At 40.7% G+C, this 288,358-nt stretch overlaps 8 protein-coding genes across 30 annotated transcripts; 4 read left to right on the top strand and 4 right to left on the bottom strand.

The window, feature by feature from the left end:
- Positions 1-31,951: 31,951 nt before the first annotated feature.
- LOC117534226 (SH3 and cysteine-rich domain-containing protein 3-like) lies at positions 31,952-40,245 on the bottom strand. The gene is made up of 13 exons (XM_034198404.1): positions 40,136-40,245; positions 39,083-39,164; positions 38,695-38,773; positions 37,109-37,262; positions 36,908-37,005; positions 36,728-36,824; positions 36,176-36,279; positions 35,859-35,919; positions 35,575-35,600; positions 35,361-35,464; positions 35,150-35,201; positions 34,446-34,583; positions 31,952-32,953 (listed from the first exon to the last, which is right to left on the bottom strand). The coding sequence occupies exons 2-13, from the start codon at positions 39,097-39,099 to the stop codon at positions 32,855-32,857; spliced, it is 1,029 nt and encodes a 342-aa protein (XP_034054295.1). The 5' UTR covers positions 39,100-39,164; positions 40,136-40,245; the 3' UTR covers positions 31,952-32,854.
- An 8,299-nt stretch (positions 40,246-48,544) lies between these two features.
- On the bottom strand, positions 48,545-108,711 carry LOC117534184 (R3H domain-containing protein 2). Of its 15 annotated transcripts, none has more exons than XM_034198312.1 (28): positions 108,457-108,711; positions 108,040-108,086; positions 84,318-84,477; positions 83,697-83,851; positions 83,344-83,566; positions 82,635-82,676; positions 81,970-82,056; positions 81,673-81,796; positions 80,980-81,058; positions 77,749-77,808; positions 77,063-77,203; positions 76,185-76,293; positions 71,850-71,945; positions 71,380-71,429; positions 70,754-70,807; positions 67,524-67,759; positions 66,595-66,761; positions 65,866-65,964; positions 63,646-63,939; positions 57,694-57,829; positions 56,801-56,958; positions 55,084-55,223; positions 53,504-53,604; positions 52,454-52,623; positions 52,146-52,290; positions 51,337-51,428; positions 50,643-50,727; positions 48,545-50,084 (listed from the first exon to the last, which is right to left on the bottom strand). In XM_034198312.1, exons 5-28 carry the CDS (start codon positions 83,500-83,502, stop codon positions 49,702-49,704), a joined length of 3,207 nt encoding a protein of 1,068 aa, XP_034054203.1. In that variant the 5' UTR covers positions 83,503-83,566; positions 83,697-83,851; positions 84,318-84,477; positions 108,040-108,086; positions 108,457-108,711; the 3' UTR covers positions 48,545-49,701. The 15 variants fall into 15 exon arrangements, with proteins under 15 accessions (XP_034054203.1, XP_034054207.1, XP_034054214.1 ...); XM_034198316.1 differs by having other exon boundaries at positions 66,595-66,719; XM_034198315.1 differs by having other exon boundaries at positions 49,702-50,084; positions 71,380-71,411.
- Positions 108,712-112,930: 4,219 nt separating this feature from the next.
- Positions 112,931-116,705, top strand: LOC117534227 (inhibin beta B chain). The gene is made up of 2 exons (XM_034198405.1): positions 112,931-113,279; positions 113,678-116,705. Exons 1-2 carry the CDS (start codon positions 112,931-112,933, stop codon positions 114,457-114,459), a joined length of 1,131 nt encoding a protein of 376 aa, XP_034054296.1. The 3' UTR covers positions 114,460-116,705.
- Positions 116,706-129,541: 12,836 nt separating this feature from the next.
- gli1 (GLI family zinc finger 1) lies at positions 129,542-181,493 on the top strand. Of its 3 annotated transcripts, none has more exons than XM_034198382.1 (13): positions 129,542-129,865; positions 167,686-167,795; positions 170,272-170,474; positions 171,120-171,215; positions 171,325-171,523; positions 172,124-172,292; positions 172,504-172,611; positions 174,621-174,761; positions 174,888-175,037; positions 175,162-175,326; positions 175,810-176,052; positions 176,225-176,528; positions 176,737-179,306. In XM_034198382.1, the coding sequence occupies exons 2-13, from the start codon at positions 167,725-167,727 to the stop codon at positions 179,304-179,306; spliced, it is 4,419 nt and encodes a 1,472-aa protein (XP_034054273.1). In that variant the 5' UTR covers positions 129,542-129,865; positions 167,686-167,724. The 3 variants fall into 3 exon arrangements, with proteins under 3 accessions (XP_034054273.1, XP_034054272.1, XP_034054271.1); XM_034198381.1 differs by having other exon boundaries at positions 170,242-170,474; XM_034198380.1 differs by lacking the exon at positions 129,542-129,865 and having other exon boundaries at positions 170,242-170,474; positions 176,737-181,493.
- Positions 181,494-186,234: 4,741 nt separating this feature from the next.
- LOC117534141 (zinc finger E-box-binding homeobox 2-like) lies at positions 186,235-213,518 on the top strand. Of its 2 annotated transcripts, XM_034198257.1 has the most exons (9): positions 186,235-186,444; positions 200,980-201,052; positions 205,469-205,756; positions 207,291-207,500; positions 207,865-208,058; positions 208,231-208,342; positions 208,564-210,038; positions 210,181-210,358; positions 210,613-213,518. In XM_034198257.1, exons 3-9 carry the CDS (start codon positions 205,516-205,518, stop codon positions 211,257-211,259), a joined length of 3,057 nt encoding a protein of 1,018 aa, XP_034054148.1. In that variant the 5' UTR covers positions 186,235-186,444; positions 200,980-201,052; positions 205,469-205,515; the 3' UTR covers positions 211,260-213,518. The 2 variants fall into 2 exon arrangements, with proteins under 2 accessions (XP_034054148.1, XP_034054146.1); XM_034198255.1 differs by lacking the exon at positions 200,980-201,052.
- Positions 213,519-215,338: 1,820 nt separating this feature from the next.
- arhgap9 (Rho GTPase activating protein 9) lies at positions 215,339-258,686 on the bottom strand. Of its 5 annotated transcripts, none has more exons than XM_034198249.1 (22): positions 258,445-258,685; positions 251,601-251,659; positions 246,476-246,825; positions 245,602-245,800; positions 244,946-245,337; positions 239,395-239,646; positions 238,341-238,430; positions 234,501-234,566; positions 232,393-232,533; positions 232,129-232,227; positions 230,362-230,423; positions 230,147-230,234; positions 229,318-229,413; positions 228,722-228,820; positions 227,062-227,167; positions 226,577-226,696; positions 222,973-223,071; positions 221,832-221,909; positions 221,145-221,198; positions 220,249-220,383; positions 218,625-218,730; positions 215,339-216,514 (listed from the first exon to the last, which is right to left on the bottom strand). In XM_034198249.1, exons 3-22 carry the CDS (start codon positions 246,695-246,697, stop codon positions 216,328-216,330), a joined length of 2,691 nt encoding a protein of 896 aa, XP_034054140.1. In that variant the 5' UTR covers positions 246,698-246,825; positions 251,601-251,659; positions 258,445-258,685; the 3' UTR covers positions 215,339-216,327. The 5 variants fall into 5 exon arrangements, with proteins under 5 accessions (XP_034054140.1, XP_034054141.1, XP_034054144.1 ...); XM_034198250.1 differs by lacking the exon at positions 258,445-258,685 and adding an exon at positions 254,217-254,395; XM_034198253.1 differs by lacking the exon at positions 232,393-232,533 and having other exon boundaries at positions 258,445-258,686.
- Positions 258,687-258,860: 174 nt separating this feature from the next.
- On the top strand, positions 258,861-279,510 carry mars1 (methionyl-tRNA synthetase 1). 2 transcript variants are annotated; one of them, XM_034198247.1, is made up of 22 exons: positions 258,861-259,262; positions 264,856-264,946; positions 265,438-265,516; positions 265,829-265,960; positions 266,726-266,801; positions 266,991-267,175; positions 267,495-267,604; positions 267,914-268,030; positions 268,689-268,892; positions 270,325-270,526; positions 271,778-271,852; positions 272,128-272,298; positions 272,710-272,805; positions 274,113-274,230; positions 274,335-274,548; positions 275,853-275,984; positions 276,184-276,288; positions 276,664-276,859; positions 277,473-277,544; positions 277,843-277,869; positions 278,175-278,297; positions 278,908-279,510. In XM_034198247.1, exons 1-22 carry the CDS (start codon positions 259,160-259,162, stop codon positions 279,055-279,057), a joined length of 2,778 nt encoding a protein of 925 aa, XP_034054138.1. In that variant the 5' UTR covers positions 258,861-259,159; the 3' UTR covers positions 279,058-279,510. The 2 variants fall into 2 exon arrangements, with proteins under 2 accessions (XP_034054138.1, XP_034054139.1); XM_034198248.1 differs by lacking the exon at positions 277,843-277,869 and having other exon boundaries at positions 258,863-259,262.
- An 88-nt stretch (positions 279,511-279,598) lies between these two features.
- ddit3 (DNA-damage-inducible transcript 3) lies at positions 279,599-283,771 on the bottom strand. The gene is made up of 4 exons (XM_034198254.1): positions 283,587-283,771; positions 282,150-282,212; positions 281,555-281,763; positions 279,599-281,364 (listed from the first exon to the last, which is right to left on the bottom strand). Exons 3-4 carry the CDS (start codon positions 281,708-281,710, stop codon positions 280,576-280,578), a joined length of 945 nt encoding a protein of 314 aa, XP_034054145.1. The 5' UTR covers positions 281,711-281,763; positions 282,150-282,212; positions 283,587-283,771; the 3' UTR covers positions 279,599-280,575.
- Positions 283,772-288,358: the final 4,587 nt, after the last annotated feature.

Here is a 288,358-nt window from a genome sequence, read left to right as displayed (position 1 = left end):
TACAGTAATCAAGTCTGGGATCGGCAGCGCATGGCAGGATGACTTAGAACTCGGGGCCTCTCCTCATTAACTCCCTGTGACCAACGAACGACACCCTCACGACAAATTGGAATTGCCTCGGCACCCTGACTCAGACTCTTCAGGCTGTTCTGCAGCCAGTCCAGTGAAAGTGAAGATAATATTCCCCATTATCTTTTGTCTCACCATCCCACCTGAGATCACGTCCCAGTTAACCCAACTCCTTTTTGCTAGAAGACTTTATGTTCATTTTTTACACTGACTAATGTCATTAAAAATATTACGTTCAGGTGGATACAGTGAACAATTGTAGTCAGTCTTTTCATTGATGTCCGTTAGTATCATTGTAACTGACCCCTTTTATTTGTATCCTATTCAACACTGTTGACCTAATTTTTATGTATCTTCCTTTAATTATTCTTTTTAATTAATCTTCTTATATACCAGATACTAAATATATCCTATTTTTACCGAGTATATTTTCTTCTTTACAATAAATGGTCTCCTGCCTCCCATAACCCAGTGACAGTCAGGTGCTTTGAACAGAAAGGATAACAAAATACTCCGTTTAGATAAAAAGCACCCTGGTGAACACTGCATGCTGTAGCTTTTTGGGTTTACAACTGCCTATACTGTAAATGTGTTTTGAACTCATTCGGCATCAGTGACTCCTACTTTGTTTACTGCTCATTTGGAGAATTGTAGATGAGAAGGATATATTTAGAGCATTGGTTTATTTTTTTCTGAATATGAAATATTAGTTCATGTACTTCTGTGTTTCTAAGTGTGAGGTTTGTGTGTGTGTGTGTGTGTGTGTGTGTGTGTGTGTGTGTGTGTGTGTGTGTGTGTGTGTGTGTGTGTGTGTGTGTGTGTGTGTGTGTGTGTGTACCCATGTGATTTAAAATCCACACATTTGAAGACATCTAGATAGAGCGCCCAAGGCTTGAATAATGACCTACTGTCATTTCCATGCCCTCTGTATCCCGCTCTTAATCAGCCCCCTCCATGTGCAGTCGTACAATGTAATTAGGTGCCCACCAATGTTATTATTAAAACTAATTGCAAGCATCCAACCCACACAGATCACTTCATGATGTTCATTTTATTTGTCCTTAGATAAAACTGGTAGCTTTAGAGACAACAATGTTCAAAATAAATCAATGTTAATCATGTATTAAAAAAGTATTTTCACTTGTAAAGATTGGGGAATAGGCAAGGAAGGGCTGATCCAACATTATGTAAATGTGTCTTATTAGGATTTGTCATGCTACAATCACAATTGAACAAAAAGAAAGGTTTTAAGTTGAATTCAGATCCAAGTCATCATCCAAGCTACATTCCTAGAAGTCGACAGAGCAGGGGGCCTCTTAACAACGACAGCTCAATGTTAAGACCCCGGCTCTGCGTCCCCTTCTTGGAGTTAAATGACCTCCATATTTCCCTGTGTGGCTGACACTAATGGGAACCACGCTGTGTCGCACAACTCACCGCCCGGCCTCCCTGCGCTCACTGATGCTCACTCTAATGAATTGGTGACTGAGGTCATCTTTTCTGCACTGACCACAAGTTATGGAGCAAAACTTCAATAACCCGCTGGCTTATGCAATTAGTAGTCAACCACCATATCACTTACACAACAATGAGTGCTACCCAGAGGGAATGAACGCTGGTTTGGGGTTGTGCTTGATAAACAATGAGGTCCTCACTAAAGGGGAATAGGGAGAGCGGGGTGGAAGGAGTAATGCTATGATGCAGCTTTGGTGTTATCAAGTCTTTTGTGTGAGGTGAGGGTGAGAGAGGAATAAAGGTGTGCTATCATAGAAAATGTGTTATCTCAGTGAAATCTTGTCAGTTCTGCACTCACTATCAGCGCTCCATATCTGGTGAACACTTATAGTTGTGAAGTGTTTACACTGCCAGAGATATGGCACCAATAAAGGGCTTTTTCCTGACGCGTGTTGCTTGAACCTGGATATGAAATCATGGCTAAAATCTACCCAGTCATGTACCCATTATGCTTAAACACGAACACTTCATGTGTCTTGATGTTGTGAAATCTTGTGATTGCACTACATTAATGTGGTTGTTGTGATGTGCGGATGTCTTGATGTTGTTGTTATCTTGTTACTGATGGTGTGGTGGTATTTTGAATGTGTACCGTTTTTTATTTGTGGTTTTCTACTGTTCATTTTCAGAACAGAGATGTCATTATCTGTTTCCCAGGGACTACACATGTAAATAAGCTTATAGCTCACTCTGGTAAAAAGCTCAGATTTGTGCACTATCCCTGTCAAAAAATGTAACACAATCTTATCAATAGGTGAAATGTATGGAATGTAGTGAGTATTGAAATGTTATATTGGTAAAGTGTATGTCGGCATCCTAAAGTAATGTTGGGATCTTCTGTGAAATATTATGCCTAATTTAACAATGACGTGAAAATACTGTGGTGTTGATTTTGTTGAGTGAGACATACTCAGTTACAGGAACAGTGGGGTTGTAGTAAACACATTACACTCACTTCACCTATTATAACAAAAGATAAGCTAAACAATATATTACTATAAATATCTAAGGAAACCATAAAGACTTTGGCAGTCATTGCTTTAAAAGCAGCATCCAGGGTGTATATAGTCAAGCCTCTCATTGCAGTTTGACCTTCAACCTGATCACAATCAGCACCTGATGTAATTAATGAGGTGATTAATTGCTGGATTGATCCATTGATCAATCAAAAGGCTCTTGAGTAGCAATTGAAATCCTGAACAGAGTGTAATTACTGGGAATATTAAGAGTTTAATTGGAACCTCCTCGTCAATATTGGTGAAAATGTGTTTCTAATTTGTAGCATGTTGATGTGACTGTTGAGGGCAAGTCATTGAAATAAAAGTAATATTACCATGTATATAATAACATGGGAACGACGTACTAGAATCTTTTCAGACAGCTTGAATAAAATCATGTTAAAATCACATCAAATTAATTGTATGTCCAAGATTGAAAAGTTTACTTTGTTGCTCTTTAGCACAATATAACTCAACTGCACACTTGGCTTGGGAACCAAAGTCAATCATGAGGACCCACAAGTAGCTCAAGTATTGGATTTAGCTTTATCAAAGCTGTCGTGGAACCAGAGGAGACATTTTGGCCACACAGGAGTCCAAACAAATCCCTATTGCAGTCTTTTAGGTAAGCATTATGGACTATAGTCTGCACTCATTACCATTGTCTGCTTTAAGTTGAATTCCTGCCAGCTTAAAAAACATTGGCAAATTATTTCAGGAGACTTCTGCATTTTTTAATACCCGATTCTTGCTTCATACATGCAAGTTGATAGTTCATAACATCTAAAACAAATAAGATTCAAGAGGCTACCCGATCCTGGGTTCATTTTACTTATAGGCTTTCTAAGGATGGCTATGCTGTGGAACACTCAGTGCTTTCATTGTCTGATAATAGCAGCAGTGAATGAAATGCTGTTTCTGCAGCAGACCTTCAGGTCTTACATGGGGACATGGACCCTTGTCCGACAGGAAAGTCAAAGTCGAAGGAAGGGTATGAGGGATAGGGAGAAACAGGTAAAAACCGAAAGGGAGAGAGAAAGAGAAGAAATTAGGTGGCGGTAGTGGAGGCTTGTAGCTTGGGAAGGTGACCCTGAGACGCAGCCAGGGCTGTTCATTTAGGCAGGCAGAGAGCAGAGCGGTGACAGCGAGCACCAGAGAAGTCGTGGACCCCTGGAGAGAGGCACTGTAGCAGATGGAATAAAATAATTTAGATTAAACAATCCCACACCGCACAATGTCACCGTGTTGATGCTGCTCTCGCCTTAGAGATGAAGCTGGACTCTAGTACCTGAAGGATTGGGAGGGGAAGGATTTAATGTCCCTGGTATACAGCCATTTTAAGAGATTGGTACACAAATCATTCATGGTCTTTTCTTTAGGCTAGCTGAAAATGGTGTTAAAGGATAAGAGTGATAAGTATTTCAGATATTATTATTATTAGAATTAATAAAAACATTTATGAAATAAGTTAACAGAGCCAATCACAATTTCCCATAACCTGCGACATAGTCTTCTATTTGCTTCTTTGGCCCAAAAAACTAAAAAGGTTCATTAACCAAAAATCTTCTCTTTGAAACTGTAAATGAATGATGTCACACTGTTTGAAGAAGACGGTCAACAAAGTATCCCAACACAGTACTGAACTCATGTTGTTGTCCACATTATGTGAAATGTGTGCATGAACAGGCTCTTGTTAACTACATCATTACATTTAAATAATTTGAGCGTGGCCATGCACTTTGAATCCTGCTCAGGACAACAGACACAGTAGCTATGATACTACTGTATCATAGAAAAGGAGATTACATTACATCAAATGTAAGTAATATATATTGCGAGCCTATTGCAATTATACATGTCCTGCAATATAGTATCAACATTGGGGTTTCAACTTTCAGATAGAATACAAAAATTCTTCAGCTATTTCAAATGTTTGGCAGTAAAGTCATACCAGCCTAACAGCAGACGATGACCCCATGTGGTATCCAATCGGACCACGAAAAAAAAAAAAGCAGAGTAAAAAAAAACTGTGGGATCAGATTGAGTGTGGACAGGGTTGGTCAAACTCTTCATTATCTAGTGCTGGACTTCTAATTTGTCCACCTCAGTCTCATTCTCTATTTCAAAGACACACTGGCTGCTGAGAGTGTGGCAGTACGAGCGATGCTCCCTCCATTGTAGTTGGACGGCCAGCTGCCCGATGTATTATATCTTCTGATTACCACCCACCACACTCTGATAAGATCCCAGCTGGAGCAGGACAGAGGCCAGAGTGCCAGCCCTCGGCGAGGTCTGCAGGTCTTTTGTAAGCCAGTATCAGCATGCCTGTGCATAACAGCATGTTTGTCTGGATAATCAAACATCAGCACGGCTAAATGTACTAGTTAAGACCACCTGACGTCAGCAACTCACATACTGTATGGGTTGTGTGAAAAAAAGGAAAGACAGATTTACACACATGTGTTATGTACTCACAATCCAAGTGCTCGTCCTATCATACATGCATGAACAAACAAACGACTAAAATGTGAAACAGTGCCCTTTTATCAAATGGCAATTTCTTCTAAGTTTTGATTATGTAACTTTAGATATGTGATAAAGCTTCTCTTTGACAATGTCTAAAGATGTCCATGTCAATATCCATGTTCCTTAGTCAATATTAAAAGAAGAATATCATAACAAATCTTTGCAATTATTAAAGTGAATTCCGATGGCAAAGGTTAATTTCTCGTAAAATATTTAAATCCCCAATTCAAAAACATTTAAAATTCTGGTTATGCCCGTCTGCTTGCCTGCTTGTGTCATGTACTTAATGTGATGTGCCTTTAATTACTACATCTAAATTAATTATATATATTATATTTTATATACACGCATTCAAAGACATACAACTATCATCACTAGTTTACGTATAGACAATTTAAGTGTTAAATGTTACTAGATTATAAGGTTCAAATCTCAAAACAATGATTAACCTGATAAAAGACACAAATTAAAGACTGGCAGCGTCACTATCAACTCTTTGGAAGTAACCAGTTGGTCCCATTGTATCCATACTGTTTGCTGTTGTTGCGACTACCCATGCTGCAGAGGTCCTTTTGCTTTATTATCACCATTGTTGTGCCTTCTCATCCTGACAGAGCCATTTCTCAACCAGACACTCTCTACTAACTAATTCATTTTTCTGAAACAGGATTTATCTCCTATTACTCCCCACATACAGAAGAAGCACAATCATTTTTCTCTTCAATAAAAAAAGGGACTGTTTCCAAAGAATGTCTCATCTTTTTTTTTTTTTTCTACAATGGTTTCTGATTATCACCTCTGTATGTAAACCGTCTGCATTTATAATGTGGCACTGATGGATGCATTCATTTTCTTGGCTACTTGTCAGATTTAATATTATGCGTTTATCCGAGAGTGCTGCCTCTTCTTCTCACTCGTGTTACTAAACTCCTCCGGATGAAAATATTACTGTGACAGAATCCCTTAAAATGTCTAAAAATAGATGTACAGATGTTAATCTCTCACTCCATTGTGATGTTGATATGACTGTCACACAAAGGTATGTTGCGGTTTTCCCCAAGGGAACATGTGAATATGATGCCAAAGCTTACTTGAAGAGTAGAACACACACATGCATTCACTCACGTCAAAGCAAAATAAAAACAAATTCACACACAAAGCAAATGCTACGCAGGTATAGATGGAATTTTGCCATCAACAGCCCAAAGCCATTTTTTCCTCCTCTCCCTCATCATTCTTTCTGTCTTTTCCCTCATCTCCTGAACCTCCAGAGGGTTCCTCCTGATTCATTATTTCCTGTCAACATGTGTCTCCTGAGGCCTCCAATGCACTGGAGCCCCTTCTCTAACTACAGTTGAGCTGTTAAATGGATACACATTGCCTCTCTCTAAGCGGCTGAACCTATGTGTTCACGCTTTAACTTTTAAACAGGTAACAGTTGCAGTTGTTTTATTGAATATTAGGGAAAGGTTTGTACTCCCGACTCCAGGTTTATCATGAAGTGGTGACAGGTGTATACAGCCTTAACACCTAAGAGACAACCATGGTTTCACTGGACACGTTGCTATAAAAAGGTATGAGCGGAAAATAAATAATGAACTTACAGTTCCAGGTCTGTACCCTGCTAAAGTCCCTTGTAACGGCAGGTACTTGGAAGTATATAAACAGGTAGCTACATACATGATGGCTTGTGGAATCTGAACTAATTTCAAATTGCGTCTAAGTCTTCAAAAATGTTTGTTGGAGTAGATGAAGTATACTAAGCTTAATGTTCTATTATGTAAATAAATTGCATCAAGAAATAAAGCCGGCAGTGGTTGCGACGAATACAGGAGACGGCTGGTGCAGCTTGGACAGTCATGTCAGTACTGGGGAAAGGTGAAAAAAAACCTGTCAATATAAAGTTGCCCCCTTCTTATTCACAAACATGAATACAAATGGTTTGAGCCAGTGGCGTGACAAGGTTGTGATTGGCCCCGGTGCAAATATTGTTTTGGGGCCCCCCCCCCCATCGCCCCAAATATAAGCGCACGCTGATGCGCTCACACACGCACGGACATACACAACCACTCAGAAGCGCCACATGTAGGCTATTAACAACAGCCTGCCCTGGCCTCAGACCATCACAGCCTGACAACGGCACACCGAACTAATATGAGGATTACACCTGTTTCCTTAATGTTTGTCTCTGGGGAATGGGCCGGTAGGCCTACATGGACCGGTTGCTATAATATAGCTTTTGATCTAGGCGTTGGGGGTCTCAATAGCGCCATAGAGTCCCCTATCGGTTGGGGCCCTTGGGGGAACTGTTGGACCACCGCCAGGCACAGCCAAATCCAGCCTCTCCTCCTGGCTGGCTGGAGAAGAAGGTCGCACAGCCACGGATACAGCTTCACTTGTGGAGCTAGATGGCAATGATGGTGGTGAGGCAGGTGAGCTATCGTTAGCCTCCGGCTCCGGCTGCCGCTGCACGTCAACATTGCTAACGTTAGCGCTCGATTTCGACAACGATGTATGACAAAAAAAACGGTCTAATTTTGTCAGTTTAGCTGTTACATCTCCTTGTTCTCTCTTGTCCTTTCTCTTTTGAGCGCTGCTATTGTGCTTTGGTTTGCTGTACATTATAAATGCAAGCTATTACATTTTGTATAATGCTGCCGAACTTGCTGCTGCTAGCTACAGTACAGGTTGATTAAACGGTTCGCTCGTCACGCAAGGTATCACATGACATGAAAGGGAGCAAGGTCACTGGACAGACAAATTAATTTAGGTTGCTTGGTTACTTTGAAGACTGCGTGAACCGGTCAATGCCATTGGGGCCCCAAAAAATATATATAAAAAAAATATATATACTTTTTTTTTTTGCATGGGCCCCTTGCCGGCTCTGGGCACTGGCAATAGTTACGCCACTGGATTGAGCTGATACAACTGATATAATGTTCGTAATATGGTGCTAGTATTGAATGGTAATATATACCAACCATAAAACCATAGAAAAACATGAACAGTTGCTTCAATACTGAATGGACATCAGGGGTCACTGTATGGTTTAATGTGGATAAAGATGATGTGAATCATAAGCTGTGGCCTTTGCAGTCACCTGATCAACCCAGTTGAACACCATCATGTTAGACAGCACTCTCCACCAACCATATCAAAACCAAAGATATACTTGATAATAATGAAAAGGAGTCACTTAAAAATGTTTTGATATGTCACCCTGCTGTACTTTTACATACATGTATGTGTATTTACAGAAATACACACAAAGAAGAACACATGTCTTACTCTGCATCTAGTTTTTGGCCCCTGCTGATAGTGGGATCCATTGATTCTGTCACCGCAGCATCAGTCTATCGTGTCTCTGCCTTTAGATGGTATTCACATTTCTTCTCTGGAGAGCAGTATTTGGGGACACGAGGGAGGTAGAGAGAGATAAAGAACAGATCAAATGTGATTTATCCAATGTGGGACAGGCAGCCAGTAAACTATACATGCTGAAGAGGATCAGCAGGTCACAGAGGGGAAGGTCACAACTGTATAAATACTGACACGGCAGTACTAGACATGATTTGTGTGTGAGGAGTGGAAGATGTGACTTTGAGTGTTACGTTTTAAAAAACGGTGTTACAAGCTGCAGCATACTCATTTCCTTTAATAGCCTATTTCTACACAGTATAGTGCCAAACCTCTCCATTCTTAACATTAAGGAATACTTTTCTGAACATCTGATGATATGGTTTGAAAACCACAGAGGCCATATGCTCTGTTACTTTGCACTAAGGTGTCATTCATGTGGTTTCTGTGAGTTACGGGCAGTTGCTAAGCAATCTGGCAGCAGGTTGTTGGGGTCAGACACCTTAATGATCCAACCTGAAACCTTGGTCTGTCATGATGGCAATTGAGGAAAAGAAACAGAGGTGGTGCCAGTTTGAAGTACAGTAGGTCAGGGCAGTTTGACAGGTCATCATCACAGTGTAAAGCCAGAGAAATGTAATGTATTGTATGCTTATCTTGGAAATGATACGGTGCTATGACTGCATTTACAGGATTAATGTAATTACTTTGAATGTGACATTTCTGTCAATCAATTCTTTAATTATAGTATCAGATTTAATCTGAGTGTATTCATTCATGTATTCATTAAATCAGGGTTCACTATGATAATTTTCCTCTTGGTTGAGATGTAAAAAGTCTGGACAGAGGGCATTGCAATAATATATTAGGGCTCTGATTGGGGTTTTGGTTATCAGACACTTCCATTTGGACTAAGAAATACTGAAAATGATTGTCATAAAGTAACAGTGTTGGGCAGAAAATATATAAATTCAGCAGTTGAGAAGCAACCAGCTAGCTACTTTTATCAAAAAGCTGACATATTTTTCCTTCCCAACGGCAAACTGGAAACCCATTGCAATATTACTTTTCCTGTTTCTCCATTTATGGAATATTAAAAAAATGTTACAGTTTGTTTTTGCTGTGTATGCTTGCTATGGTTCCCAAGTACTGTTCAACATTTAATTTCCTTAAACATTTGGCATCCAAACTCTTTTTCTCCAACCCTTCCTCCCACTGAGTCCTCTCAGTCCTGAGGCTGTGGAGGTCCGCCTGTCTGTCCAAACATACGACCCTGGCTGCGCTGCCTTTAAGCCAAGAACCCAAAGACCTGCAGGTGAGTGTGAATGTGTTTGCACTACCTGAATACTTAAATGCATGTACATGTTGGTATTTATGCAAGTGTAACATATCTCTCACCCGTAATTAATGAATTAAAGGGCTGAGCAAATTAACAAAAAGGCTATCCTAAACATGGCAATACTGATGCTGATATTTAGGGAGGAAAAAAACATTGCACAAATAATAAATATATATATTGTATAGTATGTATGTACTGCATAATAAAAGAAAGAAAAACATATAATGTATATAGTTATCTTTTTGTTGGAGTTTTTGTTGAGTGTTCTAAAAGTACTTTTCTTTTTTTTTTAAATGAGTATATGACCAAGGTACTTTGTGTACTAAGCAGGACATTGAAAATGTAACTTGTCTGTGCTCGTACACAAATGGAGTAACAGTTTTAAAATAAATATCAACATTTGTTTTTTTAGCAGCAATTTACTGGCCAAAACTAATAAATCTGTAAAAAAAAAAGTGTTAAGTGGCTGATAATATCGGCCGGTCAATTTAATGTTGAGGCTTTTATTTATTTTTTAAAAGCAAAAATTCACACCAGGGATGGAGGTAACCATTAGTTTTCTGTTAACCCTAATGTCAAAATACCTACTATCAGACATAACTCTTCATTTTTGGTTTAACACAAGCAAGTACAAAACTGATCATTTTGCTTACCAATGTTCAACAGCATTTGGACTACGTCGATCCAGAGATGGTGTAAATACTGTAGTTAATATCAATCAACATATCCTCTCTTTACAGAAAACTGCCAACCTTTCTCAGGAGGTGTAGAATAGCCACAAGGATACAAATGGTGTCTTGATTTAAATTAACCTTGGAGCAGATGACACATTTGGTTGCTATGCTGCTCTGGTCCCAGAATATTTAACACCCAATGAAACACATATTGAAGTGATATCAAGTGAAGAGCCAACAGCAGTCTGCAGACTGCAGAGACAGTTTAAATATAGGAAGGGGACCCACCAGCCCCATCTACATCTAAAGAGATAAACACACTAACAGCTCCATGTTGGATGTTACAAGGAAATCTTTCAATCTACAGCCAAATGTTTGTACAAGTGAAACAATATGTACTGTATATGCAAGCATTTGGATTTAGTTCTCATGGGTATGACTTGTCAAAGCACAGATACAGTATGTTCTACCTATAGGCAGGCTGTCAGATTTGCATTGCACTGCTGGATTATGATTGACAGACACCCTCCTGTTCCTTTCACCTCTCTGCAGTCACATCCATGGAAAGAAACCAAAATATCCATCAAGTAAGGGGAGAAAAAGAAGACCGTAGACTTTAAAGTGCAATATGAGGAAAAACACTTGCACCCGGTGTTAATAAATTCATACACCTTGTTAGCAGCTCTTAAGGTGATAAATAGATTTTTGCTTTGAAATAATTCCATAAAAAACTAAGGCTCCCACAAGATAAACGACTTTAGTTCATCACTCCTGAAACAAACAACTCAAAGTTTGCTGGCAGAAAATGATGTAGTGATAAGTATATTAATGCTAGAAAAATACAATCAGTCTTGCAGATTGTGTAGACATAAAGGTGCAATGAGCAGGAACAAATGTCCTCAATTATCAATGGTTGATAAATAAAGCATTTGAGATTTGTTGACATTTCGAGACATGTTTTTTTAAACTGCCTGACATAAAGGACTTTCATAGAAGTAAATGGTATGTTCTCAATCTTCCACAATGTTGAGAGCAATCATGTGTTTTTTACATAATCTGCTTTTATTATTTATGATGCTGGACAACCTAAAACGTTTCCCTATGGAATAGAGATCTCATGTGATGATCCATTTGTCTTTACATTGAAGACATTATGAAATTAAGTATTGTTCAGGTGATGACAGAGGACGGCCAACATGGACATTTAGTTATCACACTTATTTTAGCAATGTGTCAGACTACAGCTGAGGTTGACAGGACTTTTCCTACATCATGCTGAGTTCAAGAGATATCCTGTGTTATTATAAAATAGACATGATACAGGACATGGGGTTACAACATTCACCAAGAGTAATGCTTTGAACCATTCATGTCTGTACCAAATTTGGTCAAATAATTCAGTCAAGAGTGAAAGACAAACCAAAAGGCTGACTGCCATCACTAAAAGCCCTTCCTTTAGTGTGACTAAACTTACACACATCTAATAAATATTTCATAGCCATTGGTGTCCAATACACCCCAGGGGAAACACACCATAACTCTTGTTGATATGTGCTCCCAGAGTCACGATATTCATGTAGAATCTAAACTATGAGTTCCCACAAAACTACTTCCCTCAGGTTTGATTTGACTGTCCATCTCTCAGAATCCATCTGTAAAGGCTCGGTATATTCTCCAGAGGTATTTGTTGATCATTGGCACCATTCTGTCATTCAACAATACAAGAGGTTTACCAGAAAACAAAGACTTTACAACAATAGTAAACACCCATCCATCTTCCCCTTTGTCACTCTTCTGTTTCTTTTAAGAGCTGTATCGACTGCCACACCTTAAAATATTTCAAAGAAGTTTGAAAGAGTAATCCAGACAGGGTTTATGCATGTAGCTATTTAAATAGAATAAAGGGTTCCTAAGAAAGTAGTGTAAGTCTAGAAACACCTTGAGAAAGGGGACATTCATAAATATTCTCAAAGTGAACACAATATTGCTTTAAAAAGAAAAAAAACTGGACTATAGGTCAATGTGTCTCCAACCCAAATCTTAATTACAAATGCAATTACAAGTAATGTTCATTGATCTTTAGACGTCCAAACTTTTCATTGGTTTGAATGAGTCTGTGTTTTTCAGAGAGGCATCGTGGTGATTTTCTTAAACTTTTCTCAAAATGGAGAAAACTGCTTACGCTCCATTGATTTTGCTGTTTTTATTCCCCTCTCCTATTCTGCATTCTCCTCACTTTTTCCTGCCCATCTGTAAGTCCAGCATTTCCTGCCAATAGATAACAGTTATCTGCACAATTATTTGTAGCGAAGTGATGATCAATAGAGCCAATATAAAATGGTTAAAGAACGAGCAGTCTAATACCCGAAAGACATTAGCATAAGTGGGTTTGAACGCAGAAGCCACCAGGATGACTATTACATTTGATGGGGGGGGGGGGACATGGATATGTATTCATAGTGTGTGGCTGCTGGCGTTACCACATCCACTGCCACCTGTCAACACACACTGTATGCGCAGACACACTAACATAAACACTCACATGGCACAGAGAGAAGGAGCAAAAGAGAGGCATAAATACATGTAGCCAACATACACACACACTACAAGACACACACAGAACCAGCAGTGTGGCCCATCTGCTGTGAGAGGACAGCAAAATGACAGTAATGCGTTTCGCTGTCAAGTGTCACTTTTGAGAGAGCATAAAGTATTCTAATTGAATATAACAGAAAACAGATAAACACAGGCTTACAGTATGCTTGCAGAACATTGTATTAGTTCAGAAAGCCCTGAGAAATGTACAGTAAGCACATTCTACATTTGAACAGAGTAATCTGCAGAGAGAGGCAGACATCCACACATGCATAGAAAAAGTGACGTGTGCATGACAACGGAAACCAAACTGCATGACAGTGGCATGTATAGTTCAAACTTAGAAGATATTTTCAAAAACATCCCACAAAAACTACAAGATGGAGTCATTGCCTACAAGAAAATAAACAAGACTTTATTGCATTTATATTATGGGAACTGGACTGTTAGCTTGGGGAACACAAGATCTCCGACTAAGTCATTTTGGAGACCGGGAAATTGGCATAAACATTTTGACCACTGTTATCTTTTGAGTATTTCACATAGTTAAATAATTAACAATTGGTCGGAAATAGCATTTATCTTATTCTATAAAATACAGAAAACACAAGTATGAGAGTATGATACGATGGAAAGGAATGGACATTTTGCCACTTCTGTCTTGTTGTTTTTACAGAGCCTGCTCTATAATTTCTCTTTCCAGTGTTTGAGCTGGATTTTACTTCGAAGCTGCATGTGAAGTCCCGAAAATAAAATGTCAAAATGATGTGCCAGGGACATGGGAAATATTCGTACTGAGAGTGTGAGAGGGATTGAGGGTGTGCTGACAGCATGAAGAGGGGGGGTGAAACGAAATAGAGTTGTTTGTGAGTTTATTTTGAGCTCCATTACCCCTATTACAGATGAGTATCTGCTCTCCACACTCTTCTAAATACTGAGGGTGCAGGTGGCCCACTGAGGAAAGCACCTATTAATCTCTCCCAGGCCATCCACCTATCCGGCTGCCCATTTATTCATCAGCTCATCTGATGAAAACCAACTGTGTCCATTCCACTATTCTTCTGCCTCTCCTCCATTTTTCAGATAATCAGTCCATCAACACATCCATCTGTGCACCCATCCTGCAATTCATCTTCCCATCCATTTATCTCCCCATCATTCATCTATTTGTCTATCATCTATCCATCCATCCATCCTAACACACACGCCTGCTTCCATCAGTTTCCAGCAGCTCCATCAAGACTACTCCTCAGTTGTTTAAAGTGCCTCACATGAATACAGCAGGCCTTACGTTAGACTTCCAAACAGAGAAACGGAAAACAAAGGAGCTTTTCAATCAATAACCTGTGCGAGCAGTAATCACTTCTGTGACTCGGTAGATGTGGGAAAATGCAAAATACAGCAACAGGGGAAAACAATTAAAACCACTGATGAAAACAATGTACAGACAGACACTGCTCCAAAGAGTGCACCATCGTCTTTGAAATCAATTACTTGTTCACAGATATATCCTGTAATTGGAATGGATTAGTGTTCAAGGATTCTTCTCCTGTGTCGTGTACAGTAAGGCAGTGATTTTTTTGTAATTGTTGAAACGCAGTATCTTTGCGGATTAAATAACTAGGAAAAGGCTTTTTATTTATTATTTTATCATCAAATCCCAGTAGATGAGAAGTTTCTGTACAGCTCGAATCACCCATCTGGTACCAACAAACCTGCCATGTGTCTGTGTGGATCTACCACGCTGCCAGTTGCTGTTATCATCTGAGTCACTGAAATGAGTCGGATTCTTTTTAAGGTTAATTTCTTGAAATGTTAGTGGTGTATCAAACTGGGCGTCCAATACCTACATCTTTAAGGAGAATAGCTCCAGTATCATCTTGGTTTTAAATAACTAAATTAAAGCTCAGTTGTTGTGTGCAAGAATTTAATGGGTAATGATTTGTCACATGATGAGTTGTAAGGGATATCTGAATCTGAATCACATATTTGAAACTTTATCCTGATCCAATTATTTGGGCCACTAAACATTATCCTTGTTGTCAATAATATCCCCTTCATGTTGTACCCTTTCTGTTAAAAGTGTAAAAACGTGGCTCATTTGTCCTGTTCTCCTCTTTCCTGTTTGGGTTTACGTTTCATAATGTTGAATCAAAAGCAGTTTTGGTGTTAAAAACTATGTTAATTAAGGTCTCAAGAAGAGGGTGTAATAAAAATATACGGTTTGCTGTAAACCAATGAGGTAAGCAGTGGCTCTGTATGTCATTACCCTCAGGGGAAAACTGAATATCGGTTAACTGCAAGGTTTGCTATTTCAGTTATTAAATTCTTATTGATTCTTCCTCTGTTCTCTCAATGGAACATCAAAGGTGAACCTTCCTAGTAATGAAGAGAAGAGGAGCAACAATGGAGAGGAAGAGCTTAGCTGCACGTGTTCTCTGACACCCCTCCAGGCCAATCATTAGCAAGCCAATCACCATTTCATCAACGCTCACTGCACGGCCTCTCCCCTCTCTCTTATATTCATGTTTTTTTACTTTTTAGTTTGGTTTTTCCTCTTCCATTTTTCATTCTTATTCCATCTCTCCCTGAGCTCATCTCTCCTTCCCTTGGTGGACTGTGGTGGAGGATACACATGTTTTTCCTTCTCTGTAGGTGCTGATAAATGTTGATCTGCGTGAAAAATACAACCCCCATTGTGTATGTATTTGACTATCACAGGTGTGTGTCTGCGAGTGTGTGTTATGTTCAGCCATCTCAGGATGACCTGATGTGCCCTGAAGGCAGCAGAGCGTAATGTCCAGCAGCGCCGCTGTTATGGGATAATGGAGGATGTATCGCTCGTTTCCCTCATTACAGGTCTCTATCCTTCTCTCTCACACACCTCTTACTGGTGTCTGTCCTCTCATACAACACATCCACACACTAGCACACATTCACCTGTATTCTCTCTCCCCCCTAGCTCTCCGAGAGGCTTCACTCACCACCTTATCGGCCCAAACCAGCTCTGACAGTGCTGGCCTCACTCACACACACCTTGTCCCGGGGGCACACCACATTATGAAACAATTACTCGCTTAATTGACAGTTAATTAATCTAAAGTCAATTTGACCTTGCAAGCCTAACCTTGAGATTGAGAGCCGAAGAACTAGGCTGATAGTGGAATGGAGAAGAATAGGTAGAGAGCAATGGAGGGGAAAGGATGGTGGTGATGATGCTACTCCCGACTTATCTCTACACAAATGGAGAAATCTGTATATTCTTGTCCGAGGGAAGATAGTGTGGCATATGGTTGTGTGTGTGTGTGAGTTTGTTTGTGTGTGTGCAACCTTACACCTTATCAGACCATTTCCAGCTAGTTTTGCTGAGTTGATCATTTAGGTGTTAATTACACAACTAATTTGTAAAGCGCTGGGGATCAGTCTTCGACTCTGTGTTTGTGTGTGTATGCGTTTGTGTGAAAAAAACCTGAAAATTATGTTTTTGATGGCCATTCAGAGAAGGAAAATATCAAATAGCGCAAAATACATGTATTATTTATAAACTGATCAATGTTATTTAATATCAATCAGTATCAAAACTCAGGCAGTGTATTGAAAAGGTTAAAATCAATCTTCAGCCCATGTTAGATATTAGTAAGGTTGGGACTACTGCTATATTATTACAAATAATACTGCATTTGTAATAAAAATACACTCCGCATATAATGTCAAGCAATTCCAGAATCACAATGCAGAGGGCTATCGTTTATCCAGCTTCGACTTTACATCGACATAAATGTCAAATAAGTTCAACTTCTTGCCATGCAACCAAACCAAAGTAGACGCTTATCAAAACAATATCAAGGCCGAGCTGAACACGAAGACCCCCATTTACGTTTAGAGCCTTCTCTTTATAAAATGCCTACACATTTTCTGTATCAGAATCTATGGCGTGTTGGATAAATGTGTCTCCACTTTGTGTTTCTTTGACAAGACAGAGCTCTGGCTTCATGGCCGACTGAATTTGTGTGATTAAAGACGACAAGCAAAACCATCTGCTTGTCACATCCATCTGTCATCGCCCAGCGTTCGCCATCAGCCGCACATCACTCAAAAACAACAGCAAGTCATTGAAAGAGAGAGAAAGAGAGGAAGGGGGAGGGAGGGGGGACATACGCTGCAACGCCTCAGAGAGAAAGAGAGGAGAGGGGGAGCTGAAGAGACCGGGAGATGCAAGAATGAGTCGGAGGGTGTGAGGGAAAGTAAATGAGGGAGCGAGGGTAAGGAGACAGAGCGCAGGGGTGATGGAGAGAGGGCTGAACACAGCAAGAAGAAGGAAGGAACAGATGGATATGTTCTGCTACCCATCTCTGAGCCAACCTGTTGGGGCTGCCCTGTTGTGTCCACAAATTGTCTTATAGTGACAGACAGTGTCCCACCAGCCAACGATCGAATCTCACCAGGGTTGTATTCCCTATGCTTCCCCTACTTGCAATCCTCTTTTCTTCACTACTGTGTTTTACAGAACATACCAGAACAGCAGCAGTAGACTGCTCACTCCTTTTACAACCATAACAAAGACAGACTGCTCGGTTTGCAGACCCAAATCCCAACAATAAAAAGGGAAAAAGTTAGCAAATAGTTTGAATTCACAAAGTCTTAGAGACTTGCTTTTTCTCTCTTAAATCGTTGCTTTCACATAATTTAGCCACTCATTTGATCCAAAACAACCTTCAAGGTACCAAGGTACCAAGGTACCAAGGTACCAAAAAGGTCTTTAAAGGGAAGGATAGCTAGTAGGCAAACTAAATTACGACTGAAAGAACCAAAACCAAGTTATATTTGATTCAATTCCACATAGATGATTGCTTCTGTTTTAGTAACATTTGCTAAAAAATACAGTGCCTGAGTATTAACTATTCAAATCAATGGATCCTTTTATGTATTATTTATATTTGAGAGTCTTTGAGGTAGTCAAACAGTAGTTGAACTAACTGATTGTTGGTTTTACTGGTTTGGTTGGCAATTCAATGGAAAATCAGTGATATTTAAACTCTTGTCACTCTTTGTTGTAAGTCGGAAAAATGCAACCCGCAGGAACAACTGTACTGTACATGTAACATGACACTGCATTTCCTAGCAAGCTGAGTCAAAACTGTATGAACTAAGGTTAAAGCAAGCTCTCTGTTGCAGACGACATCTTGTTTTTTCAGTAAATCTCTACTTGCTCTCCAAGTGTTTCCCGATGATTTCTCAGTTATATTCATTCTCCTCTTCTTCTTCCTTTTGCTCTTCTCTCACCTCAACACTGTCCTCTCATTCTCTGATAAAAACACAGTCAGCAATAGGACCCGTTGGGAGTTTGTGGGAAAACCAGCCCTCATCGTTCATCTTCCCATCCTAGAATTGTTCTTCCCCTTCTCCTCCTCCTCGTCTCTCTCCCCCAGCCACTTTCTCTCCATCTTTCTCTCTCTCTCTCCCTCCCACCAACTATCTCCAGGATTATCGATTTAGCGTAGGCTGTGATTGAGTCTCACTGGGTGTAATGCAGGCCCTAAGGTGTCTTCTGAATGGAGAGCATCATGAGTTATGGACTAACTATAGTCACTCTTCCACAACACCTGAATCAAAGGCAGACACGACACACAAACACACACACAAACAAACACACACCGCATAACAGAATACACACACACAGCTTTCCCCAATGCACTGGCCCTCCTGTACAAAAACAAGGACACACATATTGATAACCGCTGACACACACATATAGACACACACACTCTCTCTGATGCTCATTGTTTACATACTTAACTTTAACTGACCTAAAGGTGTCATTTTAAAACCTCTTGTGCTTTTGCTCATTTGCATTCAGATAAAATAACATCCAGCATGATCTCTCACATGTTTTCTTCACTTATACAGCAATAATAAGGTATATCACACATTCTTGTCTACTATTACATCCATCATTCAACACCATATATACGTTTTTCATACATAACATAATTACACCGTAGTTTTGTATATGTCATGACAATAAAACCTTAGAATCTTTGAAACCATTGATGGCTACAGATGAGCGCGATGTACAAATTCATCTCCAAGACAAAAGACACCCAATAATAAACATTGTTATAAAAAATAACAATAATGGCTCGTCCATGCTCGGTGAAAATAATCTGAAATTTAAAAAACACAGTAGTTCATAGTACAATTAAAACAATTACTTTACCTTCCATTAAGCGCCACGTCTGCATTTCAGAGGGAAATATTGTACATGTAATCCACTACATTGTGTACAGTACATATGTTGTTTTATTGTGTTTTTTTCTGCTTGATGTTTGTTCTTGATGTAAAATAAGATGTAGGTCTACATTGTAAAAGGGACGAGGAGGAAGAGAGAGAAAGAGATTGTCTTGCCGTATTGATTGCCGTGAGTAATACATTTTAAATTACATTTTGGAGTGTCAACTTAGACATCGAGACACTCAAATTAATTGATTTGTTTGTATTATTGTCTGATGTTTTATGGACAAAGCTTAAGAAATGTATCGCCGGATGATTTCATAAATAATCTAATAATGCTACTTACTATAGTAGCTTATTTTGCTGAGCACCATTTTGAATTAAAACCTTTAACAGACAAAGAGGATCTTGTTGCGTTGGTTGTTTTACATTACCAAACTATCTAAGTAACATTAATCAATATATGAGTGAAATGTTTTAATTTCCATTGTGGTATTGTATTGGACCTGTCTAAACAAATCTAAAAAAAAAAAAAAACAGAAGTCTGCAATGCAAAATATAGTAACCTTTGATGTAAAAAAAAAAGAATACTAATGCCATTAACTAGGTAACCTACAGGAAGCATGATAAAGCATTGGGTATTTATGAAATCCAATCAAATTGCACTCAAAAATAAACATGCATAGGCCTACTACGTAATGTAAATATGTGTATGCGTTTCAAGACAATATTGTACAATAGGCTCTAACTTTTTCTAATATCATGACTTTTTTCAGTTAATCTAAGAATGTCTAAAGTTGAATGTTACATCCTTAAGATACAAAATGTTAGGGCAGGTACAATGATCTTGTATTATTCACCTTGACTGGGACAAGTTTACATATTGGCAGAAAATCTACTTTTAATAATAATAATAATAATGCATTTTATTTATATAGCGCTTTTCACAACTCAAAGACGCTTTACAGTATGAGGGAGGGTAGACAAACAAGGACAGGCAAACAAGTAAGTAAAAAATAAAAAGGCAGTCAAGAGGAAGTTGATTGAGAGGGGGGGGGGGGCTTATGGGTAGACAGAGTTGAAAAGATGTGTTTTGAGGCGGGACTGAAAGACTGTGAGGGACTCAGAGTCACGGAGATCTTGGGGGAGGGAATTCCAGAGCCTAGGAGCTGCCACTGAGAAGGCTCTGTCCCCAAAGCTGCAGAGTGTGGATGTGGGAATGGATAGGAGTCCAGCTGCGGTGGATCTGAGGGACCGTGGGGGTTGATAAGGAGTGAGAAGGTTTGTGAGATAAGGGGGGGCCAGATGGTGGAGTGCTTTGTAGGTGAGGACCAGAATTTTGTAGTTGATGCGATGGGAGACAGGAAGCCAGTGGAGGTCTTTGAGGACTGGGGTGATGTGATGCCATGATTTGGTATGCGTGAGGAGACATGCAGCTGCATTTTGAACCCGTTGGAGTCTGTTGAGGGATGTAGTGCTGATGCCGTAAAGAAGTGAGTTGCAGTAGTCAAGGCGGGAGGAAATGAAGGCATGGATTAGTCGTTCGGCTGCGGGGCAGGCGAGAGAGGGTAGGATTTTTGCAATATTGCGGAGGTGGAAAAATGAGGTTTTGACTGTATGGCGGATGTGAGGTTCGAGGGAGAGGGTGGGGTCAAAGATTACGCCAAGGTTGCGTGCCTGATTGGAGGGGGAAACAATGGTGCCATCGATGGTGAGAGTTATGTTAGTGACCTTGCTGAGGGTGGATTTGGAGCCGATTAGGAGGAGTTCTGTTTTGTTGCTGTTCAGTTTGAGGAGGTTATGTTGCATCCAAGTTTTAATAGCTGTCAGACAGGAATCAATGTGGGTAAGGGGTGGGTTATGGAGGGATTTGGTGCTGAGGTAGAACAGAGTGTCATCAGCATAGCAGTGGAAGTCGAGGTTGAATTGGCGGAGTATCTGACCGAGGGGGAGGATGTAAATGATGAAGAGGAGGGGGCCAAGTACTGATCCTTGAGGAACGCCTTGGGTGACTGAAGCTGTGGCAGAGGAGTGGTTTGGGAGGGAGATGAAGTGGGATCGTTCAGTGAGGTAGGACTGGAGCCATCTGAGTGCAATACCTTCAATACCAATGTCCCTGAGTCGGGTGAGCAGGATGTTGTGGCTCGCTTGTATATCAGATGGAGCTGAGAAGGCGTGGTTAATGGCGTTAATTTTGTCTGCGAAAAACTGGAGGAATGAGCTGCAAGTAGCGGAAGTAGAAGTAGGGAGGTTATCAGCACGAGGTTTGAAGAGCTTGTTAACTGTGGAGAAGAGGGTCCTGGGGTTACGGGAGGGGTCAGTGAAGATGTTGGAGAGGTAGGCAGATTTAGCGGCAATAAGAGCATCTTTGTATGCATTGAGATGGAGTTTGTAGCTTATGTAATGGACTGTGAGGGATGATTTATTTATTTGAAAGACGTTCAAGTTGGCGGCCTCGCTGCTTCATTTGATGCAGTGCGGGTGTGAACCAGGGTGAGGAGGTCTTGAAAGTAACAGTTTTATTTTTATGGGGGGCTAAAGTGTTGAGGGAGGTGAGTAAGGTGGAGTTTAGGTGGTTGAGCAGATCATCAGGTGAGCTGAGGGTTGCGTCTAGGGGGAGATTAGACGATAGCAGTTTGGACAGATGGTTATGGTCAATGGAGTGTAGATTACGGAGGGTGATGTTTCTGGGTGGGCAGGGGTTTCGGGGGGGCGGGGGCAATGGTAAATTGTATGAATTTGTGGTCGGAGAGGGGAAATGGGCAAGGGTGGAGGTCAATCACTGGGAGGTTGGTAGAGCAGACAAGATCAAGAATGTGTCCTTTGTCATGGGTGGGGAAGGTGACATGTTGGGTGATAGAGAAATTGTCCAGTAGGGTTGTGAATTCGGATGCCAGCTTGCAGGTGGGTGAGTCAATGTGAATGTTGAGGTCACCAAGTAGTAACAGACGTTGAGAGAGGGATGAGGCAAGTGTGAGGAATTCAGTGAAATCGGAGAGGAAGGAGGGATGAGGTTTAGGAAGCCGGTAGATGAGGATGACTGTCAGTGAGGGAGGGGCTTTGAAGGCAATTAATTCAAAGGATGATACTGAGGGGAGGGTTAGTTCTGTGATCTGGATGTTCTGATTGTGGATTACAGCAAGGCCACCACCACGGCGGGAGGGGCGGGGTTTAGTGATGTATTTAAAGCCAGGAGGGGATGTTTGGTTGAGGGAGAAGAAGTCATCGGGCTGTTGCCAGGTTTCGGTGAGCAGAAGGAAATCAAGGGATTTTTCCAAGATTAGTTCATGGAGGATGAGGGCTTTCTTGTTGAGTGATCGGATGTTAAGGAGGGCAATGTTAGTTGAGTGGGAGGGGCGTGGTGTGGTCACAGGCTGAAGAGGTAAGAGGTTGTCCAGGTTGACAGTGCGGGGAGGAATGTGAGATGGGGGGGAGGAGCGGAGAGGAGGTGGAAGGAAGTGTGTAATTATCAGTTTTTGGTGGTTGAGGGCGGTGGAATCCACTCCAGGTATTTGGGCCAGCTCTGAGCAGAGGGCAGTGGAATCCACTCCAGGTATTTGGGCCAGCTCTGAGCAGAGGGCAGTGGGATCCACTCTAGGAATTTGGACCAGCTCTGAGCAGAGGGCAGTAGAATCCACTCCAGGTATTTGGGCCAGCTCTGAGCAGAGGGCGGTGGAATCCACTCCAGGTATTTGGGCCAGCTCTGAGCAGAGGGCAGTAGAATCCACTCCAGGTATTTGGGCCAGCTCTGAGCAGAGGGCGGTGTAATCCACTACAGGTATTTGGGCCAGCTCTGAGCAGAGGGCAGTGGGATCCACTCCAGGAATTTGGACCAGCTCTGAGCAGAGGGCAGTAGAATCCACTCCAGGTATTTGGGCCAGCTCTGAGCAGAGGGCGGTGGAATCCACTCCAGGTATTTGGGCCAGCTCTGAGCAGAGGGCAGTAGAATCCACTCCAGGTATTTGGGCCAGCTCTGAGCAGAGGGCGGTGTAATCCACTACAGGTATTTGGGCCAGCTCTGAGCAGAGGGCAGTGGGATCCACTCCAGGAATTTGGACCAGCTCTGAGAAGAGGGCAGTGGAATCCACTCCAGGTTTTCGGTACAGCTGGTATTGTAACGGACCAGTGGTGGGTGTATAATATGGAGTAATAAGCAGGGCTGCACATAACTGGTGCGCAGGTGCGCATGCGCACCTCCGCCAAAAAAAGAGCACCGGGTCATTTGAAATAAAGCGCATTTGCGTACCAACATTGAGAGAGAAGGGAGAAGAGAAAATAGAAAATAGAGGAGAGAGGAGAGAGAGAAAGATATTTGCGAGTTGCATATGAACCATGATATGAACTCAGGGCCGGTGTTGTGCCGTAGATTGAAGCCTTGCCGTAGATTGAAGCCCTGTTTGCGGGGACGCGCAAACGTGACGTCATCGCCTGTATTGAGCGTTCGTCTAGTTTAAAAAGCTTTTCTCTCTCTTTTGAATGATATATTTCCCATCAGATTAAACAGCAAACGGCTGAATAAATAATGTGCATACAATTGCGAGGAGGCTCGTTTTAAGGACACTTTTCAGATAGTCACAATCTTCGTATTGGAACAAACTTCCGTTTTTGAGTGCAGTCCCACTCTGTTATATTCCTCCTTCCTACAGAACAGACAATGACAGGATAATATGTGATTTGTCAATAGTCCTATTTCTTAAAACCTTCTCTGTTGTTTAAGTGTCTGATAACCACGAATAGTAAGCAATGATATAACAGTAATGATATCACATGATCATGTCAGACACTGTGTTATTTTCAATCAAGCCTAAAAGATAATGTGTTCAAACTGGCTTCACTCACTTTAATTGCTCCTTTGAATATCATTTTTATATATCCCTACTCAACACATGTTTGTATTGTAATGCCACTCATATTTTTTTTTTTTTGTATTTTAAGGTGACATTGAATGCTTTGAAAGGTGCCCTAAAATAAAGTGTATTATTGGTGTCAATAGGGAAGATCTGCACTGTTCTCTACATAACATGTTCAGAGCAGGTATTTCTCCTGCCGGATTTGGAACCCCCCCTATATTTTATATGCTAGAGCTGCCGGATTTTGAAGCGCCCCCTGTAATTTTGGCCAGGATAGTCACAATGTCACCAAAATCACACTGGTTTTGCCTGTTCCCCTCTAGTTTATGCTCACCAAAGCATTTCACTCTGGGCCCTGCAGGTGAAAAACTAAAGAGGGGCTTCAAAATCCAGCAGATCAGGTGTTGGTGCTGCCGGATTTGGAACCCCCCCTATATCTTTCTCCAGGAGGGTAGTGATGACAGCTTGTAGGATTACTGGTTGTGCTAATGTTGTCTTGTGTTCACCTCTGCATGTGTGTTCTGTGTTCACCTCTGCATGTGTGTTTAGTGCCGTGTGTCTGGCAAATAAAGTCAAGAACCCCTCAAAAGTTACGGTTTATTTCATTTTAAGGATGAGCACCAAGCAACATCTCCAGGTGCTCCTTTGAGAACCAGGGCAAAAAAGTTATGTGCACCCCTGGTAATAAATGCGCTCAGATGACATGACATGACAGTTGTGGGACATGGCGGTTAGTCGACCAGATAGATGTTATGGATGATTTTCCGGACTGGGAGTAAAGAAATCTGCGTTTGGAACCTCTATGGACATACCTGGGTCTGCGTAGAAGCCCGAGGCAATTGATGACAGACAAGCTTAGAGGAAGCGCAGAAAAGTTATCGAGATTAAAAAGTTGGGAGACAGAGTATCGCAGGGTTGCCAACTCTCACGCATCTGGCGTGTGACACACGCTTTCACTCTCAATCTCACGCTCTCCAAACTATTCTCATGCCCAAAACAACATGAACCGACGATCGTTTTTGGTTGGTTATTTACAATGTTGAGTTGACAGCTGCTCAAGCTGTCGATCCGCGCTCTCCCCGCCCCCACCACTCTTAACAACGTTAAAAGACAGCAGAGCAGTGGTAGCCGGTTGGTCAATCCCCGACCCGTATTGCGCATGCGCAGATCTACGATCCAGTGGAAATGATAAAAAAGTTAAAGTCTGCTGCTTATTGTTCTACTAGGCCAAAATAGAGTCAAAGAGTATATGAGAGTGAGAGTGTGTTAATTAATATATGCAGTTTGGAGTAAGTCTGTAGATTTGTTTGTGTCTGTGTGTTTCATGTATGGCCTCTCACGATCATTAATTTTGTTGGATACATTTTCCCGGAAATTATTGCGATAAACGATGATATTGTCGGCACCGTTGTATGACCATTTTAGACCACCGACATAATGATAATGTATAATAATAATTCAAGTAGGCCTACATCCTTTCAAACTGCTAGTCACATCCATGTAAATGGCAATTTATCGAGTTCATTTTTATTTATCGTACGATAAGTCAATTAATTGCTTATCGCGACAGGCACACAATAAAACAGTGGAAACAAACATGTGTTTGACTTTCATTAGTGAATGAAACTGTGTGCCCTTTATAGTCTGTGTCCAATATTGCGTATTTGTATTAGGGATGCACGATATTGGTTTTTTGAAACCGATACCGATAACTTCCTGCTTCTCAAGACCGATACCGATAACCGATAATAAAAAACAAATTACGCCACTAATTATTTTAACGCGATTAACGCATGTGTATTTTTTTTCCTCGGCCGCCCCGTAGTTTCAGAGCGCATCGAGTTTAAAATACCATCTACAAGCTCATGCTGACAGCCCCGCTCCTGTCGCCCGCTTGTGGCAGACCACACTTCCACGCTCACCGGCAGGCACCGACTGGCCATCTGGAGGACCGGGAGGGTGTGTGTATGTGTGGCCCGAGCGAGCGAGAGAGAGACCTTACGTGCATTGTTGTTGTTAGCATCTAGTGCTAGCTAGCTGCGCTAACGGATATAAGGAGCTGTTTAAATGAAAACAGAGGAGCGACATTTCGCCACAACTGCGCCGAGCACTTGACTTTATGCAGGAAGCCAGACAGTGGGACATTGTACGAAAAGTCAGCACACTCAGCACGGATAGTGCGCAACATGATTGCAGCGTCCAGGCAGCTCCGGTTCGAGCATATGCCTTGAGTTGCACATAGCTCCAACGCCCATACCACCGACGACATGTTTGTTTACTGTCCCGGCTTCACTGCCGCACACCATTTACGTCACAGTCAGGCATGAGTTAGGGAGCGCTGGATTTGTGAAAAACTCCCCTCTTCCTAAACCACTAATACCACAGTACTGGCAAAACGGGAGGAGCCGAGTGAAAAACAAGCGCCCCTCATCCCAATCCACCCACACCGCAGTATTTTTTTACTCAAAAAATATATTGTATATTATCGGGGCTATTAATACTGGTATCGGGTTTATCGGGATGACGTCATAATTCCTAATATCGGACCGATAATTATCGGGCCGATAATTATCGTGCATCCCTAATTTGTATATATATATATATATATATATGCTAAGGTCCCACTACTGACACGATAGCAGTCATTTTGTGCGCTTATGTGTAATTAAACCCATGATATCAAAATCTCACTCCAGCCAGGTACCCAAAGTTGGCAACCCTGGTATCGTAACATCGTAGTGCCGCGGTAGGATGCGAGCGTTAGCACAGCGCTGGCTATGGTTGTAGACCAGCGGCGCTGAAAGTGGAGCTGTTGGCAGCCGTCAGACAGGATGAGAGGTCAGTTGCAGGCTGTCCTTTACAGCAGATGGGGGGACCGGCAGGAGCGGGAGGTTTAAAGAACCAGAGTCAGGGCCCACGGGGAGGGGCAGGACGAAGAATGACGCTGGATGGAGCAGCGTTAGCAATTAGCGTTAGCAGGTGGGCTACAATGGCAGGTGTAGCAGGGTAGAAAACCAAAGCGTCCGTCAAAAATGGCAATCGGGTGTAACAAATATGTCCAGATCAGAACACAAAAGCCACAGAATAGTTAGAAAACTATAGCAGTAGAAAGTGGTCAGAAACTCTTAGATTAACACAAAGAAAGACGAGATTTTCGGACAGAGAAGCGGCGATCAGTCAGCGCCAGCGTCCTCTCACGCCGTGAAAAATGAATGTATAATGAATGTTTTAGACTCTCCCTTGACAATTACAGATTTTACATAAGTAGCATGGCGTTAACAAGAACAATTTACCTTAATTTACAATGTGAACAGCACTTTACAGTTAATGTCTCGGACTGTCAGTTTGAGGAATTCCAGCGGCAGGTAGAAAATGACGTTCGCCGTTGTTAGCACTGTTAGCTTAGCATAACATGATATCTATCAACAAACTCGACTAATTTATCCAACTTTTTATTCTCACCTCGACTTAATCTGTCTCGCTAGTTCTAGCCTATCTGCTAGTAGTGTATTAGTTGGGTTAATAAACACAAATATGAAACTTTTTTGAAGTTAGTAAACTTCTAGCTGACTCCACTTAAGCAGCCAGGCACTTCCTGTTACGTTAATTACAACACCTGTGTGTTCCGCTGCTTCCGTTCCCCCCAAAGCCCTGACGTGTATTTATTATTCATGTATATATTCGTTCATATATTTTGTATGTATCATTATTAACATGTTTGATATCAGTATATTTGTGCGTGTGTAGTTAAATGGTGCTTAGTCGCACTTGAACTAGTTCACAATGCTTTTGATATTTTTCTTTCAGAATATGTTCAGCAGACAATGCTGCTGTTTGTTTCCTTTTCATTTGCTCTTTTCATTTGAACGTGTAGGCCGACTATTGCCTAAATGCATGTTGGCCATCTACAATAAAATGACTTTACATAATTAAACAAAAAGCACTTAAAGGATTGGAACACTCAGCCTGTTACATTTTTAGGAGAATGCATCACAGTTAGTTTAAAAATAAGTAAATACAAAAATGAAACTTTGACTGTGAGTCCCTCCCTTAAGCACAGATGTTCTCTGCAAATTGGTTGACAGATTTTCTTTCTATAAATGCTTTCCCAAACATTGCATTAATAGTTTTAAAGGAAACTTTTGATTTGAAATATGAGTAGCACTTTGTCAAAGACTTAGTCAAATACAAAAAAATATATTTTATTACAACAAGTCAGCCCAATATCATATGCCTCAATGAATGGGCACACACTTTTTAGTGGACAGGGACTGTAGTGACCTGATAAATGACAGTTACAAAATGCAAAAGAGAATACATTTCTACAAATAGAAATACCCAATAAATCTGGGATAGTAAAGAGAAGTAAACAACACTGAAGAAATCAGGTGGCACGGAAAAAAGTTGGGCTGTTATTTTGAATACAGTACACAAAATAATATGACTGAAATGCTATGGATATGTTTGCATGGTCGTATATGAATTCAATAGTAATCACCTGAATAAACAGAATAGATTTCAGGGGATAGTTTGACCTCACTTCTGTACACATACTGAACAGGGACACCACATATAGTATTGATGCTAGGGGAGCTTGTAATAGCTGTGCATAATTGATTAAAAGGCATTTATTTGAACATGTGCTGCTGATGTCTCCAAATGCTCGCTTTTATCCATGCATTAACCCTCCCCTCCTCCTCAAGCATCTTCCGTGCCCCAAAAACAAGACGCTCATTGTAATTCACAAATTCTATTAGGATTGGCCCCAGAGTCGGCCTCTGCTTAGCAAATAAATAATGGTAATGATGATGATCCCTCATCTTGTCACTAGGGCTCTCCCCCGGGGGCCCCGCAGTGCAGGTGGAGGGATCCTCTCCTGTCCTAATTGGTTCCAACCTGCAGTCTTCTCTCCAGCCTTTTCTCCCTCCCTCCTTTTCTCCTCACACTCTCTCTGGGCCTCGGGACTCACTCAGTAAACTTGTCTTTCTCTTTATGTGTGAGTGTGTGTGTATTTGTTTGTGTGTATGTCGTCACTATCTTTAACTTATTCTTGCACAAGCATGAGATGAGACTTATACACCAGCACATGTGTTGTCTTTCTGACCCTGCGTGCACCGACAAACAATTACACACTTACACACGCACACACACACACGCACACACACACACACACACACACACACACACACACACACACACACACACACACACACACACACACACACACACACACACACACACACACACACACACACACACACACACACACACACACACACACTCTATGACTCTGACCCCTGGCCTGCAACGAGCCTATAAACCACTATCACCATGCCTCATTACAATTCCACTTTAAAAAAGACACACAAGATTGAAAAATTATTTTGGATGTATGAGTAATGGAGATTAATAATCATACAAATCAGATTAAATCATTGAATTGTTGGCACCTCAATAAAAAATGAATGGGAATAAAATGGATGTTATTCTTCAACAGTTATTAAAAGGATCTTGTCAAGGATTTAATCTAATGCTTCAGAGGTTCTGTCAGGAAATATGAGATTTAATACACATTCAAACTGTCCTACGCACACTTACACATCTATGTGTTACAAAAATGGAAGAAAAATAAATCAGGTCCGTAAGCTTTATATAAAGCCTAAAATGTTGTTATGTTCCGTTGAGGACTTAGAAAAGAGGCAGTTTAAGTATTGGCCCATGGAACAGACTTTCTGAAATATTTCTCTAAAAATCAATACCTTCTCTGCTAGGCAAAGAGGATCTCTAATATAGTTTGATGTTATTATTTCTCCACACACATTGCTACACTTCTCACTGGCTGGCCGAGGAGAAGATGGATTTTCTATTCGACTGGATGCTAAATGTGGTTCTGAACACGGTGGGTCAATGAGATGATGCAGAGCCTGCACTCTTAAAAAGGGATGCGCCACATTCTGCACATCCATAAGTGTAGTTTGACACCTCACAAAGTTATATTACCTTTTGATGCTGTGCAAACGTGCTGCAAATTAAGCATTCAAGAAGATGTCTGATATGCATGGCAAGTAACAAGCTGTGTGCCTGAAACTGCACCCATGGGTGTGATCATTAACAACTTGGTATCACGGATTAGGGAGAGGGAATTATCAAGCTATTATCTGTCACGTGATCTCTGAATTTAGCAAGAACCATAGATAATGATGAAAGCTGATAATACAATGTCTGCATGGGAACATAATCACTTAAAAACACCGTATTTGGGATGTCTCATGGTTTCTAATGACCAAAAGAATTATTCCAGCAGCTCTACACAGTTCTTCAAAACCACACTATCATTAACATTAAATAATTTCTTCCTATTTGCCAGCCTGATATGTTTTGGCCTGGAAAGCCCCCACATTCGCTTCATAACTTTGACAATGAGAATGTAAGCTCTACATGGGGCAATGGGGACCTCTGTTGGGTAAAATCATCATTGCATGATCACTGTGTCTCCGGACCACACTTTGTTTTCAGTGTAGTATACTTTTACACATGCAAAATCTTCTTATATATTACATTTATATTGTAATGTATTGGGGATTTGTGAAATTCAAAAAATAGTGCTTTATGTTGAGGTTATTAACCTTTTATAACTCTCCAATGTTATGTTTGTGTCATTGTTTGATATAAACCTGAGCAAATACAAGTTTAACAGTTGGTCTCTTGATGTGGTGTCCACAATAAAAATGAAATTCTCTGGAATTAAACAGATTCATTGCCACAGCATCAGACCGTCACCCCACCCCATGCCTTCAACCTCTCACCAGTGCACTCTCATACACAGACACACACACACACACACTCATATCAAATCATCCACCCACCCGATCCGCAAACATTTTGGCAACCCTCCTCCATCCTGCCTGTCTAGAGTGGCAGGGTCAGGGGGTCGGGGATGACAACATGGCAGCTGTGATATCTTCCAAAGCGGTTACCATGGGTCCTCAGTCGCATGAAGCAGAGGCTGTTTCCCAGGAGGAGGTGACCCGTGTCTGAAGGGGTGCCCTGTTGTCCTATCGGAGGACTGCTGAAGCCTGGCAGCGCTACCTGCTCGGCCACGCTGCTCTCTTTTTCCTTTGACAGACAACAGAGTGGGAAGGAGGTGTGACCAGGCAACTCATCATCTGCATCCAAAAGTGATCGTTGAAAGAATGAGAGAGAGGGAGAGAACAACATAAACATAAACAAAGGGGGGGATCTATCCAAGAGTAGTGACACAGCAAATGTACAAGAATTAAAGAATGTATTGTATTGACAACAATCAGAAGGCAAGATGAAATGGTAAAATAGATATGTACGTTAACAAATAAAAGTGAACCTGTGTCTGTCTATCTAGCTGTCGTGTTATCCAGGCCTGCAGTCACTAGTGGAATGTCTCTTTGGACGTTCAGATGCCATTCCCTGCATACCTGATCTCTGAGCTGTCACTTTACATAGCAAGCCATCCCCACAGTGTTTCCTAGGGATAATTACACTGCACTCAGGGTAGCTACAGAAAATAGCTCTGCATCCTTTTGAAGTTCTGGAAAATTCCTCCGTCTCATTGAATTGAGAAATGATAGATAAACTAAAAGCTTTCTCCCATCCACTATGAATGACTCCAAAAACAATAATGGCTCAGAAATACAGCACATATTCACCAAATTATTTTCAGTTACTCAGACATCTTTGACACTTCCTTTAAACACACACACGCATGCATGAACACACACACACGCTCTGTCCAAAGTCTGTATATGTCTGTAATCTAACACATTTAATGGTAATCTGAAAAGGTTTTGTTTTTCACTACTGTCATGATGATACCTACATTTAAATGCACATGTGAGGTGATACGTTTGATAAAATGTCACATATTTAAAATGGTATAAAAGCTACAGGTGCAGTGCATTTGGCATTACATCCCATTGATGGGGATTGGGAGAATACTTGCTGTCCTGTCCATGCTAACAGCATGTTAAATGTGCCTACAAATGTGTGTCTCTAGTGTTCAGAACTGGTTTAGAACCAGTAATACATGATCAGTTTACATACAATAGTGTGTAAAATATTATTGTTGAAATAGCTGTGAAAAAGGAACAGCAGCCCAACAAAATAATCCAAGCCTCATATTCTTCAAGGAAAGGCTCAATGACTCAATGATGGTGTTCACAGAAAGATCTTCGACAACCTCCTCCTTTTATAATAATCACAAAAGCATGCTTAATACACAGTATAGTTAACAAAAAGTGCAATACAAAAAAAACTTAAAACAAGAGCTCCTTGATAAAGCAAGTCCTGGAATATAAAAATGCACTTTCAGTGACATTGTCAGAATATATCTGAAATACAAAATAAGCGTTATAACAAAATGACTGAAAGTGACCTGTGTGCTGCACACAGGTTCAAAGAGGTAAAACACTTACATGTTTGTAGACTAAACCTTTACACTTTTACTTTGTTATGTATCTCCCTTTTTAACACATGGCTTCTCGCACTCTGAGTAAATTCATCGGAATTGTATTGTGCAGAGTTGCCTTGTAAGGTTGTGCGTTTAGACATAAGAAAAAAAAGTGTTTTGAAACCAAAATTCAAGTCGAGAGTGTTGCGTTAGAAGAAAACTGTTGCAGAAAAAAGCCGGTGAAGAAACTGAGATGAGAGCTGACACCTGTCTCCTCCTCAGATCTCCTGCAGCAGGTTGGAGGGGAAGAAGCCGAGCTTCCGTCCTGTGCTGACCTTCAGGTAGCCGTTTACCTCCTCCCCTTTCTTTACTACAATCTGAGAATACACACACACACACACACACACACACACACACACACACACACACACACACACACACACACACACACACACACACACACACACACACACACACACACACACACTTAGACTTGGACATTTCTTAAGTATCTTTCACAAGTGTAGGCTTAATGTGTGGGATTTTTTGCACTACAAATCAAAAACAGATCTATTGACACAACAATTTGGGGCAGAAATGTATCTGTAATCCAACAGTTCAGTGTGCAATGACATATTTATAAATGCAGAACACATTCAACAAACGGCAATTAAGAACAGAAATGTGAAAGCATGTTTGGAGCCCTTTTAGGGTAACTACAGTATGTCAGTGCATGAAGGCAAAAAGTAAAGTGATTTGTACAATCTGACAGACCGATAATAAAAAAGGATTTGACCCAAAGTGATTTACGTATGGGGTTTTGCTTTAAGCTACTTTTGCTTAAGCTGCAGTTGGAGACAAATGTGAAGACAGATTTTGAAGGGCGTGCATTTTAGCGTGATCTGTTAAAGCAATTATGTATGGACAGCTCACAGGCCATTTTTGCAGATAACAATGCATCAGGCCTAATGCTTACTAGTTTCCAAGTTTTCACCAGAAGAACAAGAATTTAAAGTTAATGTGCAGATCATTTACTACAAGATTTACATTAAAACAGCTGCAAAGTTCCACACTGTTTCAGATGTCAGTGACCAAACATTAATCAGTCAACATCTGTCTCAGGGCACATGCTTGACATCTGCATGTGTGTGTGTGTGTGTGTGTGTGTGTGTGTGTGTGTGTGTGTGTGTGTGTGTGTGTGTGCGTGTGTCTATTCATGCTTTTATATCCATCACATATCCATCAACACACGATGTCTGTATTTAACTGAATATCTAGACCATGTTGAATTAATTGAACTGGAAGTCATTATGTTTTTTTTAAATTCACTTTTGAAAACCCTTGTGTGGAGAACTGCATAATTACTGTGTTTGTTATTTTTGCCTTCTTCCTTTTGATCCTTGTGTTTATTAATTATTAAGGCTTGAAATGTCTCCAGTGTATGCCTAACAGTGGATTTACTTTGACTTAATTAAGCAAAAGATCTATAGAGAATTGATCTGAGAACTGGTCACACAGTACTTTAGGCCGCATTAACGTGTCGGTGTACTTGTGTGTAATGTAAACACTGTGTGTTGTGTTAGTGTACTTAAGAGGATAAACTGTCATCAAACAACATATTTCATAGATATACACAACATATTTCAAGCTCTTGAATCTTTATTTTAGTGTGTTCAGTTTAGGGATACTGGGATTAGGTTTATTTTTAGGACGCATAAATGGTTAGGTTATATAATCATGCGTGTGTGTGTGTGTGTGTGTGTGTGTGTGTGTGTGTGTGTGTGTGTGTGTGTGTGTGTGTGTGTGTGTGTGTGTGTGTGTGTGTGTGTGTGTGTGTGTGTGTGTGTGTGTGTGTGTGTGTGTGTTAACCTGGTCTTTCTTCAGAGTGATTTGGCCCCTCTCCTTGTTGCCGACAAAGGAGCGAGTGACAGTGTAGACCCCCTCTCCTGCTCGCACTCGGATGATGTAGTTGGCCGGGAAGAAGCCGGTTCTCTCTCTGATCTTCCCCTGGTGGATGAAAGCTTTTACAGTGAAGTGGTGCAGCCCCAGTTTCTAATGTACTGTTCATGAACATATTGCTCATTGTAGCTTTGAAACCTGAGTGACCTGAAAGCAAAGACCAATGTCAGGACTGTAAGTGCAACAGCTATCTGATCAGGGGTAGATAGACACTATATGGTGCGGCCTACTTTGAATGATGTTCATTCAAAGAAAAAGCCTATTTAACCATAGAGACCAGCATGAGGGAAATAAAAGTGAGGCTGAAGCCTAGAAACTGTAAATTATAAATGTATGTTTTGACTTGGAACTTTTTTTAAAGTATCATTTTTAAGTATAAAAGGTCAAAACTTAGGAACAGATTGCCATCTTGCAAAGCTGCAGATCTATGTATCACAGTTGAACGCTTTACTCGTTTCAAACCTCAATCCACAATAACTCTTCTTTCTCCAAAAACGAAGTCCTGGAGAATGAACAAAATCTACCTAACTGATCATAAAGCGATTGAAAAGTTTCTGTAAAGTAAAAAAAAAAAACAATACCCAGAGGAATAAGAAAACTAATCTAGGACTCACCTTCCACCATTCCTCATTGGAGTCATCTAGCACTGTGATGCGGTCACCAGCACTTGGGAACACACAGGATATTACATATTCAAATATAGAAGAGACACAAAAAACAGTATGTTTGCTGGCAGTGAGACAGTCAGGGAAATAGTATAAACGAAGAGCTTTGCAGACACTAAGAGAGAGATTAAGCGAGTTGTTGCTGGGGGGGGGGGCTTACTGAACGTCCAGATCATCCTTCTCTATGGCTTTGAAGCGGTACAGAGCCATGTAGTAGTGAGCCGTACTGAACACGCCCATCTTCCCTGCATTGAACTTTTTACTCTGATCAACAAAAACACATAAAGTGCTGCCTTAAGAAAGTGTCTTAGTTTGTTTTCATTGACATCATTGTTGTTGTTTTCATTGTCACATTTTCATACCTTGTCATTTACTGCAGCCTTGTCTCCTTCTGTGTTTGCTGGTACGTCACAAGAATAAAAACGAGACAAAAAAACAAATCATTCCAAATGTAATCATTGTTAATACTTTTTAATGTTATTTACAGTTTGTCGTGGTTAAACATTAGCATTGAAGAAACTCCCAAAAACACAAACTGAAGGCAAAAAAATAATGAACGTTTTTATTTTATTTGATCTATTTAACACAAAAACATTTCCTTCCAAGGTGGAACCAAACACCCCTTTCCAATGTTGATCACTTTTCTGTTCTCACTCACCTTCTTCCCCTTCTTCACCCTCCTGTTTTGGCTGGGACTCATCATCCTCCTCCATCATCATCTAACAATTTAAGATAAATGTTACACAAGACATTATAACAAATATACTGTAACACACCAGGGATACCCATACATCAAAGTGTAGTGAAGTAGTTCACACAGTGGTCGACAAAGTACTCCGATCTTTCAAATAAAAGTAGCATAGCAAATTCATAGATGTACTTGTTGTACTGTAGAGAATATGTTAAACATTGAGTAAAGCACTTTGACATCAATGAAAAGGTGCAATACAAGTGTAATGTTGTTTGTGCATTTACACTCACATTCTTCTTCTCATCTGACCCTTTTTTACGCTCCTTGTTGGCCATGATCACACCGATACGCAGCGTCTCAAACACTGGGTCGGTGCGGTTTGACTGTGCTGCGCATCAAACGTCATTGATCCATTCACATTAAGAGAAAACACAAATCCAGATGAGTATGCAGTTCTAACAAAGTATATTTAAAATCAACTTTAATGTGACTGCAGTGATGGACTTAAAGAAGGGCTGTTCATGCTTTGTTATCCCAGCAATCTTATTTGTGACTTTGGAATGATACTTCTAACACCTTAGCAAAGTTTAAGCAGGGTAGAGCTGTGGTAATCATGCATTTTGTAAAGAACAGCCACTCTTATGGTATCTGATGATGGTGTCATAATTCAAATACATGACTAAATACTAATGATTAGGAGGTAAAAATGAAAAGATTGATCAAAAATGTTTGTCCTCTTGCATCATCTGTCCGGGAAATACTTCTACATGTTGAAGCATATTTACTAAATAAGATTAAGCAAAGCAAAATGGTCCATTTAGCTTTATGAAATGTACACAAGTTGGACTCACAAAAGGGCAGCAGCTGTGAGACGGTGGCATTCTGCTGAGTGCTGTACAGAGGAGAACTGTACGCTCTCCTGAATCCTGGAGGCTGGAAGAGGAGAGGAGCATGTACACTGTTTATCTGAAGGTCAATTCTCTGCAGTGCATTTTTTTGTTACTCCATAAACTCACAATTTTTCCAAAACACTTCTGGTACTCCACATAGGACTGACACTGGTGGTGGATGTTGGTTTTGCAGTTCTTACATCGCAATGCAAACTTGTTGTTTACTGAGGAGAGAAACAAAATCAGGCGAAATGACACCAGGGAAGAACAAGAGGCACTGAGGTCCACTTTTTTTGTCATGCAAGAAAGGAAAAGAGGTGGACGTACAAACTATCATGCGAGCGCAGACGTCACAGAACTTTGGCTTCTTGCAGTAATGGTCCTTAAACTTGTGAGGGCTGTCGTTGACTGGTCTCACTGGTTCTACAGGAAGTTCCTCTTTTTCTTCCACCTCTACTTCCTCATCATATATGAAATAAACCTGAGTGATGAAAGGGGTACAATAGCAGATTAATATGGGTCATAAATGTTCAATATAAAACTGCCGGAAATCATAAAACACAATGCACTTCAATTGAGTGTAACAGCAGCCAGCAATGGAGAATGTCAAAAAGCCTTCGGGCAATTTATTTGTGTCTTCAATCAAGCAAAGTCGGGGGGAAAAGATGAATTGTTCATAAATGATTCAGTTTAAGGATTTCATTGAATTGTTTATTACTGTCCTATATTTGCCTTTTTACTTATTTATCAGTCTTAGTAGCCTGCACCACCCACAGCCTAGCAGATTGATAACTAAGAATGATGCTATTAATACTGAAGCACCCTGCGGACTGAGTCATATAGTCTGTCTGGTGTCTGTTCTCACAAACTGTATCATATCAGCCAGAGTCAGAGCTGTGACTAATGACACACACACACACACACACACACACACACACACACACACACACACACACACACACACACACACACACACACACACACACACACACACACACACACACACACACACACACACACACACACACACACACACACACACACACACACACACACAGATGGGAGAGACTTAGATCTCAAAATAGCGCTCACACACCGGAGCAAGACAGAATTCCCGACTGAATGATACAAAGCTCCACATACCTACTCCTAAATATACTACATAACAGTCAAACAGAGCCCTATGTCAAACACACATCCAAAGATGTGCACACACACATGCACACGCTCAGAGGGACGCCTGACAGGCTGCACTGGCTCTGACTCTCCATCTCTGGCAGGATTAGAGGCGTCCTGTGGCCGCCGGCTGCGGATTTACACTAGAATAACTGATAATACCCGGGACAGTTCACACATTACAGCGCCATCACTCTGCAACTCTATTTAGCTGACATCAATCCTAAACAAACCTCCCACATTGTCTCAGTACATCTCAGCTTAGAGTCGACTTATACAAACCCACCGTGGCAATATTGCACAAATCAAGAGAGCAGAAAGACAGGGGACGTGATATCTGTCCCGACATAATGTATCAGGTGTGATAACAAGACATGAGGCTGTATGAAATCCAATAAATAAACATAACAGATTCAAAAAAGTGATGTTTTGGACTATAAAACTTTATGGATTTGCAAAAAGTTGTTCATCTAAAACTCTAAGCAAGCAAGTCCAAAACTATGTCTATGTCATACCACTAAAACTATATATACAATACAACTGAAATTAGTTTTTGGTAATTTAATTGTATTCAACCATTGATTTGGATATAGCCTAAGCTTCAATGTTGACATCCAACATTAATATTTCCCAATGCAATGTAACATTTGTGTGCAGTTGCTTGGCGTGTATAAATGGTATACAGCCCCTTGATGTGTGTGTACCACATGGTATGTTGAGGATATAGGATGTCTCACCGTGTTGTCCTCCTCTTTCATCACATTATCGGGGGGAGGGGGGTCGTCATGAATATCCACAGAGTTCTTGTCATCCATCCTGTCATCATCGGGTAGCAAATGTCACACAGAGAAGCAAATGTTGAAACGCAAAAGACAAATATGTGGTTTATATTTCACGGTGGTCTGACTGAGTCATTGAATGCCTCAGAAGTCACATTCTGGGGGGTTTTCTTGGGTGATTTTTAGGGTTTCTTAAGTGTAATTTATGTTTTGTGTTGGTGTACCACTACATGTAATGTTACTTAGGATTATAAAGAGACCACACATAGGGATGCTGGCCTAAAAACTCGTAAAAATTCTTACTTTACAAATATTTTCATTTTACATTCACATATGCACAACTTACAAGTCGCAGTTAGCCATGGTGTCGTTTGGTCAGTTGAAGTTTAGTTCCTCCAGATATTCAGAGCGCGGACCAGCAGATGGCACTGTCAACAAAACACAGAGCATCACTTCTGTTTCTGTAGAGGGATTCCCCCAAACAGTGTCCTCTAAAATCCTTGTAAGTCATCATATCACATAGGAAAGCAACTTATTTCAGCTTGACTTACAATAAATAACCATCCAGGAACCTCAGGTGAAAATAAGATTAACATATCTTGTTTTGTTTTTTTACTTGAATTCAGAGACCTTCTCCTCTGATTTGCATTGCTTCTGTCATGACTCATCAGTGAACAGCAGTCTATTATCAGATGCAATGAACAGTGAGTTCTGTTCCGGATAAAAGTTAAACTCATGAGCCTTTCTCATGGCGTTTTATAAAATGTACGGCAAACACATCCAGAGGGTTTCCCCCTTGTCTGGTTGCTCTACACCAGTTGTTCCTCACCTTACAATGGACCCCTTCTCTTGATAACTAAACCGACAACCAATAATGTATTTTATAGATATTTTTTGCATAACAATAAAAGTTGTCTTAAAAGAGATAAAATGTACAATGAGTAAAAAAGTGAGCACAATAACTGCAAACAGTTTGTGTAAAACAAGCCATTTGGAGGAATTTTGAGCATTTAGCGTTCCTGCTCCCTGGGCTTGGCCATTGTTCTTAATCTCTTTGGTTGTAACCTTATGACAAGGCACTTTTTTCATGAAGGCTTTGTAAAAAAATATTGTGATCAGGTTCTCCATATGTCCTGAACTTAGGAAAAAATGATGATCCAAACTTTACAAATGTATTAATTTAGGTTTTTCTCCTAAATAAATGAAATCCTGAGATAAAGGTAATTTAAAAATCAGAAAAAGGTTACTCCAATTGATATCAAGGAATGTTAGCCACCCCAAGTGAAGCTTTGGTCCTTTTCATGTTCAAATTCATAAACAAGAAACGACCCAACACTAAACAGAGAGTGTTAGTAATGGGTTAAAAGAGGGTAGAGGGTAGATCATTCGTACAACTGACCGTGAAACTGGAATTCCACGTCTTCTAAAAGTGAGATGGTTCCTAACATAGGGATCCCTGAAGCTTCAGACTTTCTCTGACTTTTTGTAGCGTTGCTGATCAGTCCTCTGCATGCTCAACTTTCCAAATGAGACTCCAACAGGTGGGAGATTGGATGAGTAATGCCAGCAGGCAAACCCAGCCAAACCCAGCCCAACCCAGTGTGTGTGTGTGTGTGTGTGTGTGTGTGTGTGTGTGTGTGTGTGTGTGTGTGTGTGTGTGTGTGTGTGTGTGTGTGTGTGTGTGTGTGTGTGACTGCTTGGGACAGCTGAGCACTACTGAAGCTGAGAAGCTCTGCTCAGCTTCAGTTGCCTCACTCACAGCATATTAAAGCGTCATGTTAAATATTGTCACACTCCCAAACAGTTTGAGCACCTCATTTATCTTGTCAGTTTTGAAAGTGAAATCTTGAAAAAATTATTTTCAACCAAATATGAATAACATGTGTTGTAACTTACTAACTAAAAATGTCAATCACAAAATGTGAAAAACTTTTAAATGTTTAAAATAACAATAACTGTCACAGATCAGCTTTATAGTTGGACATAATACTATTTTTTAGAATAACTTATCAATCTTTATTTTAAAGAGTTAAGGAGCCTACATGATCTTTCGAAGCTCATTCCGTGATTTTGCAGCACAAAATGTGAGGAAAGCCCTTAGTTGGAACAATGTTAAGGAGTTCCCTCTTGAATCATACAGTACATGTTATTCTAAAAGGAGACCACTGGCTTCGATGTGACATAGAACTTAGTCATGTCACCCCTTTGTCATGGTTATAGTATAATGCCCTGTACAACAATAAACTACATTACAATGTGTTAAAAACGATATATTATATGATGTGACCTTTTTTCTCCTTAAATTAAACCCTTAGTGTTTAAAATGAACTAAAATCTCTGAAGATCATGTGATATGATTGAAAGTGCCGGATAACCCACTAAATAGATCCTCAACAATGTTACAAATGCAACATATACCAGAAAAGGACATCATTTACCATTGACAATACAGAAACACTACACTAACTTGCAGTTATATCTTTATTTATTTGTATCGAGATAGAAAGAAGGGTAGGGAAGAGAGGGAATAAACTTGTCGTTTGTGTCTCTTTGTTGTCGTTTGTGTCTCTTTGTAGTTGCAGTAGTCTTGTGTCTGTAGTTAGAGAACAGTTAAGGCAGAAGAAAGAGAAGAGCTTTCAGTTGGTGGAGAGGTCACTCATTGAGGGAACAGCAGCAGAACATCTTTCTCAGCGGACACAGCCTTTCGGTCCGGACAGGCTGATCCCAAGCTGAAGCTTTCTGATCCTGTGATTAAAATGTAAAAACAACATAAGTAAACAGTTTTAAAACAATAAACCTGTACAGTTCAGCATAGAGATGACACGAGAGGTCTGGAAAAGAAGCCAACTCTAATTTCACAACCTCAGATCCTCAAAAACAGCAAACATAATAGTAATATCTACAAAAGAAAACCTGAATTCCAGTCATTTCATACACAAAATGGCTTTATCAAGTGTAATTCATTTATCTTTCAAATGTGTACTTGTGTAGGAAAAGTGAACAGTAAATGCCTTTTAGTTACGCTTTTTTATTCTATGTAACTTAGCTATGTTTTCTCTCATCTTGTTTAATACAGTCTTGTGTTTTCTTTCAAACTAGTCTGATCAATTTCATTACCCAGGTGAATGTCTCCTTGCGCTTCCTGGCAGCCATGACATCATTCTTCCCAGAGCCAGAATCAACAGAATGAGGACAAAACAAGCTTCTCTTCATGGTCTGAGTTTGTAACAGAAGTAACCTTTCTCGGTTTTCTGGGACAATGAAAACCTCCTCGTCCTCGTCCTCCTCCTCCTCCTCGTCCTCCTCCTCCTCGTCCTCCTCCTCGTCGTCGTCCTCCTCCTCCTCCTCCTCCTCCTCCTCCTCCTCCTCCTCCTCCTCCTCCTCCTCCTCCTCCTCCTCCTCCTCCTCCTCCTCCTCCTCCTCCTCCTCCTCCTCCTCCTCCTCCTCCTCCTCCTCCTCCTCCCTCCTCCTCCTCCTCCTCCATGGAATCTATTCGAAAAAAGTCAATCCAGTTTGGAGATGGGTTGCTTCCGGTGTCCGTTGATGTGTCATCCTCATCCTCTTCTTCATAATCAAACAGCTCCAGAGGGGTGGAGCAGATGTTAGATGAGGCTCCAGGAGACGAGGAGAGTTTGTGTTCAGGTGACAGTTTATTTGGTGACACTCTGACCTCCGTGTCTCCTTGTTTGTCGGAAACCGGATGGATCTTCTTCTCCTTCATTTTACGAAAGCAGATCCACCACTCCAGCTTATTCTCCTGGACTTTTCTTGTATGAGAACTGCTAGATTTGTCATCTTTACTCCTTGCATCTGAATGTTTTGTGGTTTTCACTATCTTGTGTTGCGTAAATAGGGATTGCACTTCCACGATTGCCGACCTCCTCTTGCATAACCTGCAACATGAGGACTTGCAGCAGGTGTCAGAGTGATCGTTGGAGGATCCTCCGCTCAGAAAAGCATTTATGGTCTCTGACTGAACAGAGGTAACCTCATCACTGATCGCTCTCAAGATGCCCTCTGTGAATGTTGGAGTTATGCCAAGATACATGTCAGCATCAACAAAGCCACTAAGAGCCTCGGCAGATGAGCTTTTCAGACTCTGCTGGAGGTTGCCTTCTATGATGACACATTTATTTTGGAGAGTCTCTGGGGACAAATTGGCACATGCCTGGGAAGAGGTCAAGGAACCGCATGGTGTTGCATATTGATTCACAGATTTTAAAAGGGTGTCGGTGATGGTCTCAATGATGAGACTCAGCCCCTCCACGCACACGCTAGCCAGCTTGTCGTTCACATTAAGGTCATAAACACCTCCTCCTAATAACATCCGCTGCCTAAAAAAGAAAACAAACAGTTTAAAAAAGCGAAATCACCAAAAAACATTCATAACAAATGTGAATTGTATTTAAGTGTTCAAAGGACTTTCAGTGAGGAAATTAAATAACGTACTCTTCGTTAACGCTGTCATAGAATCCCTTGACTGTTTTGTAGAAGATGTTTTTCAGGCCAGTGAGCTGGGGTAGCGCTGCGTCTACATTGTCCTCTTGGAAATGCTCAGGAAGTCTGTCCTCCTCTGGACATAGAGAGAGAGAGTCCTTGCTTTTTGACTCTTCCTGTGTACTGACAGCCTGAACAGGGTTGCAGATATCTTTGTCTATCTGCTGGGAGAGTGTATCCACCTCCACAAAGGACGACTCTCCAGAAGACGGGGATGCTGAATTTGTCAGGTTACTGTGTTCAAATGTCAAGTAAGGACATGAGCCAGACCCGACAGCTTCATCCAAATCCTCTTCGGTTGCCTGCCAGACCTTTTTCTTTGGTTTTGATATAAAGCAGCTCTTCAGTGAAGACTTCATCTTCTTGTAGATGTTGCTTTCACATGTGCTTGCTGATTTCACATCTGTCCAGTCAGGTTTATAAAACCTCTGTGCACTGTCCTTCAGAGCAGTCTGGCAGACATATATGTCGTGTTCCTGGGAGGGTGCATCAATTACCATAAAGGACAACTCTCCAGAAAACAGGGATCCTGAATTTGTCTGAGAACTGTCTTCGGAAGTTAATTCACTGCTGGCTGACTCGACTACCTTATCCACATATCCTGCTCCCAGCAACACCAGGGGAACTGTTGATGTTGCGTCCATTACTGTGACCAGGTCGTCCTCCATCAATTTGTCTATGACACTCTCTGGTGTGTCATTCCTTTCTGCCGTATCCATCAGGTCCATAGGGACAGAGCTCAGGTCTACTTCCTCAGCAAACTGTAAGTCCTCACTGGAGCCAGTGGAGAAACTGATATATATCTCTTCCGGGGATTCACTGCTGGACGTCAAGTTGCTGATAGCTGCCAGGTGGCCCTGAGGAGGTTCAAGATCCTGCCCTGAGGGTCCTGGTGCAGACTCTGTGATTGTGACAAGGTCTTCATCCATGACGTCAAAGCTTACTTCATCATGCTCCACTGGTTGAGATGAGCCGGTGGGGGAGAAAGTTAAAGGAACCTCTTTGTTCTCTGGTGGGACTTCCTCATTCCCTACATTATTATTAATCTCCAGAGGGACAGAGTTCAGGTCTATTTTCTCAGCAGACTTGATGTCTACATTTGGAGATGTCTCTTTAGGACATGTAGAGCCAGACTTGACAGCTTCATCCAAATCCTTTTCAGTTGCAAACTGGACCTTCTTCGGTTTTGATTCCAAGCAGCTCTTCAGTGAAGTCTTAATCTTCTTGTAGATGTTGCTTTCAAGTCTGTTTTCAGATTTCACATCCGTCATGTCAGATTCACAAAGCTTCTCTGCACTGACAGTCAGAGCAGTCTGGCAGACATCTTTGTTCTGGGAGGGTTCATCCATCTCCTGGAAGCACACCTTTTTCTGGATATTTTCTTTAGATGTTGACTCACTGCTGTCTAATCCGACAATCTCATCTGGGTGTGAGGAAGTATTTACAGTCTTTTGCACTATCGAATTCTCATGCTCTACATGATCAACCAACTGCAGAGGGACAAAGCTCAGGTCTTCATGCGTTGCGTCCCCAATGTCCTCACTGGGGGGTGTATGGGCCGAGGGAAACGCCTCTTCAGGACATGGAAAGCCATAGTTCTGATCTGCTGTCTTTTGCTCCAGTTTAAAGCAGCGTTTCAATGCAGACTTCACCATCTCATATTTCGTACTGCCTGTAGGTTTCTCATCTGTCCTATCAGAATCACGAGATGTCTGTGTACTGATAGTTGCAGTTTTATGTCCTTCTTGTCCTGATGGTCCTGGTGCTGAATCCATCTCAGGAACAATGTCTTTGTCTGTGTCTTCCAATGTCTCTCCCTGGTATTCTGCGAACAGACGCCGGAGGCCAAAGAAACGGTCCAACTCATGCTCAATATTTTGGTTAACACGACGGGCAGCAGAGGATTTGTCTCCATCGTCATCAGCCTCCCACCTGGAGATAGACTGCAACAGCTCGCATAAATTCCCAGTAGATCGTTCAAGTATCTCTGAGACGATAGTGCTGGCAACTTCAGAGGTTACTGAGGAGGGGGAGGAGGCCGTCTTCTCGATTTTCTTGCTAGAAGTTCTGGAGGTTGAACCTCTCTCGCTGACATAGAAATGTTCTGCCTCATTCTCCATTATATCAGGATCCAGAGGGCTTTATTTGACCTTTGTAGTCTTTTGGAAAAAACAGTGACAAAATGTTAGATACATGTAGTAGTAGTAGTAGTAGTAGTAGTAGTAGTAGTAGTAGTAGTAGTAGTAGTAGTAGTAGTAGCAGTGCTATTATTGCCACCAAACACATATGGAGCAAAGCATATCACAGTGATGACTATAAATGACGGATTAATGTTACTTTCTTTGAGCAGGTAACTTAAAAACATTAGAAGTTTTTCAAAAACAAACATTCACTTGTTTTTATGGTTTTATTTCTGACTTCTTTACCAGTGTATATAATTCATGTGTATTGGTATTTGCACCAACTGGAGTCACATTAGCAAAAAACAACAGTTCTACAACTATTTTGTATCCAACCCATTAGTTGAAAGAGTATTGAGATTGCTTGATTCAATAACTGATTTAATCAAAGGCTACAGAAGTCTTGGCAACAAAATGAACAGAACGCATCAGATCACAAGTAACAAACTAGGTACTGCAGAATGGCCCCTTTGAGTGTTATCATAATATTGGATATCATGTAAGCTGCATTTAAATGTTAAGGCTGATTTCAACAGCTCCATATACTGTTGGTTTAATCTTAAACAATGCTTCATATTTTATAAACTGCTCATATGTTTTGTAAGTAAACACTTAGTCTACAAAGTAAGTATTTTCATAGCAGGGAAATTGATAGAATGCAGTACAGTATGTATCTTTGTTTGGTAGAAGTATAAAGTAGCCTTAACATTTATTTGTCAAGTAAAGCGTGATAAATACCTCTTTTTGGTGAGACATCTTCTGTTTTTCTTGCTTCTGCTTTTTGCTTTTGACATGTTTTTGTATTTTTTTGAATCAACATTCCACATTCCATTCACATATTGATATTCAGTTTTCAGTCAGGCTCTTTTATTTGGCTTCCAATTCTCTCCCTATAAACACTGACTATAAGGATATCTTCGATGAACAGCAGGTCCAATACTGTGTGTTGCCGATATCAGAATGATTAATAGGTAAGGTCAGAAAGGAAACATTTCGAAAAATATTAAATTACTATCTTTCTGAATCCTGTGTATTCTGTAACACTGGTGCAGATAATACATGTATTGTTCTACTTGATGTTGTTCATGTTTTGGGAACATTCTTGGGACTAAGATGATGAGTTCATCAAAAATATATGGAGAAAAAATCATCGGGACAGAAGTGCAAATGATCTAAAACAGGGGCGTCCAAACTTTTTCCACCGAGGGCCACATACAGAAAAATATACGAAGGGCTGGGCCGCTCACTAGCCCTTTAACTGCCAGCACCACCATTTGGTAGAGCACATTTTGTGTCTTGATATCTTGTTGAAAAAAAAAAAAAAAAAGTTGAATTCCATCTGATTCAGCCAGCTCTACCCTTTGGTTGACATGTTATGCACAAAACAACCTCTAGATGTCACTGTGGTTCAAACAGAATGCCCTTCAGCTAGCTTCAACTGAGAAAGTTGGCAATGCTAACAATCACTGCTGAAGAAATCACTCTTTTTGGTCAACTTTTGTAAGGTAACCATATCCTTTTTGACATATTTTAGTGGCAGGGCACTGACTGAACATAATTAGATAACTTGATGCACAAAAAAAGTTTTAACAAGGGTGTAATTATTTTTTGGAAAATATGCTCAACCAATCGGTCGAATTGGCCTTTTTTGGTAAGCTAGCAATATGACTTTTTCAGAGTTTCAGAGATGTTTTCCAATAAAATATGGTAAATAAATGGCTAGATTCATGGTAATATTACTAAATCTAGTACTGCCTTATGAGTCTCAGAGTGAAAATAATTTATATAGCACCTTTCATGCATGACATTCAGTCCAAAGTTGCACAGATGAGCAAGTTAGGCCAACACAGGATATAGACATTTGCTGTTAGGCCAATTCAGCATATACAGTAAGATGAGCAAGTCTTTTTTTATCATGAAAAACACTTTATTACTTTTTTCCATTTTATTTTTTTTACAACTATATAATTTATTATCTTTTATGAATATATCTGGTTGTATATATTGCTCATTTTACATAAAAGAAACAAATGTATTTGAGTTTGTGTTTTATTTGAGTTAATGCATACAAATACTGTACTGTATATGATGATTGTTGAAAATGTACTTTTACCATAGAAGGCCAGCTCGACCAGTTGGTAGAGGCTCATAAAAACAAAACTGTGTGGTCAGTCAGCTTTTTTCTTAACTTAGATTTGATAGAAAATGTTTTCAACTTTAATTGACTACATTTGTTTGAAGAGTGGGCTTCTTAACACATGAATACTGTGTAATATGTTTTCATCTATATTTAAGAACTACCATACAAGACAAGCACAAGTTTCATTGGTTGGCCATATTTCATTATACATTTTGAATTTGCCGAGGGCCGATTCAAATGGCCCCCGGGCCGTAGTTTGGATGCCTCTGGTCTAAAAAGGAAAATGTGGCTTTCCTTCACCTGAAGCTGGAGCAGACATCTGTTAGCGCAACTCCTGAATTTAAGGAAGCCATTGTGAGAAAATGTTTAACCAAACTTAACCTACAACTTTGGACTGAAACGCGGAACAGGGTTCTCCACAGACAAAATGAAAAAGTATGCTTTGAATTTAAAGTTAGATGCATTGAAGACATATAACTTCAGTATAGTAAGGACAAATATATGCAAACATTGAAACTATTTGAAAGGATATGAAGCTTTGTAGATTCAAATCACCCAGCATTCATACATTTTAAGGAGTGATACGTTTATGTTTCTGTTGGTAATAATCTTACCAGTAGCCTACTAACAATTGTAAGTTACTGTATGGAACTCGTGGGGGACCCTTTCAAACAGTGACATAACTAAAAGTGTTTCATTGAATGGACAATTATGTTGAAATACTGTAATCCATGTATTGTAATTTGGCCATTAGTCACGTAATAAAAAAACAAGTAAGAGAGCGACGCCAAGTCACACTGAAGCTGTTGAAGCGGCCCAACACATTAGGACATCTTGTTTCCTGCCAACAGTACGTCCACATATGCTCGCTGTATCACACACACCTGCACGCGCACGCACGCACACGCACGCACGCACACACACTTTGTGTTCGGTCTGGCTCAGACTTCAGGTCAGCTTCAAGTCAAAAAATTAACCACATGACACAGAGGATGTTTTGATAGATTTTTTCTCGACTTTTATATTTTTAAAAACAAACAAAAAATAACAGATTAAATAAAATGTACAGTAGACATATGCAATCATTGTGCACTTTAACTACTTCTTCTGAACGTTCTGCACAGCTGTCAACGAAAAACGCAAACACAACGGGGCGTTGGGGTGGAACTCGGGTGCGGGGGGGGGGGTGTGGGTCAGAGGAGAGGGCCGAAGAAGTGAGGTAGAGGGCAGTAAGGAGGAAACAAATGTAGGAGAGGAGAGGGGGATGAAGATGGGAGGAGTAAAGGATAAAGGAAGACCTACATCTTTTCACTCAAGGGGAAAGAAAGAAAAATCACTAAATATATAGATTTCTTTTATTCCTTACATCACTTATATAAATATATTGAATCCCAAAAAACAAAAACAAAAAATTCTGAGAAAAAAACAAAAACAGCGCAATACAAGAAACCCACAACAGCAGTAAGGCAAACAGAAAGCAAGAGGAGAGAGCAGTGAGGGAGCATGAGAGGTGGCGAGGGAGCAGAGGCAGGATGAGACATGGCAAGAAAAGAGAGCAGAGAGGGTGCGCAACTGTGCTTATGAAAATGTATAAATATGTGAGATTAAGAGACAACTGGGTGACGGAGAGTTAAGGAAGGAGAGACAGCGTTGGGAGGGAAAGGATGGAGGGCAAAGGTTTGACTGTCCAGTGTGTTTTTCTTATGTGCTACGTGACCCTGTTGACTGTGTGTTTGTTTGTGTCTCCTTGTAAGTGTGTGTGTATGTATGTATGTATGTATGTATGTATGTATGTATGTATGTGTGGAGTTTCATGTGTTTCTGTATAATGGCAGCGCACATTCCACGGCAACAGTGAAACACATGGTCGCGTCTCTTGTGTGCTCATCTGCTATATAAATACAAAACAAAAACAATGAATAAAAACAAAACCAAATTTGCAACCAAACCCCAGCCACCTCATGATTCACACCTTCCCTTTTATACATTTGACACATCATTAAACTCAAGTACATTTTTTTTGTTTTGTTTTTAAATTGTACAATAAGAGCAGTCCGCCTCAGTTCTCCTTCCTGTTCCACCACTCCACCAAGAGTCTCTCTTTCTGTCTGTCTCTTCCACTCTGTCCTGCCTCCCCCTCTCCCCCCCTCACTGAGAGCTGGCCCTCTCCAGCACGCGCAGGTCATAGTTCTTTTTGGCGGCCCTCAGTTTGAAGAGGCTGGCTCCGCTGTTGTTAAGTTTGAAGGAAGCACTCTGGGCGGCCATGGTGCTGGGGAACACGGCCACGACGGTGTAGAGGTGAGCCGGGTCGACTCCCTTCCCCCCCATGCAGGCCCCGAGGCCGGCGGCGGCACCTGGCCCTGCAGGCCCCCCCCCGGGACAAGGGCCACAGCCCCCTCCCCGACCTCCCTGGGGCTCCTTCAGCCACTGGATCTTGGCACCGCACATGGACAGCTGGTTGAAGAGCTTCTCAGCCTCCGGTCGGGAGATCCCCTCCGGCAGGTCCGTCACCTCCAGGACTCGACTCACCACTGCACAGAGAGACCGGGGGACGTTAGGGTCTTTACATCAAACACCTGATTCAAAGACCTGCTATGTCTGTTTCAGACTTTTAGCGGCGTGCATTGGTGCACAAATCTCATGCCAGAGGAATCTAACTTGGAAAATCAATATGGCTTCTGGAATACTGAAATTCAATTGTATGTTCATAATAAAACATTGATTATTAAATAACTAAAAATACTACATCTTTTTATGGGACCTTCTCCTCTCACATCAAATCCCCCAAAGAAGCTCTAGGTCAAACAAATACCGTTGAACTGAAAATGCATTGCAATACATCCTTACATCATAAGGAGGAGTTTGTGAGAGGAAATTAAGGACAAAAAAGCTATTCTGAAAATAAACCTTTTTGTATTTGAAATGTATTTATTAGGATAAACCCCTTGAGATACACCATCTCTTTTTCAAGGGGGTCCCGAGCACACGGTGTGCTGCCCTCCATTATCTACCATCTCTTCCAGCAGAAACACTTCAGGACATCACTGGCAGAGGATATTGTGCTCGGTGAGGATGCACGGCTGACTTACCAACATCAGTGGTGCCGAGGTCTGTTGATTGAGATTTGAGTGTTTGTTTTTTCCCTCGTGCCCCGTGTTTCATTACTCCTTGGCCCTGAACACATCAAATGTTTTATTAGGCTTATTATTACAAGCAGTTCCACAGCAAGGCACTAGGTGGGGGTGAAAGCAATCAGTGTTTGCTAAATGGAAACTCCAGAAGACAAATATCCAGCTCACACTGTATTATGGCTTAGATTGGAATGGTTACATGCTGCAAAGGACGATTTCAAACTATTTCCACAGCCAACATGTTACGGTTGGATCTGAGGAAAGTTGCCACTGTCCCACAGCTATATTTTATTTATATTCCTGGGTGACTAGTTGGTCACTAACACATTTCTATCACCCTCAACAACACGTAAAAACAAATGCAGATATAAGAATTACATTTATAATAGTACAAAATATGTTCTTGTGTTGTGACAATAATAAATGTCATTGTTTGTCTTGACAAATGACAAACTGGAAGGCGTACATTTGACCTGGTAGTGTGTTTAGAAACATGTTGGAGCTTGCGATTCATGATGGCTCCATTTAAGCTAGACATGAACTGAATAAAAAAAGCGATGCATTCTTGAAATGTCTGTAAGAGCAGGATCAATCTGAGCCTTAAGATGTAGAAGGCTGGAGTTATGCGTTACAGCGGCCTGCCAGTACTGACCTGATGGGAGCTGTAGGAGGACTGGCCATGCATGAGGGGGGGGCACAGGCTGTACTGGAGAGGCTGCCCCAGCAGGGAGTAGCGCCCATCACCTGAAAAACAGAAAGCACCAGTTAAAGTCTTGAATCCTAAAGAAATTGACTGATAAGTCCAATAAATAATATATAAAGATCAAAGCATGTTCCTGCCATCTTAAAAAAGAAGGTGCTTGATAGATTTCTTGTCGATAGTTTTATGGCATTGGCAAAGGTTTTGAAATCAAGATGTACCTTTAACACGACTGGAGAGTAAAACATTTGTAAAGCACACCAAGCTATGAGAACTGGGTCAAAGTGCCCAATGAAGCTCATTTAGGTATAAAAGCCCTGGGTCATAGTGATATTACTGTGGGTCTCTATCAGTGAGGGTCTTGGGGCTCTGTGTGTGAAAGGTGAGGTGAAGCCACGTGAGGTTTGACCAGGTGGCACAGCGCCACCTGACCAGGTTAAAAAGTCACTGTGGCACAAACAGGGGTTAAAGCACACATTTGTAATAGTTGTGACATTAAAAGTATACACAAATAGTCGACACAAATTACCAGACTTTTGGACAACTAGCAATTGGTAAAAAAACAAAACATGGCGAGTTTAATAATTATGATTAGAAATGAAGAAGGATTGAACACAGGAGAAGAAAAATGTCCACTACCTGGTCTGCTTTTAATAGTTGGCTCTAATTTGTAATGGGATGATTGCTGTCCCTGTTACCAGGTAACGTACAGCTGTTTGTGTGTGCAGGTTTAAACCTTCTCTCTTCTTCTTCATTTGTACCTTGAGCTGGTCCTCCGGGCCGGGGGAACTGTGAAATGAGGGGTAGTGGTCCCAGGCCGGGACAGACGCTGCTGACGCTGCCGGAGGGAGACGGGGTGGGAGACTGAGTGGGGGAGGCCAGGGGACTCGTCAGCTGGGTGCTGGCCTGAACACAAGGAGAAAAACCAAGAGGGAAAATATTAAAAAAACATGAGAAGAGTAGTTCCGTCTTTAATCCTCAGTTTGACCAATAGGTGACTGTTGAATAAATACATGTACATGCATAACAGGATGACCCCCCCCCACTGGTGAGGAAGATGTGTGTGTACCTGTGGAGTGTTGTCTGGTTTGTAGAGCTCGCCCGGTTTGCTGGGCCTCTGCTCGATGCTGTAGTATTTGCACGGGTTCCACTGGACCAGGGGGGGGTTCTGGGAAGGCTGCGGTCCGTTGGGGACGCTGAGCTGCATGACCATCACCCCGGGCCCAGGAGGAGGAACGCCTGAGGGACACACAGAGACAGACATAAGATAAACCTGCAATACATGACAACTGGAGGAGCTCAAAACAACAAGGACATCTCTCTCTCTTCATCAAAATATGCCATGAACTCATCCAACGGACCACAAACGTCCTGAAACCATTATTTCAATTGCATCACAGATAAAACAGTGAAAAACAAACATCTTAAAAAGGAATCCAAAATAGCAACATTTGTTTTCTTTTTAATAATAATTCCTGACCCTTAAAATATTAAAACATTTTAAAGACTGAGGGGATAGTTTCTCAGCAACTAGTGCTTTTCTGCAGAGAACATGAAATTCACTCTACCGGCGTAAGAAGATGAAGCACGTTCTTCATCTCAAACACATTTAATACGCTTCAGGAAGACCCAAATCATAGGTTTATGGTTGGATTTAGTCTCAAAGTGGAGGGAAAGTTTCAAATCAAAACCTGAAACCAAGAGTCTGAATCTGAGAAACCGACCAATCACATAGCTGTATGTTGATTTGTCGAACAACCTGAGTAAACGGCACAAACAGGAGCAGAGGTTGAAAGGATAAAGTGACTACGATCAACATTTACTTTAGGCCTTTCTGACGTGGAGGTTTGTGATTTCTTCAAACATTTCTTTTTTGAGGAAATCGATGAACAAGTTCAACCTGTGAACCCTGTGTACCTCGCTTTACCTTTACCCTAAATACCTTTCACCTGATTCGTGGGTAGGGCAGTTACAAGTAGGGCATCACTAAATTGCATAATACTCCAGACATTCATTTTGGGAGAATAATGCTCACAAACAAGATACAATGAGTATATAATACTTTAAAAAGCTTCAATGTTGTTTATGAAATGTTTAACTAATCGCCCTTCAGTCTCACCTGAATATTGCTGCTGCAACTGTTGAGGGTTGCAAGGGGACGGCGACTGAGTGATTTGATACTGCTCAGAGCTGGGGGGCTGCAGGTAGCTGACTGACGGGCTGCCGGGTCACACACACATAAAGGGGAGAGAATAAATGCAGGGCAGGGTATATGCAGGAATCCTGAAGTCAAATTTAATACCTTTTAAGACCTTTTTTAAGACCCTTTCCATACATTTTAAGACCTCATCGCAACTTCGAGTTCTAACCGGTTACATTGGCCACACACTTTAGCTCACATTTACTATATTGATTGTAAGATAGCACAACTAAACAGAGTGCAGACAGACTACTGAAGCCTCCTCTCCACATGAACTTCAACCTCTCTGTGAAGGTCAGGTTTAATGCAGTATGCTGCTTTGTTGCTTCTGTACTCTGTGCTCTTTCATTCCAGTAAAACTCTTCAGAAACCATTAGAAACCAGTATTTGACCAATAAACAAAACAATTGACAAAACTTTGAACTATGAAATATATTAAACTTTGGTGAGCTTCAGCGGGGTAATGCCATATAGGAGCTCCCTCACAAATACCCAGGGGTTAAATTAGGCTGGGGCTGTCCGGGGCTAAGCCCGGCACATAGGACGATGCTCTCACGTCGTCACCCTCACACATTTGTCATATGTTTACAAAAAACGATATATATGTTAAGACTTTTCTCGTTCTTAATATAGACTATATTTAGGGTCGATATGTGTTGACCTTACTTTAAAATAGCAGATCTCTGTGACCAGATATAGTTTGGCTTAGACCCCCGGCCCCACGAGGACGCATACAGTAAAACGCATACGCAAACGCAAAAAAGTCTTCCGTTCACACGCATTCGATTCATTAACGTGTCCGTTCACACTAGACCGCTGGAAATGCTGGAAACGCTGTAGTACATATGCCAGGCCTGTAAGTGGCGCTGCTGCCGCCACAAAATACACCAAAAGCAGCGAAGAAGACCCCGGAGCATGGTTGTCATGGTTGCCCTTCTGTTTATTCCCCCCCCCCACAGAGCAAGGCAACGAAACTTAAAATAAGAAGCAGCATTTTATGGCACGCTATGCATGGGGCCACCTTGAGGGGGTTTCCCGACATGTTGTTTCAGTAAATTAAAGGGTGTTTCATGTTGTCGTTGCTGTGGACCTTCTTAATACCTTGGAAAATGCCGTTTAATACTTTTTAATAGCCTTAATTTTCGCTAAATTGATTTATCAACTTTTAATACTTTTTAAGACCCCGCGGACACCCTGCAGGGGAAAGGTACATATACATACAAACACATACATACATACATACAGGTGAACATAAAGCACAATATTATTATAAAGGTAGCATTTTTCAATTAACACATGTTTCTATCCGGGTCTTAGGAGAATCCATCGCCCAAACATTTATTCAGGCAAAAATGTCAGAACATGCAGAGATCCTGCTACTTTCTGTTGTATATCATAGTTATCTAAATATATTTGGATTTTGTACGACCAAACAATTATTAGAGAAATGAGGGAATGAAAAAAGGGAATAATAATGAGTTTGCATTGTTCAGACATACCTTGTGCTGCTCTGCTGTGTGGGGGTGATAACACTGTAGTAGACGGGCATGGGGCCCTGGACCGACTGGCTGACCGGCACCATCACCTGCTGCTGGTACTGCTGCTGCACCACCTGCTGGCTCTCATTTCCCACTGGTACCTGCAACAAGGGAAAGGGCAAGAGAGAAAACACCTTAGGAGAAGTTCTGAGTGCTGTCAAAGCTAAACAACAGTTTGGATCAAAGAAGACCAAACTCTCAGATGGATTAACTCCAGTCATGATGTCATTATTACTTGGTCAGACACGTGTTGCTGTTTCAATAACAAATGTCAATCTGTTTTTATCTCGTTGTTTGCAAGCGTTCAAAATAGTATTCAAGTAAAGGTATTGGGGTATGTTTACTCAAGTACTGTAATTAAGCACAATTCTGAAGTACCTGCATTACATTTTTGTACTTGTACTCTACTCTTCTACTTGAGTATTATCCCTTTCCACCTCTATACGTTTTTAATATCTTAAAGGTCCCATGTCATGCTTTTCCGGTTATTACCCGTCCCCTTGTGTGTTATGAAAGTTTTTATGCATGTAAACGGACTGCAGTCAAAAACCCTCAAAGTACACCCTGTAGCGAGTAAAACTCTAACACCTCCCCAAAACGCCTCGTTGGAGATTTCTCATTTTCCAATGTTTTCTTCCTGGGTATCGCTACGTAGGGATACCCAGTAGCCACGCCCAGAGCTATGGCCGCACCCTCTGCCAGCCTTTCACGAAACAAAGCTTCCCAAACCTTTCGGCACTGAAGAACGATGCTGTTCCTACTTTGTTTGGACCAGCGGGAGATTCGGGTGCACAACCTGTAAGTATTCATTGTTGTTTGTGTATTTATGATGTTTAAAACAAACAAGGTATCTACCACGACTGTTTAAATGGGTAAACGTTTTTCGGGCTGCTACTTTGGGATCGCGGAGAAATGCTCTCTGCAGACCCATGCTCACAGCGTTATAAAACTTTTTCTTACTCAATATCAAGCCACACTTATTGTTTTTACTTCGGCTGTGACTTTGTGTGTGCTCAGGATGAGTTTTGCTTGTTCTAGCTGTATCGCCGACACAGAAGCCTGTCTGCTCCTCGCAGCAGATCGCAGCAACGAGCCTCTCAACGTCGAGTTTGGAAAATTGCACAGTATAAATCTATTTTAATAGACCTCAACAATGGAATTATGATCAGTAGAAATGACCATGACATGGGACCTTTAAGTAACTTTGAGGATGCAAAATATAACTAAGAGATCAATTATGATGGTTATCAGTAAGGATACAATTATATTGATCACCTGGTCAAATTGACAAGCTATGCATGAAGCACTTAAAATGATAAATGGACTAAGTGAAATATTTGAGTACTTCTCCTCCACTGGTTGTGGGAGTCTGTTGGCTGTAGCTGACCCGGCAGATGAGCAGCTATTTCATGAAAATAAAATGTACAGTAACCTTTGAATAATGTACACGTTTGCCACGTTATCAATAAAGTGATGTTAATATGGGTGGTGAAGGCCTTTTCAAAATAAATTGTTTTCAAAAGTGTGCACCAGATGGAGCCGTTAACCATGCCAAGATCAGCCACATGTATGTAACCACTGGTGGCGCTTTAAGTCTCCAGGCAAGGCACATTTTTGTATTGATAATAGCAAAACTATCAAAATGGCATTATTTTGGCTGACTTCAAACTGTCCATACCTGATATGATGGCATCTGCGGGTACTGAACCATTATGCTCTGCATCTGTCCTCCCATGCCGGCCCTCTGGGAATTGAGCAGGCCGGGGTTCTGGGGCTGCTGCACTCCCATCATGCCCTGGTAGCTCGGCTGCTGGCTGGGCATCATGGTCTGGAGACCTGAGGACAGCAGAGAAAAGGCGAATGATAAAGTAAGAGTATAAGAGTATATTACAAGAGAGGAGAAGAAGAGAAGAAGGGTGGTTGGGCCTTTGACTGTAAGGGGAACATCACATTACAACAGGCAGACGTACAGATGACTTCAACAAACACAGAAACTCCATTTCAGAACAAAACATTGAGTTTACTTGGATGATGACACAAAGGAAATAACACATTTCTCTGGATGAACGTGACTTGACGTTTTTATAAAGTAAAAAATGCTAGATACCTTGGAATGTTAGCACTTTATGTTTGCATTTCCAATGGTTTATCTTTGAAGCTATATGGAGAAAGCCAACAAGCTTCATACCGTCACAAAGCTCATACTTCAAACCACGCAGCGGCCATGTGCATGATGTAAGGAAAGACTGACTTGCAGTGTGCATGATGGATTTGGCAGCCTTCGCTATGAGCCAGAGTCCATTCTGGTTGTCAGTCTGTTGTTAACTGTACAAACACATAATCAACCTTGACAGTCCCCAAATGAAAGAGACTGAGGGATAAAGGTGTCAAGGTATTCCGAGAAAAAAAAGAAAGAGCTCTATTTTGGTCCTAGCATATTTGATTTGGCAGGACAATGCAGGGGAAAGGTTGTTTAAATTCAACCTTTTACCTGATAGACAGAGTATTGTGGAGTCATTATTTTTGCAGCTGGAACAACATACAGTAGAATAACAAAATGTTCAAACTGACCTGACTGCTGTGTGGGCTGAGGCATGGTTTGTGTGCGCTGCGCAGGATAAGACACCTGGTGGGAGATGGGCTGGGGCACACGGTACTGCTGGCCTGAGCTGGGATACTGACCAGGAGGGTAGTATGACACCTGTATCTGGAGACAAAAGCACATGTATAGAGATTCAAATACTAAATGAGAGAAAAATGACTTTTGATGAATAAAAGTGACTCCGTCTTTCCTGGTATTGCGTCAGTGCCATTTCTACACGGAGGCAATACCAGGAAAGATTGTATTTTCATGGCATTGAGAGCACATTATTTCATTTTTAAATGTTTTATCAATAATTATCGAATACTTGTATTATTATATCTCAGTTTAGGCATCCTACTAGGGATGGGTACCGAGCCCCGGTATTAAACGGGCCCCGGGGCTGAATTATTAAAGACCGTGGTACTGTTAAGCTCCGACGTTAGCGGTCTTTTTATCGGTACTGGAGACATGTAAAAAATATGTGATGTATATTATTGCTACACAAACATTATATTGCAGTTTTAGTGTCGCCAACTCTGTTTCTAACATGCAAAAAGACTGCAAAATGCTTCTATGATTATTTTTAGTATTTTCGATCTCTCTCCCGCCTGCTTGCGAGGGGACGGGGCAGTTTACACTAGGGCTGAACGATTAAACGATTTTAAATCGAAATCGCGATTTTAAATGATGCGATTATGAAATCGCAAAGCCTGCGATTTTTTTTTACTTTTTTTTTTTTACATTTTTTTTTTTTCTTCTTCTTGTGTGTCAGTCATCCACACCAATCAGAAGTGTTGTGCTCCACATGTACCAGCCATTGTTAATCAATCAGAATTGGCCCATGATAGAAGGTGATAGACAGATTGATCCAATCACCTGCCATGTATTTTTGAAAGTGCCTGCCCTTTTCCAAATGGCTTCCAATGGAGCTTTCCTAGATGGTTTGGTAAAACAAAGCATCTGAGTCAAGTTAGTAATGCTCCATCACATGTTTTACATCTATTACAGGGTGAATCTTAAACTGAAGCTTGACTTTAAAGCAGTGGTTCTCAAATTTTTTCTTTTTTCTGTCCCCTTTGGAGAAAAAAAAAGTCGGGCCCCCCCCCCAACACAAATAGTCAGGCTCAGTGGCGGCGCCAGAGATTTCTTTTGGGGGTGCTGTGGGGTAGCTTGACATTTCATAGAGGGTGCTCAAACATTTAGGGTTTCCCATTAATGTACCGGTCGCTACAGTGGAATTTTCTACTGCAACACTCCCCACGCATACGTACCCGCAACTGTTACAAAGAAGGCTCGATAATCAGCTCACGGCCGCATATAGGTGTATGCAGGGGTAAAGTGCTATTTTTATAGGTGGTGTGTGGACCTCACATGGGGCATGCTCCCCCGGGAAGATTTTTAAATATTGAAGTTAAAAGCATCAATCTGGTGCACTTTGAGAGCAAAATGAAGAGATCTATGGATACATCTCTCAACACCCATTTGAAACAGAACTGGAAACAGATTTACTATTTCTTTATGGATATTTTAGAAATCACTCCCCTTTTAAACTGTATTCTTTTTTTACTGCCATATAGTATTTCATACCTGCTTTTAATTTATTCTCTTATTTTTTTATAACTATAATGATCATATAAACGTGTGCCTCGGAAATAATTGTTTACATTAATGGTGACCAAAACGTTTGAGACCCACTGAGATGACACTGAGAGAGTCCTTTAGCTCACTGAGTCTCTCAGTCTGAAACTCCTTATATCCGTTAGCGTAACTCGCTAGCACCAGAAGCTCACATCAACGATCTCCGGTACCGGTGCGCTCTTTCTCTCTCGCTCACACACAAAATGGCTCGTTCCACACACACACAGAGCCGAGCTTTAATGAAACACAGAGAGCCAGACGTAATAGTACTGTACTGCATCATATTATTTTCAATCAATAATTTTTCCAAATATGATTTTTTTTTTTTTTAATAACCATTTTTCCTCCTGGTCTCTCGCGCCCCCCACTTTGAGAACCACTGCTTTAAAGCAACCCAACGGAAGTTTCATGTAAGTTTAGTTATTTCACTCGTAGCTCGGGCTGCGGGGGTGCTAGAGACTGGAGTACGTTGATACGACCTTCCTAGCCGGAGTTATGGCTGCATTTTACAATAAACTTCCGTTGGGTCGCTTAAAAACAAATATCGCAATTCGAATCGCAATATTTGTCAGAAAAATCGCAATTAGATTTTTTCCCAAAATCGTGCAGCCCCTAGTTTACACACACGCAGCTGCTACATGCAGCAACACACACACACACACACACGGAGGAGATGGCGGAGAGAACGCGCTCTGAGGTGTGGTTACACTTTACCCGTCTCGATGCTCGTTGCCTAAAGCGCAATAAGAGTTCAGCATGTAAGGGCGGTAACACGAGCAATGTGTCTAAACATTTAGCAAAAGTGCTCCACATTCAGACGGAGGAATGCACCGGGTTCGACCGTCTTTCTAGCAGCTCTGTAGCCCCATCCACGAGTAACGTTTCCACGTCAGGTGTTATGTATGCTAGCAGCAACACACGGAGTTAACCACATTATACAAACATGGGTTAATGATTAGAGGAAACTGAGTTATTTAGTTTGTTAAACTTTCAGCTATTCTGTTTACAGTTCAGATTATTTAATACGATTTGTTAAAACGTTGTTTCTTTTGTTGTGAAATATTATGTATTTAATTTAAATAAAAAGCAATGTTAGTTTTGTTCACAATTCGTTTAGTTTTTTTTTCTCCAAAAGAACCGATAAAAGTACCGTTAAAAGACCGGACCGATAAGCGGTATCGATAAAAGTAGTAGTACCGTTAAAACCTTAACGATACCCATCCCTACATCCTACAGTGACTCTTTTTTGCCACTTGTGACAGCAAACACAAGCGCTGTGAATAACAGTGACATGTGTGAGTTGATGTTTCACTCTTGTTGGACCTGTCCACCAGTGAGAGCAGGAAGGTCCAGAACTCACTATGTTTTCCGAGGTGTATACAATACAATTAACGGGCCTCCATTTGAGAAAGTAGTTCCATCTACTGAAGATGGGAGGTGCTGTAAAATCAATACTTAATAAATGATTCACTATATTTACTAGCTTGTTGCCAACTTTGTCCGTCTGGTGTTTAGTGCAGGACGGTAAAGTCTGAACACAGTAAACAGCTGAGGCCCGAAAACTGCAAAATACAAAATGATCTGACTGGCTAAATGAAGCATACAGAATGGATATACTAGGCCTCAAGTGGATAACAGTAAGGAAGTTGAATGTTAGGAGAATGCATAATTCTTGCCTTAAACCTCATCTGCATACATGACAACATTCAGCCCATTTCGAGGCTGCAGCGGTGTTAATATTTGACCTCCTGCTACACTGTCCACCACCCACACGTTAAACAACACAGAGCTCCTTCCATTAACGGCCCATGCTGTTCATACAGAATGGAAATCAATAAGAGTGAGGATAATATATATGATTGTTTGTAGGGTGATAAAAAGCACCAAAAGAAGCGGACTATATGGGTCAGTGCTTGGAACAACTAAATGAAATCGCAGAAAATATAAGCAAAAACAAAAGTGTAGCTAACTTTGGGACTAACTTGCATCAGTATATTGAACAGGTAGCAAGCATGGGGACTTGACTTGGGTCTTTGGGAGTTGTAGCATTTATTCACCGACAAATAAACTATACACACTGCTACGTTCAAAGCCACAGCATTACTGCTCACTCCAGACACGTGGACTAAAACTCCAGCTAATGATGCATGCACAATTGTGTCTGCAAACTCTCCTGGAAGGGGGGACTGGGGACTCGGTTGCCCTTTTTGCGCAAACACTGCATCACTGATAAATTATGATTCAACCTGTTTGTGCTTCGATAATTAAGTATCTCTGCCCTATAAGCAAGGTCATGTAAACAAAACACATTAACTAATAGTTTGCACTGCTGTCTGAGGTTTAAAACATGTGTACCTGATTATAATACATCCTCTGATGCTCTAAGCAGACATGACTGACCCCAGATTCACTTCGTATGAACACAACACTATGTAGTCACTTCAGCTATTCTCTATCTTCTTTTACAATTTAGCCCCAGACACACATTACAGGACCTAATGTCTCCCACAGGGTGTTTAACGGCCAGGTCAATTTAGTTCTCTGCTCAAATGAATTATAATAACTTCTTTATGGAGCAGAAGCCTAAGGGAGGGAAGGGAGAGTGTGAGTGACGGAGTGAGAAAAGTCATCATATTGTCACCGCCTCTGCGATCAGAGGAATGTGACAGGCGAACTGAGAGCGAGCTTGTGGAGGTGACACACAGCGCTTTGGGCGCTAGAACCAAACTCCCCCACTGGGTGAATCCTGATACTTCACAGGAATCACATCCTTGATATATCACACGAAACTCTTTTGAGTTTTTATTCTGTTATATTTATTGCATTCATTCATCACTGGAGAGTTTTTAAAGTAACAACAATGTCTATGGATTTTGTAATAACCTAGGCAGTTTCCTGGAAAGGACAATTCAGATGTGAACTATGGACAGCGTTATATTGGTACACTCAATTAATGAGTGAGCTAGTGCAACCTAGTCGACATAAGCAGAAACCCGTTTCATCTTTCATAACCACCTCTACTTTTAACATGATATTCTGGTGTCCAATTATATTGTGTCCAATGTAAAACATTCCAATGATTAGGTTTCAAAAATAAATCTTTAATGAAGGAATATTACGTGGATTCCAAAGTTCTTTCATGGTAATGTGTACTTTCCCTGTAATTACTACAAAATGACATAGCTCTTTCCAAGACAATCATATTACTAGAAAAATATCTCTGACATGACTGACCAGATAATGTGTATTTAAACACATGTTCTGGCAATTTAGTCACCAGAGGAGAGATGAGTACTGTGCCACGGCTGGAAACACAAAACAGTGTGGGAAGTAATAATAATAATAATTATGTGGGTAGATTTCGCTTGACAATTAAACCAGTTATTTCCTTGTGCCAGGAAACTATTACTCATTGAGATGTTGTAATTTCACAGTTAGCGGAGATCTCAGATGTCTCAATCCAACAGCTTTAGCAGTTACTTCCCTGTACACCTTTCCTATAAAAAGGGAGATAACTGTGCTGTTGAGTAAGCCTTGTTCAAATCACTTTGACGCAACAAATCAGACCTCTTGTTCTCAGTGTTCAGTTCCTGTAATGGGAAACCATTATAAGACTGCCATATCACTCACAAGTTTCATCTCTGTATCTGTATTTTAACAAAGTGCAGCGTTGATCACACAGTGTACTCTTCTAATTCATTAACAAATCTTTACATTAACACTCATTAGTATGAGGTGTAAGGAACATGAGCCTCACAGTGGCCAATATCTCAAGGAAGCAGGAACAGCCTGACATCAGATGGTGTCAGCGTGTTCCAAATGTAATCTAAAGGACTAATGAACCATTTCACACATGCATAACGATGGATTCAAATACTCTAATTATTCCAGTACAAATAGCAGTTTCCCCAGAGAATCATCAATACTCGAGAAACAACCATCCTAATGCCATCACCTCTTCCTGGAAAAAGTGACAAATGAATACAAACTAAACAGTTCCAAATAAACGTTTACGTATTGTGTATGTGCAAACCGTGTATATATACATAACTCCTGTGTTCAAATGTTGATGCCTCACCCTTAATCCATTATTTGTAATAAATGATGGAACTGCAGGAGGCAATCCAAAACAAATGTCCTTACAGGAACAACAAAGTATTTTTGTATCAAGGTGTACCGTATACAAATATTTGAGCAAATTGATACTGTATCACAAACGTAATATACTCCCATTTCCGGTATTCTGGGAACATTCAAACAAAACCTTTGTTCGATATTGCAGCCTGTGGAGAAAAGCGTACCTGTTGAGGTGGAGGGGCCTGCATGTAGCCCTGTGGGGGGGGCGGGGCCTGCATGACGGTCTGGGATGGAGGAGGTGGTGGAGGTGGAGGATGGGGGTGTCCAGTGGCAGGCTGATAGCCAGACGGAGGCGCCATAGGCTGACCCGTGGTAGCCATGATGTAGCCGGTCTGAGGAGGCGGGTGCTGAGTCAGCACCGTGGGAGGAGGCTGATACATGGGGGGGGGCTCAGGGTTCTCACTGGAGCCCTGCCGACTCAGAGTCATCTGGGTGAACTGTGGCGCCAGATCTTCTCCCTAGGAGGAATAAGAAGGATGTTCGATTAATTACAAAGTATACGATTATTAGGATGAATCTAGATTACACAATATTTCATGTATAATAAAATAATACCTACACATTTCCCTCAAAGCCAGCACTCTGAATACTAGCAGGCATTGTTAGCCACAAAGTGCACTACAGAAAGTCACTGTATGAACCATCTACAGATATGTAAAACTATAGGTCACAATCTAAAGCTTCTTATATCTGTAGCAGGGTACACCACTTCCAGTTCTAACCGGTTACATTGGCGACACACTTACTATATACAGTATTGATTGTCCTTCCTCCTTATCTTCCAACCATTTGGACGCAGACTTGCATTTCCCCATAACGATGTTGTTTAACAACCGGCGTAAACGGACCTTGGCGCGCTATCAAGCAGTGAGCGTGCGATGTCCTGTTCAGATGACGTCAAACCCAACGGGATGCCATAAATAAACTACACAGAATCACACTACACACCTACGCAATGATTACATTCAGGCAGACTGTAGAATACGACCTCTTTGGACAATTGATATACTTATTGAAAACAAGCTACAAAATGTAATACCTTGGAAAATGCTGTTCAATACTTTTTAATAGCCTTCATTTTCGCTAAATTGATTGATCAACTTATAATACTTTTTAAGACCCCGCGGACACCCTGTGTAGATACAGGGTGTTTCTCAATGTCGAGTACGCTTGCTTAGTAGCACATGTCTTCCGAGCGTCTTGTTTCAGAAGCGAGGCAAGAATACTTCCTGGCATTCAGAAAACGAAGAGTGGAGCAGGCGAGCAAGTGTGCGTCATATGAGAGGCCCCGCCTTACATTTTCCGCCACAGATTTGGGGAAATTGGTCCGTGCGCAAAGCATTGTGGGGATTTTAAGACCGCGGAGTCTACACATGTGCAAGCCTCGAAATTTCTCCCAACGAAGTACGCAGGGCTCGGTAGAATTCCAAGTATGCTGGACATTGGAACAGTACTTCGGCGGCACTCGATGCTTGAAATAGTGGCTCTGGAGCAGCTTTACTCGAGATTGAGAAACACCCGCAGTTGTAGCTGCTGGCATCACGGTCTGTGCTTCTTCTGAAGTTTGCGCTAGGACGAGTGATTCAAAGTGAATAAAGCCATAATGCTACCTTAACAACAGTAAGAGCACTTGATGAGTTTTAAGGGAGCACTGTGACATTTAGAAAAATATCCATCTCAGGTAAGAGGATCAATATCAATGACTTTGTTTTTCATATTCATCTGCATTTAGTTAATGGTTCAAATAAACAGAATGTTGTTACATCTCCACACAAATCAATATAAAGTGCTTGGCAGACCAAAAGCAAATTACAAATAAGCAAAACTCTTGCTTTTTTTTTGTCACAGCAAGACACATTAGCTTGATGTACATGCAGACACTTACGGCCCCTACACACTGCGGCGTGCGTTGTCGCTTGCCGGCGGGGGGGGGCTGAAACTCGACCAACAACCAATCACATGAATCTTCCGCCCCAGACACACAAGCACGTGGTTTGATTGGCTAGAACTTGTACTGGCATATGATTCGATTGGCTGACGCCTCGGTCGAGGCTTCAAAAGTAGAACATTGCTCTACTTTTGCCCGCGAGCACCGCGAGAAAAGCTAAGCTTCGCTCCCACAATGCAGTTCGGCGAAACGTGACGTCACCCCATTCAAAGTGAATGGGCAGAAGCGTTGAAGAGTCAACGCACTCCGCCGTGTGTAGGGGCCGTTACAAGGAGTAGCAAATACATTAAAGATTAGTCTCTAAAGATTTGTTGATCATCAAATATATGATATTTTCCTGGTTATATACCTCTGAGAACATAGTATGAGCGTTTAAGACTTTAAGGGTGTCCTTAATGCAGTATTTGACACATGAAAACACAAGTGGTGTCAGTACCATTGTGTACTGCTGGGGAGGAGACACTGGCAGGAGAACCTGGGGGCAGGAGGGGCTGGAGTAGGAGACAGGCTGAGAGGGCTGCAGAGTGGCCACCGGCTACACACATCACCAGAGAGAGGGTAGAAATAAAGAGGCAGAGCAGGGAGAGAGGACGGGAGGCAGACGCAGGAGGATAGAAGGAGACAAAGAGAAATGAATACATAGGAAAGATGAGGGTTAAACATAGAGGGAAAGTTGTTAATGAACAGATGAAAAATGTTTATCATATGTGGTTTTAGAATATTTCACCAAAACAATAAAACGAGGTTTACAAAGTGAGCTACTACTCTAAAAGAGACAAAAGAGGAAATCTCTGTCATTTCATAAACTGTTGTTGATGTGCAATCATGTTAGCTTGTTGCTCTAATGTACCTTATCTTTAGATGTGAACGACCTGAGGCTAGGACTGTAATCAATTATTATTTTCATTATCAGTTAATCCGTTGATATTTTTTACATACAAATGATTCTATTATATGACAGATATCAGTAAAAAATAATGTTCCTTACAGGTTCCTAAAAGTCAGAGGAGATGGAAAAGTACTACAATCGACTGATTATTGAAAAAGTTGATGATTTTTTTGTTGTCAATTGAGCACCAGAATAAATGACACCCTAATTAACTTGAAAGTACGTCTTGGTTTTACCGATATGCTTGACGTAAATACATATAGTGGCGGTACATACCTGAGCAATCATGTGGTTTCCCATGGGGTGCTGCTGTGGGGTGGGCAGCAGGGCGGTCTGGGGCGGAACCTGGGGCTGCGGCTGCTGTGACGGGGAGGGAAGAAGGCTACGGCTGGACTGGGAGGCTGCAGGCGGAGGACACACATCAGGACTGACTAGGGACAGACCTAGTGATGCAGAAGAAGACATGAAACAAAAAGATAATACTGCAGATGTTTTTGAGCGAAATACTGAGTGAAATACTGGCTAATGAGGACTAAGGGGAATGTATTATTATGGTATGCATCTGGAGTCGTGGCGGAAGATATCAGATTGGCATTTTGCAATATTAATCTAAAATATGCCAATTGTTGATATGTTAATTAATCAGATCACTATCAAATGTAATATTGTTTGTCTTTAACTTTAGTTGCTGCATTTTTCATTTAATACTATTTCTTGAATAAAAAAAGAACATTCAAAGATGGAAGAAAATATTCAAATGAGGATAATACTGTTTTACCAACAGCTTGCAACATATTGTTGCATTATGTGTTGTTTGTGGCTTAAAACTGCTATGCTAGCAGGTTTCTGAAAGTATTTAGTTAGTGCAGTTTAACCTACAGGAGTTTCCAAGAGTCTATGTAACAGAGTCAATGAGTCAAATGCACCTCCTGATGTCTTGCCTGAATCATCTGTCAAGCAGCTAAGAGTAACTATTATTACATTTTAAGAGAACGCTCAACAATAAAAAGCGAACAGCTAGAGAATAATAATTCCGACTGGATCAAATGGCTTGAAAAGCTGTTTGTGCTTCACTTAAGTAGCTATTGTTGTATTAGTAATAGTTAATAATGTATAGAAAAGGGTGCGGTGTTTTAAAAGTGAGATAATGCTAGCATTAATGACATACAACAGAAACTCCTTAATATGTCTACAGTATGTCTTACCAGAGCGAGAGCCTTTGCAGCTTCCCTGTGAGCCTTTGTTGCTGCCAAGGCTATCCCCTCTGGTGAGGATGGAGATGCCAGAGAAGCTGCTAGCCTTGGTGACGGGTGGCCGGAGGGTGCGGTTGGAGCTGTCTGAGTCGGTGCTGCTCCAGGGCCGTGGCTCCAGGCACTTCATGTCACTGTCTGTGCTGCTTTGACGACTGCTAGACGCCCGGCTGGAGCTCTCACGGTTCCCTCTGAGAAAAGACAGCACAGGGAGGAAGAGGAGAGAGACGGAGAGATGAAAGGAAGGGGATATCATGGGGATGGAGTAGGATAAGAGGAAAAGAAGAGGTAAAGTAAGGAGAGTTAGGAGGCAGCAAGAGAGAGATAGGTCGAATGCAGAGTTGAATTTAGAGGAGGAAAGAGACACAAATGTAAATGGGTAGAAGGAGGAATATATAGATAGGGAATTGTGTAGATGTAGACCGGGACAGAATGAAAGTGAAAGACAAAACAAGATAGAGGGGAGAGCAGAAGAGAACAGTAAGGTCATCAACAGGTAGAGAGGACAGTGTGACAGGCTTCATTTAGGATGGGGCATTCAACACCGATGCACATTGGCTGGTTTAGTTAAACCACGATACAAAGAACAGGCAACATATCACCAACAATATTATATCCCATTTTAAACATCTAACCAAACATTCAAACGCACAAACACACATCAAAACCCATCCACAAAGGAAAACATACATGCAGGCAGAAAAGATGCTCCAGACAATCAACAAGGGGGGTGTAACAAGTGACACTGGATGAGACAAACTTCCATGAATTCAACACAAACACCATCAAAGACAGGAGACACCATTCACATAATGAGCATTTGCTTACATTCATGATATATTTTTGAACACATAAATTGAGGTAAACAGTAACACATGCAATTTAAAACATGTTATATTGGACACAAACAATGACATACAAACAGGACACACATACACCTGTAAATTACACACCATCTACAAAATATCAACTGGTTCACCACTATGGTTCTTTAAACTGTACTGCCGTAGACATACTCATTGTGTTGTTGTGATGCTGTCACCCTGGATAAAGGCAGCTGCCAACAAACCATCACTCTGGGGAAACCCCTCTATCACAACTGAATGGTTCAGTCCGACATTGTCATGTCAGCATTAGAAGTAGTAGCGCTTCATTTAAATATGTCCTAATGTCATTTAAAATAACGCATTTGAAACTGGGCACATGGCCTCCCTTCACAAAGACACAGCGGATGGAAATCTGTATCCGCTCGTTGTACACCCGTTTTTAAAATATTTGGGTACGGAGGAAAAGAGAGAGGGTTTTATGTTCTGACGCTGCGTGAGTTCCCCGACGCACCGGGGACACACATTTATGTATAAAAGACATCACAAAGTGCATTTTGCATGATAGGTCCCCTTTAAATAACATTTTATGCATTAACAAAAAGGGTAAAAATAGTTTAAAGTTTCTACTACCAAGTGTCTTCGTCATTATAAGTGTTAGATTTAAATATTAATGTTTAATCACACAATTAATTAACATTCTGATATCCGGAGATCTTGTACAATGTCCACTATGTTTACGAAGATTTACTGGCTGATACTCGGTTACCGAATCCTTTTTGATCTGAACCTAGCTTTATTTGACAGCCTTACTTATTTTTTCTTATTTTGTTGTTGACAAAACAATCAAAGTTAGCTATACATAGTGGTGGCGTAGCATTAGGTTGAATGTATGCTCTGCAGGTCAACAGAGACCTTTGACATTAAGTACAGCAGAGTAGGAAAAAGCCAAGTTAACTCTAACACTGTAAGAGGGGTATGCCGATGTGAAAAGAACAAGAGTGAAATGAATTGAAAACATGTGAGGCTGATTGTGGGAACAGTTATGTGGTATGGGTTGTAAAACGCGAGAGATAGTGAGTGGTGTTTGAAGGTGGCTGATAAATATTTCAGAGAGACTGTAATTAATGGAGGATCTATTTTGAGTCTTCTCTGCACAGCCTATTTTAAGGGAGGGTGGGTGCTCTGCCGCTCTCTGTGAAGGGAGGCGCACACTCGTTCGCTTCGCTCTGCAGACAAAGATGAGAGCAGGAGGGAGAGGAGGAGGGATTCTGCTGTTGATCACATGATCTTTCATCTCCACTCTCTGGTCACGACAGCATTCCCCATCACACGCACAAGCAGGGGAAGCAAGGCTGCTTATGTGCCTCTATCCCTCTCGGGCTTCGTTTTAAATGGCTACATTAAACCATGCCTCACAAAAGAGGTTCTGGTTTATTTAGGTGAGGACTGTGGTGTTATGCTGTTATTAATTAACAGCATGTGTTCTGCAACAGCTAATATCATTGACTCAGTTTGCTGGGTTTGGGGTATAAGGCTTGTTTTCAGGTGAACTCTAAAAAGACCATAACTTAACAATGCCATATTATTAAATTACACATTGTATGGCAATTGAATTGAATGTCATGACATTCCTGCAAGAATCAGAAATATTAGTGATAAGGGAATAAACAAATAGTCCGCACATAATTAAAGGTTGAATGTATATTAGATACTCCTAGAAAATGAAAAGTAAAAACGAAATAAACTGTTGCCCTTTATCGCAGAAACGATTAGTTTACTTATTAAAATATTTATTGTTTTGTTAATCCTCTACAACAGTACATAAAAACAATATAAATGTGTCAACTTGGATTCGTGAAACACATTTAACACTACTCGCTAATATTGTATAGAACAAAAACTCGTATTGCTTTAATTAAGAAAACAATGAATATAGCCTTTCTGCACTCTAAAATTCGTATTATTTTTGTCAGATTAATAGCATAATTGCATATACGTACCGTTTACAATTTCTCATATGCTACTATGCAACAGGTGACATGTTAACAAACTACAAGACTAAGTCAACCACAAAACAAACAGGTTACTGTAGAAGCGATGCAGTTACTTTATATCAAAATGTAGTTGAGGGAGGATGAGTGGAAGGGTAAGTAGGTCAATCAGTCCCCAGTGAAACCACAAAGCAGCCATGCATGGGCCATGGGAAGCCCCACAGTGCAGTGCTGGAATAGCCATCAATCAGCCGACTACGCAAAGCAAAGATATAAAAACCACCACAAGTCACCACTATCATCACCAAACCACTTTGAAAGAATGGGCATGGCAACACACAAGTCAAAGTCAGCAGCACCCCAATACCTAAAGATCTGCCTCCTCTTTTGAGAGCTAGAGCAGTAGCCCTCAGTGGAAAGTCTGTTGGGGTTAACATTAGGAGAAAATGTGGGGGTTACAGGACTGCATTGGAGAAGAGGAGGGGGTTTTGGGAGGGGGAGATAAGGTGGGAGGTAGAGGTAGGCACAGTGCAGAACTTTTACCCTGCAAATAAAAAATGCACGCTGCTCTTTCTCTCTCTAAGCATATTCTGTCCTAAACTTTCAACCTCAATGGCCAGGATGCCAAGGGATGGAGGCTGACTAAGTGCTGTGTGAGAGAACTCATTCCTAGAAAACATTTGTTCCATTACCGACTAATCTTTCTTAAAGACATCATGTCTCTCACAGTCTAACAACACTTGCAGAGAAACCTCAGCACATGCATATTAATCACAGTAAAATAACAAAACCTATTATAGGGGCTACAGTAATGTAAGTGATCAAATTTAAACAAATAAATCAGTATATATGATGTTGATGGGTCTACAGCCCTCTCCATTTGACATAACTGGAACTTAACAAGCGTTCTGTAGCTTTAAGGGGAAAGGTGGCAGAAATGGAGTATAAATACATTGCACACATCACAGTCTCCACTAGGATGAATTATCTTACCTGTTGTCATTGATGTATCCATTTTGAGAGGACTGTAAGAAAAAGGACACCTGCACATTATGAAATGCTTCATCCATCCAGGCGGCCAACATTTTTTTCAAAACAACCTTTCAGAAGTTTTAACATTTTAAATGATTGTATTTTGCATGTGACATGGTGTTTAAAGTAGCTGTTCCCATAGTTTGATAACCTGCATTCAAATTAGAAACCTGTTTTGGTTAAACCTTTCAGGCCTTTATTATCTAAATTAAACAATGAGAGAAGGTAAAAACAACTGTTTACATCTCACAGACATGCACATCGTGATCATGCTCTGTATTAACGGGTCACAAGCTAAACACACTGGGAAACACCAACTTCAGATATCAATATTACCACGTCAAAATTCAACATTTATTAACAAAAATGTACTGTCCAATTTGGACCTTTTGACATCTCACTATTCAAAACCTTCCAGGTCCAATACTTACTTCTCGGGCAAAGATCCTATCTCGTACCCGCTGATACTCTTCCTCTCGCTCTTCAATGGACTTGCTACGTCGCCCGTCCTGCAGCGGCACGCGGATCTAACATTTAGGAACACAATCAAATGAAAGTGTTACAATCCATTATTCACTTTTGACAAAATATGCTAAAGTTTTATGTAAATACAATACATGCGTAGCGTCCTTCTGTAAAGATAAGTAGCAACAAGTCACATGATAACAACAGTAGCATGTGATGGAGAGCAGCTGCTTCAAAACAAAAACAACAGAATGGAAACTTTACAAACTGAGTGTTTTGAGGGGTGGGAAAAGTGTGGGAAGATTTAACGTGATAGAACAAAGGGAAATGACAAATATGCAAACGCATTAGGCGCCAAGAAAATGTGTCAATGTTTCAAACAAACACGGTCGGAATGATGAAAAAAGTGTGAAATTTCAGCAACAACTATAGCATATTATTCCTTATTATTTTAATCCTTTGTGGTTAAAAATGGAAGTCTAATGTGTGGTTTAAAACCTAAATACCTATGTTATTAACTTCCCTCTGAAACAACAGAGATGTTTTAGTTGTGAGATTATTATCTGACTGTATACTGTTGTTTAAAATGTGCATCTTGCACCATTCCTAAAACTGTCTGCAGTGTGGATAAACAGCACACGTGCGAGGCCTGTACTACGAAGCCGGATTTTTGCTTAGCGAGCTAACTTCAGGGAAAACTCTGGGTTTCCGGTCCTACGACGCTGGTTCTCTTCTTACCGGGGTAGATCTCCATGGTAACTTATGCTGAACGGCTAGCCTGCTCCAGAGCAGGTTAGGTTGCAGGCTAAGAGATCAACTCAGTGAAAGCACCGCCTGCTGACCAATCAGAGCTCAGTGTGCGGAGTTTAAAGCGATCAAGTCATATTACAGGATAGAGGAAATACAGGAAAGCTGCCGTCGCAGGAAAGACGGCCGGCAAAAATCAACTGACTGTGTGAACGTGAACATTAATAGAATATCACCTCCCATCTTCAGAGCAATCTGACTATTATAACATTAGCGTTAAGAAAGCTTACTTAAATATCTGCCACAATATAAGTAACCGGATCAAAGTAATAATGGGAATGATAATTATGATAATAATGATAATGGGACACACAAATCGAAGTCTGCACTGTGAGTGCAGACTTCGATGTGTGTGTCCCATTATCATTCATATCACATCATAATGTATCATATATTTCCTTATCTGAGTCAGCTGAGCCGTATCTGGCTGTGCAACACTCACAGTGTCACATACTGTATGCAGAAGTATTATTTTAAGCAACACATTAGGTTGACGAAACACTGGAGACAAAGGTGATTAAAGTCAGATCCACTCGTGTCTTGGACGGGGCAGTGATATCATAAACCTGTTAATGTACGCATTCAAACACTTTTTATTTTGCCAGCTGTATTCACCTTGCAGGTGCAACTATGTGGCTTTTATCCTGGATAAAGTGTTTAAGTCATGGATGTTTAAAGTTTAACGTCTTCATATGTCTAATATTATAGTTCACTTTTCATTCAGGAAGTGTGACGCTGCGCTGTCAGTACGCTTCTCCATGTTGGTGATTGGTCAAATGTTGCTAACCCCGCCCCTTTCATGTGAACGCGCACTCAGCCGGACAGAGAAATCCTGGCTTGAGTTAACGAGTTGATAACCAGCGTCGTAGGACCGCTTAGCGAGAGCGCGTTTGTTTTGGGTTAGTTGAGCCAGATAACTCAAACATATCCAGGGTCTGTTGAACTGGATTCACAGTACAGGCCTCTGGGTTACAGTTGTGTGGCTCACACTCAGGAAATCAACAAACCATGGAGAGATATTTAAAACATTGCAAATTGAAAAGTGTGTGTCATTTATAGAGACAGTATCAATAACATGCAATCTACTGCATACGATTGCCCTGTCATTAGTTTAGTACAAGTGTTTGCATTCAGTGATTCTGAGTTGTTCTATCTATAGTAATAACTCAAAACAAGGGGTGGACAGACCTGTGATGTTTTGGACTTAAACAAAAACTAAATGTGGCGGAAGAGTCTCCTCCATTTTTAGTTCCAAACCAAGTCTTACAGATGGTTAAATCTCCCTCCACATGCTAATGTTCACCTGTGTGGTCACACCCACCTGAGAAACTCAAATAATGTAGTTATCTCAGTTGAAACTCTGCATGCTCTTACACAAAGCTACAATTGTTTCACCGATTGACTCTTCTGTTAAAATCCCTATCTTTTTTTGAAAGAATGGAAGGGTTGTTTTGAATAATTCACACATAGATGATGCTGCAGCACTACCACTCCTACTTCCAGATGCCAAGTTAACCTGGGGGCTCACCACTGGAAATCTGTGAGTGTTAGATTCACAGCCCAGTTGGCATCCAAAGAAGACTGCCTTTTTTCATCTGAACTGGAAAAGGTTTAAAGTAGTTATATTCCATCACATCCATCTCTGCCGACTGACAGTTCATTTAACAAAGGGACAAAACCCACATATAGAATATATTTTTAAGTACAGATGTAGCACTCAGTTTTTTTTTTAAATATTGAAGTTAAAACCATCAATCTGGTGCACTTTGAGAGGAACATGAGGAGATCTATGGATACATCTTTCAACACCCATTTGAAACAGAACTGTAAGCAGATTTTTCTTTTTGGATATTTTACAAATCACTCACCTTTTAAACTCTATTCTTGTTATTTTTAACAACTTTTTTGTTCCTTGGCCAGGAAAAACAGGCACTCGCTTGTTTAATTATTTTGCGATCTAGATTTCTTCTTCCGTCAGCCGGACGGACGGACCCCCACCCCTAAAACGAAAACTCTTCGGTTCTCCACGAATTACACAAGTCACCCAAATCAGCGTTAAAAAAGCGGGAGGCGCCGAAAAGCGACTAATTTGCATCACTGTCCAGTGTGGAACCCCACTGCACCCCCTGGTGGATCAATGATCCATTGCAGCTGGCTTCATTATAATTACATTTATTTATCAAGGGGGCGGTCTCAAGTCACGCTGGAGGTTTTCCTTTGAGCGAGGGCAGACCCCGTGCCGGCCACGGCCCTCGCGTTTCAAACTGTCTGAAATGAGGTGCTACATCTGTAGATCGGCAAATTCATTTTATACGTAGACACTAGGGGTGTAACGGTTCACAGAAGTCACGGTTCGGTTCGTACCTCGGTTTGGGGGTCACGGTTCGGTACGGGTTCGGTACAACAAGAAAAAGCAAAAAAAAGTCCCAAATGCATAATTCCAGGTTTGTTGTTATTTATTTTTGAACAGTAGAGCAAGTTTCAGTTTAAAAATAAGGAACTCTGACATTTTGAATAATTAACTGTATTAAACAGTTAAAAACAAACCACAAACAGTACCACACACACTCAGATGGCCAGATTATCTATAATGGCTGATGTCAAACAAAAAGGTTTCATCAAGCTGTAAAACTAAAAAGAATGTCTTGAAAATATTACATCATAAATAATAAGAAAGTGTTTCAAGAGCGCAAAGTCGTTGAAAAACTTATGCCAAAAGCTTCCGTTATTTATTTTGGTCTCTCTGCTTTCATGTCTATTGGCTTCTTAAAAACAGCGGGGATAAGCTGTTGAACTGCTGTTGTCTTTTGCCGGGCTCCGGTGATTGGCAAATCTGGGTGATGCCTTCTGATATGATTTAGCATGTTTGGCTTGTGTTCCCATTAGCATACCGCACCACTGTTGAGCCACGCCGACACACCGTCCTCGTCCGATCCACCACTTGCACACTTCATCGTTATTGTAGTCCACAGGGAACCCAAAATGTTCCCACACAGCTGATTTAAAAGAAGCAGGTGGGTTCTAGCTCCTGTGTGTTATCTGAACTCGCCATACTAACTTTTCTTCTTCTTGTATTTTGTTCGTTTTGTTGTTGTGTTTCTTCTTGTTCTTCATTTGTTGTTTAAGGGCGGCTGGCAAACAGCTTTTAGGCGCAATACCGCCCCCTGGATTATAAATAGTGTAGTGGATACTGCCCTGAATGACAGACTTTTTTCCCACTCGTAAAAAAAAGGCGTATTCGTCGTGTGACTGCATGTGCCGAACCGTGACGTCCAAACCGTGACGGTACGAATACAGATACCGTTACACCCCTAGTAGACGCACATCTTTACACCAGGAACCAGATTCATTTTTTGGTTTTTTAAAATAGTGATTTGTGCCTGTGATAGTAAAAACTAAATAATAACATTGTGTGTAAAGTTCCTTTAACTACTGTGCCACTATTGTTCTATAGTAGGATATACGTAACAATGTGACGGTACAATGCAGTTTACCTGATTATCATCCTTGTCCATGCTGGCATCATCTCTCTTCAGGATGAATTTCTTCTGGAAGTCCATGTTACGTTCATCTTTGATGTGTTCAGAGAATCTTTGTTCTGGGCTGTAAAGGACAAAATACATGATTTTAACATACTATACAAAACATTACTTTACTGCAACATTTGAGAAATGGAGAAAATTAGCAAGGCAACAGCAAAAAATAAGTACATCAATTACTTTTCTGACAAATAGACTGTCAATTGTCAGCCAAGAAAAGTAGTTTCAATGAGAGAGGGTCCCTCTATTTATTGTGTGGTATTTCATATTTTAACCCAAATACTAACCCATTTCCCTTGTCACTGTTTAGGGAACTTAAAGTGATGCATTTTTAACAGTTTGGCATTTGTGTTGGTGGTTTCCCCATCAGCCCCTAGATTCCTCATCAATGACTGTTAACTGGTGTTTATTCCTCCGGCGCGGTGATGCTGCTTTCAGCTTTTAAACAAACCTTCCCTTGGATTACATTTTGCTGCTCGCCAAGTGTTTGGTTCAGGTGGTTCTTCATCCTGCTCACACAAAGTGTATAGTTTTGGGATTCTTCTACTACCCATATGGTTGTAACAGCAATGTTTGTTTTTGTGTGTTGTCTAAGAGTGTTTACATTACTTCTGGATTTCATTTGGATACAAAAGCCCCTACCTAGACCCCTATTGACACCATTATAATCCCTGTATTAAGAAATGTCTGATTAAAGTATAATGTTTCTTTGACTGTTTTATAAATTCTGGAATCATTTTAGTACATTCTTTGCATACCTATAATCATTGGAATAAGATATAATTTAGACTACAGCGGCTGAAGTCTGAACCAAAGTCAAGAGCAGCTCTCACATGCGAGTGTTGCCCGTCTTGTTAATGATGACAGCCTTTCCCGTCTGATCCACGTTGTGGTCCATGCCGAAGTAGGCCGCCACGCGGTGAAGCAGCATGCGGTGATAGGACGTCATCTGAGGAAACTTCTTATACTGGTTACTGCGGAGGACACAAAAGATGGATTAACATATGATATGTTAATACTACACTGCAAAATGTGTTTAATATCCAATCTGTAAAATTAAAAGTACTAAGAGTATAAAAAGAAAAGAACCACAGCATTACCATTAATTGGTAAACTATGTCTCTATTGTTTGAGGCTGTAATGTGTACATTTATTTTCAGCATTTAAAATATTTTGAGAACATAACCCTCTTAGGTTTGTTCTGCTAACAAATGGATTTGCATTCTAAGGGCTTGGGCAAAACACCAGGCTGTCTGAAATAAAAATGGTAAAAACTCCAATTATTCATTCTTGTAACCTTGGATTTTCTTCTGTTGTCTTGTTCCCTACATAATGTTCCTCTCTGAGTTTGCACTGCTCTGCTAACAGGGGTTCACAGAGTCCAAAGCTAGAAAGCACTGTCTGGCTAAACTTAAAAAGAAAGTCAACTACTACATGCCATATTTATCTTACTAGCTCAGGAATCTATAAATAAAAAGGATGGCTGTAGAAAATCTAAATACAGGAGAACGTGGCTTACTTGTCGTCATTAATGAACTCCAGGATATCTTGTTCTAGTTTGAGCAGCATCATTCGATCCCTGTTGGGCCAAAGGGGGAGAGGGAGAGAGAGAGAGAGGACGGGAGAGATCAGAGGGGGGAGTGTGTCAGTGACTAGAGTGCAGCGAGCATACCAAACAGAGATAAAAAAAGGTATGATATATAGTGTTGAATTTTTGTATGACAATGTATTACAAATGGTGGTCCTTCCCAATACATATTTTTCAAAATTGTGTTTTTAGTCCTTCCTTCTTTAAAATACTGGTAGCAATCATGTTTTGATTTGTGGGGGTTAAAAGACACTTGACATCAACAACTAATCTGAATACTGGTACAGAGGATGGAGGATAAATACTGTGCAAACAATGCATTGTTCCTCCTGGAATATTAACCTTTGGCTTAGACAGTAAAACAAACAATGTTATTGCTTTATAAGTTGTCGGGTATTTTGCTTTTACATGTTGCATTCGTTATTGCATATTAGCATCAATGCAACCAGGCTGCATAACATTTTGCCTTAAAGGTCACCTAGCATGCTATCTTTAGGCTCAGATAAATACAAATATATAAACAACATGTCTATGAAGTGTTTTGCTCAAAATACCAAACAGATCACCCATTCTAGCCATGCCTCATATCCCTCTATTTCACTTCCTGTTTCAAAAGTGCTGATTTGGGGTATAAAGCTTTTTTAAAAAAAAAGAAAAAAAAAAGATTTTAAAAAGAGGGGTGGAGCTTATGTCTGCTCATGCGGGAGATTCTACCGGCAGGTTCTGCGGTGATGAAACGCCATATCATGGATTATCAAGGATTATTTCTGAAACACTATGGAGCTCAAAGGCTTTCTCTCTTGCCGGTTATACCACAAGGTGAGTTCCTTTTGATATCCAGCTTCTTCACACACATGCTCTACAGCAGGGGTTCCCAACCCCCGGTCCGCGGACCGGTACCGGGCCGCGGAGGTGTTACTGCCGGGCCGCGAAATAGCTGAGTTTATCGTAATATTTGCAGAATTATAAATATGTAAAAATATTTTATGATAATATTTTTTTCAAAAAGTGTTTAATTTTCGCACCTATACCAGTGATATTATTTTATCCAGTAGCCTAGTTAATCTTTCACCAGAAAACCGTTGAAAATGGCTTTTATGATGTTCCGAGGGATTCGGCGGCTCAAGGTCTCAGCCTCTCGTGCGCACGAGAAAGTTACCGGTGCGCCAAGTAGGAAGAGGAGCGCACAGCAGACAACCGTTTAATTGCAGACTGTTATGTTTATGTGGGGAAATGGCAGTCCATACATTATTTGAGATATATTTCAAACTCGGACTTTCTTTTAAGGACATGTCGGCCAGGGGTAGCTATTTGTTTAAGCACCGGATTGGCAAAACAGGAGAGTCTGTAAACCAGTCTGCCTTGATCTATGAATTCATATCCGGGACTCTCACGGTATCTGCTGCCGCAGCTGTTTTATAGAAGGAAAACCTCCTTCACTTCATGAAATGGCTGCAGCATCAGGAGGCAGCGGGACGTGTAACTCCGCCTCTGAGAAGTGCAGCACCAGCGCGCCGAGAGCTGTGCCTTTTTACGCACCGCCTTCGCTGTGTTTACCTTCATCAGAACAGCGAGTGACTGCAGGCTGCTACGTGTTAACCACACACATCTCTACACACATCGAACTGCCCGATTACTCCCCCTTTTATTAGTTTTATGAAGGATATGTCCGGTCACCAAGGCGCATGATGTGTGTGTGTGTGTGTGTGTGTGTGTGTGTGTTCTGCTCAGCTGTGTGTTCGGTGTGTTTGTGTCTGTCCGACACCGGCATTTGTTTTCAAATGAACAGTAATTTACACACATCTGGCTAACTCCATAGGTAGCCTATATGCGGGTGTTCCCAAAATAAATTAGTTTAATCTTAATCTCGATGTAGAGCCTTTTCTTATCAAGCTCCACATTTGTGGAATCAGCTTCCAGTTTGTGTTCGGGCGGCAGACACCCTATCCGTTTTTAAGAGTGCGCTTAAGACCTTCCTTTTTGATAAAGCTTATAGTTAGGGCTGATTAGATCCAGCCCCTAGTTTTGCTGATATAGGCTTAGTTTGTCGGGGGACATCTTACTTCTTCCTTCTCTCTGTCTATACCTGTGTACTCTCATGTTTCGATTAACCCAGCTTCCCCAAATGTCTTTCTTTTTGGTGTCTATATACGCCGGGATCCGGAGACATGGATGATCCTGCGGTCCTGTGTCCTGGATCGCGAGCCCTGGATCTTGAGTCGTGGCTGTGGTCCTGGATCATAGGTCCTGGATGGAAATCCTCGTGGATTCATCTTCCTATTATACACACATGCATTTCCAAACATTTGGACTACCTATGTTGCAAATGTATTATCTTTTCAATTTACACACGGCATCTATTGCACGTCTGTCCGTCCTGGGAGAGGGATCCCTCCTCTGTTGCTCTCCCTGAGGTTTCTCCCATTTTTCCCTTTAAACTGTGGGTTTTCTCCGGAAGTTTTTCCTTGTACGATGTGAGGGTTTAAGGACAGAGGGTGTCGTATTGTCATACTGATATTCTGTACACACTGTGAAGACCACTGAGACAAATGTAACATTTGTGATATTGGGCTATATAAATAAACATTGATTGATTGATAGTGCTAAATGCTGTCGAACGTGCACCGGAACGAACGTCACTATCATAATATCTTCTGAAAACAAATGCCAGTGTCACAAAGACACAGACACATTTTTTTTGTATGTATCTGCCGGTCCTTGGCACAATAAAGGTTGGGAACCCCTGCTCTACAGTATAGGTTAGCTCTGAGTGTTAGCGATGCTAATGTGAACACCGACCATATTACACCCAAAACAGTCGGGCATTGTTTCTGATAGTGCTGTGGGTCCACATTTCCAATATGACGTCATATCGGACGCAAATCTGGATCAGCTCCGTTGTACCTCCGTTTTTAGAGATTTGGGTACAGAGGAAAAGAGAGACGGTTTTATTTTCTGATGCTACGTAAGTTCCCTGACACACCGGGGATGCATATTTATGTATAAAAGACATAAAAAAAGCGCATTTTGCATGATAGGTCCCCTTTAAGCAAAATTTGAGATGAAAGTGCAAGTGCTTGTCTTTATGACTTAAAGTATGTACCTAGTGAGCCCATAAGTAAATATCTGATCTGATGATTACAGCTGTGGATAATCTCGTACCTGGGATTGTTCTTCAGTGTGTTGACCAGAAACTCATGGACATCAATGCCAGTGGAGTCAGTGTATTCCTGACTGGAGTCTAACAGAGAGATGGAAAAGGTAAATAGGCAGGGAAGGGTAAGAACACGTTGGGAGACTTGTTAGGTACAGTAAGAGCAAGTGACACTTCCGTAAAGTAGGTTAGAAAGAGCAAAGTCAGAATGATTCCAAACATAGCTTCTAAAATGGCACCCAAACACACCGGCAACAACTTAATTGACATAAACATAACCATCAGTCTTTCGGGATCATTTTTCACTACACTAGACAGTTGGGCTAGCCATTTCCTCTCAGATGCTCTAATGACGCCTGAGGGCCTCAGAAGAGAAAGGGAGTGAGGTAGGTCATTCGAAAAGAAGAGGGAGGGATCCCATTATGTTCCAAAGAAAATTAGCATGACATGGTATTAGATTCAGTATTAATAATACACTGGACATTACATTTACATGTAACAGTCGTGACACTACAAAACCTTTTTAAAATGATTAATGTGGGACATTTTAAATTACACTGTTAATACGCATTAATTGTATTTGAGTAAGAAGAATTAATAATGAAAAAGAATAGCTCAATTTATTAGCAGCTTTTAATCCCATCTTGTTCAGGGTTACAAAATGCCCAAGACAACAGGCTACAAAACATATTTGGCCTTACCACGTGACAACATCTTCCGTGGAGCCTTGTCCTTCTTCTCCTTCTCTTCATTCTCATACTCGTCCTTTGAGGACTTCTCCTCCTCCTTGTCTGACGGACAGCTGATGTGAAGCTGGATAATTTCCTGGAAAACCACATTCCATTGCTATGAGAAAAGTTGGTAACATTTCCATTTTTCTTTATTCTATTAAGTATAGCTCAAAATGCATACACTTTCATTGCATAGAGGAAATTGCAGGCTAGGCTGACACGGTGAAGAGGAAAGTTAGAGTTAGGGGTTACAGAAATAAACAGTACCGATTCTGGAGGGCCATCAGTGGAGAACGGACCGGAGGACTCCTCACATACTGCCAGACTCCGTACCAGCTTCAGCTTGGCATTAGACTGAAACAAAATCAAATATATATATATATATATATATATATATATATATTACCTGTAAGGCTAAATGTAGTTGTTTTTATGGATTTAAAATGTCAGTTTTTCAAAGTCCCCCGCTCAAAGGTGAGAATAGTGATACAAGTCAGCACGGTCTTCTTAGAACAAGCACAGCTCAAAGGAAATTGATAGAATTAGGCAGTAGAGAAAAATAATTGCGAGAAAAATGGAAATGAACTTCTGAGCATCTTGTTAATAATAAATAATATGAAATGGTTAAATGCATTAAAGAACAGGTGCATGCAGTGAAGGGAGCACAATCAGCCTATTCACTCTTTTGTATTCTTGTGGATTGGTTAGGTCATTCACAGTACTACTTTTAACCCTCCAAAGGGACTTAAGATGTTAAGCCAATGATAACAGGAAGCGCACTGTGGTTGAGAGGCTAGTAATGGAGGAGAGGTCATCTTATACAACAAAGCAGCAAGCAGTTAAAATAGGGAGCAGGATTACAATGTTATTTGGGTTTAGAAAATATCTGGTTTTGTAAAAAATAACAAAAACAGTGACAAGAGATGGCTTACCTTGGCCCTTTTCCTTCCATGGCTGTGATTGGGAGCCCGTTTCTGCAAGAGAAATATATGATTTTACTAACAGTAATAATAACACTGGACATTGAATACACATAGAAAATCAGCAGCTATAAATTTAAAGGTGGGGTAGGTAAGTTTCAGAAACCGGCTCGAGTGCACTAAAATTTGAAAGTACACAGCCGAAAAGAATCCGCCCCTTCCTTCAGACTTCCTTACAGAGCACCTCCTCCAACACACATGAACGCGCAATGCACGCCCAATTACGGCACGCCCAATGAGGGCACGAGATACATTTGTGCGTGCACGAGATGGAAGGCTGACAGACAGGGCGGCAATCCAATCCGTTTAGCCGGCCCAGCTAAACGGATTGGATGTACTTTTTACAGTATTACGGCTTCAACAGATGACATTTTTTTGTGGATTTTTTGTCAAAGCACTTCAGATATTCATTGCTATCGGGATGTTAAGAGCATTCCATGGAATATAACAAAAAGTGTATCTCGAGCCGGTTTCTCAAACATACCTACCCCACCTTTAACTAAGGGCCGAATTAATGTAATAGGTAAAGTTATTGCAAAGCCTTTAAATTCATTCTAATGTCCTTCTTTGTATTCAATTATCAAACAAACACATTGTTGTAACACATCATATAAATATTGTAAATGTCACAACTGGCCCTTTCATGTTATCAGTTCCTCACCTGTGCATCCTGTGGGGAGCTGTCCTCCGGCTCCAGGCCCTCTCCTGTCCCTTCTTTAGTTCCCTGTGGCAGAGGGGAGGTCTTTCCTCGACTGCAGGGCTCGATGAGCGGCCCACTCTCTCCCTCCTGCTGGATGTCTGTTATCAGGCTCACCGACATCTTCTCAGGGGAAGGGGAGAGGCTGGGAGTAGGGGACGGGGTGGGGTGGAGAACCCAGGAGTGGCTGGGAGAAAAAAATCAAGAGAAAAGAGAGGAGAATTCAAGGTTCTGACAAATTAAGATTTTGACAATTAATAACTTTAGAGAAAGACACATACAGTATGTGTGCAAGTGTACAGTAATATAATATCTACCTGTAGGGGGTACCAGATCTGTGCTGTACTCCGTACAGTGAGTCTGGAGGGAACCACGCAGGAAGATAGGGGAACCCACTAAGGTAGTGTACTGGGCTGGGCTGCAGCAGGGGGCGAAGCGCAGTCCATAGCCAGCCTCAGCCTTCGGGATGGGGCTGAGGGGAAACAGCACACAGAAGAAAGAAATGTGAAAAACTGTATTAAAAAAACGAATTGACTGTGTTAAAGGAATGCTACATATATATACAATACTACATGGATGAATAACTACATCAAATATTATCTTTTTCCAAAACAAGATAAGTTTTGAAATGAAAAAGTATCAAGATGTTAAAGAATGAGTGCAAACTCACTGCAAAAGACAAGGGTTTTAAAAATGATATAGCGATTATTCAATACATAGATTCCCTCCTCTTTCCGCGACACACAAATTCAAAAATAAATGTTCTTAAATTTTGTTTCAATTTTCCCCTAGTGTATCAAAAAGGGTATTATATATATTGATATCGTATAATCTACTGAAATTCCAGTTTCGTGACATCACAACAAAAGACACATCTTTAGTTGAACAATAATAAAAGATGGTCCACATGCACAACAAAGAAAGGCAGCAATATTTACAGCGATCAGGTGAACTGAAGAGGCAGCAGCTAGCCAGTCAGGCAAGGGGGAGGGGCACACCAACAGGCCAGCTACCACCTCAGCGTCCTCCGGGGTGCCTCTCTCTTTTCTCTCCCTCCGGCTCAGTGCAGCAGCATGGTCTGTCCTCCAGTCAGGAGCCCTGGACAACAAGAACAGAAGAGGAAGACACGAATGACGTCATGTTTCACACACCGAGTGACTCATCGCTGCTGCTGCTTCTAGCAGGGAGGGGACAAAGCAGCAGGAAGCTCTGAGCACACAGGGCTGCAGATCTCTAGAGTGTGGGCAACACTCTTTATGAATGGAAAATGGGTGTTTTCTGAGAGAGAACTATTTCAAAATGGGTTTCTTCCCCAGAATTTAAACTAGCAGCATAACTTAGAAGATGGTAGTACATTCTTCTGACCAGCTTTGGTTGAACATACAACTTAAACACTCAACTATTCCCTTTCAAACCCTCATTCTCCTTTATTGTGCAGCTGCAAGCTCATCTTATTCAAACTTCCAATCAAAAAACCCTTTTGTAGCATATCCTATTCATTAATAGTATTCTCTATTTCCCATCCTGTCATTGTCATCATTAAACCCATTTCTCAAACATGGACAAAGATGAGACAGAACTGCAAGCAGCTTTGGGGTAAATTCTTGCTATGAAGCCGTTACTAAGATGCCTTAGGCAGTACAGTACACAAACACAGATGAAAAGCAATCCATATGGCCTACAAGCCTACATCACCTGGTATCACAGGGCCAACAGCTGCATATGCGCACATGCATAGTGTGATGAAGCACAAGTGAATACAAAGGCATCAGAGGCGTGATTGTTGGATTGAATGCATGCAGCACGGATGAGCGCCAGTCATGCATGTCCCTGCCTGTACTGCTGTGCTGCCGGATAGATGAGATGAGGGAACAGACTGGGCAGGGATTCCCAGTGTGGGGAGACCCAGGCAATGCAACAGCAAGGGCGTCATCGGCATCAGCTTTACAACACATCACTGACCAGGACACCCACATGCCCCAACCTCGCTCTGCTTATATAAGCCAGCAATACAGCATCACAGAATACAGACAAACTATGCACTGACAGTGTCTTTGAAAAAAAACCTCCTTTTGCTAGCTTATACATATAAAGTGTGTTTTTGCACAACAAGAATGAATGGTTCTGTTTTAGAAAGAGTGTCAATCGCATTGCTGAGCGGACCGATGTCATAGCAATGGCAGGGAGCGGCTGCAGGACAATTTGTGAATCAGAGCCAGAAATGGGGTGCTTATGAATAAACCAGATTCACCCATTCTCTCCTCCTCCACCCATGCCTCTCTTATGTTTCCTCAGTTCTCTCCTCAACACTCCCTCCCGCTTCCCTCACCACACACACACACACACAAACCAGCCTACAGTGTTGCCAAGGAGATGGGAACGTCATACTCAACTGCTGCCATTTGTGTTGAGCGAGTAGCAGGGCGAAGAATGATATTAAAAATAAATATGTGGACTTCAGTGTGCACATACTGAGAGGGATGCAGGAAGAACAAGGGAGGATGCAACAAATACATGATGCCAGGTAATGCTTTTGCTGCAGTTAAGATGTCTAAGAATCAGGAACATTCTACGTATGTGATAACATACGTAGAACAATTCCAACAATGAGGAATTGCAGTCATTCAGGTCATTAGAAATCATAGCAGCAGCTGCACTGCCTGTTGTGTCCCAGCTCAGTCAGTGTGTCGATGGGCCTGATGTTGGCATCTCTCTGCCATCATCATGCCATGAGGGTGCAGACATGCAGGAGGGGAGCTGATTCACACAGGATTCTGGCCGGTTACGTCATAACTAAAAGGGGTTATCATGTTGGTCTTATAAAACCACATTAACATGCTGGCTGGTGTTATAGAGCAGGATGCTTTGATCAAGCAAGTTGATCACCTCTCTAAATGTACTACTTGGCCAGTTCACAAACAACAAAGGAACATGATTTATTTGTGTTAATGACCATTTTTAGAAACACCCAAACGTGTATTACACAATTCTTGACCTAAAGAGTAATACTAAATCAGTATGGAACCTTGTCAGGACTGCCTGTACAAGTTTCCCTCCTGTGAAAGCGACTCTGAATATTTAGAGATACAAATATTTATCAGAACAAAAATAAAAAACAGCTTCCTACAAAATGACAGGGGAAACTTTCCCCATCGACCTCATTACACTCACACGGGTAAGCACATAGATGGTCGACATACAACACCCACAAAAGAATCCTCATCAGCTGTTGTAGTGTAGTGCAGGGCACGCTGACCCACCGCACACTCAATACCAAACCTCACAGCCTCTTACATGGACCCTTCTGATGACAGGCAACCAGCGACACTTGGGGCTCTGCCCTGCCCACTGTGTCCGGTTACCACACCAAAGACTGCCAGCGGAGTGTGAAGCAGTGAAAGACATCGAGCAAACTATCTGTCTGGTCACCACTGTGAGTATGTGTGTGTGGGTTAAGGTGCAGAGAATGTAAATCCCCACTTCAGATAGTAGGCTAGCCGCTAGGGATGGGCATTTGAAAGCAAATGTATATTCGAATATTCGACCCCCAAAAAAACGGTCAACCGATTAACCGAAATGTACATATCCTATACAAAATGTGGGAAACTGTTTTACAAAAAAATATATATATATTTTTAATTTTGAAAGATAAATAAATACATGTTCAAATAAGTATAGAAACCAAGTCGAATTTGTCAAATGTATTGAACTGTTGACAGCTATAGGCCTACAGCTTTCATGCTTAAAACATAACTTGTTTTTAAATGAAAGAGGGATCAACATAACGGGTTAGGGTAACGTAACCTTATTACAACAGAGATCAACAACCTATAACAGGGCTATGCACAGAATGTAGCTATTCAATAATCATTCTTGTTTAAGAATATGAGCATGTCTACTCAGGGGAGAGGCGGGTGCGGAGACGATTCACAATCAGGCCAGCTGTAGACCCTCTCAGCTGGAATGTGGGCATAAGATGAGGTTTGAGTCTGCGTGATCTGCGTGTAGGGAGGGGCAGCAGCCATATCATTGGCTAGAACAAGATCTGATGGATTTGGACCTAAACGCGAGTGAAGTATAACCGGACGCGAGAGAGAGAGATCAGCACCTGCAGCTCTGCCCGCTGTGAGGGACCGGTGAGCGGAGCAACACACACCTTTAGACCTAACACACTTAGCTATGGCACTGTCGTATACATTGAATTATTCCATTTGATAATATGTAATCAACTTAGGCATCCCTCCCAAAAAAAAAACATCTAAAATATTCATAACTCATATTCGAATACCTGAATAATTTTTAATATTCAAATATTCGATGAATCGTTCCCGCCTCAACATTCAAGCTGGGTCAGGGTCTCTGCAATAAGTAGCAGCAGGGCAAGCCAGAGAGATGAGAGGAATTCCACTGCATGGTAGTAAAGGAAGTAAAGAGCTGGTGAAACTGATCACATAACTAAAGTCTCGTTCACGATACAGGTTGAGAAAAAAAACACAGCTTGCTAGTTGCCCAAAATACCAATATATATGAATTCATTTGTGGTTTTAACAACACGCTCAAAGTTAATCTACACTGTTGTGCTGTTATCAATTACGTTATTTCATTCCTAAATAATAATAATACCAAAAAAAATACTTGAATTGTCCAGGGAAATGATAAGAGGATACCTTTGACTCTGGGAACTTATAATAAGCTTTGGGGTTTTTATACTTACATTTCCTGCATCAATACATTCATTGACCAATTCTCATCCACTGGCACAATGTAAGGAAAAACAACGTGGAGGAACATCTCACTACAAAAAAGGAACAGTATGAGATTATTTAGCTAATAATCGTGCAATACAGTAAATGACAGTATAGCCAGTAAAGACTGACAGATAAAAGTGTGTTTATCTGCTATTTCTGGTTAATGACAGCCAGAGTGTAAGTGAACAAAGAATGAGCAATTCCCACAGATGTGTGGATGATGATTGCGAGCTACTACTATTACCAGTTATAACTTTCATTCATTGCAGGATTTCCAATTTCATAATGGAGAAGCCTGCGTAGCAGACGTGCCTCTCCATTTTCTCTGCACAAGCTGAATGGAAGAGGAAGGTGAATGGAAGCGCAGAGCGAGCACGTACAAACCCACAGACAGCAGTGGGAGAGACACACACAGGCAGTCCGACCCAATTCGGCGCCTCGCTTTTCTGTTTGACGTCAGAGAGAACCCATTTCACAAAAGGCAGCAAGGTTGTGTCTTCGCGGAGTGGAGGCTGATGTGTGTGTAGCAATGGCAGGGTTTGTGCAAGCTCAGTGCCTGCACATATTATATATCGGCGGCGCTCGCAGTGTGTGCGTACCACTGTCTGTCTCTGTCAGAGAGGATTCCCCTTTGCATTGGTTGCACAATCGTACACAGGGAGGGAGGGGTGGGGGGCTGGCAGAGCACTGGGGACTTTAGAAGAACTGTCCAGGCACTTTCACAACAAAACTGTTCAAATATTAATACACGTAGACAATTAAAGGATACTGTATATATGTTCTGTTGTGAGCTATATACAAGTTGTAAGGTGTCTGAATCGTTGAGAAAAAACAGGCAGGAAACGTATTTGATGACAGCAGCAAAGATATGGAGAAAAAACATCCTGAAGGGTGGACAGTGGACACAAGACAAAAAGACGAGGGGGACATGAACGGCGAAATGCAGCGGAAGACAGGATTTCTCTTCTTCCATATTTGTCTCTCTCTGTCATTCTCCTTGCCTCCCCCTCTCAATGCTAGAGGATACCCCTTCCTGCCTTCCACAACAACCCCTCCCATCAATTCTCTCTCTCTCTCCATCCACCCACTTTGAAGTGTTAGCTCTCCGTCTCTTTTAATGTGTCTTCTTAAATTGTCAGGCCTACTGCTGACGCCATCCTCCTCCACTCAGCCAACCCACTCAGTCCTGTGGGACGAGCTATGACTCATTCTCTCCCTCCCCTCCTAGTTACCTACCTACCTTTCTGTAGCTCTCTTGAAGTCTCTTTGGCTCTTACTAGTTATAACCTATGAATAGTTTTCTGCTGCATGAGGGGGGAACTGCAGAAAGGGTATTAAGAAAGAAAGGATACAAATAGTGAGAAAGAAGAAAGTGATGGAGAGAGGTGAAGAGGTGTTGATCAAGTGAACCAGTCTTCCTCCTGCATAATGAATGTATGCCAGTAGAGAGAGGGGGGGGAATCCTGATCTCACATGAATTAATGACGACTGAAGAGAAAAGTGCTAGAGTGTGAGTGAAGGAGAGAAGTTTGGAATTCCTCAAAATGAAAGAAGTAGGTAAGAATTATGAAACCAAACCAATCCAATGTGTGAACAAACACGAAGTGAAGGAAAAAAAGGACTCGCAATGCAGAAATGTTGTTCAAATAAATGTGTCTAATGCCAGAGCTAAAATAAACATTGGCTTTGTATCAAATTAAAATGTTATTCCATTATATTCAACTTTTTCTTAAGATTGATAAAACATTATTGTGAAACTGTGAAATTCATACAACCACGCACAATATTTACAGAACATACCCACTAGTATCAATGAGGGAATCTAAACCTTAAGCAACATTGAATCTAAGCATCTACGCAAATGGGAATTCCCTGTTTGTTAACGCAGTTCTATTTTTGTGCAATCAATGGCCAACTAATTCATCCAATACTGAGCCTAGAAGGCATCTTCTCATCAGGGTCTAATACTGAGCCTAGAAGGCATCTTCTCATCAGGGTCTAATACTGAGCCTAGAAGGCATCTTCTCATCAGGGTCTAATACTGAGCCTAGAAGGCATCTTCTCATCAGGGTCTAATACTGAGCCTAGAAGGCATCTTCTCATCAGGGTCTAATACTGAGCCTAGAAGGCATCTTCTCATCAGGGTCTAATACTGAGCCTAGAAGGCATCTTCTCATCAGGGTCTAATACTGAGCCTAGAAGGCATCTTCTCATCAGGGTCTAATACTGAGCCTAGAAGGCATCTTCTCATCAGGGTCTAATACTGAGCCTAGAAGGCATCTTCTCATCAGGGTCTAATACTGAGCCTAGAAGGCATCTTCTCATCAGGGTCTAATACTGAGCCTAGAAGGCATCTTCTCATCAGGGTCTAATACTGAGCCTAGAAGGCATCTTCTCATCAGGGTCTAATACTGAGCCTAGAAGGCATCTTCTCATCAGGGTCTAATACTGAGCCTAGAAGGCATCTTCTCATCAGGGTCTAATACTGAGCCTAGAAGGCATCTTCTCATCAGGGTCTGTCAAGAGGAAGCCCTGATGGAGCACATTACACAGTTCACTAAGCAAAACTGATACTAAAATACTGCCGTAGTCGTTTTAAGATGAAATAAAGCCTTAACATACACAGGGTCATGAATGTAAAACTTTAGTGCCCTATGATTTCAACAGTAAGGAAAACAGAACAAAATGCATAATTTGATCAATACAAAGAAGTGAACTGTAAAGCATGTGGATGCAATTTATTTAAATATCCGTTTAGGCTAATACTATAAGCATTTTTCACAGCGTCTAATCCTGCTATGTGTTGGTGTTGCACCGCAGTGTTTTGTAAGCATCCTAGAAGCTCTCTGCTCCGGTAATAATACGCATCTAGTCTATTTTTGAAAGGGCCGCTGCTTGTTTAACAGAACAGATCAAGGCAGGCCATTTTCTAAATGAACATCCTGATATCCAAACAACTAGCATGAGTCAGGAGAATGTGTTGTTACATGAAGTTCATTGATAACGTTTACGACAATGTTCCTGGTAAAACACAGAATTTGGGAAATATAAAATGAAATCTGGGAGAAGAATTATTTAGAGTCCTGCACCTTATTTGATCGAAGGGCAAGCTTACAATTCAATCATCACATAAGTAAAATGACACTTCACTACTGTGGTCATGCTACAACATTTCTAGGAGAAACATTCAGCCTACATAAGAGTTTTCTATTTGTATCCAATAGACAAAAACCAATTCAGTCTTTATATTAATTATGCTAAATCTTTCTTTTGTTTTGGGATGCAATAATACTAGAGAATACTACATTCATGTCAAACTTGGAAGACCTGTCCTGTACAAGTTTGTTTTATGTTTGAGTGCAACTCCATGCGAGCTTCAGAGCAGACAGTTCACAAGCTGAATGATCTGAAACTGATAGAGCATCAGACTAATGAGAACACTACTAAGGGAAAGACGGTAACCTTTTTTAAACAGCTATAACAGTCTGCCTGTGCAAAAGATGGCCATATTTTACATACCTTCTGGCAGTAAGACACCATTTACAATTATTTCTTAGCTGTGCAACATCAAAATCAAATGTGGGATTGTGGGGTTATCTTGTCTTCTCAAGTACAGATGAGATTTGAGAAAGATTCTGGCAGCTTCACTTGAGAAGCTGATATTAAATGAATTACCGTGTCAGCTCCTGCACTCATTATAAACCTTGTAATTGATCAGCTTCTTTTACTGTGAAAAGGAGGAAGCAATGAAAGAGATGGGGAGAGAGAGAGGAGAGGGAAAAGAGTAGAGACAAATGGAGGAGCAAGGGGTGGCTAGTGAGACTGGAAGAGAGGAAAAACTTCTCAATGATGAAACAATCTGTGCTGTTAAGCGATTGGACCAGACTTCCACCAATGGGAGGACCAGCTCCATGGCAACAGGCTCTGTCACCAAGAGAAAAGCAGCCATATCCCTCAACACCCCCATATTTCTCTCTCCCTTTCACTCTCACGACCCCCCTCGTTTCCCAATTACAAGGCCCAGTGTATTTATCACTGGGTAAACACAAATGAAACAGCACACAGAAACACACAGAAGCATCATGGGTTACTTGAACAAAACAGCTCGATAGCACAGACACAACAAACATGCAACCAAACAGGGCTTGCAGATGTACAAGTACATACAGGCACACAGACTTGATCAGAATTCGAGTCATTCACACACACAGCTATTTCAAATGTGCAGATTGGTCGATGACTCCCATCACACACTGACTGCGGACAGTTCTGTTCCACTCCGTCCTGATTAGAGTAGTGACTGACTCAGGTCTGGTGAAGCCGAGACCTTGACCTAAACAGATGGAGCTCAGACACAAGAACAGACCTCCAAAATAAGGAAGTATGTCTCAGATCATAGTATCAGTAACTACCTTTCTCTTGAAGATATGTGCAGGTAAAGTCTGCATGAGAGTATCACAAAGTACAGACACAGCTTTACAAAGGAGCTGAACATTTTCAGCACGCCAATTTTAACGTGTGAGGTTAAGCCTTAAGGCCCTGACACACCAAGCCGATTTTGGGAGTCAGAGGCCGTCAGAGGCCGTCAGAGGCTGTCGGGCATTCGCGGCGCCGTAGTCAGGTTGGTGTGTCCCGCACCGTCTGCCGTGACACGCCTTATTTGGACTGCCTGACCCGATGCATGGCCGATTCAACATGTTGAATCGGCCATGCATCGGGTCAGGCAGTCGGACCAAGCAATCACTCTGATTGGCTGTTCAGTTAGCGAATCAGAAGTGAAACGGAAGTGAGGGACGTAAACAAACGATTTAAGAAGTCACACACAGACCAGTGTTACCAACTTGGCGACTTTGTCGTTAAATTCGGCGGCTTTCCAAACCCTCCGGCTACTTATCTTTGTCAAAAGCGACTAACGACTAATCTAACGACTTGTAATGGTGTTATTAGGGACTTTTCTAGTGTTTGGAGACTCACGTATTGTTCCGCAGTTAACGAGCTGCCGTGAGCCCCTCAGCCCTCCCATAGTACTGACAGGCGCGCAGACTCAGTTGCCTCCCGCAGCAGCTCAACTGCAGTCAGAGCAGAGAGGAGATAGCCACACTCTCCCGCGTCGAGACAGCTTCAGTCACTTAATCACCTCGTCCACTGTGTGTGTGCCTCTCTGTGACAAGCTAAACATCCACGTAGGTCATCATGTCACAGTCTAAACCGTATTCACAAAAGTACAGAAAGGAGTGGGAATCAAACCCAGACTTTAAAGTATGGTTGAAGCCATTTATTGGAGATGACACACGGGCATACTGCCTTTATTGTAAGGGATATTTCTACTAAAAACTATTTCTACTTTCTACTATAATACATGATAAAATATGTCTTGATTATATTTTGTAGTGTTCGGAATCTTCAAAGTTAACTGAAGTTATCAAATAAATGTAATGTAAAACTGAATCAAACCATAAACAAGGTGGCCTGTTGGGATTACTATATATATATATATATATATATATATATCTATCTGCATTATTTTATCCCACTTTATGCTTTGCTCTTGCTGCTTATTTTACACTGATTTGATATCTTATTTTTTACTGATGTAAAGCACTTTGAACTGCAATCCCCTGTATGAAAGGTGTGATACAAATAAAGTTATTATTATTATTATTATTCAGATGGATGTTTCTGCCCCTCTGTTCATTCTCCTCCTCAATCTGCCTAGAAGTATTTTAATGTATAACCAATACTAATGCTAGGGCTGCAACTGACAGTTATGTAGGCACATTGTTATTGTTTATTATCGCTAACCCCTCTTATGGCTGATAGCTCCAGTGCCGCACGAAACATGTTTTCGATGGACGAGAGGGAAATGGAACCCACACGCTATTTGTTGTTTGTTTATATCATGCAGTCTGTTCTTCTTCTCTGTCTTCCGGTTGTTGCCTCTTTTGAATGACGAATACACACTACCGCCGCCTGCTGGTAAGGAGAGTTATTGCCACTCATGCACTGAAGTCTTTGCGGTGTGTTCCCGTGTGACACACGGCCAAGACGCAGGAGGACACGGCGACGCAACAGTCGGCGTCGGCGAGTTCTCTGGTGTCTGCTTGGTGTGTCAGGGCCTTTAAACTATACTGGAAGGATACCAATATTGCATGCTGAGAGGCGAAGTCTCTGAGGAAACTGTGACGCATGCCCAAGTGTACTATAACCTTGGCGAGAGCAAAACAGACAAATACTATAAGGCAGCCTGCGCAGGTCTGTGTTCAGTGTAACTATTTAACATGTGACTATGACTACTTGTCAACATAATGACAGAGACAATGATGCAATACATTTGCAATAGGGTTCTTCAGCAATTGGAAGAAAATATGGACTATCAGGGATTGGCTGAGAGAACATCATAACACCTCCGAGTAGTATAATCACAAATTCCTATATTTGTTTTATTTATTCCAATATGTATTCGATCACTGGCCATGTGGCTGTTGTGAAAACGGTCACAATCAGAATGAATGTGCTTTTTTTTGTAGTGATAATAACAACTCAGACTCACATGAAGTGGGCTGACCCGGAAGATGGAACTATTATTATTATTATTTCAGATAGAGCTATTCTCATAGTAGCGTCAAGCCCCTGCTCCGAGTTTTGGGTGAATGTCAACTTCAGCTGTAACTTCCTCAGACCTATGATTCTAGTCTCTTAATGTCCATTTCTATCTCTAAAGGCTGTTATCTTTTTTTGTCTGTCTCTCTCTTACCAAATATGTATTGTTTTTGGGCTAACCCCATTAACACTCTTAAAAAGCATTTCGCAAGAGGAGCAACATAATCCATGATCATTTTGAACAAAGTCTAGTTTTGTCAAATACATTTTCTTTGCTGGTGTTGAAATAAATGCCACCAAAATTAGCAATCGCTCTTTGTGCTCACCATTTCATCCAATCCAATCAAATGGGACTGAATTTTCTAGAGCCAAATTTAAATTGAATCTAACTCCCATTAGATTGAAAGATTACTTTTTGCATCCCTGAGTGGAAATTAGTGTGGAAGTGCCACTTTGTTTGAACAGCATTAAAGGTGGGGTAGGTCATTTTGGAGAAACCAGCTCGAGTGCGCTAGAATTGAAAATACACAGCCGGAACAAATCTGCCACTTCCCACAGAGCCCCTCCTCCAACACACACGAACGCGCACATGACCAATGAGGGCACGAGATAACTGTGTGCACAGATGGAAGGCTGACAGGCAGGAAGGCCATCCAGTTACTTTAGCCGGGCCGGGCCGGGCTTAAGATATTCATTGCTATCGGGATGTTAAGAGCATTTCATGGAATATAGCAAAAAGTGTATCTCGAGCTGGTTTCTCAAACGTACCTACCCCTCCTTTAAGGTTTACCATAAAGGTAGATGATCTAATGGTAAAATGATAAACTATGCGTTTAAACTATATGTTTACATTTAAAATGAGGGATGTTTTACTGGACTTCCGCTATTGGGTTTCCCTCAGTTACTACCACCTCAGGGGGGGATTGGCAGATGGGGCTTGTCCCCACTATAAGCTAAAGGGTTAAGCCTACGGCATTTTTACACTACATGAATTACCCTATTGGAGGTCTTTGTTCTTACTCACAGCGCTTCAACTCTTTCTTGATTTAAGTCAAAGCATGCTTTATAAGCCCAACACAGTGTTATAACAGAGCAGCTTATATTAATAGTGGTCTAAATAAAGTTTGAATGCCGACTAAGCTACGCTGTGTGCAAAGCCCACAGTCCATTGCCCCACCTTCACTGAAACACAGAAGAGAGAGAAAATTAAATAAATTAGTGCAAAAGTATGACAGCAAATGCAGTTAAGATTATCTCACAGAGATGAAAATCAATGAACGCACATGAGTGAGGTCGAGGTAAAAAAAAATGGTTTCGTTCTTTCAAGGGGCTACAGTCGGGGAAAATCTGTGCAAGTCGTCACGTCTCTGGTTCCTATAGCAACACACCCACAACAACACAGCGCCTTGCGTTATTTTCTAATGCTGCACTATTTTTGGTCTAAACACCCCCTAAGAGACTGAGTGGAACTTCTATTAACATGATGAAAAATCTGTAATGATAGTTAATGATAAATAATGCACTGGCCAACAGCTGGAAGTGTCCAGAAGGTGACCAATGTCCAATATGACCAAACACAAACACCTCAATTTGCTACAGCCATCCTCAATGACAGCTAGCCGACTGGGCTGCAATGCCAGGAAAGGGATGGAGAATCGAGTGCTGCCAGCCAGTCAAACAGCCTCCATTGGGCCAGCAGAAAGTGTGGCTTGTGCACTCCAGAATGACCAGCAGGAGGGCAACAATGCAGCCATTTAGACCTCCTTCCAGCTAACTAACACACCACGCTCAGTCTGCCACCCAGCATCCCCTTCAACTGCTCTTCAGTTTATCTCCTCCCTCTTCCGTTCCCCAGGCACCTAGCCAGCTAAATATAGTCCCCTCAGATGGGCAAAAGACCCGCAGGTCAGGGACTGCTAAAGCCCCCCCACACCCCAAACAAGATGTCTCTATTACACGCATCATAGAGGATATTAAAAGCAAAAACAGCAATGGCCAATAAGTAACTGAGCTCGGACAAATAAAACATGGCCTCTGTCCTTTTTGCATTATACCAGGCAACGGGCAACTGTAATTCCAACGATGATGACGCTTGAGAAAAGAGGGGGAAGATGACTGCCACTGCTGTTGGCTGTAGGAGCTACAACATGACATACATACTGTACAGACTGTTTGATAGACGTGTGAGATCACCGCAGTAGGCCGATTACTTTATTTGAATATATCTATGCAGCCCCTTATCAAGCAGACACCATTGTACCTGTTTTAGAACAGCATCAGCAAAAACAATGCTTCCAACAATGCAAATTATGCCTGCCAATTACAGTCTTGACTCATTCACTTGAAATGTGTTGGCAATCTAAAATAATATAACAATGCCATCTACTCAATTATGTGATGTGTGAGAGAGTGATGGTGTACGACACTAATAACCCTGCACAGATTATCAGGTAGTGTTAATTAGAGAAACTGCACACGACAGCGAGTCACTAGATCACGTAGCTGACTTGACAGCGGTGGCAGGTCAACGCCTCGCTGCGCTGTGCCATCTGTTTACCTGTGAAAACCAACCCCTCCCAATACCTCCTGTGCCTGTGTAAGGAGAGCAATATATCTGTCATTCCAGTTTGTCTTGCTCTCTCTTTTTACGTCAACCTCTCAATCTATATAACAACCATTGAATGACATCAGAAACCACCACTCCTAAACTTGTTCTGGTTAAGTAAAGCATGTTCTCCATCCTCAACGCTTCTATAATTTGCTTATTGATTTCTTTTTGTAAACAGCGTTTTCTGTTGGCTCACTATCACCATGCTTTCTCTCAGTTCTTCCTTCCATTCTCCCTCTTGAAATTCAACAAGTGGTTATGTCTCTATGACAGTTCCATCTGAGCTTACGGCTGAGATAAGATTGGTCATGTCTAGCATAAAGCAGAAACTAAGGTATAGGTTGTCTACATTTTATTCAAATTTGTATTTTGTTTCAAAAAGTGTACTTAAATGAACTATAAATGACGACAAAGTAGAATGATAAAAGTTAAATGTGGATGTTTCACACTGACTTCAGGACAGTTGAATTTACTTCCGCTTAGCAAACCGCAGAGGTGTGGACTCGAGTCACATGACTTGGACTCGAGTCTGACTCGAGTCACATGACTTGGACTCGAGTCAGACTCGAGTCACCAATTTGATGACTTGAGACTCGACTTGACAAAATCACAAAACACTTGCGACTCGACCTTGAACACCACTGACTCGGGACTTGACCTTGAGCCTTCTGAATTGATACTTTAATTCAGAGGTCTCCAACACGCCGATCGCGAGCCGCCGCTAGAAGAGAAGACTCCCGTCGGGGAGAGCAGAATCTTCAGCCGCTCCTACTCTTGCTGAGAATCCTTGCAGGCAGGGGCGGGACTTTATTTAGCTGGGCCACCATGCGGCCAATCATATGCGAGGACACACTAGGATCATACCATTATGTGAAAGAAGGGTGGGGGGCACTGCAGGTGTAGTGGTACAGACCAGCTGCACAGAGCGACGGGGAGACGGATTTAAATGCAAGTGGTCGGAAAAAGTCAAAAAATGTGTATGAAAGAGTGTAGGAATACTCGGTTACAATAAAAAGTCCTGCATTCAAAATGTTACAAGTAAAAGTACAAAAGTATAAAAGTATTAGCATCAAAATATAGTTAAAGTACCACCTGCAGAGGGATCTAGATGCAGGTGTTCTTTTCCCCATAGAGCCCGCTCGCTGCACATTATCCCTTGCATAAAGATAGATTGTGGGTCCCTTACAACATGTTGTACACAGTGGAAATAAACATTCTGGTTACCTTAACATCAGGGATCTTATACATTAAACTCCTTCTGAATCAAACAGTCACGGTAGCCTTACCTTACTGATCCCTCTTAAATTAGAAAAAAACACGTTACTTTACCAGCAGAGAGAAAATGGATTATTAAATTACTAATGTGACTAATAAAGAGTAGTGCTGTAGCGACTCGTCGACTTCAAAATCTCGTCGACCACAGATTTCCTCGTCGACGCATCGCCACACACACACGTGGGTCACCCAAAGCAACAAGCAGTTTGCAATCACACTTCAAACACAATGGAGACTGAAACGGCTACCACCTCCTCCTCACAGGATTGCGCACGAAGCCCTGCAAAAAGCCCCCAAACAAAAACATCTCGCCCTAGGTCTTCAAAAGCATGGGAATACTTTAAATGTAGTCCAAAACGCAAAGGCATTGTTATTTGCAGTCTTTGCCAAATGGAGTTGGCATACCACACTAGCACACTAGCACAACAGCTATGTTGGAGCATTTAAAGCGGAGGCACCCCGTTGTCTCTCGTGAAGGGAACAATGATAAGTAAGTACTAACTTTGGCTAAATTAATTCCACGTTTGTGTAGTGTGTTGTGCAGCTTGAGTTCTGTGCACTTCGGTAGTGCTAACTATCTTATAGCTCTCCGTGCGGTTTGTTCGTGCTTGGTTGGTTAGTAGTTAATGTTAGCTACCTAGCTAGCGGCGCCAGCTGTGTGTTAGTTAACGTTTGTCAGCATTTAATGTTGGCTGGAATGGTAGCTAGTTTACGTCTGCAGTACACCGCTATCTAGCCACTACTAACCCGGAACGAACTAACTGCACAGAGAGCTAACTCATGTTGTGGTCCTTTACAAGTCAAACATAACATTAGACTAACGTTAGTCAGCTTATGGCGCGTTTCCACTGCAGCGGGTAGCTCGCTTTAAGCGTGCCGAGCCGTGCGGGGCCCATTTTTGGTTGCGCTTCCACTTGGCCTAGTTTTGGCCCGGGGCTACTTTTTCACCTTTTTTCTGGCCCGACTAAATCGTGGTTCTAGGGCCAGGAACAACCAGGCTGAGTCGGGCTGAGTATGCTATAAACTAGAGAGAGAATCGCTGGCAAGGGGGCTACAACTACAACAAGATGAACATATTTGACCGTGATTTAATTGTAATACACGTTTCAAAATGATGCCGAAGTAACAACATACTGATACCGGTTAGTAAAAACCATGAATTAATGCTTTGACAAGTCTGCAGACAGACGGCAGGCGAAAAACCCTTTTAAAATGCGTGTTTTCTAAATGGAGCTTGGCTAAGCTAACGTTATATATGCTCCGACCGTCCACACTCACAACAACGGCCTATACAGACATAAATAAAGCAGCGACTGTATTCGCCATGACACAGGCAGTCTGTGGTTTGTACTTGTTTCACTTTTGTCTAGTTTCTGAACAGATATGAAGAGCTGTGAGCTCTGAGTGCTAAGAGCTAACGGCTGTGTTGTTTTTTGGGGCGCTCATTGAAAAAAAAAATATTATTAAGAATTTGTTGGTATTGAGATACATTACGTTTTTTATTAATCGAACAACAGAAAAATAATCGTTAGATTAGTCGACTAATCGATAAAATAATCGCCCGATTAATCGTTTTCAAAATAATCGTTTCCCCCCAGCACTAAAAAGAGCAGTTTGATTATTAAGTATTATTCTGTTGATCGATGTCATTACATTTGGTGAAAAACACATAATGACTTGTTTAAGACTCGTTTTGTCAAAGTTTAGGACTTGGACTTGACTTGAACTTGCCCAACCTGACTTGAGACTTGACTCGGACTTGAGCGCAAAGACTTGAGACTTGACTCGGACTTGCAAAACAATGACTTGGTCCCACCTCTGGCAAACAGTATCTCACACACACACGGTTATGAGAAGGGTCAAGAGGATGGAGGTTTCTCAAGCATTCTGTCACCATTGTGTTCACAACAATGAAACAAAAATTGTTAAGATTAAAAAAAAAAAAAGGATCCAGATCAAGTGTGAACCTTCTGACTTAAAGACAATTACAGCAGCAGTTACTCTTGGGGTTGCTATTGATTTTTCTCTTCCCTTCCTCTCCCTTTCATACTCCTTCTTTTTTCCCACGCATTTGCAATTAGTATGCGGGAGTGAGGCTGCAGAAGCACCAGTTACCTGGGGAGCAGAGCTCGTCACCAGCAAACAAACAACACAGGTGATGGTAATGGTCACTGACAAGGATGCACAAACTGATAACTTAATGCAAGTTAATATGAACACCATTATATCAGTCAGGGCTGAGCAGCTAGCTTTAGCGTCTTAAGCTATTTATCTTCTTGCTTAGGAAAGGTAGACTAGCAGATGCGAGGAAGAAAAACAGCATTAGCTCTGGCAACCAGACACCAAATGGGAAGCTTCTTTCTAATTTGGGGGTTGCTGTGGTTGTTGTCCGTCTTTTGCATTTCTAAATGCGAAGTCTGTAGAATCATGGAAACATTGCCATTTTATGAGCATCAAACTAGTTGAATTATGGTGCGTTGCTTAGGACACTCATGTATCTTGATTTATTATAATGCTGACAGACGTGCAAACACATACAGAAACACAATCATATGAACAGGCAACATCCAGCAGAAGACAGATCTGGGTCCAGCGAACAAAAAAAAGAATAAAAGGAAGAAGCAATAAGGAGGATTGATTTTGCTCTGCTATAACCATCGGAGGAGAAAAAGAGAGGGAAAAGCCAGGTCTTCTAAACCTGTAACAGTGCTGAGGCCATGAGGACAGCTTGCTATTAATAGCGGCAGATTTTGTATTCAAGAGGGCTCTGCTGTTGTGCTTTCTCTCACGCTTGTGCTACCTCTCTGTTCTTTCTCTCGCTGCACATTGTGTTCCACAAATAAAGGGAAAAAAGCACTGTGCCACTAAATATAGTGTCTTCAGAGTTTAAAAAAGGAGATTTATCATTTGTAATGCATTTATAAAAGTGTCATTATCATAATGCGTTACTGCACCTTCAAGCCAAGCGGATCCTTGAGGATAAACTTCAGGGGCTCATAACACAGGACTTCCCACACAAAGCCTTATGTAAGCCCATAGGTTGTCCTTTTTAACGGCACCCCTCCCTCCCTCCTCAGTATGACAGTGTTGCAGAGTGACGCCTACTTCTCAGTGACTCTCTCCAACCCCACCAGGCCACCTCCACCCTCCCTGCTCCCACACAGGGACACAGTGGAAGGGAATTCCTCATTACCTCAGCATTTGCCTCTTAAAACACATTTTGTGTACATCTGTAGAAAACGTATGAAACAATAAACTCACCAATAGCATTTCTGAGAGGGTTGTCTGTAAAATGTAAAAATTCCAGCTTTAACAATGACAAAATGAGTTGCACTTAAATAAGTAGAAATGTATGCATGGTACGATATGAACGTTCTTCCAGAAAGCCGCATTCTATGAGACTTTAATTGTTACTAAGGCATATTTAAATGAAATTGCAGCAGGAACTTTATGAAGACCAACAATAAAATTGTCAAGATAAGATACAATTATAACAGCGACCATGGCTGCACGTTAAACCAAATATCAGAGCTGTGAAAGGCACATGAACAAGCTATATCCCACTTACAAATGAATAATACCCACTGACAAAGACACACAAAGCACATGCTTACTGTATTTGAGTTCAGCTCTGTGAATCTCCAGATGGTATCAGGTGTGTCTCAGGTAAAAGCACATTATTGCAGGAGCAGCTATGGAGCAACAACACGCTAGTTTTCTTTTGCTAAGTAGCAGAGATGAATGAATTCCATTCCTTGCAGCATGTAAATAGCTGACTTTCAGGGGTGTTTACCTCCGTCACTCTCTCCAGCTCATTCTACTTTCCTCGTCTTTACGAATGCTATCTTCCTCTCTCTCTGTAGATGCCAACAGCTCTGGTTTGTTAATGGATTTCATGAACGTGGAAAGACAACTCATGTTTGGCCCCCTCTCTTTTTCTGAATGAAGCACACACACTACAGGGAAACAGAAAGCCTTGCTAGCTGCCTCCCTCTCTCCCTACTGCTCGTATGCTATCATGCGCACAGTTTGCACCGCTCCCTTCTCCTCCAACCCTCCCTTTCGTGTGGATTCCCTCGCTCGCTCTTACATATCTTGTTTGCTCTCTGCCTCTTTGTAACAATATAATTGCAATGACAGCCAAACGGGAGCTAGCAAGAAGTCCAGCTGTGGAAAGGGTTGCTTGGCGAACCCAGTAGGTCACTTGATATGACAGGATAAATATATGAGAGGTTACAGTATATACGTTTATTCTTTTACGACTCGTATTTTAGGTTTGCTACTTTAAAAAATGTTTTAAATAATATAGGCATACATCCGGAGGGAGGCAGAAGGTTCAATTCAGGCACACTCTAGTCACCATTCAATAATCTTCATTTCTTTGAAATACATGAAGCTGTAGCCTGTGTGCAGACTAACTGAATGAGCTCAAAGTACTGACAGCTGCTGGTGAAACAGAGCATTGCTGCAACTTTCCAAAATAAATAATAAAAAAGCAGGGTTTTGAAGAAAATAAATTGTGGGGGGAAATAATGAAACCACCTCATTAACTCGGAAAACCTTAATCCCACAAGAGGACATATTTGCATCTTTTCCCTGCAGCTCCCCTACTGCAAAACAGCAGCTGAAAGACGCAGTGGAAGAGGCAGTCAAAAGTTCAGCGTCAAAGGAAACCGGCAGGGAACTCATGGTAAGGTAGACAAGTCCAGGTATGTCTGTCTCCTAGATGGATGAGTTCTTTAAATTGACAGAATGCAACAAGGTTTGTTGGGCAAAATATAAATAGTGCCAATTAAGGTGGTGTTACAGTCCTGAATTATATTCCAGTACCAGTGACCAGACTGATGTTTAAAAGTTAAAACAATAGTTGTACAATTGTTGCTACATTCAGGATAACTAATAAACAGTAAGATAATTAAGAACATCTTTGGCTTGCAAGGTAACCACACCATTGGTTACACATAGGAATGCTCTGGTGTACATGAAGACAGGAAGATAACAAACTGCAACAAAACAGCTTTGTCTATCTTTTTCTACTATCTCTTCAACACACAACAATAAAAATGACTTTCCTATTTCCATACTTTTTCACACTCAATGATTCTAGACATCAACTGCTCTGTGAAAAGTTTGAACCTATATGCAAAATAAAGATAATTTTGTACAACTTCATCAGATGCAATGCACAGGTTGATATGTGCATAATCAGAGGTACAATAGGTCAACACTTCTAATTAGCAACCCTGTGTTCAGGGATGGTGACAGGAAAAGGTCCAGTTCTTCCAAAATGACAACTGGAGTTTTGCATTCAACCCAAGTTGTTGGAGTTATTGGGTGCCCGGTCAACACGCAGGGCTTTCATTACTGGATTTTGTGGATTTACTGTGTATCATCTCATTCTTTCCTCACTTAAACTGTATTTGTGTTTTCAATGTATAATATGTGAAAGCCCATCTGTGGTATAACTGCCTGGTAGAAGAATCCTTTTCATAGTTTATAAAAGTAAAGATGGATGGGCACCAGGGTGGGAATTTCACGACGGCAACGACGGCCATGGCCGTCGTTGCCCCGCACTTTGGCCGTGATGCCCTGTGAAAAAAAATGCAATTCACGGCCAAAGTGGCCTTGGTGCCCCTGTCAAAAGTTCCAGTGTAAACAACGCTAGTGAAGTCATACTAGTGCGCGCAGTAGGATAGTCCCGTGTCTGTGGATCAGAGCGATTGCTCTGCTGTGATTGTTCCGTCAGAAATGCCTGTAGGGGCCCGACAGCCTGCTCCTCAGCCGCGGGAGCAAGACAAGCACAGGTAAGCAAGCGGACCAAGCTGTTTTGATATGATTTAACTGAAGTATGTGGTAGTATTTGAAAGGACTTAACATTTACGTGTTTATAGAAAGTACTATTGATAGGTAATTACCATTGTATTAGCCTATTTAAAGTCGACTCGTTACATTTTGTCATGAAAACTAGGGATAGCTAGCTAGTTTGGATAGCGCTAACGTCTTCCCTTCAAGGGGTCTACATCTAGTGTTGCTTCTACAAGCTAGCAGATAGCTGTCACCTTTGAATCTAGTATTTTTCTTGCTAAGCGGTTTTGATATAATACATGACTGACTTATGTGGTTTATGGCTGAACTTAACGTATACGTTAAAGAAACACTATTGCTATTCAGCCATTTGTAAAACGACTGGTGTTGACGTTAGTGCTACACTTTTCAGTCATGTTGATTGACCAGCGTAACTTAACCAAACGGCCTTTGTGCCCTGTCATGTGGCCTTTGTGCCCTGTCATGTGGCCTTTGTGCCCTTAAAAAAAATGTGAATGGGAAGGCCAAATGGCCTTGCCCCTAAAATGATGAAATTCCAAGCCTGATGGGCACATTATGCAATTACTTTCAGCACTTGCATTAAAGTTTGAATACACATTGTTGTTGTGTGCTGGTGCTGGAACCTTATACTAATATTAGATCATTCCGGAGCATGACAATATTTCCTTCTTGATTTCCAAGGACACTACACTGCTCTAGCCAAAACCAGTACAATTGATGCAAAAATGGTGCTGTTCATTTGCCAAGAATATGTCTGCCACTAAGATTTGCCACTAAAGAAGCAAATCTTAAATTCGACTATTGCCATTTAGCAAGGCAATGTTCTTCGTCAGCATGAGTATAAAGTTGTTGGTGTTTAAAAGCCTGTCCAGGCTAATACAGTAAGCCTATATTCTGTTTTAGAATAAACAGTATATTTGCCTTTTAAAGTGTATACATTTAGCATAGTTACAACGTAGACTAATGTGTAGCTCACAACTGGCCTTCTATCTAACCTAGCCAAGTTAGGACGAGGAACCAACCAATGACTGCAATCCCAGCAGGTTTGACCACATGACTAGGATAAAGAGGATGGTATGCACTAATGCCAGCTAATTCCTCAAACCAAGTTCAGAAGCTTCTTCTGCATTTGGGCGGCCAGGTAGCCTCTTTCAGAGGACAGCAAGGTAGGACAGCAAAGGGCTTATAAAGCAGGAAGGAAAAGGGGGAGGAGCAGAGCAAGGATCAGTTGCCAAAGATACCGGAGATAAACCGTTCTTGAACACAATCACAAGATGTTGCAGTCTCTACACACAACACATGACTGATGTAATGTTATAATTAATGACTATACAAATGGTTATTATTTACAAAGCAAACAGGGCTTCACTAAATACAACTAGTTTCATATTGACTTTTCATTTAGAATAGGTTACACAAGGCCTAGTGTGCCCCTAATCAAATGAAGGGACTCTTGCATGAAGTAGTTGATTATCTTTCTAAAACCTTTGTTTGTTTTTTCCAAAGCTGTTCTAATAAAAAACAAAACAGACACTCTTTCAAACACTAAATTCATCTGTACATTTCAAAATGTGTTTTTTTCCCTTTTGAACTAGTATATGAAAACCCTCCAGTTTTGAGCCAATTACATTAAAGACAATCAGACAGCACAGTCCAGGCGCCTCCCCTTCTGCTCTGATCAATAATTGACATTGAAGCAGAAAAAGAAGAAAGAATATGGAAACAGAGGATTGAGATACAGTGACTGACATAGGAAGACAAAGAGAATGGGAGCTTTGAAAACCAAGACAACAGGAAAAGAGGAGACGAATAAAGATGGAGAGGGACAGAGAAACAGAAGCAGGAGTGACAGAGAAGAGAGACATAGGAGCAGCAGCAACAGCACCACGCTTGGTGCTCTGGCAGAGATCTATAAATAGCTCTTCAAATCTCTCTAGAAAAAGCCTCTTCTGCTTATGCTGCTGCAAACAGAAACTCAGAGACGGAAGGAGATATGGATACCTCGCTGACAGTACAGATCATTGCTTATGGGCTAATAGCTGCCTATTTCAAATTACACCACTCCGTAGAAAACAGCATTCAAATTGCTTTTACACCACCCATCTTGGCTTGTAAACATATTTGATCATAGGAAGTGGATACAGTTAAAGTAATGTGCTGCAAGTAGGTTACATGCAACACATGAACTGACATGTTCAACTGATGTATGAATAAATAATCGGTTAATAGTTATGTACCCTGCAAACAAACACAAAATCAATAAGCACACTACTAAGCAAATAAAATCTCATATTCAAGTATTATCCTAGTGCATCCAAAACATCCGTTTTAACAATTGATTGGTATGGGGGGGGGCATGTTGACAGGGAGGCAGGATACGCCATCTTTCTTATTACTGGCCTTAGCAACAGCAGACTGTTGATTCAATGACTCACCTCCATCAGTTCTTAAAACGGATAAGCCTTTTCTTAATGATATTACCCTTTCCCCTGCGATTTTACTCGGTATTAGTTAGAAAAGAAAGGTTGCCAAAGAAGACAAAAACTATAATGAGGTCATATCTGGTACAAAACGTAGCACTGTGTGTATACCAATGCTTTACCATAGAAGTACTGACATTGCTCTGTAGGTGAACCTGTAATACTTACTTGGATCAGTCTACAAAGTAAAAGAGAGTCGCAACATCAAATGCATCTATTGTAGTCCTTGCCTGCCACTTTCCAATTGACTGCATCACACGAATGACCTATTGTAATGAATATGTATTTTCCCCGACACACATGCTGTTTTCCCAGAGCAGATGTTGTAATCACAGCTCTGAAAGTCTGTGCTGTGATCCCACCTAGTTCGACACAACAGTCTTGCCATCCATTTCCAGCTTGAGTATCAACATGTTGAGCTAAAGCCAAAACACAAAAGACCAATAGTCAAGTATTTTTCTCTACAAAACCCTAATTCCTAGTTGAATCCTCCTCAATTGTGTGCGTTTTATCACACAGAGTCAAAAAAGAAAATGCCACACTGAGCCAGGCCTTGGACGATAAATATTACTTTAGTTTTGAGGATGACAACGGAAGTATGCAATGTTTAATGCAATCAACAGAGCCCATAATTATACATCAGCTCACTTCAGTTGACCCTCATGCACCACACACATACAATTATTAGTATAAGCTAGGGGCGTTCTTACTTCCAGCTGATTTGGTGTTGCATCTGCACCTTATTTGCTGTCGTTTCTGAACACAAACATGCAGTATACCAGCACGGATATGGCAATAAGCCAATAACACCTTGTTGTCACCAGCTAAGGTGGGCTTTCAGCGTGATTGCCACGAACAGCTACAAACAATTTCCAAATTCATTTTGATTAGACCAGCTAATTCGCTAATCACTTTATTCCTAGTTACGCAGTCCAGCACCGAGTTTCAGTCACGTCTCCCAGCTAAGATTAGAAGGATAAGATTTTTAACATAGCCATCTCGTGTCAGGCATGGAGATCGAGGACTTTAAAGATGGTGCTTAATGTCACGTTATATATCTGACCCAAAATCACTGATAATCGAATATAAGTTATCTCAAGTCATCTTAAAAGGTTAAACTCACCACTTTCCTGTCCGTATGTACCGAGTGGAGAATCCTTCAAGTAGTGTCTGTAGAAAACAGATGGCAGTATGGTCAGAGCCGTGGCTGTGCAAGTGACTGAAAATATTAGCTTGCCCACACGCTAACAATAGCTAGCTCACGGTATTAGCTTGCTTCCTCCGGCGAGTATAATTAGCCACCTACAGCACCTAGCAAACCTAGCTAATGTTAGCCCACTAGCTAGCCTTTTATTTTCAGTGTACGCTAGCAACCCTACGTTAACAAAACTGTGCCTGTATAATACAACTGGTTAGCCAACGAAGAAGCATATGTTTACAGGAAGGCGTACCTTGTTGTAAACCTGTACTAGCAGCACTGTCAGGTCTTAAAATAGGAGGTGCTAGCTGGAATGGTAAGCTAGCTTTCCGAATGACTTACCAATGCTAAAATAATGGAGCTGCTAGCTGCGACCCCGACTGTCAAAATAGCGCCGCGTGAGGGGAGAGCGGCATGAACGTTAACTATAGAGAGCACGAGCTGAGGAGCGAGGCAGTTGATAGTCGTTGCAGGAATTCAGCGAAGTAACAACACAACGCCAAAGAATAAAAGGATACAAATTAAAGAAAAAAGAAACAAAACGCTATTCCCCCTTCTCGGCTCAGGCTTGTATGTATGTGTGTCAGCGTCACTTTTTTTTTTTTTCCCCTCACCGACAGTTTACGTCAACGGCGTACTTCACATTCGCAGGGAGACGTTCAGGGTACAGTAAAGTTGTTTATACCGTTTGTGCACACTAAATATAAATAAACTACTGAACATCTGTCTATCTTCTGAATGCATCTTTTGTTAGAATTACCCTCTCATACACTTGTGTACTTGTATTACTCTATTGTAAAAACAATTATTCGTACGTTGTTCTAATTTTTTTTGCAATTCTGGCACAAGAATGTCCTTTGAAATGAATAAAGTTTGGTCTGACCTTACAATATCCACTCGTCCCAATAATTGAATGTGTAGTACATTATCTGTCATAATGTAGTACTTTTTATTTGTATTGGAATGAGTCACTTGGCAAATAAAAGCGATTTGACTCTGATATCTCAAGGTGCTTCTTCTTCTGTTTTGAAAATACTTATTTTGGAAAGCAATGAAGGTTAAAAGGCATCATGAATTGTAAACCTTATCATTTTATGAAAACAGTTAAAATAATATCATGAATCCTGTATAATGAATGGACCTACAATATATATATATATAGATTAGGACTGTCAAGTTAACGCGTTAACGCAAAAAAAAATTAACGCCACTAATTATTTTAACGCGATTAACGCATGTGTATTTTTTTCCTCGGCCGCCCCGTAGTTTCAGAGCGCATCGAGTTTAAAATACCATCTACAAGCTGATGCTGACAGCCCCGCTCCTGCCGCCCGCTTGTGGCAGACCACACTTCCACGCTCACCGGCAGGCACCGACTGGCTATTGGGAGGACCGGGAGGGTGTGTGTATGTGTGGCCCGAGCGAGCGAGAGAGAGACCTTACGTGCATTGTTGTTGTTAGCATCTGGTGCTAGCTAGCTGCGCTAATGGATAGAAGGAGCTGTTTAAATGAAAACAGAGGAGCGACATTTCGCCACAACTGTGCCGAGCACTTGACTTTATGCAGGTAGCCAGACAGTGGGACATTGTACGAAAAGTCAGCACACTCAGCACGGATAGTGCGCAACATGATTGCAGCGTCCACGCAGCTCCCGTTCGAGCATATGCCTTGAGTTGCACATAGCGCCAACGATCCATCACACACACACACACACACACACACACACACACACACACACACACACCACACACACACACACACACACACACACACACACACACACACACACACACACACACACACACACACACACCATTTGTATTGTATTATTGTATGAGAGAGGTTCCAGGTTGAATTGAGGCGAATATTTGTAATATTCAGAGGTTGTTGTGTTTAATATTCATGAGAATATTTGGCATTGTTCAAATGATAATAAACATTAGCATAAAGCATATTTGTCCACTCATATGTTGATAACAGTATTACAAACTTGAAAAATATTCCTCTAAGGTACATTTAGAACAGATAAAAAATGTGCGATTAATTTGCGATTAATCGCGATTAACTATGGACAATCATGCGATTAATCGCGATTAAATATTTTAATCGACTGACAGCCCTAATATAGATATATAAACCTATGGGCTACTCTAAATTGTAATTAAAGTGTCAAATTCAGATTCATATTGAATTCATAAAAAAAGTAGGTGTTGAGTAAAGTACTACTTTGTCTATACACCTTTAATTTGTACACCTTATTCAAAGGCACCAATTCAATACATTTTTTTGTAGTTCCCAAAGTTCCCCACATGTCGGCAGGCAAGTTCTTCCAAGCATCTTAAGACCTTCGCTCAACCTCATATTTAACCCTAAAGCATACATTTATGAAAAGTCCTGAGTAAATGTGTTTGTTAATACCGATTGTTTTAGAAGTGTTCATATGAAATGCTAAACATTAAAATGGGTTTTAATTTTACAGAAATTGTTAAATCAACATATAATGTTTTGTAAGTTTTAAAGCATTTCTGAAGTCATTATTTTTACTTCTGGTTGCATAGCAGTTGGGCTCCCTTAGATAATTAACGCACGTTATGGCTTTATGTTAATATAGGTATAGGCTACATTGGGATCAATATGTGTGCTGTAGATCTATGTCATATGAGGAGGAGCCATGTCCTTTAAACAGATTCACAAAAAAACGTTATGGCAACATGGATAATATTTTAAGCCCATTGCAGAAAATGCTGTGATCTCAAAAAGACGACTTGTTTGCAACTTCATGACAGAGACAGTCATTAATCGCTCATCTCTGACACACACACACACACACACACGCGCACACACACGCACACACACACTAATATGCCAACATGACGGAACGTGTTGTCACCCGTCTCACAGCCTCCAGCCAGGGCCGGCCCTCGGCATAGGCAGTATAGGCGAATGCTAAGGGCGCATCAACCCATAGGGGGCGCCGAAAATGTTAAAAAAAAACACAATTTCCCGATTTTGGATCAACAAAGTACATCTTATTATCTTATACTAACAGAACTACGCCTATATTGCGTACAGCGCTCATAAACTATGGCACACACCCCCCCCCAAAAAAATCAAGTTGAACTACCCCAGTCCCAGTAAAAAACAGAGGTTTATGTGAAATTGTTCTTTTTTTTAAATAATGGTTTTAGTGTGCAATTATAGGTTTTAATTTTGTATTTGTATTCATTTAAAATAAATCAAACTCCCAAAAAACGTGCACAGCTTCTGTGTGCTTTTATTAACATTGGAATTTACATTGTAAGCGGCCGCGGGGGTGAGAGCTTCAGAGAGCTCTCTCCTGAAAGACTGAGAGGCTCTGATAACCTCAGCTCAGTGAGGTAAAGGCACACCTTTATATGATCATTATAGTTATAAAAAAATAAGAGAATAGGTGAAAAACAGGTATAAAATACTGACAGTACAAAAAAGTTGTTATTAATAAACAAGAATACAGTTTGAAAGGGGAGTGATTTGTAAAATATCCATAAAGAAAAAGAAAATCGGCTTACAGTTCTGTTTCATATGGGTGTTGAGAGATGTATCCATAGATCTCCTAATGTTGCTCTCAAAGTGCACCAGATTGATGCTTTCAACTTCAATATTTAAAAAAAAGGCTTCCCGGGGGTGCATGCCCCCGGACCCCCTAGAATCATGTTCAAATGGATAGGAAACTAAATACAGTTGCACACATCTTGTGTCAATATCTTTCTGTTTTGGTGGTCATGCCAAAACCGTGCACGCGCGAATCATAGTGAGTGTCTGCATTTGGGGGGGGGGGGGCGCCAACTAAAATCTTGCCTAGGGCGGCAAATTGGTCAGGGCCGGCCCTGCCTCCAGCACATGTGCTGTGCACGTTTTGAACTACAATTGTTTGATGGCTGTGTGGCTCGAGTATTCTGTAACTGGGTTAAAGGGAACTGAATCTCAACTTTGGTCGGCGAGGCTGGTGGCAAGTTGCCTATAGCCCCTGGCTATCAGGCGACTACCTCTCCTTAAACGATGGACAGCTTCCCCCCCCCCCCCCCCATCTATGTATATACTCGCATTTTAGACTATGATAACTGAATATCTGTAGACTTGGTATGTCTTAATTGTCCGGTTAGGATGTATTAGAACGAAATCTAAAATGAAAATTGTAAATAAGCAATCTGTATGTAAAAAACCACCTGTATGTAAATTGTAAATAAGCCATCTGTATGTCAAATATGTCTTATATGTCTTAAATGACATGATGAATTGGAAATGGGGGACCCTGATGTAAACAAGACGAAAGTCTTTCTCTGGTCTGCATTCCCTTAACAATTGTATGTTTTGAGCTGTACTATACTGTACCCAATATACAAGCTGTTAATAAACTTTTCAATCAATCAATCAAACGCAGGCAGGTAACGATCCAGGTTATCAACATTAATCAAGTCACTTTTAAACAGTCGAAATAGTTAATGCAAAGCAGCGAGTGGGTCATTTACCAGGTGTGTCATTGGCAGAAGTCGTATTGATACCGTTTGCCATCTCTTGCGTGAGAGCAGGGCACACTTGCCAGCAATTTCCTCGGTGCCCAAATGCGCTCATTGGTGCGTCCCTCCAACGTGTCACCAGTTTTCATGGATTACCCCAGATATCTTCACCATTGGGTGGGCCAAACATCATTCCTTTTCCTCAACTCCTCTCTTCACGGTGTTCTCCAGCTTTTAAGCAGGGCTTCTGAAATATTTGAGAAACTTGAGACTTCCAAAATCTCAGAACAAATATTTCATTGTTAACGCTGCACACAGGCATGCATTTGTTTACTTTGGAGTCCGAGATGACGCCTTCTTTTTTATTCACTTTGTTCCTGTTGCAAGGTCTCTGGGTCAGTGGATCACCGGGCTGTGCGTCCTGTGGCGTGCCCGCTATGGAAAGAACCGCAGAAGAAAGGCATATGATAGAAATCGTCAAGCAGCAACTTTTAGACAAGCTGCACCTGAAAGAAAGACCGAACATCACTCAGACGGTTCCCCGGGCAGCGCTCCTCACTGCGCTGCGCAAACTGCACTCTGGGCGCGTCCGACAGGATGGTACTTTGGAACCAGAAAACAGTTTACCCAAAGATCAAAGCTATGAAATTGTGAGCTTTGCAGATCTAAGTAAGTTTGGTATTCTCATTTTACACTTTAAAAATGTTTTCCTTATGGCACTAAAACACATGTGCACATGGTGTGGGCTCTTCACGCATGTCAGTGCTTAACATTGACACAAATTAGGTCAGGGATTCATTGAGCCTCTTAGGGTTGTTGTACTCCTTCAAACACTGTAACAGCTTATTTACAGTATCTGTCATCACCATTTTAAGAGTCAACCATAACAAAATGATACGAGAAATGCATGAAATGGGTGGAGGGATACCTATATTTTTGACCTAAACCTGCAGCTTTATTTTACAAGCATTTCTTTAAATGTATTTCCCAATTGCTTGTGCAACAGGTGTCTCTAGCATTTCCAGAATAATCACAGTCTTTGTCCTCAAAATGTCATTGATCCATAGATGAGACAGAGAGTGGGGATGCAGCTAGCCTCAGCCTTGCCTTCCAGTTTCTACAGGAGCAAGGGCAAAATATCCAGGTGCTCCAGTCTTCTCTGTGGATCTATGTCCGCTCCTCTGAGGACCGCCATAGAGACTCCCGCCTCTCTGCTCAGGTGTTTCTCTCTGCAGAAGCTGGGGTGCCAGGAGCTAACCGCACCCTGGTGATGGAAAAGATGCTGGAGGTCAAGGTGAGTAACTGGCACACCTTCCCCATCACCCGCACCTTGCAGGCCTTTCTGGAAGGGGCCCGGCACAAACTGCGTTTGGAGGTAAACTGCGATGAGGATGGGAAGAACCTTTGCTCCCTGGATGGCTCTACCGACACCCTCAACCAGCCCTTCCTGGCTGCCCAGCTGCGTCTCCGAGAAGACTACTCCAAACACTCTCTCAGGAAGCGCTCGGTACGTTGTGGTGAAGATGTAAGCGTGTGCTGTAAGAGAGAATTCTACATAAATTTTAAAGATATCCAGTGGAATGACTGGATCATTGCACCTGAGGGCTACCATATGAACTACTGCATGGGTCAGTGCCTCCAGCATCTGGCTGGATCCCCGGGCATAGCATCCTCATTCCATGCCACTGTCTTCAGCCAGCTGAAAATCAATGGCATTAACGCAGATGTATCTTCATGTTGTGTTCCTACTGAGCGACGGCCACTCTCCATGGTGTACTTCAACTCCCAGCACATCATTGTCCAAACGGACGTCCCTGATATGATAGTGGATTCCTGTGGATGTACATAAAGGATTTGTAAATATATGTTATAGTTAACAAATACTTTTTTAATATGGGATAATTAGACAGAATGATAATACATGATAACAGAGGAGGAGTAAATCTTATTTGGGACAACAAATAACTCTAAATACGCTGTTACTTGTACTCTTTTCTTCCCAAATAAAACACACAAGTGTGTAGAAATAATATATAAATAATAAAACAACACATAATTTAGCAGTTTACACATACATAAACAATTAGAGGAATAGACCAAGAGATCTTTCTGTTTTATCACAGTTTGTCACTCATTAGATTTTGAGAGAAGGGTTTGAGAGAAAATGTTACACTGAGTCTCAATGAAGACCATTTTTTTTAAACCGAGGCACTATAAAATAAAGTTAATAAACTAAGAAACGTTAAAAGACATACAATAGAAAAAAGAATATTTGTGATATTATCGTAAACCAAATATAGAGCTGTAAAGTGGCTATTAGTCCGGCTTAAGACACTGCTTATGGAGGTCATATGAAACACTAAGAGATTAATGTAATGCCCTCACTGTAGTTCATTTTAAAGATGCATTTTCTTTTTCATTTTCGTCATGTTTAGATTATTTATTTTGTATTTTACAATTGCTGCTGGATTTCAGTGGAATTCAGTCCAAAGACATTTGGTGTAGAACTGACCTGTTAAAGAGAGGCTTTTAAAATAACCTTATAGTATGCCTTCAACTTGTGTCAAGGCACAAAGATAATCCAGTATTAGTGAGTATTATTACTGAGTGACTAATGCTGTCTTTTTATGTCAAACCTTTTTGTATTTTATTTTGGGTTTTTCTTTTGAATTACACCCAAAGACATTTTTAATTGTATTGTGAAGTTATGGTGAATGTTTGAACTTGTCACGCTTTGACCATGTTCAATTAGCCCTGAGTTCTGTCTGAGCCAATGATGCACGTATGTTGAAATTAGTTTGATCAGCATCTCCACTGTATTATTTACACAAGTCGGCTAATCAGTTGGGTAACTTTATCTCTGACAGCATGAACCCAAGGTCATTTCTCAGCAGCGTGAGCAAACATTTAGCTATTGCCTCAGTGTCAGTTAATGTGAAGGTCTGTGAGGCAGGTCACATAGCATGTGGGTTTGCATGTTGGCATTAATATCTCAAAGTCTAAAGTTTTCTTGGATGATGTCAAATTAGGAGCAATCTGGTATTCTTTTTTTTTTTTTAAACTTCTTTGTTACCCAATAGTACACATTTATAGTCCTACAATTTATAAGTGAGTGTAAAAAGTACTATGTCCAATCCTAAAGAATATTAAGTAAGATATATACTTTGAAAAATGCCAGCATCTACACTAAAATAACTTAAAGTTAATGAGCACTTTTGCCTCACAATGCAACACGTGACGGACATGGAGAACATTTTACATTTTCAAAAAATGATGTCATTTCATGGTAGGAAGAATGTATTATTTACAATAATGTATCGTATATGGACTACAAAGATATAATAATATATTTATAGTAAATTCCTGAGTCACAGGCCTTACTTCTTGCCTATGTTTACACCAAGTGTTGGAAAAGCCAAAGATGTTTTCTGGATTTTCTGGATTGTACTGGCATTGCACAAATGTTATTTTGATGGCAAACATACTTGGGCTTTTTGCCTTACAAGATTGTTCATAACATTTATGTCCAAATAGCCCACAAACTTGTTCCAGCTATCTGTTGCCTCTAAAAGCTTCTCTTGTATTATTATCTTGTAAACCAATTGCATTATTGTGTATTATTTTATTTTGCAAGCACCCCCTATCCCATGACTCAATGTAACATTGAGGCACCATCATAACATAACTTATAAAGCACTTTATCACCCTACTGTATTTTAAGAGCAAATTCTGCTAGAGGGTTCTACTACTTATAAATCTAACGGAAAACTATTGATACTGCGCCTACAGAAAGCATTATGTCAATCATCTTATTTTCTCAAGCTCTAATTGAGTTTAAATGCGTTGTATTGCATGTTTTTGCAGAGCACATATATAGAGTTTCTGTATACTGTAACTGGTGGAAATGGAGTCAGGATTATAATTTTGTGTCAATTGAAATGTGTAATTATTGTCTTTATTTTTATATAATGCTATTATGAGCATAATGTATGAGTTGTAATATTACTTCAATGCAAAATGTTTGTCGCAATGTGCTGACATGATGTGATTATAGCACAGTATACTGTTAATAAATAAATGAATATTTTAAATTGACCTGGTTATTTCGATTTTCTTTATCTTTTATTCTCTTTTGCTAGAATTAAAACAACCCTAGAACACAAAGAAAAAGGGTAAATATGAAAATGGATACAATTTAAACTGACCAGCAGAGAAAATAAACCATTTTCAGTTTTTATATGTTTTTATACACTTTTTACAAATCATTTTTTTAAAGAAGTATAAGTATACATTTAACCACTACTAAAAAGCTAAGTCAGTGTTATTCTTTGCAGACTTCCAATTTTACCCAACATTCGAAACAAGTTGCATGCACACATTGGGACTGTCTGTGTGTCAAAGGCATGTTTGCTCATACAAATAGTGGAAGTGGCTTTATGGACTCTCTGTGTTTGGTGTGTCAACAGTTGTCAAAGTCTCTTGGCATGCTGTCATTTTTTAAAGCTCAAACATTAATATAGAAATAAACAATCAAGTTATTAAAGAAACAATAAAAATATTTCTGATTTTGGCAAGCTCACATCATTATATGGTGAACTATGATTTTTATTTTACCTTAGCCAATGTCCCATTTTTTCAAAACCATCTCAAAATTAATGCTCGAAAAATCAATTGCTAAAATCCTTGACTTTAACTTGATAAAAAACAGTCTAGACATAATGGCCTTCACTGCCAACATTTGCCAACGCCCCTGCTACAGCCTGCTGTCCTTACACCATCACAATTGGACTATAATCAGAACAAATAAGTTGTACAGTTGTACAGTCATACATATTGCAAAATACATTTTAATGTCTAAGCCACTAGTGGTTGAGTTATTTCACCATTGGTCAAATGCATTATTTATTATGATAAGAATAACTATATTCAACCAAATACTTAAGCATCAATAATAACTCACCAATAGCATGTTAAAATATTTGGTCCATTGTGGTTTGTCCTCTTATAGTAATGAATAACAATACTTATGACAAGAAGAAAATAACAAATATACTTTGAGGACTGTCGTTGTGCATTACTGGTAGATGACATATCAATCACAATATTTGGTCACCCATTAACATCCACTTATATTACCCTGTCCTCAGCCACTCTCATAACATGTTTGCTTATGGAAAGCAGTCCAGAGCACCTCTTCCACAAAGGCTAAACAAGGCTGATGCAGGATTTTATTCAAGCAAACATTACAACACTATAGCAAATTGTGTTAAATGGTAACGTTAAGAGTCAAGACTGTGGAAATTCAGGTGGAGCAATACTTCAACATCTTACATCTGACAACAAAGACATTAAATGTAGGCCTAAACACAAGTTTCATGTTGGCGTCACATGATTACTTTTATTTCAGGCTGCATTTATGTGAGGAGGGGCATTACAGGTGTGTTATGGAAATAATTATCATAGACGCCAATTTGTAACATACAGGACAAACCTTGATGTCTGTTTACCTTCTTTAAGGACACAGGCGGCTTAGCCAATAATGTTATTGTTCCCATTCTGTGACCGGTCAATACTGGGATACAGATGGTCTGTGTTGTGGGTACACTGGGACACTTCCTTCTCTGTATTTGTGGACTCCAAGGTAAAATCTTCGAGGTCATAAGTGTCCGACGCAAGTAGCTCAGTGTTCACACACTGTTTAGGCTATCTTCTCAAATATGTTGTTTACTCTCTGCGAAACCAGTTAGATGGGCTGGCAAGAGAGAGGCTCTCCAGAATTGACATGGCAACTCTACCGTGGAGTCAGAACCTCTGACTCTTGGATTTGTGATGTGAATACTCTGGTACCAACTCCAAATAAATCACAGTGGTTTGACATCAAAGCTCCGACTCTTCCCGTGTCTCCTTCCTGAGTCGGTGACTCCATTGCATGCTACACAGAAGTTTCCTCTACAAGGTGAACCCAATCTACATTATACCTACTGATCTCTCTGAACTGTATCTCCATTCTAACTCAAAAAACATTGCTGTCTTCTCTTAGTTGTTATAAACGATGCACTTGCATAATAGTTCATGACTTAAAAGGAAACGTGACATGTATGTGTGTTGTGTTACGATTGTTTTAATTGAGAGGAAACACACAACTGCAACATACCTACACATATATAGTTGTTATAGGTTCACAACTTTCTATTCAGCATTGTAAGCTCCACGTCACTGTGAATATAAAGTGAGAGTAATTCATTCAATTCACAAAGGTATTAACCTACCGCAGACACACAAATCAAACATTACATCTTCTTACACTCACTACAAAATAATCTTTCCAAAAAGAAGTACTTTTTTCAAGGACATAATTAGCCTAGGATAATGTAAGTATCCCTATGTGCGATGTTTCAGTATGATGCCAGGTAAAGTTCTCTTAATGCATGTTTTACTGGTTGAAAACGTTATGCAGGCCTCCAGGTTTGAACTGCAGCAGTCCAGGTATTCAGCACCCCCTTCTGGGGTGATGGTGAACTCTAATGTGAATTCACATCTTCACTTTTCTGACTGAAAATAATTAGTGCTGAACAAAATAATGGTAGTACTTGACTACCATGGTAAAACCATTTGTTTTTTTACCAGAAAACAAGTGATGGGAAACTCATCTCAAATGAATGAAAAGCATATCTTGCACTTAAGTTTCTAAAAGTTTCACCAGATATTTCTAACTTTTACTATTTGTAGTTCTTGAATTGCGCTCAACACTTTAAGATAACAAGTGACCTAAGACTACAAGATTACTTTTCCCAGTTCATGTTAGTATTTTGGGAGGAGCTGCAGTTCTGCTTTGTCCGTAAGGAATTGGCTTGGGAACCGGAGGGTGATTCAAGTCCTCAAAGTAAATATACAGTAATGTATGTATAGCAGCTCCTAATACTAGGATGGGTTAAATGCAGAGTCTACATTTCATTATGTGTGCTGTGCGGTGTATGTGTGATGATATAAAGAGCATTAAAATCCTCCATTTCCATTTATCCACTTTCTACCACAAAGATAGTCCCACAGGTTTTCACTGGGAACTAAGCAGAATCAAAACGTAAGGAACACTCTCCACAGTGTTGACATTGATGCTCACTTTTCAAACTAATATTCTAATGTGTCCAGTGACACAAAAATATTTCCATTTACCTCCATTGTATTAGAGGAGCACAAGATGGATGAGCACTAAAACTATAGTTTAAAACTAAAACTTGGGTAAATAAAAACAAGAATATCTGCCTGTTTTAAAACCCTAAGACGTGTATACATTTCTTTTTTTGCAATGAGGATGAAGGAAGCTGGTCTTAATGTGCTTGAAAATATCTGTGGATCTTGTAACGCCAAATTCAATTGATTTGTTATGCTCCAAAAGACCAAGACTAACAGGCTATTATTTTTCACACAATATACTTACATCTATTTTGTAGAGGATGAGTAATTCAACAGTTGCAGATCCCTGTGAAATATTCTCTAAATATTAATGTTCAATATCATTGTCTTGAATAGTCACTTAACAAATGTACACTTTTTAATCTATTTTGAATGTATTTTCATCAATGTCCAAAGACTGTTGGAAACTTACTCTTTGACACCAGAAAGAATTTGCATTGGCCCCACTAAAGAAAAGCAGAGTGCTTAACCTAATCTGGGAAAAATAAAAGCCTACTGACTCACTGATATACTGACCCACTGACCCACAGACCTGCCATTTACATGTGCTGCTAAAACCCTAATCCTTCATTCCACTCACAGTCCCACAAATCCCCTCGGGAGGTTTAAGGTGTCAGTCAGGTTTTCACCCTCGGTGTCACAAAAGGACAGCCTGGTGAGAAACTGCTCTCACACTCTCCGTTTCCCCATCTGATCTCAGGTAAATGGTAAACAACAATGTTACGATAAAGGTTAAAATTGGTGCACAAACATGCAGTTTTGTTTATTTGCCTTCAAGTAATCATGCTTGAGGTTTTTTCAGCTATTAACATGCAAAAAAGTCCTGTAGAGTGAGCCTTGTTTTGGTTCCAAAAGTCACACCAGACTCGCTGTTGTCTTTGTCAAATTGAATCTCTAAGCAGAAGGCAGATCAATTATTCAATTGAGTGATTTAAGATGTTTACCAGTCAGCTACGTGACCTGGTTAAATACTCTGTACACAATAAACATGTTAGCATAGATGAAATAACTCTAGAGAGAAAGTTTTAAGTTATCCTTTAGTCATATGTATTGCTGGGACCCGAGGAAAAAAAGTGTCTTCCAATTTCCTTTTTTGTGTGATTTCCTACATATTTAGGGTTCAAAAAACATCTTGCAATTTAGACTTTTTTAATTTTATTTAATTTTTAAATGTTACAGTATGCCCACTGTAGAGGACGTCCGGACCATTTTAGTTTGAAAAGACAGTCAAAATGAACAGATAGACTATGTAACGTATTATGGTTATAGAGTGATATTAATACAATAATACATTCACCTTTATTTAAAACATAAATAAGTAATTGATCTGAACATTGCTGTTTATTTGGTCACTAAAAAACGAGTTTGTTTTTTGGTGAATCTTTCCAGATCTTCAAACACTTTGTAGTCGATGTAGTTGGAAAGTACCTCATTGACTCCAGTCGGCACGGGCTGTAGGGTCATCTTGACTAGTTTTATGGATGTGGTCTCCATTTGACCATGCTCATAGAAACAAACTTGGCATTCCTGAGGCAATTCTCATTTTTCATGGCTCCACTTAAAATAAAAACAACAATAAGACATACGTGCTACTCTTGGCCCACTGAGGGCCATGTCTTTCCAGCTCGTCCCTATCTGTCTCTCTGTATCTGTGCGCTCATGGAGCCTCCTGCATCTTTTCCCCCCTTCTTCTTGACACTCTTCTATCCCATGTGTGAAATCCTCATCTCTCTCATCATCTGAGAGAAAATCTTAATCTCCCTTAACTATCTGGTACAGAAAATGTCTGCTTCAGTTCCGTCTCCTGCAACAAAATTGAGTCATAAAGTCCATGAAGATAGTTCAGTCAGACAACTCACGTGTTCCTTTAACATGTTTATTAGAAGCAGCATATGGTTAAGTTTGGCGACTAGGCTCGGGCATCATCACTCCATAGATATACATAGCACGATGAGTGATGATCAAATAACTAACCCCCAAGCCTACAGGTGGAAGCTGGGGTGGAAGCTGGGGTGGTGGTAGGGCAGGCAAGCAGCAGCGACGTAGAGGTAGCTGCAGCAATAGCAGCAGCAAGCAATGCATGGAGAGAGATCTGGCAGGTTAAATAGAGCGGCATATTAAGGAGACTCTGTTTGGTTGGTTGTAGAGTGGCAAGGGGCGTTATGTATGAATGCAGCATAAGTGCTCGAGTTGACTGCCTGAACTAGCTCGCAGGCTTCGCCCCATTCCTGACGTCCACTAGAATGGACATTTATAAAAGAGCTGTTATTTGAAAACTTTAATTATTTAATTGCTTTCAGAACTAATTATATAGTTCCTCACATGTTAATAAACAAGAACATATATGATTTTCATAGTACAAATTACAATTATTCAACAATATTTGACTTATCCTCCTGCTTCTATAACATTTTGTTTTTGGTATGCCAGCCATTTTGGATGAAAAGAAAGAGGAACTTCCCAGCATGCAATTTTAACCAATGACATATCACTGGAAAGACCAGGATGTCCTCTGTACAGTACATCAGTGATTGATAGAGTAGCTCATAAGAGTAAAAGGAGATGCATGTTAACAAAATGTCCACTACAGTGGACATTTTCAATGGGCTGGGTCCCAGGAGGACGGTATATCATATTTTATTTTAGATATATATACAGTACTGTTTATATATCTCAAAATCGACATACAACCTACACAGCTGTCAAAACTGTTGATTTTTTCAAAAGCTGCTCAAAAGAAAACTACAAATTTAAATAATTGTGATCTGATTCTGGATATGTTTAAAAAGGATCAGTTTTGCCACTTGGTGACGTTGTAATAAGCTTGGGGATTGCTTATACAGATGTACAAAAGGAAAATAATAATTTTAAATTAATAAATTATATCAACTGCTGCTTTACTGTGACCATGCCAATAACTCAGGTTGATCTTGAAGAATTTTAAAATCAAAAATGGTCTCCGGTAAGGTAAAACAAAACTGAGTTTGGGCATTCAGAGACTGCACAGTAAATGCAATTTAAAAATAATCTTTACTTTTGATCAAATGACATATAAGGTAAGATGACTTCCGTCAGAGGTGTCAAAGGTAATCAAAACTGAATTTGTCAGTTGTGTAAGCCCAATCAGCTTCTTCCCTTTAGTGACTAAAGTGAGACTAAAGTGATTATGATTGCTGTTATTCTATTCAAGCATGTTGATTTTGTTTTGCTAGTCGTGCAGTAGTATTAGTATTTGACTTCCAACTTTGACTTCCATGCCTCTGCTTTCTGCTAAAACATGATTGGACTATGTTTGTGCTGCATGGATCCGTTTTATAAAAATGCTATTCAATAAAAGAGGGAGAGATGTTAACTTAATCAACAGAGGAAAATATATTCCAGACAGAGCCAACACACTTCTGCTCTGCAAATTGCCCTTTTAACTAAACGTCTTTGCTTTGAACTGCACAGTATTCTGTAGAGCTGGTCGGGTGTCAAAGATGCCACTGTGGTTTAGTAACCTGCTTCACTGCTTAAAGTTAGCCAGGATTAAGACTGAAGGTGCAGTCACTTATTATACTATTGCGTGGTGGGAGGTCCTAACCTTCAACCCTACAGCGTTTGGATTTGTGAAAAAGTGAGAAAGGTTGGAATAGGTTACTATCCCCAATCTCAAAAGGCAAAGAGCCAAAAATAAACTCCAGGCTTAAAACATGACACATTTCCTTGGTAAGCCCCAAGCCTCAGGCAAATCAGTTTTGGTGTTTGAGTCTCGTGAACAAACATATCAAAATGTGTTTTAAATATCATGCTCCAATATTTCATACCTACCATTTAGAGCGAAGTTATGGTACCGGTAGCTTTAGCTTAAGCTTTTGACTGCAAAAGGAAACCCCAGTTTTAAGAGACTGTACCACCCTGTGGAATATTCAAAACAAAAGATATAGTGTGGATAACGAGCTAGACCAAAAAGAAAAAAGTGATTTAATCACCTACATTTGTGGTTGTGTTCATGGCCAAATTCCATCAAACTGTAGGGAGAGAAAAAAACAGACAAACATGAGTGGAATAATTGTCCCATATACAATTAAGTATACGTATAAAAGCATAAAGTATGTTTCTATACGTGAACACATTTCATTTCATTTCAAACCTTTATTTAACGAGATTGGTCCCATTGAGATCATAGATCTCTTTTTCAAGGGAGACCTGCAGCATATAGGTTCCACATGAAACATAAAACAATAAAGGACATCATACATTATATTTACAGGATACATTTACATAGTTATAGACATTTACAAGTGCCCATAGTATCAACAAGCATTTCATTTAGCCTAGCTTTAAAAACATGCAGAGGAATGAGATTGCTCAGTTTCAATTCTTGCTGAAGATTGTTCCAAGCAAGTGGAGCTGCGCACATAAAAGCTGTCTTACCTAAGACAGTCCTTGCTCTTGGCACATCTAACAATACTACATCATGCGATCTCAGACAATAGCTGCTTGCAACTCTCTGTGTTATCAGAGAGCAGATATAATACGGGAGTTTACCCAACAAAGCTTTATAAATAAACGTGTACCAATGACTAAGCCTCCGTAGCCTACAGTAAGTGATGGCAAACCTGCCTTGGTATACAGGGTACAGTGATGTGTAAGTGCAAAAATGAATAGACTAAAGGATGTGCGCTACACACCGTGTATACCTAACTGATATAACATCCCCTGTGTGTACAGGGCTCTTTAATGGTTACAATTGTATAAAGAACAGCATTGTATTACGGTAAGGTGTTTTAGTTTGCCTTGTTCTTAGGCCTGTATTATGCTGCCATCTGGCGGCCAAGACTTGAACAAAAAGCAAAACAATTAATTACATACTCATATAAAGAAAAATGTAACTTTTACACACAATATTATTTATGGTGGCAATCGGAAATGTGCAACTAAATGTGTGTATTGCATGTTAAAATCATTTTTGACCGTTCCACAGTTCATGCTGAGTATTTAGGCAATACAATTATATCTTCACTTACAGCAGCGGAATGCATTTTGGTGATATTGACAAATGTATTTTGAGTTAAAAAACATGATTCATATACATATATAACTGAATAAAACAGATAATACGGTGACACATAACATGAGAGGAATGGCTGTCCATTATGCTGGAAAACCACTATTTCATATATTTTCATTAATGCTACACTATCATATAAATAATATATATGTTTACTTTACTTCAAACATTCTCAACTCTGTAATAGTTCTTGTTTTTTACCCTCAAATTGGCAATGATATTTCAAAATTTACTTTTTGCAGTGTTTTTAACTAATCATAACCATATTTATGATCTAATGTACTTTATCTAATAATTCAGCCAAGTTACCTTACTCCTATCTCTTGTTTAAATTGCCTTAAGCCTATTTTACATAATACAGTCAAATCTGTACTTCCCAGCATGTAATTTAGCAGCAAATAGCAAGATAATTTCTTCAGAACTTGGTGGGGACCAAAAAGAGCTCAAATGAGAGTGAATGGACTTTATATTTGCCAGGACAAAAAAACCCACATTTATTTGTAATACTATTGTTGTTGGCAAAATAGGCAAGTCTTTGTAACTAAGATATAATACTCTATGTTAAATGTGTGTTGCTGCCACCAAGTGGACAAAGTAGTTGATCTTTTAAACAGTTCTCATTTAGAGAACAGCTTTACATGTAAATCCTCTGGTCAAAATAAGTCTGTATGCATTACTGATGAAGACATTTTCAGTGCCATTTTATTTTTCATACACTTTCAAGCACTTTTTTAGATACATTATTTGATTACTGAAACAAAGTTTGAAAGCTTTTATAACTAATAAATGCTAAATTATCCTTTGTTGAAGTGTTATGCCATAATTATATACACAAACGGAGAAATATATCTCATCCTCATATTTTGTCGTGTACTACTATTATATTGAAAACCAATTCTGGCAAGTCTGGGCCTTTGTTTTGACCCAGTAGTGAAAAAATACAGCAGATCCCATTCTGACATAAATGCACGATGCAGGGGGAGGGGGTGTAGGGAACAGCAGACCTGTATAGTGAGAATATGGGTGAAAAGATCACCAGAAAACCAGACTCTGATGTTTTGTCTCAGCCACTGGATTGATTCACTGACACCTAGCTCCTGACTCTTGTGCCAACTCTGGCTTTGATGAAACAGAGGATGCTTTCTCTACGCTCAGCCTAAAAGCAGAATCTCCTGTTGCTGAAGCTCCTCCTCCTCCCGTGACCCCTGCAGATGGACCTCTTGCCATCGGTGTAATCCAGGTTGGGTTCACAATCAACCAGATTGAACCAGCAGACACCAGAGACGGACTGTGAGGATGTGGAGCTCAGCCGAGAACTACACCCTGCTGTGATTCTGGTTCTTCTATCCCCCACGATGGACCTGTTTGCAGGCTGACTTGACAATCAGCCAGGGTGAGGTAAAACATAAGAAAAGAGGCAAGCGCTTCTACAGTTGGTTCAGAAAAACTGTCTGTTGCTGCTGGAAGATTCAGACAGAATATTCTTCAGTTTGAGTTTATTTTTCATTGTTTTTTTTGTTGCATCGAAATAAATAATTAAATTGTTGTGTATGATTTATTCTGCATTCCTCTGTTTTATATTGTGAATGAATGCCAAGACAAGATTTAACAGAAGTAGAAGTTACATTATTTGTATTTAAACAACACTTTGCTTCCTTTACATGTGTAATGTCTTGTCTTTTATCTCAACTATACAAAAAGGAACAAATGATTGTATCACAACAACAAAATACAATATAATGTAGTTACTGAGAAACTGTTTTATGAATGTCTTTTTTTAATTATAAGAGGTTCAGTTTCTTGAGGTAATTTGTGTACAAGACACATTAGTCCAATTTAATGTGCAAAGTAGGCAAAACTTGGTTTAAAACTTTGAAATGATTATGCCCAGGTTTTAGGCGATAGTAGATAGAAGATATTGAATTGGTAAAAGTGTTTCTCAATGTTGTTATATGACAAATTGGTTTCTCTAAATGAAAGCTTGGTTGACAGTCTTTAATTGTGTGTTAATGTTGTAAGGATTAACCTTTATTAAGTTAGCAGATTGAATCCAAACAGAAGCTTTAACTGCACTATACACTTTGAGCACCTGCCCTTTCGCCCTCCTATTAGAGAAGTGCCCTTTTTGCGCACTCAGTTCACAAAGGTTTAACAACACAAAAGTTCCTTAGCCAATTTTTATACAGAGTTTTCGGCCTTAGCTAATCAAAATGCAGGTCTGCTGAACGGTTGAAATATAACTCAGATAAAACCTTAATAACTCAATATAATTGCTGTCAGACCAAAACGGTAACAGTTTGCACTTTGTTGTGAGGTTGTAGACGTGTGTGAGAAGCCCTGCTCTGTTAAAGCTGATGAGTGACATTGATAAACTCCCAACTTGACAAATCGCGGGCAGTATGACAAAAAACTCATATCACAGTATTTTTCCAAATTACAACGGTATCACGGTATATCACGGTATTTATTTATTTTTCACTGATTGGAAATGTATTGACATGTATACGTTTATAATGGTGGCCCCTATACAGTCTATGGGTGGCCCTCATGAGTCTTAAATGGCGAAGGAATAAAAAAAAGGATTGCATTGAGAAAATCTGAAGTAACCTCTGATCGTATGTTCTTAATGACCTCCTGCCTTAGTTCAGGACACACACTGATCACACTCTTCATTCTTACTGTGTTACTTTTAGTAAAAGTGCTTTGTATTTACAGATGTAGGATTCATGTACACCTACTGCTACTGAACACCCTTTTGACACTATTGTTCAATACATTTACCAGAGTTTGAAAGTGAAAATAGAAATATTCTAAATAGCATTTTCTTATATACTGTTTTATCCAATTAATTTCAACATAATGTGTTTTACACTATATGTTGAACAATATAATTGGTGCAAAACTAATTGTGCCTTGTTTATTTTGTGATCCACCTTGTGGTCAATGTGGGTATTGAACAATTCTCTTTAACCCTTAAATAAGTGGGTCTTTTTGGACCCGGTGAGGTGGTTTTCTTGAAGTATCTTTGTAATTACATTTTTTTATCATTTCATATTCCAGCTATTCCTCAAAAAACATATTTTCGATATCATGCCATACACATTTTAAATTAAAATGTTAAGAAATTGTAGTTTTTTGTATCACTACCCCAAGCTTCCATAAGTGGGTCAAAAATGACCGGCATGTATTTTCTATGGGAACCTTTGATTCTTATCACCTGTTGCTGTCAGGACTACAGTCACTGTAGACCACACAGACTACATCACAAGTGACACCTCTCAGGAAGATTATTTTACACAGCAAGATCTGATACCTGTCAGTATAATAATAATAATAATAATAATAATAATAATAATAATAATAATAATACATTATATTTGTATAGGGCTTTTCAAGGACTCAACATCACTTTACAATATAAGGGAAGGTTAGGGTGGGGGGTATAGGACTATCAAACTTGATCAACCGGCATGTATTGATGGGGGGGGCTATGAGTAGATAAGAGGAGAAGAGATGAGTTTTGAAAAGGGACTGGACTGAGGGTCTCAGAATAGCGGAGATCTTTGGGACAATATGTTCAAAAGTTTTTTTTCAAAATGTAAAATGCTTTGTTGATTTGGTCTAAAAATGTGATAACAATTTCCGTCGTTGCACTGGATGTTTTGTATATTCTGCTAAAATCAGTGTTGCATGTATACATATATTGCATGATCGTATGTTATCTATACAAAAAAGATACAAAAAAGCTTGGGTTCTATGGTAAGTAACTAAGTACATAGTACTGCAAGTACTTCAATGTTTTAGGTGCTTAGTGTTTAAGTACGTTTAGTAAGTCCTGCTAACTTATACAGCTACTCCTCTACATTTTAGAGGGATATATTGAACTTTAAACCTCAGAACTTCACATATTTTGCATTTTTAACATAAATATAAATAATTTAATTAATTAAATGATGATGCATTTGTATTAGTTATGATACAACTTCACCAAGTGAGTACTACTTTGGTACGTTTCACAATAACATTAGCTACACTTTTATACATTTATGCGTCAGTGATTATGATTTAATAATCATTATTCTGAACTGACTCAATTATTTTTGATATTTGAATTACATTTCAACTCCACTGCTTGTGATTTCCTTGTAATTGATTATGGTATCCATACTCTCACTGGTGTTTCTCTAACCTCTGCCTGTGGTCCTGAGCTGCAGACTGAACTCCAGTCCTGGTTTTGTTGTGGATTTTACTGGCAATGCACAGCAATCTGCAGCATCCCCACACGTAGCAGCCACACACGCTGTCCGAGAAGCTATGAAGTTACCATTAAAGTAAACAAAAACATTTATAGATAGATTATCACAATTATTAGATAGGAACGCACTTTATATAGATACAGCCATGTCTATACAAGTATGTTATAAGCATGCTGTAATGGCTTTATATAACTTAAGCATCTCGCTGTAAATGTATTTGTAATTACTTGCACAGAATAAAAGGCGAGGGATTGCAAATGTATCAGTCTTGGTAAACTGTAGTGCATGTTAACTTTAAGGGGAAAACTGAGGCAGCATGGCTCTTTTTTAAGAAAAACAAAAAGTGAACTTCCTGTTTCGGGGTGGTCCACAGACTTTGGAGAAAGGGAGGGAGGAGGGAGAAGGAGAAGGGGGTGCGCATTCCCGCATTGGCTGTGGAACCAACTCCAGGGCGCTTTGAGGAACTCCATAGCCCGAACATGGGGTTCAATTCTGTCACCGTTTGCGTATAGTGACTCTGAATTAACAAATTATGGGAAAGCACTTATAAGACAGGATAAAGTGTCGGTTTCTGTGAAGAATTCCGTCATCTCCATCCGAGCGCGTCTTGCCAAAAAGTCGAGAGAAAGTCGAGCGAAGGGAGGCTTTACTGGAAACTCAGACTCTAGCAGTCCTTGGACACTGAGCTCCTCCAAGGACTCTGGGAATCAAGTCAGAAAGTTTCATGCTGAATGTTCCTGCATTAACCTGAGGTAAGCACAGCTGATGATTCATTTTCTGTCTTGATATCACACGCAATCATGATCTAATTACGAGTTTATTCGTGGGTGGAAATCATTCGGCACTGCTATATTCATTGCGTACTTTCTGTAGTAAGAAGGAAAACGTGTTATTAGTGAACGTTTAGTGTCCTCTTTTGGCTTTATCTATTCAGGAGATTTTGGGACGCATTGGAAGCGTTGGTTTGATTTAATTAGGCTGTTTAACACTTCCTGTACACTGCAATGTGCAGTAATTGAGTTGCATAATATTTCTACTATCCGATCAAAATGTATTATACGCTAGTTTTTGTGGATTAATTTCTCCTTATCCCAAAGTAGCGTTGGTACTGTCTTTTCTATCTAATTGTGGAGATGTGAAGCATAAGCCTGCAGAAACAAGTTTAGACATAAAAGAATGTACGCTTTCCTGTCTTTATACGTTGGTCTCCCGGGGGAAGTGTTTCTTTTTAGGGGTCTGAATAAATACGGTTTTAAAATCACACATAGCCAGGGTCTGAGGGCCACCCGAGAACAGCTGTTTCTTGTAACCTGAAATACTTGAGGTGCCAATATAAATGTGGGTTTCTGTCAGGACACCCACACAACAACATCCTCACTGAGCACTGTGTGAGGTTCCAGGAGGGAGAAATCTCTGCAAAAGCCCCATCAACCCATTAGAAATGATGCACTGGATGAATATATTGCTGCATTTTGTTCTCACTTCTGGTTAAAATAAACATGCATTGTGAAGCCTCCCTAATCCATCTCTAATCTGAGATATATTATTGAATCTAATCTAATTATCTCTCTAAGAGGTGACTGTAGTTGCTAATGTGGGTAGATTAGGGTGCTGGTCTTCATGCAGTGCCCTGGACTGAAGAGCGTCAACACTGGACTCAATAGAAGAGCCAAACACTTATTTATTCCAAAGTGACAGTGAGAAGTGCTCAGCACACAAACTCACAACCTCACTAAACAGTATTTGCACACACACTCATAGAGGGTGTATTTGTAAGCCACAACGTTTCTTTTAGTAGATCTCAAAAAACAAAACATGTTAGAAAGACAATGATGTATGTGGAATGTTTTTATAGGGAAATTGTGGCATATTTACCAAATAGTTATATTATTTATTGTTTAAATAAATGATCACAAGGGTCAAAAGAGTACAGTCAGAGGTTGACATATTGTGAAACTTAAGTGTGTGAAAAACGTCCTTTTTGTGAGTAGGAAAAGCCCCTCAGATATTACTTTTGATTTCAATCCGAACATATTTTCAAGAAAACAAGCACAAATTCTGTTTTTTACGGAGAAGCACTCGGGCCCTCCTCAAGGTTGAGACGGGGGAGAGTTTTCGAGGGAGGAAAGTGCACTTGTCCTTTGGCCACGTGTGAAAAGCTCTGCAGGGGAGCTTCCTCACCCTCCCTGGTCTTTATCAAGTGTGTTAAGGCCAAAAGGCTCCTTAATGGGAATGCTCTTAAACAAATAGACCATACAGGAAGCAACTGTCCCCCTAACCAGTCACAGGAGAGGACTGATGGGCTTTATCACAACCATATCAGAGCCCTGATAAGTGTCTATCAGGCTGAATACAATTGAAGTTAGTGGGATGAATCCCTTTTCTTTTTAGGTCAGTGTAAACAAAGGTAGGTGGAGGATGTTTAATCTGTATGCTGAAGCAACATTTAACTTAGAGGCAATTTGAGGAAGGAAAGTTGTTCCTTAAGAGACAAGCGAGTCCAAATCTGGAATATAAAATAGCTCAAACCTTAACTTTTTGTAGTTCTATCTTGCATTAATAATGTTACTTAATTGTTGTTTATTGACCGCTTGTTGTGTGACACACTGGTACCCAGAAGCAGGCAACAACAAGTGGGGTGTTTTTGTCCAGATTCCATTTTGGTCTGCTCAGCAAGAAACATGTGTCACGTGATGCCTGCAATTCCCCCCCCACCAATCCTCCTTCTCCCCAACACCCTCCCACCTTCCAGTGAGAGGGAGGTGAGGGGGAGGGAGAGAGGGGTAGAAAGACCACCCTCACTGGGATCACAGCCCCTCAATCAGACCCTTTCACACCCTGTGAACCTGAAACAATCAGGGTTTAATAGCAGCTGTCTGTCTGTGCCGGCCCTGGTTAAAACCATGTCGGCTCACAGTGCGGAGCCTCAGCCGCGGAGAGAACAGAGCAGACAGGCCTGGGGATGCTCCAAAGGACACAGAAGACAGAGACACACAATCAAACACTCTTTCTCCGCCTTTATCCCCTGCTACTCTTTTCTCTCCACATCTTCTAGCTTTCCTCCCCATGTTTCAAGGCTCATAAAGAGATGCTCCGCTCCCTCAGGTTGCCGGTGTCAGGGTCTGGTATTTGAAGGTTATTTGTGGTTCATCGGATTGAGTTTGTGTGGTTTTCACACTGCTGCAAGGCTTTGTTCACGTTGTCATTCATGGGTGTTGAGAGCAGAGTGCATTGATTTTTTAAAGGTAGATTATTGTTTTCACTATTATTGAGGCAAAGTTTATCCCATGGGTGCGATCTGTATCACAATTAATTTAGCCGAAAATATCATTAATGCTGAAGATCACCTTTTGAAAATTGTTGCATTAGGTAAGATTACACTACTAGTTTCACTGAGAATCTCTCTACCTAGACATATACCACATCTAATGATGTTGACGGCATCAAACACTTTAGAAAGCTTAACTAGCATCAGCCAAAGGGCACACATAATAGAAGGGGGAAATGTTGCAGACATGGGAAATATTCAAAAAACCATTGTTCATGGTCACTTGGAGCTTTCCCACCCATTAGAAAGCGTATCAGACAAATTGATCTGCAGGGGCGATCAGGTCAAAGCAATAGAAAAATGAGAGGTCAGCTGTATTAGATATAATTATTTTAATTATGGGAAGATAAGAGCCACAGTAGTGACTGGACGCGCAGGAAATAAGGATCCCATATACAGTATGTCCACTAGTTTCTTGTCTTATATAGACAATAAAAGGAATGGATTTGTCCAAAACTTAATAAACAGATTAATCAATGAGGGGAATAATTGTTGAGGTTTTTTTAATGAGATAGATAGAATTGGGAGGTGTGACGAAGATAACTTCGTCACTGTGGACTGATGGCTTCAGAAACTGACCACTCCGCAGCACATAGAAGAGTTCAAGAAACACCGGGCGGAGTGGAGACACATGGAGGAGAGCAAAATGGCAAAAAACGGTTAAGACACTGTGCTTCCTGGGGAGAGGGGTAAGGAAATGTGACGAAGATAACTTCGTCACATTTGTGGACTAACGGCTTCAGGCCTTGTATATTGCACATGTGTTTTATTTTGAAAAGTGTTCCCCCTCCCGTTTTTTCTGTTGCTCCTGATTATGTTCCCCTGATGCCCTGTGTTGTCTCCTCCCCCTCACCTGTGTCTTGTTGGGTTAATTAGTGTGGGTATTTAGGCTCTGTGTTTCCTGTTTTGTTGGGTGTGTGAGATCTTTGTGGCTGGTGACTGTGCTCACGGGAACAGCAAGATTGAGGCTGTGTCCTGTGCTCGAATTTAATAAATGCCCACACCGGGTTATATTTTTGGACGTTCTGCCTCTGCCTCCTTGCTAGGTCGGGCCGCTCAATTGTCGGCTTCACAGGAGGGATGAAACCCTCTTAAATGGTCACACATGCAGAGCACACAGCACACACAGTGAAATGTGTTATCTGCTTTTAACCCATCCTAGTACCAGGAGTCTAGTACTAGGAGCAGTTAGGTGTTAGATTTCTTAATTGGCTAAGGATTTTTAACAATAAGGACATCCCGTCAATGTTGGAAGATTGATGCATAATTCTCTGATGCTGGATAACTTCTGTAGTGTAAGGGGTTAGCAGAAGATTGTTGTTACGGTAAATAAAGGACAAGCAACCCAAACACTTATTTACAGTTAGAAAGAGATGGTAGTTCTGGTTTGAAAACAAAAAGCATACCGTAATGTAATGTTACAGGACATAAACTTCCCATCCACTACCCCAACATAAACCCTGTCTCCTAAAATATTATGTTCATATACTACTTATTTGCAAGAGCAAATGCATTTTTGTAGTAACATAATGCCTAGATTACCTTTTATATTAATATATATATTTTGGGAAGTGATTAAACGATTGAATGGTTTTCTATTAACAAAATAGAACTCGGTCTCCGACGCTGACCCACTCAGATCGAATTCAGTTACAATCCAAGCAGCAAATACGTTTTCTCTTAAAATGTTTGTGGAAATTTAGCATGGTACAAAGGTATTTTGTGGTAGAAATGATTGCGGTACTTTCCTCCTTGTTGCACAGATCAGCAGAATCAAAAATATTAACATAATTCCTATAGGATGCCGGACAGCAATTGATGGAAGGGAGCACAACGGGCAATGAAAGAATAGAGTACGAACCCAACAAGTCCTGATCCTTAGAAAAAACTAATCTTGGGCTGATTAACCAGTCTTCCTAGTCCCTAATGTGGGAACACTTTGGTTTAACTCCCTGCTCTAATGCCTTAATACTAGACATGAAAGGTCAAGTCACATGTGGCGCACCAATAAGAATGATGTTGGTGGAATCTTACAGAAAATGCAGTGTTTTTGCATCTGCCTCAGGGAACATGTGTGTGTGTGTTTTATATAGATTCAAGGTTACTGCTGACAGTAAAAGGCGGAGTCATTCCGGTCCCCGTCGTCCCTCCTCCGTCTTTGAATGAGGGTGGCTGTTTTTGATAAATGTGTGTGCGTGCATGTGTGTTCAAACAGTTAAGCATGCTGACTGTTAACTATCACCTCATGTGGTTGATATTAGAAATCAAACTAGTGCTAATAGGATCCAGGTGAGATTGTCAATGGCTCTCACATGCACCACCAACAACCCACAAAGATACTTACTCATTGCTCACTGTTACTTTAGCTGCTTAGTAACAATGGGCCTGCGGTCGGGGTTTTCTTTGAGGGATGGTGGTATGCTGTGGATGACAAAGGCGAAAAATTAACAGCATGTGGAGGAGGCAGGGAAACAAAGAAATGTTTGATAAAAGTAAACCAAACAGCTGCAGGTCTAAACTGTGAGTGTATTTGTTGTGTTTTCATGCATGTATATAGGCTACTGTCAAGGTTTTGTACCTGTATGTGTGAGTAACTTTGTGTTTCAATGTGTGTGTTCTCCGCTGCTGATGACTCACGACACACTGTTCTGTCGGCAGGCAGAAAGTGAAGAGGGGGCGATGTTTGTTATTTCAGCAGGTTGCCATAGCCACGGTGCATTCGGGTGCTGCCATCATCGGTGTAATTACAACGCAAGTGTCTGACATTAGCTCTCCTCGCTGCCTGCGTCTCTCTGACGTCCACCAATGAACCAGTGTTTCCTTCATGCTGCCAGGGAGGGTCATCCTGAGAGTTCTGTGTCAGTTTTGAAGTCATTTCAGTTCAATATAAAAGAAAAAGAAACATCTGGGTGAAATACTGCTCCCGCTTTCTTCTCCAAAAGAAATGCAATCCCTCATTTTCACATTAAGTAGAGTTGGTTACTTCCCTTGAACAGTTTGTATGCAAAGTCACTAATCTTACCAGCGCTGTTTTATGTGATAAGCTATTACATTTTACTGGTGAAATAAGTATTCCCAACTTCCAGAAAGCGAGAGACAGATAGCCAGAGAGAGGGAGACATTAAGTGAGGATAAGAGAGCAGAGGCGTATCCGTGTACCGCGTGTTTGTGATGAGCCTCCAGGGCAACAACTCTGTAATATGAAATGAGATAACAACAGTAGATCTTTGCTTGATACATGTTCTGGGGGAACTCATAATTCCACACACTCGCCTGACAAACTTGCAGCAAGTATATAAACATGAAGTTATGTAGATATTTCTGATTACTCAAGCACTGGTATGCAGCATATTTTAAGTGTAGATGCAGCTGTACATGAGGGCTTCTTTATATTTAATGTATTTATTATTATCTGGCACAGCACCATGTGTGAACCAGTGAGAGGGCTGATTATCATTACATAATTTTAGATAACAGGGCCAATACAATACCTGAGTTTTAGTACTGATAGCAAAGCAATTATTTTTTTTACTTAATTTGGAAATGGAGTTAAATGTTTTAATCTTTTGGTTAATGTTATAAAATAGGACTCAATTCATAATTGATACATATACAGAACATTGTATTCAAAATATAGTTTGATTTAGTTATTTTTAGATGGAATTTAGAGGAAATATCTGGTCAAAGAAAAGGTAAACAAAACTAAAACATTCTATATATATATTCCAACTTTGGATATTTGATAATTTTCCATACTCTATGTTAAGGACATTTCAGTTGAGTTTCAGTATTGGAACATAGTGGTTAGTATAAAGATAGCTGTGCAGTGATACTGTAATGATCTCTAAAAGGATGAATACAGCAATCCCAAATTTCCAAAAAATAAAAGGTGTGAGAGGTTTTTTTCAAACATGTAAACTTTATTTACATTTTTAGCAAAAAGCTATTTCAGGACATTCAACAATTGTAAACAAAGTTCATGTACCTAAAGCCTAAATATATCTTACTTGTATCTATTCTTAAGTAAAATGAACAATATCTCAATTGTATTCCAGGTTTATAGAGTTAAAAAAAACTAAAATGTAAACAATTAATGACCTTAACCACATTGCTTCATGATTATGAGAAAGGAATAGTGTGGTCAGCCTAAAACCCACTAACAAAGATTCTCTTTTTGTGTTTTCTTAACCTCTTTTGGTTGCTTCTCGTCCAAATGTTTCCCATTCTGTATAAATCTCCTCATTCCCATTCTCTCTCCTCCTCCGCTGCCCGGCCTCTTGCATATTGTTCTATTCTTGTTTCCCTGCTCTGTAAGTAAGTGACAGTTGTGAGAAGCTACAGTGGCTAGCTGATGCCACGTTAACCAGATCAGATGCCATAACAGGAAGTCCATCCACATGCATGGATGTAGCACAGTGACACGCACATGACTTACTACCAGTGCAAGCCAAATGTAGGCCTCTGTCACTGATACACTGACATGAATCTGCTGTGGGTCAAAGGTAACTACACCCTCAGTAAAACAGTCTCATATTTACTACAACATATCTGACATGACAGCTTTCATCAGACTTTCTGTGGAAAGTGGCGAACTCTCACTGGTGATGCAGACAAGCCTCGGCACCTTCATTTTGATTCATAAGTAACATCTGTTGATTGTTTTGCTAGCAGAAACAATGGTAAATCTGAAACCAAGCCAAACTCATTTAGGCTCTGCCGTAATTAACAAAAGAGATGTGGTGCGCATGTTTTGTTGGTTTCCTGATAGCCTTAACTGAAGTGATCTGACTGATTTCTCCTGTAGCATCTAATGTTGTGAACAGATATGTTCTGTGTGTTGCGGTGCCATAAAACGTAAATGGAATCTAGCAGTATAACTTTGTGTTGAAGCTGTTATTGAGAAAATAATTCCCTCCAGGAAACAATAAACAAGGAAGGTTGTGAGATGTAATTAACTTTGTTTCAACAAAGCTTTGCTGACGTCTCCTTTACAGTAGAGAGAAACCCTTCATCAAGATTGTACAGTAACATGGGACAAATACAGTTCCAGTGCATTTGATACATATTTGTAAACTTAATTAAGACTTCAGAAAAATAATATTATTGGCACAAGTTGAGAAAGAGCTTTCCATTTTCATTAACAGTGGAATTTGTTGGAAAGGAAAGAAGGGCAAAAGAGAGTAAAGGGCGAACGAGAGAAACATTTCATAGTGAGTGTGGAGGAGGGAGAGAGAGAGAGAGAGAAAGAGAGAGAGATGCAGATTGTTTTAAATCCGCAGCGAGTCAGGCTCTCAAATTTATGCCCATGGGCTGCTTCTTGGGTGGGCTGCAGGGAGGGCGGTGCGCTAGCTGGAGCAGGGGAAAGTTGCCGACTCCAGGCTGCTCGCCTTGCTCTGAAGCTTGGCTTTTCCTGCTGGAACACATTTACAACTCAACCGTCCTGACTGGCTGACTGACTGCCTGGCCCTGCCCTGCCCGACTGACTCTTTCTGTCGCTTATTGAGCAAACATTTTCAATGTTTTCGAGGTTTTATCTCTTTAATGGTGCCTTTCTCGTTTTAGCAATGGAAATGTTACTAACTCTACAACAAAACCGTTGTTTTTGACACTTCACATTCCAGGAGTAAACTAATTTCCTCATACAAGTAGTTTGTCCTCCAGAAATACTGTACGTCTCTACCCAAGAACTTAGATAAGATAAGTTGTCATTCTGTCTCCTCTGTATTTCATCCCAGCAATAACTATTTGTTTTTCTCAACTACCAGCCATAATGCACTTTGTTTTCACAGTGTAGATTCAGGGCTGGATACATCATCGTCCTTGTGTCAGCTTGACATAAAAAGAATCCTGTCGTAAAATAAATGTTCTAACTTAAAGTTTAACAGCGTGTCTAATTTAACAGGTGATTACCTTGGTTTTAAACAAAACCAGTTTGAGTTCTTGTACTCAAATACTGAAAGCCTGTTCAGTGCTGAGCTTCTTTAACTTATTTAAAAGAACAGGGAGGTTTCCTCTCTGAATACACAGCGAGGGGATGACATCGGCAGCATGTAAATCAGCCTCGCAGCCTTGCAATAATCTAAACTTCAAATTTAGCGGCTGGTGTGTCGGTTCACCAAGATAATGTGCTGACACACATACATAGACACGAATACATGCATGTACACAACAACAATAAGAGACCAGAAGGAAGTAAACAAGTTGCTTTAGGATGAGCAGGGATCATTTATCTTATAATTTATGTTAAGGCTTTCAGCACAACATTTTCTTTCGAAGTAAAAAACACATTTTCCTTCAAGTTAAAACACTGCTTTAGAAAAGAAAAGAAAACTGTTTTAGAAAAGAAAAGAAAACTATGTGGGTGTACTTCTTCCTCCCAGCAGTCTTGGTTCATTCCAGCCTGTGTGTCTGGCTGCTTTGTGAGCTAATTCGCTCTGAAGGTATTACGGTTATTGGAAGGCTTGTAAACCATTAAGTCTTTATTTACAAGAGAAAGAAAAGAGGGTCTGGGTAACTGTGGGGGCGAGCTAGGTTTTGGTATGGGCGCTGACCCCACTGTAAGTGATCAGAACAACTGTAATTCTCTGCACGAAGGACATCTGGTCCTATTTGCAGCTGGGTGCAGACCACTCCTCAATTACATAATTGTGCCCATTAATTACATGGGGAGGGCCTTCATTTCCTGGTAGCCAATAACTAACAAACAGAGAGCCAGTAAAGGAGGACTCTAACACACACACATGATTATAGCGTGTGTGGTGATACATAAAGCATGGCCTCCCATGTATAAGAGCAGCCCAAGGTTAAAAAAGCATGCGAACGAGATGGAAAACTTCATCTTTTACGTTAAGAGTTTATTTCAGCGTAAAGCAGGAGGGAGGCGACACAGTGGTAACACAGCTGTCGGTTCAACACTTGTTCTTGATGGTAAAACAGCTTTTTGTTACCTCAGCATCAGTAGACCGTGTTGTTGGCCACACACAAAGCTCAGGTCATTTTTCTTGGAGAAGATGTGGAGAAACGGCTCACCTACACGTTGTGTTTGGATGCAGGTGTGATGGCTGTGGTGGGTTTCACACCGAGGCTGTGCCACTGAGGGGTCTGCTGTTTGAGCGGAAGGGTAATCTTTGAAGAAAACTGAAAAACTGATTAAAAAAATGTATATAGACGTCAAATGTTTTATATCCAAATGCCCACATTTTTTTGTTTTGCGCTTAGCAAAATAAAGCTCACTTTAAGGACAGTCCTACAATATTTTAGGTTTTGTATGTCCTTGTTCCTTGTGTCCCAACTGTGTACTAAAATTAATGGGGGAAACATTTTAGGGCTGCAATTCACAAATATTTTCATTATTTATTAATCATTTTGTCTATAAAATGTCAAAAAAAGGTTCCCACAGCCAAAGTTGTGCAACTTTAAATGTCCTGTTTGGTGCAAGCAATAGTCCCAACTAAATGATAATGAGTTTTTTTAATTATGACAAAAAAAGTATCTTATCTTATACATTTTGAAAAGACAGAATGCATGCACCTTTGCATTACAAATGACTAAAGCGAATTTTTGATAGTAAAACATATTACAGATGTATCAGCTTATCCAATAATTCATTAATTGTGGCAGATTCAAACAATATTTAACCGGCCCTTTGCTCTGAGTTGTGTGGTTCCCATGCCGGGAACTGACCTGCTGCTGCACTCAGCATGAAACAAATGTTGGAATGACAATGCGGCTGTCGCAGCTGTTGTTTTCTCAGGTCCATAGCTGTTGTCCTCTCCTCCTCCTCCTGTACTCCTTTCTTCTGATGCTCCTCCTGTCGTCATCCCCGTCCTCATGCCAGGGGGTGCGGAGCAGACCGGCCATAGGACAGGAGCTCACACCTGCTAGCATAAGTTTAAGGAGAGCGTGGGATAATGGAAGAGTAACTGGTGGGGGAGAGATACTGTCTTTCTGTGCGTGTGGGAGAGAGACAGAGAGAAGGCAGCATACAGTGAAAGGAAGAGGCTGTGAGAGAGAGTCTCTTGGTCTTTAGACTGCGGGAGGATCGAGGTACCATGCTGGGCATTTATGCCGGGGCTTATGGGACCCGACTCGGCTGAATACACAGAGGGTCAACAGGGATCCACGCTCACTTTTCTTTTCACACAGAGTACAGCGCTGTGTGTTCGCACTATGATAGACCAGCGACCTGTGCAAACTGGTTCTCTGCCTTTTGCCCAGTGCATGCTGGGAAATGCTCAACAAGATGAATGGGTGAGAAAAGCTGCCAGACTGCATAGTGCATTTCTTTATTCATTATATAACATCCTTACCCAAACTGGGACCTTGACAATTGACAAAATGTTTTGATTCGTGCATTTTTTTTAAATCTATTTCTTTATTGCTCTCTGGTGGGACAAATATACTATATCACTCCCTCAAATATAGATCAATAAAATAAAAGAACCCAAATAAGATAAAAAATTAAACCAGATTAGGCAAGTTTGCACACTCAATTTCCCTGTACTGATGACACTTTTGGCATGATCATAACACTGGAATGGCTTCGGAGTTCACAGCGTGAAAAATAGAGAGACAAGATAAGTGGCAATATTCAGGAAAACAAATATCTTAATTCTGAAGATCTATCAGTGTGAAGTTTAACCAAAACCGTTATCCTCTGAGAACATTTACAGAATAATTCTCATGCAACTGTTGCTCTTCAATGTATCTCAGAAAGGGTGTTTATATGTAGAAGTGTAGCACTAAATTCACTTTCTACTAAATGTGATGACTCCACAGCAGGTTGTGACTTTCTTGGACTTTCCCAGCCGCTGATTGTTCCACCAGCAGTTAAACCACCTTTGTCCATCACTCTGTTCCTGTGAGTTATTTTCAGGACGGGACAGGCAGTTGTTCTGCTATGGCACATGTATTGGCCCTTATTAGCTAGCACCTGTAGTCCATTAAGAGCCCTGCTTTGCTGACGGACTGACAGATACATACTGTCTTTTGAGTTCTGTCTTTTGGGATATAAACAAAAATGTGTTTTGCGGTGGAGAACAATCGCTGGATGTTCAAAGTTTCAAACACTGTAACCCACAGGATCCCATTCAAAGGGGTTATTTATCGACTCTTGTATTCTCCTGCAGCTGTGGAGCAGAAATGTGGTGAGCACTTGTGCGTGTCAATGTGTCTGTGTGAATGTTAAGTGGTGTGTGCGTGTGCTCGGGCATACAGTGGGCGAAGGGTCCCAGATGTTGATGTTGTGCAGGGCGGGAAGTTGTGGAGATTTTGAAGCTATGGGCATTCGGGTCAATTAAGGACCATGTCAAATTCCCACTGTCATCTGATATTGGTCATATTTTAATAAATAATGTAAAAGGTCAAAAAAAGGTAATCAGAATTGAGCATAAAGGCTTGCAGTGTGCACATACCCTAATCTCAGCAAGAGAGGGAATATGTGTATTTCTTGACAGCCAAGACACAATCATAGCAAGTCAGTCTTCAAGCAAGTCCAAAATTGAGTTTGTACTTAAAAACGTCATTGCATTATCTTTGAGTGATCTAATGGCTTGTAGACTATTCAAAGTGTTGATGGGATGTATATAATCAAATTGATTAAAATACTTTTTCCAAGTTCCTCCAAGTGTACATCCTCAACAGGTCAATGCAAGAGATCTATGACCCACAAAAAATCCCATGGAATGCATATTTTTATGCAATAATCATATAAGTAACTTCAGTAGCACTAAAACATGCATGTATGTACAATTGATCAGCCAGTGATTAGATCCCTTTGCATGTAGTTCCAGTTGGTGGAGAGTTGAGTCCTTGTGGTCCCCCCCCCCCCCCCTTCCTCCCTCATCTTGTGTGTCCCAGCTCACACTCCAGCTTCCTGTGGGATAGAGCTGAGCCTGGGGGCAGAGAGATGTCTGTTTCCAACCAAGGAGCTCTGTCACACATGCTCCAGCTTGTCAGGCTGAGTTTGTGTGAGCGTGATTGGGTGTCACAGTGAGTGTATGCGTGTATCTGTGTGTCTCTGGCTGTCTTCTTGTGCAAGTGTGTGTGTTTAGATGGTCAGAGATATGGGTGATTTCTCTCTGTGGGTTGAGGTGGCTGTCGAGGACATGATGAGAAACTCACATTAGTTCTCTTGAGGTCCAGGTTCATCTCAGGTTGCCTAAACACAACTTTATATTTATGAGTTTTATCTCAGGGACAAGACTCTGTAAAACATTTACTGTTTCTTGTTGCAATGGAAAATAAATAGTAGGTATGTGGCATATGATACTTGCACGCAATAACTAGCGCTGTTTATTAGTGTACCACTTTTAATTCATCCAACTAATATAAATTCAGGAAAGGCTTGTGTGGACTTTCATTTGGCACAAGATCATAGATACGTTGCCAATAGGGGTGTAACCATAGGGTGTAACGGTTCACAGAATTCACGGTTCGGTATGTACCTCGGTTTGGGGGTCAAGGTTCGATACGGGTTCGGTACAACAAGAAAAAGCTAAAAAAAAAAAGCTCTGCTATTGCATAAGGGCGCAGCATAGTTGTTGAAAAACACATGCCAAAAGCTTCCGTTATTTATTTTGGTCTCTCTGCTTTCATGTCTATTGGCTTCTTAAAAACAGCGGGGATAAACTGTTGAACTGCTGTTGTCTTTTGCCGGGCTCCGGTGATTGCCAAATCCGGGTGATGCCTTCTCATAAAATTTAGCATGTTTAGCTTGTGTTACCATTAGCATAACGCACCGCTGTCGAAAACTCCGGCACCCCGTCCTGTCCACAGGGAATCCGAAATGTTCCCACAGCTGATTTAAAAGAAGCATGTGGCCGGGTCTTCTAGCTCCTGTGTGTTATCTGAACTCGCAATACTAACTTTTGTTCTTCTTGTATTTTGTTCGTTTTGTTGCGTTGTCTTCTTCTTCTTCTTCATTTGTTGTTTGAGGCCCAATACCGCCACCTGGATTATATTTATAGTGTAGTGGACTGGATACTGCCCTGAATGACAGACGTTTTCCCATTCGTAAAAAAAAAGGCGTATTCGTCGTGTGACTGCATGCCAAACCGTGACATCCGAACCATGACTGTACGGGACGAATACGGATACCGTTACACCCCTAGTTGCCAACTAACCAAATAAAATGTTATGCGACTGTGGAAATTTGGCTCACATTTATATGTAAAATATATTTAAGTAGCCATAATTGATTAGTGTGAACCTGAATTTAAATATTTGTTATCAGAAGGCGTTAAAGTGTTCTTATCAAAAACAAGTCTTCATATTAGCTCGAGTCCTCAATCATATTCGATGTTTTTCAAACTCAGGGAATTAATTCTGCATGTTTTATTTGGGGCAATCTGTTCAGTACTGTCCTTTCACAGTCAGGGCTCTGGCATGTTTATGTGGTTCCACATCATGCCTGATCACTGACAGTCTGCGGTGCCCAAACATCAACAGGATTTGTGTGTATTTCTGTTTAAGTAGAGCTGTGTGTCTTAAAGTTAAACCTTTCTACACACACACACACACACACACACACACACACACACACACACACACACACACACACACACACACACACACACACACACACACACACACACACACACACACACACACACACAAAGTAGCCTACTTTACCTCAGTACTTTTCCCCCAGCTGGTCGGCCATCAGAGCAGACTGGTGGCATGTCTGAGGCGTGTGGCTTACCACCATGTCATTGCCTGGAGGGCTCTCACTTTCTGTTGTCACCTATGCACACAGACACACATAAACATGACACTAGAAGAACACATTTAATACAGTTCTCTATAAGCAAACACTATGTGAATTCCTGTCTGTGACTGTTTTACATTTGTAATATTACACCTAGTTAGTTCAGATTCGTGCTGTGATTGGTTTGCCGTTGGACTTTTACGTTACTCTGGATTCTTATTTCATCAGACAGGCACGTTAAATTAGCATCACATTTACATAAAGGAAAGCATGTGTGAATGGAGCTTAGCTAATTATTTTTCCATTTGACATATACAGTACATTAGTTATAATGCTTCAAAAATCAAGGCTGTAACTGTAAGGGATTTATATCTAATGTGAAACTGTGATATAAGAACCAGAGTTATTGGCAATTAGACTATGCAGAATGTGTATAGACAGTTAGACACGTATACATTCACACACTCATCTTTTGCCACACAACCTTATACACCCACAGGTCAACAAGGGAGTGTTTTAACCTCAGCCAAGTGGGGTTTGGGAGTTGAGGGGAAGTGAAATTAGCCAGGAGAAGATAATTCACTGATCCATCCTCTCCTCTCCGTAAACACATTGAAGAGCAAACGTTTTTAACTTGGAGTGTTAGCGCCAGAGCTCTTCTGCTAACTGACCCGGGGCTCTGAAGAGCTGCACATAACAGGCGCCCACATTGGCTTTTGTGTGCAGGAGGGTCTTTACATAACCAAGCACATTGTCTAGCAACCAGCCCGCTACTGAAGGGCCTTGTAAATGGAGGAGGGGGTCTGCTTGAGTGGAGGCTAGTAGCCGGGTTGAGAGGCTAGTGGAGCTAAGCTAGATCATAACTAAAGGCTAGTTTGTTAGGGTTATGCCCCTAAAGAACTGATGCAATAAGCTCCCTCAGAAGCATAGCGGCTAATACAAAGTTGGTTTTAATATAAATTAAAAACAAAACATCTGATAAAGTATGCCTGCTTGGCATCTGAAAGGGTTTCTGAAAAGGTGTAAAAGGTATCTGAAAGCCTTTTTCACAACATTTCCCATTTTTGCCAAACTAAATGAATTCTTAGTTACCTAACGCCCCTCATATGCTCCCTATAACTCCACAAAGCCCGGCCTTCTTCACCCTGTTTCCAGAGTTTGGGTCTGAGCCAGAATTCCCTTGGACCTGCCCAGGATGTTGAGGTATATTTTTCCTCCCCGCTCATGGCGATTAGTTTTTTCAAGATGTTTTCTTTTGGCAGAAATTAAATGTTTGCATGTCTCTCTCATTGCACCGGAACACACCCTTAAGACTCAATTTTTAATAAATACGTTCTGGAGTTGTTTCACAATACTTTAGTGGGGGATGTTGCCTCAGATTATTATTATATGTATAATATTATTATATGTTAATGAATTATTATAAGTATTTACATGTTGTTACATTTTAAATGTAAATAAGTATAAGCAAACTGAAGTAACTTATTTTTACCTTTACTATAATTTTGCTAGATTTATTTCCATCATCCATGTATTACAGTATAAAAAAAGTATTAATGACTGAAGTACATCTTCAGTTTGACTAACACCAATTGTCCTCACATGGTTGCGTCAGTCATTTGTGTGGCAACTCAACAGGTTCTCAATTGTAACTGTGATTTTGACGCAGCGACTCATTATCAGCTCCACACTTCGGCTTAGATCAGATGATAATGACCCATTTATCACTGACACTTGATGCCCCTGTCATTCCTAACAGCTCCCTGCCAGGACAGAGGAAGCTTTTACTGCTGGTCCCGAGATGTTACTATTGTCTCCCAATACACAAAGACAAGGTGTCCTGATGGCCCCTGATGGCCCCTGCGTGAGTCCCTGGACAGCCCCTAGTTGCACCACGGAAGATTTTCTCGCTATTGTCACACCGGCTGCAATCACCGGGCACGTCCAGAGTGAGGAGGTGGAGGGAGGAGGGGTGGATGTGGCTTGTATGGGTGAAAAGATGTGTGAAATAGGAGTATGGGTATTAAGGGTCTTGGCTCAGTTGGGGGTCTATTGTGCTGAAGGCTGAGCCCCCTACTGGCATCCATGATCTCTTCCATTGACACAGAAGCTCTGCTCCACTCCCTGTGTGTTTTTTGTTAACCTCTTTCTCACTACTTCATCGCCCTCCCTCGCTTTCTCTCACTCCCTTGTCTCTTTACCTCCCTTCTTCAACTTTCTTTTTGCTCGGCAGTTACAGCAAAAGAGTCTGGAAAGTCCTTTCCTCTCCAGATTGAGTTAACTGGATTCACACTGATGCAAGTAATGGCTGTGAATGGCAACCATGACAGGTGAACTGCTACTGTAATAGTGTATTTTAGGAAGGATGTAAGACACAAACTCTGTGGCCAATCATATTTGGACACATGCGTGCTTAGTCAGGGCTATATTTTAGAAACACTAATGAACTCAAATCTACTCAGCAGAATCCAATCAGTCACCAACAAAACTCAACAAATTGTCTGAGTATTTAAAACAATTACATAATCTCTTATGTAGCTTGAGCCCTGCTCTTAGTACCAGTTTAGGGAAATAATAATGCAAATGCATACAGTTATGATTTAATATTGTGCTTCCAAGCTGGTGGCAATAGCTCGGAGGAAAAAGTTTCTTGTTTCAACATGAAATCCATTAAGTTAAGAAAATACAGTGATGTTTTTTAAGTAGAAACAACATAAAAGTGCTGAGCTAAATACTTTTCCCAAAATAATTTTTGCTTTGATTTAAAGTATCTTCTTCTCTTTCTAATCTATCCTTCTTCCCGTTACACGCTCAATGTGCTCGGGGTGATTCAGACGCAGGTTGTGAGCGTGTTTCGGACAGATTGTGAATGTGTGTGTACATACACCTATTTGCACAGCGTTAACCAGCTTGTGTGAGGCCAACAGGAGTCGTGCGATTGTCAATAGTAGAAGTCAATAAAAACCCGTCATTGACAAAGAGAGAACAAACAGCATTGATTTGTCCAGGATTTCCTAACAAACACGCCATAAGGAGGGCTGTGGATAGTGCAGAGAGACAGAAAGGGAGGCAAAGAAGACTCTCTTATAACACCAGATCAAACAGGGTTTTGTCCTTATGAATACAGTCTATGGCATTGTCTGACTCATCGCCCTATTCTTCAAGGAGCAAGTAAAGGGACGGGATCCTTGTCTAACCTGACACCAGAGGGGGACGAAGTACTTCGATCCTTTACTTAAATACAATTAAAAATACTCAAAAAGTCATGCATTGCACATTTTACTTGAGTAAAATAATAAAAGTATAAGCATGAAAATGTACTTATGGTTCCAAAAAGTACTAATTTTGCAGAACGCTAACAAGTGAACACAAGTGAAGTTTTTCAAAATTATACATCAATCCAGCTCTGCAAACATACTGTACATTGCCTCAAGGTTCAATAGATCAGTGCCTTTTGTTTAATGAACCAGTTCCAAAGGTTATTGCACTTGTCCTGACATCACCATAAAGAGAAAATCAAGAAGTCTGACCCCCCCATGTCCCTTGTAAATGTCTTCAGCTGGTGCAGACCAGTCAGACTGGGACAAATGTGCAGGCTGAACGCCCGCGGTCTGCGGAGAGAAAATAAGGAAGGACTGTGGGACCTTGTAAAAAAAACAACTAGTGTCACAGTTTGGCTTTACAGGAAGTAATGTGTTTGCTGGTGTACTTAAGCTTTTACTCTTGGCACTTCTGTGACCACTCTATGCCCTCTGCTTATTCCTGTGGATATTAAACTTGCTCCTTGGACAATAATATGCTTTCACTCTCACTCTTTTTCTAATGCACTGCGTCAAACTACTCTAGTTAAGGGTATTGCTAATAAGTAAATGTGTGAAATGCGAATGACAACAGTGAATGACAACAGTGTCCCCAGCTTGCACTGTCCCTCGGGATAAGCCGCCACAATAGGAGCACAACACTAGAGCCCTTATGCAAACAAAGTGTTCTTGAATGAAGGAGGCATTTAAAAATGATCGCTCTCCGCAAACAGAATGCGTCCCTCCTCTCTCTGTCCCGCTGTCCCCCGCCTCCCACCACCCCCCTAAACTCCCTCATATTGTCATTCTCACCTTCTTTCTCTCCCTCTTTCCCAATTCTCCCAATCTGTCCCGTGCCTGTTGAACACATTTGGCCCGTGCTAAACCTGGAGTGACAAATACTCCCTTCCTCTGGTCATCAAAGAGCTATATGTGTCCTTGTTTTCTCAGTGCTTCTGAGGGGCTGATCAGTGGAGGAGTGGTAAGGGGAGAAGGTGCTATGATGCTGGATATAAGTTGGAAACAGGGAATGAGTGGCCAGACTGGGGGAAAGAGGGGAAAAAATACGGGGGTACTAAGATCGGAGGTGGAGAGTGTAGTGATTAAAATTCATCCCACGGTGCAAACAAAAGGAGGAATGAAAAAGCGGGAGAATGCAGCAGAGAAGAGAGAGAGTGTTTGGGGGGGTAAGAAAGATTTGGGGTGAAAAGAAGATTGTAAGCCTCAGCAGATCCCTGAACAGCCCCCCTCCTCTAAATGACTGCCTTTGACTCACAGCACAATTATCCTCTGAGACAACTGAAAACAAGGGGAAAAGAGTGGGGGAGTAAAGAGGAGAAGGAGATAGATAGATGAAGAGCAAGAGGCAGAGAAGGAGAGAGGGCATTAATTATTCGGCAGGCTTTTCCTCCGAAGATTTGCAGAGGCAGGCTGAACAAGGGTCAACAATTGACTCAATTACAAGACAAACTCTGGAAGGGCCCTCACTGGCACTCACTGCGGACCCTGCAGCTCTCGGGCAGCCTGTTGATTTTTTTTCTCCCCCTCTTTTCTTTGCCGGTAAATGTTTGCCCCTCTTCAGGTGCCCCTGGCAGACGCAGGAACTCCAGCCCTCGGCTAGACTTGAACCTTTTCAGCCGCTGAATCATTCCCCTCTCTGTTCTCCATGAAGAGCCAGAGGAGAGAGGGAGTGAAGAGGCAGAAGAAGGGCTAGAAGCTTTCTCTTTGTCAGGCTTTATAGCTGGTAATGAATAAGAAACGTCTGATGACCCAAGAGGACAGTTTTTGTTAATGGCACAGGTGGATTTTTCCTCTTTTAATTCTAGTTGCCCTCAACCAACATGACAAATACTTTTATAGACACTGAAGAATTGCAAACAAATGAAAGTTATTAAATGCTGGATATTATTATAACAGCCTTAGTCACTTTGTATTGTATCTGAGGTGTCTTACAGGATACCTTGATTCAGTAAGTTTATATCATTTTAACAGAGAATTTTCTTTGCAAAACAACACATGTTCATGCAGCTGTAGTCAAACCATGGCGGTTGTTGTCATTAAAAGGGTTAGCAGTTACAAGCATACAACATTATATAATTCTAATAAACTATGGGCATTATTGTTTTTTTTTGTGTTTAATTCATACTTGACACAAACGACACAAAATGATTAATTGTGCAATTGTTTTCATTGTTATGAAATGGCTATTGATAGGCACTACTTATTTATCGCTGATATAAAGATAAATTGATTGGTATTGTAATTGTCATAAATAAAATAATCATCGAAATAATATTGTAAAATCAGGTAGAGAGACCTGAACAATTTAATGCAGCATACATTTAGATTACGTTGAGTTACATTTTTGACTCCAAAAACAGTGGATCCTACATTTCCCATAATGCAACTCAAAGGCCTCTTCCATTTGAGCTAACCGCCTTGTACATTTCCACTTATTTCAAACTCCACACTTCCAGTTTTTAACTCAGGGTGGCAACAATGAGGTATGAAGCTCAATCCAGGATAACCCTGGCATTATGATCTACATTATTATATTATCAATAATACTTAAGCCCCTGATGACATCACATATTTCTTCTTACCTCCTTAAAGGTTTTACAGATACGACACCTGCGTTTTCTGTCTGCAGTGACACTGTGAACAAATGAGAACTTATGGCAGCGCTCGCCATTGTTCCTGGTGACCCTGCGTTGATAAGGTCGGACAATACAGTGAGGAATGGGATTTCAACAATAGGTCTCCAGTCCCTCTCTTCTCAGTCAAAAGGACTGCTGAAGCATAGTGCCGCTCAACACTGCTCGCTCTCTTTCTCTCCCTCTTTTTTTCCTGTTTCTCTTTGTCACTGTCATTTTCTCTACCTCTCTGTCTTTCTCCCTCTTTCCATCCCTTCTGATTCACCCCATCCCTGCTTTGTAGCAGAGAAAGGCGAGCATGAATACCACACACAGACTGCGAGTCGCCCGCTGCACAGAAACATTACTGCCGCCAGATTTTTTTCCATCTCAAGTGAATCACTCTACCTCTTTTTTCTCTCTCTACAGGAAACAGTGGTCAAACTGTACTCTTCTTGCAATCCTTTTATCTTTAATTTCCCCTACGTCGAGTCCCAAAGCCATCATTTTATTTAGTTTATGAGTTTTTATTTATTGCGAATTATGCATCTACAGCCAGGTCCTTAGGAAGGGTGCATGTGTGTATCAACACATCTTACAAAATAGTATCTTGTGTGTCTTGTTATTGTTGGTTTGTTGTTATTGCTTTGATACTTGAAGGTCAAGATGTATATAATATTTGACTCAAGATTGTGAAAAAGTTACTTTAAGTTCAGGAGTTACCAAACAACTTAAGGTCCTTACCAGTGTTGTGCTAGTTACTGAAAACCAGTAACTAGTTACCATTACTAGTTACTTCATGAAAAGTAACTTTTTAGTTACTTACAAAAAGGGCTCCCATTAATGCCCTTATAGCCTTCATTTCAGTACTGTTATTGCATTGGAGAATAATACAATCTGTTGATCAACTTGACATGCATTATATGCAATCTGGATTGCATCAATATTAGCTGGCTTTCCATTTTTGTATATTCTTTCTCCAGGTAGTTGGAAAAAGTGTTCCGTCCCATATGCCGTGTGCCGCCCGGACATGCTATCATGCTAACTATCTCCACTGTAGCAATAGCCTGCATGTGTTCTACAACATACCGTGCAATGGCTTTATCGACTTTTCCCTGGCTAGCAGTCCCTTGGTTAAAATCCAGCCGCTGTTGCTTAGGTGGAGGTGGAGTGGCGTCGGATGAGTCTCTGTGGTCTTAGCTAGCCTACTAGCTTCGTCCCAGCATGTTGTTTTTGCAGATGTTTTAAGAGATTTGAATGACTGGTTTGGGCAGTAGATAGGATCTTTGACCCGCCAGGACACAACTTACATTTAACAGAAACTGTATTTTCTTTGTGCTCGACAAAAGTGAAATAGTGAGAATATCTCCAGGTGGAGAAACTAGACTTGAGCTCCGCCGCCGCCATGATAGTCTTGTTAGTAAACAACACAAACACGCCCACAGCTCGTCTCCGCATGTGACACAGGAAGTATCTAAGTACATTTACTCAAGTACTGTACTCAGGGTCGGCTCTAGAACAAATCGAATGGGGGGGCAATCATTTACCAAGGGGGGGCACACACTGCCGTCAACAACCAACACACAAACACCAACGCAACTTCAATTTCAAAAAACATGCTGTAAAGTCTATTGTCTTTCACACACATTGCAGGGTGTAGTGCTATTGTATACTGCACCTATGACTTGTGCATACATACACGGTTGTGGCACGACCACCAAAACAGAAACATCTAAGGACAGAGGTTGTCGTTTTCTCATACTGATATTCTGCACAAACTGTGCTGTTGTATTTGCTGTAAAGTGTCTTTACTGTAGGTTATTTTTTATTATATGTACAGCACTTTGGCTCGACCAAAAATCGTTGAAAAATGTGCTATATAAATAAAACTTGATTTGATTTGATATGGACATAGGCCACCATATGAAAAGTGTGCAAATGTATTTAGTATCCTATCCATGTGAACATGTTTTAGGTGGGGGTGGACCTAACCTCCTCTAGGAGGGTCTGGGGGCATGCTCCCCCGGGAAGATTATTTTTAAAATATTGAAGTTCAATGCATTAATCAGGTGCACTTTGAGAGCAACATGAAGAGATCTATGGATAGCCTACATCTCTCAGCATCCATATGAAACAGAACTGTACAGAGATTTACTTTTTCTTTATGGATATTTTACTAATCACTCCCCTTTTAAACTGTATTCTTGTTACTGTCCTATAGTATTTCATACCCGTTTTTCATTTATTCTCTCTTTAATAACTATAATGATCATATAAAAGGTACTCCTCGCAAATACTTGTTTACATAAATGGTGACCAAACCGTTTGAGACCCACTGAGATAACTTACACTAAAGTGAACTATCTAAACACTGAGAGAGTCATTACCTCACTGAGCTGACGTTATAAGATCCTCTCAGTCTGACAGGAGAGGACTGTCCTCCACCTTGGTGTAGAAACAGCTCTTTATATCTGTTAGCATAGCTAGCTAACCAGATGCTAACAACAACATTCCACGTTACCGCTCGCGCACTCACAAAATGCGCTCGTGCCACACACACACAGAGCCGAGCTTGAATGAAACACCGAGACCCAGAAGTAGGCTACTTGTACTGTACTGTATATCATATTATTTTCGATGGCTTTACTGTATAATCACTAATCAGTGTAACAGATGAACAGATCGCCACTGGGCTTTCATCTAAACACACAGCCACGTAATGATAACAAAAAAAAGGTCAGGGGTCATTGGTCAAGCAACACACCAATCAGAGAGCAGCAGTGAGCACATCAGGCTGTGTTTTATATTTGTATTATTTATTTCTGATGTATTTCACACAAAAAACCTTTAGTGGAAACGTTTTCACTTATATGATTAAAAAAAGAAAAAAACGGCAAAGTGGCAAGGCTTGCCCACCCTGCGTTGGGGGGGCACAGTGACTCATTTGGGGGGGCATGGCCCGCCAATGACCCCCCATGACGCCGACCCTGACTGTACTTAAGTACAGTTCTCATCTCTGTTCGCCTGGCTGTTGACTATATAAAAAAACTAACGGAGTAACGCACCATGTAGTAACGATAACTGCGTTACTGAATTTAAAAAGTAATGCGTTAGAGTACTAGTTACTGCCCAAAATAACGGCGTTACAGTAACGCGTTATTTTGTGACGCGTTAGTCCCAACACTGGTCCGTACACACCAAGCCGATTTCGGCTGTCGATAGATGTCTGGCCGTCGATGAGCGTTCTGTCGGCCTACTCAGATTGGTGTGTCCCGCCCCGTCGTGTCTTTACGGCCGTGCCGACACCTTCCGCCGCCGATTCAACATGTTGAATCGGGAGGCTGTCGGCTACAGGCCGTCGGCCAAAGAAATCACTCTGATTGGCTGTTCAGCTTAGCGAATCAGTGCATGAGAAGCGAAACGGAAGTGAGGGACCCAAACAAACTACGCAGGAGACGTGAGGCGACACAACAGTCGTGTTCCGTCGGGACGTGTTCTTTGGTGTCAGTTTGGTGTGTAGGCCCCTTTAAAGTTTGTTATACAGTCTAAAATACAGAAAGTTATTTCTGGAAAAGTATGAGCTGGGGAAGATTGACAGAATATAACTGGCTTGTTGATTGTAGACTGTACAAGAGATTAACTCACATTGACTTGTTGCATATTCTTTGTACATTTTTATGGGGGATTGTCTGCTTTAATATGTTTCTTACATTTTTTGTGTGAGAGTTGAAAATAACTTTCGTAGTAAGAGGCTGCTGTTCAGGACACATCACTTATGGCGCTTTTCCACTGCAGCACGTAGCACTGCTTTTTTTTGCTTTTCCACTAGGGGTAGTTCCGGCTCAGGGCTACTTTTTCACCTTTTTTCTGGCCCTACAAAATCGAGGTTCTTACCGGGCCAACAACCGGGCTGAAGGGCTGAATATGCTAAACTAGTGACGTAAACACTCTCGACTGCTGAATGAAAGAGAGAATCGCTGGCAAGGGGGCTACAACTACAACAAGATGAACATATTTGACCGTGATTTAATTGTAATACACGTTTCAAAATGATGCCGAAGTAACAACATACTGATACTGGTCTGCAGACAAGACGGCAGGTGAAAAACCTTTTAAAATGCGTGTTTTCTAAATGGAGCTTGGCTAAGCTAACATTGTATATGCTCCGACCGTCCACACTCACAACAACGGCCTATACAGACCTAAATAAACCAGCGACTGTATTCGCCATGACATAGACAGTCTGTGGTTTGTACTTGTTTAACTTTTGTCTAGTTTCTGAACAGATATGAGGAGCTGTGAGTTCTGAGTGCTAACAGCTAACGGCTGATGTTTTGAAGATGACGTCACGGCAGTTTTACGCAGCGTCGCTCCACCCGCCGAACAGCCGATCGCCCCGCCTACACTGCGTTACTATAGTTACTACCCCAGTTGGTAAACTGTAATGGAAACGCAGCATAAAGTGAGCCTGGCCTATCAAGGCCTAACCATACCGTACTAAGCCGTGATAGGTCCTGCAGTGGAAAAGCGCCATTAAACTCTGACACATCACCCCATACAGAACAAGTGCTCCAGGAAAGCTTCTACAAAATAAAATTGCCTTGCTTAGCAGGACTGTTTGAAAATCCTTGAGTAACAGAGCAGGACATACACAATGTGTGTTTATGTGTGCATTTGAGGGTCTTTAGTGAACCATTCACAAGCCGCTGACGTAAATCGTGCCCTTCTTATTGTGTTTGTCACATTAGGTCCACAGGTCATCGAGGCCATCAGCCAGTCTCTCAGTTCCCTGTATACGTGTGTGTCTCTGTTGGTTTACATATATCTGTGTGCATGTACATCTCTTCAGTATTTGTGAGTTTATATTTCTAAGTAAGTAAGCGGGTAAAAAGATGGAAGTGTGCGTGTGTGTGTGCTCCCTGCGCATCACTGAGCACTGCACGGAGATACAGACTGGAATTTAGGGCTGAGACTCGGTGAAAGGGAGCCCCTTCCTCATGCATAAGATAGGATCAGTGTTTACATGCACAAGTAGCAGAAAGCTCTGTGGATGCAAAACATCTTCTACACTTTCTGATTCAAATGGCAGCATTTGACAGACATTTAAACATCTTTATCTGGCCATTCTTTGACCAAATGTTAATGAAAACCAGTTACATCGGTTGTATGTGGACTGATGCCTCCACAACTGGCTAGGTTTTTTTAAATTAATCAACAATTAAGCATGTTACCATGTTTTGTGTCTGTGCTGTGTGGAACATGACTCATTGCACACCTTTGCTCTGATCTGTTCCCCCTCCTGCATCGGACATCACTGGCTTCATGGCTGACACATGCATACTGACAGCGTCCTGCAAAAAAAGGAAATATGTGTCAAACTACTCTATAAGGGTATTGCTAATAAGTAAATGTGTGAAATGCGAATGACAACAGTGAATGAAAAGTGTCCCCGGCTTGCACTGTCCCTCGGGATAAGCCGCCACAATAGGAGCACAACACTAGAGCCCTTATGCAAACAAAGTGTTCTTGAATGAAGGAGGCATTTAAAAATGATCGCTCATGTGTGTTTCATTCTTAAACTTCACTCACAATATGTTAAAAGTACCCTTTTGCTCTCTCACTGTAAACAAACTGTTTTTTTTACATCGAATGTATCACTAGAACACATTGCACACATAATTTAGGCCTAGAAAAGATGACAAAATAATGAAAAAAATGTGTTAAAGTGGGGTCGGATTTTTCTTTTTCTCCTCTATTATTGGTTTATTGATACCTTAAACGTACCACATTACATATGTGCCAATGGCATGTTTGTAGTGTGTGAGTCTGAGAGTCAATCCTAAACCTTCCTGAGCCAATCAGATCCTGATTTTAATTATTCAATACTTTTACGATATGATATTTTAATGCTAAGACTGGCAAATTGCACAAACGCTCTCTCTAGTACTCATTCAGCCCTTTACACAGTCAGATTATGTTCTCCACCCTTTTTTATTCTCATGAATGTCTGATGGTAAGTGCAAACATGTGGTGGAAGAATTCTGCAACAAGTGGCTGCTCAAAATAATCCAAAGAAAAGTTTGAGTGACTGTTCTGAGGTCAGTCTAAAATCTTGTTATTGTGTAACGTGGTGCCACCACTTTAATGAGATACAATGATGACAAAACTGATGAGGCATTCTTCATGTGTGGGGTCTCCCACAGCTACACATTTGAAAAACATGTGTTCCCAACTTAAGGAATGATTACATAATTAATTAAAATGAGATGCAGTTCTGATAGTTAAGCTAGTTCTTAGGTGTTTTTCATTTGAAAAGTGTGTGCATCTGTTTAGATTAGTGTTTGTGTGTGTGTGTGTGTGTGTGTGTGTGTGTGTGTGTGTGTGTGTGTGTGGTGTGTGTGTGTGTGTGTGTGTGTGTGTGTGGTGTGTGTGTGTGTGTGTGTGTGTGTGTGTGTGTGTGTGTGTGTGTGTGTGTGTGTGTGTGTGTGTGTGTGTGTGTGTGTGTGTGTGTGTGTGTGTGTGTATGTGTGTGTCTAAGCTTCTGTCCCCCAACCAATTTACAGCCAGCCGGTTAGCTGATTTGTTGCCTTTTAGTTATGTTAATGCCACTTAATTACAGTCCTGGTTGGAACTCAAGAAGCTCACACACTGTCTCTCTCACGCACACACATACTGACAATCACCTTGCTTGTGAGCATTTGCAATTTGTGACCAAAAGAGACCTACATCTGTAGGATTTTCTCTCTTCCTGCATCTTTTTATGTCTCACTTTTATAATCAGCCCTGCAGATAACATGGCTGCTGCTCCATGCAACCTTCAGCAGCTTGGCGTCAGTTTGTCCTGGGATCTCAAAGATGTAACTCTGTATGTGTATGTGCATGGCTGTGTGTTTATGTGTGTGTGTAGTCTGTGTTTGTTTAGTTTGTAGACTGGACAGCCAGGACTACTTATTCCTGACAGCATATGATCCTGAACCCGGCCTAGCTTTCATTCGTCCAGGGAATGTGTGTGTGCATTTGTCTTTGTGTGGGGGTGCTTTTGGCTGTGTGTGACTCCCTGAGTCACATGCTAAGCCCCAAACACCAGCTCAGGGATCCCAGCCAATTAAAAGCTAACACAGGCCCGGATGCCTTGCCCCTACCAACATCTGGGTATTAAACTAAACGCCTGCGATATATTAGTTATGAAGTCAGCAGCTCTGAGGAGGACCACACAGGAGAAGTGCACATTTTGCTGTATGTCTCTGTGTATGTGATCCAAATAGCTGCTCTGTAATTTGTTCAGTGTAAATTGATGAGGTTTGTTTAGGTAAATGGCAAGCAGAATGAAAAAGAAGAACATAATTTCCATCCCTACTGTTTTTCATCAACAGATCGCAGCAGTCATCAGTTTTCAGATGATTTATGGTTTACTGCCGATTCCCAGTGGGCATACAAGGCAGATGAGTTGTGGACTGAGACAAATTTGAGCACAGGAGGAAAGCATGTGTTGTTTTGCAAAGGTTTTTTCAAAATTCTTGCAAAAACACAGAAAGGCAGGCAACTAAAAGAGCCAGCAAATGTAAAACTGTAGAAAGGTTTCTTTCTTTTCTTTAAGGTACAGAGAGTTAGAGGAAGAGACAATGAAGGGCAAATCGTTTGAAGAAGGTAAAAAAGAGAAAAGGCAGGTTGTGGGACAGCAGGAAAGTGATGATATAACACGTTGTAATACAATGACCCTTATGAAGGGTGCACACACAAACACACAGATGTGCACGTTTTGTTATACAACTGAAACCTGATGAAGACATGTCTCTACATGTTCTTAGCTGCTGGGACTAATTTAAATACAGTTTACATTCTGAGGGGAGAGATACTGGTATGCTCTGAAGAACAACACGAGTCGTTTATGATGTTTATAATGAGCAGTTTAAGAGACATAGCAGGGAAAGACTTTCAGCTCGAGTGTCCACCACAGTCTATGGTGTCCATACATATTTTCTTTATAGCATCTGCTCTTACAGTACGGTGACAGGTCAGGCCTCCGTTTTTGACAACTCAATGTTTGCACGCTGTCAGCCCCAAATGTCAGCGAGAGGCGACTTTTGAAACATGATGTCTGCATATTTTACAGACCTGCTTATATTAGATTTGTCCTGGATAATTAGAATACTTTCAGAAATGTTGGCTTGTGTCACAAGTTTGACATCATTTTTTACATTTTTAATATTCAAAAATACTTTGGTAAGACACATTTTACACTCATGTAAGAATTGCTACACATTTTTCTTACATTATGTATTTTTTTCAAGTAATTCAAATATTTCTCCTAGGTGCTAAAGCCAAATTTTTGTAAAAACTCATTAATTTGCATTCTATATAAAGGAAGAAAATGTTCATACAACACAATAATTAACACTGTGAGGACGAGTTACAATTGAAGCACCAGGTTCTATCTCTCATTCTGTTGAAGTGCTGGTGTTATCCATCAGGCAGTCTCAACTTCTGCCTCTTTTAAGTCTGTCTGCACAAAGGTACTTGCCAGTATTGAACCTGCCTTTAAGTCTACACATTACAAAGCATTGTCACTTCCTAAAAAACGAGCCGTCAAGTAATTCCACATGTCCTTTTCTTGAATAATCCTGTCCAGTGCATGTTATGGTTGTGATGTCTGTGTCTTGTGTCCCTCCTGTGAGAGGCTCTCAGAGCTGTGGTCACTGTGTGAGTCTGGTGGCCCGCAGGCCTCGTCTGCTGCTGTCGCTGTTCGGAGGGTCTTCGCAGTGGTTTCTCCCACACACCGAACGCAAACACACACATAAACACAGCCTCACGTAGTGCACTCCCTGTCTGTGTCTCTCGCTCTGCCTTCCTTTGTCCGTGTTGCTCTGAGCCACACACATGCGTTTGGGTATCCGCCCCCACACACTCTCCCACCGCCATGCCCTGGAGCCCCCTCTGTCTCCCTTTCCTCTGTCTACTTTTCCTCACAAGTTTTCCACCTCTTCGCTCTCCTCCCTCACTTCCAGCTGTGCTATACAGCGCAGGAATATAAGTAGCAGCAGGCCGGCTATAAATATCGCCTGCCCACCCAAGACTGTTAGGATTATTATTTTTCTTATAATCACTGCGGTCTTTCTATAAACTGAACAGATTATTATCTGGTTTTTGTCTCCGTTTCAATGTGTTACTGCCGGGTCCACTGACATTTTGCAGAGGACATTTTCCTTCTGCTGGTGTCAGGGAGATTATTGGCAGTTTAAGTCACAGTGAGCAAGTGACAGTAAAGTGGACAAGAACCAGGAGAAAATATGACCAAGAGATACAGAAAGGATGGGAAGTAAAGAGGAGTCGGGTGACGTTCTTGAGTGCTTGTGAAGGTGAAGATGACTGCTTAGCAGGATTTACAATGACAGAGCTTTTTTTTTTCTTCTTGAAAATGGGGGCTGGGCTTCTAGTTGTTTATAGATGGAGCATTTTTTACGTGCTGCTCGGTCTACAGCTGGGAGCCAGCTGTGTGAATCAACCTTTCCTCATCTGCTTTATCCATCCTTCTCTCCTTTTTTCCTCCCCCTCTTTCCTCCGCTTCTCCTCCATAAAAGGAGTTCAAAGAAATAGTTGTGGTTGGAGTAAAACCTACCTGATTCACAGCCATGCAGAAGTAGTACAAGCAGAGAAATAAAAGGGGTAAGACAAGAGAAGAGTTCGATGTTAGACAGAGAGGGGAGGGAGGTGAGTTGGGGGAGGGAATGATACTGGAGGTAAAGAGAGGAGGGAGGAGAGAAGGGGAGCAGGCCAGGGTACAGGAAACCACAGGTATGTGCAAGATAGTGGGTGGTTGGCCTGGAGAGAGGACAGAGGATTGTGGAGGAGTGAAGGAACAGCGAGTTATGGGGAGACTAAAGAGGAAGGAAACACTCTCACATGTGTTGGTAGCAAGTCTGTCCTCTTGATAGTGTTGTTAGTCGAAATCCCTGAACTGACAAATGTTAAAGATCTAACTGCGTCTGAGAAAGCAAAGCTGCTCAGCAGCCAGCGGTACAAAACGCTGCTTGTGCAGGCAAATGAAAACAAGGAGAGGTGAACCGCTCATAATCTTAAAACAAACACTATCGAGTCACAGACTGATCAGGCCGACAGTTACTGCGGTGGTAAAACAGTAATCATGACTATGCAGCAAAGGCAGTGTGTTGCTCTACAAGGCAGCTTGAGTAAATTACGGTACTTTTTGCACTAAAATATATTCTGTCAGTGTATTTAGCTAACTTTACCTTCTTTGCTCTTCTCTACGCCCTCAACCGTTCCACAGTTTGCCGAAAACCCTCTTTTCCTCTGATACTGCTGCTCCTGGCATAACTTTTCCTCATCTTAAAATCAGCTCAGTTCGCAAAGAAGTTCAGCAAATTCTCCTCAGAAGCAGTTTTCTACTCATTCTGCGTTACTCTTTTCTACTGTGCTTGGTTTAGCTCTGCCCTTGTGTCTACAGTTTGTAGCTATGTGGAGCTGCGGCTCTGAATCCCTTTAGTGCCCCGCTGTCTGTCATCAGTCACACCGGCTGTGTAGCAACAAGGGATCATCGTTTCATTCTGACATTTCGACAAGGTGAGAACCCCAGCAGTGAGACATCAGCACCACAGCTTCCTCAGCCAGCAGTTCACAGTACAGGGATACGTGCAGTGTGAACCAGGGGGTTGAAACCTGGGTTATGGCGTTGACTGTATTAAACCACAGTGCGAGTGTAGTAAACATTAGTTTAGGGTTTCAGGGATTCTTCTTTCTAAAAAAAAGACTGAGCAAATTGTCGAACATATCTTATATAAAAGTACGTATACAGATTTTAATTACATTTTCTTAAGACAACATTAAAGGGGACCTATCATGCAAAATGCACTTTTGTACGTCTTTTATACATGAATATGTGTCCCGGTGTCAGAAAACACAACCCTCTCTCTTTTCCTCCATGCCCAAATCTCTAAAAACGGGGCTGCAACGGAGCTGATTATTATTTGAATTTTTCTGACGTCAGAAATGGGGTGCTCCGCCTATATGGGCAACTCTCCACCTATCAGGGGAATGAGAGACCGCTCGAAAGCGCTGGAGACGCTGTAGTACATATGCCAGGCCTGTAAGTGGCGCTGTAGTCTGCCACAAAAGCAGAATCAGCCCTTGCAAAAACAGGGCTGGAAAGAGCAAATAGAGCAAAATGAGGCATGGCTAAAATGCATGATCTGTTTGGTATTTTGAAAAAAAAACTTCACAGACACGTTTTATAGGTATGGCCCTACAATATATGTTTCAAATATAGCATGATAGGTCCACTTTAAGTTAGATTAAGACATTCAAAAGAAACGTGGCGCTGCAGTTTGCTGTTTTTGCTTAATACCGTTTTTCTTGCTTTCTACACAGCTTCCTGCAACAGACCACACTTAGTTACAGTTTATATTGAACAAAATACTTTTGTTCTAATTTATTTAGATGCAGAAACACATCAGACTCCAACTCATTCCCAATCTTGTCCCTTGTGTTTCAGATAGAGACAGGTAGTCAAGGTCTGACATTAAGATGAGATAAATATATAATAAGTCAAAGATAACAATAGATATTACCATCAAAATATTATCATAATAGCACTGACAATGAAAATGATGATGAATTGTTGCCCAGCCCAGCCAATACCTGCTCATCGTCAATTTATGAACCTGCTCACATGAGGATTATGCCTTGGTCCGGTGTCTTTTGAAGTGTTCTGTTTAGTAAGTTTAAGAGAGTAATTAAAGCTGTTAAAGGAAACTCAAAGTGGCTGTTTAAGTAGATATGACATTAATCTTCCCTGCAGCAGGTCAGTGAATGGGGCTTATTGTACATTACAGTGATGTCTCCGGCCCTGTGGCCTTTCGCTGGTCACACCATTAGCCCCCATCACATTATAGCAGCTGTGAGGAATTTACAGAGTCTGGGTAAAAGGGGTAAAAACACAAGGGAGGGTGGGTGGGGGAGAAAAGCAGGGAAGGAGGAGAGTCTGTGTTGGGTGGGGTGGTGGGGGTTACAAAAACAAAGCCAGAATTTAAAAACAAAGTTTACCAGCTAAGGAAAACAACAGGGCTAGAAAAAGTTGGTGGGTAAGGAAAGAGAGAAAAAAATGAAAATGAGTTAGAATCTGGACTGTGGTTGGCTGAGGTCCCAAGCCCCACCTTCGTCTCCCCCTTCCTCCCCTCTCTCAGTCTCCAGCCCTAACACAACAGAATCCCCCACAAACCTAGCCACATCAGGAACGGCTGGCTACATTATAGCTGCCATTATCGTCTCTCAAGTCATAACAGCCAGAGAACACCCACCTCGACTGCTGCTCCGCCAGGAGGGGGAGGGGCGAGGGAGAGGTCGCAAGAGCAGGAATGAGCTGGGAGAGAGGGAATGAGGGAGAGGGTGGAGGCAGCGGGGGAGAAGAAGGAGAGAGAGAGCAGGAGATAGCCAGAGATACAGAGCAATAGAAAAGGCAGAATGAGAAGAGGGAATGAGGGAGAGGGTGGGGGACAAAATAGTTTCAGACGGTTGTTTACACGGCAGGACATGCTCCAAAGATGTGTGCCGGTTTGATTTAGGCTGTTTTGTGTTGTCTAAGTAAGAGATTATCCTGCAAACACATGCTGTATACTGACATTCCCATCTGAGTGTAGAAGAGAAATGAGGTTAAGAGGAGAGGGGCTGTCATTAAATGCCTCTTTCTACATTGGCTGGGGAGGGAGCGGGGGTCATGTGTGAGCCCCAGTTTAGTGTTACACCCAGGAGTAAAGGAGCGCAGAAGCAGAGTCGGATCAGGCCTTTTGTCTGACACAACCAGTGACCTGTGGAAATATCTGTCCTCTCAGGAGACTTACTCAGAGGGAGGAGGAATGACGCTTGATGGGAATGTCACAAATGGCCAGCAGTGCAAGACTAAACAATGTGTGTCTTTGTATACCACATATACAAACTCACCTGAGAGCTGAGGTTGGTGGGACTAATACGTACCATTACAAAAAAAAGTCACCTATGCACTCGAAGTCCTGCAACAAGTAGTATACATGTATACTGCTTATGATGGTGTTTTACTGAGCTATTGTTTGGATGAAATTACACTTTACACGTCATCAGAAGGAAAACATTAATAAATAAACACAAGCACTGAGCCATGTTACTGTGCATTTTGAAATGAAATGCAACCTTGTTTGATTTTCTAAAGCAATACTTTTAAACGTTTAATCATTAAACAACGCATTATTGTTTCTTATAATGAAAAGTTGAGTTCATAAGCAATAAAAGCACATCTTCACTTATTCAAAACAATCAATGCAGCTTTAATTTTTTCTCGAATGGCGATTTGATTATTTTAATGTTTAATGATTTTATTTGTTTAACTAGAATGGGTCTCTTCTACTTGTATTGTTACGATGTCGTTATATCGTCATCTTACAGTAATTCAAATCATAGTGTAAATAGTAGCCTACATCTACCTCACGTTTGCTAACATAATCTAACATTAGCCGCTGTAAGCTACAGTTCATACCAGACCAAGTAAGGCTGAAAAAACAAAACAGCCTAGTGTGTTGAAGCGAGTGAGGGTTTATTGCTTGAATCCAACCTTTGATTTAAAAGAGGAATAATGTGTTGGATCTGAAGTGGTAGTTAGTATCAGGTGAGAGGTGAGTATTTACAGTGCTGCGGTCTGGTTTCTGACTGTGAATGATTAATAGACCAGTAGGGATACAAAACCATATTTTATTTATTGGTGTTAAGCTGTGCAGGTTGGGTGAGTAAGAAAGTAAGACTGAATGGAAATATATTAGGCTAGACCACAACTCAGATATTTTGCTTGAAAATATTAAGTAATTGGAGGTGAATTTGGATTATATCATCCCTAAAGTCTGCCATGCTACTTTAACCAGGACTAAGCAGAGTGCTCAGTGCCTGCTTTAAGATGTTTCTCAATGGATGATATTGTGGAAGTCACTTTGGGGTCTTCAAACACCAAATGTGTGACCTATCAGGCAGGATGATTTTAAATATACTTCACCAATTCAACACACATCAAACATAGTTGATTAATATATTGCACAATTAATTAAATGAGTGTATAAGACACTGCAGGTTATATTGACGATTGCTTTTGTAATAATTGTTTTAAGAGTAAAAACATTTTGTGACCAACTTTTTTTTTGTTGCCCTCACAGAGGGACTTATATACACAGATACAAAATACATTTAAGAGTAAAATATAAATAAATGTTTTCAAAACATTTGTTCTGCGTTATACGATACGTGCACCTCTTCTACCATTTCTGAAATACTACTACTATATTCATGCCCTGTTTTCTCACACTGGTTTCATCATTTTCCCATGTTTAGTGGATAATGTTGAGGAAGTGTTTGTGTGAGGTTTGAGGCGACTGGCTTTTAGGTGTGTCTAACTTCTATGGGATGATGCTGAAGCTGGAGTGTTTGAACCGAGAGGTTTTGGGTGTAGAAAGTGGCTGGACATCCTGTCCTCATCCTCAGCTCCCTGGTTCCTGCCCAGCTCGCTGTGCCACAGACTTGTTTAGTTAGCCGTTGATTTATAGCCTTGGGGTTTTTAATATGCCTTTGCTCTATCCCTCTAAAACCCGACACCGCAAAATTACACGAGGAGCAAACAAACTCCTTGAAAGTTTCTCACAGTATTTTGACCTAAAATAGCACAATGCCACGACACCTGTGTCAGCACCCTGCATTTATGAAATCATATGCAGTTATATGTGTACATAAATAAACACATACAAGGAAGATGCATCAATCAGAAACTATTCCACATTAGATTGATCAAATATGAAATCTTGGTGCATTACCTGCAGAAATCTTGTATATAAATGTAATTTTTCGAGAAGACGGGATGCTTTGCAAACATGAATTATGTTAAATAACTCTATATTTGCACTATCTTTACTGCAATTAACTGAATAAGAGCATACTCTATGTGCCATGCAAATTAATTACAAACACACAGTTGGGTGTGTGTACACACTCACTCGCTGCCTTGCTCCCTGGAGAAACACTTGGAACCATGTTTTTCAAAAGATTTCCAGCTTGCTTTTGCACAGGTGGTCTCATACATTATTCACTCATACTCTAGATCCACCACCATTTATCATGTCAAACACACTCTCTGTTACACACACACTCAAACCCACACGCTGCACAGCAAATACACTTGTCTCCAAAACTCCCTGCTCATACACACCTGCCACTGTGCTTACACAGTACAAACTGCTCCGGTATATTCAGTCACACTCACTCTTTCACACACACATTCTCTGCAGACTTGGTGGCCACTGGATTATTATGCTGCTACCCCCTGGCGAGACCGACAGGTGTGTGTGTGTGTGTGTGTGTGTGTGTGGTGTGTGTGTGTGTGTGTGTGTGTGTGTGTGTGTGTGTGTGTGTGTGTGTGTGTGTGTGTGTGTGTGTGTGTGTGTGTGTGTGTGTGTGTGTGTGTGTGTGTGTGTGTGTGTGTGTGTGTGTGTGTGTGTGTGTGTGTGTGTGTGTGTGTGTGTTTGTGACAGGCAGTCTGGCAACCCCCTTCTTGGTATTTATGAGTTCTGGACAGCTGAGGTGCAAGATCTCTATTTAGCGCTTCCGGCTAATTATCATACACACATCCGAAGCAGGCGCTGAATATATGCAATTAGCCCCGAACCGCCCACATCATTTAACCAATCGCTAACTTTGCATATCAAATCCCCCTGGTGGCTTGTGGGCTTAAATAGGTCCCTACTGCCCTTTTAACACTTGTGCTACTACATAACAGGCATGGCAACCTGTCACACTGAAACCACAGAGCTTTCATCTGCAGGGAAAATAAGCTTTCTCAGTTTAGGTTCGAACACTTGTCACATGAACAGCAGCAGTGGGATACTTTGGTGCGACATACATGCAACATCTTAAGTACAAAGCTAAAGAACATTGTGTCAGATTTGTGAACTTTTTTTACATTTTGAAATTTGTATGGATTATTAAAAAATCATTAATCATTGATTAATCTGCAAAAATATGTTCTATATTATTTGTCTATTATAATCAGTGTCCACATTTGTTTGGAAATGACAAGCTAATATAGCATTTCTGCTACTTTCACATAAAACAATCTCTATGAATTATTTTTGACAAATGACCCAGACTAATATTAACAAATGTTTTGGCTTTTCCAAACATGTGGTAGCGACGACATCAGAGAACGTGTACAGTAATTTTCGGTCCTAATTACCTGTGTAACCATGTTAGAGCCCACAGTCCCGATTATTAGTACCTGCACTGATGTGGTTGGATGTAATGAGCAGGTGCTTGTTCCCAAGATCTCTCAGCTAGAATTACCCTTCACATGCACTCTTGCTGAAAGACACCATCTCAATATGAGCCTCATACAAAAGACTGCTTTGTTCTACTGTTACTTTTTTCTCTGTTTGTTTTGCTAATGTCCCGTAAGTATTTGTTTTTAAAGCTTTGAGGTAAAACCCACATTTTCTTTTTCTTCATGCTCTTTCCGCGGTGATCGCTACTTTCCAGGATGGGAAGGTGCGGCAGGTTTTTAGTGTCTGTCAGCAGCGTTTGAGGTGCACAACTTTGTTTAGAGAAGAGAGATTACAGCCAAACCCGCTGTTTGTGTCACAGGGTTTTGTCTAATCTGGAGGAGTCCGTCAGGGCACATCAGGACAATCACATGATCTGGAGAGTTGTCTGTTCTTAGATCAACAAAATATATTTTTAGGGCAAATTCATTTGCATTTTTTCCTATTGTATGTAGTTATTGGGTGACATAATTTTTCCAAATAGAGCTTTAGATGCTTATATTTCGTAGATTTGTGCCTGCGGAATGCAAATCAAGCATTGTTGTTTTTCAAAGTTAAAAAGAGTTTAACAACCCCTCAATTACATAAATTACACATAAACCACACAACTGAATACATAATAAAATTAGCCTCCTGTTCACCACAGTGACTCATGATATGATACATAAACTGTGTTCAGCATGGCGTTGAATTGTTATCAGATTTTTTTGTTTTTTAATCCCTTATCATTTACATTGTATAATTTTGTATTAGCTTTAATTCATTAAAAGACTGACTACAGTTATGAAAATGTTTGCCATTAAGAGTACATTCCACACATACAGTTCATCCAATAAAATATGATGGATGAAGCAGGGATAGCAGCACGTTTAACACTGTCCACTATGAGTGCTTCTAGCTTACATTCTTGAGAAAATATGACTCCTCAGCTTCTGTGTTTTACCAACTGTCAGTAAAATGTAAATGCAAGATTGCATGACGACGTTTAACAATGTGTTTAAATATATTTATTCTTCTTCATGTATTTAATAATGAGTTGTAGTACTCGCTTTGTTTGAAATAAGTATGACTCAAGCTTTTCAGTGGGAGTTTTCTTTTTGCCCTTCAACTGTTTAGCTTGGTTTGGTCTGTTATTAACATACATATTATTTTTTCCCCAACCACAATTGTTTTTGTCTATTTGGCTTTTCAGTCTGGTGGAGTGTAGTTTAGTTTGGTGGGGTTTGTTTTGGCTTCCTTGCTTCAGCCTAACCGTGTCCTTTTCTTTGTGTCAGGTCCAGGGTGTTTGGGGAGCAGTAGGTCTCGGAGCTCCAATGCCAGTGGACATGCAGCCACAGCAGGGGCTGTATCACTACGAGACCTCACCCAGCCAGCCCTCCAGAGGGTAAGAGAGAGATGAACACGTGCTACGTCCTCAATCATTACTCCCTTGATGCATTTAAACGTCTATTTGTCATACAGAATCCCACAAATGCTATAAGAGAAGTAAAAGCAATACCTCAACATTTTGGTAAATACACTTATTTGCTTTATTTCTGGGAAAAGATAAGATCAAATGTATTTTATTGATAAGGAGATCGTTACAACTATCATGCCTGAATGTTAAGTACATAGAATGATATTGTGATTATTCTAAATAAGCATAAAAAAGAAAAAGAAAAAAGGGGGGAAGCAAACCTTGCAGTGTCCAAAATACTTGGTAAAAAAAGACTTCTGGCAATATTTCGAGGCTGACATGTTGCATCTTGATGTTTTAATAAATACAAGACAAAACATTTTTAAAAATGAAAACGTTGTTATCAAGGGGATGTTACCTGTTGAGCTAGATACAGCGGTTGATGTTTGAGTTATTATCTAAAAACTATATATTGAAGATATATATATATATATACACATCATACACAAACTTCAGAGTTCCACTTAAATGTGACAAATATACAAATGAACTAGTGTACCACAGAGCTTTATAGAAGACAAACTATGTAATCGTCTGAGTTATTTAAAAAGTAGCTACATTTTTGTATCAAAATTACCAACATATATTAGCTGACATACAACAGCACATTAATAAACAAGCTTACATATTTCTTGGCAAACAACAGCTCATTCTTCCGCCCATCATTTATTTTTCTTGGATCGGCACAATGATATAACACCTGGCAACTCAACTGTTATTGGAGGACTTAAATAAAGTCCCGACATAAAGTATGAGGTTTGACACTGTGTGTCAATAAGTTGAAAGGTTATAGTTGGCACCTTTTCTGATGTGGGACAGATTCATCCTAGCTATTTCCTCCTGCTCCCAGGTGTTATGCTAAGATGATCAATGTTTTTTTATTCCATATCTAGAAAACAGGAATCATGTTCATCTAAGAGGCTTGAAAATTGTACCTGGAGGGTGCAGAAGCCCAGGTCTATCTGCAATTGTTGTGGCTGCAGTACTAGTCCAGCCCCTCACTCCTCCCCCTCTACTCCCCCCCCCCCCTCCCTCCCTCATGCCACCCAGGTTGCGGGTGGACTCGGCCTCTCTCTGACAGCTGCTAATTACAGGCTGACCAGGCCCCGCTGCGCTCTGCATGACTGCCTCGCGCCCTGCTCAGGTTACCCAGAGTGAGGGAGAAACAGAGAGAGATGGAGAGAAAGGTGACTAGTAGGGACAGAGAAAGACAGAGGAGCAGGAGCAGGAGGAGGAGGAGGAGGAGGGAGGGAGGGAGAGAGAGAGAGAGAGAGAGAGAGAGAGAGAGAGAGAGAGAGAGAGAGAGAGAGAGAGAGAGAGAGAGAGAGGGAGAGAGAGCAGACGGGATGAATGGGAGAAAGGGAGAAAGGAGGGAGAGGTAGAGTCGGGGGGAACCAGCACAGTGGATTAGAGAGGGCAGATTAAGCTCCTGTGTGGAATACACGTTGTGGTGAAATAATTAAAGAACTGAAAGGAGGACTTAGGAGAAGGTGGATAGATGAAGTCTGCCCATCAGGAGAGGAGCGAGAGGGACAGCGAGAGGGAGGAAAATAAGAGAGACAGATTTTAAACTAACCAGGCAGACTGATGAAAGGTCAGAGAAAACATTAAAATGAATGAGAAGATTGGAAAGTTCCAATGAAGCTTTCCTAGGGGAAAACCCAGAAGAGTACATTTCCAGTGAAGACCAACATAAGGCCTATACCCCATCTAGTGGAGAGAACCAGATATCACAAGAGATCCAGGCTGTGAACTAGCTTTAAAAGTTACTAAACTTAATATGGTGGTATTCATAGAAGGTTTCCAAAAGGCTGCTGTCACTTAACTTGACCCAAATGACCGATTAGGACAAATAAAAAACAAAATATATTTTCAATATGCGTTTCCAATTTATATATAATAATTCGCTCCTTTGTTACTTTAAAGACCTAAATCCATTCACTTAATGCATTTGTTCCTCTATGCCTTCTGCCTCAATAGGTGTGTTTCTGTCCACATCTTATAAGTGCATATTCCATTTATTGAATTTATATATATTTTTTAATTTATTAAACAATGAACATTTACAATGTATTTGTATTATTATTAGAAATATTTGGATGGAAACCTGGCTAGTGACTTGCAACCATGGTGAATGCTTATCTTAAAATGCTTTTACAGAGTACGTTTCAAGTTGGAACTTGCACTTTATCCCTTTTTTTATGCACTTTTATTTTTAAGGTAGAATATAATAAAATATCATAACAGTTTTGACACTGTTACCACTTTATTTCTTCTATGTCCACAGCTTCCATCACACTTTTTGCATTTGCATTTTTTCACATTTAGTTTGGATTTGTCATGATTGATAATAGTGTTTCTTTGATATCTGCAGCATAGTCTCATCAGACCAGTCTCCCTACAGTGATGTGACCTCGCTGCGTGGCCCGCTCCTCAACGGCCCCCCGCAGGATTGCCGCGCTATGTATAACCCCATGACTCCCAGTATGACTCATGGATCTGGCCCAGGACAGGGGATTGGCCACTGCATGGATCAATATATGAGGCCCCCTCAGGCCCCTCCGCCACACAGTATGATGGGCCACAGGGGCATGCCGCCCCCAGAGGGTGAGTCAGAGTATCTTTTACATCTCTTAAATCTCACAGCTGCTACTGGTTTCAACGTGAAGACACCTGAGAGACGGAGAAGGAAACAGAGACTACCCAGATTTCTACAATAGGAAAGATCTGTAGTCAATAGAAGACTTGTATATGCTAAGATATATGCCATGTCTGTTACGCGGCCAAACACCAGCTTGGACTGATCTAAATTACCTAGTTAACCTAAGGTGAACTAGGGATAAACAAAGAACCTGTACATATAACAAATATATACAGTGAATAGTGTTCCTCTCAAAAACTAAGAGGAAAATCACTATAAAACCTGACAGGACAGTCAATTGTCTCGCTTCTTCCTTTCATTAGAGAAAAGCTACATTTACAAGTGATCCTTGCAACTGTACCTATAATAATACTTCAAATGACTGAACCAAAATGCAAGTGGATGTCCTTACTTGCTCATGCAGCTTTTAGAAGAACACAACTGCTAGTTAACATGATATGTAATTGAGATTTTAAACAAGCAAACTTGCTACATGATAAGTAAGAGGAAACCCGTGAACCATTTGTGTACCTTACTTACACAAGATCTGTTGATGTACATCTTAGCACTAGTATGTTTAAGTGTTTCAGTCTGTCTTTAATGTCCAACAGGTGGCAACAGCACCCCCTACTGTAACCAGAACAACATGATGTCCTCTCATCACAACTTCTGCCATCCTGGCTCAGATCAGATGGGCTCAGTTGATGGTAAGAAAAGACTCCCCACGGTTTCCTATTAAATTCATTTTGTCTCAAAAAGATGTTTGCATCCTCAGAGCTGACCTTCTTTCTCTTCCTGTTGTCTGTTCCCCTTCAGGCTCAAGGTTCTCCACACCTCGATCCATACTGAAGCTGAGTAAAAAGAGAGCTCTGTCTATCTCTCCTCTGTCTGATGCCAGTGTGGACCTGCAGACAGTGATCCGCACATCACCCAACTCTCTGGTGGCCTTTGTCAACTCTCGCTGTAACCCTAATGGGGCCAGTTCTTATGGGCACCTCTCTGTGAGCGCCATGAGGTCAGACATCTTACCTTCAGATATTTAGGCACAAACGTACATAGTCAATAGCAATTACCTCAGACTAGTAAACTCTAATATTCAAGAAATTATAAAAGTATCATAAATGCATTTTACTTTGAGGCGTGAAGTTTGTGGTGGTCCCTCTCCCTTAATTTGGCCACATTAGTGCACCAATATTTACCAACATATATGAATATGAAGTCTGAACGCTCAAGCCAGCACAGTTGGTTGAAAAAAAGAGATCAAATAAAGGTGCACTGTAATAAAGATGTGGTGAAATGTACCTGTTTGTGTGATTCATAGCTTCATGTCAGCTGGCCAGTTGCTCAGCAAATATGGGGATTTAGTTATTAACAAAAAGGTAGATATATACAAAGGCAAATTAGGAAAATAAGATCAACAAAGAATTGGGGAAAAAAATGACGTTTTCAAGTATTAAAAGAAAAAAAAGAGTATTGAATGTTTTTTCGCCCAATTCCCAGTCCACTATACATTTCAGCAAATTGGCCAACAGTTGTATTGATTTTATGTGATATTGACTATTTCACCAGTTTCATCAGATTGAATTCTTAACACTGTCATATTGTTACCTTACAGCCCGTCCCTTGGCTATTCCAGCAATATAAACTGCCAATCCAGGCAACACTTTTCAATGTATGGAGGAGGCGGGGGGACGTCTCTGGGTGGACACATACAAGGTCCCTGCCAAGCTTCCCGCTTACCTCCCCACAATCCTCGGCTCCACGTTCCACCCAAGCATGGACACGTAAGACAGCCTTCTCACTCACAAAAATCTCACAACAATTCAGTAGCAGAACACACTTTGCTTGATATTTCTTGGAAGTGGATGCATGGGAGGTGGGAATAGGAAGCAAAGGGAGGTCTTCAGTAGGGAGAATTTACATCTGTGCTAATTGTATGTTAATGACTTTCATAGACACGCACAAAGGTAACGTGATGTGTGTTTTGTTTTGTAGCTGAAGACAGAGCCAGGGCTGGGACTTGGGATGGATGGCATGAATTTGAAGAGCATGGAGGAAAGGTCAGAGGGAGATGTGGCCAGTCCTTCTTCCACTGGCACTCAGGTAAAGAATCGTTTTTTTTTCACAAGTAGTTTTCACCATCACACCACAATTGTAGTTATGGCATTAAGATTTGTCATATGCAGGAATATAAACTCATATCCGTCGCACATTTCATGGAAATGTTGTTAAATGTTGGCTGATCACAAACAAATTGCAGTTTGTGAACATGTTCGACTGACTATTACAGACACAGCATGCAAAGAAAGAAGAATACTTTTAGCGTTTATAACTAGTTTTATGTTGTTAGCAAAGGACCTCCATCATCATGTCAGCAGAACATGAGTGATCTCGTATACATGCGTTTCTCAGAGCGGTAAAAAAAAGTGCTACTTTGCATAGATGCAGAACCAGATCAAATAAACACTTTGTCACAATGGTGTAAAGTAACCAAGTAGATTTACTCAAGATCTGTAGCCTACTCAAGAACAATTTAGAGGGACTTTACTTGGGAGGTTCAATTATTTCCTAATTTGTTCTTCTACCCCATTACTTCAGATCTAAATCACGTTTTTTTACTCCACTTCCTTTATTGAGTACCTTTAGTTACTTTGCAGCTTTTGTTTAATGATGTAAAGTAACTACATAATTAATATAATCAGCACTTTAATAAGACTTTAGTAACACCTGGAATACATTCACAAGCTACCCTTCTGCATACATAGTCTTTAAAAATAGCTGCAAAATGTACCAGCTTTGATAAACACATTAATGCATCAATAATTATAATCAAAACATATCATTGATAATATTCGGAAGTGGGCCAATCTGTATAATTAGTACTTTTAATTGTGGTAGCCTACTTTAAGTGTATTTTGATGCTAATACTTTTGTACTTTTACTTGAGTAAAATGTTGATTGGAGGAATTTTACTTGTAAGGGTATTTCCACACTCTGGTACTGTATACTTTTATTTAACTACAAGATCTGAGTACTTCTTCCCCCTCTGCATTGTCATAATGAAGTATGTCACGTTTTCTACACAGTTAAACACAGGCAATAATCCGACAGAGCTTGTTGTTATCCTGCAGCTCGATCCCCTGTTGACCGCGCTGTCCTGCTGCTCTCACATTGAGAATCCTCTCAGAAGCAACACGTTCTCCCTCCCAACCCGACTCAGAAAGATGCTTGAGATGAGATTGGGTCTGTTTTTTAGCAGGTGCTCTCCGGTCCTAATAACAAACGGGAGGCAAGAAAAGCGTCTTCTGTGACAAGCTAGCAGTTAGCCATTTTATATTTCTGGTGAACCACTTCACGTTATATCTGTTTATATTTCACCAACGGTTTAGTTTATAACAATATTGAGCGGTTGGTGGTCTCCAAATGTCTCACGTTTTTTATTCAAACTGCAAACGTGTAACTCTGTGCTGTTCAATATAGTCCATATCGTTCATTGTGTCCGCAGTTTACTATTTTGTTTCCACTTCTGCCAAACTAAGAGCAAATGACGACAACAGTACATAGCCAATCACATTGCAGTGCCGCACCTGGCACTACCTTTGTGCCATCCGTTTTCATTGACCAAGGCTTTGGGCATGTTTGCTCGAGCAAAGGGCAATTAAACACAATTTCCAAACTATACTCTTACTATAAACGTATTAACGTATATCCAACGAATTAAATGATGTAGAAAAAAGCAGCCACTAATGTTATTTTTTAATATGTTAATAGTTTTGCCAGTTACAGTAGCTACCATACAACCAAACACACATATATTTTCAATGCAATTAACACTGCTGTTTTTTTCCGTTCAAAGCTAATACATTTATCTAAAATACAGATATTGTCTTCTCTAGAGGAAGAATCCCACAAATGTTCCTTTTTTCAAGTCTTGCATTATTTAACGATAATATTTATTTCCAAATTAGTCAGCTCCAATAAAACAACCCTTTTCTCTGTTGCCAGCAGGTGGGGCTATTCCCTACTTGCCCAAATAACCCATCACCTATTTTTAAACACTATTTCCTTCAACTTGAATCATGATCTTCTGGTCTGTATTTATGTTTCATCAGGACCCCCTCATGGGCCTACTGGATGGCAGAGATGACATGGACAAGGACGACGGGAAGCCTGAACCAGAGGCCATCTACGAAACCAACTGCCACTGGGAGAGCTGCATCAAAGAGTTTGACACACAAGAGCAGCTTGTTCATGTAAGAGATGTCAATGTCAAAAGACATTGTACAAAAAGCAGAAAAACAGCTTTTAAGCAAAAAGGGATCTACAGTATACCACTTAGATTTTTAATGGATCCTTCTATATATCTGTTTACTTTACAGCACATCAACAATGAGCACATCCATGGGGAAAAGAAGGAGTTTGTGTGTCACTGGCAGGAGTGCTCTCGAGAACAGAGGCCGTTCAAAGCCCAGTACATGCTGGTGGTTCATATGCGCAGACACACAGGAGAGAAGCCACATAAGTGCACTGTGAGTGTATCCTAAATCACTGTCCATGTACTTTTTTTCTCTGTTTTAATCAGTTTCTTCTTGGCTATTTGTTTCTCTTTCGCAGTTTGGCTGTTTTTATAAAACTATTTTTGTTTTGTTTTAGTTTGAAGGCTGTAATAAGGCCTACTCTCGCCTGGAGAATTTGAAGACCCATTTGCGTTCTCACACAGGAGAGAAACCATACGTGTGTGAACACGAAGGCTGTAACAAAGCCTTCTCCAACGCTTCAGATCGGGCCAAGCACCAGAACCGAACTCACTCCAATGAGGTACTGTAGTGTGCACCACTGAAAAGTAATTACATTAATTGAAATCTGGTTGTACATTATTGAAAATTATATTATATTAGAATCAGAATCAGTATCAGAAATCCTTTAGTTGTCGCACCGCAGTGAAATGTAAAATGTAGCAGCGAAGGGACAGTGTATACAAAGGCAAAAATAAAGTGAGTAGACTAAGATGTTAAATTGGCCATACTTTATATGTCCACATCTATTAATGATTATATTTGATACTATCACATAGGAGTCTTGCAGGGAGTCTTTCACTTCTGAAAATATTTTTGTGGATGTTCATAATGCAAGCTATAGCAAATCAGTAACAAATCTGACCTTAGTTATTAATAATAAACTGCTAATTGTGACAAAAAATGTCATTAGCAGTCAAGTTGTAGTAAAGTGTATTTTGGGATGCAAGACTGTGTATTCACAAAGAAGGTTTAATGTATTGACAGTGTCTTTGCTCTTTTACAGAAACCTTATGTATGTAAGATCCCCGGCTGCACTAAGCGGTACACAGATCCAAGCTCTTTGCGTAAACATGTGAAGACGGTGCACGGTCCTGAAGCCCACATCACCAAGAAGCACCGTGGAGACACAGGACCTCGACCCCCCGGTTCAGCTATGACCCCTGGAGGCCCGAGCTCTGAACTGCTGCTGGAGAAAGAGGAGACACGCAGGGAGGACTGCAAACTGCTTATTCCTGAGACGGCACTGGTAAGTAATACAGTTTGCCTATGTCCTGCAAGATCCTTTAAATACAAGAAAATAAACAAAAGCTTGCTGTTAGATGCCACACATCCATAGTTGTTCCCCCATTTAGTATCACAAATGATTAGCATTCCTGCAAAATTGTTGACATTAAAACACATCACATAACATATTTCAGAAATCCCAGCCCAGCCCTGGTGGTCAATCATCCTGCAGTAGCGAACGTTCTCCACTGGGGAGCGCCAACAACAATGACAGTGGGGTGGAGATGAACCTAAATGCAGCTGGCAGTCTGGAGGATCTCACAGCACTGGAGGATGGAGTTGCAGGAGGAGGAGGGGAGCCAGGAAGTGTTGGAACAATGGGAATGTCAGCACAGGCTTTGAAGAGGCTGGAGAATCTGAAGATTGACAAGCTGAAGCAAATCCGCAGGCCGCCCCCTCCTGGCCGCTGTGCCAGTCACAAACTACCTGCACTTCCGGGTATGTGATGATACAACAAATGTAATCCAAAACTCTGATGTGTGCCTATTCTTTGGTTTGTATGTGTGAAGCCTGAGTTGTTACATAAAACACACTATTTACACTGGGCTGAAATATAAATTGTTACAACATTGTTTTATCTAAATTGACATTAATAGTTTTTATTTAAACGTTTCTAAGCTTTCTCCTTCTGGATATTTATTTTCAGGTCCAGGGGAGAATGTGGGTATGTGTGCACCTTCTCCACTCCTCTCAAATCGACGGGTTATGGAACTGTCCAATCACGATTTAGGAGGTGGGACATCGATTGGCTGCCCTGCAAATGACAGAAGAGGAAGCGGCACCAGCAGCTTAAGCTCTGCATATACTGTTAGCCGTCGGTCCTCCATGGTCTCTCCTTACCTTTCCAGCCGGCGCTCAAGTGATGTCTCACAAATGGGAGGAACTGGAGGCGGAGGATGTCACCACCTTGGCCCAGAGCAGAGTGTGGGAGACCCCCTCTCTCCTGAGACCAATCGCAGAGGAGCTCCATGTCCTGGAGGAGGAGGATTGCCAGGTCTTCCTATTTTAACACCTGCCCAGCAATACAGCCTAAAGGCCAAATATGCTGCAGCAACTGGTGGACCACCACCTACTCCTTTACCCAATATGGAGCACCCAGTTACTCCAGGCAGAAGAGGAGGTGTTTTGAGTGAGTACCAGAGTCAACCTCTGCCTCCATTCCTCCAACATGGTGGTCCACGTAGGCACAGTGCCAACACAGAGTATGGCACTGGTGTCATCTACCCACACCAGGCTCCAGGCAACAACAGCAGGCGAGCCAGTGACCCCGTCCGATCAGTAGCAGATCCTCAAGCTGCCCCCAAGCGCTTCAACAGCCTAAGTAATATAGCCATGATGGGCCGAAGAAATGCGCTTCTACATCGTGGCTCAGACACCAGTCTTTCTCGCCATCTTTACTCCCCTCGGCCACCTAGCATCACAGAGAATGTAATGATGGAGGCTATGGGTATGGAGCCCCAGATTGGCTCTGTTGAAGCCAGGGATCGCTCCATGATGATGCCCCCTGGAGAGAGAAGCTTCATGGGATATCAGCAACAGCATCAAACTATGGGAGGAGCTGGGGGTTCTCTTGGAAATCAGCTGTCTCCAAGGCATGACTCTCCGAGCTGCCCAGACCAGGGTTACATGCAGGGCCACTACCAGAACCAGGGGGGGGAAGTCCCTTCCAGGGCTGGTGGAAATCCAATAGGCCAAGCAAGGCCTGTTCACTCGGAGGGCATATCCAATTCCCTTCTCCAACAGACCGAGTACAGCATGAGCACATGCCAGCTTAGCCCCTCAGGCCCCAATTACCCAGGCTGTGGCCAGGGTGGTGATGCTGGAGGTCCTTGGAGTGATTCCCACAACCAAATCCAAACTCCCAACCAGGCTATCCAGAACCAGCGAGGAATGCAGTTTGTAGATCCTAGCCTGCAGCCTCAACACACACAAGCCCACTTCAACAATCAGACAAGCCTCTACAACAGTCCAGATGGAACCCACAAGCTTACCATCAAGCCTGAGCAGCAGTTCCACCCTGGGATGGGAGGTGGAAATGCCTGTCAAAGTGCTAAGCTCCAACAGCAGCGGATGCTCCTCCAGCAGACTCAAGGTTACCCACAACCAACTGGCCAGGTCCTGCTGAGGAACTCAAACAATCCCAGCTGTGACTTTCAAGGGCCGAACCAAAACTCCTACCCCAGTGGAGGGGGCTTGAGCTTAGGCTGTGCTGGTACTGCGCTGACAGATGGGCAGAGATCAGAAACCCCCATGCTGCAGGTAAAGGAGATGATGGTGAGAAACTATGTACAGTCCCAACAAGCACTCATGTGGGAGCAGCAACAAGAACAGCAACAACAGCAGCAGCAGAGTGGAATAAAACCTCCTCCTCTATCTGATAATATGGATATGAGTGGCCAGGCAGCAATGATGCAGCTAAGTCCACAGCATCAAAATCAGAATCTCTACTCCAACCAGCCATATCCGTCCTACCCCAACCAAAACCTGGTCATGAGCCCCCCGGCCCACGGCCGAGGGACCAGCTCTGTGCCACCTAAAGAGCAGCAGCTGACAGGTCTCCAAGGCTCATGTTATGGCCAGGAGATGGTGGTCCCCAGGCCTCCTCAGGGACGGAAACCTCTCAGCCGCCAGAACAGCCTGTCACAGGTAGCAGGGAGCTACCTTGGAAGCCCACCGCAACTCAGCCCTGTCCACTCCACTTCCAGCCCCAGGCGAGCAGTCCGACTCCCTCCAGTCCAGCATCCACAGCACACGCAAAATGAAATGTTCTCTCCTTCCAATAACAATAACATGTACTATTCGGATCAGATAAACATGGACAAACACATGGACCCCCAGAATGGACCTTGTGTCAACCAGCAGCACATTATGGGTTCCAACCTGGACCCAACAGGGGGCACAAAACCTGTCCCCCTGACTCCCTATCCTGAATCTGGCCCCATCTCCAATGCGTTAGAAAACTTGGACCTGGATAACGCTCGCATAGACTTCACCTCAATCATTGATGATGCTGATTCTTCCTCATTCAGCCCAATCAACCCTCCCCTTCAGGGTCAGCCAGGGTCTTCCACCCAGGCCTCATCCCGCCTCAACACCCCCCAGACTTCTGTTACCCTAGCTCCAGGCTCAGGTCTGTCCAACATGGCTGTAGGCGACATGACATCAATGCTCACCTCGCTGGCTGGGGAGAACAAATACCTGAACACACTGTCTTAAAAGGAACGTTTATGGCATCTTTTTGAAGATTAACAATCAGGTCGAGACCTTGGCAAGTTCTTAATGTTTTAATTGAGATTCCACATGAAAGCCCAGTATTCAGGAGTAACCAGCAGGGGGTTACTTTGTAAGAACTTTCAGTTAGGGAATAGGATAAGTGGGCCCCTTTTTAAATGGATCATTTGATGTGATGGATCATTAGTCTGGGCTGTTTTAAACATTCACATAAGCGTTTATAACTAAACCCAACATATACACCTGCATTCAATCCAGGATCCTGAACTTGAGAGGGGTCTGTAGCTAATGGAATATCCATGTAATGAATTTTGGTCGCAAGTTGAGACAAAGCTGCGAATGTGATCCTATCACAGGTTTCAGAATTGTAAAAATCCTCACTTACAGCCTTAAAACCAAAGGTGCCTGATCAACCTCCCTCACTGTATTGTTCCTTCGCTGCCTTGGTACTTGGTATTTTTCTGTGCCTTACTGTAAGACACAGAGCCTTACGCCTGATATGAAACTGATACTGAACGTTTTCCAAACAGGCATTCCAGTCACATGGTTGGGCTGTGGCAACAGTGGAGTAGAGAAGGATGCATGTAAATAGGTTTTATATACATATATTATAATGTTGTGTACATGACAATGAGACAATGGATTAATCATCCTCTGTCTTGTGATAGACTGCTTGAATTCTGAAGGCCAATGTTCAGAAAAGAGTTTATAAGATGGGTGTTTCGAAAAGCTAAGTGAAGACTAAAGTGCTTTTAGTGATTGAGAAGTTGTTTCTCGGTGCTACTAAATATTAATCTGTATTGATAGGGATTTCTTCCTTGTCATCAACAACACGCTCTATAGTGGCATATCAGTATTCCAACACATGCACAGATGCAGTCAGAGACAGACTCTCAGGACCTGTTGGTGTTTGCATCTTTAGTTTTCAGATTACTTGTATGTTGTAATTGCCTTTCCAGACAGAGAGTTTGCACTCCACATGTTTACTGTAAGTGTTCGTAAAGCAGCTGTGTACTTATTTTCTTTCAAGTGGTGTGTATAACTGCAGAACAGAAAAGTCCCTGGTTCTATGAGGTACATACATAGTAGGTGATACGTTCATATGTTGTGTGTGCTATAAAAAAACCTCTAAATTACAGTATGTCTGATTAAACAATAACCCGATCTACTGGTGTATGACTCAGCTGAGGATGACGGCTATTTTGAATGACACCTGAGTCAGCGGATCTTTAATAGTTGCCCATGTTTGAGCAACGTAGGTACACTAATAGTACAGAGCTACTGCACTCTGGCTCTGATCCCAAAGAGGAGTTATTTGGAAAATTCCTCATACTAATTCAGGATAGAGGATCAAGAAGCAGGAATGTTATCAATTGCTACCACTGTAGTAAAATACATATTTTCACGGGTACAGTGAGGTACTTTTTCGCAACTATTGAGCTTATTCATACGGAAGAAGGCTGCAGCTTTTGGTAGGGGAACTAATTTTACACTGTGGCTTTGCACTGACTACAGCACTGCGTGGAGAGGTTTCTGTCTCTTGTGACTATTCAAATGAACCTAATTTTGATAGCGATAAACAATTATTACAGTATTTTTAATAGTAATTCAAGAACATATCTGAGCAAATCTCGACTCAATAAGTCCACAAATAAGTATTGCTGAAGCTTTTCATGTGACTTTCCAGAATAAAAAAGTAGCGTGACTTCAAAGTGTATCAAGCATTAGCAGGAATGTACATTTCTTCATTTTGGAAAAAAGTTTAAAAACTACCAAAGACACCTTAAAATGACTGATAAAAGATGCACAAATAGTCTATTTTAACACAACACTAACATTAGCAATAAGGGCATGAACATTGACTGATAGTGCTGTTCTTTAGAATGTATGAGATGTTTTGTATAAAATTATCTTTTTATATTAATGAACTTTATTGATGTTGCCTTCTTTGTGTGTGTATTTTTTTTATATCTGTCATCCTTCATTCTTACTTTTTTGCTGGCAAAAGAATATCACCTTTAGCAACTGAAAGCTATAATAGCCTAGTAGCATTAACTACAATAGACAAAAAGCCAAGTGTTATATTTTGTGTACAATTTTCTACATTTTTATACAAATGTGTTATATTTTACCAGTATATGAATAAAGATGTTCAGTGGGATGGATGCAGAAGGATTGTCAATCTTTTCTTTCATGTCCCTTGTTGTAATGTTGAATTGTGTTTTGTTACAACACACACTGATGCTACTCAAATGCTGTATTGAGCCATATGTGCTCATTCTATAGATTAAGGAGGTTTAAAGTTAAGGTAGGTAGCCTATGCCTGCTCTGCTGTCTGACATGTGTTGCTGTTCCTGATGGATGAATGCAATGACTTTGTCACGCCAATAGAGTGCAGTGCAGTCTGAAAACAAGAACAAATAGCCAACCATGTTTCTCTTTCATTCACTCTGAATGAAGCCCCCGGAATTCTGCACACTCTAAATCGTCTACAGCCGTTTTTGGCAGTCAAACTATATTTGGTGTAATTGTGATGAATGTGATCCAACAACATTTTACCCCAAAATGATTGCAAGTGTAATTAACTGACCAAGCAGAGGACATTTATCCCAAATCATCTAACCTTTTCTCCTCGTATTAATTGGAAAATCCTCTTGTCATGGATACAATTTATATCTAGCTGCAAGTCAGCCTATTGTGATCTATGGCGATGTGCTTGTCTGCTACAGTTAGTAAGTGGATGAGTATTAAAAATGGCTGCTGTTGGTGACATCAGTGCCTGGACAGGCTCCCTGAGGTCAGTGGGGATTGGCACTCTGGGCCACAGTTTTCTTTAAGAAAGAAAAACTACAACAAATCTTGCTCGTAAAATATTATCAACATGACATATCTGCTTTTAAAGATATCAAATAAGAGATTTTAGAAAATGTATGGGAGAAAAAAGCCCATAACCAGGACACTGTTTTATATGATACTTTTCACCAGGGGTTTCCCAATGTATTTGGGTTGTTACTCCTAAAAATGAAGTCATGTCTATTTGTGACCTCACATTACAGGATATGGTGGTGGAAGTGAATTAGGAGCATTGCAACCAATGAGTGATTTTTCCATCAGATTGAAGCATTATTATATAAAAAGAAATATATATATATCCTTATGTCTCTCATACCTTGAATCTGTGACCCCTCGGATATACCGTATAGCCGTATCCCTCCGCCGGCAGATGACTACTCCTGTACACATAGTCTACTTAAACTATGACAACAAAGTCAAATTAATTTCTTATTTATAAATCATTATGATTGAAATTGGGAAAATACATTAAGTCTACTGAAAATATTAATTGTACATGTCTTGTCGAGTAGTTGTTGGTTTACTGTAAATGTTACCCAGGAAAAGGAAAAAGGTTTTAAAGTGTATTAATCGTCGGTAACCATAGCAAGAGTAGCTACCTAGACCTACTAACTCACTGTTAAGGAATGAAGCTATGGATTAAACCGCCTAAAAAACTATTACGGTATTTAGCATTATTAAAGATTTAGATATAAAACATGCATTAGAATGTCCTAATTTCCTTTAGAATGGGGCTCCTTCACCTTGTCTGTAATTTTGTATTACACTTCTTTGTGTGTTTATGCTGTCATTTAATCTGCTGTCTGCTGAACTTTTACATTAACTTTTGAATGTGATATTTTTTTAAATGCTATCACCGCCATTACTTTTTACAGCACTGGCTCTTTTTGGTTCAGGGGCCCCAGAGTGCTGGGACTATATTGGCATTGTGGTGTTGTGGCATGGCACAGTAGACTCACGGCAGCCACTTACAGCCTGGCACTGAGGCTAAAGTTGACTCATTCGCTCCAAGGCAAGGGGGACTTCTCCTGACGGACTACTGATCTGAAATCTGGCATATCCATATGGTTATTTGAACAAAAACAATAGTTAAATCTCCACAATGTGGTCAAATACTGCATGTGTTCACAAGAAGGGCTGCTGAAAGAAGATTAAAGGGAAAATAATACATTTGTATAATTTAGACTGAAATCTGGCTTTGTAATTCTGGATGAGTGGCTACATCATACAAATGTACAACACATCAAAAGTGTGTTTACTCATTTGAAACTACACTAAAACTGTCACTGTCGTTTAATGTTTAACTTAACTCACCGTTTTACATAATTACAAACATTTTAGTTGTAAAGCAAACTGACCTTCACAGATTCTTCTCCTGGAAACATTGTATTGTCTCTTGCCTCAGGCCAACGTTTTTGTTATGCAAACTGACCATCGCTTCCTTTCACAAATTAGAGAGAGTGAGTGTGTGTGCCTGGGGGGATGTTTTTAACTATATTCCTGAACATGTTTGAGTTCCACGATAGTGTAAAAAGTCAGCACTGATGCAAAGACAGTGTTTTCGACACTCTACAATGTGATTTATTTTCTGCAGTTAGAAAGGAAAATGCCAAAATAAGAGTTTTTCAAATGCAAAGAAGTGGGCAGCATAATGACTTTTCTCTTTTCTTGTCTTGCCATTCAGAGGGAGGCTTTTCTTTCCCTTTGTCACTTAGGTTGGCATATCATTAACTCCTGCTTAATATGCTGTTTAAGGGCTCTCCTCCCCATGCAAGAAGCTTTGAACCCATACACCACAGTCAGGGACAAAACCCCAGTGGGACTGCTTCCTCCATGCTCCTCCTTGTGTGTGTGTGTGTGTGTGTGTGTGTGTGTGTGTGTGTGTGTGTGTGTGTGTGTGTGTGTGTGTGGTGTGTGTGTGTGTGTGTGTGTGTGTGTGTGTGTGTGTGTGTGTGTGTGTGTGTTGTGTGTGTGTGTGTGTGTGTGTGTGTGTGTGTGTGTGTGTGTGTGTCTGTCTGTCTTTGTATGTGTGTGTTTTAACAAGACAGTAGCTAAAATTACCGCTGCGGCATTGCTGTATTCTTATTTTACACTGTACAACTATTAAACCCAAAATTAGACTGTGCAAAAATCTCACTATAGCAATAAAATATGCTAATTTTAAAGTTAATAAAACAACAGTATACACCCTACAATACCCACAGCTCCAAATTCAGGTAAAAGTAACAAGCTACAAGACACTTAAACAAAACTGGTCTTAGTAAGAAATGTACAATTTGTTTAAACTCAATTGAATTAAATCAATTAACCTGAAGCCCTGACTGACAACTGTGTGGAGGAATGACCATAACATATGACCAAAAAAATCAGCTCCCAGGACCTCTGAAGCACCTCTGCACCTCTGTGACCCTCATCTGTGGCAGAGTTTATTGCCCCCTCCTCATACACCTCTCTCCTCTATCCATCCCACCACAAAGAGCCAAGATGACCCTTCTGTCCCTCTCTTTCTTCGGCCCTGTGCTCCCTCCCCACCTTCAGGATGCTTTCTCTTCCAGAATACATTAAGAGACAAACCCCCAGCAGCCATGATGGGTCAAAGAATGAAGGGGGTTTGCATTTTGTTTTTTCACTATTCTGATAATGTAGGGAAAAAGTTCTTACTTAAAATGTAACCTTGAGCTCATGCAGTTGTGAAAACTAGTAACAATGTAAATGGAGTTTCAGTTAGCTTCACATAAAGAGTCAAAAGTTATCTTCTAAATTTGTGAGAAAATAAAATAAAAAATGCGATACGTTTATGTTAAGTCTTGAGAAGTTATGAAAAGGCTCACCATAGTTTGTGATGGGTTTATTGTGCATGAGTTCGACATGTTTCATGATGTTTCAAATTGTACTATAATACATTAATTGTTATGACATTTGTATATGATCTGGTTGGTAACACCTACAACCCCTGCAAGGTAATAATTTCGCCTATTTGTCGTGGGGTTTTTAATTGAATCGTCTCTTAAAACATCCGAGCAGGTAATCTGTCCTTTACTTCTCTAATCTGCGTCACAGTGTCAGATCGCAGTTTGTTTACTCCGCTCAAACTGTCTCATTATGCGCTGTGAAAAGCTACCCGGCTCGCTTGTATTATCTCGCAGTTACTGAGATGTGGGGGGCACTAAAAAGCCAAGGTGGGGGTCCTGAACGCTGCGTTAGAGTTTTATTTCGGATGTTTTTTCAGTTGCAAAACAGATTACGGTCCAGGTTGCAACACAAAGGACGGTCAATGCACCACTTCCTACAGCCATCCAGGGGTGAATGGGGCGCGGGACGGGGTCCTCTCCAGGGTACTCGAGCGCAGGTGCGACGTGCATAACAGTCAAGCCATAAAACACGAAGCAGGGGGGGGGGGGGGGAGAGGGGGATGCGCACACAGCCTACCTGTTGTCATTAACCTGTAGTTAGTGTAATCTCTCCGAGGTGAAAATGTAGCACAAAGGGGTTAAAAGGCTAATTTGCACCTCTCCAAACAGCCTAAAGATTTAAGATAAGACGCTGTGCCCACTATAAGACTCTGTGTGAGGAGTTTTGAGAAGATTCCACTTTACAGAAGTAACGAGGAGTGAAACACGTGGTGAAAAATGTCAACTCAAGCAACAAGTAAATGATAGGTTACTGATCGATTAAGACATCTGCTTGTTTTTGTTATCAAAGTATTTTTAACAGATTCAACTGTACACCAATTACCCAGACCCAAATTCTAGCAAAGTATAACGTGTTATTTAGGCGATGCATGAATGAAAAGTTAAAGTAGGCTACAAGTTGTGTATTCCCCCGTTTAGAAAACCAGAACATGCGCATATATCGCTCCTGGGATTCCCTCTCCTAAAGACATGGTACGAAATCGGGACAATGTTTTGTCAAAATTACAACGACATTTATTAGTGGCCTCTATGAGGAGGTCTTAACATTGTATTGTCTCTTTTGTAAATGAGGAAGGTGCACGTTTACGATGCCAAGGCTGACCTCAGGGCCGCCTCTGCTGCTGACATCACTCTTCCTCGCGGCTCGTCGCCTCGCTTGGAGTCCCATCAAGGTCTGAGTCTCCCGCTGTGACCGAAGGCGATGCCTCATCACCATTCATTCTCAGGCAGGCTCTCAGGACAAACACACACTCGCACCGCTCCTTGGACAACTTTTTCTGAAACAAAATAAAGCGTGATGATGGCAGAAGAAAGTAGGGGCAAGCGAAGGAAACAAGCCAACCCCAGGAGGAATCGAGGTAAGAAACGTGCAGCGCTGGAAAGTTTTAATAAATTGGTAAATGATACAGACAGATGCTGCTGCAGCGGACAGGAGCCGAATTCGTCCGAACCGCGTTGATTTATTCTGCAGTTTGTAGTAAAACTGTGTTTAAATGTATTGTATTATCGCTCTGTAGTTTGCTGCACAGTAGTTTGACAACATTCATGTTTCAGACTCACGTTTCTGCGCTCATGGCTCATGATTGCCTTGCAGCGTAAATTGCAGGGATGAGCAGTCAACTTTCGTCAGGCTGGCATCCACTGGGATTATTTTATCTGTACACACATCTGGGCAAAACCCTAAATTAAATGCCCACTATTTTTGTCTGCTCGCTTTTTGTGAAATCTCATGACCCTTGTATGTTTTATACACCTGATTTTTTGTCTCCTGAATAAGTGGTAAATCATCTATTATTTAAAAGCATCCCCACTGTTTTAAACCTCCTCGGAAAGTTAGACTTTGTTTTTATTATTTTAACTAAGATTTGTTTTTGTCAAACAGAAAGGCTTCTTGTAATCTACTGTGATCATACTTTAGTGGGACTTTCTCTCACATGTAGACTTGATATTTGTTACTTTACATGCAATCAAACAGAAACTTCCTCGGAGCTTGTTTCCTAATTATTAATATGTTATGCTCTGTTTTGCAATATTGTGTAACACTAGTTTGATGTCTTTTAGAGAGGAAAGTTAAAAATAGTTTAGGGGCGATTTTCAACTGATCGAAACCCAAGATTTTTCTTAAACTACAATGTTAAACATTTCACAAGTTATTGTCCAATCTTGACAGGCACACAATTAAATATATATATATTTTAAAAAGAACGTAATTCAATTTGGTTATAGTTTTATTATAGGATTTAAAATGTGAGGCATGGATTTAAAGCAGTCTTATGTGTGAAATACAATTTGTATTCTAACATACATACTGTTAATCACCCAATCTAGAATTAGTGGTAAACTTTAGGTGTCCCTTTTTCTTTTTTGTGAATTCATTTTTCTTACAACCGTGCTGACTGTTTGCTCAGTTAATAGACTTTGTTGAGACTTTGTTCATTGTGCATCAGGTATTGCACTCTATAAAACTGGCCTTTTTGTGGTTATGCAGTTCTGATTGTGACGATGTATGACTCTTTAGTTTAATTTACATGCATCCATATGTTTGTTAGTTACAGCTTGGGGTACTTGTGAGGTTGTGTGTGTGTGCTTGTTTACAGCTTTGAACTCTCAAACAGTAGTAAGAATACACACACGAGCATGAATAAACATATAAACATTTGTTCTTCTATCCTGCTGATGAGCACAGATCATTTATGTTAGAGTCAATCCCATACTTCTCTCAACCGAAAACACATACAAATGATTCACTGACATTCACTCACTAATTTTAACTTGACACCAACTAATTGAAATCTAAACTTGAACACTTAAACCTTATTAAACTTAAATTATTCGTATACTAAATGATTCTTATACTATAATGCGTGCATGCCAGTGTCTTGCTGCTGGCTTCTTTTAATGTAAAGTTGTTGGGTGCTGCAGGGAGAGCCATCCCAAACCAACCTAACCAATACCCCCAATGCAAACATAGCAGTAACCCTAGTAAAAAACACATAATTAAGTTAATCTCTTATATTTTGTCATTTTCCTATTGCTGAGAGGATAAATAGTTGTCAAAAACATCCAAAAGCACACACAACAACATTGCCGGCTTTATTTTGTATTTCTTGAGGCTAATGAAAGACATTGCAAACCACGCAGGGTCCTTGTTTGTCTCTGATCTGACACACAACCGCCTTAAACCTATTGGCTGTAAGGAGTCTGTTTAGTTCTATAGTTAATTAGTTTGCTGTAAGTGTTTCCTCATTTTATTCAGAGAGGTGTGAAGCTCGGCAGAGTGTCACCAGGGTGAGATCCTCCCTGGCTGCCGAGCGATAACGGGTACTTGTGTGTGCATGCGTACACACACACACACACACACACACACACACACACACACACACACACTCTCACCTTTGACGACACCAGTTTGTCGACCGACTGCACTCCTTTTCACAAATAAGCACCATCTCACTGCCGTAAAAGCTATCAGCAAAAAAGCACACAGGACCTGTCAATATCAGACCACCAGGGAAAGCAGTCCTTTTACTTTAATTTACTGCAGTGAGAGACAAGCATCACCTCTGGTCAATTTCCAATACGTTTTACCTACAATGGTGGGAATGTGGTAAAGTGAAGGCATTTTAAAGTGAAAGACAAAAGAAAGATGATACAGTGATATCTATCTGAGAATCTGAAAACTGTAAATGCCATGTTAAAGTATTTTATCTTTAATTTGTTATATCAGTCAGAGCATAAGTTCAAGCAGCTTTTTCCCCAATTGCATTAAGAATTGTTAGTGAATTTGCATGCATGCCTGAGCTGATGGCATGCTTATACATAGCATATGTGTATGTGAACATTCTGTGAGCGAGTGTTTATACATCTTTGTCTCATGTAGAAACGTGTGTATTAAAGCCCTGTGTTGGATTCGGAATGTGCCGGGCTGCGAGCTGCGAGTTAAAGGTCCTTGATAAAACCAAATGAATTTGGCAGGCCCGACTCATAAGACAGCGATTCAGGGATCTTTTCCAAACCAGAAGAAAGAGGAAAAAACATAGGCGGACTTTTCTTCTCCCTCCAAGGCGCCTATTGATTATGTCTCTGTCTCCCCCAATAAAACTGTCAATGTTCACCAATCTTGGGCAACATGAGGAAATTACTGGCAGATTGAAAACAGTCCTAAAACAAAGCATAAGCATTTGAAATGACGACCCATGTTTACTGGCTGTGAGTAAAAGAGTTTCAAAGAGTGTGAATTAATTAGCTGATAGCCAACAGTTCAATATCCCTCTTCAGGCCTGTATACACACTCAGTTACACCAATGATTTCTGACACCATGGGGACATTTGCCTTACATCCTTAGTAAGCCACTTAATGGTCAAATTCATTTCATATTTTCTCATCATTAAAAGTGTTTTTTTCTCAATTGTAGTTGCCCTTTTTTGTATGTGAGGCAAACATCTTTATAATGATTGGACGATGATTCAAGATGATATCTATTTTCTCTCAACAAAAAATATGCCATGATAATTTTTCATACACTGAAATGCGTTTAAAAATGCATTGAAGTAAATGTGATGAAGCAACCTTTTAATCCATATCTGCAGTACTCATTTTAAAAATACTGTCACTTGTTTAAAGTGTCCTGGCTGTGTTATGTGCGGGCTTTCCCCTTCCCTCAAGCTCAGCAGGCTTCTTTGCCAGAATGACACACACAACTGATCAGACTCATTCAAACATTCACTGTTGAATCAGATGTAGGATTGTGTTTCATGAACACACTCACAAACATATTTAGTCCTGTTGCCTTGCGCTTTTTGCTTTGTTAATCCATGAAACAAACTCCCTCTGTCGTTGAGTTGATGTGCCTTTTTAAGAGAGAGCTTTCTCTCTCCCTGTTTCCCTCACTCCCTCTTTCTCATTTTTCTTCTTTTTTCAAGTGCCAATTTATTTAAACTCCTTTCCCCTTTTCTTCTTTCTCCTTCATTGATTTCCAAACCCCAGTCTTTGTATGCAGCTGGGGCCCAGCTGTGTGTCTGTGAGTGTGTATGTGTGTGCATACATGTGTGTGTGTGTGTGTTTGTGTGTGTTTTTTCTGGCACAGTGCTGCCACAGTGAGCATAGCACACTGTACACAAAGGACTCGGGCAGCAAAAAAGAGAGAGAAAAGGAGAAAGAGAGAGAATAGGGGGGAAACATTTGAGCGTTCAAGACCGACGTGCTTGTACAGTACAGAGTGGAGGGGCCGGGCCTTTTGGACTGGGCCTGCTTTAACGGCAGATGTATCGGCGCTCTGGGATGAGGGGTGGGGAGAGCGAGACAGCAATGAAGAGCGCAGGCACCACAGTTTATTACCAGGACTCTTCAAGGGGATCAGCCCAGGCGTCAGAACCAGCGGGTGGGAGGGACAGAGGAGGAAGAAAGGAGGATGACAGAGGTGGGGAACTGATGGGGTTGACAGGGCTGGAGACAGCGAAAACAGCTCCTCGGCGTGAGAAGACAGGAGATGGAGGGGCTGAGGGGTAAAGACGAGATGGGACGGACGACAGAGTGTGGGATAATAAGTGTTTCCTCATTTGTTCCTCAACGTTCCCACAGCTCCAAGTGCCACAGATATCTCCCATCCAAGCTCTATGTGTGTGATGCCAGATCTGCACAGCAGTAATGGGGAATCCCTTGATTTGAGTCCCTCTGGTATTTTATCACATGTTTATTCGATTATTGCTCTTTCTGATGCTTTAGACCGAGCAGAACCATGTCTTACTGTCAATCAAGGAGGAATTATTTGGAATGTTGTGCCATTGCATTATTAATACACAACAAGGGGCTTTCCGCCATATTAGCTCCTGCACATGACTGCTTGGAGTTGTATTATCTCCTTAATTTCAGATGTCACAGATACATTCTTGCTTCAGACAATCACAATCTGACCCGCAGATGAAAGCAAAATCCCAGGCATTCATCAGGATAAATACAACTTCTTTAAACTGTAACACTACTCTAATAGCCACAGTGCTCAGTGTGCGTGTATAGGTGCCCGGGTACACACTTTTCACACATCTAACACCAACTGTACTGCGGCTTCACACTCATAAAGACATTTCTATTTTCACATCAAAGGCGTTTTATCTGATAAGGCTTCATTTGATGTTGCAAATTGATCCCTTCTTTTTCTTGACATATGCCATTGCAGCGCTATCATTACATTCTTTGTCGTTGCTTTGGCAAGACTCCTCGTCTCATTAAGTCTATTTGCGGATCTTCCTTTGGTGCTGCGTGGGTATTGTGTGTTTGATATGCTGCACATGTTCCACAGAAGAAAGAGGTTAAAACTATCCAGATAGGCAGGCTCTTCGCACACAATTTATAGATATGTGCTGTTTTATCACACCTCAAATTAAATTTGGAAACCCTGCTTCAGCTGTCATGTATTACAAGGCCCAGATGGGTGGCAGAGAGAGAGAAAGAAGAGAAAGACAAGGAGACAGGGAGAGACAGGAGAGCTGCTCAGAGTGTGCCAGTATATGCCTGCAAAGGATCCAGTATTACGAGCAGCAGGTTGAAAGAGGAACAGCTTGATATGTGGTGTGTGGAGACAAGAGTGGTGGGGCATTTGTTTAGTATCTGTGTTGATCACCTACGGGGCCAGAAAAGCTTGCACGTTCTGATGTATTTGGTTTCATCAGTTCAACATGTGCATGGGTCTTGCCTCTCTTCCTCTTTTCTGCCTGCCTCTCATTCTTTGTAGCATTCACTGAGTCCATTTTCTAATTGTTTTAATGTTTTTGAGACCAAATAGTAGTCTCAATTCAAAACCTTTATTTATCCAGGTAAAATCCCATTGAGATCAATGATCTCTTTTTCAAGGGAGACCTGCAGCAGTAGGTTCCACAAGAAGACATACAAATATAAACAACAGAACAACAAAAGGACATCATACAGCAAAATGTACAGGGATTACAATTTACATATTTAACCACATGTACAGGTACCAACAGCATCTGATTTTGTAGCATCCAACCGAGCTTTAAAAACATGTAGTGGTACTAGCTTGGTAAACTTCCATTCTTTTTGCAGACTGTTCCATGTTAGTGGAGCTGCATATCTAAAAGCTTTCTTCCCTAAGACAGTCCTAGCACTTGGCACATTTAATAAAACCACAGCATGCGATCTCAGGCAATAAGTACTTTCAATTCGCCGAGAGATCAGGGAGCAGATATAAGGTGGTAGTTTATCCAACATGGCTTTGTAAATGAAAAAGTACCAGTGACTGAGCCTCCGTACAGTAAGTGATGGCAAAACCGCCTTGGTATACAGTGTACAGTGATGCGTAAGTGCTTTACAATTTGTCAAAAATCTCAGTGCACTGTGATATGCAGCATCTAACTTGCTCAGGTAATTGGCAGGTGCATTCATATACATCAAATCACCATAGTCCAGCACAGGTATAAAGGTCACAGTGACTAGCCTTTTCCTGGCCTCAAGCAAGAAACAGGACTTGTTCCTGTAGAAGAAACCTAGCCTAACCCTCAGCTTTTTAAGCAGGTTATTGACATGAAGTTTAAAAGTGAGACAATCATCAAGCCAGATACCCAGGTATTTGTAACAGGTAACCACTTCAAGTTGTATTCCTTGCGTAGTTACAATATCCAAAGCAGTCTCATGTGCATCTTTCTTTCCAGTTTCCATTTAAACTACATACACAAACTAACGCTTAATGAATATACGAAACACATGATCTATATGGATTAACAGTAGGGAGTTTACCATAGATATGTGTGATATGGATGCATTTGTATTTTATGGTTCAGAGTTTTATGATACCATATATCATAAAATATATTGGCCAACATGTAGTACATTATCTGGAAAACAATTAAAGAACAGATTTTAGATCAAATAATCAGGCTAGGAGATCAACTAAGGGTTATGTATATTATCGATTATATCAATCATACAATTATACATTTGTAAGTCAGTAAATAGTGAAAATCATATGTTGCGTAAACATAAAAAAACAAAATGTTGCACAATTTCTGTGAAAAAGCTGCGTAGTTCTCATTATCAATTGAATCTGCACACAGGGGTTGTCACTTCTATCAGCCCAGGTCAGGAAAAAAGTTGAAATTTGACTGACAACAAGAAGAGGTCAGCCAACGGACTCCTCCTCTGTCTCCCTGTACATGTGATCACCTGGCACCACCTTCATCTGACCTACACATCACACACACACACACACACACACACACACACACACACACACACACACACACACACACACACACACACACACACACACCACCCACACACACACACACACACATACACACACACATGCCATGTATACATCACTTCAGGGGACATTACATTGACTTACATGCATTTCCTGGAGACTTATCCTAACCTTAACCATAACCAACACATGCCTAACCCTAACCCTTACCCTTACCCTAACCCTAATCCTAAACCTAACCAAGTCTTCACCCTAAAATTAATGATTCCCCTCATGGGGACCTCCAATTCGTCCCCATAAGGGAGGCCAGTCCCCACACGTGACTGTGTAAACAGATTTAGGTCCCCACAAGTATAGTAATGCACACACACACACACACACACACACACACACACACACACACACACACACACACACACACACACACACACACACACACACACACACACACACACACACATACACACACACACACACACACACACACACACACACACACATGTAACATTCAAGGCTGAACATTTTATATTTTGTACACAGTCTCCCTCTCTCTCACTCCCACATTTTCTGTTTCTTTGGCTAGCAACATCACATATTTACACATTTACACTTAGTACAATACACTTTTAGAGGCAGTCATTCAACCATGTTATTACTATTGTAGCATTCAAGTATTTTCAAAGAAATGTGTCCACAAAACATCACATGTCATCGTCAATATTTGTGAAAAATGTGAGGGTTTTTGTAAAGTCATAAGAATGCTCTTTTCGTAAGCATTAACACAAACTCGGACTCTTACCTCAGACAGGAAAGCTACGTGCAATATTATATCTGAAAATACCAACATCTTTGATAGCTCAGGTATGATAAAGAACCGGATCCTTAAACCGGAAGTATTTTCTGCAAGAAAGGAAGAAAGCAAATAATATCAGTATACACTGGTCCCCTATTTCAGTTATCACTGTGTAACAATCTTGAAAATAGTCTTATCTAATCTTTAAATCATTTTGTATGGTGTTTGTTTGACAAGTTGTCATGTTTCTGTTGATAGTGCAAAAAGGGGAAGGGTTTTACTCAAAAAAGTTGGTTGCTAATACAAGTAAAAATTAATAAAATTGCAAAGACAACAAAGAAGTTCTGAAGTTATACAGAATCAATGTTCTTCTCTGCTGTGTAGACATACCTCAGGGAAACCGTGCAGTTATGATATACAGTGCATGTGTGCAGCATGCAGGAGGGATGGAAGAGGAAGTAAGTCATAAGGCCGCCTGGCAGCAGATCAGAGAGAGGTAACGTCATCTAAATGATACAAGTAATAGGTAGGTGTGAATGTGTCCAGGCCTGATATTGGGACAGGGGCTCTGCATTTCAGACACAAATCTGGAACGTTGACTTCATTGTCACCTCTTTTTTTCTCCCCTTCTCAAATGTGCAGCTTTTTCATCTTAAGCCTTTCTTGTTTCTCTCTTTCTTCTGTTTCAGTGTTCTGCGTTCTTGTCTTTCTCCTTTTTCTTGATCCTCCCCTGGTTTCTCCTTTATCTCCTCCTCCTTATCTCTCTGTATCTCAACTCTTCCACCTCCCATCCCTTCCAGCTTTTTTTACATTTTGTCTTTCTTTCTTCCCCTCTCCTTCCTTCCACATTTCAATCCTTTGCTCCTCCCAGCCCGCGCTCCGCAAGTCCTGTACGGTCGCCATCATGCCCCCCACCCCCTCTCCCTGAGTGCCTGCCCTGTCCCACTGACACCACACGCTGCTCCCATCCCCCGAAAACCACTTCAAACAGGCAGCGCCATCAAAGCCCACAGTCAGCCAGTCGGCCAGGCAGCCAGTCAGCCAGCCAGCCAGCCTTCTGCTTCGACTTAACATTACTGTCGTCCCAGTCGCAAGGCTGCTTTCCTCCTCTGATACACATCAAAGATCCTCTTAAACTCCTAAAGTTTGCTTTTTAAACCTTTCTTCTTGTTGAGTCTTTTTTATATACATTATTTCACCGGTTTGAGGTTTCTCTCTCTCTAACTCTCTCGCTCTCTCTTCTTGCCATCATTTTTTTTTCTGCAACTGGGCCAGGTCAGTAATGACATGCACACACTCTCGTGCGGTTCTGCTGTATTTGCATTTTTCTCCATGACTTTAATTAGTTTTTCTTTTTCAAGGCGTCGGTTTGGGCCTCGCACACGCACACACACATGCACACGCACAAGCACACACACATACACACACACACACACACAGCTGTAACTAACAAACATATGGATGTCATACCTCTTCTTAATCAGAACTGCATAACCACAAAGACAGCAGTTGAATGGTGGTGTGTGTGTTCCTATATTTGCTGCCTGTATTACTTTATGTGTGCGTGCTAAAGGAGCAGAGAAAGTGATACAAAAAATAAAAGGCAGGGACCGAGAGAAAGAAAGATGTGTGTGCAGAAATGGGAGGAACGATTCAGAGAAAGAAAATGGAAGCAGAGGGACACATTAGAAAGGCATCTTTTCTATGTTTCAAAGCCTTGGAGGTCAGATGTGGTCACTTGAAATGTTTCCGTGTATCATTATCTTTTGAGTGGAGGATGTAATGTCCACATACGCCAGAGGATGGCGCCCCGTCTGTATGTTAACCATATGAACTGGCTGCCAGGCCTCATCTACAGCCTCTGTCTATTAAAACAACATTTATCATTATAAAGCAACTTACATTTAGATATGGTTACATCCTGTACTTTAGTAAATAGTCGCTGTTGTTTTTTCTGACTAGGACATACTCTTTACTCTTAGTGAAAGAGCTCAATGATAGTTGAAATTATGTGGGTGCATGTGTAGTGAATACTTTCACATGGACTGCTCTGATCTTTTATTATCTTAATGTGGCTTTCTCAGGAATCTTGTATCTTGCGTGTTGAATCTGCTGAGTGGTTAGATTTGGACATTCTTGTCTTTAATGCAGCAAATTGTCGTGTTTCAAGAACACCACATCATGCAAAACACCTCTGACAGATTATATATGATTGAAGCAGACTAAAGTCAGTGGGATACCAGGCATATTTGTTTCAGCCTCACAACAATCTCCCGTAGTGAGTAACTGAAAGTTGCAGCTCGAGCTGAACTAACCAAAATCCCACATTGTATAGCTGTTAAGCTCAAAGAGAAGTTTTATTTAGCATGAAGCCCTATTAAAAAACTTCAGAACCTTTGTGCTCCGTCAGAGAATGTTTTAATATTCAAAAGGAGCCACTATTGTGTGGTTTCTTGCGACAACGTACAAAATAAAGAGCCACATCAGAAAGCTGGAACGGTCCCTGAGCATTTTTATGTGTGAAGAAAAAAGAGGGAAAACAAATTTGGAGGGGGGAGACAGGGGTATTTATAGAGTGGTGTGAGAGTCTTTGCAATGACAGGAGTCTAATGAAGTGGAGTTTGGGTTTTGATTCACAGTGCGGTGAGTGCGTGGGTCCCTCTGTGACCGTTACTGCATTCCAGCACCGATCCCTCGCTACACGGAAACCAGTGCGGGCCACAGGAGGAGGCGAAGGGCCAACTCGAAATAACGTGTTCCTCTAACCGAGCTAACCTTTGTCACCAACATCAGTCCTGCCTGTGGAGCAGATGCACACAGGGCACAACAGCACTGAGCCTAAACACGGTGACAAGTCTTTGTTTTTACAACCAGGGTCTCTCAGCACAGTACAGATACAATAGTCTATGTATCTCTGCTGGTGAGTCATTGACAAGGTATATGAGTCAAACAACATAATTCAGTGACAATGACATAGAAGGGAAGTCCAGAATGATATCAATCATATTTGGTTTTTTAACCTTTATAGTCCAGTGGAAACTGTATTGGGTGTGAGTTTATACAGATGTGTAATGAGGAAGCGAGAAAGAGACAAGAATGAGATCAGAGAATGTAAGTCACCATTAGTGTTGTGGGTGGTGTGAATTTTAAAACCATGATATCACAGCTCTGGTGTATTGATAAATGGTAAAAACAGTTTTATTTTTCATTATTAACTACATTTAAAGAAAAATCTTCACTCTGTAACTCTAGAGAAGACTGTGTTGCCTTTTGCAAGCTACCCACAAAAAGTTGCACTAAAGCAGAAAGTCACACATATCTGTTCTGAAGGTAAAGTCCGGTGTCAAACAAGGTGATAATATGTTCTTGACAAATGTCATTGTGGTGGTCCCAAGGACAGGTAAATATGGCGGCAAACGTGTAGGCAGCAGCATACAGGAAACCTCCAAAGGAAGACGACACTCAACCACAAAGACTTTATGCACACCTCTTCTCTCACACCTTGCCTCATTTGTGCAAAGAGAAAAACTGATTGCTGCATTTTTATGCATACAAATCCATTCTGTCTGGCTAGCATGTTTTATAGTTTTTATAAATAGTTTTGGGTCTGTTAATGCGAAAATTACAGGATCCCACACAGCAGGCAGGAAGTGTAAAAACTCAAGTCAGACTTTGGACCTGTTCAAACACATTCAAATGTTAAATGTGAAACTTTGATCCCCATTTTTTTTATACACGTCCTTTTTGTATGCGTTTTGATCGTAACTGTAACACACAGGGGAAGAACCCCATACATTTGATTAGAAAGACCTGACATTGCCTGTAGAAGACATTATGTTAATGACACATTAAACAAGCTAATTATCCAGCCATAGTATCCTTGTGTCTCTATGCTCTACCTGGGAGAAATCTTAACCTATTCATTTTAAAGTTCCTGTGGAGGCACTTGTCTACTCTTTAAAAAGTTTAAATCATTATAGGCTCCAAAAATATATCATGGATGTCTAGAGTTGACCACAATCTAAGAATACATGGCTCGGTGGGAATCTACATGAGGATGAAAGTACACGCAGTGAGTGTGTTTCCCCGTCTTCTGCCTTTCCTCATGCAGTTCACCTTCAAGTGAGTCACAGCTGATTCACCAGCACGTATACTCACTTTTGTGGAGTAATTATTGATCTAGGCCATGAGTTATTTGGGAAAAATGTCCTGTCCATGTTCATGTCTCCAACATCTCCTATTTCTCTCTTTCTGTCTCTATCTGAAATGCATAAACACACAGAAAGATATTCTAGCATAGGAGATGCTGTTTGAAATAATCCTGTCATATGCTTGGTTTTTACAATAAAAAAGAAATACACTTTGTTCAAATAACAACAACATGTTTGGCAATTGAAACCTTACAAAAGGAGTGAATTCACACACACTCAAAGTAAAGATGTGCAGAATGCATGGGTACAAGAGCAAACATGAGTAGGAGGAGATTTAGACCTATCAGATGTAAAAACAGAAACTTTGATTGAAGGTGATAGATTAAACCTAATGACAGAAAAGTGAATGCCCACTCAGTTTCACCTCGAGGTAGATTAGCTTGCCCTGCAGAACACGGACCATACAGTAAGTCACTACTTTGTTTGGTTGGTTTTGCTGCACTTTATTTTATATTTCTTATTTGTTACTTTACTGTTAGTTTAATCTGCTGTTGTTTTGAAGTCACATGAGAGCGGGTTTCCACTAAGCAGATGTGGTTCTCTGTGTAGTGCCGTGATGAGACATGCAGATAGAGAATAACAGATCAGTGATACTGATCTCATTCGATGTTCTGATGTCTGGGTACTTTCACAGCGGCCATGGCATCTGAACACAACACCACAGCATGTTATAGCCGGTGTCTTGGGGCCGTGCTTTGATTCGCAGAGGCTCATCTGAAATCGGACTGAGAACGAGTTCATATGTGAATAATGAAACTAACACCAGCACAAAGTCACACTAAAAGCACAACTGGTTGACGAATCAACTTTGTGAGTGTGGTATTAGAAAATAGCTCGGTGGCTTTGAAGCTAATAAAATGCCAAAAGGGATTCTGTTTTTGTGTCACAAGGGCCCTAATTGAACAGAATCATTAAAAGCCGCAGAGAACAAAGGCACTATAGTTTCAATTACAGTGTTTGTTCAAAGGTCACAGCTTGGTGTTTGCAGAGCCTTAATCAATATGGGGAAATAAGCTTGTTGTTTATTTCTTGATTCTTCTGCGCGCCTCTGAGTGTTTCAAAGAGCAGATGTTGCCACTCGGCTGCACATTCTGTGGTGATGGTCCGAATGCTCTGACAGGGTGGTGTCTCCTAATGAGCGGGACACAAAGGCACAGAGCCGTGACTTTGCTGCTGCGGCTCTGCATGAGCTTTAACTCTGCCTCTGTCTGCTTTTTGGATGTGCATGCTGTTGCGTACACACACACGCTAACACACAGTTATTGTCATGTATTCCTATGCTGTTTTTGATCATGCGCTAGTCCTCTGCAGCAGCAGGCCGGTCTTGCTTCTAATTTGTGCCCACAATACTAGTCGTTTTTTGTTTTTTTTTCTCTGTGTTTCTCTGTACTCTAGTTTGTAGTTTGTGTGTGAGTGTGTCTGTTGAGGGAATTTCCCTCTGTAGCGCGTTTTTCACAGTTAGAGGATTTGTGTCAGGGACAGTTTAACGCTGTTGCTTTCTGTCTCTTTCCTTCTCCTTTTCTTCTCTAATTCCTCACCCCTGAATTTCTTTTATCTCACTCTTTCTCTACCACCTTTTCTTTCTGTTTGCTCTAGTTTATGCAATGTGCAATATTCTTCATGCACTGTTGTTTCTGAAACTCGGTGTCACTCTTGTCAGCCCCTCTCTCTAACATACATTACACACCACAGCACTGTGTACCAAACACACTGCAAGAATGCAGATCACAAAGTGCACCACACATTTAAGCATCTCCTCCTCCACACTAATATGACCTTTAAAATTCCTATCACAGTGTCACAGTTTCAGTCTCATTTATACTCGCCGGCAGCCATTTGCAGACCTTTTTTTTTGTGTGTGGCTAACTGCCAACCGGCTAAGAAACCACTGTCATCAATTGAAGTAGAACTTAACCCTACATCTTAGACTTTCATATCAACGTGCTTGTGGTCATTTTCACCATCATTAGACAAGAATGTTTGCACTTCCTTCTCTCTGGCCGCAGAGATGCAATAAATGTGCAGCACAACATCACATTACCACCATTCCTATTGGTTAACATGTAATTTAGAGCATTTAATCATCAATTTGCTGTCAGCTTTATGATATAATCTGTGAAACATTTGGATAAATTAAAATATAGAGTCCCATTCCAAATTGAGACAACCACAAAAAGGAAGTTTACTGTAAAGTCAACTATAGTAAATTCACGTTGGAATATTATTGGAATCAAACAGATGTGAAAAAGGACAAGATTTTTAAATGATATCATGTATCAAAAATATTAAGTTGTTGTTGTTATTGTTGTTGTTGTTGCAGATCAAGTTCATGGAATGACAATGTGTTGATTATGTAGTTGGTGCATTTAAAATAAGGCAGTAAGATAAATCCTAATTTGCACGTAGGCATTAGTGTCCTTTTTACCCTCTCTGTGTTGTTAGGGCAGGGTAAACGAAACCAGAGTAGGTGCCCGAGTCAGAGGGAGCCATCACCCTGAGTGACAGACTGTGAGTCTCTGCTACGATCGAGGAGGTGAGGTGGGAGGTGTTTGTTTTTGGTTGTGGTCCTCCCCTGACTCATTGTACAAATGTCAGAGAGCAGGTATGAATACAATAGCTGCCACAGTGAGATTTCTTTAAATGACTTGGTTGATTTCTGCAATATTTTTCAAGATGGGTCATCGTCAACATGAACACGCTCTACAGATGAATTTGGATACACTTCGTCTTTAAACAGCTGAAATAGGTACTGTAAAATGACAATGCACACATGTTCCTGAGCTTGCATTTTGTTTAGCGGGTGTGTAGGTGTCCGTGACCCTTGTGGCAATATATTGAGTTCAAAATAGCAAGTCTTTAGACACCTGTAAAACCGTGACAGTTTTAACAGTATGGAAGTAGCTATATAATGTACATTAACTAAAACTAAATCATTTAGAATTAACATTTTAAATATATTTCTATGGCAAAAATAGTTTGGATACAAAAGTATGTTGCGTCAGTATGTGTTTAATTATGCCATTAAGTTTCAGGCAGTTTTACCACTTACATTTGTACTGTATGAAATGTATCAGATGTTACTTTAACGTGGCATGGTAATCATTATTTCTGTCGAAGAGCTACATTGATTTGATTAATTTGTGTATCAGGATAACTTTTGGATTAGAACATAAGTTTGAAAGTCATTTCATGTAAAACGTAAAATAAATTAAAAACATATTTAAATTCTAAAAACTAAACTCAAAACGTAAAAAGACTCTTTGATTCTATTTCCTGTGTTAATTTTAAGGTAATTTTTGTATTTATTATAATTGTTGTATTTATATATTGTGAGTGGCTTATATTGTGTGTTAGTAACAAAAAATGTACTTTCATGAAACATTCATTTCAGACAGTATTTCTAAAAAAGTTAACATCTGTTATCAAAAAATCTTAAACTGATATTTCATTACATAAATAAATAGATACATTATTTATAAGGTTGTTTTTATCTGATGTAAGACAGTAAAGTCTAATAAATTGCTTGATAACATTACATTACAGTTATTCTGGCTTTGTTTATACGGATCTTCAATTGAAGGAATCAACAGAACTGTAACAATTTCATTGAGTGGTAAATTGGGCCTGGCCTTGTTTGTTGCCTTTAAAACCAGAAGAAACAAACAAGGTAATTTCTAGGTAATTATTCCGTGCTTACCATTTACCCACATAATTACTAAGTCAATACCAGATCACATATGTGCGTCGTAAAATAAACTGCAGCTTAGCGTGTTGCTGTACAGTAGATGCCCTCTGGGATATAAACAGTGCAGAATTAGACCGACTCTGAAGCTCTCTTTGCTGAAGAGAGTCAGTGCAAAATAAATTCAGATTTACATTTTTGCAGGTCCTACGAAACTTTTTTAAAGTTATGGTTTGTGTTTTAGTGTAGTGGTGGGAAGATTCTTTCTTTGTGTGTCATATATATGTTCTTATGACTTTATCAGGCGTTATCCGTCTCTAGCTTTAGAAAACTAACTAAACAATGTAAATAATAAAAGAGCTGCTGCAGGTCATCATTTTTAAGGTTTTCGACAAGTTTCAAAATAGATCACAAGCCCACAGAACAGTGGTGTGTTTTGTCCCAAGAAGACTTCTTTCTGGCAGGCACACCATCAATCTTTCAGACGTCCAGTCGCTGTCATGCAGTGAAAGCGACAGACAGATTTAAATAGTTGTGCAGTGTTTGATCAGAACACAGTGTTGTTGTCAAACATCAGATGCAGTCCCCAGAATAAGTGATCAACATTGTCAAGCATGATGCAGCACAGTTCGGTTAGCACTCTAGATATGAGTCACGTTCTTCCCACGCACACTACAGTGCATGCACAATAAGAGTGAACTGTTTTCTACTGTTCCAAAGTGTGTGTTATTTTCTGCTCAACATCTTCCAACAAATTACACATTCGGAAAACTATTGCACATTGCATTAATTCACAAGTCCTTTGTACCTTGAAACACAATCCCAAACCTCCTGTGGTGTTCAAAGATTTGGCTGCTCCAAAGTAAAAAATGAAACAATTTGAAGGATGCAATCGCTCTCCAAATAAATAAATCGGGCCGATAATGAAAGCCATCCCAGAGCGTTGCGGCTTTAATGACAGCACATATAGGCTCAGTGTCACTCACTGTCATTGCAGAGAAAATGAGAGCCAATTTGATGCTAATCCGGAACAGACTTTCTCTTTTAGTGCCCAGCAGTATGTCCTATTATCCAAGGAAACTCCTGCAGGTCAAACCTTAACTACATCATATCATTTCATAGCTTTCTGCTGTAGGGAAGCACATTTAATTACCAATTTCACCCCCCATAAGAGCAAGTCATTCCTCCCCATGTTAGGCTTAGATGACTAGCCCCTAGTGTTTTGCATGAGCTCACTTTTTGGGAGGTGTATTGAAGCTGGGGAAGGTTTTGCAACTAGATGATACAAACAGATACACATGTGGGTGTTGCATTTGGAGATTAGATAATATACTCATCAAACTAGTATGTACATCGAGTGTTTTAGGTGTGTGTTTGCGGGCCGCCCCCTCCTCAGCACCGGGTCCCGTTTGCTCTTTCGGTAACAGAGTGAGTGTACAATCTGTGTGTGTGTTCTCGATGTAAAGTTGACGACATTTGCTGAAATGTTTCCTCCGATGTAGAACAGTCTCTGGCGTTTGTCACTGTGGGCTCTGGGCCTTAACTGAATGTGTCAAAAGCTAAATTCTCTTCAATTATAGAGTCCACCGGCCAAGAGTGGTTTTAAAACAGCTCCGTGTAAAATGAACATTTTCTTTCTTTTTTAATACTGACTGTTGTTTTGTCATTTTAATCAAACATTTTGTTTGAGTTTTATGAAATGTAGTGAGCTGTGAAACATTATTTCTACTGTGATATAAACAAAATAATTCAAAGAGCAACATGTATTTAAAACTAGTAAGAAGCGTGACAATATTGTACTGTGACTGTCATAAAAAAAAAAGGTTTTACAACAAAGAAATAAGATTTGCCCTCTGTGTTTTGGCACACCCTTTGATAATGGTTTGTCTTTCTCCAATATTTTGTTTAAGCACTGGTAAAGAGTCTATGTATGTGCCTTCTTTAATGGTCACTACTTGGTTGTGATTAGATTTTGCCAATCAGTGAGAGGGAAACAGAGAGTCCTCAAAGATATCCTTGGAAATCAGAGCCTACAGCTGAAATCCCAGACATGTGTTTGTGATTGTCATTTATTGTCTTTGCCATGGGAAAAAGTAATGCAGTCTGGGCACAGAGGGAACACTTTTAAATTACAATATGTTATTTATCTTTTCTTATTTCTGATTCACTATATCCTTGCTGCATCACAAGTAACATACCGTACATGTGCGAAACATTAAGGCATACACTTTTTTTTTTCTACAGTCGCACAAATTGTGTTTTCTCTGAGAGCAATAACAAATACAAACACATTTAGTTCAAAATACACTTTTCCATTTCATAGAGATTCATCCTGAAAATTACACATTTCAATTTAAATAAACATTGTAATATGTATTTTACTAGAAAGTTGGATCATCAAGATGGATGAGATTCTTTTTAAGTCAAGACTTTAATAAATAAATAAATATTTTCATTTAATTTAATTTAATCATTTATTTAGCAGGGACAATGCACATTGATGAACACTTTAAACAAAAAAATGTAAATAGTGTAAATATGCCGGATTTTTAGCTTGGAGCTCATTTCCATCCGCAGTCCCTCACATAAAACATTTAAGAACATGACAATTATACACATAGCAAAAACAAATACATGATATGCAAAAAGTGCAAAAGAGCAAGAGCAGCACACACAAGTATTTAGCACATGGCAGTACAATGTAGCAGCAACGACATGTAAAGTGCAAGATAAGATACAAGAGCTACCTAAAGTGCAAGAGGAGATACCCCTGTGTTAAAGTGCATTTAGCGCTGATTGCACGTATATAATGCTGCCATTATCATAAACCACATTTAACTTTTTTTATATAGTGTCAGAAGTTTCATGTTAAGTTCAAAGCTTAGTAAGATTTTTGACATGCCTTCATTTCTAGTTAAGAACATCCTTAATACAGTTGTACATTTATTTTGAAGAAATGTATAGCGTGTCTGCTTGTAATGATCATAATCTGCACATACCACATAAAGCCATATACATTTCCCATGATAAGACACATTGCATTTCTTCAGAAGGGATTTCGTTGCCCTTGCTTAAAAAGGAACAACACTAACATGAACTAAAAGGAGTTATATTGTTGTTTGTCATTGACAACAGTTAAGATGTAGTTTGGAATTTACTAAACATTTTGAATTTCTATTGTGTGTTTCCCCTGTTTAGTTTCAGTTCCTGACATTCTAAAGAGAAAACAAGCATTTCATCTTTCTGAATTTGACCTCAAGCTGAAATTATAAGAAACTCATGAATGTTACCTTTGAATTATGTTTAAAAAATCATGTAAACCAAAAAATAATAAATCAACTATCTCCTTCATTTTGATCATTGTAGATAATTGTACAAAACTATATACAATATTGTGTTCCCTAATGAGCAAAATGCCTACTGCAAATCTGATTGTCTTTTGTCACGCCTCTAAATGTTCTCTTTCTCTCCTTCTCACAGTGGATGCTGAGCAGGTGAGTTCCCTGGGGTCAGAGGGGGAGGATGAGATGGGCCTGTGGAGCCTGGAGCCCCAGGACTGTCAGGAGAGCCTGGACAAGACGAGCCTGACCCCCAGCGAGGGGACGGAGGAGCCCGGCAGCCCGGCCCGCTCCACCCGGCCGCTCAGCCTCAGCCCCGGCAGCAGGAGCTACTGGCCGCAGGTGGAGCGGGAGGTGGAGGCGGCAGAAGACGCCAACACAGCATCTGTCACTGGCAGGGAGGGAGACCAGGAACCGTTGAGGGTGTACTGTAAGTTATAAACTAAAATAAACCTGCAGAACTTTTATTTTAAGTTTCTGAGAAGCCTCTCTAGAACAAAGGCATGTCCAAGGAAGTGTGCAAAGTGTAAAATGTGATCTGTTTACTGTATGAGAGTGCTGTGTAGGACCCCACTGTGCGTGTAAACAAGTTTTCAGTGTTTTTCTGATGCAAGACAGTGGCAGTCTCATGATACCTCTCAGAGCCCTCTAGATACACCTTCATATCAGCTCCTTGTGAAACCATGCCTTCCCTACAAGCTGTTCCTTTCTTTCACTCTTCTCTTTGAAAAGGCAGCCTTCTGAAAGCATGACAAAAGAAGTAATCCCACACAATGTCACAATATTTCCATGCATCAAAGAGGTGACGTTACGGTACTGAAATCAGCACTGTGCGACGCGAGGCTTTCTCTTTTATTTAGGAGAGATCAAAGGCTCACTCGGCTTGCCTACTAACAATCACTTAGCTCCCTCGCCTCGTGTGATTTGGCCTTGCCTGATGAAGGCAAAGCTGAGTTTTTACAACACTCAACCGCACAAGCTCTTCCCTTCACCACATAAAAAAACAGCTCAAAATATGCCAACATCTGCAAACATTTGAAAAATCTTCCTCAAAGTCGCTGTAAGCTGACTGGCTTGATTCATGATAGGAAGCGCCCTCCCTTCTTCACGTGGCTTTCTTTTTCTCTGTCTGCCTGTCACTGCACTCAAGGACCCAAATGAGAAATAGTTCTTCAAATCAAGTTTCATATCTGGCCAAGAAGTTCCCTGAATACATTGTTCTATCTGTCGGTCTTAAGAAGGCAATTTAGTTCCATTAGATTCAGCCGCACAATCACACAATGTCTCTTTACAAGTTATCCCTTCTCTCCTAGCATATACACATACAGTATGAGACATTCAAACAAAGACATTTCTGTCTCAAAAATTGAATTTAACATAGGTTCAATCGCACTGATGCAATCACTGACAATGTTCAAAATGTAAAATGAAAAACCCAGAAGGCGAGATCATGTAGAAATGCAATGTATCAATCTGCAAAATAACTGGATACTGTTTATGCTCTTTGGTGCAGTGTGGGTGACACTTTTATTTTCCTGTTTTTATTCTCTGTGTGGCTTTAATGCTGCCTTCCCGGGAACAATTTAGTTTTATTTCTGTGAGACTTTTAGCACAATGGGAAAAAGACAAATTGAATCTTTTACCAATATTTTCCTAAATCACAGAAAACAGCTCAACAGTTTCATGTAAGAACTAACAAAGCATGCTTTAGTTTGTCAACTTTTTAATTTTTTTTACTAAACTTAAAGTTGTATATTGGATTTGTTTGTGTGAATTTGAGTTGGTTTGAGTTTATCAGTTGGAAATAAAATAACTAAACAAAAAAAACATGAACAAATAAATGCAAAAAAAAGCACAATTAACAAAGCTAGAGATACATTTGACTGACAGCATTATTACGATTATGATTTTTATTATTATTACTTATATTACTGTACCTCTGTAACGTTCTTCTCTGTTCCTAGGCAATAACTCAGACTCCCAGAATTCCTTGGAGGACCTGGCCCACTATGAGTTTCTGGCCCAGTTGAAGAAGGCCTCTACCTCAGCCAGTCTCCTGGAGCACTTGAACCACAGCGGCTCCGCAGCAGCGTACCACATAGGCAGCCGGCTGGACGAGCTACCCCCGGCCATCTGGTCTCCTGGAGCTCAGCACAGCTCACCTGAGGGGGCAGGTACGTGATGGAACAGCTGCAAGGACACTCAATAATAATTAAACAAATCTTACATGACTGGTTTTAAGCTAGTCAGTAAGTTATTAGAATGAGAAACCATTAAGATGCAGGCCGACATTTATATAAAAGTGATAAATCATATATTTGTAATTGTTTATGCTAATGTAATTCTGAAAACATACATCACCTAATCATCCAGTTTGACACTGGTCCCATCTATATGGCAATCCATGCATGCAGGTTGTGCTATATTTAAAAAAGTGATTGAGTAAAATATCATAACTTTACCCGGTTCAAACAAAAATCTATTTAGAATTGAATTGTGTTGTCCGTTTAAAACACCACCTTTATTCCTGGACCTCAGATGCAGGGAGGAGCGAGCAGGCCTGTCCGTTCTGCCACAGGATGTTTCAACGAGGAGCTTCTTTGAGGGATCACATCAAGTACTGTCAGGAGAGGGAGGGGGGCCACATGGTCTGTCCGCTCTGTGGATACACTGCCACCCTTAGGGCACAGATGGAGCGGCACCTGGCACTTCATAACCAAATGCAGGACAAGGTGAGATACACAGCAGGAGTAACTTCTATATCTGCAAGGAGACACATTGTCATAACTTTAATCTATGATTTAGAAGTTGTTGCGTTAAAGTCATTTATTTGTAATTTTGTGTATACTTCTTCACACCCTGCAATTTGTCCAATCAACTAATAACAATGTCCTGTCATCCTAGAGTGTCCTCGGTTTGGATCAAGGCATTGAGACGAGGAAGTTCAAATGTCTGCAGTGTGGGAAAGCGTTCAAGTACAAACACCACCTCAAAGAGCATCTCCGCATCCACAGCGGTGAGAACAAAAACCTGTCAACCAAGTTGTGCCAACCTTCTATTTGCCATTGTTTCCAATGTATCACTAACTGTTACTTATCAGTATATGTCATTAAATTAAACATAACTTGAAGTGTTGACAGGAAACAAGTAAAAAAAGATCCATGCAAAGATCATTATAAAAAAGTTATTTTCATACATCTTTTGACTAATATATCCCGCCTGTGTGTCATCCTTTAGGTGAGAAACCTTACGAGTGCTCCAACTGCAAGAAGCGTTTCTCTCACTCCGGCTCCTACAGCTCCCACTTAAGCAGCAAAAAGTGCCTGAATGGAGGGGGGATCACAGGAGGAGCCAGCAGTGTGTTTAATGGACATAGCCAAAGCTCCTTCCACCACTCATTTCCAACATCTCCCTCTGGAGGAGAGGGCGGAAACAGTTCTGAAAAGGGCTCTCCGATTGCATCACAGTCCAAAGGTCATGCTGGTCCTCTGGGTCGAGGACCAGAGGATCCTAACCATCTCTCCCTGCAGGACCCCAACACCACGGGCTTCCCCAGAGCGTCAGACCTGGCTCAGCTTTGGGACCCCTCAGCAGAGCTCTCTGTGAGGACCAGTATACTGAAAGGGACCACCCTGCTGCCTTATCTGCACACTGGGACCAAGTTTGAACAGATGCTGCAGGAAATGCTTCACAGGGAGGTGAAGAAAGATGTGGACATGGACAGAGGAGAAGCTGCGATGGAGGAAAGGAAGGGGTTTTTCAACGGACGAGGGGCTGACATGAAGGTCTCCCCCGACAGGAGGAGAGAGGCAGTGAGGTCAGGTGAGGGAGAGAGGGGTGTTCTTGGGATGTCGTGCCGCTGGTGCTCCCACCTTTTCCCCAACGTAGCAGTGCTCCTGCAACACGAGCGCTACCTCTGTAAGTTGAACCGAGAGGCAATGGAGGGTCTACGCAGCAAAGACCACTCCTCACCACCTTTATATTTCCCAAGATCTGCTATCAAAGCGGAGAACAGCAAACCAAGTGAAGCAACCAACGGCCTCTCCGAAAACAAATCACCGTTACAGAAGCTCAGCTGGCACTCTATACCGCAGCAGCTTTTAGTCGCAATGCAATCTCCCCCACACGATAACCGGTCCTCACGAGCCTTCTGGCCAAACCAGGAAAAGGGAAGCCCCAGCCATCCAATCAACCACTCCCCAGAGCTGACATCACCTCGAGTCAGAAGAAGGTTTCCATCAGGATTTGGCTCTCCGCTCTGCCTGGACCTCACCAGCTGTCCCCCTGAGTTGACCTCCCCTCAGAGCAGCCCGTGGTCCGGACAGAACGAGCCCCTCGACCTCTCCCTGCCCAAGCAGCTCTCAGGTCATGAGGGGAGACACAAAACTGTAAATGGTAATGCAGCCCGAGGAGAGAGGAGAGAGCGTGGGAACCAGCAGCTCAAGAGACCAAGTCCATCTTCTCATCTCCACCTCCACCACCACCCTATCTTCAGCAGGGCTGGAGCTCCTGTGTTTCCAGGTTCCTTATATAATGGATTTCCTATCTTCAACCAGTCTGGTTTAGGGCTTTCAGGACATGACGGTATTGCAGCAATTCCATTCAGCCAGCCAGCTAACAGCCCTGGGTTTCTCTCTCCCATGGCCTTCATGATGGAGGCAGACGCAGAGGCCACACTGAAGAAGATCCACCAGGAGAGACAAGCTCTTATGGTGAGTAAGGCTTCTCTTTCAGGTTTTTTTGTTAATGTTATGCTGAAGAAAACCAAAAAAACACCTATATTTGATAGCATTGCTGTACGAATGTGTAGAACTAGAACAATACCAATTATATGTTTGTACGTTTCCTGCTTAGGGTGAGGTGTTAAGCCGCGGCGCTCTGGACTACCTCTCTCTCATGGATGATGGACTGGATGGAGGACCAGGGAGGAAGAGACTGAAGAAGACCGATGAAGGGCTTTACGCTTGTGACATCTGTGAAAAAACCTTTCAGAAGAGCAGCTCTCTGCTTCGACACAAATACGAGCACACAGGTCAGTAGCATATGCGAAAACACTTACATTATATCTAATTTCCTATAGTTTATAGATTACTACAATATGTATTACTTAAAGATGTTGGTGAAAGGATTTGATTACCTTTGAATAGACTCCTCCCTCTTGTTTCAGTTTCTTTGTGCCAAGCTACCCGCCTGACAGATGTTTATAATTACTCTTTTCTATACAAATGAAACTGGTACATCTTCTTTTTCTTATGTTTGAAACAATTTTCTTTGAATTAATTACAGGAAAGCGTCCCCACGAGTGCAAGGTCTGCAACAAAGCCTTCAAGCACAAACACCATCTGATTGAGCACAGCCGGCTGCACTCTGGGGAGAAACCCTACCAATGTGACAAGTGTGGCAAACGCTTCTCTCACTCCGGCTCTTACTCCCAACACATGAACCACCGCTACGCCTACTGCAGCAAGGACCAGGACCAGGACCAGGACCAAGACCCAGAGGAGATGCCTCTCACCCCGGGGGCCGGGAGCAGCCTCGGGGGCCGCCTCAGCGACGAGACCCGCCTGTCCATAGAGTATACCCAAACCGCGCACTCCTTCCTCAGCGATTCCAGTCTGGATGGAGCTGCAGAGGCCTTTAAGGAGGAGGAGGAGGAGGATGAGGAAGAGGAGGAAGATAAAGAGGCAGGAGTTAGTGATAGTCATGAGGCACATGTAGGTTTGTCAGAGAAAGCCAAGGAGCTGGAGAGTATTCAAGGATCACCTATAAGGAAGAATGGAGTGCAAAATGAGAGAAATGGTTACGATGTGGAAAATCATATTGACAATACAGAGAGAGAATTCTGGGAGCAAAAAATGGAGGAGCAGAATGGAGACTTGGACAGATGTGAACTGAGCCATGATATAACAGATTTACCCAGAATAAAAACTTAAGGGTAATTCTAAAAAGCCAAAACAATGCCTATACTATATATATTTAGACTTTTGATACAGTTTTCTCCAATATGTATACAAATACAGTATGTAACAGCTCCACAGATTTTTTACTAATTTTTACAAAGTGAAAAAATGCACAGAACTGCCAAACAGTTGCCTTTAAGTGGATGAAGCCATACAACAAAAATATATGGGACAATACCAGTTATAGTATTTTATCATTCAAAATAGACTTGATGTACACACAATGCTTTTTGTTTGTTTTAATCTTTGCCATGAGAGCTAAAAAAAACATATGGGTTGACTCATCTGAGGTCATGTCACCGGTCCAGATGTGACATTGCAGGAATCTCACTTTTATATGCTTGCTGCTGCCGAATATTGCACAACCAACAAACAAGAGGCCTTTGTATTTTAACACCCAGGATCCAGCTTTTTTTTTGTTTGAAACGTTGCGCCTCTTTGCATGTGATTAGGTTAAGAAACAACACCTGAAGGAAAGCTTTGATTGCAGGACAGAACGAGTCTCACTTTAAAAGTTAGAGCTTAAACGGGCAAGACACATTCAATATTCTGTGGTATCATTTCATACAAATCCTTACCTCTATTTAAAGAGCAATAACTTGTAAACTGTTTACATGAAAATACACATATGTTCCATTTCTTTTTCCAACAGCCAGTGAGCCTCCTTTTATCATTCATGCTGTGAAATCATAAGGTGCAGCCACCTCATCTCATCTCGGCTTTGACTTATAAGCAGTATATTTAGAGAACAAGCAGTAAAAAGAGGAAGGTGTTTTTGTAATTTATTTTTCAAACAAAAAGCAGTGGACTGCAGATCTTTTTACATGTCATCCTGACATCTCAAGGGGGATAAAAGAAACTTCATTTTATGCAAAAATATATCCTCTTTCTGTTAATCATTTACATGGGCTACAGCTAAGTTTTCTCACCCCCTGAAGAATAATGTGTCACACATTTGGGCTGCGTGTTGAGGTGTGGTGAGAGGGTCAAGACTCAGGACACACACATCAGCTTTGAACTTCCTCTTGCCGACTGCAGTGTAGTCAACGTGAAAAGTACCTCAGATGTACTGAGACACTGTGAGTAATCCGACAAAGCCATGGTACGAAGAGATAAGACGGTGGTACATGAGGTGTGACTAAGCCTATATGTACTCATGCATACCGTGTGCCAAAGACACTTCTTGGTTATTATGTGTGTGTGTGTGTGTGTGTGTGTGTGTGTGTGTGTGTGTGTGTGTGTGTGTGTGTTTATCACCAAAAATATGCATATGTGGCAAGTCAACTGCCACCCGACTCTTTCTTAGTTCCTTACCTTTTCGGAGTTAAAAATAAGCAAGAAATAGTTTACTTAGCATCTACACCCGGTTTTTCTTATCAAGCAGTGTTTTTCTTATCATTTACTGGAACTCTTGCAACTTTTGTATTCACTTTTTATATATGTTGTTTGCATGTTTGTGGATATTTGTAATAAAATTGTACATATGTTGTCACCAAAATACCGTATTTCATGAATTTTCAATTTGAAATGATTATAAATCTGACATTTTTCATGTGCTTTATTTGAAGTAGCACTTGAAATGTTTGGCTCTATGAAACCTGATGTACTTATATGATTCTGTTTTCTTCAAGGTTGTGTCTTCCTGGTCGAATGTACTTATTGTAAGTCGCTTTGGATAAAAGCGTCAGCTAAATGCAATGTAATGAAACACTTTTACAGAAAGGTCTATAAGAGTGTAAATATAAGATTGAAGTGATATCAGTTCAGTTCAGTTTTCATTCTGTGGTTATGGAATAAGATTACATATTTTAAACGAGGCAATCAAATGCAATTAAAAGCTATGACCAAAAGCTGTTTTTAAAGGTCAATGTAAAAACAGAAACATGTTTAAACATAAGACAGTTTCGAGGCTCCACTGTTGCCTTACGACTTGGTTTCCCATCACCGCTCATGATCTGCAGACTGTTTTGCTACACTGACTTTGTTTTGTGGCTTATAGTGTCTGTTTGCATGATGATTCATCGGGGGGGCTGCTTGGTGCCTGTGAACCTGTGGATGTGGCTGCTGGGCCTGAGCAGCTCTGCCTGTATTTGATGCACAAAGCTTTAGGTTAACGGCTGGTTGAGTAAACAAACAGCTAACCGTAACATTAACAAACCAAAATGGGTGACGTAGGTCAGATACTTTTGGGTGCCATGCATCAGCAGCATTCAATAAACTGTAGCACCAACAGTTGTGGTGTTAGGATGTTTTTCTCATTGCTCTGCTGGTTTAAGCCTTAAGTGAGTAAGATGACATTTAATTGACAACTGCCTTGACTTTTACTTGTGGTGTGCAAAAATCCTGACAGTCAGAGACCAGCTTCACTTGCAACATCACATCAAATCCAGAGCGACAGTTTGTCTGCTTTGGTGCTCAGCTTTTTAAAGTTTCAATTCCCCTTACCAACAGTGTAACAGAGCAGGCAGGCCTGACTGTATATAATGACGACAGCTACATATACATTTACTGGTGGGCAGAAAAGCTGTTCTTTAACCAGAGCAACAGGATCAAGGCTTTATGTCAGCCTTTATGCTACAGAAATGTCTCTTCTTTTCTCAAATAATTCAAAACATGAACAAAAGCTATGATATACAGTAACAAAGAATCACGGTTGTATCTCTTCCTGCAAGAATAAACCATACAGATATATTAACATAGAGCTGCCCAAGCAAATTACTTTAAAGTACACCGTCTAAAGTGGATTGGATTATGAAATTAAAATGATGATACTTGGATGAAAAACATATACCGATGAAACATTCCCCAACCTTCTCATTCTTCCACACTTCTTTAATAAATACTTACACGTACTCAGAAACGTTTTGTTTTAGTAGTGAAGCAAACAAAATAACTACCTACAGATGCGAAATGGTCAGGCGGTTACATTTCATCAGTGCGTGCTTAAAAAAATATTTGGTTGAAAGCTACATTTTGCTGCGCTTGTTCTCTTCTGTCTACATAAAACATGCCTGCACGTTCTAATGTACTTTTCAATAGGTCATTTTGCATCGTTTTCACATGTATTAAGGGATATCCAGACTGCTGTTTTAAATTACATGTGATTAATAAGTCAAAGAAGAAAAATAGAAGGAAACTGAGGCGAGAAAAAAGGCAAGGATTAAACCCAAAGTAATAGTTGATTTTCACTGCCAACACGCTGCTGATTAGAAGGGAGGGGTGTTTGATTGTGTCTGATTCTATTTTAAGGAGTCATTAGCACCATCACACCAAGTGAAATAAAACACATCACACAGCTAGCGCCCACATCAGTTAAACGCAACTAGGGTTTTATTGAAGAAAAATCCCTTCAGTTTACACATTTAAAAAAGTCCCAAATGCATTTATTTTTTAGGGTGCTATATTTTATTTGAATAATGTGGGCAAGCTTTACAACATACCGCTGTCAGAAGACAAACAAAAACTGCAGTACTGACTGAGAGATAAATGTATAAACTGTGATGACTATGCTCACATGAATTCGGATCATATAAACAAATGTGGTTGTCTATTTAGATTAAAACATATTTCTGTGTCAGTCAAATATAAGGACGACCTTGGACACAATACCCATAAGTTCAGATGACTCCCCATCACTTAACTACACATCATTTAGCCCCTCCTTAAACACTGTCATGATTGGAAATAATAGGAACATAAAAATGAATAAACGCGTCTAATAAAATGTTGCAAAATCTATGCCCCCCCCCTCCTCTCCGGTCCCTATTTTGTGCTCTTTTTTGTCTCTTGCCAAACCCACAGTCAATATAAACTACCAAAGCCACAGAGTGAGAGAGGGGGAGGGTTTTGGGGAGAATCCACATTTTTTAAACATATGCATTTCCAGTTCCTCTTTTGTTCTGTTATTAAAAGCAGCATTCACACCAATCACAGGGGAGGCCTCCACCCACTGTGGCCCACTATACCTCCACACACTTCCACTATCTCTCACGCAAGCTTGGTACAAACAACCTGACAGACACGTCCTGACCAATATCACAAAACACATCAAATCAGCTTGTTCAACTTTCTTTTTTTTATTGCAGGAGAGTTAACAATCAGGTCCCAGCAATATTTTAACACCACACTGGTCATTTAAAAGCAAATGTATCAGTTTGAATTTGGCTAATATATAATGTTAAGATCACACAATGTATCCAAAGTGCTATTAGTTGACAAAGACAGTATTTTACATATTTACAGTTTTATATTTCCTAATCTGAGGAGTTTGAACTGATAAAAATAAATGACGTATTTGTACAATAAGGGAAGCTTTGAAGGTCCACACTCATGACAATGTACTATTTGGTTCTATTTGATCCCATCACTGAAATCATGCATTTTTTCTTTGAAGAGTTGAACTTCACCTCTGAAGTCTGAAATAAACATAAAACTCTTTATCTAAAACACTGTATGTCTTCAGTGAGCATGCGGCCACATTTACACGCCCAGCTTGCTTCCTGTTACTTTGCATATTTTACAGTATATATCTTCTGCTTTCCACTGCAGGTGGGATCTGTCCATCGTGGCTGCATGAGGTGCTGGAGCATGTGTTTTCACAGTGAGATGGCAAGTTTTGTTTCAGTGCTATGTTAAGACATATCCTTCCTCACAGTCCTTGACAAATACCTGATTAATACTCAGCTAGCTGCTGGAGATGTATATATTTTATGGCTTTAAAAAACAAATCCAGTTTGTGTCTTTAAGACCAATGAAAAGTGGCGAGGAGGCGTCGGCTCCTGCAGTCAAAGACACAAGTATCGCAGCTAAAATTGGTTTGTTTTACTATTATTGTTTTAACATGTCTTTATATGGAGGCCAGATGTCAGGATTAGCAGCTTTCTCTCCTGGTTCTTTGTACCCCGTAATTACGTTTTTGATGTGAAACCCATTTTACACCACATGAGTCAACAGGCAGAAAGGACAAATGCTGCACTACTTGTGCTTTCGTCTGATCTGGAAGAGTTTTTTGAATCCCCCTCCCCGCCTCAGTCCGAAAAGATCAAGAGGGGCCTCTTGTTCCAAAGATGTGGTCAAACTCGCTGAGGATGAGCTCCACCGCCTGATTCTGGTAAACCATATTCACGGCCATGTTGCTGTTGTCCCGCTCTGGACGCATGAGGGTCGGTCCGAACACGATGCCGATGTTCTGGGTGGTCATTCGATTGTTGCATGTCTTCTCCAAAACTCTGTAGATAGATTAAACACATAAGAGATAGCTTTAACATTTAAATATCAGCAAAAAATGTCTCTGGATATCAGATTATGAATTGTTCAAATTGGCGGATTTTAATTTCTGGTCAAGTTTGTAAAATGGTTCCATGTTGGGCCTAAATTGAAATATCTCACTGTGGGATAGCTTTAATACCCTTTAGATGATGTACCTTCATGACTTTTTTGTGATCCCCTGACCTTTCCTAAAGCATCACCATGGTGTGGCACATTTGTGGGGATTGCCAAACAAAGTGTATTTAGATAGTCCAATATCACACATTTCGCATTTGTCTCAGGGGACTTTATAATTTCTACAGAATATGAATATGACACCCTCTGCCCTTAGACCCTAACCTCTGACAAAGAAACCCCACAGTTAATGGGGAAACTCTTAAAGAGAGCCACAGAGGAGGGATCCCTCTTCCAGGACGGACTGACATGCAATAGATGTAGTGTGTCAATTAAAAAGATTACAAAAATTACAACATAGAAAGAACATTTTGGTTCAAATTAAGAGATACTCAGCCATTATCAAGTCAAAATTATTAATCTGTCTAATTTATATTTAGTATTTGTATATTATGTATATTATACATCCCGTTAGACTGATGCCATTACCATCAGTCCCAGCTGATGTGTTCAAATGTTAAAACCCTGCTTAACATCAACATGTTATACCTTGGGCATGTCAGCATGTTTTTGTTAGTATTCAGCTAAAAGCATCACTCTGCCCGAGTACATCCCCACAGAGAGGCCAGCAGTGTTGTAGACTTTATTCTTATTTAAATTCATCTTTGAGACTGCAGACACACAGATGACTGCTAGCTTCCCACACAGCTTCATTCTTGTGGTCAGCATGTGCCATCTTTAACCTTCTTAAAATCAGGACAGCAACTAAAAGAATCAAAGTCAACCAGTGACATCTTGTTTTTTGCTTGCATGTTCATGTATCTGCACTGTGTCTAAATCCAGTATCCACCTATGGTGTGTGTGTGTGTGTGTGTGTGTGTGTGTGTGTGTGTGTGTGTGTGTGTGTGTGTGTGTGTGTGTGTGTGTGATCGGAGGGGACGCAGGAATGGGTTTAAGCCACAGCATGAGGCATTCTTCTAAAAATGCCATTCCCACCAAGCCACAGAAGCAGCCAGCAATTGCTCAAAACTTCCACATTAAAAAGAGAGGAGGAAAAAGGAGAGAGGGGGGGAAAAGAGAGAAAAAAGAGCGAGCGAGGAGGGCGAAGAGAGAAAAAGAGAGAGAGGTTCCAGTGGTGGCGGCGGTGGTGTTGGTGTGCCTTCCAGCAGACGAACCACAAGGCTCCCATGGGACCTTCGAGGCAAGGAGGAGAAGGCGGGGGGAGGAGGGAGAAAAAAGGAGAAAGAGATGGAAAGACGAGGATGAGAGGAAGAGGAGGAAAGGGAGGAAGCAAAGAAAAGGAAGAGAATAAAGAGTAAAGAAAGGAAAGGAAGGTAGGAGGATATAAGGCGATAGGGGTGAGTGAGTAGGGAGATAATAAATGAGAAACAGAGCCAGTGGGGGAAAGGAATGACAGTGGGGAGAAAATGAGAGAAAGACAGAGAGTTGACAAATTCATGGGGCCCACCACACCCTGGCACAAACATCGGCCTCTGAACACGAACGCTCACCCCTGGAGTGGAAGGAAAAACCATAGGCGGTAAAAAACACACATTTTATGTACTGTAAAAGGAACTGGCTCGCAGAACATCGTACACCATTCATCTTCCTCCAGCCTTTTCATCTTCACAGGGACCCAAACTTAACAACAGTGCGATCCTGGTACAGCACTGGCATACTTTGAGAACCGCGGCCAAAGAGTCCCTGACAGAAAATTACTAACAACGACAAGGAAACTACCCCCTCTTGTGGTCACATTTCAAAAGGACATTTATGAGGAGGAGAGTTTTTTTTTCCTTCAAGGGCACAAGGTTAATTCCTTCATGCCGTTAAATCCCATTGGGAATATTCTGCATTGTGAAATGTGCCAGTTTTAGGGAAGACAAATGAGAGACAGCAAAGACAAACACTTCAGCACAAATGTAACATGTGCGTTTTTTGTTCCCGGCCTCTCACCGTTGGAGATGGCGACACATGAACTGCAGCGTGTCATGGTTCGGAGGAGGCATGTTGAGCACCAGACACTTCAAACGATCCACTTTGTCCATGTAGTCCGACATCTCTGCAACACAGAGCAAGATCACAGTCAATGTCATCATTTGCATTCCACTTCATGAGCAGCGGGAACCAAATGTACATTCGCTTACTGATATCACATGTACTTTATCAACAATTATCTAATCTGATATAACAGCATGTAGTTATCATTCTCATTAATATGCAAGTTTATCACTGAATTTAATTAACTTGGAAATGCTATCTACTGTTTTATGATAAGTCAAATACATTCTGATACATTTCTGTAACATCAAATTATTTTATTTATTTTAATACCATGAAAAGATTAAAACCGTGATCAGTGAAATTATACTAACAAGACTATGTTTGCCTGATTTGGTTTATTCTTGAATGTAATAGGCCTACATTGTTGTTTAAACTATTAAAGACATTATTAAGTTGCACTGAATTACATTTTACTTTATTATGATGCTATAGTATTCACTGGAGCACTGTGCAGCTGAAAATAGTCCCCCAAAAAGCACTACACTCTATTTTTAAGTTACATTTTCTTTAACCTAATGTTTAAAGAATATATTTGGCATTTTCAAAAATGTAACTATATATTTATGGACCGTTTGAGAGGTTTACATCAGAATGGACGGCCACAAACAAGTTGTTGGAAGTTGTAAAGCAAATAAAGATGAAAAAACACATTGTTGTTTTTTGTGTGTTCGGGACATTTGTTAACAAGAAGAAAAATATAGAATAAAGCGGGAGTTGAGGATAATTGGAGTACGAAAAAACGCAGCTAACGTGAGGATTTTTTGTTGTTGCAGTAAAACCATAACTTCATTTGGGTTAAACACTGCTCAATAAATGTATCTTTTGTCAGTATGTAATTATTCCTCCCTCTCCTTGGAACTCATTCAATTTTCTTTTTTGGAAAAAAACATTTGATTTAACCGTGTCCATTTATCTTTCATGATATATGTGGTGTTTTGCAGTGTTTCCTAGATGTGGACAAACGTGCTGTAAATTCAGTGTATTCTATATTGAAGAAAATGACTTTCACCGCAGCTTGAGAAAGTGTGAAAGCATCCAGGAAAAGAGGGGGTGAACTCTCACACAGACTGTCCTGGTTTTGACTCATTAAAACCACAGTATTGTTGCGAGGATTCAGAATAAAAGCACAGCAAAGGAAAAATAACAAAGTGAGATTATAAATGATCCAATACGAGGTTAAAAGACGCTGATCATGTAACTTGAACAACCTCACTTTGAATATGACTAGGGACTGGATGGATGCAAGTGCTCATGTTGATTAATGTGCATTTCCTTTTCTTAAATAAATAAAATACATTAAAAAAAATTGTTTCACTAATCCTAATTCTCTAGTTCTCCTAATTTACTGTCAAATTTCTACTACACATAATTAAAGAAAGTCCTAAATATCTGAAAAAACCTATCCATTAAAAAAGCATTAAGGTTAGATTGATCAAAGATGAGTGCCATTCTTTACAGTAATGAGGGATGTGTACAGCAGAAATAAAATGAACTGGGGCTGAGGCGGGTCACTCACTGACTGTCTCCACGATGTCGGTGAAGAAGCCGAAGGGCACGAGGGGCTCGGGAAGCTCGCGAAAGAAAAGTTTCAAAGCTCCCGTGATGACATGAATGTCCTCCCAGTCACTCTGGTCCAAATTCAGCTTCTCTTCTGAGGGAGAGGGAGGGAAGAGGGGGGAGAAATTCAAACAGACATTGTCAGAAAAAGTGCATGAAATGTAAGACATTGTGAAAAAGAGAGACAACGGGTTAGAGTGAGTTAATGAGAAAAATAAGTGGAGTTAAAGTGACATTATTGTTAAGCTAACAACATAATTAAAGTGTGAATTCATGTCGGATTGAGGCGTAACACGAAGGTTTGTAGCTGCAGGATGGAGATAGAAAAGCTCTTTGAAACGTCAGAGAAGCACAAACACATGTAAAGCAAACATTTTCTTAAAATCCAGGCCTGACCAATGCTTCTCAAATTGGATCATAAAACCAAAGGGAAAACAATAAAAGGCTTTGATTGAAGTTCTTTATGATACAAATAAGAATCTAAAGATGAGAAGCGTTGGTCAGTGAGATGCTGCTGTGGGATTATAGAGCACTTCACAGTGTGTGAGCTGCAGCTGATTCTCTGTTTCCTCCACTTGGTGGCAGCCATGTGCCGTGCGAGGCGTCGCTGTACAACCTGCCGCCTGTTATTACATCAGAAAACTTGAAGCAGAAAAGCCTAAGGGACACACATACATTAAGCAAATGGTAGCACAAGCAGCAAACTGTACTGTGCACGTCTGTGCCGCAGATCAGCCCTGCGTGTGGGGAGTTTCTGACTGAGGTGTTCACATTATGCAACAAATGATGCACAAATATAAGCAGGCCGAGTGACACGTTCAAGCAGCCGTTTTCCCCTCGTAAATCTGAATCTACCTTGTACAAACTCTGCCGGGAACATGTAACGGCCGTCTGTAGTCACCGCTCGCTCTGCAAAAACCAACAGTTACTCAAAGGGCTTTCCTCAGCGTCCACCAAATGTAGTGGGAGTGAGACAATCAGGATTCAAGCAGGTGTGTGCAAATGTAGAATATACAAAACAGCATCAGAAAGCATTCTGAAAAAATAGGAAGGGTTTAAATGTAATCCTTTCTGATGTCCAATTGTAAACTCCACCACTTCTCTCTGTCCCCAGCATTTCATTCACAGGTTTCATTCATGGTCAGAGATTAAATGAATCAAAATAACTTTGAGAATTATCAAAATAATTCATATCATTTTCTCTCTCTCGTTAGCTAAACGTTTTTGAGTCTTTCTTTTAAATGTCTTTTCAGAACTGCTCCCCGAAGACATTCAATTCACCAAAACGAGTTTTTATCAAACCTTGTGGTCAAAAGAAAGTTTTTGTGTGTATGAAATATTTGAAGCATTTTTCCCAGACAGTTTCCAAACAACTTGAGTTTCTTTAATGTAGATGTTTCTCTCTCTTTGACATCTACCTGGCACCCCTTCTCTTCCCCCCCAACATTTCCCTAGCAGGTTTCATTCATGGTCCGAGATGAAATGAATCAGCATTAATTATAGATTTAGTTCAGTTATTCCCCTCCTCCCCTTCATCCTCACCGTGGTCCACCAGGAAGCGTAGTTTCTGGATCACTGCCAGGTTCCCTGAGACTCTGTAGATGCCATCAGTGTCCAGTCCTGTCAAATTACGCAAATAGCTGGTTAGGTCACTGGCGTGAGGGTTCGTATCGAAACCAGAGTGACACATTTCTCCAGGCAGTCAGAGATTATATTATTGTTGTTGCTTCTGGACATCCATTATTTAGCCAGCCTGGGAAGTTTGTTGCCTAACTTCCCAAAAGTGTTTGGATAAAGTCAAGCAAAAGCAAGTTTCGACACATCTAAATATATATATTGCTGAGTTATATGATGACATGATTAATTTTCCACACTGGTGTGATGTTGTAGATCAGGTCAGGCAGTGTAAACAATTAATTATTAACATCCTCAATCCATATTTTCTATTCTTTCTTTCTATCAAAGTGGTCAAAAAATCTAGCCTAGATTTTGTATTGATCATTGGTCACATTAACTTCATTTTATTTCACTTTAGATTAAAATGTGTTGCCAGCGTTTTATAATCTCTGTAGGAGCTACAGTGACTCACATACTTGAGTCGACAAAAACATGAATCAACATCAGTTTTTTCTCCATAGAGAAAAAAAAAGACAAGTTGCAGCTTCTAAAATGTCTACATATTCAGATTTTCTTCGTGTTCAGTTGAGGTTAATGTTATACTGTAAAACACTGGGTAAATGCAAGAGGCATTTTCTGACATTCCGTCACATCCTTGAGTATAAATGTCCAAAAGTGCTCCTTGAAAATATTCTATTCATTATAACCAAGTTTTTAAAAACAATACTCAGAATAAAGTTGTTTTGGTGTGTATGAAATATTAATTTAAAAGTACTGTTTCCACACAGTTCCCAAACAACTCCATTGTCTCTAATTATATCTCTATCTTCGGTTGGCAGCTGTCAGAACTTTGTTTCTGTGCGTCTTTCATCTCTGTCAGGCAATCACAAAAATGTTAGTAAATGTTTGCTAAGTGATTTATGTCAAGGAGCTGAACAATAAGGTGCACAAATGCTTTTATGTGACTAGTGCTCAAAACAGAATAAAGGAGTGTTTCCTCTTGCGTCCCCCTCTAAGTTGAGCATCACATTAGCAGGGGCTGGCTGTGTGTTTGCAGTGTTTGTACCTCTCTTCTCCACAGCCTCAGTACAAAGCCTGACGAAGCGAGGGACGGTGCTCTTCTCTCTCTCACAGAGCATCTCCAGACGACAGCCAAACACCTGATCTGAAGGGTGATGGCAGACGGACACAAACACACATTGTATGTCTTTTCAAAAGTTACTTTTTTCTTTATGATGTAAGAGCTACAGGCTCAAGTTAATCTAAGGATAAATTCACTGTTCACTATGGAATAAAACCCCCATGTTCCCAGGAGCGATATAAGCTCACCTTTGATGATGCAATGCAGCTCACGTACTGTAGGCCTACTATGTACACAGTATACAGTAGGGCAGTGGTTCCCAAACGTTTTGTGCCCAAGGCACACCAAAGGACAAGTAAAAATCTCATGAGTAATATATTGTGCAAAATAGCCCTTATAACACGTGTTATCACTCATATCATGTAAAATATCTGTAAATGTGCATAATTATTTACTAATGCCAAATAAAATGTGACCAAGACAACTATATTACTCATGAAATATTTATTAACGAAATATTTCAGAAATGTATTTGAAACTTTATCAAATTAGGTTTCATCAAAGCAGCAACACACTCATTTAAACCAGACAGGTCACAAAATTAACATTTGAGCAATCAGCATTGAAACATGTGCTATTGTAAATATTTTTGCCGACTTACAAATTAGTGAGATACATGTGCCTGTCGGGGTGCGCAGAATTTTTTAATCCTTGGTGGCACTGAGGAGAGGGCCACTCGCAAGTCCTGTTCAACAGAGAGCCGTGAGTCCCGTGACCTCCTGTTGTTCTTCATGTAAATCAGAGTAGAGAACGCCAACTCCAGAGATGGGGTCGTTACTATTTTTAAATATATATTACATATTACTTTAAAAAAAGTAATACATTACACTACTTCGTTACTATCTACATAAAGTAACTCGTTACTTTACTCGCCGAGCACGTACGAACTTGCGCATGCCTGAGTGGCAATAACTTTCCTTACCAGCAGGCGGCGGTAGTGTGTATTTGTCATTCAAAGCAGGCAACAACCGGAAGACAGAGAAGAAGAACAGACGACGTGATATAAACAAACAACAAATAGCTGTGCGGTAGCTTCACCTTAGCATGTGTTATTTGCAGGTGTTTGTTGAGGTTTTACGTGGTGTTTCCAGCAGTGGATAACAGCTTCTGGCCTGGACACAGTTTGCACCTCACCGTCACAATACTGTCTATTCTTCGGACGAACTCAAAATAATGGGCATACCTCCACCCCTCGAAAGTTATCGCTGACTCAGCCATGTTTATGCAGCACTGCATGTGGAGATGTGGACGCGCAAGTCGCGCAGATTACGTATATATAAACCTACAAAGTACTGATATTATAGTAAATAAAAAAATATATTATTTATGTGTAGTTGTATATTGCAATAATAACGTATGGTTGTCACAAAATCCCACGGCACACCCGGACTTGCCTCACGGCACACCAGTGTGCCGCGGCACACCGTTTGGGAACCACTGCAGTAGTAGGGTGAAAAACCCCAGCATACGCAACACTTTACTTCAGAGTTTGGTACCAAACTGGTTTTAATGCCATATGATCAGACTTTGAAAAACTTGCTTGGTATAATCTGATTAAATCAATCAGTTTATTAGATGGGAGTAGGAGTAGTCATTATTTTATAAATGTACCGTCACTTCCATTCATTTAAGAGGCTTCTTCAGTTGTAATGACATGCAGGAAATCACATAACGCCTCCTGGTGGAAGAGGATGTTGTTGAGATTACATATCGTGTTGTCATTATGTCGAAGCTTTGTGTGATGTGTAGCTTTCAATCCTGAACTGTTACTTTTTTTAAATGATGAGAAGCTGCTGGCCTTGAGATCATTGGCTATATCTGGCGACAGTTTTGTTGGGTACCTTTGCTGCCCTGGATTATGGAGGACGGAACATGACTTAAGTATAAATAAATAAATGTATGAAGAAATACAGGAATAAATAAATTACGTACATAAATACAGGAATAAATAAATAAATACGTAAATAAATAAATAAATACAGGAATAAATAAATGACGAAATAAATACAGAAATAAATAAATGTTGAAATGAATACACAAATAAATAAATAAAAGAATAAATGCATAAATAAATATGGAAATAAATACATCAATGTATAAATAAATAAATGTCGAAAATAAAACAGAACACACGTTATTATTATATATCTTTCATTTATTTCTACATTTACGCGACATACATTTATTTATTTATGTATTTATGTGTCCGTATGCTAATGAGGTGGGCGGTCCTAACCTCAGTCTGAAGCAGGATTCGCCAATTGTTGGAGCCAGGCAGAAGCAATAGATTTGTGGCAAGTCACATCATGTCGAGCTGAGCCAAGTCCTCTATACATCGTTCCACACGAAACTGGACATAGTCTTTTGGTTCTCCGTTCTCTAAATGGTCCGCTAATGATCGTAAATGATCTCCAATGGCTCTTAAATCAATATCCATAAATAAACCTTACAACTGTGGATAAACCATGGATGTATAAAGATAAGGGCTAAACAGTAAAGCTCCTGCATTCGAATCAGCGCGGTTATCCAGGCGTTAGTAGTAGAGCCCTCTGCCAGAAATGATCACACACTCCTGTAACCAATCCTGCTTCAGACTGAGGTTAGGACCGCCCACCTCATTAGCATACGGACACATAAATACATAAATAAATAAATGTATGTTGCGTAAATGTAGAAATAAATGAAAGATATATAATAACGTGTGTTCTGTTTTATTTTCGACTTTTATTTATTTATTTATACATTGATGTATTTATTTCCATATTTATTTATGCATTTATTTATGCATTTATTCTTTTATTTATTTATTTGTGTATTCATTTCAACATTTATTTATTTCTGTATTTATTTCGTCATTTATTTATTCCTGTATTTATTTATTCCTGTATTTATTTATTTATTTACGTATTTATTTATTTATTCCTGTATTTCTTCATACATTTATTTATTTATACTTAAGTCATGTTCCGTCCTCCATACTGGATTTCCTCCTCTCTTTCTGTCCCCTTGCTATTGCTCCCTGTCACATAAACGCACAAATAAAATGCCAGAAAGAATACTTCACTGCACTACAAAAAATGATTTAAAATATTATCAGGAAACCCCAAAGAACTTAGAATATGGAGAAAAATAACCCACAAACCAGAACAAACCATAGCTAGTTTTGTTCTCCTATGGTTGATTGCACAATGTAAGTCATTTTGGATGAAAGCCTCTGCTGAATAAATGTAATGTTATAATAGTGTTGTAATCATCAGACAGGCAGAGTGAAATCATTTCATTTTGGAGAAGCTGTTACAGGCAAGAGGATTGCGATAGGTATTCACTCTGGGATATGGCATCATTGCAGAATGAGATTTCCAGCCAGCCAACTTTGATGCAGCTTAGTTAAGCAGCAAAACATGTTCAACTTCACAACAAAAGACCAGTGGAAAATGGATTTGTAAAAGTCTTGGTTTATTTAACGCTGTGTACTGAGTGCTGACTAAAGGATACTAGCATTACAAATAAAAAACGTATGAAATGTTACCTTTAATGAGGCCTTTCTCCTGCAGCGCCTGCAGAGGGGGTCTCTTTAGGATCAGCTTCTTCAGCCGGGTCTTCACTCTCTTCCTCTCCGTGTTCTCCAGGTTGGACGACGAGCGAGGGACTGCAAAGGTGGGAAAGGTGGAGGAGCAGGAAGAGAAGGAAGAAGAGGTCAGTGCGGGTCGATGAGGGGCAGGAGAGCAGATGAGAGGGGATGGTGGTGAGGATGAAGAGTGGGAGGGCCGGGTGGCGGCGAAGGTGAGACAGGACTGACGGGGGGATTATTTGCCATGGAGGCTGTGTGAAGATATAAGTGGGCTGGATGGAGGAAAGGATTGAGGAGAGGATGGAAGGATGTAAGAAGCCTGTGTGGAAGTTTAGAACAAAAAAAGTGATGATGATGGAATGAGAGTAAACTGAGGTGGAGTGAGTGGACTGTGTTATGTGGAGGAAGGAAGTCAGAGGGGGGGAGGGGGGGGGGGGACTTACGCGCGGTCCTCCTGTCGTCCTCGTCTCCACTCTGCTCCAGCATATCCACGCTGCCTGCCCGCCTCAGGGAGTACAGCAGCACATTGTCCAACGGGTTCTCACGGTCCTGGAAGGCAGGTAAAGTGAAATAGTGCTCGTTGGGTTAAATTACTCACATACAAAAAAGTAGACCACCTACAGTTTGAATCACATTTTTAAAGAGGCTCTCAGAAGTCCATTAAGCATTTTAAATATTTTAAAGGTTATTTTGAAGCGCTTAATTTAGATTGGCTTTTTTGAAAGCTAATTTGCTGGATTCTTGCTGTTGATAATTTGTTTCCTCATGGTTGATTGCACTTATTATAAATTGCTTTGGACACACCTATATTAAGGTAATAATAACATTTACACACAGACCTTAAAGGTCCCATGTCATGCTTTTCTGGTTATTACCCGTCCCCTTGTGTGTTATGAAGCTTTTTCTGCATGTAAACGGTCTGCAGAGTCACAAACCCTCAAAGTACACCCTGTAGCGAGTACAACTCTAACACAGAAAATACCTGTCTATGCTGCCCCAGAACGCCTCCTTGGAGATTTTTCTTTTTCTTCCTGAGTATGGTGACGTAACCATGCCCAGGTTCAAATGGACTAATCCGTGGAGCTCCTCACACACACACACACACACACACACACACACACACACACACACACACACACACACACACACACTCACTCACTCAGCCTTATCTTTTCTCAGCTGCGGCTCTGTGGATTTCTCCGCCTGAGACTCAGCCAGCTGTGAGTTTGTGTGTGTGCTCAGGCTGAGTTCAGGCTGAGTTTCGCGCTGTCTCGCAGACCCCACGCAGCAACCAGGAAACGACCCCAGTAACCCAGCTCACACTATCCACTCCTCGCGCAGCAGCGAGCCCCGCAACGTCCCGCCAACACGGCACCCAGACCCCACGCAGCATTCTCATCTGTTTGTCATTACTGGTGTCATTTTCTGGTTGCTAACAAACACCATTGTAACACATAAACACTGATGTTCTGCTGTAACGGTGGTAGACTCATCAGAACAGAGTGGGCAAGCTGACCAATCAGAGCACAGTGGGCTCATAGGGAGGGGGGGGGGGGGCAGGAGCTCCAACAAGGCATGTAGGACAGAGAGTGAATACACATACTATACAGAGATGCTGAATGAGAAACCAATGTGAGTTTGGAAAATTGCACAATATAAATCTATTCTAGTAGACCTCAACAATGGAATTATGATCAGGAGAAATGGCCATGACATGGGACCTTTAAAACCCATTAAAAATAAAGATAGCTGTCATCTGTCAGAAAAAAAACTAAATGATTTGTTTGTAGATGGAGGCTAATATTCTTAAAACTGATCTTAAAAAAAAATAGAGAAAAGAAGACAAAGAATAAGGAAGTTGTTAAGGATGTGTGTGCAGTCCTAACATTTATATACTAATGGTATGACACTATTATCCTTCAAAGGAAAACAATTTTACCACTAATAGAGAAGTGACACAATAAAAGGTTATCTCTGTGTGTGTGTGTGTGTGTGTGTGTGTGTGTGTGTGTGTGTGTGTGTGTGTGTGTGTGTGTGTGTGTGTGTGTGTGTGTGTGTGTGTGTGTGTGTGTGTGTGTGTGTGTGTGTGTGTGTGTGTCTCACCAGCCTGTCGATGACGCTCTGGATGGTTTTGTACCACTCTATGATCAGTGAATCTGTCTCTGACTGCAGCAGGAACTCATTGCCCGTCACTGTCCTCAGCTACAACACACATACACACATTTACAATGTATTAATGTATGACACAATATCCATACAGCTCCCCAACGATGATTTAAAATATACATATATATTTATTTGTTTACACTTTTTATCCAACGAGTTAGTCAGCTGTCATGTGTCTATTGTCTTGATTTCAAAGATAGTTCAAGACGTACACGCCACAATTAACTGGAAAATGTATTATTACAGCTTCCTCTTCTTTACTGAGGCTAAATGCAAAGTAAAAAACTCCCCACTCTCACTTCCTCTGCTGATAAGGACCCCCTGCTGACAGAAATATGACTTTATGTTTTACTACTTGCTCACACTGTCCTCACTTTATATCAGGCCACAGCAACAATTGGGTTTACAGTTATTTGATAAAAACAGATGAATTACACATGAGAGTCTCTTACAGAAAGTTTGAGGGAAGATCAAATTATATCTGGAGATCTTTTCACTGAATTTCCTGAAAATTAATCCACTTCTTTTTTTACCTTGAAGACATTCTTCTTGCTGGACAAGTTGTTGGCCCAGTGCAGCTGTGCTCCTCTCAAATCCACACTGCTTTCAGGGCGACTGTTTCCTGGTTTCTGTTGATCAATTTACAGGCACACACAAACACAAAACATGTTTTCTTCTATTAGTTGGTCAGATTGACTCACACATGTTTCTAAAAATTGAGTTTGGGTGTTTTCTTCTCCTGCACGGGAGGCTGTGGCTCAGTGGATAGTGTGCTGGACTTCGAATCAAGGGGTAGCAAGTTTGAGTCCCACTGCAGTCAGCATGTGGTTGTGTCCCAGGGCAAGACACTTCACCCCAAATTGCTCCTGTGGGGATTGCCCACAGTACTGAATGTATGCAAGTCGCTTTGGATAAAAGCGTCTAACAAATGACATGTAATGTAATGTAATGCACAGAACTCTAACATTAAGAGAAACTTTCGAACTCAACACCTGCAACAGATATGTTTGACCTGTTTTGTGAACACAGGACTGAATGTGTGTCATTTCACAGCAAGGAGCCATGAATGAAAACAGATTCATAGAACACAAGCAACACAGTGCTCTTTTTTTGGGTTTGTCAAAAGCTACCGACTTCAAATGTTTAAATCTAAAATGACAATTTGTGCAATAAGTCACAACACTTGGCTAAGGATTGTTAAATAAAGAAATTAGCTTCATGGAATGATTTTTCACCCACGTTACTTTTAATATACTGGGAAATAAACGTGAATTGATTGTTTATACAATGAAATGTGTACAAAAAAAACAACCCTAAACCTTGGATAAAAGCTTGAGACACACAGTTTATCTGAGCTCTTACCCAGCTGGAAGGGGTCTGTGATTTAGGATCTTTGAAGAAAACCAAGCTGTTCCCGACCAACACAACCCAGGAGGGGCTCCAATTTTTCCTGCAACACAAATACCCCAATAATACTCATCTGATCAGCGCAGCAACTTATACTTGCCTTCATTTATTTAATCATTATTCATACAAATAGATGCAACCTTTTTTGTCTTCAATGGGAGCAGGCTCACCTCAGTTTCCGGCCTCCTTCTGCAATCTTCGTCTTGTTTAGGAGGCCAGCTTTCTCCAACTCCTGATGACACATTGAAAGAGCTTGAAGCTGTGACCTTTTTACCTGTGCTGGATTATGGTGATTTTACCTGTGCTGGACTATGGTGATTTGTTATATATGAATGCACCTGCCAATTACCTGAGCAAGTTAGATGCTGCGTATCACAGTGCACTGAGATTTTTGACAAATTGTAAAGCACTTACGCATCACTGTACCCTGTATACCAAGGCGGTTTTGCCATCACTTACTGTACGGAGGCTCAGTCACTGGTACTTTTTCATTTACAAAGCCATGTTGGATAAACTACCACCTTATATCTGCTCCCTGATCTCTCGGCGAATTGAAAGTACTTATTGCCTGAGATCGCATGCTGTGGTTTTATTAAATGTGCCAAGTGCTAGGACTGTCTTAGGGAAGAAAGCTTTTAGATATGCAGCTCCACTAACATGGAACAGTCTGCAAAAAGAATGGAAGATTACCAAGCTAGTACCACTACATGTTTTTAAAGCTCGGTTGGATACTACAAAATCAGATGCTGTTGGTACCTGTACATGTGGTTAAATATGTAAATTGTAATCCCTGTACATTTTACTGTATGATGTCCTTTTGTTGTTCTGTTGTTTATGTTTTTATGTCTTCTTGTGGAACCTACTGCTGCAGGTCTCCCTTGAAAAAGAGATCATTGATCTCAATGGGATTTTACCTGGATAAATAAAGGTTTTGAAGCACAAGAGCTAAACTCAAGCAGTGTTATTCATAACGTCACACTAATGTCATCTCTCACGGCAGGCAAACAAATTGGTTTGATTAATAAAAGGTAACGGTAAAGTACAGCAGAGGGCTTTTCCTCTGTGTGATACACACAGAGGAAAGAGAGCATCCTGAGAAAACCCATTTAACTTGAATGTTGCATCATTCAAAAAAATAGCAGGAGGGGAGCTGCTGAATCTCCCACTGCGCTATGGCCCCGTTTAAGTTCTAAGAGAAAGGTAATCATACCAACTATCTATTCATATGGAGTACAGTATATGGAGGCAGTGAATAACAAACTGAGGAAAGAATTTGCCTTTTAAAGAGAAAACTAAAGAAGAGAGAATTGAAAAATCGAAATTTGTTTTGCCAGATACAATTCAGGATAAATAGACCTAAGATATAAATGTTTTCTATTTATTTCAAAAATATTTTTCAAAATGAAATACCTGCAAATAAAACCAAAACCATTTGCTTTACTATTTTTCTCCAAGGGATACTTGGGATGTGTGTTTTTAATGCTAATAGTGAGTTGCCCTTTAATCTCTGACTCGACACAACAGATGAAAATATTCCGATGACAATATGTATACCACAATTCTCTTGGCCTATCAGCATTTCAGGAGAAATACGCTTCTGTCAGGACTGAATTTACAAAATCTGTGTTTGATGAAACAGAACTGGTGAGAAAATGTCAATGATTTAGCTTTTTCACAAAGTCCTAGAACTTCAGTAGAAAGCCAGAGCTACCTGAGCCTGATGGTCACTGCCTTGTTTTTGCAGCTGTGTTTTTACTGCCAAGATAATTAACAAAAGGCTGATTGTATTATGTGTTTGTTCTACTCAGAATTACTGTGAGGAGAGTTTGCAGAAAAGGGGTAGGTTCAAAGTTGAGGATAACAGGTGCTTAAGAGGTATTGTTTGCCCAAAGCCGTCTTTTGCTAAGTATTAACAAAAATATTTATTTTTTTCTCACCGGTGTGCCGCCATCGCTGTCTGGAGAGCTCTCAGGAGACGGAGGCTCCACGATGATGTTGGTCACATTACAGGAGTAATCTCTGCACTGATGGATCAGCTGAAAAACAGGAAGTAGGCATCATCAGCTGCTACAATCCTCTACATGTGTATATGTCCAGTGTTTTGTGTGAAATTGATAAACATCTGCATTTCCCTCTGCATGTCTGTGAATACTGAACACCAAATGTATGACTTTGTTTGTATGTGCTCTAAAGGCGAGTACCTTGCCGTTCTCAGGCAGGATCATAGATTGGGAGTGGTTGAGCTGCGGCTTGGCATCATGCAGGGCGGCAGAGATATGGCACTGGGCATCAGTGAACGACATGGTGCTCAGGGTGTCAGAGGAGACGGCGCGCTGCATGCTCTTCACAGGGGTTAAAGGTAGGGGGCACATTTTTGGGTTGAGGGGAACAAGGGAAAGGGTAATCACTAAGTTATTGTGCGTGAATGGAAAATTAAATACAATATGCTGCTACTGATGTATGTGGATCTTGTGAGAGCTGATATACGTGTTTGCTTTCTTTGGAATGACTTCACTGAGACTATGGAATAAACTTTTTTTTGTTATTATATTTGTTGCATATTTAAGTATTTAGATTGTTTTGCCGAAAGTAACCAATTAAAATCACAAACAAGCAACAGTAAGGAGCAACAAAAAGGTTAGGGCTTTTTCCCAAATTAAGCATGCAGTTCATGCAAACAAGCATTCAAAACCTAATCATATCTGCAATGAAGAAGAACAATACTAGTTTCCCCTAGTGTAGCAGTATAGAGTAAAATAGTATTGAAACCGCAAACAGCAATCTTTTCTAACTGCTGATGTTTATTCCCATCTACTGTTCCAACTTTTCAGGTCATGTTATACATAAAAGGAGGACCTTTTCCCACTGGCTGGACTTTTTACTCATTAATACATTTTCAGTTTCAGTGGATGTACAGTATTTCTCTATTCAGCTCTGTTTTTCTGACTAATGGACTGGAAAGTTCTGAATAAGATTAGAAAGTGCCACAGTCTGACACAGATCATTCTTGCGTGGGCTTAAATGTCACCCCACCTCAAACTGCCTCCACATCTGTACTTAAACAGGTTAACTTATCTCGCTCTGCACTCAGTTCTCTCAGGAGGTATCATACATTGGCAAACATTATGAAACCTTGTGCCATGTCGGATCAATCCTGAATAAATCTGCAAGTATTAAAAAAATCCTCTTTGGGGGATGAAACAATGCATAAACCTTACTTCATTCAAGTACGACCTGAAGCATTCCTGCCCTCTGAGACTTATGAGAGAATTTCCTGAGCACTTTACAAACTGGCAAATGAGGACAAACTGCAGCTTCCTAGAGAAGTTGGAATTAGTTTCTTCACTTCCCCAGAGGAGCAGGCGCATGTACAGAATGTACATCTTTACTCTACACACAAAATACGTATGCCAATAATTCCACACGTGTACAGATACAGGTGATCGTGATTGCTCACATGCAAAAATTCCCACAACTTCAACTCTTCATTCAGCAGCAGCAGCCAAATGTAAGTACCTTTCCCAATCCCTGTAACCTAGTTTCAACAATCAGACTTAATATCCCTACTAATGTTTGCCATCTTTTCATGCAAGGAGGATTAGCACTAAGAGCCAAATCTGCTCCTTTGCTAAGAACAGGCAGTTAAAAGGGCTTTATAACCAAGTGCACCCACACCCCTCTGTGATGCAACATGTTGCAGTAAGAACTGCTTGGGTAACAGCCTTTCATTTCACACCATGAGTTGCTATTTTCCCACCTTAATATGCATAAATGCTGAACTGTGAGAATGTAAAAAGCATAGCTGGCATTACTTGAATGTATTCTACAGCGATACAGTGGATATGTAGTTTTTGCAAATCTAACAACTCGACGACTTCATTGATTTTCATGAGGAAAATACCCTCCATCATCAAAAGCCCTTTAAGCACTTATAAAACACTTAGGATTACCCTCCCAGTCAGGCATGCAACACAAGTAACAAGGAAAGAGTTTTCAGATTTTAAAAGAAGAAGAATAGGAAGTCTTAGTAATCTATAGATACTTATGTACAGACATATATTTAATGATTCTGCTGGTGCTGTGCAAACATGTAGCAGGATTCTTTCTTGACATACTGTAAGGTACCAGAGCTGTGTGGTGTCCCGTTTTGTTAAGCAAATGCATCCAGTACTGTAGGGAGAATATATTAAACTGATAATAAGGTTTATGTTTTACTTTTTGATGGTTGATTTTTACAAGATGAAACCCAAGGTGAAATGCATTAGCCCTCTGGCATTAAAAGAGAGCGGCAGGAAGAGACTTGTTTCACCTGTTTCATCTGCCAGCCACCGTCAGCATTCCTCTGGTGGCTCCCGTAGAGGAAATCAGGTGACAGCTAGAAGGAATGACAAAACAAAGAGACAGAAAGACAAAGACAGGAAACACAAGTGATCAGTAATTATTTATATTTAATTTAATTTGAAGCACAACTTGGACTTCTGTTTATTTTACTGGCACCAATAATTAATTTCAGGCTTTTGTGTCTACATTTGACGACATTAGTGCAACAAAGATTTGATCAAAAATGGCACCATTTTAATATTTATTAATAATAATAAAAACTAAAATGGCACCATTTTAATATTTATTAATAATAATAAAAACTATTTTTTTTTTAAAAAGAACATATATATGTATGTATATACTGTATATAAAAATAAATAAATAATAATACGTTTTTTATATATGTTGAACCTCTTTTTAAAAACAGGATGTTGAAAAATGTTGTCAGTCAAGATAAGTCATGAAGACCAGGCTGACAGACCAACACAGAAACTACACCTCAGCGCCCCTCACATCCTGCCAGATAAAATTGCTGTTTTACACATCACCACAGAACAGAGGTACACACACAAAGTCACGCACCCACTCGTGCCAGAATACAACTGAAGTTAAGGAGAAGCCGCCGCTGCCGTTGCTCAGTGAGACTGAAACACACGTTGCGTTTTACTTGTTTGACTCAGGCATGCTGGTTTTTCGTTAGTGAACTTGATCCCACGCTTCCACATTAATAGCTTGTTATAAGAAAAGTCAAAATCATAAGCAAAATCTCTGACATTGTAAATTCAAGTGAGTGAATTATTAGCTTAAACACCACATTAAATATATTCAGATCAAATTAAAAAGCTATATTTAACATGTGATGCAAAAAACTCAACACAAATAATGACTAAACAACAGCACAACTAAGTAAAACAGTTGGTTTAAGAAAAGAATATGAACTTACAGCCGATGTGCTCATTATGAACGAACAACAGTTTTACAATCCAGGCCAATTCGTGTTTCTGAGAGCTGTTTTTCCTGTCGAGTTTGAGTCCTCACTCGCTGTTGTTAAATGTCATGACACATTTTCGTCAGTGTCAAAGTGTCAAAAACATTCATCTGTCCCTCCTGTCTCACCGTGCGTCTACTTCCCCATTCTAGAGGGAAGCTCGCTTTATCAGCCGGTACAATCACTCTCATGTTGCACAGCTCAGAATAAACACAGCAGAACATTGCAACACTAACCACTGTCCAACTGCTTTTGTTTGTGAGTTCATAGAATACAATGGGAATGCTTTACTTCATTAAAAGTACTATAACATTGACATAGTCCTTTAAAAGTTAAGATTGCCCTTTGTTGTTACACTTTGGTATTGTGCAACAAATGTACCAAACATAAAAGCACTCACATTAAATAATAACACTTTCTATGCGTTTGGATGATAATTACTGGAATGTGTGGAAAGATTAAAGAATATTATGATCATTTAAGACTAATACAAATTCTGATTTGGTAAAAAAAAAAAGAAGTTTTTATGAGGACATTCAAATCCAAACAAATTGGTGTGAGGATAATTGTAAGTATTCATTGTTATAATAACCAACAAACTACTAGCAACGGCTACACAAGACACACCTCCAACCAACATGACTTGTTGTTCACACGTTAATAACGCCTGCTGAGGGTGTGAAAACTTTGAGCAGGAAAGTTCAAATGGACTACTAAAATGTATTAGTTAGAAACCTCGAGCTTCTGCCATTCCAGATAGCAGAACTCAACCAATTCTACTCAAATAAAACATCTATTATTCAGAATTATTATGCATTGTATGAAAAGTTATTGTGACAATATTTCTTTTATATAATGAAATTAGACTTAAATAATTCTACAAATAAAAAAAACGTACCTACAACCTGATTAGTGGTGTTGATGAAGAGGTATTTTAACCTACCTAACTTACATACAGAGAATGAACAGAATAACAGCAAATCCTCACTTTTGAGGAGCTATAACCTGAATATACTTGTTTTGCTTTAAAATGAACTTAAATAATTGTTCTGATGATTGACGTTAACAATTATTGTCTAATAATTTAATCTCTACGTTTAAATAAAAATACAAATTATGTTGAGTATTACAAATAAAAAGTAAAATACATTTCTATATACTGTAAGCATGGTAGCTGAGCTTTAAAAGAACAGGAAGAGGTCAACATGGTAAGGGTTAATACATTTATTTTTAAATCAAATCTCAACTATGCGTCACTCAGATTGATCACCGTTGTGTGCTATGCAGTATGCATTATATATCATCGGTGGAGTTCCTGTTTAATACATGTACCACAGAATAAAAAGTGACACATATAGGTCAACAGAAAGCATCTCCAACGGACTTGATAGGGGAATCTCTGCTTTGATCATGTGGGTATTTTTTTGATGAGCAACATTACATTTGAAACACTGACGCAACATTGAGGCAACGCAACCTTGAGATGCAAAATGCTTATCTCTGACAATCTGGATCACGCAGCTTGCGTCGTCTTACTATGAAGATGTCGTCATTGATCCAGGTTAATTAAAGTCACCCATGGCTGTTGCATTATTTCCCAAAACAATTAGAGACACCATTGTAAAACCAAGTTTGTGACAAAAAAGAAGGGTGAAATAAATGAAACAGTGAGAATCCGACTGTGACGGCATTGCGGGGTCAGGGAGGGGTTTAAAGCTGATGAGGAGTTTCATTGAGTGGTTTAAATTTAGCAATGTTTGTAACGTTTCGGATTTAAAAAAGAATCCTGTTTCCTCTGTGGCCTAATGGCTTCTGAATCAGATCAAAGGGCAATACTTTGTGGCTCCCATCAGGGATTAGCCCAACAAAAACACTATTTCAGAGCAAGTATGTACGTCAGGGGTAGATAATATGGGGTCATTCATTGATGGAGTGACTAGAAAGATGTCATTATTTTTTTATTTGTCCCTGTTCTGTATTTCTCCCTCCTTTAATCTCAAACACAAATCAGGTATTTTGCACAATGTGCGCTATGGGTACATCAATTAAAATGTATACAAATATCCTGGTACTGGGTATTTGTCTCACTTTGGTTTGTTCTGTCTGTTATATTCTACAGTGGCCACAGCTTCATAGAAACCATTATATAAAACTGAGCTATACATCAGGATTATAAAAGCCTCCTGACACTTCTGAAGAACCAAAAATAATGGGTAAAAAACATAAAACTAAACCAACCAACTTGGACTAATCCCCGACTTGGCACACATTTCTCACCAACTCACAGTACAGACTTCCTTGTGGAAAGGATCATTGAATAAAAGCTGAAGTACAATGCTAAATATGTGGGCAGATTTCCATATATTTGAACACTTGAATTAGCAATTGCATTAATTAATTATGAAATGAATAATCTGAGCCTTTTAAAACAACACAGGTGATTCAAAGTGCTCGATAGCACAGAGGTAAAGCACGAAAGATAGAACAAGGTAACCAGACAACATTCCTAAGTCAAGAAAATACTTTGGTTGGGTGTGCACTTGTTGCTTCCTGTGCTTGGTTACAGGTGAGCGCGGAGGTATCAGCCAGAGTAACAGAGCAAGGGTTTTCCCCTTTAAGTCATGTGTTGTCACTCTGCAAGTCATTTCATTTTGTCACTACACACACACAACAAACCTTATTCTTATTTCATCATCCCAAAACTTATAATGCTTTAAGCAGCATGGAAGATGTTCCAATTATCAGTTCAGGTGATGTAATTCCACGTTCATACAAATTGCCTAATTGTCATGAGGGAGGCTGAACTTGATCACTTGTTAGGAATTACAGCAGTCTTACCCTGTGCACTGTTCCATTACCAGCTCCAGGAAGTGGAAGGGATAGATGGCTGGTTTCTCTGGGTAACGTCTGAGGTTGTTCTGAACAGCCCTGCCACAGAAAGGAAATACAAAACAACAATTAGTAAAAAAAGAATGTATCTAATTACACCATATTTTTTAACACTAATGCACCTTTTTGCGGAAACTAAGACAGAAATATCCAAATCACTCTCAGAATCTTCTGTAAAATGTGCAGATACAGGCGGCAGCCAGAGAACTAAGCTTAGCACAAAGATTGAAAAACAAAGGGGAAACAACTAGCCTAGCCCTTTCTGCTAACAAAACCGGGGTCCCTGTTGGTTGTCTAACAACTGCTGAAAAAACCCTGTAAGACAGTGAATTGTCCTTTTTACACTTTTACAGTTATTTTATGGATTTAAACAAAGAAGATGTAAGATATGTTAATAAATGAGCGTTAGCTTTAAACAGAGCCAGTTTTGCTAAACTAATCTTCCAGGCTGAAGTCGTACATTAAACGGACAGCTAGTGGCATCAATCTTTCTTTCTAACTCTCAGCAAGAAGCCAAATAAGCATATCACCAAATAATTTAGTGAGGAGGTCAATGTGACTCATTTCAAAGAGACAATATAAACAGTGGCTGCCAATCAAACTCATATATGAGTCTCCCCAGTGTGCTTCAGACTTCCAGCTGTGGAAAACAATCATGTGATCACTGTGTGTGTAACGCTATCTGCATCACCTCACGTTGAAGTAGAGAGAAAATATGCGAGCCAGGGTTTTCCTTTAGGTTGTATGAAGTTCTTTGGCTGAAAGGTCTCTTTTAGTGCTGATACAGTCATGTACAACTATGTGAGCATATCAATGAGCAGACTCTTTTATTCTAAAGCCTGACCTTTTTCTATCCTCTCCTTTGAGTAAAGAAGCTTTCATCAAGCTCTCAAAATGCACACCGTTTCAAATTTAAAGCGATTTTAGCAAAAGACAAAAAAAAACATGGATTAAGGAGGAGTAATAAACTGTGAATGAACACCTGCCGTGTTGGGCACTTTACCTTGCCGGTGGTGCCTCCACGGGCCCGGCGGGGGGGCTTCCAGGACCTTTCCCTGGTGATGGTGTTGATGTAGTAGTATCTCCCTGTGGGCTGGTCTGAGTACTGCTCCCACAGGTCTAGGATCTGAAGGGGCTGCTCACCTGGGGCAGGGGTAGGGGGCTCCGCTACCGACAGACGTTTCTCTGGCTGATTGTCAGAGTAAAGAGGAGAGTCCTTCCAGGACAGCTGGGAGATGTAGGACTCTGTTGGGACCTTATGGGCAGAAACAGTAAAGAGGGAAAAGAGGAATAAAGAAAGGAACGTTTGTTGTATGATATATTTGTTGTATTAATACATGACACAAGCAAAAGCTTCATTTTGTCAGAATAAGTTAATACTTTTTTAAAACAGCCAGGCTCTCAAGATACCTGAACAAGGGTAAATTGTACATTTGTTGGTGCGCAAAAAATAAACTTCATTGCCAAGTGTTAATTGTAATAGGGACTTTGTCTCCAAATGAAATCTGTGACTGTGTTTATTTCTGCACAAAATAAGCTTTATGGGACAATATGCTATATCTATAGAAAGCACAGTCACAGTCAGTTGTATGCTGCAGATACTATATATACACAGTCAAATAAATGTGCGTGGAAGTCGGAAACAGTACCAAAGGAGTGGCAGACCGGGGTGGTGGTTCCTCTTTTTAAAAAGGGGGATCAGAGGGTGTGTGCCAATTACAGAGGCATCACACTACTCAGCCTCCCCGGGAAAGTTTACTCTAAGGTACTCGAAAGGAGGGTCAGGCCGATTGTCGAACCTCAGATTGAGGAGGAACAATGCGGATTCCGTCCTGGTCGTGGAACGACGGATCAGCTTTTTACTCTCGCAAGGATCCTGGAGGGGGCCTGGGAGTATGCTTATCCGGTCTACATGTGTTTTGTAGACTTGGAGAAGGCGTATGACCGAGTTCCCAGGGAGTTACTGTGGGAGGTGCTGCGGGAGTATGGGGTGAGGGGGGTCTCTACGCAGGGCCATCCAATCTCTGTACTCCCAAAGCGAGAGCTGTGTCCGGGTCCTCGGCAGTAAGTCGGACCCATTTCCGGTGAGGGTTGGCCTCCGCCAGGGCTGCGCTTTGTCACCAATCCTGTTTGTAATATACATGGATCGGATTTCGAGGCGTCGTCGTGGGGGAGGGGGTCTGCAGTTCGGTGGACTAAGGATTGCACCACTGCTTTTTGCAGATGATGTGGTTCTAATGGCTTCATCGGTCTGCGACCTTCAGCACTCACTGGATCGGTTCGCAACCGAGTGTGAAGCGGCTGGGATGAGGATCAGCACCTCCAAATCTGAGGCCATGGTTCTCAGCAGGAAACCGATGGACTGTCCACTCCAAGTAGGGAATGAGTCCTTACCCCAAGTGAAGGAGTTCAAGTATCTTGGGGTCTTGTTCTCGAGTGAGGGAACAATGGAGCGTGAGATGGGCCGGAGAATCGGAGCAGCGGGAGCGGTACTGCAGTCGCTTTACCGCACCGTTGTGACAAAAAGGGAGCTGAGCCAGAAGGCAAAGCTCTCTGTCTTCCGGGCCATTTTCATTCCTACCCTCACCTATGGTCATGAAGGATGGGTCATGACCGAAAGAACGAGATCGCGGATACAAGTGGCAGAGATGGGTTTTCTCCGCAGGGTGGCTGGTGTCTCCCTTAGGGATAGGGTGAGAAGTTCGGTCATCCGGGAGGGACTCGGAGTTGAACCGCTCCTCCTTCGCGTCGAAAGGAGCCAGTTGAGGTGGTTCGGGCACCTAGTTAGGATGCCACCTGGGCGCCTCCCTAGGGAGGTGTTCCAGGCACGTCCAGCTGGGAAGAGACCAAGGGGTAGACCTAGGACCAGGCGGAGGGATTATATCTCTTCGCTGGCCTGGGAGCGCCTTGGGATCCCCCAGTCAGAGCTGGTTGATGTGGCCAGGGAAAAGAAAGTTTGGGCCTCTCTGCTGGAACTGCTACCCCCGCGACCCGACCACGGATAAGCGGGAGAAGATGGATGGATGGATGTATCTGTGTGTTCAGAACAGGGGCACATACTGTAAAGTATGACATTTGGCAGAGAGCAGTGCCATGACGTTAAAATCACCTCAGTGATGAGATAGAATAAACAAGAGGAACAAATAAATCCCATCACCTCGTACTATGGAATAACCCGTCAGACGTTGGATTAATCCAGAGTTTATAGAAACGCATGTGCTCACCCAGATGCAGAGTACTAACGCAACAGCTACAGAATTAATTTAACAGATATGCATGGAAGATCATCTTTCCAGGAAATATTGCTGACATAATTCACTAACTGATTGACAGGCTGGCTGGTTGATACCTGTTACATAACACATGGATGTTTCAGATAGGGACTGAGGGAACATGGTGTGATTGTGTGTGTGTACTGTAGTTTACTCCAGGGGGCAGCACTGGGTCTTTAGCTCACCTGAAGCTTCCTGCCCACAGACTTATGTTCACCTAAGTGGTGATAGCAAAACAAGTGTTTCGCAACAAGGTTAGGTGGGGCCATGGCTGATTACAAAATAGGAAATACAAAGCACTTCAACATTCAGCCATTTTCTTTAAGTATAACTTAGAAAAGTTGGATTTCCAGAGTAAAAGATGATTGTCTTTCACTGGAAAATGTCAGACCTGCTAGAGACACATATGGATCTCTTTATGAGTATGTGTGTGTATATGTATGTATGTATGTATGTATGTATGTATGTATGTGTGTGTGTGTGTGTGATTTCCTATCTTCAAAACTGACATATTCTGGCACTTCCTCTTCCACCTCTACTTCTTCAGTTTTGGTATTCACACCCTAATTACAGCTATGATCAAGCGCTTATTTAAAGTTAGTTGCAGATAAGCTTTATAGAATAGCAAATTCAGAACTGGTCAGTGCTGTTTCATGTGTGCTGAGATGAGATGGGCATAATGTTCTGGTGTCCTCATAGTTTTGGCTGTACTGTACTGACAGTGCCTAAAAAGCACCTTTTTAAAAAAAATGGTATCTCCTAAAATACAAATTGGGTTTTGCCCTCTGGGGAAAAATAATTGTCTATGACTTATTGAAATTCCTCCTCAGTGGGGCAGCACTGAAAAAACAAATGGCTCACAAAAATGAACGGTGAGAGAGTTTTGTGAACGTAAAACAGGGAGTTATGACCTGAATGTGGCTACAATTATACTTCTTACTGGTATTAAAGGATTGAAGAGGGTCTTCGGAGGTGACAGATCAAATAGAGGAGGGGAGGGGGAGGAAGATACAGAAACAGACAGCGAGGAAGAGAATTTAATTTTTTTTTGAAAAAGAGCACTTTCCTCTCCACTGAGATCACGGCTACCCAAACTGGGTGCATGCATGGTTCAGTGGATGCTACACTTGGCTCTTCTGAGAGAGACCGATAACCTTCAGTATTTCTATCAACAACAACGCCGCCTTGTGTAATCCTCTCTGATGTAAAACAGGGAAGCTCCGACGTCACCACAATGCTAACTTGATTGCTGCTCTAGGAGGATTATTGAGGTCAAGAACAGACGTAAATCAAATACAACCTCAGCTGCCACAGTCGTCTGGGGGGATAACACAGCATATTTGATTTCATTGGGTTCAGTAGAGTTATTTTTATTATTATTATTATTAAATGTGCTATATAAATAAAACTTGATTTGATTATTTGTTGCGACCTGAACAAGCTTCTCCAATTAAATGAAGTTTGAAAAAATATCTCAATAACTATGATATGATCTTAAAGGTCCCTATTATACTCTTTTTCATCAATATATTATAGGTCTCAGATATATATAAAACATGTCTCTGAAGTGTTTGGCTCGAAATACCAAACAGATCGTGCATTGTAGCATCCCATAAACCCCTCTGTTTACTTTAGATGAAAATAAGGAGCCACTCCCCACGATAATCTGGGGGGGGGGTTACCTTGGTTGGTTATTGGCTAATGGTTATACAAGCCAACAAATCCTTATGACATCATAAAGTGGCCAACATCTGATCAGCTCATTTTCAGACAGGTTTTTATATAAATGGATCAGGACAAAAAGAGAGGGAATATTTTTTCCTGAAACTTTCAGAATGTCTTTACACAGACAGGACACATGTTTATGTATAAAAGACATGAAAAAGTGGATTTTGCATAATAGGTGACCTTTAAGGCATCATAAATCCTTATAATTTACCGTTGACTTTCTTAAATTAAACTCTGTATATTCACACGGCTGAAAACTACCAGCTTGTTTACTAGTTTGGGTGTTATGGCCAGTAAATCCATCAGATTAGAGATGTTGTGAATGAGAGGAAGTCAAAATCAATGTAAATTCACACTTCCTCAGACACCATCTACCATGTGAAGGATTTGTTTGACCTATATTCTAAAATGCACTTCAGTCTTCTTCATACCAATTAGGATCACAGAAAGCAATGTGTTTGGTTTGGGCTTCTTAAAGGAGAGGTGTCACGGCCATTTCCACTGATCATAATTCCATTGTTGAGGTATACTAAAATAGAAAAATACTGTGCAATTTTCCAAACTCACATTGGTTTCGCATACAGCATCTCTTTAAAGTATGTGTATTCAGCAGTATTCACTTTCTCCACTAAACGGCTCGCTGCAGCTCTTGCCCCCCCCCCCCCTCCCTGTGAGCACAGTGTGCTCCGATTGGTCGGGACCAGTCGGGACGTTGTGAATCGCGCTGAGCTCCGTGGAGGTGTGATTTCCTTGTTTAGTGATACACAGCGAAACACAGCCAAACTCACCCTGAGCACACACAAAGTCACAGCCGAAGTCAAAACAATAAGTGTGGCTTGATATTGAGTAAGAAAAAGGTTGATAAACGCTGTGAGAATGGGTCTGCAGAGAGAATTTTGCCGCGATCCCAACTGTCTGTTATCAGCCTGCAGCCAGGGAAGAGAAATCAGCAGAGCTGCCTGCACTGAGTGTGTGTGTGAGGAAGTCGTGGATTGGTCAATTTGGACCAATCAGCGGGGGCTTAACGTAACAGCTCCGCGGACGTAACGTAACGGCTCCACGGATTGGCCCATTTGGTTCCGGGTACCGCATGACCGTATCGCGTCATAGTTCTGGGCGTGGCTACTGGGTGCTTCTACGACACAGCACCCAGGAAATAAAAAATGGACAATGACGTTTCACCAACGAGGCGTTTTGGGGAGGTATTTTCTGTTTTAGAGTTTTACTTGCTACAGGGTGTACTTTGAGGGTTTTGACTCTGCACACCGTTTACATGCATAAAAACCTTCATAACACACAAGGGGACGGGTAATAACCGGAAAAGCATGACATGTCACCTTTAAATCTTCCAATGAGTAACTTCTGGCTGTCAGATGAAAATGTCAACTGCCTTAAACCTCTAAAACTACGATATCTTTACAGTAGTGGAAACTAGGTTTGAGTGAGGTTGTCAGACAGACTGACTTACAAGAATAACACCCAGATTTACAAGTGTAGCTCTGCTATGTAAACTAGATGTTAGGTTACATCTGTTGTAGGTTTGCCTTTTCCTACCTGCAGATGGTTGTTCTTGCCAGAGGATCCCACCATGTCCCACTGGCTACAAGACTTCTTTGGCATCTTGTGGTTGCCACGACTGCTGAAGCCACCGCCCACCTCATCGTACGGGTTCTCCGTCACGTTCTCAGGCAGGTTGCTGGAGCTCTGGCTGCGAGTGATCATGGGGACCACCCTGGGGTTTGGCGATGTTGTCTGTTGTGTGGTGGAAACTGCAGGGGACACAGGGACCATGAGGTGTCCTGACAGGGAGGCTGGAGAGTTGGAGGTAAAGGTGAAACCAGACCAAAGGGGCAGCGTGGGGAAGCGGCCTCCACCCGTGCTGGAGTTCTTGTCCTGACCCTGGAAGGAGTTCAGGTTTTCCATGGAGCGGAAAATGGGTTTGTTTGCTGAAGAAGGAAGGAAGAAATAAATAAAGAGATATTTTCCTCCTTTACTTAATAGAAACATCATTACACACATTTTTACTATATAATACAGAATTTAGCTTAAAGGTCCACTATCATACTCTTTTTCATCAATACATTATAGGTCTCAGATATATACAAAACATGTCTCTGAAGTGTTTGGTTTCAAATACCAAACAGATCGTGAAAAAGTGGATTTTGCATAATAGGTGACCTTTAAAAAGACATAATAGAAGTTATCTTTACCTTGTTGCTGTTCATTATAGGTTGTCTCCTTTGGGCTAGGAGAGAGTGAAACCCGTGGCAGTATCCTGAGTTTTGAGTTTAGCGAGTCAGAGACAACCCGGCGCCGTGGCAATGGCAGCGGTGCAATGGGCACCTCGGTTACATAAGTGGCGGGAACATACAGAGGCTTTGTTTTACTGGCCGCTCCAATCCTCCGCACCTGTCGAAGAAAAATAACTATTTCAAAATGCTCTTCTTATTATCTCTAAACACAGCTGATGCATGAACGCTGTGTGGAAATGTGTGATGCTGCAGTTCCTGTGACGTCCAACCACTACATCAGAAAACCCACAACTTCTCTTTTGGAATACAAACATTTTTTCAAACAAGACTTCATGGTTTTAATAGCTAATGTGTGTTTGACATGACATGATGCACATAACATGTTAAGTATGCAATGATGTTGGTATAATTCAATCATTTCTCATAAGTAGTTTAAGGTCTTTGAATAATGAATATTGTTCTTATTGCCAACCAATCTGCTAGAAAGGGTTGAAATCAACAGTTAACTAATCTTTGTATGCATAGTTAATTATAGGTTTTCCCTCTAAAATGCTGTCTAAAACTGTTGAGATATCATGTTAATTACAATAATTATCTTTTTGTTAAAGTTATAGTTTGTGACTATTATAATTATAATTGTTTATTTTTGTCAGTAACAACAAATGGGCTTGGGGCTGAGAGCCACAATCAGGTGTCAGTCTTTATCCAAACTCAAACACTGGAACCTACTTTGAAAACCTTTAAAACGTTGTTGACACTATGTTCATGTTTTATGAAAAAATATCAGGTTCGACCAACAAAAGACAAAACAACGCATTAACGGTTTTCTCACCTGCCACCAGTCAGTGTTGGTCTTTTTCAGGAGAACGAAGCGTTCCCCCTCCCTGATGCAGACCTGCCGCCCATCAGCGGCGCGGTAGTTGTAGTCATACTGAGCCTCGAGGACCACTGTGCCGCTGGTGACCCCACACACTGTCATGCTCCTGGGGGTCACCACAGGCGCTGCAGCGGGCTGCTGGTGCCCCATAGAACGCCGCCAAGACCCCGACAGCATGGCTCTCTGCACGGTCAGGTTCAGCAAGCTTGACTGGAAGCGTGCTGATGCTTGATACTGGCAATACTGGTGATACTGGTCTGCTTAGCACAAGGCAGGTTAGACTGGAGCCAGGCCAGAGCCATGCTCTGAAATATAGATAGAATGGATGGAGAGAGAGAGAGAGATTAGAGAGACAATGAGAACATGTCACCCAGCTGTGTGGAGGTTAAAAGCAAGAGGACATCGTTTTAGAGCTAAAAATGGAAGTCTGGCTTAATCTGGGTAAAATCAACAACATGTATGACAACAAAAACCATCCAGAGACAAACAGTCACTGCCTACTGCTCATCAAAAATGCGGTTTGGTCGGACAAAACAAGACATTTGAAGACATCCCATTGGGCTTCTGGAAACTGTAATGGGCATTTGTCACTATGTTCTGGCATTAACAACCAACAATTAAAAGCATATTTAACTTATACTGCCGTTCTTAATAATTAACTTGTTTTTGATTGATTATCTATATAATTCGATACAAAAAAGGGAAACCTGCTAGTAGCATGTTAGCTAAACTAACTGGCAGTTGGCTTTTGCTTCATATTGAACAGACAGATATGAGAGTGCCATGAATAGTTCCAGTCAACGTGAATTATTATTTTCAAAAAAATGTTTCAAGTTTTGCTTTGTTTAGTTCAATCTATGGTGAAAAAAAATCTTTGTTTGCAGCTTATTTGCAAATAACAAACAAAAGAATGAACCCAGTTTGTGAAAAGATGTAAAACGTTATAGTTAAATAAGATGATTGAACTTCTTTCTACCAGGTATTCATTTAGTTTGTTCCAGCCAGGTTCTAAATAAAAAACGCAAGAGCCAGGTTCTAAATAAGTCCTTTCAGAATACATAAATACTCTTCTAATGGGACAGAGTGACAGCTGCAAGAATTATTTGCATTATAGATTAACCACTTTTTTTTTTTTTTAAAGCTTTTAAATTCACAATAATGTTAAATAACTATTAATCTTTTTGCAGATCTAATGTATTTATTTATAGGTGCAGTTGACTGCTAATGATAATATCTTTTAATAATATATTGTTTTTTTCCACTATCAATTTGAATGTACTGTACTTGACAGACATGGGGATGAAATGTCACTGCAGATATGTGCACAGCGCCACTTTTCCATTGTCCTTTCATCCTGGTAGAGCTAGGAGACACGTGTGAGTGAATAACTCATGCGTTCGGAGGATGTAAGCAGCGCAGTACCAAAAATAGCATTGGTGTCTCCACCTGAGCCTGCATCCCCGAGCTAAACTCTACCCAGCCAAGACCCGCTTACATAAGGCAACGTCTAACTTTCTGCCAGACACATTGCAATACACAGTGCATGCACCCACCCACCCCCACACGCATGCAAAATGCACATAGAAACGTGCACATCCCTAGGCATCTAGCAACAGTCACAGTCAGGCCCAACCCATCACAGTCTGGGTGAGAAGGGAAGAGACAGCTAACAAAATAGACCCCAGAAAATTAGAAGAGACAGGGGAGCAGAGAGGTATTAGAAACTGGACATTGACCACAAGACAAAAGAAAAGAAGAACATTCAGACTGCCTGGGATACACTAGAGAATATCCAAAGTACAAGATATTCAGGAGAAAATAAAGAAATAGAGAAACTGAGACATATACGTATGGATGAAGCTGGTTGGAGTTGTGAGTCATGTGAGGCAAGAGGGAGAGAAGCTGGTTGAATCTTGATAATCCCTCTGTTATTAAAGCACAGGAATGAATCTGTGACCCCCACAGCTACAGAGAATTAGAGTGAAATCCCCGAGTAACAGCATATAGGCTGGAGCCAGACAAATCTACAGAGAGGGCGTATGATTTTCATGGGAGGGCACACAAAACCGTCATGTGCCGCGGCACATAGATCCAATCAAACAGCGTGGCCAACAGCATTGCGTAAAGACGCACACTTATCGCAAATACATACACAAATAAAGGGCAACATAGAAACCACTTTTGAAACATTGTGTGCGTGGCGGCACAAACACTGGTAACTCATGAGCAAGGCACACATTTGAAATAAAAACATAACAGCAACAGCTTTGCTTGGGCCTTAAACTTGGGCAACCGCTGACCGGAGCAGCAAACATAATAATACAGAGCGACACCACATTACACATATTTAATAGACATGCAAACATTCTACTGCTTTATGCTAATAAAGCTGGAGACGCCGTTTGCCTGAAGAATGGAACGGATTGAAGGATTGAAGGATTGGGCTCGCTAACTCAGCCCCATGGTTTGCCGAGGTCAAGCTAGTAACATTTAATTTAATTTAATTTTTGTAGTTACTATCTGACATCACATACATCGTAGCATTAAAGTTCACAGTTTATTTATAAAAAAATAAAATAAAATAAAACGTGTTTATTGGGGGAGGGCAATATGTCAAATGGGAGGGCCTGGCCCTCTCTGGCCCTCTCTGGCCCTCCCACAGCGCCGGGTCTGGCTGGAGCACTGCTGGCCTGGCTGCCTCCGGGAGCAACACATGGGGAACATTTTCCAAGGCACTTGATGAAAGTGTAATGAATCAGAATGAATTTCCTACCACATTAGGAACACATAAATATGGTATACTAACTAGACTGACATCTGCTGAGGTCACTCGACTCACATGACACTAAATCGGCTTAGGTTGTGAGGTAGCTGCAACATAAATAAGTGTGACATCAAACACTTGGCACATTTTAAAAGAAAGTGCTGCTAATGTGTGTTTTTGCCAGATAAATATCCAATGAGATAAAAAAATACATGGGAACCATGCCACGTAAAAAATGAAAAAGAAGCATAGAAGTGTATTTAGTGCATTCCTTTAGAAGTCAGACAGTGTGTTGAACGTGAGTATAACACCATTTAATTGGAAGTTAATTCAAGTGAGACAATGTCAAGTTTGACTGAAAAAAGGTGACTAGGGCCACATTGACACAACGGTCAAATAGTTTAACTGAGCAGGAGTGTGTTTTGTTCCTTTTGCATGTGTGTGTAAGAAGCAGAATATGCTAATTACTTTTTTCAAAGGAGACATAGTCTTGTTTTAAGGCACCAATATCACATAGTGAGTTGTTTTTTTACTGAGTGAGCCACATGCAATATTCATTCCTGGCCCCACTACTTACAGTCTACATTTATAGTTGCCTGTATTGTGACATGTCGGTCAGAGGACTGATTTTAGTCCTCTGAGTGTATATCTGTGTATGTCAGACCATAAATGTAAAGGAATGCAACTCAATACATTGCAGATGTATATAGCATATTGTACTGTGTTATTTTTATATTTATTTATGGGAGGATTTATTCGGTTTATGTGAAATAGAGAATGCTTATGATGCAAGACAACGTTCAGAGTGTAGATAGGTGTACAAGTGAGACCTTGTTCTAGGAAAACTTAAAAAACAGTCCTAAAACATTTGTATATTGATGAGCTGAAAATGATTGTTATGATGGTGCTTCAGATGCTTGAGAACACTCCTCTAAGAACTGCAGCCGAACTCAGAAGGGACAGAGGAAAAAGTCAGAGGTACAAGGCGAGCAAGTAAACAGGACATGACAAAGACGCATCAAAGTTCAACCACAGTTTGGGTCATATCCTCTCCATCTTGCCACTGGTATTTCTGACGTAATACATCTCAGGCATTTTAGTCACAGCCTGTAAATGTTGACAGCCAATAGAGCCTGATTTGTGCAAATACAGTAAGTGCACTGAGTTGTCCCATATAAGGGCTGTGCAGCTCTGAGAGTAGCAGCAATTACTACCAAGCTGAGCCTCGAAGCAGAGAGAAGTGGTTGTTTCTGGCTTAACAATTCTCAGGGAAGAATTACATCAGACCCTGGGTTTGAAGAAAGGTCAAACAGTACAAAGCAGAGTTGATTCACATAACCTGTCCATGATGTTTATCATGAGTTCTTCTCCCCCCGCAGACAGGAAGAGCTTTGAAACGGCTGCACACCTGTTTTACTTTTCCTGTCTCTTTACTCTTCTCTGAACACAGAATCAATTAATGATACCCTGCTACCATGGGGCTTTAACCAACTTTATTTTCCCTATCATTTGTTGAGTTAGGGCTGAAGTTAGACAGAGTTGCTGGACATCCCTCAATTCACTTTGGCACACGTTCAAATGTCCTACACAGGCACAGAAGGCTTTATCGTGTCTTGTGCAAATGAGGCTTTTACAGCAGTGTTAAAGTTCCTGCTCAGAGTTTAGACAATGCACACAAAGGGAAACTGCTGGGAGGTAGTAAAAGTCAGAAATGATGTAGTCCTTCCTCACTTCATCTATAATGGTTTTAATTTGAGTAATTGTGTCTGATTCAAAAGCGGAATGGCAATTTGACAAAAGACAATGCAGGCATTATTTTTGCTATAAATAGTAAAACCAGAGCTCACCAACATTGACGATGGGATGCAAATGAAAGATCAAAATGTGACAATAACAAATAATGATCTGCAAGGGGAAATGAGGCCAGCCTGTGTTTTCATTTGCAGGTCAGATGGCAGTGGAGCGGGCACTGGCGTCACACACCCAAGCATAGAGAGAGGCCCATATGGTGTTAGAGACAGACACAGGCACCATGGGCTGAGGGGCTTATGTTGTGGTGTCAACAACACAAATGGACAGAGATGGAAGAGAACAAACATAGTAAGGAAAGAGAAATCAGGAAGAGGAATGGAAAGAAATGAAAGAGGTGAACAAACTTGGAAAGTGCTTCATGTAATTGTCTGTCTGCCTTTGCTTGAACTCCAACTCAGACTCTGTGAGCATGCAAGTCAGACGGAGCTGAAGAAATTGAGAAAATGTGTGCATGCATGCGAGAGAGACAGAGAGAGAGTGAGTAAGGCAGCGAGAGAGACTCACCATGGTTTTCTAGTCAACAAGATGCACTCAAATCCATGCACGCAACCCCATCGCCAAACCTTAAAAAAGAAAAAAAATGAACATGTATTTAATCAACTGCCCTCCAGCATAATATGAAGAACACCTTTGCTGCCTGGCCTGCAGATTAGAGAACAAACACAGGGGCTTGTGAAAAAGGTGGGGCAGAAAAACCCTAAAACAGACACAACTCCCTCCTGCAGAAAAACACACAATCTCTCTCTCTGATACAGACACACACACACACACACAAAAACAGAGGAAATGACAGAAAGAGCGTCAGCTGGCTACCCATTCATGCAAATAAACAATTTTTGAACTTGAGAAAGAAGAACAAGAGGGAGAAACAGAGCGTGAGGTTTTGTGTGCTGACCAAACAGAAACAGTCCAGCAGCCCAGTTTATTGATCGAGCTATCGATTGTACACAGAGCTGGCTGGTCAACAGTGCCACTGGACATCAGAGAGCCAGCACACAGTCGGCACGGTAACCACACGGGTGTAAGCAGTGGAGTAAGGAACATTATGTTCATTAAGCCTTTCAGGAATTTTGTTCTGCTTTCAAGGGGAGTTAATTGAGTTAAGTGTATTTCAAAATGATTGACATGCTAGACAGACATACCAGTACAAAGGATGTGATGCTTTACCACCAACATTGTACATTTGCAATCAAATCAACAATCCTGAAAGGCCACTAGATTAAATACTTTAGGGATTAAAGGCCCTCCTGCTGGTTTCATATGTTTTGGACAAACATTTTTTCAAAGCATACATCATATCTTTCACTCACTTCCCAACTATCACACAGACATGGCTTTCAGCTCGTCCCACAATGGTTTTAAAACACACTTTTTAGAAGCTTGCTAAAAAATTGATAACCCATCAGCATTGCTTCAAAGTATAAAGCTCTCCTCCAGACATGTTTTATGTATAGGAAAATACTCTGCTTTTAAAAAATATGTTGTTCTTTCACAGAAAATAAATCATGATAACCTACAGTAGTGTTGTTCCATTTCAAATGTTTTACCAATCAAAATGGCTCCTACTGAATGAACAGGTCAATTGTTGGTGTTTCTCTGATGAAGATTTTTAGTTTCCACTATTTTGTCAAAATAGCATTATTCATCAGATTAAGCACGCAACTTTGGTTGATGGCATGTTCGAGGGCACGCTGAGGGGAGGTATCACATATGGTATGCTTCGGAAAAAGCAGTAGTGTTATCGATATGTAGTGTACGGGCTAAGCCATGCATGCATGCATCCTAATGATAATGTTATCATGACACTCTTAAAAAAAACAGTGCCTGGAGGACAGTTTGAGATCGAGACGATTGATGCAAATTAAAATATGTTATAAAATATATGGATGGTCGATGACACGAGAATAATATGCTACAACACGCTAAAAAATATTGCTGGCTTAGGTCACAGAGAACCTGAGATAATACCAGAAGGGCATAACCACAAGCATTACTATTTCAACGAGAAATAAGTTATCATTCTTGAACAGCAGTGTCACAACTTTTCCAAATAGCTCATGCCTCAACTCAAAGACAATTCACTGAATGACAAGTTTAGCTCCCAGAGAGATTGTTTGAGGTGGCAGGGTCGTTCACACTTCACTAAACAGCAGGGCAGGAGGGGAGTGAAGCGTGTCGGTGGAAAGTATGGTGTCATATCATATCCATATTCATTCCATACGTTTGAAGTGGAAAGAGGGCAGCTTTAATAATCATGGCTACATGGTCTTCAAAGAGAGATGAGACATGGGGAAAAGGAGTAGAGTGAATGAGGAACTTCAAAGGGCCAATGCGTGCTACTGTATCCCACATCCGTATACACATAGCAAACACACACACACAGTTTTACGAGCAAAAACTGTACTGTATTTACATATGAATGTCTATAACCAAAAGGTTCACAGGAAATTAGAGAGAAGAGAAATTGCGCCACATGGTACCAAAGACATATAAATGGTGCACCCTGTTTAGCTGTTCTGTTTGTGACAGGATTGCTGATTTAATATCTGTGTCAGCCAAACAGAGGCAGGTCCTTTACAGTGACATGAGCCTTGCTGCCTGAGCATGATCTTATTGTTTCTCATGCAAAAAAGCATCCAAATGTTTTTTCTGCTCAACTGGCTTTTATGTGTGAGGTAAAGTATTGCACCATTTATCCACATCATTATGGGGGAAAGGAGTTGTAACACAGCGGTATATCTTGAAATAAGTGCCTTGAAATGTTCCTAAAATCAATGCTAAACTACACCAAACCTTTAAGAAGAAACTCTACCTGTAACAGATTTTATGATCACAAAGTGAAATCCTTAGACTTTGAGGACTTTAAATACGGTACACCTCTAAGCATTCATCAAAAGTCAACCCTAAATATCCTCTTTGTCTCAGGAGACTTCACAATATGTGTAAAGAAAAACACATTCTATACTTAGAATTCAGACAAAAACAATCTAGAATAAAGACCTACTGTACAAATGTCTTTCCTGATATTTATGAATGAACTAATTTAAACATTTAGCCATCAGTTCACTGCCAGCTTGATATGCAGTTCTACTGAGGACGACCATGTGAAGGAGCACTCACGGTTTCTGTGGATGTACAGTTATAACTACTACTGCTGATGTCTCTCTCTCCTTATGAGACATATGCCTCAAGCCAAAACAGCCTTTCATCCTCCCAAAGCCATGTATTATTGATGATCAGACCAGAGAGAGACACACTGCTTTTCCCAGTGTGACAGCTAGCTGCCTGTGTGAACGTGTGTATCAATGCATGTCTCTGAGTGTGTGTATAGGCTTTGTGTGTGACTAAATAGGTGGGCTGGATTCCTTCAGTGATTAGCTTGTGTAAATTGAGATCCAATCAAAAAGCAGATGATGACATTAGCGCAGCCATTGGCTCATGCGCTCTACTATCATCATGACAACAACCTCTGTGGCCAACTAGCATCTCCAGTGTCTGCACTATCTATGTGTGTTATTCCTTTCTTGTTGCACATAACAACATGTGTGTGATGCCATCATTTCAAACGTTTGCCGATGCAACACTTGTGTTTACAATGAACCCTGCAGCCTGCATCGACACACAGCAAACTTCTTCAGAAAGCTCACTTGAATAATATTCAAGTTCTTCTCATTTCCCCCATTTGAATATAAACAACCACCAGACAGGCCAGCGTTTGCCACTTAGGCAAATTAGTGCAGGATTGCTAATTAATTCCAGCATCACATTTTTAATAAGCTCAAACATTTTAAAGAAAAAAATAAAAGGTGAAATTCATGCTGCAAGTATGTTGAATAATAGCACGCTTATTTCGCTCTCTGAAATAAGGGTTAATGCTTCTTATTTTAATAAGCAGCTTTTATTAGATATGAGAAAATACAGCAAGAAATATGTAACGTAATATTAATTAGTATTTGAGGGTATATAGCTATGACATGCTTTCCAAGAGGAATGAAGGGCCACGATTACAATTGTTGTATTGTTTAATCAATTAACCTGTCATAGGCATTGCACAGTGAAATATGTTTGTTCCAAAAACCTATAATTATTCCATTTACAATCATATAAAAACACAGAAAAGCAGCAAGAAGTTGTAGTCAGTGAATGTTTGCCATGTGCTTGAAAAATAACTGTAGATTATGATTCAGTTATTATCAAAATGTTTGGCAATCCACTTAACTCATTATTTCAGTAGTAGCAATTACTTATTATCCAAAATAAACATAATCATGTTTTATTTACATTCAAGGTGATGTTTGACCAAAATGTGCCTGTTAAAAATCATCAAATATCGAGGTATTCCTGCTTCACCATTTTCCCACAATATTCTTCAATTGAAGAAAATAAAATAACACAATAAAGCTTCTCTCTCTGACTGGCCTGAAGGCTTGATGCTGAGCCTGTGGGAATGTGTGGTACATTGATGTTTCTAATGAAGAGCGCTGAGCTCCATTGATCCACCGGGGATGAGAGTGAGCTGTCAAAAGCTATCAGGCGAGTCAAAGACCCACTTTCAGCCCTGTGCAGCCGGAGTGAGCACGATACTGTTGGGGCACAAGGAAGAGAGGCTAAACCTCCTAAGGCAAATACTATAGAGAAGAAACACACGCAGACACTGCTTTGATGCCTTCACAGCATTTGGGGGTAATTTGTTTTGTAAAGGAACATTACACAAATAACAATAAGGGACTACATTGTAAAAAAATGTAGAACACACCATGTGATCATGGTTTCATTTTGATTATCAATTTGTTGACTGTTTCCTTGATTATTTACAAAGTTACTTATTTAGGAGAGCCAAGGGTAGGTTCTTCTAATGTCTTTATACATTGAACAAAAAGTCGTAAACCCAAAGGTTTCCAATGTACAATGAATTATATTCATGTTGTCACAACTATTTAAAAACGACTGTTTTTGTTGGTGTTTTCTTATTACAAACAAATGCAATTATTAATTAATTATCAAAATATTTGCCACATTTCAGCTCAGATACAAACTTTATTTTATTTCAAATGATGTGAAAGAGCGTGGACAGCGATAAAACGTGGGTGGTGTTTTAGCCCTGTATGACAATAGGCTAATATTTATCATCTTCTCAATGTCTGTGGTTCTTTGCAGAGTACAAGATGAAAGCACTAATCATTGCACAGATACTAAGTAAATGCAGGATTAAAATGGATTAGAAACAGAGCACAGATGCGGTTGTAGGTGGAGCTACCATACTGTACAAAATGACATGGTAAGCTGCTTTCATATAGACAATACAGTGGGGTGAGAAAAGAGAAGTCCAGGTTTAAGCACTAAAAACTTGAGAATGACCAATGTAACTTTGTTAGTTGTCACAACTAAATCACCAACCCCAAACAAAAAAATGGATGGATATTTTATTTCAGAGCTGTTGTAAATATATCTTAAAGTGTATCATTATATAATCTGTTTGAGGCTCCCCTAGCTCTTGAAACTTGCCACATGACAACTTTGGGTCATGAGAACTCTTTTGTGACAAAGAAATTAGGTCAGGGGGTAGAAAACTTGAGAAACTAGTAAAACCGGATTGCATTGACAGAAATTGAAAAAGACAGCAAGTTTATCCCAAATACAGATCCATCAACATATGACTGGATCTGAAAAAACGACATCTGTCAGATGTGTTTATTTTGAAGGATCATATGACACACGTTTGTTGTAGCTGTCACTGTAAACACACACATCTCACACCAGATACACAAGACTTTCTCAAATACCCCGAAGCAGCAGAATAATCTGACTAGCTTCAGTGTCCAAATCTGTCTTTGACACTGCATCCACAGCAGCAGTCGGTGAAGCACACTAGCAATTACAGCAGACTTGTAACCCTCCTGCTAATACTGCACATAGGACAGGGCACTTTTAATCAGTAAAAGTTGAGACTGAAGAATAATCTTCCAAGCATGTGTCGTCACAGGCTGGCGAAAAGGGGAGCAAATCTCCTGCTTTGCATGGATTTAAGAAAGATTATAAAACAGAAAAAATGCAATGCGTCAAACTGTTTCCATCACACCCTGTGGTTAACCCGTCCATGCACTGAGAAGGATGTAAGGGCTAAAACTCGCTTGCACTAGCCTGCAAATATTTGTTGCATGACTAAAGGACTGTCCTGTGTAAAGTGTTGAGATCAGCAATTTTGATCATTGTGACAATTAAAGACATGGGAAATGGAGATTAACAAAATGAGGTCATGCGTCAGTTCCATTGTAGTAATGAAATATGTGAGAATTATTAATCCTCTAAATAACTAAAGCATACATACAGTATACTATTTTATTCTAATCTATACTACTGTGTTTCATTTTGCACAATTTTTATTTTTTTATTTTGTGTATCTTATGTCCTATAATATATTGCATTGTTGGAGGAGATGTTCATTGCCATAACTACACTGTAGCTACTGGGCATATGACAATAAAACCCTTCAATCTTGAATACATATATCACAGCAAAACTCTCAAAAGTCTCTAAAAAGTTCAAGCGTTACAGTGAAAGGTAAAGGGTTGTGTTGGGTCAGGTTAGGTTTGTGGCCCTCTGTGGCTCTCGTGCAGTGCACCAGCTGAGCTCGAGCGGTTGTGGCAGTGCAGGGCTACATGTGGTTTGAAACCATGGTGTGGAAATATAATGAGTTGTGTCGCTTGCTATTTTAGTCATTTAGTAATTGCAAAAGGTACAGTCTGACCTATTTATGGAGGCAGGACCCATTTGACTAAACATTAAATATGAGGCCTTCCAACTGGTTTGCACAAATGAAATAGCAATATGATATTAATTATTGTGATCTTACATATTGGGCTTAATTTTCTTTAAATGTAATCAATCCAAAACATATATTTCAAAATAAAGCCAACAACTTCCATATATGTACAGAATGTTAAGAGTTCAATACAAATATCTTAAAGCTATGAGATGAGTTGTGACACTTGTATTCATTCTGAATGTGTCATTAGTTTGAGTGAGGACAAGGGATTATTTGAAACCTGTATTCAGGTGTGGCATGTGATAAAAAAAAATTTAAAAAATTGAAAGAATAAATTAAATAAATCCAAACGATATTTCAATGTTGTGATCTAATGATACTCAACAAAAACATAGCTATCTATAGTTTCACGAATACGACAGTAGAACAAATACAGATGTTGAGCGAACTGAAGCGCTTTATCTTGAAGTAAACATTTCGTGCAGTAAATGTGATGTGATATTTCACAACAGAAAACAACTTGTCTGACCGAACAACTCTGGATAAAATCTCGTGTTTGCATCTGAGGAAGACATCACTCACCTTGCAGCGACGTGATGACAGCTCAATTGAGTTGTTTGGAGTGAACTGAAGAGACAGCAGGAGTTGCGCGTTTCTCGTGGGATGAATACAAATGATTAACTTTACAGTATTTAGCTTAACGTAAGCACAGAGAATAACTTCACGGTACACTATTACAAATTAACACTCGTGGATGAGATTGCCACTAAATTGCCCGCTGCAGCGCATTATGATACATCCTCCTGGCGCTTTAAGCGGATAAAAAATAGCTTTCGCTTTTTTGATTTACTGTTATATGATTGGCTACAACGGCGCAACCTGATTTTATAAAGAACCAATAAGATTACAGGTGGCCCTGTGGTGCGCACGTTTTATAACAGAGTGTCGCCCGGTGTCTAATAAGGATCACAAAAGTCGAATCCCGCCCGGCGGTGCTAGAGTGGAATAAAAACAAGCAGACCTCAGTCAATACGCTTTTGGAAATGGTTTGTGGGGTATGTAGTTTATTTGAAAGACCTTTATCGTTTCTGTGAACGACACAGACACCACTAAAAAAAACTACATCTCCGCCATTTGTAAGAGAGCAAACACTTCTTGCATCAGCGTGTGTGGACTACGCTCACCGGAAAAGTTACTACCAGTACCAGCTGCTACTTGTCTTGTTTTAAAGTCAAATATATTGTCAGCACTAAGGCCAAGTAAATCCCGATATAACACTGTGGCTACAAACATCCTGATGAAACTATTCGTCAGTGAAGGCAACCCGCACTGCCTGAAAGTGTTAGCAGCTGTAGAAGTGAGTGGAGTTCAGTGTGATGTCCAGTATGTCAACCACGAAGGTAAGGGAGCATGGTTAGCTGAACACCAGACTGTATATCTAATTGTGAGGGTGACTTATATCTGATCATAATATGTGGTTTAATCACGTTTGAATCGCGTGTGTGTGGTAACTGATGTGTACTGTTTAACTGCAAGCTAACGTTAGCCCTAGTCCTGACCAAATGCTAACTATCACTGCTGACTGACAGCGCGTAGCGTTTGAGAAGCTGCTAGAAATCTACTTTACTGCACATCACTGCTTTGTTCGTCTTCTGTAGTACCGTTTGTTAGTGCAGCCCAATGTAGCCTTTGTTTAGCAGTGCATACAGGTGTAGAGCTTACCTGTACAGTAGACAGCCTACAGTACAACAGTAGAGGCTAAACTTCTCCTGCCTGGAACAGTCCTGGTTTACCTGGGTTGGGTTTACGTTACATTGTTTACGTTGTAATAACAGTGTAGAAAAGTCCTTGTTATATGTTAAAGTCATGCATTCAAAATATTAATACAAATACAATAGTATAAGGATTGAAATATATTTTAATTGCAAACAAATCTGAATCAGGTTTATTACTAAGTAGGTTTACAAATAAAACGAAGTTGCTTTTGTCTATAGGCCTAATAGTGCATGCATACACATCGTAATCAAACAAGAGCCAATGCAGAACTATTTTGGAATAAACAGTAAAACAATGTTACTGTAGTTTTAATGAGATAATAATTGTGCTGAAATGTAAAAAATAGTCAGAAGAAGGTGCAAGGTTCACCTTATGGAGTATAAGGAATGACACACGATGTTACAAAATGTGCATTAATGTGATGCAAATAAAAGTACTCATTACATTACATTTAGCTGACGCTTTTATCCAAAGCGACTTACAATAAGTACATTCGACCAGGAAGACACAACCTTGAAGAAAACAGAATCATATAAGTACATCAGGTTTCATAGAGCCAAACATTTCAAGTGCTACTCAACTGGCTTTAGGTAATCCAGTCCTTATTAGTATATAAGTGCTTCGTTAATAGTTCTAACGCTCGAAGTGGAGTCGAAAGAGATTAGTTTTCAGTTTGCGCCGGAAGATGTGCAAGCTATCTGCTGTCCTGATGTCAATGGGGAGCTCATTCCACCATCTTGGAGCCAGGACAGCAAACCCACGTGTTTTCGCCGATGGGAACTTGGGTCCCCCTCGCAGCGAGGGCGCAACGAGTCGTTTGGCTGATGCAGAGCGTAGTGCACGCGCTGGGGTGTACGGTTTAACCATGTCCTGGATGTAGGAAGGGCCAGATCCATTCGCAGCATGGTAAGCAAGTACCAGTGTCTTGAAGTGGATTCTAGCAGTTACCGGAAGCCAGTGAAGGGAGCGGAGGAGCGGAGTGGTGTGGGAGAATTTAGGAAGGTTGAAGACCAGACGAGCCGCTGCATTCTGGATGAGCTGCAGAGGTCGGATGGCACATGCAGGTAGACCAGCCAGGAGGGAGTTGCAGTAGTCTAGGCGTGAGATGACGAGAGCCTGGACCAGAACCTGAGTCGCTTTCTGAGTCAGCTGGGGACGTATCTTCCTGATGTTGTAAAGCGTGTATCTGCAGCAACGGGTTGTAGCAGCGATGTTTGCAGTGAAGGACAGGTTGTTATCTAGGGTCACACCCAGATTCCTTGCAGTCTGAGTCGGGGAAACAACTGAGGTGCCGATGTTGATTGTTAGGTCAAGAGTGGGACAATCTTTTCCCGGGAGGAAGAGCAGCTCAGTCTTGTCAAGGTTGAGCTTGAGGTGATGAGCAGACATCCACTGAGAGATGTCAGCTAGACAAGCAGAGATGCGTGCAACGACCTGGGTCTCTGAGCGGGGAAAGGACAGAATTAATTGGGTGTCGTCAGCGTAGCAGTGGTAAGAAAAACCATGCGGGCTAATGACTGATCCGAGCGAGTTTGTGTACAGGGAGAAGAGGAGGGGACCAAGAACAGAGCCCTGAGGGACCCCCGTAGTTAATTGACAAGTGTCGGACTCAGACCCTCTCCAAGTCACCCTGTGTACGGTCTTTCAGGTATGAGGTGAGGAGGGAAAGTGCAGAGCCTGAAACTCCAAGTTTTTGGATAGTGCGAAGGAGGATCTGATGATTCACCGTGTCGAATGCAGCAGACAGGTCCAACAGGATGTTGACAAAGGAGAGGGATGCAGTTTTGGCAGTGTGCAGTTCCTCCGTGACAGCAATGAGAGCAGTTTCTGTGGAGTGACCTGCCTTGAAACCAGACTGGTGCGGATCCAGAAGGTTGTTCTGATGGAGATAACAGGAGAGTTGTTTAAAGACAGCGCGTTCAAGTGATTTAGACAGGAACGGGAGGAGAGAGACAGGCCTGTAGTTTATAACATCAGACGGGTTGAGAGTGGATTTCTTTAGGAGAGGGTTTACTCTTGCCTCCTTGAGACTGTTTGGAAAGTGACCAGAAGTTAGAGAAGTGTTGATGAAATGGGTGAGAAACGGTAGAATATCAGGAGCGATAGTCTGAAGGAGGTTTGAAGGGATAGGGTCCAGAGGACAGGTGGTAGGGCGGGCAGAGGTAATGAGGCTAAGAACCTCACTTGGAGAGAGAGGGGAAAAGGAGGTAAGTGTGTTGGTGGAAGGAGGGTCTGGTGACCCAGCGGTGAGTAAAGGTGAGTCAGAAAAAGAAGAGCGAATATCATCAACCTTTTTTTCAAAGTGGGTAACAAAGTCGCTTGACAGAAGGGAGGAGGGGGGAGGGGCTTTTGGAGGGTCCAAGAGGGTGGAGAAGATGGAAAATAGTTTTTTAGGATTGGAATAGGAAGATTGGATCTTATCTTGAAAGAAAGTGCTTTTTGCCTGAGAGATCGAAGCAGAGAAAGAGAAGAGGAGAGCTTGATAGGTTAGGAGGTCGTCACGGTGTTTGGATTTCCACCATTTCCGCTCTGCTGCCCTAAGGACGGTTCTATTAGCACGCAGTGCATCATTTAGCCAGGGAGCAGGAGGGGACTGACGAGCCTGCCGAGATGTGAGAGGACAGAGCGAGTCCAGAGTGGATGAGAGAGTAGAGAGGAGAGTTTCTGCAGCAGAGTTTGGAGGCAGGAGTTGGAACGAATCAGAGGAAGGGAGGGCTGAGAGCACCGACGAGGCAAAGGTAGAGGGGGAGAGGGAGCGAAGGTTACGGCGGACAAGTGCAGGATGGGAAGAGATTAGTTTGTTATGTTTGGAAAGGGATAGAGAGAATGAAATGAAGAAGTGATCGGATGTGTGGAGCGGGTTTACAGAGAGGTTAGAAGTAGCGCAGTTCCTTGAGAATATGAGATCAAGGACATTGCCAGCTTTATGAGTTGGTGGGGAAGGAGACAGTGAGAAAGCAAAGGCGGTTAACAGAGATGTTAGTTCGTCTATCTTCCCCGTCTGGAGGTTGAAGTCTCCGAGAAGTACAGCGGGAGGGCCAGTTTCAGGGATGAGTGAGAGGAGATTATCTAATTCCTCCAAGAAGTCCCCCAAGGCGCCTGGTGGACGGTAGAGAACAACAATGGTTAACTGTATAGGATGGGTTACTGTGACGGCATGGAATTCAAAGGTGGAAGGAGTGAAGTTAGGTAGCTTGAAGAGGGAAAAGCTCCATTTGGGAGAGAGCAGGAGACCAGTGCCACCTCCTCTGCCAGTGGGTCTGGGTGTATGGGAGAAGGAATATGCAGTGGAGAGAGCTGCTGGGGTGGATGTGTTGGATGGAGTAATCCAGGTCTCAGTGAGAGCAAGGAAATCCAGAGACTGCAGGGAGGCGTAGCCAGAGATGAAGTCAGCCTTAGGAACAGCTGACTGGCAATTCCACAGGCCACCAGAAACTAGATGTTGGATCTCAGTGGAGCACGTGGGATAGACGAGAGCAGGCCGGTTATATCGATTAGGAGATACACAGGGCCAGTGATAATTGCGAGAAGACACATGAACAGGAATGGAGAAAATACACATGATTATAGCATGCGGGGCTAGAAAACTAAAGAAAAGATAAATAAGACACCAGCTCAATCAGAGTAGGATTTGCCTCCTCTTTGCCTCCCTCGTGAGTCCCGCAGGACTCCAATGTCTTTGTCAGTCTTCGGCTGTCTGACGCTGATGCTCCAGGAAAGAGCTACCCAAAATGGACGCCTGATTGCTCAGTTCTCACAGCTGTAGGGCCAAGGCCCTCTAATTAGTTAACTATCTACAGCTGATGGGCGACAATAGACTGGCCCTGCCTATATTAATGCCGGCTTGAGTGCTGAGACCTGTAAAGCAGGTTTCGCCTGAGCAGATCTGAGATTTAAAATCTCTCAAACGCGAATAAAAGTCGAATAAATGAAACGGAGAAGTCTAATTAAACAAGAATATAACTTACAGTGGTTGCTGCGTCAATAGGTAATGTCGTCACCGGGTCCAGATGCACAATGAGTGTGTCCACACTCATTGTGGAGAGTGGTCGGTTTCAGTATAACTTACATTATCTTACTTGATCATTTATATTGATTCATTAATGTGTTTATAAACTAGTAAAGGTGGTGATATTATTATTATTATTGTAAGTAGTAGTAGTATTAATAATATCATAAGAAGTCTCATTTTTGCGCTATATATGAGAGCAGAGTAGGCCATCATGGCAAAAAAAGGTGTGCCTACAAATTGGGCCAACATGTTCTGACTTTAACAAAAGTAAACACTTTGAACTTTTCTTGATATTGATTTGAACCAAATCACCATTAATGGCTTTCGATCGTACCTATTACTCACAGTTGAAAATGTTGTCCAAAGAGTGGTTTAATGCCAGTAGTCTTCCCTAGGCTAAGCTTAATAATGATCATTAGATGGTGATGTTATTTTTGCATTGAGTCCATTTAACTACTGCTACAACTCTGAGTACTACTGCGACAGGGGCTATTTCTCTCAGACGCATTGTCTTTGGAACTTCATCTTGGTGCTGTTGTGTAAAGGAATTAGATTATAATTAAATGGTTCATTCCAGCTTTGGGCTTATGTTGTTGTCTCAGGCATGTGGGAGAGGCTTCACTCTCTTCAGTTCCAGATGTGTGCTAGTCCTCTGTGGGAGCTGATCAGAGACGAAAAACCAGTACCATCTGGCACACAGCCTCAGTGTGTGAATGAAGTGGACTCAGAGATATGTTATCTATACAAACAGTATTAGGTGTATGGAAGTACATTGTATCATTAATTTAACTATATATGTTGTTTAAAATGTGTGGAAATATACAGTACTGTTCTTCTACCTGAGCGTAGAGCCAATACAACATTATTTAACAGTATTTCAAATCAAATATATTATCACAATCCCTCATTTAGTGATAAATTCTAGATAAAGAAGCTCAAATCCGGGACCTTCTAAGTGACCTTTGTGCTCTCGAGTGGTTATTCTAGTAAGAATTGAGGCTAAGAATTTGATCACAGGATTATCATTGATGCATATGAAGAGTCTTGTGTTGTTGTTATTACTTCTCCTTACAGCTTTGGATTCTAATATAATCTCTGTTTAGGAAGAACAAGCTCATCTACCAGGCAATGTTATTTCTTGTTGTGTGTTTTGTATTTGCTTTGATGCATCCAAACAAACATTGTGATCTGTTATTTTCTTTTAGAGAGAGTGGTGCCCTTCCTTAGCCGTCCAGCCCTGCCTGCCCTTCTCCTGCCCAGTGGACTGCATCTTTTCAGCTCCAATGCCATCTGCCGGTCAGTCGACTATAGACCCTCCTGCCAAGTTGGCATGAATATCAAGGCTGTTAACCAAGCCTCTCTATATCGTTTCTTAAACCCTTAATTAAGAATCAGATCAAAAACAAATTACACTTTTATCTCAATTTGTATCTAGTCATGCAGATTTCAGCTCATATTATAAATCTGTGAGCCTTGCTAATGAAATGTGAGATGGATATCTCAAAACATGGGCAAGCCAAAGAAGGGATGTAAATTGTAATATTAAATGAATGATAAATCGGATAGTTACACTATAAAATGAAACAGGCTATAATAGCAGGGACATTTGTGTACTTTCCATTTATAATGTCTAGACTTTAATGACATTTTGAGGCACACTGTAACTAACTCGTGTAGGTGTCGATGTTAAAGATATTTGTATATATTTGAAGTGTGAGTTTGGTTGAAATCCCTTTGAAATGAAGTAAACAGCATCTCTTTGACACACGTTCCCCTTATTCCCTTAGATACCTGTTTGAAGTAAGTGGAAAAGACTCCAGTGAACTTTGCAACCAGTGGCTTGAATGGGAGGCCACAGATCTTCAGGTAAGCCCCACATAAAATCATTCAGTATGCTGGTAATCTGTTGCATAAAACACTAAACCTCTTTGAGATGGAAAACTATTTTTAGCCTTTGAACGTTTTCTAATGCAGAATCCTCTCACTGTCCCTCAATGTGTTGCCAACGGAACATACATCCATGCAGCTATATGATTAAAGCTCATGCTCTCAAAAGAACAATTTGCTCTGTAGGGCTTAAGAAAATGAATTGTTTAACCTCAGTCATGCTTCTTTGGTTTACTTGCTTGATCTAGTGTCATTCAATCAATTCTAATGATCTCTGTTTGTTTTGTGCAGCCCGCTCTGCTACAGGCCCTTCACTTGGCAGTGGTGCAGGGAAAAGGTTCAGAGGTGTCCAAGGTCCTCCAGGGGCCACTAAACTACTTGGAGCAAAGCCTGAGCAAGGGGAACACGCCATATTTAACTGGGGTACAGCATCAACATCTCCTGTTAAGCTACTGCAGTACTTATTTTTCTATTAACACTTACTTGCTATGTATGGCGTGAGCACATTTATAAGATAAGGACAAACCTACTCACTCAAACAATGCCTTTTTATGGCTATTTTTAACATATGTTCAAGTCAAAAGTGCATGATGCCTCTATGGAAGCTCAGCTGAGTCTCCTCTGTGCCACATCAGGCAACATTTCTTTTTTTCAGCTGCTGATGTTGAGCTAGTGATACATTTTTAAGTTAAAATGATTTTTTTTTGGTGGAAGTGCTCCGTTACTGTGTGTTGCAGAAGTGCCTGAGTGTGGGGGGGTTGGTGTGGGATCAGTTCCCTGTGGTATTCGCAGCCCCTGAGGCAACAAGTCATCTGCGTCTGTCATATATTTAATGTGTACAGAAATGTGTTTTGTGAAGTCTCCTGGTAATTGGCATGGCTTGGAGGAGCCCTGTGTAAAGCTAAAGAAAACAGTGATAAGCACACAGTGTTTTTCCGCGCCTGCTTCTCACTAAATATGGACTCCATGTACTGCCTTACATGGAGTCCATATTTAGTGAGAAGCAGGCGCGGAAAAACAATCATGCTGAAAATTGTCCTTTTTCTCTGTATTGTTTAGGGCTTTGAAATCAAACAAACATTTTGGTTTTTGATGGAATAACAAGTAAATGAGACATGGAAATGTCAGTTATAATTTGTGTTTAATGTTTAAAAATATATATCTTTATTAAGATGTGTTTTGTTTCAGGAAGCTGTTTCAGTTGCTGATGTGGTTTTGTGGGCTGCGCTGTACCCTGTTTTATCTGACGCTTCACTAGCATTGGGTAAGTAGTAATAAACGCTCATGCCTAAATTACCCAAATGTCTTATATCTTGTTTCCTATCTTATAATGATCCCTTATGCAACCCTTTACATTTCTTGTCTACTTCCCCCCCCCCCCCCCCCCCCCTTTTCTTCCTTCCTTTTCTTCCTTCCTTTTCCCTTTCCCGGCTTCTTTTCACTCTTTTAACAGGCGAACGTGCGTCTATTAAGGCCTGGTTTGACCGTGGGGCTGTTATGCACAGTTGCCAGTCTGCTGCTCAGAAAGTGCTGCAGGGGAAAGGCCTGCAGGGCATGAAGAGCTACATGCAGAGGCAGCCTGCCCCCTCGAGCAGCCAGTGCAGAGACTCACAGCCATGCAACGGCAACCCAGCAGAGGTATCAGCCAGATCACCAGGATTACCATTAATTACACTTAAAGCATTCTTATTGATCAAACGTCTTTCCGGGGTGCTTCAGTACCTGACTACACGTGTGCTTTTTTCAATTCTCATCACGGAAATGATTTATAGGTGATGGAAATACTTCGAATGAAAGAAATTATAAATGATTGGCCACAGTGGTAATAGTTAAAACATTAAAGTAATTAAAAGAGCAGAATTGTTGAACAGATAAGTACTTGTGGCAATTACTAACATTATAAGTCTGTTAAGGTGTAACTCCCAATGAATGACTCTATATCTGACTGTCTGTTTAGAGTGAGGAAAGTGAGCGCGCGGTGTCAGCAGAGGAGATGGAGACAGCTGCTCTCACCTGGAATAAAGGTTTGAACACCTGCTCAATGGCTACAAGCAGACAGCACCCCATGTAAGTCATAGAAGCTGCTGCTCCCTATTCTAGGCAGATCATCTCATTCGGAGTTAAGTGCAGTAAGTGTGTGTATGTTGTGGTATAGGATGTTATATGATGTGGGCATAACAGCACTTCAGATCATCTTCCTGTGGGACTGTCCCATAGATTAATATGTTACTAATCATCACTGTTGACTGTTATATCAACCATGTTTTCTAAACTCATTAAAAGTGCATATGTCGACAGCAGAGTAAAGTGAGTTGAGCTTTAACACGAGTTACTAAATAGGAAGATTAAACCCTGGATCTGTTTGTTTCCTGTTAGTTTGCCACAGGAAGGCAAGCGGAACATCCTGCTCACCAGTGCCTTGCCTTACGTCAACAACGTCCCCCACCTGGGAAACATCATCGGCTGCGTCCTCAGCACTGATGTGTTCAGCAGGTAGAAATGCAGCACTCAGCTACCAACACATGCAGTGACATCATGCATCAAGCTGGACAAACTTGCTGGTTAGCTTGTGGGGTTGCTCAATCCATATGATTCAGATGAAGAGAGATGATAGGAGTTAATAAGAGTGGGGAAGATATGTTGGATATTTGTATAGGTTTTTTAAATGACTTTCGTTAAACGGGATGGTTTGACATTTCTCAAGTGGGGTTGTATGAGGTTCTTATGCATAGTTTATACAGTAGATATGGTGGGAACACCCCCAACCTATTTACATTTTCCTTGCTGCACACAGCAGTTGCTGTTTTTTTTTTGTATTAGTTTGTTTCAGTTATTGTGTGACATTGGTGTTTTAAAGGGTTAATAAGAATGCAACAAATGTTTTATTTTTTGCAGGTATAAATGTTATCTTGTCATTTTTCTGTATACTGTAGATGCAAACACAATATGGATAACCATAATATAGAAATCATCATTGACCTTTGTATCTAAAGATGTTTGCATTGAGAGCTTGCATGATCTTGCGTGTATTTGAAATACAGGCATATGAAAACGTATAATGTTTTTTTTTTTTTAAGTTCTGAACATTACAAAGAAAACTGACTATCATCTTCTTCTGTCTTACTGCACTGACTCCGTCCTCTCCTCTAAGATATGGCCGCCTGCGAGGCTGGAACATGCTGTTTGTCTGTGGCACAGACGAGTATGGCACAGCTACAGAGAACAAGGCCAGAGAGGAGGGTCTGACCCCGCAGCAGATCTGCGACAAGTACCATGTCATTCACTCAGACATCTACAAGTGGTTCCAGATTGACTTTGACTTTTTTGGCAGAACCACCACCGAAAAGCACACGGAGTAAGTGAATGCAAGGAAGAAGGGTGCCCATTGTAAAATGTTATCTACGGATTTGTGGGAAATGAAAGACAAGGCTTTCTTTCAGTCATAATCAAAGTTGAACAACAAAGCTAATGATAAACAGAGAGGGGTCTCCAAAAAGAATCCAGAGCTCGTTTCAGGACCCTGGTCTTCTCCTGGGCTGCATGTGGTTCTGCTTGGCTTTCATGTTAAAGGGTAAACACGTTTCCATACGATTACTACACAATTATGTAACATAAGATTACTCTAATCTTGCCGTAAATAACAATGTGGATATAAATGGATTGATGTCTAGTCCTGTCAAGCATAAATTCTACTCTATGTAATCTCAGAGATTATTGAGCATGGTTGTAGAATGTGGGTCATTACTTACATTTCTAAAATGTACTAAAAATAAATAAGTAAAAGAAAATAAATCCTATAATAAAGTTGTTTGAATTCTTTAGTCAAGCAGCAAACTGTCTGAAACTTGTTCTCATCTGCCACCTTTGAATAGTGCCAAATATATAAATAAACTGTTACAACAAACATCAACCAAGCCAAGGGTTGCCTGTACATTTCAATACAGGCAGTCAAGTGAAGCCCTTCTTTCTAATAATGCTTTAGTAATGTATTTATTCAGGAAATAGCATTACTTCTCGTTAGTTAAAAGAAAGGCATTGGCAGAGTCGATCTAGGAATAATATATTAGACGTTTTGTTATAAAAATGATCTATTTCATCATATGGATGAGGCAGCAAGTCTGGAAGTAATATATTAATTGCTTGAAAAGTATGGATTGTTGCCTGATGGAACTTATTGGAACAGTTAAGCAATAGACTGTATGTGTATAGAAAAAGTGTCTAATTGTTTTTTGTTTGCATAGTTGTTTAAATAGATTTTGAAAGATGGGCTTTTGGTACATACTTTTTCTTCTGTAAAGATGAGGCTTTAAATCTTGAGCTCATACAAAAAACAGGATTATGAAGATAAAAACTCTTGTTTTATGGCTTTTGCTTTGATGAGTAAAACATTAAAGGCATCAAACACAGTGCTCAAGAACCATGCTCTTTGAAAAATGAAACGGACCACAGGTTCAACTTTTTTCACGACATGGGCTTTAGGTGTTAACACTTACTTTTTAGATTTACAAATCCAACACCAAAGATTACAAAAAGCTTTGTTTTTGTCCAAATGTAAGACATTGTTCCTTTTTTACATTGCCGTATTTATAGATAACGTTTAAACATGTTCTAGCCAACAGGTCAGAGCAGTATCAGTCTGAGCATGAAAATATAAATGCCGCCAGGGTTTAATGACTAATTTTTTAACATATTTGTCAGTGTGTTAATACAAAATACTTAAATGTTGTCTTTAATCCAAGGTACAACCCCCTGTGAATTAGCTTTCAACTACCTTTGTTATATTTCAGAATCGCCCAGAATATTTTTTGGAGAAACCACAAGCATGGTTATCTAGTGGAAGACACGGTGGAGCAACTACGGTGTGAAAAGTGCCAGCGCTTCCTCGCCGACCGCTTCGTGGAAGGCATCTGTCCCCACTGCAGCTACCCAGAAGCCCGTGGTGACCAGTGTGACAAGTGTGGGAAGCTCATCAACGCTGTGGAGCTCGGGGTGAGTTGAAGCAGATTGTGTATGATAACAAGCAAGACGAGGATGATCATGATGTTAGAACGTGAATGGTGGCAGTAGCAGCTGCTATAATTAGGGATGCTGCGATCGCCAATTTCGGGGCCGATCGCCGATCCGATCGAGTGGGCGGGGCCTAAATGGAAGATTTAAACATCACTTTAAATCTTCCATTTAAAGTGATGTTTAAAACTCAGTTAATGGGGGTCATTCACTGGAGCTTCCACAAACAACAATCAACTTAATTATTACATTCAAATGATGTACATTATTCAAGTTTACATTCACTTTGGATAATAACACGGGAGAAATTAGCGGAAGCGCTCTCTTTTCCTCTCTCTCTCCCCCCCCTCTCTCCCTCTCCTGACAGCCTGTCAGTATCTCATGCAGCTCACTGATCCAGTAATGAGTGACCCGACAATGAAGAATACATATATTTATAATAACTAGTTTAGCTTGTTCCAGAGGTAGATAAAATAGCTAAGTGTGTTAGGTCTAACTCTTACGGTACGTCCACACAGCAGCTTTTCAAAAATCTTGAAAATCTTGGAGCTGGACGTGTCTGAAAGCGTGGGGATTTTTTGCGAGCAACGCGACCAACAACCAATCACATGAATCTCCCGCCCCCGACATACAAAGCAAAAAAACCCGGGGATTTTATGCGAGCAATATATATATATATATATATATATATATATATATATATATATATAAACAAACTCCCCAAACAGGCAAAAACCTACCAGTTTCACCCACTGTCTCTGCCACCTCCCTCCATGCCTGTTTCCTCCGGTTTGTATCCCGTTAATAGTTCTGGTCGTAAAGAACCGGGTGATTTGCTACCGTAATTTCTCGTTTGGAATATGAGGAAATTAACTGCGGTCTGGTTCTCCCTGTGTGTGTGTTTCGCTGCGCTTACCGGTCCGGCGGGTGGAGCTGCAGGATTTCTGCTTCACACACGTTGCATACCGCTATTTTACTGTCTTTTTCGGACACCTTAAAATAATGCCAGACCGGTGAAGCCATTTTGGCGAGCTTGTTTTGCCGCACACAGAGAAAAGTGTCATGTATTTTACGTCATGCGATCGGCTCTCGCGATCGGCATGTTTAGAGAGCACCAATCGATCTGTAGAGAGTGAGTATCGGCCGATCTCGATCGGCGGCCGATCGATCGGAGCATCCCTAGCTATAATAGTTATATTCCATACTATAATTGTTTGCTGCTGTCCCGTTCAGGAACCCCAGTGTAAGGTCTGCAAAGAGACTCCATCCATCCGCTCCTCCAAACATCTTTTCCTGGACCTGCCAAAGGTATGCTTCTTAAATTGAATGAGAATGGCCTTGGTTGTCCATTCTGCAGTTTAGATTACGATTTTTTGCACACTGGTGTTGAGACAGACTTTTTTAGAAAGTACAAACGGCAAGTAAAAAGTAGAATAAAAAGCTTGGAAATACAGTTATCCGTGTTGTAATTATATAGTATCATACAAACGGCTTTACTCTTCCTAGAGCTGTGGTTTGGAGTTAAGACATTTAATGTTTTTTTTAATGTTTTTTTTTCTTTTCTACCTCTTTCTCTCATGCAGCTAGAGGGTCAGTTGGAGCAGTGGCTGGATAAGTCAACCAGCACAGGTGACTGGACGGCAAATGCCAAACAGATCACTCGCTCCTGGCTGAGAGATGGACTCAAACCTCGCAGCATCACTAGGGACCTGCGGTGGGGAACGCCGGTACCTCATCCTGACTTCAAAGAGAAGGTCTGCTATTGTCTTGTTTTACATAACAAATCTGGTCTTTCCCTTGTTAATAGTCAATTATATAGTATAAAAAAAAACGTGCACATACCACCCTGTATTTCTTTCTTATTTTTCTAAGCATAACAAAGCCTTACTGCCCTGTTGAAAGCTAGCAATTCATATCTAGGTTCAGAGTCCTAATTACAATTTTAAAATGACTTAATTAGCTGTTTACATATGCTGCAGTAACTGATGATACGGCAGTGCTCACTGTAAGAGTCTTCAGGTCAAAACATAAATACCAAAGGGAATTTTAATTAACATTAACATCTTAAGGACTTTTCCATTACTCCTAAGCTTTGTGTGCTTTTTACTAGGATTCATTTATTTTGGAATCACTTCCTAACACAAAGTCCCTCTCTTTCTCTGCAGGTGTTCTACGTGTGGTTTGATGCCCCCATTGGTTATCTGTCCATTACTGCTAACTACACCGACCAATGGGAGAAGTGGTGGAAGAATCCTCAACAGGTAACTCAACCCACCCTCGCTCCTCCCCCCTTCATGTCAGACGTTATGAGCCGAGCAGAGTACTGATGCACAAACATGGTACAGATTTTACCCGCTGCACAGCACAAAATGTGATTGCTTTTTTCATTGCCCCATCTGGTCTTCTGCAATCTCATTTAAAACACAGTTTCATTCCTAGCCCCATATAACACTAACGGAATTCAGAGCAATAATGAATAAAATGCACAATCAGTTTTGCACACACTATATACTGAGTAGGAGACAATACAGCTACAATACAGCTACCTGATTGTTTTGTTGGTCATTATGCTGTGTGTGTGTGTGTGTGTGTGTGTGTGTGTGTGTGTGTGTGTGTGTGTGTGTGTGTGTGTGTGTGTGTGTGTGTGTGTGTGTGTGTGTGTGTGTGTGTGTGTGTGTGTGTGTGTGTGTGTGTGTGTGTGTGTGTGTGTGTGTGTGTGTAAAATTTGTTATTACTTTTAAAGCTATCGCAGCTACCAACACATGCAGTGACATCAAGCTGGAAGCACTTACTGGTTAGCTTGCTCAATCCATTTGATTCAGATGAAGAGAGATGAGATGAGTTAATAAGAGAGAGGAAGATATGTTGGATTTTTGAATAGGTTTTTTTAAGTACTTTCATTACTTTCAGGGATGGTTTGAAATGTTTCAAGTGGGGTTCTATGAGGTTCTTATGGATTTTAATTTTCCTTGCAGCACACAGCAGTTGCTGGTTTACAGCCTGAAGCCTAGTTTGTTTCAGTTATTGTGTGACATTGGTGCTTTAAATCAGTGGATAATTATTCTTACTAACCCTTTAAATGAAAGGGAGTAAGAAAGCTTCTGTTCTGTGGGATAAAATTACTGATATATTTATGGAGTCAGGTGGTCTTGGCGAGAGCGTGGAATTATGTATAACTACTTCAATTGCATTCGGAGGTAAAGTGATGAAAATATTCTAGATATAGTGTACACTTAAACAGATATTGATTTTTTTATTTTGGTAAAGTACATTCAGAGCTATCCCTTTCAACGGCAAGTTCTTTATAAACCCTATATATATATATATATATATATATATATATGAAAAAAATCCAACATGTCTTCCTAACTCGCTCTGACTCATCTCTCTCCATCTGAAACCCCACGATTGAGCTTCTGTAAAGTGTGTGTGTGTGATGGCCTGTGTTTGTAGAGAGGGAGAGAGATGGGGGTTGTTGAGAGCTGATAAGTCCTCTTTGAACTGGATGATCTCATGATGATCTAATATGATGTCATCTCACAGTGCAGTGTTTTGTCTCTGCCACTAGGTGGAGCTGTACAACTTCATGGCCAAAGACAATGTACCGTTCCACAGTGTGATGTTTCCCTGCTCCCTACTGGGAGCTCAGGACAACTACACTCTGGTCAACCACCTCATCGCCACTGGTGAGCACCGATTCTGATTACCTGATTTTACTGATTCAATATTACTACTATTTATAATTAAGGTTCAGCACTGACATTCACTTATTTTGTCAATTCCCCCACAGAGTATCTGAATTACGAGGACACCAAGTTCTCCAAGAGCCGTGGTGTGGGTGTGTTTGGAGACATGGCCAAGGACACAGGCATCCCGTCTGATGTGTGGCGCTTCTACCTCCTGTACGTGCGTCCAGAGGGACAGGACTCAGCTTTCTCCTGGGCCGACATGGCTCTGAAGAACAACTCTGAGCTGCTCAACAACTTGGGCAACTTCATTAACAGGTTAGTTAATTCAAATGTTTAAAGAAATCCTTTGCTTGTGTTAAGCCGATAGTATGAAGAAAGGAGCCTAACAATGTCACTTGTGCTACTTGGTCCTCTTCGTGTGTCACTGTTTCAATTTCAATTTAAACTGATTTGATCGGCTCAGATAAATCACTAGTAAATATGAAGCACATAACTGTCATGCAGTCCAATTAACAACTAAGTTTTCAGATTGTTGTACTCATTGAACAAAACCTCTGTTAGAGCAGTAACTTAAAAGAGGCTCACCCTAGTTTTCTAAATTTGTTTGGGATGGCGTAATTTAGCCCCAATTACATTGCCTCAAATGATTTTTAAAAGATCAGGGTTTAATCCCACATCAAAGATTTTTCTCAGCAGCATTTTCTCAAAGTACCTTGATCTTCAAAATGGGTCTGGGGCAGCAGCGTTGATGCCTAATTAGTTTGAAAATATCTTGTAGATTGCATCCAGCCTTAGGTGTTGGAGGTAAAAAGTATTCTGCCTCAAAAAAGGGAATTCTGTCCTTGCCTGGATTTAGTGACTAAAAAACTACAGACAGTGTGTCCATCTTGGAAGCCTTTTCAAATCCATAACAAATGTTTGGCTCTAGCTTATCACGGTTCAGTAGAAACAGTTTTGACTATTCCACAAACAATCAGCTTCAGCACCAAAATGGGTTCTTAATGAATAGATTAACTAATATAGATATGACTTTATTGATAAAGAGGATTCAGTTATTGTAACAGAATACTCTCTATTGCCCCAGGATGAAAAAAACTCAGGGTTTGGTCATTCCACAAATTAAAGGCTCATTAAAACAAATTAAGAATTCAGGTCACTCAAAGTTTAGTCGCACACATCAAAATCACAGCTCAGTGTAAACATGATGATGGTATGGCAGACCTTCCTTAGGGGCTGAGTTGTTTTTTAAAATATAGAACAGTCTGTTGCATCAGACATGACAAAACCGTTCTGACTTCAAACATCTTCCTGATGTGCACATGAAACTCATTCCTAAAATGACTGGCTCGAGACACAACTACAATGTAGAGGAGTTGTAAATAGGTTCACTATAGCACACTGTTAGTTAGTTTACACTTTCAGATCACTATTTTACATCCGGCAACACAATCTATAATATAACGCCAGTCTAATAAAATACCCTTCTCCATTTGAGCGATCTTTCTCTTTCCTTTGTTTCTCTTGATGCCTCTCTTACTCCACATTTTTCCCTGACCCATATTTCTTCTTTCTTTTTTTCATATTTTTTGACCCTTTCTCTCGCTTCTTCTCTTCTCCAGAGCTGGCATGTTTGTCACCAAGTTCTTTGAGGGCTGTGTGCCTGCGATGGAGCTACAGCAGGAAGATAAGAGGCTCCTGGCTCTGGTGGGCTGGGAGCTGCAGCAGTACATCCAGCTCCTGGACAAAGTCAAGTAAGACTAAGCAAATGGCATTACCGTCAAACGGTTGAAGTGTTGATATTCACTGATTGAAAATTATCCAAATTTAAAAGGGTGTATTTCAGTAAGGGTAAAACATTCTACAAGACCCATGCTTGGACTTCTACTGAAGTCCATTTGTATGAATCGGTCTCTTGTCAGCTTTCATCAAGTTTTCTCTGAAATCCCCTAGAATCCGTGACTCTCTGAGACGCATCTTGAACATCTCTCGCCATGGCAACCAGTACATTCAGCTCAATGAACCCTGGAAGAAGATCAAGGGAGGAGACACCGAAAGGTGAGATGTCCTTGACCAGCTTAAGACAATATGTCGCTGCTGTAGATTTATACAAGGTAGATAGTGTATTTTACTCCCATTGTGTTATTTGATATTTTATGTATTCCCTGTACAGCATTTTGGTCAACTGAGGTTGTTTTTAAAGGTGCTATATAAATAAGTAAATAAAGATTGAGATAGAGCTAGAGCTGTGGTGCAATTTTTGTAATTCTCATTTCATGACGACAAAGTACGTCTCACCTAAAGAAATTAGGAACATTTTAGGAAAGAAATATTTGTATGAACAGCCAAATAAAAGAGCAGTGTTTAAGATGTAATTTCTGTCAATTGTAAGATTTACCAAACATGAACTCTTCTCCCTTCCCCCCCCTGCAGGCAGCGTGCGGGCACAGTCACCGGTGTGTCTGTGAACATCGCCTGCTTGCTGTCAGTGATGCTGCTGCCATACATGCCGACGGTCAGCCAGACCATCAGGGATCAGTTCAATGCCCCTCAGTCTTGTGTCGATACCATGTTGCAAGGCACTGGCACCTTTGTATGTTCCCTGAGTGCCGGCCACCGCATTGGCACTGTGAGTACGACCTAAGAACACACACACACGGTCCATACACACACACCTGTGGAGCCTCCTGTATGTAGATGCTGGGTGATACAATGAACATGCAACAGTCTGTCAATATGTCAAGACTCTGGAGGACATTACAGTCGTGTGAACACATACACACACTTGAGAATAACAGCCTGGACAGTGTTTGGAGGCTTCAGGTTGCTCTCAGGCCACTTGTCCCTTCAGGCCTAATTGTGGTGACCGGTGTGTCAACGCTGCATTCGATTCTCCAAGGCTACCATGATTCGTGACTAAAGTCTCCAGACAAGGAATAGTAAACCACACTGTTCTAATGTTACATGAATCATAAACAATTCCTGCGTGCACAAAACAATTCTGACATTTCACGCGGTGCTGCATTTAAGTGGTGATTATGATCCAAACTCTACATTTTTCAGACATAGTTATCTACTTTACTCACTTGCATAATCCTCTTTGTTCAAAGGCGAGCACAGAGCCTCCGGGTTAAATGTTCCAGCTACACTGGCCCTGGGCTGGATCCAAAATCACAACTTTTTTTAATTCATTCTTAAATTCTTTTGAATTTCAACTTTTTTGTTCCCCCTTTAATTCCAAGGTCAGTCCTTTGTTCCAGAAACTGGAGGTGGACCAGATTGAGGCTTTGAAGAAGACATTTGGTGGACAGCAGGTATTTGATGTTTATGATGCCTAACGGTCTGTGTATGAGTTCAGTCAGATCTTGTTGTAATATAGGTTGACTATTTATGAATAATTAAATAAGAAAAAATGTGATCATGCGTAGTCGTTAACGGGTTTCTGTCAAACTATCATCACAAATAAGAATGTGTCTGTACTCGAAGCATCTATCTTTTGAAACATGTTACGGAGCTAAGACACTGTACGTTTTTGAATTATGTATGAAGCATCCATCATATGGATAACAAATAATCCCTCTCTTAACCTTCTGCTCAATCGCCTGCCTCTAGTCTGACGATGAACCGCCTAAAAAAAAGGTATTGAGCGACATTTGTTTGCGTTGAGTCAGTCCGTGTTGGTTATGCTGTGTCAATATTGATTACTGCATGCCTTCACTAACACTAGCAGCTCATCTAACATCCTCTGATTTTTTGTTTTTATGCTAATCCCTTTGAATGCTGTGTGTTTTAATGTCCATACACACTTCATGACTCGTAAACTCCCGTCGACATTTTGAGTGATGAGTGATATTGTCTGAAATGAAGTAAGTAATCTCTTGAAATAATAACCATAAACGCCTCAAATTCATACATCTTCATCTGTCTGTTTCCGCACTCACAAGACCGCTCAGAGCGCTGGCAGCCCCCCGCCCGCCGCTGGGCCAGCTGCTGCTGCTGAGGTGGTAGCGGGGATCGGAGCGGACCCAGAGAAAGCCAAGCAGCTCACTCAGGCTGTGGCTGAGCAGGTGAGAACGCTGGCTAGTGGCAACACACAGGCTATAGACTGTAAACACAATTCTTACGGGGTTTTTTCAATAAATGTGAAATATTCTTTTACTAGAACAAGATTCACTTTATTTTATTGTTTTGTCTTTATAATCTTTGTGCAAAAGGGATATTTAAAAAATGTGATGTCTTCTTGGCCGTACGGGAATGAAAGCGATGTTCGTAAACATCTAATCACGGACCTAACAAACTACGGGCCGCTGAACTAAATTACTACACATTTTAAAAGCTAAATTTGATCATTAACTCTATTTCAAAAAGTATCTGGTAATGCTTAAGATTGTAATTAATTGATCGTAATCATTTCATTTGAAATGAAATTTGAATTTAACGTTAAACTTACAACGGCGGTTACATTTTTGGGAATCAAACGTTTAATTTCTCAGTATTTCTGAACCCAGACAAACACGTACATTTACAAAATTCTCAAATTGCCGCCTTGGTTAATTAATTTATATTTGACAAAAAAGCTTCCAACATCAATCCGTCCTTAGAATCTCAAATGTTTAATCAAAGGCACATTTGGGCGTCAAAATTCAATTTCAACACTGTCATTTTTTTCTATCATAGGGCGAGAAGGTGCGAGAACTCAAAGCCCAGAAAGCGCAGAAGGCGGCGATCACAGCAGAGGTGGCCAAACTGTTGGACCTAAAGAAACAGCTGGCTCTGGCTGAGGGGAAGGGCTCTGACCCGGCACCTCAGAAGGGCAAGAAGAAGTGAGACGGGAAGTAAAAAGGGAAAGCTAAATGATGGAGGTTAGTGAGAGGAAGGGAAGAGTAGAATGGTTTGAGGTATGATTGTAGGGTAACAGGAACAAGATGTACACTAAGAGATGTGAGGGTATTAGCTTAAGGCAAAGCCGTGACAGGATCTAAGACAATGTGTTATTGGCACTGAGGACTAATGAAATGCTGGATCGGCCGACGGGGAAATGAAAACGCACAAAGAGAGACTCAAATGAATACAGCTACAGAAAGGAGGGATTTTTCCAAATCCCTACACCAAAAGAAACTGATTTGATACTCTCCCTGTGATAGTCAGCATACCATATTAGCATTGGAAGGTGTGTTGTGCATTTTTAAAGATTTATTTTATATCCTCTGGAAAATTGTGTTTTTCCTACAAATACCCTTTTTGGATTCAGAAAATAAATTGATTTTATTTCGTCTGAAATTGTCTTTACTCCCCAATTACCCTTATTTTCTAATCATATAAATTGATTTATTAATGGAAACAAATAAACAATTCATGACACAAGAAATTGCACATTTGTTTCTTTTATTGCACATTTGGGATTACAATGAGGGCTAAAATAAATAGTATGGTAAAATACATGTATTTAATGCTATCAATGGTAAACGACATGCATACCGGTATTATTCTAAGATTAACAGTTTTTGTGAATGCAATGGGAAAATAACAGATGATATGTTGGCTTTATACAGTACAAGCCATTACAGTACAGTATATATATTACAGCGTTATATAAAAATAGTAAATCATGGTAAAACTATTTGTGGTTATTATTCTACAAATCCCCATATTGATAGAAAAGGTCAGCTGACAAAGTACAGCCGGGTCCTACTAACTTTATCTAAATACACATACACACAAGCCATGGGTTATACAAAAGTAAGAAAGATTATGAATTATCTCAACAACAAAAAAAATCATTCTCTCATACTCACACTGGGCACTTTCAGACTTTTCCTGAGCTCCTATAGTCTCCACAAATTGGGGCAAATAATCTCTGCTAGCCTAATTGCAGCCCTTAACGCAGGAGTTACAATTATTGCAAAATGGTGGAAATGGATGACAATGAAATGCACTCTCTCAATTCCTTTTTGTTCAACGTACAAAGAAATCCAATGCTCGTAACCATTTCTGCCATCTTATTTGATGGAACTTAGTGTTAGGCATTCTTTAAAAAACATTCTTCAAAACCACAGAATCATCGTCTGTTCTTCCTTTATACATGCTGTGTCTTTTATTTTTGCCGCATTGCTGTTGCAGCCCCTTCTCGTCTTGACTTTCATCACTTTCACTACTACTTGCCATTTTAAGCTCTGTGTTTTCCCAAAAATCCTCTTGCTTATAAAATATATCTTTGGTTTCCATCCTTTCTAAGAGGCATTTCATGTTGACCTGTTTTACACCTGACCCCACCACTGCTTAATCCAATTCTGTAGGACCTGCCATCTTTCATTTCTCTCTTCCATCCTGTGCATCATTCTTCTCTCATTTCCTGGTGTTGACTAGTCTCTCTATCAGGGCTCTACGTGTCCTTTGTACCTCCTCTCCCAGCCTGTCAATTTCAGATTTCAAGCGCTCGTTCTGCTCAGTCAGCTCCTGTACCTTCCTCTCGTTCTCCTGCTCTTTCTCTTTGCGACTCTTTTTGGCAGAGGAGAATGATGAGGATGTGAGCTGTGTGGAGGAGGCAAAAGAGGACAAGGCACAGTTGGTCCTTTCGCTGGTGGTCCTTTTGCGTTTTCCCAGACGGGAGGACTGGTAGTCGGAGGGAGAAGAAACGGGTGAGGAGGGAGAAGAACAATTCTGAGATGGGGACTGGGAGGCTGAGGAGGAGCTGGATGGAGAATCGGGGACACAAGGCAGTTCCTCCTCGCTGGCTGAGGGGGACGCAGGGCAGACATTATTAGCTTGGTGATGGTGGTGGTAATAATAGCCTCCGCTGATCACTGCTCCGCTCGGATCCACCATTCCCACTCCTCCTTCACTCAGCAACTCGAAAAACTCAGGGGGCAGCAGATCACTGCCGCCTCCTGTGGAACTCTCGCCACTTCTCCCACTCTCAGCCTCTGGCCGCCGCTCCTCTGCAACTGCTGGACTCATGCAGGAGGAGGAGGAGGAGGAGGAGGAGGAAGAGGATGATGAGGAGGTGTGGTGCAGAGGCTGGGGGTTGTGGATCTCCTCTTTTGTCCTCTGGACCCCTTCGCCCCACGTCTGGCCTCCGTCCGTTAGCCACGTCAGGGAACAACTCTCCAGAACATCCAGAAACTCCGGCTCTTTCTACAAACGCAAAACGCAAACGTCAACATCGGCCAAAGCACATCAAACATCACAGTCTAAGGTGAATAACCATCACTGAGTATGTGAATACAACTTTTTAAAAGAATGGTAAAGCAAAAATAAATAATTGACAACAAACACTCACACTCCTCAAGGGTGTGATAGACATTTCACTCTTCAAGCTACTGACCTCGGTGCATGTGGGGGCACGTGCCAGTTTTGCCCCTCCCGTGTCGGAGCCCAGAATATCCTGCAGGTCCTCATACCACGCCTCCAACTCTGCACCACACAGCGGCCCCACGCCAGGGGGGTACGGCGGGGGCAGGTGTAGCCACTCGGCAGTCATCTCGCCAGTCAGTCGCAACACACAGGTACTCGGCCACACGGTTCACACTGGACCTGGGGGGGGGGGACAGAATGTTACAGACACTCTGCCTTGATCATTTTTTACTGCTCTGCAACTGGTTGAGTTATAGTTTGTAGGTATGCATTAATAAAGGATGGGGTGAACTTTTACTGAGACTATTACAAGAAGACCTAATAATAATAATACCATTATGAATTAAAAACTAGTCCACAGTACATTAAATCACGGTGAGACTAAGTGAGGTAATGACTTTACTGCAATACAAAAAGCTAATAAATCGGCATTTAAGGCGGGACAAATATGTGTATTGAAAATGTTGATAACTAACACGAAGTTAATATGAAAACAAAAAAGTATTTAATCAAAATATTGATTCTAGAAACAGGCAGCATTAAGAATGTAAAATAGGAGAATTTACCTTTAGAAAAGTCTCTGTTAATCAAGTCTGCCAATTTGTTGGAGATAGCTTGTCCCAACAATCCTGAAAGAGAAAATAAATATTCAAAAACTAAGTCTTTGAAAATATGGTGCCTGAAATGTGCTGAGATTTCAGAATTAAACTGATGATTTGCACAAAAGGAAACACGGGTAAATGTGCCTTCTTTTTTTTTTTTAAACGGATGGCTTCTTTGGAAAAGGACGAAAATTAATTTCAATAATTTATCATTTACAAAATGTTCCAAATGTTAAATTGATCAACATAGATGGAGAATATAAAGATCCTGTCACGTAATGCTTGTAAACAAAGACCATTATGTTCCCTAGTGCACCCCCTGCTTTCTACGGTCCTCAAAACACGTTTGGATCGATAAAAAAGAGGTTAAACGATAAATAGATCTTTATATTGATCCCTCAGGTCTGACAGTCAGGTTTACTGCTTTTATTAATGACTAAGCTGTAAGTACCTACAGGTTTCAAACAAAACAACATCATTTATTTAATTATTGTATACAAAGCTTTTAACATGAAACATTTCATCTAAATAGAGTTCCTCCTCCTTTTATTGTGCAAATATAATAAAAAAAAAATAAAAAACATTGTTAGTGAATTGATGAATTACAAAACTGATTAAATATAAGAAATCCTCCTAACCTGATGACACATTTTAAACTTCACACATTTGGTTTGGCAAAACAGACCCTACCAATTATTTTCCTTTTAAAACTATTTTATAATCATTTATTTTCTATATGTTAATATTTACTTTTTTAGTTGGGCTACATTTAAGCCAAGACAGTTACGTCATGGAAATGAATGTCCAGCAGGAGCAATGGGCGAAACAAAAGAAACTAAAATAAATAGAGGGGACAGGAGTGGGTTGGGAAAAAGACAAAGAGATATCAATATCTATTCATTAATTGGTAACATGGTTAAACATTTACCATTATAGTATTGGTTAAATGTGTGAAAAATGGTAGCTGTCAAAAATAAAAGCCGTTCTGTTTCGAGCCCTATAGACTCCTGCTGTCAGACGCTACACGGGGTTTGCTGATATGGTATTCAAATGAAATGACACTTAATATAATCAAAGCAAAACATTTTGTCTATACAATTTACAGTATAATTTGTAAACGGTTGTTACGCTCAATGTAAAAAAACATAAAAACAACTTTAAGTCCGTACAAGCGTTGACAACTTGTCAAACAGAAGCAGACAGCACAGAAAAATCACTCAGTGTACATTATGATGGATTAAGACAACTGTTTTTTCTAAAATTGGCACTGGGAAATCTGCCAAATTCTTGCTTTTTTCTCTCCACCAGCCCACTTCAAGTTTAGTCTCCGTTACTCCCCGAAAGACTTAAAAACAGACTTCCTCTTCGCAGAAAACTATATAAAAACGAATGCCCACTTACCCTTTTTCGTTTATTCGTTCGCCGTCTCGACTGTCTTGAGCTCGAATGTGGATATTTTAGTAGAAATTGGTGATAGCTCATGTTAACCATTGTTCAGTCTTGAACGGCTGAATGGGATTTTTCGGAAACTCCCGGCGGTGTTTATATCGAGAGAGAGGCCAACCGAACTATGCATGAGAAGGTAGATCACAACCTATCCCCATAGGAGTAACAGGCGTTGAAGTGGTCCAATCAGGAGAGCGGAGTTGAGATATTTTCCTTAACGACATCCAATAGGGTGAGCCAAATCCGAACGGAGGCGGGGTCCAACGGCTGGTTTTCGCTCTATCCTGCATAGTTTGTGTGAGCAGCAATTGTGATGCAGTCATAAGACAGCCAGGACGAATTTGGGGCGTATGGGAGTCACATGAAAGGAATGATGCAATGCTTGGCAACCAATTTCTAGCTGGGGATAACACCAGCAGAATCAGAACATGTTTTATTAAACAGTGTTGGCTCTAACTGAAATCTAAAAATATACATAAATGCATGGATATCTAATGTCGAAGAATTGTTTGTTTCCCGAACAAAAAAGCTGAATCGATTTTCTCACGGCTTTTTTTTTTATCGTATGAAAGAAATTATCTATGTAATGTTTATTTTTGTATTAATTAAATGCCATCTGATTGTTTTCACCTGTTTCTTTACATCAGGTGATTTTCTCAATATTGTCCGAGACTGACATTGCACACCCCTTTTACGCCATCATCCAGAGGGGAAAACAATAATAACCGGTCCTCCCCTTTAAATCACAGTATTCTTTTTTACCAAGTGTGATTCTGGAAGACACATGTCTTTTATTTGTCCGGTATTTGTAAAATGCCACAGACCGGACTTTGAGAGTTTGAGCACACATGTGGTGTCGTATTCTCATTCATTTCATACCGCGCGCTCTGTGGCAGCTCCGCGAGATATCAAAACACGCCCGGTCGATGGAGCGTGTGGCGCGAGCGCTGCTGGGTGTGATCTAAAAGCAGACTGAGCTCCTTTTGGTGTGTCCGGTTATTTATTCAGCTTTACGTTATACAATTAAGAAACATTTATTTTAGTTCATTATACAAACTTGTAATAAATAGGTGTGCTATCATTTTTATCTGATGATTTGTGTTACTTGTTTTATTTGTCTATTGTTCCCCCTATAATAACTATAATACAAGGTTGAATTTTACAAGAATAACATAGGGTGCCACATCACACCAAAAATAATAATTGTACAGCCATGGTTTGTTTAAAACATTTAAAAAAACTAATCTAAGCAATCATTTCTATACTTTTATATCAATTGTAGGCTATTCATATTGCCAAAAATAACCTGTCTTAACATTGTCAGAAAGTCATTACAACTTTTTGTGACTATAGATGTACTGAAGGGCACCATGTTGTCTATAGAAATATAGATATTTAAAAGAATGACCAATAGGTCCCTATATATGTTGTTTTACCACTGAAGACGTCGCATGTATCTTTGTTGTCCTTTAATGTCACATAGAATGAGAGGTGTTATTGTCAACATAAACTCACTATACTGGCGAACAACATAGCCTACCTTTGTCACACCCCATCATTTATAACATCGAAATAAATGTCACTCAGCTAGCCTTCTTTACTTACAATAAAACGTATTTATAAAACACGTTAAGTGATAAAATATTTGCCATTAAACCCATAAAGTTCAACAAGGTCACCATCCCAGACACACCACAAGCCAGACAGTAGCCTAAACGTTTTATTTACAGTATTGGATGGTGAACAGTAATAAGGTAAACAACAGCGACATCCTCAACAACAACAAATCAGTGACACCAAAATAAAAGCACGTTTCATCATGTTGCACTGTTGATGCGGGCTCGTCACCCCGCACCTAACACTTTCTGCCCTTAATCCAAACTCAGCACACACAAACTGTTTTTCATGCACGGCGCAACGTGCACGCCTCAACATGCACAGCCCCATAGCAACAGCGCCAAGTAGCGAATAGAAAGCTCAAATACTGTCTCTAGGACCCGGGTTAAAGCGCTGCAGGAAGCACCGTGAATACGTCACGACTTGAGTGGCTGTTGCTGAGTAGTTCAGCACACTTTCTCTACACCCCCCCCCCTCTCCACCCTGCCGTCTGTTTGTTTTGTCAGTCCTATCGTCTGTGTTGTATTCATTAGAAAACATTGTTTACAACCCCACATCTAGGTTGCACTTTTTCTGCTTTGTTCATTAGTGTGACGATGACATTCCCTGTTTTTTCTCATTGATTCTCAATTGATACCCAAATATAATAAAAACAACACAAACTAAACAAACAATATGATATAAATGTATAATATATTGTTGATCCTCTTTATGTTATCCTTGTATGACACTGGGTGTAAACAAGCAACCTTGAGAACTGTCTGCTCCTGTGGATCAGCTTTTAGATGAGACTTAGACATTACTGGTGATGGTTATATTTAGAAATATCAGTTGCTATGCTGTTTCTATAATGTTTTACCTTCTGTACCCCTTGCCAAATTCCCTTTTCTCTGCTTAATCAAAAATAACTGAAGATAATCATTTGTTTTTTAGATATTTCTTTGAGGGTACACAATGTCATTAATTAATTCACATATTTGTAAACAACCAAGAAAACAAGCCAGTCCAATTATGCAAATATAACTATCAGACTTTAACTTATGATATACATTTAGTATCAACAAGTGAACCAATCAACATCCACAATGATAATTAGAATTAAAGTCTTAAAATGGTCTTGTGTAGATTTAGGATATTTTCTTTTCTGCTTGCTCTTTGTCTTGCCGCCACATTTATTTCTCACAAATGCTGGTGTTTGACATTTTGACAACAATTGATGAGGAAAAAATACTGAGACAGCGGAGGTTGTTGATATTTTCTTAAAATTACATTTTGGACATTATTTATTTTGTTTTAAAGACAGAAAGAGTCTGGGGAATTTCCAGCCACCACACTCCCTCTCTCTGTCCTCTGCCCTTGGTCAAGGCTCCACACCATAGACTGTATATATGCTCCACACCCAGTTCCCCCTCTCACACACACACACACACACACACACACACACACACACACACACACACACACACACACACACACACACACACACACACACACACACACCAGCTGTCGGAATCCTTCCCTTTTCTGAACTGAGACCAACTGATACAGCTGTTAACAAGTGGTGGTGATACAGTAAATCCCCTTCCTCCCTCTCTGTTGGCTCACCCTTTTGTCTGTTTTATCTCTTTTTCCCAGAACCTCTCTATTCGTGAAAACTGGGGGAAAATGTGTGTTGTTTGTGTGGATTGACATAGGGAGATTCTCAGACAACATACATTACATTATTTACCAACAGTTATTACTTACAGTGCTTTTTCTTTAATCTTTACATCCACATTTTTACTAAATTAATCTCCTCTGCCAATTTCCATCTCAGATGAAGCCGATATTACACTTCCCTATTGTCTTGATGATGCCCATCAATCAACTGATATGCATTTTATTTTCTCAGGAGACCCTCCATCTATCATCCTCCTGTACAAGTGAGATGTCCAGCACACAAGTAAAGCAGAAAACTACTATTTCAGTTTTTTTCCCCGGGGGTTTTAAGATATCCACTCTATCCCATATTGGCTCGTCTAGATTTAACAGCTAAATGTCACATCCACTTGTTGAGATTTCGGTGTTTGGAGCTCAAGGACGACTTTGCAGCAAATCTTGTTAGTCCTTTAAAACCATGTTTATGTCTGCACCTCTTTTACATGTCTTCTCTTTTTCTCATTCGCTACACGCCTCCCAATCTGCCCCACAACTGTATCCATCCTTTTACTTACCTCCGCCCACTCCTTCTGTCCTCCTCTCTGCCTCACCACAGACGCTCACCTGTCCGCACCCATTCAGGAAAATGTGACAAATGTCCAGTAGCCCTTGTGTGATTTTCTTTCTCTTCTCCGCAGCTTATTATCTGATTAAATTATTTCTTCCTTTTCTACTTTTCCTGCCATTTTATTTTTTAAATGGTTATTATACGTGTCGTGTGTGAGAAATTAACAAAGGGAATATTAACTGTACAGTAAAAGTAATACATTAGAATGTTGTTAAATACTCCACTATAGGACATTGTAATACATTCAGGAAAGTACAGACATGAATAACAATGTGCTATTGTCAATATCTAAACTATGAACAGTTCTTTGTTTCTTGGCATCACCCTATGTGTACAAAATAAGACATAAGAAAAAGGGAAAAATCACAAGCCCAAGCAGAGACCATGGGTGATTAAACTTTAAAGCCTGTTTGAACAGGTGGGCAGCGAGGCACACTCCGGTCTCTTACTCCATCCTTCTCTTCCTCTTCTCTTGGTTTTCACAATTTTAGCACCAGAAACAGATTTTGGAGCAATTGTGGCTCCCTACAGCCTCCTCTGTGTTCAGCTGCACTCTGCTGCCTCAGGTCTTACATATTTACTTTGTCCAGTGGAGTAAAGGGTGCTGTGGACTTTGAGAAGGTGCGATTGACTGAAAAAATCCTGGAGCTTAAATGTTAAGAAAAGCTCTCCGATAATACCCCAGTTTTTTAATCAAGGTTATTATTTAATTCAATGCATTACTTCCTTTAGCCTTGTTTGTGTTTTGGACCACACAGAGCACTAATGGTCTCAATTATAATTGTAATACAGCAATAGCACTTTGGGCTGACCTCTTGATGGTCTTCAGTTTGTAATTGGGTTT

This window comes from Gymnodraco acuticeps, unplaced genomic scaffold, assembly GCF_902827175.1.
Source record: "Gymnodraco acuticeps unplaced genomic scaffold, fGymAcu1.1, whole genome shotgun sequence".
Classification (NCBI taxonomy): domain Eukaryota; kingdom Metazoa; phylum Chordata; class Actinopteri; order Perciformes; family Bathydraconidae; genus Gymnodraco; species Gymnodraco acuticeps.
This window is presented reverse-complemented; position numbering and strand designations above follow the sequence as displayed.

Excerpts from the sequence above, each read along its gene's own strand:
- arhgap9 (XM_034198249.1), bottom strand. The coding sequence starts at position 246,697 with ATGCTGTCGGGGTCTTGGCGGCGTTCTATGGGGCACCAGCAGCCCGCT. Across the intron at positions 232,534-234,500 it reads GTGGCTGGCAGATGAAACAG|AGCATGCAGCGCGCCGTCTC; the intron begins GTGAAACAAGTC and ends ACCCCTGTGAAG. Across the intron at positions 229,414-230,146 it reads CACAGACCCCTTCCAGCTGG|AAACCAGGAAACAGTCGCCC; the intron begins GTAAGAGCTCAG and ends ATTGATCAACAG.
- LOC117534227 (XM_034198405.1), top strand. The coding sequence starts at position 112,931 with ATGCATTTGTTTACTTTGGAGTCCGAGATGACGCCTTCTTTTTTATTC. Across the intron at positions 113,280-113,677 it reads TGTGAGCTTTGCAGATCTAA|ATGAGACAGAGAGTGGGGAT; the intron begins GTAAGTTTGGTA and ends ATTGATCCATAG.
- LOC117534141 (XM_034198255.1), top strand. The coding sequence starts at position 186,384 with ATGATGGCAGAAGAAAGTAGGGGCAAGCGAAGGAAACAAGCCAACCCC. Across the intron at positions 186,445-205,468 it reads CAACCCCAGGAGGAATCGAG|TGGATGCTGAGCAGGTGAGT; the intron begins GTAAGAAACGTG and ends TCCTTCTCACAG. Across the intron at positions 210,359-210,612 it reads ACACAAATACGAGCACACAG|GAAAGCGTCCCCACGAGTGC; the intron begins GTCAGTAGCATA and ends AATTAATTACAG.
- LOC117534226 (XM_034198404.1), bottom strand. Across the intron at positions 37,006-37,108 it reads CTGCGCTCGCATGATAGTTT|TAAACAACAAGTTTGCATTG; the intron begins GTACGTCCACCT and ends TTCTCTCCTCAG. Across the intron at positions 35,601-35,858 it reads GGGTGAAGAAGGGGAAGAAG|CAAACACAGAAGGAGACAAG; the intron begins GTGAGTGAGAAC and ends GTGACGTACCAG.
- LOC117534184 (XM_034198312.1), bottom strand. The coding sequence starts at position 83,502 with ATGTCGGTGAGCCTGATAACAGACATCCAGCAGGAGGGAGAGAGTGGG. Across the intron at positions 77,204-77,748 it reads GAGTTCATTAATGACGACAA|TAACCAGTATAAGAAGTTTC; the intron begins GTAAGCCACGTT and ends TGTCCTCCGCAG. Across the intron at positions 70,808-71,379 it reads GGATACATCAATGACAACAG|ACTTTCCACTGAGGGCTACT; the intron begins GTAAGATAATTC and ends TAACCCCAACAG.
- mars1 (XM_034198247.1), top strand. The coding sequence starts at position 259,160 with ATGAAACTATTCGTCAGTGAAGGCAACCCGCACTGCCTGAAAGTGTTA. Across the intron at positions 272,299-272,709 it reads ATCCTGACTTCAAAGAGAAG|GTGTTCTACGTGTGGTTTGA; the intron begins GTCTGCTATTGT and ends CTTTCTCTGCAG. Across the intron at positions 276,289-276,663 it reads AAGGGAGGAGACACCGAAAG|GCAGCGTGCGGGCACAGTCA; the intron begins GTGAGATGTCCT and ends CCCCCCCTGCAG.
- gli1 (XM_034198380.1), top strand. The coding sequence starts at position 167,725 with ATGCCAGTGGACATGCAGCCACAGCAGGGGCTGTATCACTACGAGACC. Across the intron at positions 171,524-172,123 it reads CTCTCTGTGAGCGCCATGAG|CCCGTCCCTTGGCTATTCCA; the intron begins GTCAGACATCTT and ends GTTACCTTACAG. Across the intron at positions 176,053-176,224 it reads TTATTCCTGAGACGGCACTG|AAATCCCAGCCCAGCCCTGG; the intron begins GTAAGTAATACA and ends AACATATTTCAG.
- ddit3 (XM_034198254.1), bottom strand. The coding sequence starts at position 281,710 with ATGACTGCCGAGTGGCTACACCTGCCCCCGCCGTACCCCCCTGGCGTG. Across the intron at positions 281,365-281,554 it reads GTGCCCCCACATGCACCGAG|AAAGAGCCGGAGTTTCTGGA; the intron begins GTCAGTAGCTTG and ends TTGCGTTTGTAG.